Source organism: Accipiter gentilis, chromosome 18 (genome assembly GCF_929443795.1).
Source record: "Accipiter gentilis chromosome 18, bAccGen1.1, whole genome shotgun sequence".
NCBI lineage: Eukaryota > Metazoa > Chordata > Aves > Accipitriformes > Accipitridae > Astur > Astur gentilis.
Window position 1 is genome coordinate 28,691,921 of NC_064897.1, and position 232,682 is coordinate 28,924,602.

General features: G+C 46.6%; 6 protein-coding genes and 1 long non-coding RNA gene across 26 annotated transcripts; 5 read left to right on the forward strand and 2 right to left on the reverse strand.

Moving 5' to 3' along the window:
- Window positions 1–220: 220 nt before the first annotated feature.
- On the forward strand, window positions 221–67,494 carry EP300 (E1A binding protein p300). Its single transcript, XM_049822005.1, has 31 exons — window positions 221–1,744; window positions 16,303–16,961; window positions 27,015–27,191; window positions 29,374–29,635; window positions 30,403–30,516; window positions 31,408–31,644; window positions 34,247–34,340; window positions 34,673–34,807; window positions 35,227–35,344; window positions 35,850–36,024; window positions 38,112–38,189; window positions 39,063–39,172; window positions 40,290–40,445; window positions 41,482–41,922; window positions 42,449–42,637; window positions 43,602–43,758; window positions 44,328–44,446; window positions 45,704–45,943; window positions 46,511–46,599; window positions 49,055–49,135; window positions 51,207–51,263; window positions 52,711–52,788; window positions 53,861–53,928; window positions 55,364–55,514; window positions 55,869–56,015; window positions 56,431–56,544; window positions 58,287–58,452; window positions 59,065–59,229; window positions 61,289–61,450; window positions 61,906–62,187; window positions 64,069–67,494. The coding sequence occupies exons 1-31, from the start codon at window positions 1,651–1,653 to the stop codon at window positions 66,310–66,312; spliced, it is 7,359 nt and encodes a 2,452-aa protein (XP_049677962.1). The 5' UTR covers window positions 221–1,650; the 3' UTR covers window positions 66,313–67,494.
- Window positions 67,495–78,417: 10,923 nt separating this feature from the next.
- LOC126047829 (uncharacterized) lies at window positions 78,418–79,751 on the forward strand. Its single transcript, XR_007508714.1, has 3 exons — window positions 78,418–78,648; window positions 79,110–79,227; window positions 79,733–79,751. It is a non-coding gene; the product is annotated as an uncharacterized LOC126047829 (long non-coding RNA).
- A 75-nt stretch (window positions 79,752–79,826) lies between these two features.
- On the forward strand, window positions 79,827–101,488 carry L3MBTL2 (L3MBTL histone methyl-lysine binding protein 2). Of its 6 annotated transcripts, XM_049822007.1 has the most exons (19): window positions 79,827–79,907; window positions 82,749–83,080; window positions 83,695–83,778; window positions 84,858–85,125; window positions 85,371–85,504; window positions 85,852–85,975; window positions 86,973–87,052; window positions 87,976–88,093; window positions 88,378–88,512; window positions 89,169–89,257; window positions 90,607–90,838; window positions 91,557–91,636; window positions 93,424–93,528; window positions 94,728–94,875; window positions 95,733–95,815; window positions 97,670–97,904; window positions 98,673–98,738; window positions 99,681–99,803; window positions 100,692–101,488. In XM_049822007.1, the coding sequence occupies exons 2-19, from the start codon at window positions 82,793–82,795 to the stop codon at window positions 100,799–100,801; spliced, it is 2,502 nt and encodes an 833-aa protein (XP_049677964.1). In that variant the 5' UTR covers window positions 79,827–79,907; window positions 82,749–82,792; the 3' UTR covers window positions 100,802–101,488. The 6 variants fall into 6 exon arrangements, with proteins under 6 accessions (XP_049677964.1, XP_049677963.1, XP_049677965.1 ...); XM_049822006.1 differs by lacking the exon at window positions 79,827–79,907 and having other exon boundaries at window positions 80,182–83,080; XM_049822008.1 differs by lacking the exons at window positions 79,827–79,907; window positions 98,673–98,738 and having other exon boundaries at window positions 80,182–83,080.
- A 379-nt stretch (window positions 101,489–101,867) lies between these two features.
- Window positions 101,868–107,959, reverse strand: CHADL (chondroadherin like). The gene is made up of 5 exons (XM_049822013.1): window positions 107,913–107,959; window positions 106,538–106,710; window positions 104,791–106,452; window positions 103,938–104,104; window positions 101,868–103,584 (listed from the first exon to the last, which is right to left on the reverse strand). Exons 2-5 carry the CDS (start codon window positions 106,697–106,699, stop codon window positions 103,359–103,361), a joined length of 2,217 nt encoding a protein of 738 aa, XP_049677970.1. The 5' UTR covers window positions 106,700–106,710; window positions 107,913–107,959; the 3' UTR covers window positions 101,868–103,358.
- Window positions 107,960–111,071: 3,112 nt separating this feature from the next.
- RANGAP1 (Ran GTPase activating protein 1) lies at window positions 111,072–133,152 on the reverse strand. 3 transcript variants are annotated; one of them, XM_049822017.1, is made up of 17 exons: window positions 133,043–133,152; window positions 132,317–132,342; window positions 130,576–130,713; window positions 129,019–129,146; window positions 128,040–128,099; window positions 127,188–127,367; window positions 126,859–126,993; window positions 125,491–125,649; window positions 125,188–125,301; window positions 123,551–123,650; window positions 122,725–122,809; window positions 122,165–122,318; window positions 121,559–121,672; window positions 121,088–121,190; window positions 119,182–119,270; window positions 117,079–117,200; window positions 111,072–112,577 (listed from the first exon to the last, which is right to left on the reverse strand). In XM_049822017.1, the coding sequence occupies exons 3-17, from the start codon at window positions 130,685–130,687 to the stop codon at window positions 112,508–112,510; spliced, it is 1,725 nt and encodes a 574-aa protein (XP_049677974.1). In that variant the 5' UTR covers window positions 130,688–130,713; window positions 132,317–132,342; window positions 133,043–133,152; the 3' UTR covers window positions 111,072–112,507. The 3 variants fall into 3 exon arrangements, with proteins under 3 accessions (XP_049677974.1, XP_049677973.1, XP_049677971.1); XM_049822016.1 differs by lacking the exon at window positions 132,317–132,342 and having other exon boundaries at window positions 133,043–133,132; XM_049822014.1 differs by lacking the exons at window positions 132,317–132,342; window positions 133,043–133,152 and adding an exon at window positions 131,701–132,298.
- A 3,524-nt stretch (window positions 133,153–136,676) lies between these two features.
- Window positions 136,677–188,444, forward strand: ZC3H7B (zinc finger CCCH-type containing 7B). Of its 10 annotated transcripts, none has more exons than XM_049821614.1 (23): window positions 136,677–137,200; window positions 143,652–143,712; window positions 146,231–146,264; window positions 146,623–146,820; window positions 147,697–147,855; window positions 151,180–151,260; window positions 152,817–152,876; window positions 154,283–154,325; window positions 158,388–158,653; window positions 159,568–159,916; window positions 160,900–161,012; window positions 161,892–162,054; window positions 162,141–162,302; window positions 163,162–163,367; window positions 167,463–167,563; window positions 168,249–168,430; window positions 172,156–172,241; window positions 177,751–177,884; window positions 179,136–179,241; window positions 180,576–180,684; window positions 182,422–182,555; window positions 183,354–183,517; window positions 184,314–188,444. In XM_049821614.1, exons 2-23 carry the CDS (start codon window positions 143,660–143,662, stop codon window positions 184,504–184,506), a joined length of 3,096 nt encoding a protein of 1,031 aa, XP_049677571.1. In that variant the 5' UTR covers window positions 136,677–137,200; window positions 143,652–143,659; the 3' UTR covers window positions 184,507–188,444. The 10 variants fall into 10 exon arrangements, with proteins under 10 accessions (XP_049677571.1, XP_049677574.1, XP_049677575.1 ...); XM_049821617.1 differs by having other exon boundaries at window positions 160,900–161,009; XM_049821618.1 differs by having other exon boundaries at window positions 160,903–161,012.
- Window positions 188,445–196,367: 7,923 nt separating this feature from the next.
- TEF (TEF transcription factor, PAR bZIP family member) lies at window positions 196,368–218,190 on the forward strand. Of its 4 annotated transcripts, none has more exons than XM_049821644.1 (5): window positions 196,368–196,706; window positions 207,486–207,812; window positions 209,276–209,496; window positions 210,171–210,382; window positions 212,305–218,190. In XM_049821644.1, the coding sequence occupies exons 1-5, from the start codon at window positions 196,604–196,606 to the stop codon at window positions 212,324–212,326; spliced, it is 885 nt and encodes a 294-aa protein (XP_049677601.1). In that variant the 5' UTR covers window positions 196,368–196,603; the 3' UTR covers window positions 212,327–218,190. The 4 variants fall into 4 exon arrangements, with proteins under 4 accessions (XP_049677601.1, XP_049677602.1, XP_049677600.1 ...); XM_049821643.1 differs by lacking the exon at window positions 196,368–196,706 and adding an exon at window positions 201,409–201,724; XM_049821647.1 differs by lacking the exon at window positions 196,368–196,706 and adding an exon at window positions 202,684–203,875.
- The last annotated feature ends 14,492 nt before the right edge of the window (window positions 218,191–232,682 follow it).

A 232,682-nucleotide genomic window follows, 5' to 3' on the forward strand; every position in this document is an offset into this window, starting at 1 on the left:
CTCCCCTCCGCCCCCGCTTCTGCCCGCTCCGCCACACACGCCCCAGCAGCGGCCGCAGCCGGGCCGCCGCCGAAGCGCCAGGCAGGGGCAGTAGGGAGCCTGCGCTCGGCCCCCGCGCTGCCTGCGCCGTCCCACCCCCCCACCCCCCCCGCCGGGGAGCGCCGAGGACCCCCCCTCCCCCTCCCGGCCATTTAACCCACCCCGGGGCGAGTCCCCCGCCCTCCCCCGGCGCAGTCTTCCTTCTGTTTTATTTTAAATTTTAAACACCCCCCCCTCCCCTTCCCTCCCCTCCTCCTCTTCTCGGAGGGGTCGCTGAGCAGCCTCCCCCTCCCCTCCCGACTACCAACCTCTTCGCTTCCTTCCCCACCCTCGCAGAGGCGAAGAGGGAGTCCCCGCCGCGCCCCAGCAGCGGCCGAGGTTTTTTGGGGGGTTGTTTTTTTTTTTTTCCTCCCTCGTTTTCCGCGCCCCGCGTAGCCCGTGGGTCCGCGGGAGCGGAGACGGGCAGCCCCCCCCTCCCTGCCCGGCGCCAGCGCTCGCAACCATCCTCGGCCGCCCGGGAGGGGGGAAGGTAGGCAGAGGGGGGGGAGGGGCCGGCTTCTTCCTCCTCCTCCTCCTCCTCCTGCCGCTGCTGTGGGATCGGCCCCTCTGCCTGCGCCGGAGAGGAGGGGGGAGGCAGCCCGCTACTGCGAGCGAGAGAAAGAGGAAGGGGAAAGAAGAGAAGAAGGCGGGGGGGGGGAGCAGAGAGGGTGTTGAAACCCGCCCCCCCCACCTTCCCATCCCGCGATCGGTGCTGCCTCCATCAGGACAACAACCCCTCCTTCTTCCCTGCACAACAAGATGTGAAGCGGAGACTCCTGGGACTTATCCTCACCCTCCTCATCCTTACAGCTCCCCTTTCTGCAGCCATTAGCGACGGGCGAGGAAGAAGCGAGTGGAGCTGGGGACCCCGTGCACGCCTTGCCTCTCTCCCCGCCGCCTCCCCCCCAGCCCCGTCGCTGGCGGTGGGTATTTTTTTGCAGGGTGGTGTTGGAGGGGGAAGGAGCCGCTGCTAGAGGACGGTGATCTTTTTTTCTTTTTTCCTCCTCCTCTCCCCTCCTTCGCCCGCCTCCTTGTGGCGATGAGGAGGAGGAGGACGGCGCCGAGGAGGAAGAGGCTGATGGCGGCGGTGAGGAGGCAGCAGGAGGAGGAGACCCCCCGAAGGATGAAGATGATGATGGTGGCGGCGGCGAGGAAGCACCAGCAGCACAACAGCCGGGATTAATTTTACTAAAAAAAAAAAAAACCAAACCCCAACCAACCCTACCAGCCTCTTTTTTTTTTCCTTTTTTTTTTTTTTTTTTTTTTTTTTTTTTTGGCGGGGGCTTTACCTGCTCTTCCCATCTTCGCTGAGCCCTTTCGCCTGGGGGAAGAGGCCTCTTCCCCCCCGCCCCAGCTCCCACCTTCTCCCTCCTTCTCCGCTGCCGCCCTCCCGGAGCCCGAGGGGCAGAAAAAGGGGAACTTGGCCCCCCTTCTCCGCCGGATCCTCCTCGCTCCCTCTCGGCGTTATTGTTGTTCTTCAGCTGACTCGGGGCCCGAGAAGAAGGTGAAGGTTTTGGGGTTCATCCGCGACCGTCTCTCTGCTCTGAGTGATTGTCTAAAAAAGAATTAAAAATGGCCGAGAATGTGGTGGAGCCGGGCCCGCCTTCAGCCAAGCGGCCTAAACTCTCCTCACCGGCGCTCTCCGTGTCCGCCAGCGACGGCACAGGTCAGTCCCGGGGGCCCGGGCCCTCCCCACCTCTCGGTGCCGCAATTACTGCCCTTTTCTCCCCTCTTCTGCCTAAATCTCCTCCTCCCTTTTGCTGCTGTTAACTCGTGCCTGCCTTCATCCTTTCTGTTTGCCTGTTTCTCCCATTTGCGCTCCGTTTGAACCTATTGGCGTTAATGGCTTAGGGAGGGTGTTCAGATGTTTCTACCCTCCTATTTTTTTGGAAGTGATGGAAAGCAAAGCTGTTCAGTTTATTGTGCTCTTGATCAGCTGCAGATAAGACTTAACAGTTTGTCATTTTCGTGTCTTTCACAATAGTAGTTATTACTGAGCTCCTTGCTAAACATGTACCTTTAATGCCAGTTGCAGACATACGAAATAGTGCTAAAGATGATGCTTTTGTACACTTTATTGTTGAATTAAGTGTGTGTACGTCCCCACACACAACTGCGTCTTGTTTCTTATTTTATTTTGCATATACAAGGGCTTTTTTACAGCTCGTTTGGAAACGAGATTTATTTCTCTGCTGTTTTTTTTTCTTCTTGTGTGCAGTCTGCTTATTTGGTTTACTTCTTACAATCCTTCTTACTCTTCCTTGCAGAAGGATATCTAAAACCTGCTTTTCTAATTCAAATAGACCATTGACTTTAGGAAAAAGAAACAGCTAAAACCAAACTCCAGATCCCAAGCTTTGGGTGTAAGGTTTATCGAGACTCTTATCTTCTTAAAAATGGAATGTTATTTCACTTTATTTGTGTTAAGAATCAATATGGAGTGTAGCTCATCTTGCATCTCCCATTTCTTTGCTGCGAGAGCAAAATGTCTGAATTTCCCCTGTAGAGTTAAGAGCTGCGAAGATAAAGGGGCTTCTCCGCAGTCCTGCCAAGGGCTTTGGTGATGCTGCGAAGGCAAGCTAGAGGTTGGAAATCTTAGGTGTCCCAATCCCTGGCAAATACGAACTGGTTGTACTGGGAGGGGGAGGGAGTAACAAAGGGCTGTTCAGCTTTTTAGTGCTTCTTGTGAAGCAGATGAGTATTTGGTGTTATTTTGCTATGAAGAGTACTTGGTTACCTGTCCCACAGGAGTTTCTTTGAACTCTCTTCAGATCTTCTTAGCCTATGGGATATTGAGGAAGCTTCCTCCTGCCAGAGTCTGGCGAGTGGTGGCATTTCTGAAGGCACCGGTGGTCTTGTTCAATGCAGTTAACAGCTGGCAAGAAAAAGGAAGAGTTGGTTGTGTTTTTGTTGGGTTTTTGTGGCTTTTTTTTTTTGTTTGAAAACTCCGCGTTTGACAGTAAACAGAAGGTTTTAGTAGCTGGTTTTTGGTCGAGCAGTAGATGTGATTCTACCTGTAATCATCTTCAAAATTTTGATTTTTGCCTTCTCTATTCTTGGTGAATGACGTTCTAGTTTTGAAAAGTTTGTAACTTTCAGAGCATATTAAATACAGGCAGTATTATGTTTTAAGTGGAGGACACGACTGTTCGTTCCTACTATCAACAGGTCTCTAGTAAGAGTAGAAGAGCATTGGAGAAGCTGCTCTTTAGCTAGAGCTAGTTGTTGGGTTTTGTGCTAGACTTGGAAACCAGTACTTAATTCAGTAGTAACCATTTTTTATTTTTCTTGATAGTGGTTATCTTGCTTTGTTTAGAGAGGTGAAATAAAAATGTATTTTGTGAGAGAAGTCCTGATACTTGAAAAATATGAAAGTTAAAGACATGATTCAGATGAATGCGGATATCTAAGTCAAGCCATTTGTGATCAAATAAGGTTTGGATAATTTGTGAATGTATTTCAGTTTAACAGGTGCAGATTTTCACAGAATACTTAGCCTATTTTAATTGTTAGCTTACTGGACAGCTTAATGAACTTTTTTACAGTTCTGGTGAAACACTAGGGTTTGTTGGACAGTTTCAGTGGTGCACGAATGGGATAATTTTTCTCAAAATGATTGAGATTGTCATCACCTGATAGTTATGCAGAGGTTTATAGTGGTGTGAACCATTTATGTATGCTACATGAAAACTACTAAAGGATTCTTACTCTTCTGGATTTTTTTTTTGTTGACAACTTATTAGCTGGATTTGGGACATTTCCACTTCCTGTGGTTTTTAGCATGATATCTGTTTCTCTAATTAAATAAAATCAAACCTCTTAACCAATAAGCGTGTTTGGGGGGTTAAATTTTTTCATTTGCTGCTTGAGAAACTGTGATTTTTTTTTTTTTTTTTTGGTCCCACTTTCGCTGTTGTGGGAAGTTGCTTTGAAGTTTAAATTTTTTAACCTATCTGCTCCTTAAATTTGCTTTGAAATAGTGCAAGCAGCTTTCATTAAGTAACTTCCATGCATAGAATCTGTTGTACTGTCCCCACTCCTTAGTTAATTATAGAAAATAAATAACATGGTGCTTATGTACTTACCCAAGCACTCTTTTTAAAACTGTTAGATTCACAGCGTCATTAGAGAGAGGGAAGGAGAAAGGTGAGAAACTTGCACTGCTGATGAAACTTTCCAGCACATGTGCATAGTGGATCTTTCAGTGTGTTTCTTTTGCTGTTAACTTTTGGGCTTATTTCTTAACTCTGAAATACTGTTTTGGCTTGTTAGGTACCTCAAAACAATGACTCACCCTATTAACTAACTTATTAACTTATTCCCAAACTTACAGATGGTAAGTGTATTTATATTGAAGACTTAAGTTGAGTCTCTAATTCATTCATGTTTCCACTGGATGATACTGATGGAATGTACTAAACTTGAATGTTGGTGGCTTTCTTCTAAGAAGTTGGCAAAGATTGTCCTAAGTATGCTTGCTTTATTGGCAGCAGCCAAATACAGCTGCATTTCCCACTGTTGCTGCAGTGCTGTATCTTCTGTCTTAAACGACTTAAATGGTTTGTGTGTTCCCTGCTCAGAATTTGCTTTGCCATAGAACTTGGTGTATTAGTGGAGTTTTGAGTTGCTCTATTAATGCCAGTTCCTTCTTGAGGAGGTAAAAATAACATAGACTTACAGGGAAGCTGAAATGTTTGTAGCATGTTTTGTAATAGACGTTTTGAAGTAATTTAGAAGGTCTTGGTATTGTCAGTGTTGTGTAGTATATTAGAATTTTTGAATGGTCTCATTTTTTTCTTGAATGTTGTGTCATTCTAGAGTAGTGTCAGGAGCAGGACTGTGTGGATTCCCTTAAACTGCCAGGGGTTTTTCTACAACCTTTCTATTTAAATGTTACATTTGTTGCAAAGAAGAATGCTAGTTATATGCATATCTTGTCCAGACATTAAGTTTTCTGAGGGCCAGTACAACTCTACAGTGGGGTCACCTTTTGTTGGTACAGTATCCTCAGTATGGGATGCGAGTGTGTAACACTGGATGCTAGCGCAGGTCCTCTGTACTAGCATGGTTACATTGACATAAGTACTTTGCCAGTGTAGCTTGTTTTGCTTACCTTTCCTTACTGGTAGAAACACTGTTTTGGTATGTTGCATCTAGTCTGACAAGACTTTCTTAAGCATTGTATTAGTGAACTGGTGCACACTGGTCTATTTCCCCCCCTTCCCCACTATAAAAGAATAATTTGAGTGTATCCTGAAGAATTAGCTCCTTGAGTAAATGAGTGGAAGTCTTTAATTTTTAACTGGATGCCTTAAACCAGTGATTTTCTTGGGGGGGGGGGAGGAGGAGGAGGGGGGCTTTTTAGTTGTGAACTCACTTTTTCCTGCAATAATGCAGGTGCATTGAAATTGCCACGTACAGATTTCTGTGTGGTATATTCAGGAAGGGAGAGTTTAATCATGTTTCACAACCCCTCCTTAGAAATAACCTGTTCTCTGTGAACTAGGAAAGCTTTTTGGACTCTGGGTTCCGAAATGCTGTTTTTCACCAAGAAATAAAAAATGGAGTTTGCTCTCTGCTATAGCGTGGTTGTACGGTATCATGTCTTTGGGTTGCTAGATCCGAAAATAGGATTTTAAGTGCGTAGTGTTTCTGGCTTGCTGTAACATTGGAAGTCAGTTTTCTACAATTAGCTGACACGTGTATTATATCAGAAATCAGTGTACATGTTTGTGGTATGTGCCTTAACATCCTTCAGTTTACTATATCCAAAAGTAGCATTTTTTTCCTGAGTAATAGCACATCTTCAATCTCCCTTTCAGTACCTATCTTTTGTAAAGTTTGTATGTTCCTTTTTTTCAGGAACTGCCTCTGACCTTTAAAACTTTACTCTCCCTTACATCAAAGGTGTAAGACTCGTAACGAAACTTCTTGCCTGGACTACTGCAATTTTGACTGATACTCATCTTTCATTTGTTCAAAATGTATCAGGATGTTTCTTTGCTCGAAATGAATCATATTAATTTTGTCTCACTGCCTTTTCCAGAGGTATATGCAGGGTTTTCAATTCTGGTTTCAGCCAGTGATGGTTTTTTTTTCCTTGTGTTTGTATATACTCCTTTTAAAATTAAACACTTTTCACAAATCTGTTTTCTGGCTAATGTTTAAGACCGAGTTATTACATTTACCTTACATCCATCAGTTAAATATTATCCCTTCTTGTTAGAGCCACATTTTTTTATTGCTGGTTTTTTTCCAAGTATTAGTTATGAGATGAGATGCCTTAAAATATGGTTTGATGGGTGGCATATACTGTAAATCAAGTATTGCAGTGCTGGATGCTTGTGTAGCAAAAATGCGCATCTTTGCCTCGTAGCTAAGTAGGTTCTCGAAGTAACTGCATTAGGAATAAAATTAAATTAAGAGAATTTAAGTCTGCAAGATTTTCTTTAAAAGTAAACAGATCATTCTTATGGTGCTTAGTAACTTTTTAAGGAAAATCTTGTGGACTTTTGAACCTCCTAGATTTCCAAACTGCTATGTCTCTGCTTTTTTTATTTTTTTTTTGCCCCTTTCACCAAGTGGATTGTGTGTGTGTGTCTGATATAGGTATGTACTTTTTCTGAGCAGTGTTAGAAAGGTACCTAATTTTTTAAAAAAAGGAAGTAGCCACTACAACACAAGGACCATACATATCATGATGTAAAACTGAATCTTGAGCACTGACAAAAAAACCTTTGAGACTAGAAAACCAATCTAAAAATACAGATTCAGAAGTTTGATATTGCAGGGAAAACCTTTGTTGCTGAACTTGGGAATTTAAATTCTAGATTTAAAAGAAAGTACTAATTTTTTGCATCTTGTCCCTCATGGTCATAGAACAGGGTTTGGATTTAGTCTAGAGGGTCCCTAGTTCAGGTTATTGGTCAGTTGTATATTTGCAGAAAACCAAAGTTTTTCTGGGAAAGGTCTAGTGGACTCTAGGGTTTAGTGTATGTTTTTAGGGGATGTGGGTTTCATAAGGTATTAGGGATAAATGCTGAACTTCTACTGTAGGAATTGTGGGTTTTTTGTACATTTACAACTTTGAGAAAGTAACTTTATTATTAGATTTTAATTTTGTATGATTTAGTGTGTATTTCTTGCATCTTCTCTCTAGGTTGCTCGATTATCTCCAGTGTGTCACCTCAGTGTCTTGTTTAGCTGCTTTAGCAGGAGCAGCCTTTCAGTGCTTGTTCCAACAGTGTAATGATACGACTTTAACCTTTCTCATCACCCGAACTAGTGCCCCCTCTGAGAGGGCTTGGCCAGAAGTCATTTAGATTTATTGTTTGACAAATGGAGTAATTTTGCTTTTAGATTTCAGTGACAGATAAACAATGCACACCTGTCTCCAAGGATTTGGCTTTTCTGTCTTTACTTAAACTGTAGCAGCAGGCTGAAGTAAAATACATCTGTCTCTGCATATGGTTGTATGCACTGACAAAAAACTTCTGTGGTTGCATTGAGTTTGTAGAACTTTAATTAGAACTTGAACTAGGGCAATTCACAGAAATTCTCTTCCTGAGCAGTCAGTGTCATACCTGACAACACGACTTTGTTCTCTTCCTAAGTAGCAACAAGTTTCCTCAAAAAGGATTGGCATATGAATGTATTTAAAGTTCTCTTAAAAACTTGATGTGCTATATTCTTCTTCAAGCATGCATTTCTTCCAGAACTTTAAGAAAATTGGAAAAAGGAGCATTGAATTCTGATTAACTCAAATCGTAGTAACTTGAGGTTTAGTTGACAGTCAGGTGTGTTTACAGGAACAGCAAGGAGATGAAATCCAAACTAGGATTTTCATTAAAAAGTGCAAGGTAGGTACAGGACCTTCAAAAACAGCGCTGGTTATTTTCTATTATGGGTGGTTGTGAGATTTTTTTTGTGAGAAAGATTTTTGTATTTTTCCATTTGATGGTGCAAAACACCTCTGTACTGCATCTTTTGTTGCATCTCCGTAAGAGATGTAAGTAGTTTTGAACTGTATGTTTGCTTGCAGAATCATGATTTACTATTTCTTGCTCTGTTGAACTTCCTAATACAAGTGAATAGATAATGTATTGTACAACGTACTCTCACTGTATTAATGAACTCAAATAATCTTTCTCAACTTTTTTTTTTAGAATTCTAATAAAAAATAAAACTCTGCCAAAATGCTGCTGTATGGCTTGCTCAGTACAAATTCTGCTGAAACTAAACTGCGTTTTACGTATTCCTGAATATAATTTCAGGAGCTATGGGGAATTAATTACTGGTTCAAGATAAAGAAGTCTGATCTGCTGACTTCTGTTTTTTGTTTACTTGTGTATTTTTTTGTACATAAATTCATCATTGCTTTCTGGTTTTACTAAGGAGGAATGTTGAATGAACTCAAGTCAGTGATACTCAGAAAACTGACTTTTTGGTAATTGTATATGCAGATTGCATCATTTCAAAGTAGTGGTTGACAATGAAGTGAACTTTACTCTTTTCTTGAAACTGATTTGTAATCAATTCTGAACTGATTCAGTTTGCTTGTGCACATACGGGTGTTCCCTTCCTATCTGCATGTACCCATTTTTTGCCCACCGGTATAGCAGACCAGTAAGGCATCTCTAACTTTCTGGACTTGTGTGCACAGTGGTCCGCAATTATCAGACTCGCAGCTGAAATGCTATTCTTACTATTTAATGATGCCACAGACCAACAATAGCTAACTTAAGGTGGTCTTACGGGAATTTCAGTGGCATACACAGGCTAGACTTGGGAATAAGAATACTAATTTAGAGACTTTTCACTGAAGCTAAAGGTAGCCCAGTGAAATTTATGCAAATAGCAACATGTTCACAAGGAAATTATTAATTGTGTGACTTCATTTTGGAATTAAAATGTCAAAATTTCATCTTATTTTGGTCATCAGTGATGGCAAGACTAGTACCTTTGTACTGTGTTAAGTAACAGCATGAATAGGCAGGTACACAAACAACAGTGTGTCTGAAATTCCCCCTTAAGTAATGTTAAAATATTAAACATACCCTATCTTGATTCTTGCACCCAGTCTTTTCCATATTACACTACTTCTGTTTCCCTAGGACAGCTATAGTTCCACATTCCAGAATCATTCCAGAATCATTGAATTTTCACTATGGTTTTCAGTGGTAAACACCTGCTATCATCTGTATATCTAAATACTGTTTTTTGAAGAACTTTGAGTATGATAATGAAAATGAAAACAGTTTGTTATAAATACTATTTTATTCTAAAGTTGCAAAAAACATGCATCAGAGTCTACTAAAATTGGCACTTCTGTTGATACTAGTTTGGGACAAATATGACTTAAACTTGCAGATTATTGAGACTCTTTTCCTTAAGCAAGAGTTGATGTGTTTGATGCCAGTGTTTGAATAGGAATTACTATAGCTTAAAAAGGATAGAGTGAGGTCCTAGTTTTAGGATGCTAGTAGATGTTGAACGGTAAGTTGTTGCTTCTTTAGAATGATTTTTTTGTTTACACTTGTGAAATACTTACATTTATACCCAGTTATTACAACTAATAATGAAATCATGTGCATTCTAGATGGTGAATTGGACTTTGACCAACAAATATTTGTTTTTTTTAAAAAAAAAAGCTGTGCCTGAAGTTGTGTGCTACCATGACATGCTAACATGCTTTGTGCCCTTGTGTTTGTTGTCTTCCAGGGGTTTTGAATATGTCCTTTTTAGATGTTTTCTGCTTGTATTTTTTGCAGTCTCACTTCAAATTATCAAGTTTCTTGATGTAGTGAACAAATTTCGGGTCTTGTCTGGACTAGCAGGGAAGGAAGGAGGCAGAGGTTCCCCAGTTTCTTGCAGGGAACAGAATTAACACAGAAATTAATGCTGAAGACTTTGTTACTCAAATAGTGTAATACAGAATAAGAATTCTTAGTTGCTGTTGCATAAGCAATAGTGAAGACCTCTGCGTCATACTTCTGCATTGGGGCTGAATGACGATGAGATTTATATAGGGATTGATGTTCTAGGATTTTGGAAGCAGTAGTTACTATGATGAATCTAGACGTTGATATTTTAGGCTGATGCTGAATTTTTGCCCCTTCGTTTTGCATCAAATTGGTAGATTAATTTAAATTAACTCTACAGTTTACGTTAGTAAAAAGAATTTGGCAGAGTTTATATTACCATTGGGTAACTGTGGCTTCACAGAGGATCTACATGAAAAGCCTTCTCCTTAGTGGGCTTCAATGGTCAGAATAAATCTGATCTCCAAAATGCTGTATAGCAAAGTTCTCACACCCACCTGGTAGGAATCTTTGAGTTCTTGCCTCTTTCTTAGATGTTGCCGGACACCCCCCCCCCCCCAATAAAGCTGAACATGTGTACCTTAATTTTCTACCATTGCACAGAGGCCTTGGGAATTGATGACTTTCTTTATTAGCACTTTGTTTCAAGTCTGTGCTTCACCTTTGTTTCTGTGTTTTCATGGATACCTGAGAATCATCTTGTGAGAACATGTCTCCTTATCTTGTTCTGCCTTTTTTAATTTTTGTTTTGAGTTCTGGCTTTTTTTTAAGGGCATTTCAGCCAATACATTTTAGGACCTGTAATGCTGGTGCTTGACTGCAAGTTTGAACGGCTGGTTTCTCTGGAATATTGGCTGCATCCTCTGGGCACTTTCCCTGTTACGTCTAGGCCCTGTTCAATTCCTGGATAGCTTTCATGTTGCTGTGCAGGGAAGATACTGACCTCAGCAGCTTATTGTTACTCTTTGTCTGAAAGCGCAGCAAAGGTATCATGTTTTCTGTGTAGTCCAACATCATCTGTGGCTCCTGTCAACCCTGTCACATGCGTGCTTTGTATTCAGTGTCCTGTATTAAGCCTTGTCCACTTGTTTCATTGTGACCCTAATGACTGTGATATAATTTGATCTACTGATAGGTTTCTGGAGCCCAGAAACATTTGTGCAAAAAGGTGACTGTTCAGCAGCTTTCTAATTTGATATGTCTGTGTTCAGAATATAATAAATGGGAGGCAGGGACAGGAACTATAAAGTCTCTTCTGTAAGATCAGCAACGAGGTAAGCATGGACTAAGTTGTTGTCTTACATGTCTGGCATGCAGGGTTCTTCACGTGTCACTGTTGACACGTGATGCAGTTTCTTCAGATGTATCAACTCTTGTTTGAGATGGAATGCTTGAGTGTCTTGAGTCTGAGGGTACAGTACACATGAGAGTAAAGTGGTTTTGCTATTTTGTAGTGTGTGGGCAAGTTCTTGGAAAACTAGTATTACTCATAGCAGCCTATTTGCTAGAACCAGATAATCTCCATATTGATACAAATGCCTGGTTTATTCTGAAAGGTGAATAGAGGTCTGTTGTCTTAATCCAGAAATGAGAAAATGACTGGATTGTGACTGTAGGCTAGAAGGCGGCATGCAAGAGAAGCTAGTATGTACTGCTTGAACCCACGTGTTGATTTTTTTTGCCAAGTAGTTGGATATATTTTCCTTGTATTGTAAACATTGTCAGAAATCTCTACCTTGCCTGGCATGCTTTGAGAGCTGTTACATCACTGGTGCTGCCAGGTGCTCTTGCAGTAAAACTAGCTCAAAATAAATACTTTAACTCATTTGAAAACTGATTACTTGATAAGGCACCCATGTCTTACTGACATAAGGATTTTGGTTGCACACTCTGAATCTGTACTAGTTTACAGTCCATTTTGGTGCCAGGTGGGTTTCTGACCAAGGCTGGCAGTTTCCTTGCATCTTGCAGATCAGACACTGTCAAAGACAGACTTGTTACAAGTAGGGTCCAAAACTAAGAAAATAATCCATAGTATGCAACACAAGTTAGCACACTGATATTTATTTTTTTTTTAAGTTGCTTTCTCACAGTTCAGGGTGCAGTTCATATTAATTAATACAGCCTAACCGGACTGCCATTGAAAGAAATGGACCTGCTCCATCTGTCTTTTCTGACGCACTTTCTCACTACAGATCTAATATAGCCAGGGCAAGTCAGGCCAGTTTCTTGACTCTACAAAAAAAGACATGCTTAAGTGTTTAGTACTGGTACAGTTCCTAAAAAGAATTATTATATGCCTTTGCATGTTGAGACTACCTCAGGTGAAGACTTTCTGATTACCTACTTAGATGTTGTTTTGTGGAGGTACTTTCTTTCTCTTTCCTTTGAATCTTAGGTGGCAGTAGCAATCTATTCTATATCTTCTTGTTACCTGTGGAAAGAAATAAACTAATAATACCATAAATAACATAATGTGGAATCACTCTGTGCCACTCTATTGGGATCAAGATTTAGCCCTACCACTTACTGCCTGCATATTACTGGATGGTTTTGAGCTTTTAGGCCAGATAGTGTCTGTTCTGTTACATCCCAATTTTTTTGTGTCTGATTATACCCTAAGATCTCTAGGGTTTAAAAGTTAGGTAGACAAACTTTGGCAGGACTGATATGCCTCCTTCGCCTTCTCACAAGCTTTATTTTGTTAGTAAGAAATCTTCGTGTGTATCCTTAATGAAACAGATTGCAAGGTGAGCAGTGGACCCAGTGTGCTGGAAAGTCAATCGGTTCTCTGGCTGTTTATCATCATTGTCTTATTATCATTGTCTTAAGCTATGCCTTTGGCTCTTGTGTAAATGCATGTGCCATTATTTTCACATGGTCTATGAGCTGTCTGGCCCAGCCTTGTCAGTTTTTTGATTGGTCATAGGTAGAACTCTCTACAGATGTGTATTATATGTAAAAGACTGTGAAATGGATTGCAACTGTTGAGGTACATGAAGTCTTAATGATCTTTATGGTCTTTTGAGACTGTTTGTGTTTCAGTCCTATATCTGAAAACTTTTGCCTCTTGGCAGTTGACTAAACATGTGATTTTCATAGTTGACCAGACAACTGAAAGTTTTTCTAGTTTTGTTGTTTATCTACAGGCTGAAGAAGAATGAAGTTTTGTTTTTGGAAAAGACTTACAAAAAGAGAAAACTCACACCAGAATATTGCATTGTTGTCATTTACTACTTAGGATTTTGGCTTGTAGCTGATAGTATTCTTTTATGATGAATCTTCTGTTCTGTATTCTCTTGGATTAAAAATCCTAACAAGTTAGTCTTATATGGAAAGAACAGTTTACATTTTTTTGGTGTAAAGAATTAATCTGATTGGGATTATCTCACAAGCATTTAGTGTTGTGGTTTTTGTTTGTTGTTGTTTTTTTTAATGTAGCTGTTGATTTGTTGTGTCTTGAGACATTAATAGAAAGAATTAAAAACACTTTTGAGTTTTTATGACATTTTTTTCTTCCTGTTCATGGGTGGCAGAGGACAACCAGGCCAAGGAGCTCAGGTAGCTTGTTCCTGGATACTCAGTTGGATATAAGCAAATAAGCCTTAAAGCTGGAATTATCTTCTCACCTATGAGGAGGAGGAATTCAAAAAAGAAAGGGGTCTTCAGAGAAGCAGATTAATATATTCTTGTGGAGAAAGATGATCAAATCTTTGTCTCAGAACAAGAATTACACTGCCTCTTTGCAGTGTTATATCTGAAATAATCTAAATGGGTCTTTCTGAGAAAATATTCTGTGGTGGTTTCAAAAATGAATTAGTGCTTCATATTTAGATGCATACTGATCGCTTTCCAGGTGGTTTTGTGAAAGGCTTAACATACAATGGTATGATCTCAAGAAAGGTGAAGAGGGGATTTTTGTTTTGGGACTCACCCTGTCCTGGAAGCTGTGTATGTTCAAGAGCAGTTCTTTCCCCAGCTACAGTTGGTCACAAAACTGGCCTTTGAGCTGTGTGGGCATCTTTGCCTCAACAGCTGTTTCCCAGTTTGCAGATGGGAGGTTCTGTGGGCTGCCGTTATGGTTGTGTTGTAGGTACAGGGTTTGTGCTGTCTCATGTTCTTCCCAGACAGTTAACTTTTGTTTTCGGTTTTGTTTGTTCATCATTAAGGAGAAATTTTTTTCTGGACAGCAGACTACCTTGTGAATTACTGATCGTGGTTTTTTTTACTCCTTCCTCAATCATGGGCTGTTTGTCAGGTTATTAGCCAGAGTGTTTTCTGGATGTAGTGTTTCAATATTTGCCTATTAAAGGCATCCTAACAGGCATCCTAAGATGTCTGTTGAAGCTGTTTTAAACTGTCATGTATTTTTTTGATTGCTTTTTCTATTTCTTTGATCTCCCCTCCAATCTGAGGGTCTTTTCCACTGTAACTCTTCCCATGTTCATCAATATTTAATTTGTAAGCTAACCACTGAGCATTGTAATTTGGTGGGGGTTTTTTTTTGGGGGGGGGGAGTTGTGTTTTGAGAGAAGTCTACTGACACAAAACTCTAAATTCATCATTTTGAATAGAGGAAAACTTGGACAAAGTTTTATTCTTCTGATTCTTCCTTCACTTCGGAATCTTCAAAAATACCAGTCATGGTGAAGAATAGAAGTGATGCAAAGGAAAGATCAGTCCTTAGTATGTGTTGTAAAACGTAACTTTTAGAATGAGATTTACATTAATGAAGAATGGGCTAACTGATTTTAATAGTTTAAAACAGTTCTTCAGTGGAAATTTTCGTTCTGTCTCTGGTGCTTTGCAGTAAGGAAGAATATATAAATGGAGTTACAAAATCTTCTCTGTTGTGGTATACCTGCATTCTTGCCAACCTCATACCGTATTTTTCAGAATTCTTAAGTCATGATCTTATCTGTGATAACAGTTGCAAAGCTGTAGAAACTCTGTTAGTACTGGAGTTTGGCAGTTTGGGTATGGTATTGCATGAAACATTTTGAACAGATTTCTAATGCTGATGAGCTTTTCTAACTTATGTGCTGTTTAACTGTAGTCTTTCTCCATTAATATTTGGACCAAGTCATCTTGCCAGCCCTTCTAGAATTCAGTGTAATTGACACTTCCTTTTAAATGCAGTTGCAGTTGCTGAGATAATGAGTACTATTTTAGGTCATTGTCTAGATCTGAAGTATTTGAAAATGCAGTGCAATACCTCCTACAGAGCATCCATGAAATAACCTTTCTGGCAGAAGGGGTGCTGAAATGTTCCAATAGTTAAATTTTAAGAACCCCTCCTTACTAGGTATCCTCAGATTCCAAATATTAAGCTTTACAGCCTAGCTGTGCATAGCTGCGACACACAGTGGCTCAGCTTTTAGCCATAAACTTTCTAGGTTATTTTTGTTTTAACTACCATAGATTAAATAGACAGATCAAGGTGCATGCTGCTTCTGCAGACTTAAGAACTTGTTGTTTTCTTGAGTGAATTGATTCTGGGTACTGTGTAATGTTCTCGTATCTGTATATCCCAAATAGTAATCTTTCTCCACTTGGTTATCTTGGGTATTGCTTTGCATGGGCTCTTGATGTGAATTTGATTTTTCATCCTAGTGTTTTTTTCACAGCTTTGTGGCCAGGAGGGTTACGTTGATTGTTTTCTGACAGTGCTCATTGTGGGAAGATACCGGCTGTCCAGTGTAGTTCAATGGAATTTTGCAATTCTGTGCTGGGAATCATTGGATGTGGAAGATTTAAAAAAAAAACAAAAAAACCCAAACAAACAAAAAAACCAACCTACCAAAAAATACCCAACAACAATAAAAAAAACCAAAACCAAACCAGACAAAAAAACCCCACCACCAAACCCCACAACCAAATCTATTTATTATTTTATAAATAGTAAACATTTTTTCAGAAATTATATTACTATATTAGTTAGGTCTGTTCCAAAAGTGACAGAGTTCAGTGACAGTTAAAAATTAAAGACAGTGCTTTCCCATCAACCTTTTAATTCTTTGTAATAATTGTTGTCTTAATTCCATTGGCTAACTCTGTGGGATTTTTTTAATACAGGGTTGTTTTTTTTCTCTTGTCAAATTTCTCAAGTTGAGAAGATAGAACCTAGTCTGAGGTACCAAGTGATCCTTCAACACAGACTGTTGTAGGAGAGTGAAGTAGAATGGTCTTCTCCAGTTCAGGCTCTGTAAAGTTTAGAAATTACTTTTATCATGACAAATTGGATAGTTTTCAGTAATGACTGATATGGGAATTTTGCTGGAACATTGAAAGTGAAGTTCTGCTTGTTACTTGAAATACAAAAAGTCAAAACTAATGAACAAGACTTTTCTTCAAGACACTACTGATTGCTCTGACCTCATATAAAATTTGTTTTGTTTTTCAGATTTTGGATCACTTTTTGATCTGGAACATGACTTGCCAGATGAACTGATCAGCTCCACGGAACTGGGACTCAGCAATGGTGGTGACATTAATCAGCTGCAGACCAGCCTTGGCCTGGCACAAGATGCTGCCTCTAAACACAAGCAGCTGTCTGAACTTTTACGGGCTGGTAGCTCCCCAAATCTCAATATGGGGGTTGGTGGCCCTGGCCAGGGCATGGCCAGTCAAACCCAACAAAATAGTCCTGGAATGGGAATGTTAAACAGCATGGTGAAAAGTCCCATGGCACAGGCTGGGTTGACTTCTCCCAATATGGCAATGGGTGCAAGTGGACCAAACCAGGGTCCTTCAGCCCAATCCGCAGCAGGAATGATGCCAACAGTAAACAGTCCAGTTAACCAGCCTGGCATGGGAATGAACACAGGGATGAATGCTGGCATGAATCCTGGGATGTTGGCAGCAGGCAACGGACAGGGGATGATGCAGGGGCAAGTCATGAATGGTTCAATTGGAGCAGGCAGAGGGCGACCTAACATGCCGTACCCAAACCCAGGAATGGGTACTGCTGGTAACTTGTTGGCTGAGACACTGCAACAAGGCTCTCCGCAGATGGGAGGACAGGCTGGACTGAGAGGGCCGCAGCCTGGAGCCATGAACAAGGTAAGACAAGCTAAACTTCACTTTATTACCTTCCTTCTTATCGTTGACTTTGTTTTGTAAGAGTTATTCCTCTGCAGTATGGGTTCTATAGAATGGGATTTTTTTCTTGTAAGAGTCCAGGATCATGTGGTAAATAGTTTATATGTTGCTAAGGTGGAATTTGTGGCAGTCATGGGAGTCAAAAATTGAGTCTTTCACAACAAGCAAGACTATTGCTAGATTAAAAAGCCTATTTTAGAAATCTTGTGGCACTATAGATTATCAACAGCACTAAAAAGGACTTGATTGTGTTTTATTCTGTTTTATGCTTTGTCCTCAAATGTATTTTCCCATCTAATGTGATGCGGGTATTGTGAGTATGATAGGAATTCATCAGGACTTTTTCTATGTTGTGGTGCCTTTTTCTGTGTGACACTTAATCAGAGTATTTGTTGTCTGAGATCAGCTGAGTGTTTATGCTGTAGCAGATGCTAAGAGGCACATACAGGTTTGAATGGACTGATACACTGTATGTGCTAAGACATACATTGGCCTTGTTAAGGAATAGGTGTTTGAGTTAATGGTGGAGAAGGAATGCTTGTGTAAACACCTGAAGACAATTGTTGGTTTCTTAAAGGACTGTTAATCCAACTCAGTTCTAGTTTTAAAATTTACAAAGACTTTGTCTACAGGAGAGTAAGCCAGAAAGCTGAAAAAAAATCTTTTTTTATACCAGAGAAGGAAATAGGTTTGCTTTTGTAATTTAGGAGATTGGAAGAAAGTTGTTGACATGAGTCACTGAAAAGATGAGAGAAGACCTAGTGGTTTAAGTGACAGAGATGTCTACATTTAATTTTTGTCATGCACAATTAGCTTTTTTAGAGTAGGGAGCCACTTGAGTATTTCTTCTCAAGTTTCTAGTGTTTTGATAAAAAGCCTAGAAAATACTTAAATGTTTCTGTTCACTTTAGGTGGGTATTTTGTGTTTCTTGGCTAATGAGGGGAAAGTTTTTCCAAGGTGCTTTGCAATACCTGAGTAGATCTACCTTGGCATGCCTAAAGTCAGTCTGCTTGGAGGGCTTGGAATGATAAGTAACATAGTCTATAAATGTATTTAAAACATAAATGAAAATTATGCTGTATATTAGTGGTTTTGCTATGCTTTAATGTAGTAAGTAAAATAATTTTAGTGTCTCGTGAATGTTATTAATTATGAAGTTCTTTGATCTTAGCTGTTTGCTTAAGCTCAGTGTGCTGCTAACAATGGTTCTGATATATATATCTCTAGTAATGAGTTGATTTTGTGGTCTGGTCATTTCAGATATTTTTTTCTGAGAGGAAAGTTGTTGCAAAGCTTGATTGCTATAGTAGAAAATTTGTATAGAGTTTACAGTGGAAAGAAGTATGTAACTACTTAGAAGTATTCTTGTATTGGTATTATATAATGTCTCATTCCTTGGCTATAAAAAAAAATACTTTGATCTTTAGAAAGCTGTATTCAGAGGTCAAAAATTGATGTATTGGATATTTGGGTGAAATGCAACTTCTTAATTCTTACTTATCAGAGCTAAAGTAGGTTTATGCATGATAATAAACTCATTTATCTAGGAGAAGTAAAAGAAAGGACATGAAAATCAAGCTTTTGGCTGATGTAGTCCAAAACTAAATTGTCTTCCTCGCTTGCTTAAATTCTGAAATGTTCTGTACATCTAAAGTAAGAACATCTTGTGCTTTTGGGAATATTCAGACCAAATACATGATAACTTCTGGTTTTTAGTTCATAGTCCCAGACTAGTTAAAAATACTTAGAGTTTTTTAATTGCTGATAAAAAACCCCTTGAGACTTTTGGTGTAAGTATGGTAGGTATAGCCCTCATAAAGCAGTTGAAACTGCCAGATGAGAAGGAGCAGTCTGAAATGGAGGCTGAAATTCCAGAATGTCTTCAATTGGTTTGGTTGTTGGCAGGGAGCCTGTGTTTCACTTCATGCAGTGGAGTTAGCAAAATCTGACAACAGTAATGTCTGACCGTTTTATCTCTCCACCCATCTGCTTTTGGTTTTTTTTCCCACCTACAAATCTTCAAAAAGTAGATGAAAACAGAGGACCCTAAGCAGTTGTTTTTAAAAAGCTGGTTTTTTTTTTAAACTGGTAAATTCGTACTGTGTTGCTGTTAATGTGGGAGTTTGTGTAATAACTTCTGTAGGTTTCCTTCATTGCTGCAAAAAATGTGCATTATTCAGGAGCTGTCCTTCAGTAGGAGAAAAAAAATAGACTGGACACATGGGTGGTCCAACTTCATCATGTTAGCTTGCCAAAGTCAGGTGCTTTAGGTGATGGGAGGGTTGCCTCCGAGTTCTTCTCAGTAAAACAGAGGTGTGTGGTCTGCAGTGGTTTGTACAGAGGAATAGCTTAGGTTTCCTATGATGATAACTAATTGAAAGGGGAGTATGTTACGCTCTTCTAACAGTAAGATGAGGTCCGAGTGCCTAGTCAATTTGAAAAGCAAAATTGGTTATGTTTCTGCTTTGTTCTGTTGTCCTGTGGAGTTACCAAAGCATTTTCTTCCTCTCCTCCCAAAACATTGGCTAGCAGTAGAGTGGAACACCTGTTTTACACATTAGCCATGTACTTTCCAACTTTTCTAGTTGTGCATGTTACTTTTTAGGACTCAAAATCCCAAATATCAATGTAAGTGATTGATTTGGGGTCACCTGGTATACATAAACTTGTACTGTCATAATCTGCTGCTTACATCCTGTGGTTTAATGCTGTAGTTTTATGTATGATGTAAGCAGTCCCTGACATACAAAGAAGCAATTCTGTCTGCATGCCATCTCTGTGCCAGTTGCATGACAGGCAGTGTTGAGGAGCTAATCCAGACTTGAAACTCACATGGTCATTTAAAAAATGTTTTAATTTGAATTGTTTTTTGGGTCCAATTTATACTCATCAGTTGGAAAGCTATTGCAGCTATTAGGGAGGGGACATATTAAAGGAGTTGGTATTGCCAGTCAGAGGAGGGTGTGGACCCTGCTTTTGTGACAGTACCAGCTTAAAAATGCCTGTGAAAGTCTAGCCTGAAAGAAACTGTTAGAAGTTTGGAGGGGAAAAGAATTGTAACAAGTTTTGCTTTCTTGAATAGCTTTTGTTTTCTATGTGCTTGGTTGTGTGCAAGTTAGAAGGACGACAGACATGACTATTACTCTGTATTGGGTTTGCATGGCAAGGTTTTGGTAGTGGGAGAGCTACAAGGGTGGCTTCTGTGAGAAGCTGCTGGAAGCTTCCCCTGTGTCCGATGGAGCCAATGCCAGCCAGCTCCAAGACGGACCTGCCGCCGGCCAAGGCCGAGCCAGTCAGCGACAGTGGTGGTGCCTCTGGGATAACAGATTTAAGAAGGGGGGAAAAAATGTTGCTGTGGCACAGAAACTGTAGCTGGAGAGAGAAGTGAGAACATGTAACAGAAACAACCCTGCAGATACCAAGGTCATTGAAGAAGGAGGGGAAGGAGGTGCCCCAGCTGCCGAAGCAGAGATTCCCCTCCAGCTCCTGGCGAAGACCATGGTGAGGCAGGCTGTTGCCCTTGCAGCCTGGGGAGGACCCCACGCCAGAGCAGGGGGATTTCCCAAAGGAGGCTGTGACCCTGTGAAAAGCCCATGCTGGAGCAGGTTTGCTGGCAGGACTTGTGACCCCACGGGGGACCCACGCTGGAGCAGTGTGCTCCTGAAGGACTGCGTGCTGTGGACCCATGTTGGAGCAGTGTGCTCCTGTAGGACTGCGTGCTGTGGACCCACGCTGGAGCAGTGTGCTCCTGAAGAACTGCGTGCTGTGGACCCACGCTGGAGCAGTGTGCTCCTGAAGGACTGCGTGCTGTGGACCCACGCTGGAGCAGTTTGTGAAGAACTGCAGCCTGTGGGAAGTACTCACATTGGAGAAGTTTGTGGAGGGCTGTCTCCCACACTGGAGCAGGGGAAGAGCGTGATGAGTCCTGCCCCTGAAGAGGATGAAGTGGCAGAGACAACATGTGATGAAATGACCCCAACCCCCATTCCCTGTCCCCTTACATCACTGGGGGGGGGGCACGTAGGTAGAGAAGTTGGGACTGAAACTGTGCTTGGGAAGAAGGGAGGGATGGGGGGAAGGTGTTTTAAGATTTGATTTTTCTTTCTCATTCCCTGACTCTGGTTTGATTGGCAATAAATTAAGTTAATTTTCCCTAAGTCAAGTCTGTTTTGCCCATGATGGTAATTGATTGAGTGATCTCTCTCTGTCCTTATCTTGACCCACAAGCCCTTTACTATGTTTTCTCTCCCCTGTCTAGCTGAGGAGGGGGAGTGATAGTGCAGCTTTGGTGGGCACCTGGCATCCAGCCAGGGCCAACCCACCACATATTCTTAAAATAGAGTTTTGGAAATTGTCTGTAATGCTTTGATTCTTTCAGTGTTTAAGCATTTTTCAGACTTTTTGTTTCACTAGGTAGTTTTACAGCTTTGATTAATTTAAAAGTAAACAGCAAATTCAAGCTCATAATGTTTAGGACAAATTCACATTTCCTGCTTTGAATGATTCTTCATTTGGAACTTTATCTAGTTAAAACCTTCAGTTTATTGTTCCACTGGGTTCTGTCAAGAGTGCCAGTTACAGTCTTACTGTCCAGCCTCTTATTAGGGGAGGGAGGGTATTTTGTAAGTTGGGTGTCCATTTCTGTGGTAACAGTGCTGGGTCACAAAGTGACTCGGTTCACCTGGCCTTCAGGTGATTCAAGAAATGTTCTGTTACCCAAGTAATGAAATGGATGTGAAGGCAGTTCAGATTAGTAAGGGCATTACTGCCTCTGCTATGTGAGTATTCCACTCACATGTGAAACTACTTGAAAGAGAGAGAACTAGAGTTTCAATAGTAATTCTTTGTCATTTGGCTTACTGTTAGAGTATATAGAGGGTTCTCTCCTATTATAATGGATACACTTGGTTTTATCAGTTTAACCTCTGTTAAGAGGACTCAATGGCAATATTTTACAAAGACAAATGTAATTCTTCAGAATCTCCATTACTTCCTTTAAGCAAAACATAAGACATTTCAGAATAATAAAGTTCTGTTTAGAGTTGCAGGGAGATTGAAGATGGTGTCACCCTCAAATTGTAAAATTAGATAAAGAAAATAAAAGCACCTTATGGACCTTAGTGTTAACATGTTCAGTGTCACATTTTAGGTAGAAGATCAGTGTTCTTGGTTGCCTCATTGTTTTCGTTAGCTGTTTGATGCAATAGGTAAATGTATTCATACTGTTTAGACTCTGTGACCAAGCATACCATGTGATCAAGTACAGCAATCCATTAAAAGTGTAGTTGTCTGTTCTGGTCCTTTGCTTTTTCTTTTTTTGTGAACCAAGGTGAAAAAATGGGTAATCGCTGACTTTGTCCCAGTGCAAGGGAGGAATGTTTGTTTATGAGGGAGAAATGAGCAGTAAAGACTTCTCTTTGAGTCATAAGTTTCTGGGGTGGATAGGGGACTGCCTTGCACAGATGGCAGTGAAATAATGCTGGCATCTTGCAGTAGGTATCTTAATACATTACACAGTCAAGTGCAAAGAAGAACGATCAATAACAGTCCTTGGAAAGAGTGCAGCAGATATCACTGGCAAAATTTTGTTGTTAGGTTATGCCTGGGTCCAGCACTGCTCTACCAGTCAGTAGAATGGCACTAGAAAGTGATATACAATAAATTCTTTTTAAAGAGTCAGCTGGAATTTTCTGAAACTAACTTTCCTGTTTCGGCAAAGTTAATTAACTTCCACTTGTGAACATGTGGATATGGAAAGATGCTAGATACCATCAGTACGGTCTTAAACTAGGACATGCACTGCAGTTACCCAGATAGAGGTACATAGTTGGTACTGCAAATGTTGGCTTATTTGGAAGAATGTTAGTAAAACTTAATTCTATTTCTTTACTTCTTCATGCTTACACTTATATTTGCAAATCTTAACTGGTCATTGTTCAATACTATTGCTGATATCTAGTTGGCTTTCAAATATTAGACTGTCAGTGAAGCGGTTGTTTTTATAGAGGAACAGTAGAATGTCTGTGTGCATATCTGTAACAGGTATTCCTCCTCAATTTGTACTCTGTGGTATCGACAGTAAAAGTGGAAGCAGAGTTAGTTACTTGACCACCTTCTGAACTGAAGATACGTGTGTTTCATGGCATTAGAACAAAATTTTGGTGAATTTCCTCCACTTCTGTAGTTGCTCTTCTCAGATGTGGGAAGTGTCTGAACAGCCCTACCTGATGCTGCTTGTGCTTGTGAACTAGGATGTTTCCTGAACTCCTATCGTCCATACCCTTTACATGGTGAGAGGTGCATATCTTCCACTGTTCTGGTAATGACAGCCCCTGCTTCCACTGGAGGTGGGAAAGTCAAGTTGTTTTTCACTGTGTGTGTAGAAGGTATAACCACTTGAGATTACCTTTGCTGTCTATTAGCCATGCATCATCATCTTTGCTGTTTTCCTTGTTTCCTCCTCCTCTTCTCATTTACTGTGATGCGGATTTCTGTCTGCGGTTCCTTGTGTGCGAGTCCTTGCATATGGGATGAAAGTAAGTTGAGGCGGTGAGGTGAGGAGAGGAAGAAAAACGACAGATGAGATGGATAAGAAGAGAAATGGGAAGAGCAGTGGAAGGAAGTGGTGGCCAGGAAGGAGTGAGTAGAAGTTGTACTTGCTGACTTACAGCTGTGATTCAGCCATGTATGTGTTTGCATGGTATTGCAGATGAAGCCTTGTACTTGTCTCATGCAGTGGTACTAACACCACCTTTCTTTGGCTGGTTCTTCTGCACTCAGTTGTTTATCTACCCCTCACTCCCAATAGATCATTAATATGATGATGAACTATGTCAGTCTTTCTAGTTGTTTCCTACTGATAAAATTATACAGAATTATTTTTATTTTCCTTCTTTGGTCGTGAAGTCATCCATTTCTTCCTGTTTGTTTTGTTTTGTTCACATTTCTCAACATGTCACAGCAAATGGCATGAGCATACTCCTGGTTCTTGTGCCAGGGTCGCAAGGCCACCTTGTGCCAGGTGAAGAATCTCCCAAATGACCCTTGTCTTGACTCAGTGTAGAGTTGATTGCAGGTTGTTGGTGTCAGGTTAGTGGGTCTGTGATGGCAGGACCAGGGGGCATTGCTGTGAGGTTTAGCTGTGGATCTGGCAGGTGTCAGTTTCACCAGGACCAAATGATGGCTACTGATTTGTTCCAGGAGACCTTGAGGCATTTGTTTTTTAGCATCCTTCTTAGGTGTTGCTTGAGTGCGTGTCTTTCAGAGTCAGTTTGGCATGCTTGCCCTCCAGCCTGGCCTGTGCTTCTCTGGTCTTTGTCTCTCCTGTAGGCTGAGATGGGGAACTGAGGATTACCCCGGTTGGGAGCAGCTGGGCAGAGCTGGGCATGTAGTCTTCTGCTGCCAGGTCTCTGTGTACAACTGGGTGGAGGAAGTCCCCTTGGTGGAGTGGATGATGGATCTCGGCCCTAGGGAGAGCGGAGCCCTGTGTTTCTGCCGTGGAGACAGCCTTGTTTGAAGGGGCTGGTTTTGCACCCCGAACAGTGCCAATGGCTCATGCTTGAGAAAACAGAGATCTCTGTGCTGGGCCAGCTTGTTTAGTACATTTGAAAAAGCCAGATGCTTCACATAAAGTTTGTGTCCAGCTGTCTTGCAGATACAAAGGTTGACTGGTGTGGTCAAACCTCAACCCTGAGTTTCATAAGAAAGTTTCTGGTTTTTTAAGTCTAGGTTTGGGTTTCTCCCCCTGTAGTCAACACAGAGCTGGCTCATCAATCCTTTGCTATCAATGTGTGAAGTCCCCAGTTGTCCAAGTTGGGCATCTTGATTTTTCCCTGTGACACCAGGGTGTGAAAATGTGCCTTCAGCCTTCAATTCTGAATTTTTTTTCTTAGGCCTTTTTTAAGGCCAATAGCAGTGTAAGTTGCGGAAGTCATATGGGGGCAGTGTTAGTGATGGCCACCACAGCCTGTGCTTTAGCATACTCTCGGGTGTCAGCTAACTTCGGGAGCTACGATTGATAAACTTGAAAACTTTGCATAGAAATTTCTGGGTTTCGGGAAGTACCTTCTTTCAAAACCCTTTCTGGAGCCAAAGGGATCCGGCTGTCTTACAGGAAGACATACCTTGTTTTCTTAAGGAAGTAATCCCCACTGTCAGTCTTTCACTGTCTTGAATCTCTTGGTCAATTTAAGGCAGCAGTGATCATGGAGAAGAGTCCTGAAAGTGTGTTTGCTGACTCCTTATGTTTTTCTTCTCCTTTTCCGTTCTGCTCAACTTGCACATAAGATCTTACGAGTCTTCTGAGGGAGAGGTAGGAAGAATTTGAGTCTTACCTGTTCTGTTTTGGCAGCAGCTGCCTCATCAGTCACCATATGTGTATTCATTGCAGTTGAGACATGGCAGGGGTGGTGCCAAAGGAGACAGGAAAGGAAGTTTTTTTTAATTCTGCCTGATCATGGCATAGTTTGTTTATCTGCCATGTGTGGAGATTCTTTTCATTGCTCTCTAATGAATTACTGCTGTGTGATTACAGTTATTGCTTGTGTGTGGAGGAGGGGGGCTGTCCTCAAGGGAATTCACTTGTACATATCAGATGTCTAAAGTGGCAGGTTCTTTAGTGAATTTTGTGTTCCTTTTCCTGTAGCTTGGGTTTGAGCCTGCTTTATTTTGTAAATGCAAACTGAAGGCTATTATAATGAAATTGGTAGATATTACAACCTGAAAATTGAAGTGTTTGACTAATCGCAGGTGATCTCTGGGCATATAGGTTACTTCTCCATGCAGGTTGGAGAAGCTTCATAAAGAGCAGAAACAAGGTGTTTCTACTAGGGGAGGAAGCTTTGAGCATAAATGCAGGAGTGATTGGAAACAAACCTACCATAGGGGCCTGCATGCACTTCTTTGTATGCAGGAAGATGCCCTGACTTGAACCAAAAGCATCAGGGAGACTGAACATTGTCTAGTCAAATGCTAATGTGAGTTGAAACAATACAGCTCTTTGAAGTCTTTTTGTGCCTTTATTATTATTAGTTATGGCTGCTCAAGAATTCTGCCTGAGTAATGGTGAGAACTTGGTAATCTTAACGAAGATGTCAAGTTTCCCTGGTCCTCTGTGGCTACTTGTTGTGGTCCTAGAAGGCCAGATTTCCCATGAAAAATAGATGGGAATGCAAGGAATGGAAAAAAAAAGTCAAGAGGCCAAACAACTTTTTTGGCAGGATTGCTCCTAACTGTTCTTTAGGTTCTAGGGCATTCCAAGGCAACAAATGGTATATTCTGGTATACTAAAACTGTTGAATATGTATATAGCTTGTATGAAATACAAATCTACTTCCTCTGCAGATGAATGGTTCAATAGGTTTGTTTTGTTTGCAGAGTTCCTTCCTACTATGTCCTTTGACCTCTAGTACTGCTCACTGCAAATGAGTTACTGTGACTCTGTGTGGTGTTACCTATGCCTATGGTGTTTTCTTAAATGGAAACCAGTTGTGTACTGCAAATGCAGACATGCATTGTTAATGGCTGCCTGGAGAGGAGCTGTGAGAGTGCTGACAGTTGGGTAGGAGGTTTTGGGGATAAACACTGCTGGTATGAATGAAGGTGGTATTTGTCTCTGTTTGGAGTCTGCACAGATGCAGGGAGCAGAATAATTTTTCCAGACTTGTAAGTTACATAGTCCATGGTACAAATTTGTGATTGGGAAGGCTGAAATGAGAAATCTGCTCAACAAAATTTTTTATGAAGAAATAATTAGGCCAATTCTGACCAGACTGACCTCAAAGGTTGGTAAGTTGGCTTTGCTGTGTTTATAGGAACTGTCTGGTTGAGGAGTTAATGTTGTGTGATGGGTAAATACATGTGCACATAAAGGAGCAGGGGAAGCATGTGGATCACTATTGCATTGCAGCTGGTTCATGGCTGTGATCACTCTTGCTTCTCTGAAGTATTCATTTGCCTTTTACATTGTGAACTTAAGCTATCGGACTTGAACATCTTACCGTTTTAATTCCTAGATGGGAATGATGAGCAATCCCAGCCCTTACGGCCAGCCATATAGTCAGAATACCGGGCAGCAAATTGGAGCCAGTGGACTTGGGCCTCAGATGCAGAATAAAGCTGGACTGCAGAATAGCTTACCACAGTTTCCAATGGATAAGAAGCCAGTTCCTGGGGCAGGAATGCCTAACATGGTAAGTAGAATGAAAGTTGTTTCCAGATGTTGTAGTAGGCCAAAGTGGAGCAATGTGCACTGTTGTTGGCATGTTGTAAGTTTTTTGCAGCAGTCACACCCGGTGTGAATGCATGCTCTGAATCCACATGTAATGTGCTTGCTTCAGTTCCTAAAAAGTCTGGTAGGAAGGAGAGGGCTGGGTTATGCTTTCCCTGTTGATAAGCTGCATCTCCACTCTTCACCCTTCAAACCCTGTTAGCAGAAAAAAAGAAATGGAGCTCCTTAACTGAAGTGAGCTTTGCCACCTGTTTGGACACCTCTGCCCTACTCTCCCATCCCTTCTACTGTGACTGGTATATTGGGCCACTTCTCAGTGTAGCTTTGTCTCAAGGATTGTTTTCCTACTTGTACTCACTGATGCTTTTGGGAGAAAGAAGTATCCCTTCTCAAACAAGTATTGCCTGTGATAAGGCTTAGAAGCCCCAGTCATGTGTTTGTTTCTGTTCTGAATTAACATGATGACACACAACAGTCCTGATGCTGCAGCTTCCCTGGCAGTTTTTGCTGTGGTAGCCCTGTTGCGTCCCCCTTTCCCCTCCACACTGTTACTGCCGTAGGACTTAAGGAAAGGGGAAGTAAGAATGGTGGGAAAAGTGGATGGCCAAAAAGTGGACAGCCCAAGCTTATAAATTACAGGCCTTAATGTTAGGCTCCCTAGTATGACCTTAACACTGGTGGCTGAATGTGTTTGCCTTAGTATTTTAGAAGCTTAAATGGGTTGGGGGTATAACATGCAATGTGTCCTGCCTTTTCCCCCCCCCTTACATATATCTTTTCGTTTGGGAAACAAATTCACATTTCTGAATATAGCTTGTGTTTCTCCCGGCTTCAAAGTCCACCCCTCTGCCCGCTGCCTGGGAGGGTCAGTCTCTTGATCTTAGTAACTGTAGCTGAAAAACTGTTTCCAGGTAACATTTGTACCTTTGAATTAAAGAGAGCTCAATCCTGTGAGTTTTATTTAATGTTTTTTAAGTTAAGCATGAAACATTAGAAGTCTAGCAAACCAGTTGGTTGTATGAACCAATACAGAGGCAGCCAAAACTTGCTGCTCAGAACCCCAGCTGTCAAGCTTATATATATATTGAAGTTGAACTTCTACACAGATGAATGAAGGAATGAAAAGTTGCTGCTATCTCAGTTGTCGTTTAGAATGACAGGCTGCAAACAAGGCAGTTATGGTCATGTTAAAACATATACAAACCCTAAGGGGACTAAGTAATTGGTAAAGTCTCCTTGTAAAATGAAAGGTAATACTAGTATTGAAGAGCTATGGGAGAATCGGGGTTTAGAAATGCAGGTAGCTGAGCTCTGAAGATCTGGAGATCTCCGCAAACATCCTCTAAAACCCTCTGTGAAGAGTCTGTTAGAAACTGAAGGCTGTTGCACTGAAGTTATAAAGCAACACAGAGTCCCTGAGCCTCTCTTCTCTGCTGAGTATTCCTCAAATGTCACCTGGAAGAAATACAAAGAAGTCTGAAGAAATAGAGAAGTACAGAAGAAGTACTAGATGTTGCCATACTTGACATTAGTTCTGTGGCATGTATTATCCTGAAGTTGCACTTCATCTCTAGCAGAGAGTGGGAGATGCTTGTTTTGAATGCCTACGTCCAAGTCTCCTGATGAAAAAAGGTTCCCAGAACTTCTACTTCATTCTCCTTTTCTAGGAACAGTCAAAATTGAGGCACCTTATACTGAAATAGAGGGAAAACTCTATTCATTCTAAGAGGTGCTTTCTTCCATTAATGCAAGAATTGTGGATGCAACTTTCTAGCCTCCAAAATGAGGAGGAGTTTTGAGGTCTAAGTGCTATTAATATTTTCTGTTTGGTCTAGCACTGCAGATTAACCTGTGAGCATGTGCAAAGTTCTGATGGTCTTGGATAAAGCAAGAGCTAGGACTAGGAGAGTAATATGGGGAAGAAATTGTGGCTGGCAAGAGAATTATTGCCAGGAGTGTTGCTAAGGGGTATATTTAATGAGAGTCATCCAGAACTACAGGTAGGTGGGCTATTCCCTTAATCACAGAATGTAGTAGTTGTTTCTTTCCTTTGATTTTTTTTTTTGTTGGTGTTGTTTACTTGCTAAATGGATTATTCTCAAAAACAGATTTATTTCTGGGAATTTCCTTTCTACCTTCTCCAGGGCCAGCAGCAGGCTCCCCAAGTTCAGCAAGCTGGGATGGGGCCAGCAGCTTCTCAAGGAATGGGGTCTGGAGCGCCGACAGCAGATCCAGAAAAACGCAAACTCATTCAGCAGCAGCTAGTTCTCCTCTTACACGCTCACAAGTGTCAGCGGCGAGAACAGGCCAACGGGGAGGTCCGACAGTGCAACCTCCCTCATTGCCGAACCATGAAGAATGTCCTGAACCACATGACACATTGTCAGGCTGGCAAATCTTGCCAGGGTAAGTGGAGAAGTGGTTATATAGATGTGGTCAACATTTCCAGGACAAGAAGGGCTCCTAGAAAGAGATGGAGAACTAGTGGTGGGTGGCTTGGGAAGTAGAATTTTTTTTAACCTATCTGTCCCCTTAAGAATGGAAATCATAAACTTTTTCTGAGCCTTTAAAGTTTAGGCAACTTAGAGGGGACAAGGTAGCACAAAGATGCATGAAGATGTTTTGCTTAACTTTGTAACTCGCTGTAAGATCTTTTGGATGCTGCCTTCTGATAAGGGTGGACACAAAGCAGGAATCTGCAAGTAGGAGTCTACCTGTCTCCCTTAAACAGAAGAGACAAATCTCAAGCAATAGCTAGCCAGGAATTAAGCTGCTACTGGCACTAGTGAACTCTTAGTCTGTCCTAGTAGCCAAGGAAAATGTATGTTACCTTTTTGGTAGCCTGGGCTTGTCCAGGTTGTGCCAATAGCTGGCATCTCAATTGCTTGGTACAGTCTGCCTGATGTATATGGTGTTATCCTTCAAGCCAGGGATAGCTGTAGGCTTGGGTGTATAACTTAGAGCTTTCAAGTAAGCTTTAGGTGAGCCAATAGTAGTTGAAGAAATCTGGCTCCATTTTCAGGGCTAGTTAGTGCTGAACTATTTCAAGTAATACTTTACTGACCCATGTTGATATAGATGTGTACCCTGAGAGAAATAGTTGCTCCCTACCTGGTTTGTGTTGACTGTGTGGAGTAGTCTGTAACAGTTTTTCATTTCCCTGCCTTTCTCAGTGGCACATTGTGCATCTTCCCGACAAATCATCTCTCACTGGAAGAATTGTACGAGACATGACTGTCCTGTATGTTTGCCTCTCAAAAATGCTGGGGACAAAAGAAATCAACAATGTAAGTCTACTGAGGAAGTCTGTGTATTGGAAAAAACGTAAAAGGCATGTTGGGAGTTAAACTGTCTTGTACCCAGGTGATAGTGGTGATGCTCTTGAACCTGGGAACATGTAATATGACTTTCCTCTTCTTGCTTTAGAGTTGCAGAGTATTTTTCCGTCTCTGATAACTTGTGTTTATGGAAGCTTTTTAACTTTATTGGATTTTCCTAGTGGGTGAGTGGTAAGGGTGAACAGGCAGGTCATAGCTCTCAACCAAATGATTGGCTTTTCACTGCCACCTCTTCTAGCTGGCCAGGTTCTGGAGACGTGTACACACACAGAGGGTTGTGTCGTTTCAGGCCTGATGATATTCGGTTCTGTCTTCATCCTTTGTTTTGCATCATATGTCTCTTCCCCCTTATCTTTTTGTCCCCTTGGTCTTGTCACTGTGTTACTTTTATGTTGTTTCTTTCTCCTTTCTTGTTACTTTGGGCTCTTCTCATGACTAATGTGAGCTAAGCTATTTCTTATTTTAAGAAAATGATATATATAAAAAAGGCATTACAATGGCTGCTGAAGAGTTTGTATGTACCTTTCTGCCTTCAGCTTCTGTGACATGGTGTGCCTGTTTTCAGTTTGAAGCAAACAGATGTGTCCTAAATACTTAGAATGGGATTTCCTCTCAGCAGCTCAAAGGGAAAACAGCATATTGTTGGAATGGCTGGTTGGGTCAAAACTTGTCTCCCTGTTTCATGACAGGTTTTGCAGACCCAGCCTCTTCTCTGCATGCTCCTAGAAGGAGATGGTTTAGTTCTGAACAGCCAGTGGACTCTTTATATTCTTTCCCTGTTTTCATGGACCTCTTTGGCTACCTGCTGCTGTCCTTATTAACTTGGTATGTCTCTTCCAGCGCTGCTGGGTGGAGCTGCAGTAGGACTTGCAAATACTGGGTCCGTGGGCGTGGGGCAGCAGACAACGCCCAGCATAAACACTACCAGTCAGATAGACCCCAGCTCCATCGAGAGAGCCTACGCAGCCCTTGGACTGACCTATCAAGGGAACCAGATGCAGACACAGCCCCAGGCTCAAGTGAAGAATCAGCAACAAGGACAGTCACCCCAGGGTCTGCGCCCTATGAATCCTATGAGTAAGTTTATGTTAGTGTTAAAATGCAAACTACAGGCAACTTTCCCATGCTATATCTAATGCAAATTTTCTTAATCTACTAGCTTAATACTGCTAGTTAATTTGCAAGAGGTATGGCTTTGCAATATTTTAGACTTGAGATAGCAAACTACTCAGTGGAACAGGAACATTAGAGGGCCCAGATGCACTCTCTTGGTAAACAAGTTCTCTGGGAAAAGTATTTTATTTGGAAAAATGATATTTTTTTTTATTTGAGAACCAATTTTGCAAAGCATTTTATTTAATGTTCTTTTGTAGCTTTATAATTGTACTGTAATGCAAGTTTGGGGCTTTTTAGGAGTTTTTAATTAGAAATGCATGCATTGGAATGCCTGTATTCAAGTGTACTTCCTTGTCACTCAGACTGCAGCATTTTACAGTTGTATCTCAGACATGTTTGTTTTTAAAAATGGGAAATAGTAAATAACAGACTTTCTCTCTGAATCCTGGTGTGTGGACTCAGGTAGCTGTAAATTGTGTGGGTGGCTTATTGCGAAAATCATAAAAGACTACGTAAGACTTTTAATTTGAAGTGCAATTAATGCCAACCTGGCTATCGCTGTGTCAAATGAAGTATTTAACCATCAAATCGTAATTTTGATACTTTGAGATTACATCACAGGAATTTCTCTCACCCCCAGCTCTTTGCTTGAGTTGCTTAAGTAGAGGTGTGTTTTTTTTTTAATGGAAAGGAGGGAAAATCAGCTGGTAGAGATTTATCACAAGCTTGTATGGGATTGTAGTGATCCTATTTATATGCCCCATGTCAAGCTTGCATACGGAATGAGTGCTGTCTATGCACAGGAGTTCCATGGGGAAGGACCTGAGAGATTGCAGAGGAAAGTAGCAGTTGATTGCAGGCTGCAGTTCAGTGTGCTGTTTCTGCACCAAAGAACATGCTACTTCTGAGTTACTCAAGAAAAGGTTGTTGGGTAGAGTAGACTTGTTAATGAGATGACTGGTCCTTATAGGTTGCATGTGACTTGTATACTGCTAAAAATTTGCCTTCTAGTGTGTAAAGCTTTTTTTTTTTTTTAACGAGGGGGGTAGGGTGGTTTTGAGAGCTTAGTCTTAATTAGATTAAAATAATACGGTTTTCTACTATATGTTAGAGTGTTTTACAAATAGGTGAATTTCTAGAAGCTCCAAAATGTTATAGCAAGGGGGTTGAAAGGAGTGTGTCATCCATTTTTCTGAAGCAAAATGGTTCTCTGGGGGTTTCTTTTTGTTTGTTTTTTTGGGGGTTTTTTTAATAGGCACAGAGTTTGGCCTGTGTGTTCTTATTAGGTACTCCTTGTAGCACTGATAAGAAAATCCAATGAGATGGGGTTGAAAAGCTCTTGGAGAGTGAAGAACTGAAGCTTAATGTAGAAAGAAGAAGCATGCAGAGTGTAGACTTTTGGCTCTTGTTTCATTATTAGGAATGGGTGGCTAAGGAGGGAATAACAACAGGTGGGATAGGAATTACCAGGTCATGGCCTAGTTTAGGAGAAACAGCAGGACTTGGTGAGGACTGAGATGTGAAAAGATACAGTCCTAAGTAGATCAAACAAATGGTTGGTTTTGGCAGTTGAAAAGGGAGAGTTAAGGCAAAGGTTGACAGTTGTCTTCTACACCAGCTTGCAAAGTGAATTTGGGAAGGAGAAGAAAGTGACTAAGGGAAGAGAGGTGGGAGGCAGCTTTATGAAAAGACTGTTAAACACTTAGTTGTGATGTTAGCGGTATGTGTTAGGCTTGATATACTTAATATCAGTGGATTTCTCTTGTATACAATGTCTAATTTGGCTCGAAATACAGATTCTGTAGGATTTGGATGTCCTAAATACATATGAGGCTTGGTAATGGCTTTCATGCTACTCTCAACTTCAGAAAGTGTTCTATTCAGAAGTGCCAGACAGAAACGTGCTGCATTTTTCTTCACTATTTGAGTCTTAACTGTAGTCTGTGAGGAAAATAGGCTATTTTTTATGTTGATTGAGGTCTGCTGAGATTCAGAAAAGCAGATTTTGGTATGTAACAAATTACTAGAGGTTTTTCCTGCAAAGGATTGTCAGATTTTCCTTCCTAGTACAAACTTTGGAGTTAGTTGTAGGATCCTTAAGTATGGAGTGGGTGAGAGGGGACCTTGTCAAATGTAGGTGGTAGCTGATGTTTTAAGTTTTTGAAGTCTTTGTGAATATATATCCTAAACCCCTGAATGACAAAAAAAACCCCAACCGCTTCTAAACAAAAAAACAGAAGTGCCTGGTAATGTTGAATCTTTAGTTAGGGAATCACAGAAAGGGACTCTAGTACGTAACGTTTGCAGCAAATTGAAATTGCTTGTTTGAGAAGTTCAGGAAGGTGTGCTGAGGAGTAATGTGGTGTGGTGCTTCACTTGGAGGTCGCCAGTGTTGTGCCTCAGACTTTTTCTAAGTTTGTAAAAGGAAGAGGGTAAAGAGAGTACTCCCTTCACAAAAGTCAAAGTACTTGAAAGCCTAGACCCTTGTTATTGGTGAGCAATTACTGATTTTGCACATTAAATGGCCTGTTCATTTAAGAATACTTATTCTTCTGTTTTCCAGGTGCAAATCCAATGGGAGTGAACGGAGGAGTAGGGGTTCAAACCCCTAATCTGCTGCCTGACTCAATGTTGCATTCAACCATGAATTCTCAAAAGTAAGTTGAATTATTCTTTGCACCCGAGTGATTTTGTTTTGATCTCACGGCACTTCTTACATAAACAGTGGGGTAAATGCCATTGATGGCTATCTCTCCCTTTGGATTTTGTAGCTTTTGTTGCAGTTTTCCAAATCCTTGGGTAGGACAGCATGTACTCTTTCATGGCGTTGTTTTGGTGTCTGTGCAGCTATTTCTGCAGAGTTTGTCCATTGATTAGGGAATGGCTGAACTAGCACTTTGTCCTAACATTATTCTAAAAGAGGCTATGACTGTAAGATGACTAAGCTTGGGCTAGACTTTTGCCCTCAATTCTTGCTCTGTTTTTGAAGCCCCATGATGAGTGAAAGCACCAACGTTGCCAGTTTGGGAGCCATGCCAACAGCACAACCATCCAATACCGGAATTCGAAAGCAGTGGCATGAAGACATTACTCAGGATCTCCGAAACCACCTTGTTCATAAATTGTGAGTAGCTAGTATCAAAACAATCTGCTGTTGGGTGAGCTGCTGCTTCTGAGGTGGGGGGAGCAGGAGGAAGCCTGGCTTCCAAAACCAGGGGGCCAGGGAGTGAGTTTTGTCAGGGCCCGTGAGAAGGGAAAGCAGAAGCCTGAAAGATGGATGGAGCTGCATCTGCTGTTTTGGGGCTGTTGTCGTGGAAGTGTCCCACTCTGTACTCAAGCCATGGACAGCTCTGTACTCAAGCCATGGACATGGAGGCAGCGTCCCCCAGGAGCAGTAGCTGTGCCATAGTCTGTCAGAAGACTTGCTTGCTGCTTTGTGTTCAGATCAGATCACTGGTGTTAGTGCTGATGTCCCCGCCTGGGGACGTCCTAATCACTTGCGTGATTTTCTTTTTTCTTTTTTTTTTTTTTCCCCTCCCCCAGAGTCCAAGCCATATTTCCTACTCCTGACCCTGCAGCACTGAAGGATCGGCGTATGGAGAATCTGGTGGCATATGCTCGGAAAGTGGAAGGGGATATGTATGAATCGGCAAACAGCAGGGTGAGATGTCATCCTCGGTCATCTAGTCGTGTGTCTTTCCCCCAGCTGCGTAGTGACTGGAGAGGAAAGCACAGATGAGAGTCCCAGGCTGAGGAAGCGTGTGTTCAGGGGCTGCTGGATGGGGTCTAGGAACCAGCCAGCTGCAGGCTTCTGCCTGGGTGTGCCGGGAGTCAGGGGGGGTGCCCGTTGGGCTGTGCTGTGCCTGAGACTTCTCGGGGTTCCCTGAAGGCAGCGTGAAGCTCTTCACTGTGATTCTCCCAAAGAAGTGTCGGGCACGAGAAGAGAAACGTCTGGTGTTGGTCTAATGGTTGCCAGCAATGCCCTGAGCAGTGCTCTGGTTTTGCCCTCCTATCTGTCCGGGAGCCCCTGTAAAGGGAGAGCCACCCCCACCCAAGCTGAAACGCGTGTGTGGAAGGCTGTTTTCCGAGCTTGGATCACCATGACCTGTTGCCTTTGCTTAATGTGTGTCCCCCCTCCTTTCCTGACTTGTATTGCTCCCCAACAGGCAGAGTACTATCACTTGCTAGCAGAGAAGATCTATAAGATTCAGAAGGAGCTGGAGGAGAAACGAAGAACCAGGCTGCAGAAGCAAAACATGATCCCAAATGCTCCAGGCATGCCACAGGCTCCCATGAATCAAGGGCCCAATATGGGACAGCCCCAGCCAGGGATGTCTGCAAGTAAGAACAGTTGGGTTACTGAATACCTGGTGCAGGGGAATCCTCTACTGTCATTTTGGTAGGCTGGTGACCATTTTGCCCTTCTTGTTTCACAGGTACCTGGCTTGCTCAAAGTTAAACAGAACTTTCTTCTCTTCAGAAGTACTTGCAAAATCTTTGCTTTGCTTATGTGTTAATTAACGACCATAGATTATCTAAAAGCATTTAGTCTTCTGAACAAATTGAAATATTGTAAACATTTACACTTACTTTCAGGGTGGAGGGAATGGAGACTAAGTTGCATCCTTAACGTAGAACTTCAGTCTTATTAGATTCACCTTTAGAATTAATTGATTTAGAGATAACTTCAGTTACAATAAGAGAAATAGCTTATAATATTTAGTAGTGTGGTGTTTAAAATGATCATTACTACTACTCTTGTTGCTCAGTAGAGAGTATGGTGAAGTGCTTAGGTGTTCATGCCTTTGAAAGTTTAGGTAGTGCTTGTTCTGTGCCATGTATGTTTTTTCAGACAAATGGCCTTTCCAGCATGCAATGAAAACCAGATTTCACTTTTTTCCTTATGCAGCTGTCTTCTATTTCACAGTAGTTCTGGTACTTGAATTGACCTTCCTAATGCTAAACAGGTTATTACTAGATTCCCTGCTAACTATGCATTTGTATATTAGAATAAAATTGACTTTGGAGAGGAGTTCATGATCAAAACTATCATGCTGCTAAAGAGTGTAAAGTCTCTTCGCAAGCATTAGGAAGGGACAAGGTGCTGTAAGCTGTCAGGTATCTAGTATATTTTTATTTGGGTAACAGTTAAGAACAGGTAACAAATTATTGTGGGTGATATTTCTAGTTAGAAAGTGGAGAGAGGCATCTGCTGACATTATAAACTTGGATTTCCAGTTAAGTCCTGTAAATAATCGAAATACAGGATTTTAAACTGTACATTTCTAAACAAAATTGCATTCAGTACTCTGATTTAAATGTAAAAGAACTAATATTTTAACTATTTGAGCCACAGTCTGCTTTAAGATTACTATTTTTTTTTCCCTTCTGTGATTCTGAACTGACAGCTCTGGAGACTGAAGTCGTCTTGCTTAAAACTACATGCAGTGGTTCTGCAAACATACTTTGTAGAGCACTCCCCTCCCCCCCCGGCCCCCTGTCCCAACTTTGTCGCAAGAGCTTTCTTCTCAAAAGAAGAGGATTTTTATCCTCGATCCTTTCAGTCTTGCATGATCTTAGATACTTTACAGTGAAGAATGGAGTTCTTAAGATACTTCATGGAAACAGATACATAGCCATCAGTGACACTGTATTAAGTTGTCTGAGAACATAGGGTCAAAATTTGAGTTAGTCAACTGAGGAGACAAACTTCCTGTTTTTTTCCTAACACTGCATAAAGATCCAGTAGCTCCAGGCACATGCTACAAGAATCTTCATCTGAGTTCTTTTTCTCCTGCTTAAATTTGAATGTATCTTGGTAAATCCAGTTCTGGGTCTTTTTATGCTTGAAGTCGGAACAGGATTTACCAAGATGCATTACCAAGATCCAAGAAAGATCATTAAATGTTGATGCTGTGACTTTGTTTGCTGTAACTTCTGTAGAAAGTTGATCTTCAGCAGTATATGTGACACTTCCGGTTATCTATCATGTACTCCAGTAGTTCTCAAACTTCAGAGCTTCGGTAAATATTCTGTCAAACCATATAGTTTTCATAGTGTTTTAAATATAGAGGTGCAGTAACTGTGTACAGTGGTCTGTAGAAGTTCCTGTGGTTTGGAATGTTTGTGAGCTGCTGAGTTTGTAGTTATACCTTGGTAGCATACTTCAAATTTGTCTTCAGTTTCTGAAAGGTGACTCTTAAGTCGGAGGATATTTCTGTCCATGGGACATGCTTATATTTTCAAGGAAGTTTTTGGTTTTGCTTCACACTTTGAGGACTCTTCAAGAGTGTTTAGAATTACTGAACTGTGTCTGTACTTTTTTAAAATTCTTTTTGCTTTACACACTAAACCCCATGTATAAAATTCTCACTAAAATGTTCGGTCTTCTAAGTGCCATAATCTTATTCCACTATCTTTTTTTCCAGATGGTCCTCTTCCCGACCCAACCCTGATACGTGCCAATGTGCCAAACCAGATGATGAATCGCATGCAGGCACAGCCAGGTAAGTATTTGAAAAAAATTCACTACTGTGATTTTGAAGGAATGTTGGAATTGGGCAGCTCTTGCTGAACTGTCATAGCCCTTTTTCACCTGCAGTTTCCCCATTTGATTAAGAAAATAGCTATCTATATTGTATAATACTTACATAGGTATATATTTATTATATATTTTAAAAACTATATATATCTCTAATAGCATTTCATGATCTTATGAATTTAAGAGCTGCATATTAGCTACTTGCTCTGTGTTAAATAAAGAAACTGATGCTTTTGGAACTTCTGATCTTATGAACATAGGATGGTGGGGTCAGTCAAACATGGTAGGCCTAACCACCTTAGATGAGGACATGGTGACAGAGGGAAAATGGTGAGAATTACTGCTCAGAAGGAAGGGGCCAAACCTTTGTTACATATTCAGGAAGTATTGTAGCCAACATACGAAGTACTTAAGGAAGTGAAGCTAGAGTTTGGCATTAAATAAGTGAATTTCTAATGTATAATTAAAATAATGCAACTTTCTGTAGAAAGTTGATCTTCAGCAATAGAAGCAACGCTTGCTTTTTTATCATGTATTCCAGCAGCTCTCAAACTTCAGAGCTTTGATATCAGTTAGTGGAAACAAGTCTTTCGGGGGGAAAAAACTAGCCTGTATTCTGAAGGAGTATGGTAGCTTGAACGCTTTATATTTAAAATTATTCTGTGTAACTGGTTGATAGAAGGAAATATTTCCTTTATAGTATTGCATGCATGAAAACTGGTTGCTAGAAAACAAAATTAGGAAGAGACTGACAGCATTTCTTCTCCTAATGTTGAATGGTGCCCAAAGGAGAATTCAGGCCTTTGTTTATAAGTGTTTTCTTGGCACAAACTCACAGGAATGAATCAGTTTGGCCAGATGAACATGCAGCTGTCACCGATGGGACCCCGGCAAACCCCTCCTCTTCAGCACCCTGGACAGCTAAGCCAGGCTGGGGCCATGAACCAGGTCAGTGGGTGTTTGGTCCAGGGTGTTGAGCTCACGGGTTTGCTTCTGTTGGCTGTCGTTTCTTTGAAATAAATAAATAAAAGAAATCTTAAAAATCAAGCATTATTTCTTCATTCTCTTGACCCTTTGGTTCCTCTCCTGCATCTCCACTAAAAGATTTGTCTGATCTATGTCCTGGTTTCAGCTGGGCTAGAGTTAATTTTCTTCTTAGTAGCTGGTATGGTGTGTTTTCAATTTAGTGTGAGAATAATGTTGATAACTCACTGACGTTTTAGTTGTTGCTCAGCAGTACTTATCCTAAATAAGGATTTTTCAGTTTCCCGTGCTCTGCCAGCAAGCAGGTGCACAAACAAGAAGCTGGAAAGGGACCGTGGCCAGGACAGCTGACCCAAACTAGCCAAAGGGTTATTCTGTACCATAGAAGGTCACGCTTAGCATATAAACTGGGGGAAGTTGGCTTGGGGGAGGCAAACTGCAGCTGGGGCATTGGTCAGTGGCTGGTGAGCAATTGCATTGTGCATCGCTTGTCTTTTCTTGGGGGTTTTTTGTTTTGGTGGTTTTGGTTTTGTTTTGTTGTGGTTTGGGTTTTTTTAATTTTATTCCTTTTCATTACAATTATTATATTTTATTATTGTTAGTACTGCATTTTATTTTACTTTAATTATTAAATCATTCTTATCTCAACCCATGAGTTTTAATTTTTTTTCCTGTTTCTCCTCCCCATCCCACTGGGAGGGGAGGAGTGAGCGAGCAGCTGCGTGGTGCCTAGTTGCTGGCTGGGCTTAAACCATGACAGTCTATGGTAAGGTTTTAGATCTTGGTGTGAAAAATTGCCTAAAAATTAAGTGGCTTTTTGTGGTGGTGCATCCTTAATACAAGGAACAAAAATAAATCTTAAGTCACAGTCCTAATCTGAAATCAATATCCTTTTCCTTGGCTTACAAGGGAAATCATCATAATTTCTGTCTTTTGAGAGGAGCTATAAGCAGGTTTTCCATATTTTATCATACAGATAACCAGCAAACATCAATTTCTGCAACAAGATAAATGGTTTTTTGTAAAATGTTATGGAGATGTATGCACATTGTGTGAAATGAGTTCCTTTCTCTTCCAACAGATGGGATTTCCTTCACGTCTACAGCAACCAGGTGTTGGCCAGCCTTCTGGTCAGAATCAGTTTCTACAACAGACCCAGTTCCCTGCTTCTTCCCCAGGAATGAACACAGCGAGCATGCCTATGACTCAGCCTGGCAATCAGACACCAGTTTCTCAAGTAAGTTTCTGGTTTCTGTAAGCAGTGTCAGTGGGCTTTGTCACTTACTGGTTTCCTTGTTCAGTTTGTAGTAATGGAGAAAACTTGCTTTCTCAAGATGCTCTTGGAATTATAATAAACTGAATTCATTTATTGCAACCCTGCGTTTTGCTGATGTAGCACTGCGTATGGCTTGTTCTCAGGCTTAAGTTTAAGTGTGACAGAGGAGTTTGTTTTCATGAAGCAAAGAAGAAATTGTTACTCGGCATGCGGTAGTTAAGAATTTCTTGCTGAACAATGAAGTAGCAGAGCCTGAGAAATTAAGAGATGGTGGAATAAGTCATAAAAAGGCATGTCTATACAGGATCAATGTGTGTTGCTGGCTTTGGGGCATAGGAGGGTTATCACTACTAAAGATCTGAACTTAGTCTAGCAGTTTCCTTTCTGTCCTTTCCCTCTCCCTTTTCAGCAAGAACCTTTCAGGCCAGGAAGAAGTAGGGAACGTCAGTTTGCTTCTCGTTGATGCTTCTTCCTAGTTTGCAGGCAAGATTACTGTGGAGTGACAGCTTTTTTCCTTGACAAATACAATTTTTTGTAATCTCATAATGGTACAGTTACAGCTGTACTTATTTCTGATGATAAATTCAGTTTCTAGTTTTGCGGGTGGGGGCATGGGCCCACTAAGTGTATTTGAATGCAATTTTTCACTGTGGTGTGTTGTCCCATATTCAGGATGTACAAATCTGCAGTTTTAGAAAGAAATGTTTTGCAAACTGGGAGCGTAGTTGTGCAGTTCTTTAAATATATTGACAAGTGTAAGTTATTCTATTGAAACTCTCCTTTAGAGCTGAATAAATTATAAAACAGCTTTATGTTCTTGTGGAGCAAAATAAATCAAATACACCATTTCTCCTTTTGAAATAAAAGTTTTAAAAAATAAAACAGACAATTTGTCACATTTTTAAAAGTATGCCAGTAACTGTGGGAAAGCAGCCATTTGACAGTAATTTCTCTTTCTATTTCAAGTCATAGCAATTGTGTACTTGTTTGCCCACAGGCACAAATGACCAGCGCTTCCTGTCCTGTGAATTCTCCTGCGATGGCTCCAGGTTCTCAAGGGAGCCATATTCACTGCCCACCTCTTCCACAGCCTCCCATGCACCGAAATTCTCCTTCTCCAGTACCTAGCCGAACCCCAACACCTCACCATACGCCCCCAGGCTTGGGATCACAGCAACAGCAAGCAGCAGCAGCTGCCACTTCTGCCCCCACACCTACTCCTCAGGCAATGCCACCTGGACCACAATCGCAAACTATGCACCCCCCTCAAAGGCAGACTCCAACACCTCCGCAGGCACAGCTGCCTCCACAAGTCCAGCCTCCGGTTCCAGTTACTCCTTCTGCAGAGCAACAGCAGCAACCCTTGTCACAGCAGAGCACGACTGCATCAGTTCCCACACCAACAGCACCACTGCAGCCTCAGCACCCCACAACACCTGTAAGCAAATACTTAATTGTGCTTTCCATGCAAATGTTTAAGTGTAAGGTTTAATTTTCAATTGGTCTCTTATTTTTGTGTGAGCTTGTGATAATGGAGGTAGCTTCTGGCATGTTTAATATCAAAATAGGTTTTTCTGCATTTGGGAAGTAACCTTTTTTGCATCAAGACAAGTCTACAGACCATCTCATGTTTCTAGAGAGGGACTGCTTTTCAGAATTGTAGTGCATGTTTTGAAATTCACTGTGAAACATGGATGAAGTCTTCAGTTATGTCTACATGTGCATGGCGGTGTACAATAGGGAAACAGTATGTAATTTTCTCTATATTAGGCCTTCTAGTGCATGTTTTTGTTGCATGTTTTTCTATAATTGAAGTTGTACAACAGTGTGTTCTTCAGGTGAAGCAAGTAGAAGGACTAGAGGGCATTTAAACTTGGTGGAAATGCAGTATAGGTAAAGGTAAATTAGAGAAAGAAAAATAAGTACATTAGAAGCCTGTTTGTAATGTGTGTTTTTTCCCTCAGCTTTCACAGCCAGCTGTAAGCATTGATGGGCAGGTATCCAACCCCCCATCCACCAGCAGCACAGAGGTGAACTCTCAGCAGACTGTTCCAGAGCAGCAGCAGCCACCCTTGCAGGAAGTGAAAATGGATATTAAAACAGATGAAGGGGAACCAGAACAAACAGACCTGCAAATGGAGGAGAAATCTGAGGTGAGATTATCGGCCAGTTGTTGGGTAGAGTATCTTTATCTAGTGCTGCTAGATGCTTTCTGTTTCCATGCAAACCGTTCCTTCCAGAGTTCAATAAGAGCTGTAGGTGCTGCCTCCTGCTGCTGTTTTGATTGTTGTCTTCCTCTACTTCTTCCTAAAGAAGCGTCTCTGTTTTCTTGTGAAATGGTGGTAGAAGCCAGTGGCCCCAGAGAGGACTGTGCTAATGTGTGCAGGTGTGAGGTTTTTTGGTAAATGCCAATGTAAGAGGGCACTCAGGTCAGAGTCCTTCAGATGTTATTGGCAGCTGTTAAATCTTAAAACAGCAGATATTGGGATGAGAGAAAATGGTCTCAAGTTGTACCAGGGGAGGTTTAGATTGGATATTAGGAAAAATTTCTTCACCGGAAGGGTTATCAAGCATTGGAACAGGCTGCCCAGGGAAGCAGTGGAGTCACCATCCCTGGAGGTATTTAAAAGTCATGTAGATGTGGTGCTTAGGGATGTGGTTTAGTGGTGGACTTGGCAGTGTTAGGTTTACAGTTGGACTCGATCTTAAAGGTCTTTTCCAACCTAAATGATTTTGTGATTCTATGTACATGATGGGCTGCTTTACTGGGCTCTGACAACTTGTCACTGAGGAAAGCTAAGAGTGTGGCTGCCAGTAGTGTCATCCTAGCAGCCCCAGTATATGAGAGACTGTCAGACCTGCCTGAAGAGCTTGATAAGTACCTGTGTGTCTACTTGCAGCTCAGAATGGTTAGCAGCTCATCACTGCTATTACTGTAGCATTTAAAGATGCATTCTAGCACATCTGCTCAAGTTTTAGGCAACTTTTGACTACAAAGTAGATACCCTTAATCCTAGGAAAGAGTGGTGATCAGGATGGCAGACAGGTTTAAAGGACAGAAACGTGGATGGGTGACTTCACAGGACACTAAGTGACAGGCTCCAAACTACTTTCCAGGTTAAAGTAGAACCAGTTGTGGAGGAATGTAAACCAGACCCAATGGAGCAAGAAGAGAAGAAATCTGAAGTGAAGACTGAAGTACCAGAGGGGGAAGAAAGACCTACTACTCCAGCTACTCAGTCTTCTCCAGCAGCTGGGCAGTCTAAGAAAAAAAGTAAGCAGGAACACTGTTTTGACTGAAATTCACTGAATCTCCCTTTAGAAATCTTTGTGGGGAAAAACCCCAAGCTGTCTTCACTGATACTCTGTGGCTTTATATGGATTCTTCTTTGTGACTTTTGGACAAAAATATCTAGTAATACATGTGCTTGTAACTGGCTCTGGGCAAGTTCTTTAAGACTTTAGTATTAGACATTAAGCCTTAGTAAAATTGTCAATACAGTAGAGATTTGAAATACACTTCAGTTACAGATTTTCTACACAAGTTTTTTTCTTGGGACCTCAGAGAGGGGCTGTATCTGGAATGTAAACTGGCTCTATTAAATTTAGCAGTGTCTTCCTATGATAAAAACAAGATTCTCTTTAATATTTTGGCCATCTCCTTGTGTCCAGGTGATCATTTTAATATTCTCCACAGAATTCAGTGTTGCAGAGGGTAAAGAAGCTATGCCAAGTACCTTAAACCCATTGTCTGTAGTCTTTTCCACAGACCTCACATTTTCCAGCAAGTTTCTTCCTTACAGTTGGTTCTGCTATCTTTCTAATGTTGATTGTTTTTCAAAGTTTTCAAGCCAGAAGAGTTGCGGCAAGCGCTTATGCCAACACTGGAGGCACTTTACCGTCAGGATCCAGAGTCTCTTCCATTTCGACAGCCTGTGGATCCCCAGCTACTAGGAATTCCTGTGAGTGTCTTAGCGATATACTTTCCTGGCTTCAATTTAAAACTACTGTATTATGACACACCTGTTTGAGAACAGCTTAAGTCTATCTTGTTAACATTTTTATATTGATGCATTAGGCAGTGGAACATACAATGTCTGACTTAGGAAAGTTTGGGGTTTTTTCAAAAGTTTGTTCAGTTCTGTGTTCCTTTTGATAAGTAAGCAGGTGTCCCATACACTGAAGTGATTACCAACAGATCCCCAGTGCTGTGTGGGCTTTTTGTGGATGTTGCTTCATGTTGTGATGCTTCTATTGCTGAATTCCATAGGTGTTCCTCATCATATATAAAACTTGGCTGAATATGTGGGAAAATAAGTAGATCAAGGCCACTTTAAAAAAAAAAAAAAAATCCATCAATGATTATTAATCTGTTATAAGCAAGGAAGAGACTATTCAAGTTACAGTTTTTGCTTAGGTCAAATTTTCTGCTTGTTTTAGAATTGTCTTCAGAAGACATTACTATCCTTCAAGGATCTGTGTTCTAAACTCTCTGGACTGACCACACAAGTTTACTATTTATACACAAATACGTAGACATAAAAGTCCTACTTGGGTGCTTTGGGCGACATTTTTTGCCTGAAAGGTTTTTTGTTTGGTTTTGACGTGAGGTTTTTTAGGATAGATACTACAAAAATTGAAGGCCTGCTGTATTGTAAGCAGGCATAAATATTGTTAATATGCTTTAATAAGCTCTCAATTGGCTGTCTCATTCTGAGGACTTTTTTAGGAGAAGTGGTCCCATAACTGGTTGGGGGGGGGGGGTTGGAAAAGGCATTCTTTAGAGGAGACATGGTATCTTTTATCATCTACTAAAGTTATTTCTTCTTGTTTATTAGGTTCTGTGGTCTACTAAAACCAGTTGCTTTCTATTAATGCTCTTGTGTATATCCTCAGATTGCAGTGGCTGCAAAACCATTGCCGTTTCCTACTTTCTGTAGTAATTGCTTTGCTGACTAAAATTAGAGTGGCTTCATTTCATCAGGAGCGGAAGAGCAATAGAGCCTGAGAAATAAAGCAATGATGAAAAGAAAGCACTGGGGAGTGATAGGGTATTACTTGGAGATTTCATTGTATGTGACAAGCGGTTTGACAATGAAGTCAGAGGAACCTGTTTTTCTTGATCTACTGCAGAAGAATTTATATGCTGAGAATGCACATGCTGTCATGTCACAACATAGTTCTGTAGTAGCGTTTTGATACACTGTGTATTCTTGCAGGATTATTTTGACATAGTGAAGAACCCCATGGACCTTTCTACTATCAAGAGGAAGCTAGACACAGGACAGTATCAGGAACCATGGCAATATGTAGATGACATCTGGCTCATGTTCAATAATGCCTGGCTTTATAACCGCAAAACATCTCGGGTATATAAGTACTGTTCCAAACTGGCAGAGGTTTTTGAGCAAGAAATTGACCCAGTTATGCAAAGTCTTGGTTATTGCTGTGGAAGAAAGGTAAGAAAATAAGTATTTCTAGTCCACTGCTTGCTTCCTGGTATTGAAGGGGGAAAACAGTTGCAGTTGTTAGCAGTTACAGTGTGTCAAAAACTTTGAAAGTTTACCAGGATTTAGCAACCCTGAGTAATCTGATTATGAGATTTTTATGGATCTTCTAATTCTATCTAGTGCTTAAATCATCTATTTGTATATAAGCCATTGGGGAGAAAAAGTCAGTAATTGAAGGCTTATTTTGATTAGGGCAAACCCGTTTGCTATTGCAAATTAAGCAGATGTGGTTTTGTTACTGCAGAAGAAGTGCTCACTATTTCACTGTATATTGAGACTGTGTATTTCATTTCCATTGTCTTGTTTTGATATGCTTTCCATCTTTGGAGAAGAGCTAACTTGAGAATAACAGTCCACTGAACATTTTTTTATGACTAACACTTTGCACATTTGCTGTACTGTGTGATCTGTGCACAGAATAAGGTGGAAATGATCATTGTCTGGGTCACGCTTGCTTCCCATGGAGAGCAAGTGAAAACATGTATGAGTACTAAGACAACCCATTCCTCTTTGCAGTTGGAGTTCTCACCACAGACTTTGTGTTGCTATGGCAAACAGCTGTGCACAATCCCTCGAGATGCCACTTACTACAGTTACCAGAACAGGTAAGGAAAACTCACTTGGTGCACTTTTGTGCATGCTGCAATCAATCTGTTAAAGACGTGCATGCATTTACATATACACCCTCTTTATATGTGTACTGCTTTGTGTTTTAAGATAAAAATTTGCTGGAATTGCCCTTGAATAGTTTACCTTGTGTGTTAATGATTTCTTTCTGCAAAAGTTCACTGCAGCCTTTGCTCTTCCTCTCTTGTTTGCAGAAACGTGATGTTTTACTAAATTTTTATCCTGCAGTTAATTAAATCTTCAGTTATCTACAAATCATATATACAAGTCTGTTGTCTTTGCTTCCTACTATACAGCAGTATTTTTCATGCAGAACACTGAGTAAACTATGCAGCAAGTATATTAATGCTCATAATACATATTATACTCATGAACTCTTTGTTTTTCTCATGATGTTAACACTGAAGAGCAAACTTTTGTGATGCAAATCTTCATTGGAAGATCTGTATATTGAGATACTCGGTAGATTGATGCTTGCTTTTTCTCCCAAAGTTTCCTTAAGGGAGTTGTCTTGCAGTAGCTGTCAGCAGCTCTGTAAAGTATTGTCACTTCTACAGTTCTTTTGAATAATATTTTTTTTTTACTTGGGGTTTATTAAAGGATTTAAACGTATTTGACTTCTGAAAGAAGGTTTCTTGCTAGGCATCTCTTTGGAAGCAAGGCAGGAAGAAGCAGGGAAATAGGTGCTTGAACACTCCCATATCCCCTTGCCTGTCACCAGAATGCACCTGTTGGAGCAGAGGGCTGGTTATCTCCAACCTATGTCACCTCCATCAATTTAGTTCCTGAGCTCCATTCTTTCCAATGCCTTAAACAAACAAAATAAAAATGGGAACAACAAAAAGACTAAAGCTTTTACGTGAAAGCCAGGAAGATTTTCTAAGAATTGCATTTTTCTTAAGCACCTGGTCAGGTGAAAACAACCAAAGAGCTACAGGAGTTATATCTTAACCTTATTAGGCTTCATAAGGGTTTATAGCAATGAATAGAGGTTTTCAGGAGTGAAGAAGTAGAAAATAGTATCCCATAACTATTGTAGTTTTAGACTTGTATAGTGTTAGAGCTTTTCATATCATGTCAGTATCTTCTGCTTACGTTTATCTATGTGCAAGTGCTAGATGGACCAAAAGACTACTATTCAAAAATCTGGCATGCTTTACATGTTTGCAAACATTAGAAGGGAATGTTTGCACTATTAACAGGTGCATAGGTGCGACTTGTAAATTATTTAGACATATACGTATATATCTATAGACTGAAATGTACAATTCCAGAAGCACTGTTCTCTGTATTATCTCAGATGAAAACTGGGAAAGAGGGTTAAGAGACCTGTCTTTTTAGTGTAACAACTGCTATAGTGTTGGTTTGTGTGGCTTTATTATAAACTTGTTTGAATTTTCTTTTATTTATTTTTAGATGTCTTGTGCACTCAATTAACATGCCTTAGTAATGGAGAGGCCACAGTTCTAGAACATTTTTGAGGGCTGGGGTAGAATCTTGAATTAATCACTATTTTATTCAAGTATAAATGAAATCTTTCTCTATAATCCTTGCTGTATTTGATGCCTGGACTGTTGTACGCTCAAACTGGGCTACGGCAGAATTATATCAATGTACAGCATTATGTGTGTAGTTAATGTTAGGTATTTAGTTAACATACAGTTTGACAGTTCTATAATTAATGTCTGTAAGATTTTTGAGGACAGATTTTATTGTTCTTGAAGCTTCTGATGTTTAGCTTTCCCTTTCAACTGGGAGAGTGTCCTGTGGCCTTTCAGCATTTATACATTTAAGATGGAAGACTATCCCTCTTCCATTGATCTCCTGCAGATCCTCCTGCCAACAGAACTGCTGTGCTGATGTACGAGTCAGAGTAGCAGTTCTTCCTTCCTGCTGTCTTTCCCCCTTCTCATTTTAATTCTTTGCTGTACGTGGCATGGATTATTAAAATGAAGAGGGTATGGGTATGCTAAAATGGAATACTCTTGTTTAATTTGCTTTAATCATTTGCTGCTTGTGAACCCATTTGAGAGATTTAATGCTAATCTGTGCTTTGCCTTGGCTTTCTGCTTTGTGTTGTCTTGTCCTGCTTCTATGTTTTTGGTTTTGTCCTGCAAACCCCCATTTCTTTGTTTGTTCGTGTGTGTGTTTTTTTTTTATTTCTCCTTTGTGCTTGTCATTGTCTGCACTTGGCTTTGATTGCGCAAAAAAACCAAAAAAAAACAAAACCAAAACCAAACCAAAAAAACAAACCAACCAAACACAATGTGGGGCCCATAAATCTGCATCATTGAATATCCTTGTCGCCGTTGATGACCTGCTCTCTGCTCCTGTCCCTTCCTTGGCCTGCTGTGATTGGTGGCTCCGTTGCTTGACTTGGGCTGTGTTGTGTGGACGGAGCAGTTCACCCAAATATGGCCTTCTTGCTGACAGGTATCATTTCTGTGAGAAGTGCTTCAATGAAATCCAAGGGGAGAGCGTTTCTCTGGGAGATGACCCATCACAACCTCAAACGTGAGTTATTTGTGTTTGCTTGGGCTGTGCATTCATAAGCTGTATTATGGTCTATAGAGTTTTCTCAAAGAGAAGGAGTTTAGTTTTAGGTAACCCTTGCTGTTTGTAGGCCAGTGGAAGGTGGACCAGATACTCTTCAAAAAGCCTGGACTTGTGCTGTAGATTTTTTTTTTTCTTTAAAATCTGCACTGACTGAACTATAGTGTAAAATAAGCACTTAGTGCTTAAAATTGCAACTACACCAATAGAGGGGAAAGAATGTGGAAGTATTCTACTGCAGAAAAATAACGATGCATGCCTGTAGGCAGGTAGGTGACATAATTTGAAATAGTCAAATGTACCATTCTGTTTATAGACTGGCTATGCTATTAAACTTGTATTCAACTTCAGATTGTTTTTCATCCAAATCAGAAGCAGGGAACTTCCTTTTGCCATACACATATTTTGCTGTTGGAGTGCCATCTGCTTATGTCACAATAAAAGGCAGCGCGTGAATTTAGTTGCCTTTTCCATGCTGGTGGCAAACTGTTGGGACAGTCTTTCGTTCTGCTGTACCCTCCTCATGCCTTCCCCCAAAAAATCTTGAAACAGAATTTTGGGAGACTAAGGAAGGCCTTGAGGGACAAATGAGTGCCAAGCAGTTACTTTTTGAGCTGCTGAAGAAAGCTCTTTGGGCGAGGGCATTGCAGGAACACTGCGGATAGAAGCACGTGAGGAACTTGGGAAAGTCTGAAGCCAGGGGGAGAGCTGTCAAAGCTGGTCATGGGACAAACTGAGTTAACTTTCACTGGAAGTAGAAGTTGTCTTTAGTGCATGTTAGCAATTCCTGGTTGCACTGATGGATGTATCTAGAACAGTAGTGAAACAATCCATTGGGGCTTGGGAAGATGTAGGAGTACCTCTGCCTTTCTGGAAGGAAAAGGAAGAAATAATGTTCGTATGTTGGTCAGTACAATGGGCCATGTCCCTGAGGATAGCATGGTTTACTACTCTAGTATAAGCAAAGACCCACAGTTTAATCAATATTGTCCAGTTTTGTTAATAGGAGATGTGACATATGAAGTACTTACGTATGAGAGAAGCAAGTATCTATATACGTGTAAATCTGTGTATAAATAAACATCAAATAAATTCATGTTTATATATAAATTTTTGTTTAGCTGCTACGAGAGTATGATCTTTCTCATACGTGTAAGTTGGAATGGTTTGCTACAAACCTGTGAGTCAGGGTAGAAGGCAGCATAGAGTGCTTTTGATTTTTACACTAGAATTGGAAACACAGATGCTGGGTACAAATTTTTTTTTTCCGATAATGAAAACAATCAAAAGCACTTTGAACACAAGCAATGGTAAGAAGGTACTTTCTCTCCTTCTTAGAGAGGCATGTAGTGATCTTCTCATGTTACACAGCACCCTCTTTGGGGTAAATTCTCAGAGATCTAAGTATTGTATGATTGTTCTGGACTATTTTGAACCAGATTGGTGTAAAAGATACCTGGGACTTCACTGTCAAAAAGATGGAATTTCTAGCCTTGCAAATGCTGTGGAGAAGCTAAAGATCGTGCAGAGTAATGGCTGGGCTGGGGTTGCAGGGTTTGGAAGCTGAAATTTTTCCTTTGACGTTAATCTAGGAGGAGGGCTAGGGGAATCTGATATAAGATAACCTACCTTTCTCAGTAATCAAAGATAATTGGAATTCTCTGCCTTCAGACTATCAGAGAGGCATATCCAGTGGTCCTTTCACTGTGAAATACTGATCAGACTGGCCCAGAACTTGATTGTCAGCAAGTTTTATGATTTATCCTGTAGTAAAACTGAATAAGGGAGCAATGTGGTTCTCTACAAGCTATTGTCCCATAGAAAAGAATGTTTTCCATGGGCAGAGTTAAGGGTGGAATGTACTTTAGTTGTCTGTCACTCTTGTGAAATGCAACTCCTTTCCCTGCAGTGCCAGTGAATGTTTAAAAAAATCTGCTTGCAAGTTTTGTCTTGATGGGTGGATGTGTGTGGTATGGCATGAATGTATGTTGTCCTGTGTTAAAACTGAGTTTTATTGCCTGTTTCTCCATAGCACGATAAACAAAGAACAGTTTTCAAAAAGGAAAAATGATACACTGGACCCTGAACTGTAAGTAATGCTGTCAAACTTTGAATGTTCCTCATTTCATCGTAATTATTTTGTAAAAGACATGTCGTTCATTCACTTATCAGCTTTGTTTTTCAATGTTTCCCGAATTTCGTGTAGCTCTGTTAACTGGCAGGGGCTGCTCAGTAAGCAGTATATGTGGCATTCTGTGCTGAGAACCCAAACCACCACAGCTGTACTTGAGAAATACATAACGTTGAATGTGTGGGCCGAAATTATTGCATTTTGTTGTCTTGAATGTGGATTCAACAGAAAGATGAATGCAGATAACTCTGCTTTGAAACCCTGTTGTGGCAAATGCTCAAGTCTCAGGACTGATTTGAGTCATTTGGCAGTAGCTCTTCTGGTGCTGTTGGCTTTTCTAGTTGTCGTATTTTACAGGCAGCTGTAGTAGAAGGAAAAGTTGTTAAATTTCAACCGGACAGTTCTTCTGCGCTGCTCTGGAAGCAGAATTGTAGACATTCAATAGAGTTATGATGGTGACTCAGCTGCTTTTCTTCGTGTTCCTGAGGGTTTTTTTGAAGCCACTTTACATGGTCCTGCATTCTACACCTATGCTGCTACTCTGCAAACATTATGTTCATTCTCAAATGAATGAGCAAAAAGGATTTGTATTCTTCCCACATCATCCTTCTAAGGGCATAAGGGTCAGCCAGTTGTTCTTTTGTTTTACAAGGGCTGTGGGAAGGAGAGAATAGTAACTTGATTCATAACTTCTCTTTCCCTCTGTTACAGTGAAGATACAGCCTAGTGCTAGAATACAGGCCTAACTTAACAGTATGATACCATATGCTCTACATAAATGACAGCTATTCATTCAAAGTCTCAGACTCTTATGAATAGACATGTTCAAAAGGAGTCAGATTGTCCTGATACATGAAGCAACCTTAGGTATTTTTGAGAATTATATTCACCAATATGTGTGAAGTAGATCACATCACTTAACCTCAGTTGTCCTTAAACCTCTGCTAGTCTTCTGAAAGTGACTTTCATACTGCTTGTATTGTCTTCCTTCTCGCCTTTCTGCAGTATATTTGCAATGTACCCCAGGCTTCAAGCATAGTGGGGCAACTAACAGCCAACTGTTTCTCCTGGTTCTTCACTTCTGACACCTGTGAATCCATTTTCCTCTCTTCATTATAGCAACAAGCTGTTTACAGATTTTACTGTTAGAAGGGCTTCACCTTAAAAAAATGAGTGAAGTGGATGACAGTAAGGCAAGGAAATGGTAACAATAAAGTGTCCCCGACTTGAGCTGACAGATTCTTAATTGATTCCGGATGCCGTTCTCAGCATAGATGTGCCCTCTATGTTAAATAGGCTCGAGAGCCTAAGTGCTAGAACTCCTCTAATAAAATATTACAAAATATACAAGCAAGTAATGATACTACTAACCTTGCTTCCCTTACCCCTTTTTTTTCTTCTACAGATTTGTTGAATGTATAGAGTGTGGAAGAAAAATGCACCAGATTTGTGTTCTTCATAATGAGATAATCTGGCCTTCTGGGTAAGGAATTTCTCCTTCTTAAGTAGAGGGTATATGATAGATTTACTAGAGTTAATGCATAAACTTCCTTATACTGGTTATGTTTAAAAGAGTGTCTAATGGCAGAATTTGCACTCCCACCTGAAAATTTTACAGAATCTATAGGGTGACATTGAATTTAGACATCATATCTTACTGTGTTATGTGTGAAGTTGTTTCTAATCTTAAATGTTTCTAACATTCCTTTCAGCCTTATGTTTCAGCCTTTTATGTTTAAAGATACTAGTCCTTCGTGAGAAGATGTTTTTAGTTCTGGTAAAAATTTCATACTGATCTATTTTCTGTACAAGTCATATTGCTTTGTCATCTTCAAAAAAATTTTGTAACTACAGAATTAAACAGGTGAAGTCAGTTTTTTGACCTCTGTTATCAAATTAAATCTGAAAAACAATCTTAGCTTTCTTTAGATACTCCATAGTTCTTGATCAACATACTGGTTTTCTTCTGATTGCTTTAAAAGGTTTTTCAAGAAGCTGATAAATTATATGCAGATAAAGCTCTGTAAGAGCTTAAGTGTTCCCTTTCTTGACAAGATAGTTATGACTTACCATACTGTTGTCCCATCCACATTGCTGCAGAATAGGGTAGATGTCCTGTAACTGAGGAAGAATCTGCCCATAATTTCATGCTACAGTGTACTTGGGCGTTTAGAAAAAAATCAGCCTTTTGCTTTATGTGTTGCGGTATCTCCATCAGAGACAGCAGTTTGAGACTATTTGTTCCAAGAATACTTTAAGCCAAAATTGTTAGACCGGCAAGTGGAGACCCCGTTTCCTGGGCTTGCAGGTGGTGACATGGGTGACTGACAGGAGGTGCACCCCCTGGAGCTTAGATCCTTCTCTGCAGCTCTGAAACAGTTGGGCCATTTCTGCTGGCACTGTTCTTTGTGCTGTCTTTTATTTCAAATTTCAGCTAAGGTATTTTCCAGACCAGATAAGATCTGGTAAAAGATTTTGCTTCTAATGGTGTGATGCTAAGGAACTTTATGGTCTGACCTGGGGTGGTTTTTCACGTTCTCCTATTTTTGCTTCAGCTTTGTCTGTGATGGCTGCCTAAAGAAAACAGGACGAACCAGGAAAGAGAACAAATTCTCTGCTAAAAGTAAGATTCTGACACTTGCACCAATAAATCTTAAATAATTAAAGAATGGGGAAGTGGTCAGTTTTATGCTTGTTTTGCACTTATTTCAGGTTCTTTGAGTTAAAGGAGGATACTTTTGCTCAGTTCTGCACATCAGTTCTGTGATGTTCAGAATGTTTGCATTCACAGGTTGTTGGTTAATAGTCTGTTGTAGAGGGTTAGTGTACTGTTTTAGAGCACTGCTAATGCAAGACACACATCCTTTTATCTCAATGGCAGTATTAATAGCATTGGGAAATAGTTGCTGTGTGACTGCAGTCTAACTTAAACTTACGATAACATGTTCAAGTCACCGTGACTACTGCTGCTCTTAAAAGCTTTGATGGAGGTAAAGGTTGCATCACCTGGTGACAAAACTCTCTATAGACATTTCCTCTTGATCAAGGCAGTTGATTTGAAGTCATTGTAGGAGGAAATCTGTGTAGTCATTGTCCATCTGTTCTAAAGACAAAGTATGTCCCTCAGAAGCTTCTTAGGTTGGTGTACTTTTTACAGACAGTGAGTATTTACATTTCTGCTAAAAAAACAAAACCAAAAAACCCAGCCAGCCAATAGCATCAAGATTCAGCAAACCATTCAATGACTGGTTTTCAACATTTGAATGTTTTTCCAAAATCAAAACTCCCTAGATTCACCAAGAATGCAGGAAGAACACAAGGGTTCTTTCACAGTTTTTATCACGTTTTGTTTCTAGCAACCTGTATGTATTGCATACTTAATGTAGTATAGTGATGCTTTACTGAAAGGTGTCAAATTGGAAAAATTAAAAGCTGATTGGCAGATATGTAACTCTACCAGAAGTAATGCACAGCAGTGAGACAAGCACTGTTAACACCAGAAGCCTTAAACTCCTTTTCAGCTCTAGGTTTTTGTCAGCTAATGTTACGCTTGTATATCTTTTGTATGAAGATTGTTTGAAAATGAGAAATTTCTAAACTAACTACATTACTTGCAGATACAGTTGTATTTACTTGTTCTTTCCATTATTGAAATACATTCTTCCGGTAAGTGGAGAGACTAACTTGGCTAATGTGGCTATACTTCCAAATGAAACGTCTGCTCTTGAAGCTATGTCTGAGAGCAGTGCTTTGTAATCCAGTTTAAGTAATTAATAGATTCTAGTCAGGAGGAGCCTTAATTGTGATTGACTTTTAAGATAGATAGAAATTGGGCTGAAATACATATTTTCTTCATTTAAATAACGTGTAAATCACAAACGTGTCTGCAGGTGAAAATCAGCTCACCCCATCTAGAAGTGTTAGTGTTTAAAGATAAAGCTTTAATTTATGATAACATCCTGCATGCGTTAAAAGTCACTTTTCATTTAACATGTGAATAATCACATTTGAACAGTTCAGGTTTTTTATGTATTTAGAGCTATATTTTTCTCCTGCAGGGTTACCTGCTACAAGACTTGGTACCTTCTTGGAGAACAGAGTCAATGATTTTCTAAGACGACAGAATCACCCTGAGGCAGGAGAGGTTACAGTTAGGGTGGTACATGCATCTGACAAAACTGTCGAAGTAAAACCAGGAATGAAAGCAAGGTATGTTCTTTCCATTTCTAATTTTTCTTTCTTTTGGGCAAGGTGGAAGCCATTTGAATTTACTTGTATGCTGCTATTTTGAAAAAACAGACTGTTGTATTCAAAACCTCACCACTGGCCATTTCTTGACAAACAGATGTTACAGCAGCATATTAATTAGTTGTGATGAGCATCATCTTTTTCATAGTAAAAAGCGGATGCCTTGTATTTGAGTAGTCTGTAAGCATTTAGCTTTAAAATGGCACTAAAATTACACTTGGAGCAGCCTTCATTATTGTTGCCTTTACCTAGTGACATATATTCTCCAACATGTGAATATATTTGGTATTCCTCTTTACCCTCTGTAATCTGCAGGTTTGTAGACAGTGGAGAGATGGCTGAGTCTTTCCCTTACCGAACAAAAGCGCTTTTTGCCTTTGAGGAGATTGATGGTGTAGACTTGTGCTTCTTTGGGATGCATGTACAGGAGTATGGCTCAGACTGCCCTCCACCCAATCAAAGGTGAGGAGCTGTGTGAAAGTTTATTTTGGTACCGTCTCAGTTGAGTGAACCTTCCAAAGTGCTGTATAGAGCTTCAGTGTTGTACATGTGAAGACTCAGTGCTGTTAGCTTCTAGAAACAAAGTCACTTCTGTAGAGCATATGTCAGGTAGAGTTGCTTCTTACTGGGGATGCTGGCTGGCAGACAGTGTTGCTGCAAGGATCAGTTGTCAGTATTCTCAAGGAAGGGATTGGATAGTTTTAGAGAGATGAGGCTAGGATCAAAAGAAAGCTGAATTTCTAGAGGTAAATTAGCATCAGAGGCTTTGAAAATTGCTGTTGTATTGGATGCTTCAAATGTATAAAACAATGTGAATTAAGTTGTAGAACTACTTTGAAATCTCTGCTTCTCATCATGCCTTTTTTGGTTTTTTTAGGCGAGTGTATATATCTTACCTTGACAGTGTTCATTTCTTCCGGCCTAAATGCTTGAGGACTGCTGTCTATCACGAAATACTAATTGGATATCTAGAATATGTCAAGAAACTGGGGTAAGTCTCTTTTGATATTTTCTTCTGTGCAGCATTTGTGCTAGGTAGTTCTTATTGCAAATGAAATTACTACATCCTGTTGTTGAGAATATCGTGCCTAAATATCAACTGGTGATAGAATAACTTGGCAACAACTGTGCATAGTTTAAGAGGAGAAAAGACAAAAAGGGATTGCAGGCTTTTCAGGAGAGGCTTATGCTTCAGATATTTTTAGATTTCCAAGCTTATGTAAAACTTCCTTAAGTCTAAGTAGAAAAAGTGAGCTGCTTTATCTGGACCATAAAAATTTTGCTGGCCTTGTTGTTAGTGCCATCCTTGTGTAATGCCATTGCTTTAATTGGGTCATTCCTTTAGGCAGGCAAGTAAGTTCTTACCCATGTTTGAAGGAGAAAGGTAAGTGTATTCTGTCTGTACTGATTAACAGCTGTGTAAGGCCATGAAGAATTCTCTTACAGAACAAGTGGTTGAAATTGTGAGAAACTGAAAAGTTAGAGAAAGAGGAGAGTACTTGGGACAGCACAAAAGAGAACATGGAACAACTGAAGAAATGAGAAGGGTGGAAATTAAATGACCATGATTGCTGAAATAGAAAAGGCAGTGAAATAAACATCAAATCTGTTGTCAAAGTACCTGCTGTAGCCTGGCAGAGTTATTCATGAAGAAATTGTTGGGGACTATGGTTAGGGCAGTTGCATGGAGAAAAATTAGGGGAGGTGGGGTGGTACTGTCTTCAGTACCTCAATGAGATGATACATTCCTTAGTACTTCAAAGGCATATGTTACGCTTCTTTCTGCCTTTGTTGTGTATTTTCTAACCTGTGAGTCTGTAAAATTGCTGCATAGCACTCAGGCCTCAGTTTTACTTAATGCTGTTTTCTGTGCTGATGGGTAACATCAGGTTCTCATTTTGGGAAAACAATATTGGTCACGCAGTATCATCTCTCCCTTCTCAGGCAGAAGGAATGACAACTGGCTGCAGTTCCCAGGGTTTGGGTAGGGTTCTGCAAAGCTGTTTCTCAACACAGCAAGGATGGTTATTTTTCTCTAACTTGAGATCTGATTATTCCTCCTACTGGAGTTCTTTTCGAAAACTAATAGAGAAGAACTGAGGATGAAGAAGTGATCTTTGTGGTGTTATATTTTCTGCAGCTGCTACTATTTGGATGTCATCTGTCTTCATAGTACTTGGATTGTACAGCCAATAGCACAGGTTGACAGTGACTGTTTATTCCCAGATAGAATTGTGAAACCTTTTAAAATGGATCCTCAAAGTTAAAAAACAGAGGATTTACAGTAGAAAAGTGAATTGTGTATTTAAGTAAATCTGTTTTTAAAATGTTGTGAGATAAGGAATGACTGCACTGACTCAAGGAGAAAGAATTCTGGCTTTTACTGCTGAAATACCTAGTCTCCATCTTTCTCTTATTAGTTAATTGGGAGGTGGCAATTGTAGGTCTATATCAGGCTTTGATTTTTATCTAGACTGGAAAATGTGCACATTTCATATAAACTACTCCACATATAGCACTGAATTTTTAAAAAAGCATTACCATCTTTTCACTGTTATCACATGAATGAAGCCGGAATGAGCACTAGAATTAAAATCTTGGAGAGCTATAATTATTGTCCATCTGGTAACACCAGCCAACTTTGTGGTGGCTCCATCTCGTGGCAGAGAGGAGGTCAAGCTCTAGTGTTAATTGTCAGAGCCCACATGTACTTTTTTTCTCTAATGATGCTAGGTACACTACTGGGCACATTTGGGCGTGCCCCCCTAGTGAAGGAGATGACTACATCTTCCATTGCCATCCTCCTGACCAGAAGATACCCAAACCCAAACGACTGCAAGAGTGGTACAAAAAGATGCTGGACAAATCTGTGTCAGAGCGCATTGTCCATGATTACAAGGTTTGTTAAGTGTATGTTTGTATGGGGGGGAGGGGGGGTGACGAGTCTTGTCTTGGTTTCTTCCTTGCCTTGTGCATTGTGCCTGATTCTTGGAGTTTACTGTATTAGTTTTAAGTGAATTGAGCACTAAAAATTTAGAGTTAAAATACATCCTCTTCAAAGCCTGTACCTTCTGAAATCGTTCTAGCAAGAGATCTGAAATTATTCCTGAGCTGGTTTTGGCTGGGATAGAGTTAATTTCCTTCACAGTAGCTGGTGTGGGGCTGTGTTTTGGATTTGTGCTGAAGACAGTGTTGATAACACAGGCATGTTTTCCTTATTGCTGAGCAGTGCTTACACAGAGTCAAGGTCTTTTCTGCTTCTACCACCACCCTACCAGCAGGCAGGCTGGGGGTGCACAAGGAGGTGGGAGGGGACACAGCCAGGACTGCTGTCCCAAACTGGCCAAAGGGATAACTGATGCAGTGTTAAATCTGCACTTAGAATGTGCTCTCATAAAATGCATTGAAATATTAAGCTTTCCTTTGATTGGCTGGTGCCTTTTTTTATTGCTTACTGAAAAGGTTGTCTTTACTTATGTGACTTGTAACCAAGTGTTTTGTTCTTTTTCAGGATATATTTAAGCAGGCAACAGAAGATCGTCTAACAAGTGCAAAAGAGCTACCTTACTTTGAAGGGGATTTCTGGCCTAATGTCCTAGAGGAGAGCATTAAGGAACTAGAGCAAGAGGAAGAAGAACGGAAGAGAGAAGAAAACACTAGTAATGAAAGCACAGATGTAAGAATGCTTCTGCTATTTCATAATCTAATGTAAAAGTTGTGATTACGTATGGCTAAAAAAAGAAGGGGAGGCCTAGCCACTTGGGTTAACTGGCTTTTTCACTTTTCTAGATTCACTCTAATACCAATTTCAATTTTACATTTTATAAATTAGAGCTGTTAAAATACCACTAAGCTACATTCATATGAGCAGTGGCTGTTCATACAGCTATAAACCTAACTAATTACTGAAGTCAATTAGATTGAACCAGCTGCTAGTTGAATATTTTGCTGCTGAAGTCCAATTATTATCAATGTTCATGCTGCAATCTCAGCCTGACTTGGAAGCTTTTTCCTTGAGCTTTAGCTTTTGAATAGTGGCTAAGTCTTCTCTTTCTAACTTAGGTGTTACAATACCAATCATGTTCTGAGGAAGTAACAAGAGCACTATGATTTAGTAGTTTAGTCTGTGTAGGGTTTTTCTAGTAGAAAGCTTTAAGGCATTGAGGATCTGAAGTACAAATTACTGCTGAACTGTTGGGCTGCTTAAACTTGCTGGTATCCTCTGCAATTTTTTTGGAGAATGTGCAATAACTGTGCTTTCACGTTCCACAAAGAACAAAAAAAGGTATGCCTCTGAATTAGAAAATAAATTTGAAAATGAACAGATGCAGAAATCATGCATCTGTCTATCCTTGGATCTTCAGAGCTTTTATGGAAGAGGTGGTGAATCTAGGATAAGGTTAGTAGTTTTGCTCACACAGTAGTACTTGTTAGTTAACTTGGTTTAAACACTGCTGCTTCATCACCTTATTAGATACTAGATTTTTGTTGGGGTTTAGGATTAATCTTTCTTCTAGAAGACCTTTGGATCAAAAAAGTTAGGTTTAACATTACAGCTAGAATTTGTGGATCTCCTATGCTGCTCTTTGCAATACCTCTTTTCAAGGACTTCAAATAAACTAAGTGCAAGAGTAACCTGAGAATTAGGCAACTTGATGTCAAATTTGCATTAACTAATGTCTTACTTAGGAAGGTATTATTTAAAGTTTGTTTTCCACTTGGCATGGCTGTTGAGTTCCTATCTCTCTAATGCACCAGAAACTAGTCATGAGGAGTCACCTAGCTCTGTGTGTGAGCTTGGTCAACACTTAGTTGATCCTTCACAGCAGTTTGGCCTCAAAACCTTGCGGTGGGGGAAGCTTGCAGCGTATTGCTATTTAACCTTTATTATTAAAGATAGTCTTAACTCTTCATTGACCCCATGTTTCACTTCTTGAAAATGAGGCAATAATAAACTGTACTCTCAAATGAAGTGATAACCATTCACGTTCACTGGAAATTTCCATCCTGACAAAGTTATTTTAAGCTTAGGAAAAATGCTTATTTGGTTAAGAATTGCTCTGATCCTTGATCATCATATGCTGTAGTGTTTTGAGGGGCCCTCTGAGAAGCACAGAGAGGAATAAACTGTTCTTTGCTAACTGATTGTAATTGAAATTAAGCTGACTCGTTTTGTTCAACTGTTGCAGGATATGACACAGGAGGAAGGTGCATACTAGAAATTACACTGTTAATGCCTTTTGGACTCAGAAGAACAGTTTCATACCAAAATCGGTTTAATGTAGTCTATTTAAAAATAAAAATCAGTCAGAGAGCTGTAACAAACTAAATCTAGGTGGATTAAGTCTTTCTTGCCTCTGGTTAGTACAATATCAGTTGTACTTTTCAGTTATTTTTAGTTTTGAATTGCATTGGGAAGCCACCTGCTGAACCCTTTTGTGATTATCCAAGAGGTTCTTCAGTGTTCAACTATAGCAAACAGGTTTCAGTAAATAACATTTCCCTTGCACCTCCTGAGCATTTATGCTTTTAATATTTTTAGAACTATGTATTGCTGATCTTGATATCTTCTAGAGTGATTCTAATGGAATTAATGTTTCAGGGGACCCTTGTTAAGTGTCTTTGGAGTAAATTATTGTGAAGTGTGTTTTGTCCTGCAGTTACAGAAGATGTGTGAGTAATAAAACGTGTTGTGACTTAGATATCTGACATAAAATGCCTTTAAAAATTAATAGGTGAGCAAGGGAGACAGCAAAAATGCCAAAAAGAAGAACAATAAGAAGACAAGTAAGAACAAGAGCAGCTTGAGCCGTGGCAATAAGAAAAAGCCTGGCATGCCCAATGTGTCCAATGACCTCTCCCAAAAGCTATATGCCACTATGGAGAAGCACAAGGAGGTAAGAGTTCATAGAATGAGAAATATGTATTTTATTCAAGTCGAGAGGTGTACAAAGCTTTGATACTTCAGAGTTGTGCCCTGTAAATTATACAGCTTTGTCTGGAGAATTGAGTGAAACACCAGACAAGTACCGGTAAGTCTGGGCACTCTTTGCTGCGAGGACATCGGGGATAAATACAGCTGTGCTTGTACGGAACTTCCTAACAGTCTAGATGGTCACAACAGTTTTACTGTTACTGTTCAGTGCAGTGCTCCTTACTTAATGCTTCTGAAGAAAGTGAACCTGTGGGGCAGCCAGAGGTTTGAAATTTCCTAGTCCTGTAAAGACTGCACACCACCCTGGCAGCACAGCATTCAAGTGTTTGTTGGTCCTGGAATTGTACGTTCTGTGTAAAGTTTGGCGACCAAAACATCTTGATAAGTGCCGGCATATCAAGTCTTTCTACTTTGCAGGTCTTCTTTGTCATCCGTCTCATTGCTGGTCCTGCAGCCAACTCCCTGCCCCCCATTGTTGAGCCTGACCCACTCATTCCGTGTGACCTGATGGACGGGCGTGATGCTTTCCTAACCCTTGCTAGAGACAAGCACCTGGAGTTCTCCTCACTACGAAGGGCTCAGTGGTCAACCATGTGCATGCTGGTGGAACTGCATACCCAGAGCCAAGACCGCTTTGTTTACACCTGCAATGAGTGCAAGCATCATGTGGAGACCAGATGGCACTGCACTGTTTGTGAGGTATGCTTGGTGAAGTTTTCCCTACTTGTGTCCCTGTATCTTTGTGCCCAGAGTGCTCTTTACCTGAACTAATTTCTCAGCATTAACTGATGGAAAAAGATCTGCACAGCTCATCCTCTGGCAGTTCAGAAAGAAAGGAGAGGACACGTTTTCTGTAACAAGCCATTCTACTAGTCCACTACTTGGTGCGATTTTTGTCTTTGTCCTGGTTTCAGCTGGGATAGAGTTAACTGTCTTCCTAGTAGCCACTACAGTGCTATGTTTTGAGTTCAGTATGTGAAGAATGTTGATAACGCTGATGTTTTCAGTTGTTGCTCAGTAGTGTTTAGACTAAAGTCAAGGATTTTTCAGCTTCTTGTGCCCAGCCAGCGAGAAAGCTGGAGGGGCACAGGAAGTTGGGAGGGGACACAGCCAGGGCACCTGACCCAAACTGGCCAACAGGGTATTCCATACCATGGGACGACACATCTAGTACAGGAACTGGGAAGTGGGGGCGGGGAATCGCCGCTCGGGGACTAGCTGGGTGTTGATCGGCGAGTGGTGAGCAATTGCACTGCGCATCATTTGTACATTCCAATCCTTTTATTACTACTGTTGTCATTTTATTAGTGTTATCGTTATTAGTTTCTCCTTTTCTGTTCTATTAAACCGTTCTTATCTCAACCCATGAGTTTTACTTCTTTTTCCTGATTTTCTCCCCCATCCCACTGGGTGGTGGGGGAGTGAGCGAGCGGCTGCGTGGTGCTTAGTTGCTGGCTGGGGTTAAACCACAACAGTCTTCTACTTTCAAGCTGTGGAGAACAGCAGTAGAAATGTATTTCTTGTAGTTCATTTAAGGTGCTGCTGCTTAAACTATTGGGAACTGTAGCAACTGCTTGAGCTGTAACGACAGGATCAGCTGATTTTTCTGAAGAGCACTGAATGCTGTCTTCCTCCAGAGCCAGAAGTGTTGTGCTGCAGTATTTCTGTAAATAGGGCTCTCCATTGGTTTACTGGCATAGAGGTTTTCCTGTACTTGGGTGATTCTTCCACTACCCTGTTGTCTCTCTGTAGAATGCTGCAAACAGCACTTTTGTCTTCAGAAGTGCTTGCAATACCAGCGTGTTTGAAGATTGAGTCCAGTGGCCTGGGTCAATGCTGTGCCCTCCAGAAGCTGGACTAACCTTGATTCTGGCTTGTAACTTAATTTTTTTAACCTGCTGGAAGTAAATGACTCTCGCATGCAGTTCTGAAAAGCTCTGATTAAAGTTGATGCTCCCATTTCCTTGTATATACCAGAAAATAAATTCTAAATTTCCTATGGATTAGTGAATCCTGATGAGTCAGGTCTTTTTCTTGAAGATCAATTATTGAGCCCAAACTCATGCTGTTGCTTTCACAGAATGTAAATGCTGTTCTGTTCTGTCAGCACACTCTGCTGTTTAATTTGCCTGGAAACTGAAAATGCAGATTTTGTTCTCCTTTCTTCTTTGAAAATTGGTACCTCTCCTGCCACTCTTGCCCTCTTCTTTTGAAGCAGCAGCAGATGGGCAGCTCTTTGTTCCTTGCCTTTTTCTTCTCCTTTCCTATCAGGCAAGAAAGGGATTTTTCTGGCCCAGCTGAATAATGTGCGACTTAGTAGCTCAGAGCAAACTTGTTTTTCAAGCTACATGTATTTGTATAGATTTCAGACACCCTTAACACCCACGTATTTTCCCTGGCTATGATTTGGATTTATTCCTTCTCTAGTACTACAACATGGCATGAAAGATTGACTTTTTCCCTAGAACAACAATTTCCCTGGAACAGACTGGGAGTAATTTGTTGAGGTGGCATGACATCATTTATTTATTGTATGGAGTTTCAGGAACACTGATAACTTTTCCTTTGTTGTCTTTTCAGGATTATGACCTGTGCATCACCTGCTATAACACTAAAAACCACGACCACAAGATGGAAAAATTAGGCCTTGGTCTAGATGATGAGAGCAACAACCAGCAGACTGCAACCACCCAGAGCCCTGGTGATTCCCGCCGCCTGAGCATTCAGCGCTGTATCCAGTCTCTGGTCCATGCCTGCCAGTGTCGTAATGCCAACTGCTCGTTGCCATCCTGTCAGAAGATGAAACGGGTTGTCCAACACACCAAAGGCTGCAAACGCAAGACCAATGGAGGGTGCCCCATCTGCAAGCAACTCATTGCTCTCTGCTGCTACCATGCGAAGCACTGCCAGGAGAACAAGTGCCCAGTGCCCTTCTGCCTCAACATTAAACACAAGCTCCGTCAGCAACAGCTTCAGCACCGCCTGCAACAGGCACAGATGCTCCGAAGGAGGATGGCGAGTATGCAGCGGACCGGTGTGGTGGGCCAGCAGCAAGGATTACCCTCGCCCACGCCAGCCACGCCAACGACTCCAACCGGCCAGCAGCCCCCAACGCCACAAACCCCACAGCCCCAGCCTCCGCCCCAGCCCGCCTCGCAGCCTCAACCAGCACCTCCCAACAGTATGCCGCCCTACACCATGCCAAGAACTCAGCCCCCCAGTGCTGTGTCCCAGGGCAAGGCAGGTGGCCAGGTGACTCCTCCAACTCCACCCCAGCCACCTCAACCACCAGTTCAGGGCCCTCCTCCAGCAGCGGTGGAAATGGCCATGCAGATCCAGCGGGCAGCGGAGACCCAGCGTCAGATGGCACAGGTTCAGATCTTCCAAAGGCCAATTCAGCACCAGATGCCCCAGATGCCACCTATGGCAATGAACCCTCCGCAGATAGGCAGAGGTCCCGGCGGTCACATAGATCAAGGAATGGGGCCGGCGGGAATCCAGCAGCAGCCACCGTGGGTGCAGGGGGGCCTACCCCAAGCTCAGCTGCAGCCAGGAATGCAGAGGCCATCCATGATGTCAGTAGCCCAGCCGGGTCAGCCGATGAATATGGCACCTCAGCCAGGGATGGGTCAGGTACCTGGCGCTGCTCAGCCCAAACAACCCCCTCTGCCCCAGGCGGCCTTACAAAACCTACTGCGGACTCTCAGGTCTCCCAGCTCGCCCATGCAGCAGCAGCAGGTGCTTAACATCCTTCACTCCAATCCTCAGCTGCTGGCTGCGTTCATCAAGCAGCGGGCCGCCAAGTATGCGGGGTCCCAAAACCCCCAGGGGATGACAGGTCAGCCCGGCATCCCTCAGGGTCAGCCGGGCCTCCAGCCGCAGCAGGCCATGCAAGGGCAGCAAGGAGGGGTGCACCCCAACCCAGCCATGCAGAACATGAACCCCATGCAAGCCGGAGTGCAGAGGCCCAGCATGCCCCAGCAGCAGCCGCAGCAGCAGCCGCAGCAGGCCATGGCTGGGATGAATCCTCAGGCGCAGCAGATGAATATGAATCACTCGGGGATGGCTCCCCAGTTCCGAGACCTCCTGATGAGACGGCACCAGATGATCGAGCAGCAGCGCCACCAGCAGCAGCAGCAGCAGCAGGGAGCAGGACCAGCGCTGGGGCCGGGGATGGCCAACCACAACCAGTTTCAGCAGCCCCAGGGCGTCGGGTATCCCCAGCAGCAGCAGCAGCAGCAACAGCAGCAGCGAATGCAGCATCACATGCAGCAGATGCAGCAAGGAAACATGGGACAAATAAGCCAGCTTCCGCAGGCGATGAGTGCGGAGACGGGAGCCAGTTTGCAGCAGGCTTTCCAGCAGAGGCTACTTCAGCAGCAGATGGGCTCCCCAGCTCAGCCCAATCCTATGAGCCCCCAACAGCACATGCTCCCCAATCAGGCCCAGTCCCCGCACCTCCAGGGCCAGCAGCTCCCTTCATCGCTCAGCAATCAAGTGCGTTCTCCGCAGCCTGTACCCTCACCGCGGCCCCAGTCCCAGCCCCCCCATTCCAGCCCGTCCCCTCGGATGCAGCCGCAGCCTTCTCCGCACCACGTCTCCCCGCAGACCAGCTCCCCACATCCAGGACTGGTAGCTGCCCAGGCCAACCCCATGGATCAAGGGCACTTTGCCAGCCCGGACCAGAGTGCAATGCTTTCCCAGCTTGCTAGCAATCCCGGCATGGCAGGCCTCCATGGTACAAGCGCCACGGAACTGGGGCTCAGCTCCGAGAACTCGGACTTGAATTCAAACCTTTCACAGAGTACACTAGACATACACTAGACACATTGTAGCATTTTGGGAGCAAAAAAAAAATTAAAAAAAAAAGAAAAGAAAAAAACTTATTTTCTCAAGACTTTTTGTACTGAAGACAAATTTTTTTGAATCTTTCTTAGCTAAAACAACATTTTTCCCTGGGACACATCTGAACTCTGCAGCAGTAGTTTGTGGTTTTAAAAACAAACCAACAACGAACCTGAGGGACAGTAGAGTACAAAGAATATATTTTTGTTATGGCTGGAATCATAACCAGTCCTTTTTCTTGGGTTTTTTTTTCCTTGTGTGCGTTGGGGAGGTCAGGGGAAGAGGGTGGTCTTTTGGCTGTTCACCAAAGGATGCCCTCCTCATGCCTCCAATAGGTTTTATTTTTTTTTAAATTAATGAAAATATGTAATATTGATAGTTATTATTTACTGAGGCAGATGGTAAACATTTTCCCTATTCTGGTTTTTCTTCATGTCACTGCAAAAAAACACAACAAAAACAGAACAAAAAAAAAAACCACAGGAGAACCTTTTCCTAAAACCGGAGGACAAAAGGGGTTAATGTTGCTTTAAAAATACATTACATATATAAATATATATATATAAAAATAAATACCAATCTTTTCCTCTTTGGTTGGAAATATGTCAATTCTTTGAAAAATGTAAAAATATTAAATAACTCAGTCCCCTCCTGAAGTCTACTTTTGTCCTCCAAGAATTTTCTATACAAGAGTCTGAGCTTAAAAAAACTTCAAGTATTAAAATAATTTGTACATGTAGAGAGAAGACAACATTTTTGCAAATACACAGGGGCAGCTGCCAAATGGATGTAGTATATATATTGTGGTTTCTGTTTTCTTGAAAGAATTTTTTTCGTTATTTTTACATCTAACAAAGGAAAAAAAAATAAAAAAGAGGGTAAGAAACAGTTCCAACGGGATGATTTTAACCTGAGAAAAAGTCCCTGGGGTTTCTTCTGTATGCTTGCTTTCTCTCTCCCATGCCCCTTTCCCACCCTCTTCCACTTTCTGTAAAACTTGAAAATAGAAAGCAAAAAACCCTCAAATGTTGTAAATCATGCAATTAAAGTTGATTACTTATAAATATGAACTTTCGATCACTGTATAGACTGTTAAAAATTGATTTCTTATTACCTATTGTTAAATAAACTGTGTGAGACAGACAGCCTGTTTTTAATGTTTCCCTTCTCTCCCACATGTGTTGCTTGTTCTTAAAATGGTGGGGGTAGCAGAATATATGCTACTTCAAATGTTGGCTATTTAGACGTCGGAGAGCTATTTAATGTATATGACTGTTTTAAAATGCAAATCTCTAATAAGGGACGTGGAGTAATAATTAGTCTTCTAAATGGACACTTTTGGTACAACTCGGCGTTCGCGTTTGTTCCTGGCATGTATCTTACCAAAGAAAAGAGGTCTGACCTCAACAGTTGTGCCAGTCATCTGTACCCCACCCTGCTCACACAGCCTGGGAGCAGCTGATCTTCAAAGGACCTATTTTGCATTTTGAAATGAGAACTATTGTTTGGATATGTGATATTAAAAGATCCTATTTCACTTGGAATATATTGTACACCTTTTGGCACTCACGTGTGAGCATGAGGTAAGCTTGTGTGCCGGTCCCACAGACACTGCACCGAGACGGCGCCTGGGTGCCCATCACCCCGTGTTGAATCTGCTTGATCTGCCAGCCCTAGGGCACGTGGTTGGTTACTGTATATTATATATATCGGGGGGATTTCCTGAACAGAAATGCTTCAGCTGTGGAGCGTGGGTAAGAAAACCCAGTTGCATGCTGCCCATAGCTGTGCGCACGTGGAGTTAAATCCCATCATGCAAGAACATGTTGGGTGCTGTGCGCTGGCTGGGCACCCACCAGGTATGCGCCTGGTCCGTTGAGGGCTTCCCAAAATCTAGCCTTATTCTGTGCATGTATATACAGTGCTGGTGCCTAGGGAATAACTTGTACCAGGTATTACACACCTGGAAGACCCAGATGTGACCAGAGCACACCATCTGCGTAACACAAGCTGCGTTGTGAGCATCGCCGCACCCACAAATCCCAGACAAATAACAACGTGAGCAAGCTGCCCTCAGGAGACTGCTGGTGGAAGATAATGGAGGGGGAACCTGGATGGATTTGGGAGCCCCAGCCCAATGCCAAACAAAAGCAATGGTGTATTGCAATGTGAACAGCTATTAGAGGCTGTTAGAAAATGGGAGTGAAATGCTTGATACTTGGATATAAACACAAGCAGGACCATGAACCTTGTATTATAAAGAGGTTTTTGGTAGCAAGCCATCAGCAAGATGGTGGAAAGTTTTGGGAGGCTTAAGGAAAGCAGCCCTGTGCTTTGGTATTCTCCCTTAGGTAATCCTCATACCGATCACCCCTGTGGGGTGGAGACCAGGTCTGCACCAAGACCACAATTCTCATCTGCTTTGGGTGGGAGTGCTGTTGACCTCCCTAAAGGGGAGCAGAAAACAAAAAAACCACATGCTGAATGCCAGGGCAGCAGCCTAGGATGGTTAGATTTGTTCTCCATGCCAGTCGTGGCAAGGTTTCTTCTTCCTTCCCCCCACTCAAGCAAAGCCTAGTTTTACTTTCAGTCCTGGGGGGCTTCTCAGGATGAAGTATAAATAGAATTTATTCTGACTGCATGCTGGCTAGTGAAGTGTAAAGTGTGCCCAGCTTTCTGACTTGCATGCTTTTCGTGCATCCCAACTCGGCATGTGGCTTTGATTTGTGCCTGTATGTTAGCACACAAAGTGTGTCTTGAATTTGTCCCGGCCTGCAGGGGCGTATCTGACCCGCACTGAAGTGGGGAAGCCTCGAGACCTTGCAGAGCAGCTTGGATTCAGAGAGCTACAGGTCTGACTTTGAATGCCAACCTAGTGACTTGCTTAAAAGATGCCATGAGGCATTTTAGGTCACAGCACAGCTGCTTTGTCCCTCTTTGTAGATGCTGAGCCAAGTTTAAATGTTTTATTGACATGGTGTGGATGATCAATGGTCTTGAATTCACATGGGGTTCCTTTCTCCTGCATACCTCCACCTCTGCTTTCCCTGATTCTACTGAAGAACCAGAACCCACCAGTTGGGGAAATAGTATGGCTGACTGGGGAACTGGTAGGACTTCAGGACAACAACAAAATAAGGATGTTATCTTCATTGCTGCCGTGTGCTCTCGCCAACCAGTTGCGTCCAAGTTAGAGTAGGTTGTTTCACTTCCCACCTATTTGTTAGATTCTTGGACCAGCAAAAAGAACTCGCATCCAAAGTTTTAGCAACCCAATCAAAGATTTATTGTCCAGTTACAATGACACTAATGCTTACAGTCTAATAATGCAGTTCCGTGATGTAAACTTTCTAATGTCTACCCCTTCCAATGCCCCTTCGGGTCCTAGGGTCAATGACTGATGTTGCAGGTGGGGAGGGCTTATAGTGAGTTTGTCAGGGCGAGGAGTATAATATTTATGGTTTCTCCCTCAGTCTTGGGGTCATCTGTTTGTAAATAATACTCTACACCTTCCTGGTTCATTGTTCCACACTATATACAAATTTACTGTTTATGGATTGTTTTCCATATGTTGCATACTTGTTCTTTGTCACCCCTAAAACTGGTTTTACCCAGCTCCTGGTTACTCTGATGACTTGGCCACTGGTGAATTTCTTATAGCTGTGGACCTGCAGTACTGTCCTGTGACTGTATGTGTCTATACTGCCTTTTTTTTTTAATTTAGATACCCTATTTTTTTACCTATTTTAATCATAGATACCCTATTCTACACAGAGCCACTCATTATTACAGAAGCACGGAATGGCTGAGGTGGGCAGGCGCCTCTGGAGATCACCCAGTCCGCCTCCCTGCTCAAAAGCAGGGTCACCTGAAGCAGGTTGCATGGGCCCATGTCCAGGTGAATATCTCCAGGATGGACGTGCCACAGCCTCTCTGCGTAGTCCCCCCACCAGGTATCTATACACACTGATAAGATCCCCCTGGGCCTTTTCCAGGCTGAACAGTTCCACCCTTCTCAGCCTTTGCTCATCTGACAGATGCTCCAGTCCCCTCATCATCTTCCTGGCCCTTTGCTAGACTTACTCCACTGCGTCCATGTCTCTCATACTGGGGAGCCCAGACCTGAACGCAATACTCCAGGTGTGTCTCACCAGTGCTGAGAGGAAGGATCATCTCCCTCCACCTCCTGGCAAGACTCTTCCTAATGCATCCAAGGAGGCCGTTGGCTGCCTTTGGCACACAGGCATGTTGTTCAACTCGCCACCAGGACCCGCAGGCCCTTTTCTTCCAAGCTGCCTTCCAGCATGTGCTGGTGCATGGGGTTGTTCCTCCCAGGGGCAAGACTTTATGTTTCCCTTTATTGAACTTCATGATGTTCCCATCAGCCCATTCCTTTAGCCTGTGGAGGTCCCTCTGGATGGCTGCACAGCTCTGCTGTATCAGCCACTCCTCCCAGTTTTGTACCATCTGTGAACTTCCTGAGGACGTACTCTGCCCCATTATTCAGGTCACTAATGAAGATGATGTGAAACAGTATTGTCCCCAGTACCAACCCCTGGGGTACATCACTAGTGTCTTGCCTCCACTGGATTTTGTGCCAGTGATCCCAACCTTTCAACCCACCTTGCTGTCTATCTCGCCCATACTTCCTCAGTTTGTGAGGCAGTGCTCAGAGACGTTGTCAAAAGCCTTAAGTAAATTCAAGATAAACAATGTTCACTGCTCTCCTCTCATTCTTCAAGCCAGTCATCTCATCACATAAGGCTGTCAGGTTGCTTAAGCATGATTTCCCCTTCATAAATCCATGGTGACTACTACCGTTCACCTTCTTGTCCTTAGTGTGTTTGGAAATGGTTTCCAGGAATATTTGCTCTGTCGCCTTCCCAAGGATTAAGGTGAGGATAACTGGCCTGTAGTTCCCCAGGTTCTTCTCTTTTGAGACAGGAGTCTCATTCTTTCACTCCTCAGGAACTTCCCCCAATCACCATGACCGTTCAAAGATAATAGAGAGTGGCCTTGCAACGACATCAGCCAGCTCCCTCAGCACTTGGGTGTGCAACTGTCAAGTCCCATGGACTTGAGCATGCCTAGTTTGTTTAAATATTCTCTAATCTGATTCTACTGCACTGAGAGTGTCTCCCTTGCTCCAGACTTTCCCACTGGTCTCAGGCAGCTGGGATTGCTGAAAACAGGGAACTTCAGGGAGGCACACAGATGTGCTGACTTCCTAGAAAAGTTACGAGAGCTTTCCCCAGGATGCTGTCCTCCCAGCACATCCTTGTTTTCATACGTACACATGGGCTGGGCCCCCGTCTGCCAGGTTTCAACATCTTTCCTGTCCGCAACACACTGTAACCTTTGCTTGCCAAGCTAGTCCATCACTTCCTCATTTGTCAGTTCTCCTGTCTCTCACCTGTTGTCCCTAGTTTAAAGCTCTTCTCCACAGGTTGGGCAGCCTTTGTCTGCTTAGCAAAGATGGTTTTGCCTCCTTGGTCAAGTGGATCCCATCTCTTCATAGCAGTCCTTGATCCTTGAAGAGAGTCCCATGGTCATAAAAGCTGGATCCCTATTGACACCAGCTGCACAACCAGTTGTTGCCCTGCAGGCTGCATCTGTTCCCCCTCAAGTATTTTCCCCTCACCAGCAGAACACCGCTCAGCCCCCATACTCATGGCCATTGCATCCAGAGCCATGATGCCACACTTGATACGCTCTGGGTCTCCCCTGGCAGTATCGTCGATGCCCACACGGAAGAGCAGCGGGGCGGAGGGAACCGTAAGGACTGGACAAGCCTTGGCAGCCTCTCCATATCATCCCAGATCTGAGAGCCCGACCCGCAGCACATCTCCATAGGCAGGTTGGTCGACGGTGACCTCCGTCCCCTGCAGCAGAGAGTCTTTCACTACCAGCACCCACCACTTCCACGAGGTGCTGCTGCACGGCTCAGGCACTGGACACAGCTCCCAGCCTCACATCTGCTGTGAGGGCACTGAACCGATTCTGTTGTTGTCCCGTACATGTGCAGGTGGAGCAGGAGACATCCTCCTGGTGCCACAAGTCACAAGCTTCCAGCCTTCATCATCATGGGAGTCACCGATTCCCAGCCCGATGAGCACAGACTCTGCCATCAGTACAGATGGGGGGGTCGGGCTTTTGAAACTGCAGTGTCTCCGAGAAGATCCTGTTCTGCCCCAGCCTCAGCCAAAGCGAGAAGCCTCAAACACTCCCTGCACCACAAGACTTGCCAAGCCATATCCTCCCACAGAAGAGCTCAGCCTGGGTGGAGGCTCTGATGTTACAGGGAGAGCTGTTCCAGTGTCTGTGGGAGGACAGGCCACGTGGCACATCAACACCGTTGCTGAGCGCGGGGACCCTGACCCCCTCTGTGCACCCCACTGTGCAAACCCCCACGTCTGTTAGCTGCTCTGTGGGAGCTGCGCCTTAGGCCAAGCAGTTACGTAGGCTTCTCCCTATTACCTGCTATCTATTAGTTACAACGATATATATGCAGTAAGTGTCACACCAGGTAATTGTACGAAAACTGAAATAATGTTGGTAACAGTCAGCTGGTCATTAGACAATTGTAATAGCGAAACAAGCTACAACGCAGCTCCTGGCAGGCCAGAAAAGTCCAGACAAAGCCTGACAGGGCCCAAGTTACTCACCTAACGCAGAGCCTGTGGCCTCTTAGAAGCGGTGGCAGCACCACGACAAGGCTGAGGTACGCGATGTGACAGTGACAGCCATTCCAGCTTCTACTTCCTTTTCCAGTGCTTCTTCCAGTGTTCATTCCTCTGCAAGAAACTCCACCTCCTGTTTCCAAGATGGTCTTTTCATGCACACCATGTCCTTGATTGTGCTGCTGCCAGTTCCAGCCAAACTCAAGGACTCTGGCCCAGCCTCTCTGGAGAGTCTGGAGCGGGTCCTGTATTGAAAGACAGCAGTGGTCAGAAGCATCTGCTCCTAATGACTGGTTCTGCCTAAGTGTGTGAAGAGGCCTCCTACACTTGAAATGAGCTCTTCTTTGAAGAACAGCCATACATTGCCCTGGCTGGGGAATGTTTGGTTTTACAAACCCTCTTAGCAGCTGCCTTCATACAACACAACCCTTGGGTGACTGTCAGTTTGCACAAGGAGCCATTTCCTCCCTTGGCTTGTCAAAACAGATCACGTGCTATAGATCCTGTCCCGAGACAGCCTAGCCCAGCCCTGAAAGTGTGAGAGCACATCGGGCTCCATCTGCAGTGGTTTCAGCAGCATCTGTGCCTGCATTGCAGTCAAAAAGCCACTAAGCTGCTCCGTCAGCCTTGCAGGCACTCTTGTATGCATTGGCATTTGCATGCCCAGCTTCGATCTGGCACTTTGTTTAGAAAAACAGGGGGTTGCTGATTTGCTTGAGTTGCCTTAGTTGCAGTCCCTTAGAACAGGGACTTGGTCGTAACTCCCCAGCAGGGATCCTGCACACGGTGGATCTTTGAAAGGGAAACCTGTTCTGTAACCAGTGCTGTGGGTAGCCGATGGGCAATCAGCCATGGCTCCAGTCCACGCTCCCTATTGTAGGCAGTGTGGTGGATTTAGGGAGGGTGGAGGAATTACTATTGGCACCATCTCCCATAGCCATCTTGGAAGCCCTGCATAACTCCTGGTGAAGTTGGCACGGCTCAGACTGTTGTTTTCCCCAGGTGTGCAGGGTGGCGGCAGGCTCTGGCATATCTTGGGAGCACAGAGCCATGGGGTGCAACCACGAGCTCTGTCAGCGTGTGTTTTGCTTCTCGCCATGCGCCTGCAGTCCCCAGGGCAATAGCAGGAACTGGAAGGCAGTGACATTGGCATTACAAGAAGAAAGATCTTTGCCAGCCCCGCTCCTCTGGCTGAAAGGGCATAGCTTCTGCTGCCCAGAAAAGCGAGGAGTCCTTCACTTAGGTTTGTTTCCCTCTTCACTTCTGCTTTTCATTGTCTTTGTTGCCCCACATCGCTGCCGAGGCCTTTCTAAAATGGGAAAAAAAACCCGCAAGTATGGCTGCATACCTGGTGGAGGAGGGGCCGCAGCAGCATGGGACTCTGGGGCTAGCGAAGCAAGGGCTCAGATGTATGGGCATCCCTGGGCTGATATAGAAAGGATCTGCAAGGGCTGGAAGGCAGGACCTGGGTGTTAAATTTTCGCTGAGAAATAAGGCCTGGTAAGCCAGGGCCCAGCCCTCTGCACTACTGCCAGGGCTACTGGCCACAGGGGTAGGGGCTGACCCCAGGCAGGAGTGGGGTCTGCAAACACAGCCTAAGCTGAAGATCCTTCGGGCATTCCCTTTTCCTATGCTTTCTTGAGATTGCAGTGAGAGCAACAGCAGCGGTCTGGGAATCCCGTGTTCTTCCTGTGCAAAGGTGTTCTGCTGTTCTGGAAGCAGGTCAGTAACTTCAAGTTTCTCTAAAGAAAACCCTTGGGGCAGGTATTTTGGACATATTTTTTTCAGTCCACCTACTGCAACCCATGCTGTTCCTCTCCTGGACTGTGGACTATGTGCTGTGGTCTTGCCTGAAAGGGGCACATGGGGTGTGGGGAGAGACTTGGAAGGAATCAGACAGGACGGCGGGTACTGCTCCGTTGTTAGAAAGGGATGTGCTGGAACTTGTAGGCTATAAACCTTGGGAGGCCTGATAAGGGAAATAGAGAGGCGCCGATGTGGTGGAGAATTACTGACCCATGAATCATGTTCGATAAGGTGCTGGAACTTAGAGTCTTTTGCAAAAATAGCTTAGTTGCTAACAGTCCAATTGTTAAAGTTAAGTAGCTGCCAAGTTATTTGAAGCATAATAACCAATCAGTTCAAAAAGCGCGTCTTCTAATTTTCTATATAAACGAGTGTTATATGCAATAAAACAGACTCCTGTCTCTCAATCGCAGCAGTGGGGGAGGAAGAGGATGCCCTTCCCTACACAACTCATGCACCCTGCTTGGTTCATGGAGCAGCACATTTTCTTTTCTGTTGTAAGAAGATCTAAAAGGTTTCTCTGGGGAAAGGAGAGCCGACAACGGGGCATAGCAGAGGCACTAGCTACTCACTGTGGTGCTAGATTGGTACTGTGCTGAAGCAAAGAATTTCATTTGCTTTGATCATAGCTGGGGCGGAGATTACATCTCTGGCCAGCCAAAGATCGGGACTTGCTTTTTAAGTTGGTATCCCAAACAGCTTCCAGTCTGTGGTCTACGCTGAGTCATGCAAACCTACGGCCAAGACAAGTCTCTGTCCTTGCTTAGCATTGCCACTGAAACCCACAGCACACACTGCCAAGCCCAGCTGATGTTCCGCAACCTGCAAGACAAGTTGAGCTAACTCATTTGTGCCCATCTGGGGTCACTAGGAGCCACCCTGCAGCTTCAACTGCCTGGTACAAGGTGGAAGACAGTGATTAAAGCAGCAGATGAGACTGGTAGGAATGTCCTGCAGGATCAGCAGTGGTCTGCAGATGGTGACGTTGGTGTAGGAGACAGGAGCCCCAAAGTAGCGCACCCAGAGATGCCACTTATCAAAATGACTGGGGTGGGGGTGGAATGGATGCTGGGCGCAGGAAAGGGAAGTGAAGCTGAATATAAATAGCCCACCAGTGACTCAAAGCGGGTACCTACGGCACCCTCGTTCTCTTGTGTCTGTTTTGAAGGGGAATTCAGGAATCTGGTCTCTACATCCATCCTGTGATGATGAGCTGTGCAATAGAACAAGTGCCTTGTTTTAAAGCTGGATTCTTCCTTGGATCATGCATTGCTCTGCCATGATGGAGGCTTCTAGGCTGCTCTCTGGTACTTGTGATGCTTCTTGTCAGGCACCTATATAGCCTTATGGGGGGTTTTAATGTGTTTGTACCGCTGGGACGTGGTGGGTGGGGTGGCAGGAAAGTGAGACTAATGCATTTTCCTTCCCTGTTAGACTCCGCCAGTTTCAGTTACAGAAGCTCATAGCTGTTTCTCCCGCAATTCATCTGGCTCCAAGGAATCAAGGGGAGAACAAGATTTATTTATTATTCCAGAGCAAATCTTTGTCCAGCACTGGGAGAAGGTGGGGAGTTAAAATCAGAAGGCTTATTTTGAAGATGATTTTGTGGGTCTTTCCCTCCTCCTTTTTCCATCAATAAGGTGTGAAGATTGGAGTGTGGCACTGAAATGAGCTCCCAGTACAGTGTCTCCCTGGTGTGCAGAGGTTTGGGAGCCTGTCATGGTTTAACCTCAGCCAGCAACTAGGCACCACGCAGCTGCTCACTCACTTCTCTCCTCCCAGTGGGATGGGGAGGAGAATCAAAAAAAAAAACCAGTAAAACTTGAGATAAGAATGATTTAATAACTAAAGTAAAATAAAATGCAATACTAACAATAATAAAAATAAAATATAATAATAATTGTAATGAAAAGGAATATATGAAATAAAATAAAATTAAAAAAAAAACAAACAAGAAAAAGACAAGTGATGCACAATGTAATTGCTCACCACCCACTGACCAATGCCCAAGCAGCGATTCGCCCCTCCCAGCCAACTCCCCCCAGTTTATATACTGAGCATGACGTTCTATGGTATGGAATATCCCTTTGGCTAGTTTGGGTCAGCTGTCCTGGCCACGCTCCCTCCCAGCTTCTTGAGCACCTGCTTGCTGGCAGAGCACGGGAAACTGAAAAGTCCTTAACTTGGGGTAAGCACGACTGAGCAACAACTAAAACATCAGCGTGCTATCAACATTATTCTCACGCTAAATCCAAAACACACCGTACCAGCTACTAAGAAGAAAACTAACTCTATCCCAGCTGAAACCAGGGCAGAGCCATGCGGCAGATATCTCACCAGGCCTGTCGACTGAAAGCCGGGGCAGCCCAAGGCCTGAGGTGTGACCTGGGTCCAACAGCACCTGTGCTGCCAGGGCTTGTGACCACATTCACTGCCTGGGTTAGAGCTGCCAGAAGTTAGAACCCCAAAAATCATGAGTTTGAAAATAAAGACCTCAGGTGCTCTTCTGTTTGCTTGCCGTTTTCTCAGTCTGAGCTTGTACTGAAGGATTTCAGGTCTTTTTTCTGCCACCTGGACCCAGTTCCCCAGTGTCACCACAAACGGTGAGAGAGGGCCCTTAACAGTGGCTTGGGAAAGCATATGTGAAGGGGTTTCCACCTTGGTGAACTGCATATTATGCGCGAGGCCGTGTGGATGTTGTAACATCTCATCTTCGGCTGTTAGCTGGACTTACTGGTCCTCCAGGCTGCCCCTTCTGCTGGCGAAGGTGACCTGGCAGGACATGGTGGTACCCTGCTTCTTCCCAGGCTGGTGGAGGAATCAAACAGGCAGCACAGCTCAGCACTCAAAAGGCAGATTTCCTGGGGGACTGGGATGGGGCAGGTACTCAAAACTGAGTTTTATCTCCCAGACGGTTAACTCTTCTCTCCCCTTTTCAGGACACCCTTGGAACTGGGCATAGTGTGAAATCTGGACACAATTTTTGTTTTATTTTTTATTAGTATTTGTATGTAAAGCTGCATTGACATGTACTGGCAGACCTAGCGTGGCAGTAAAATGGCAAGGAAGGACAGGCTAACTTAGCGTCTGTGCCCTGAACTGGGATGCCGGTTGGGTCTGGGGTTGGGCAATTTGTTCACCACATGAACTGTTTAGTGGCTACGTCTACTGCACAGCGTGATTTCATGACAAGATGCTGTAAATACCTAAGAACATCAGTGTAACACTAAGGATGGTCTGACAAGGGTTTTCTGGAAGCTGCACGACAGACAACTGGAAAGCACCAACGGCACGCCATTACCGTCCTCACACAGCCCAGGACCTGCCCTTGCCTGAGGAAACACGACCCGCACGCTGGCTGCCTTGCACTTGCGAGGTAAGATGCTGCCCGAGGATCCCGGGGGGAGGATATTTTTAAAAGGAAAAAAAAAAAACAAAACACAAAAACAAAAACAAAAAAACACCCCAAAAAAGAGAAGGCTGGCGTACGCTGAGGACGCTCCCGCCTGAGGCGGCGCCGGCCGTTGGGGGGCCCCGCGCACGCGCCTTGGCCGTTGGCGCCTGAGGGGCGGTGCCTCTTCCGCTCGCGCCACCGCTCGTCCCGCCCTCGCCGCCGCCGCCGCCGCCCCTGCAGCGTCTCGCTCGGTTTTTGTGGGTGAGGGCTGTGGAGCCGGTGCTTCCCTGGGGAGATGCAGCAGCGTTAGGTCGGCCTGAGCCCCGAGGTACTCGGTCTGGGGTCAGGAGGCTCCGTCCTGTCAGGCGGCAGGCAGAAGCAATGGCATGGAGAAGTCATTAGTCAGGATCTCCGAAATCACCTTGTTCACAAATTGTGAGTAGCTATTATCAAAACAATCCGAAACCGCCTTGTTCATAAATTGTGAGTAGCTAGTATCAAAACAATCTGCTGTTGGGTGAGCTGCTGCTTCTGAGGTGGGGGGAGCAGGAGGAAGCCTGGCTTCCAAAACCAGGGGGCCAGGGAGTGAGTTTTGTCAGGGCCCGTGAGAAGGGAAAGCAGAAGCCTGAAAGATGGATGGAGCTGCATCTGCTGTTTTGGGGCTGTTGTCGTGGAAGTGTCCCGCTCTGTACTCAAGCCATGGACAGCTCTGTACTCAAGCCATGGACATGGAGGCAGCGTCCCCCAGGAGCAGTAGCTGTGCCACAGTCTGTCAGAAGACTTGCTTGCTGCTTTGTGTTCAGATCAGATCACTGGTGTTAGTGCTGATGTCCCCGCCTGGGGACGTCCTAATCACTTGCGTGATTTTCTTTTTTTTTTTTTTTCCCCTCCCCCAGAGTCCAAGCCATATTTCCTACTCCTGACCCTGCAGCACTGAAGGATCGGCGTATGGAGAATCTGGTGGCATATGCTCGGAAAGTGGAAGGGGATATGTATGAATCGGCAAACAGCTGGGTGAGATGTCGTCCTCGGTCATCTAGTCGTGTGTCTCTCCCCCAGCTGCGTAGTGACTGGAGAGGAAAGCACAGATGAGAGTCCCAGGCTGAGGAAGCGTGTGTTCAGGGGCTGCTGGATGGGGTCTAGGAACCAGCCAGCTGCAGGCTTCTGCCTGGGTGTGCCGGGAGTCAGGGGGGGTGCCCGTTGGGCTGTGCTGTGCCTGAGACTTCTCGGGGTTCCCTGAAGGCAGCGTGAAGCTCTTCACTGTGATTCTCCCAAAGAAGTGTCGGGCACGAGAAGAGAAACGTCTGGTGTTGGTCTAATGGTTGCCAGCAATGCCCTGAGCAGTGCTCTGGTTTTGCCCTCCTATCTGTCCGGGAGCCCCTGTAAAGGGAGAGCCACCCCCACCCAAGCTGAAACGCGTGTGTGGAAGGCTGTTTTCCGAGCTTGGATCACCATGACCTGTTGCCTTTGCTTAATGTGTGTCCCCCCTCCTTTCCTGACTTGTATTGCTCCCCAACAGGCAGAGTACTATCACTTGCTAGCGGAGAAGATCTATAAGATTCAGAAGGAGCTGGAGGAGAAACGAAGAACCAGGCTGCAGAAGCAAAACATGATCCCAAATGCTCCGGGCATGCCACAGGCTCCCATGAATCAAGGGCCCAATATGGGACAGCCCCAGCCAGGGACGTCTGCAAGTAAGAACAGTTGGGTTACTGAATACCTGGTGCAGGGGAATCCTCTACTGTCATGGTCACCATGGTCAGGCTGGTCACCATTTCCCTCTTTTCATTTCACAGTTACCTTTGTAAAGTGTTTACTAATTTGTAAAATTAGTCTGCTACAATTTAAGCAGAATTCTTCTTTTTTTTATTTATTTCTTCTGTTTGCTTGTTGGTTTTCCAAGCTTTTCTACCTTGCTTTCCTTTTTCAAAGACAGTATTGTGAACATATGACCAAGGGCTACAAGTCATAAGCATTTTTTCTTCAAAATGGCTGCCAGTGCTGATGACAAAAATGAAACCCTTGCAATGTTTTTTGTTTTCTTACGGTGTCGGCATAGGAAGTGAGAGCAAAAGCATTACTAAAGTTCTGTGTGACTTCCCACCATGCTGAAGAATTTGGAAGCTGGCCCTGTAAGGAGAATGGCTGCCACTTGGTGCTGAAGTGAAACTAGGCCCACGGACTGCCAGGATTCTCATGAGCTCTTTGAAATGACAGAGTAGAAGACTAAAAAAGGAGGCTCTGGAGGAGCAGCAGATGAATTTATGAAGCCTGGGGACCTGGAGCATGAGCTCCCCACCCCAGAGCATGGGTGAGGGGACAGTCTCAGTAGATGAGCACAAAGAGCCAGTGTGCCAAGATTCCTAAAGGAAATTGTGGTGATAAGGGATAGAGCTGCTGCTGAAGTACAAAAAGCTTCTCCAGCTGCACAGCTTGGAGCTGAGCACCTGTGTCCAGCTCTGAGAAAGCAGCCTGGCCTCTGTCCTGCAGGAATAATCCCCCCATTGCATCATGGACTCCGGTGCTTTCACCTGACAGCAGCCTTTTTATAAAGATCTTTCTAAAATTTTTACTTCAGATGGCATCAAAACAGAGACCAGTAGGGAAGGAGATAGGAAAAGTGAAATCTAATCTTAGGTTTGGGGTTTTGGTTTCTTGAGATTGTCAGTGCTGTTATATCCCTGAAGAAAGGAGCTGGCTTTACAAAGACATTACGATTAATGTTACATAGCAAAGTTTTTATTATTAAAGAGAATATAAGTGTTCCTTAACCAATCTGAATTTGATTCAAATTAAAATGAAATTATTTAAATACTTTTATTTATTGAAAACGTTTATTTAGAACTGCAATGACAAATGAACAGCCACAGGATAGGGACTGCCTTTAAACCTGTTCTGTGTCAAGGCAGAACTCATTTTTGCTTAAGCTTTCACGAAGCCTTGAGCCAGCCGGTCTGTGACATAAGGAAGCAGTGCTGCTTGTTGCGCTCTGGGAAGGAAGTGGGGGATGTGCACCAGCAATAGCTTATAATGTGTTACAGGAATGATTACTGCAACAGAAAGATTTAATGAACCTTTAATTTTGTATCTGTGTCTTTTCTGCAAACAGCTTTGTTGTCTGTCATGCAGTGCACTGTCTGGCAGGATTTACACAAGGGAGCAACAGCCTTTATAATTTATTATCAACTACATTATTTAAATACTTTAAAAGCAATTTTCTATTTCTTAAGAGCGCTGTGGGATTGTTTTCAGAACCTGAAACTGGAGGACCCCTGACGCTACAGAAATTTGCTGATGGAGTTGAACGCAGCAGGCTTTGCAAGCTCGCTGCCACTGTCCCTCTATAATTAGGCTGTGACCCCAGTCGCTGCCCAGGGTTCTAAGCATGGTTCACACTGACAGTGACGCTCCTTTGCGTTTAGATCGACAGGCTGTAGCCTCATGTTAGTGCCTTTGGATTGTCTGGAAGAGCAATCCATGCATATCTGTAACATAGGTAAGCCTCTGGAGTGAACCTTCTCCATGCTGCCTTACTTTCATCTGCAACTAAGGCCGAACTGTCTGCACATGAGAGGAGCTGTGCATGTGCCTCACACATTACTTGTTTAGCTCCTCGCTACAAGGTCTGTACAGAGTAGGAATATTCAATACAGGTAGGAGTTTTTTTTTCTTTCTTCTTTGTCAACACAATGAAGGTGATAACAAAATAAAAGGGGTAGAATGGGAAATAGAACTAACTGCAGGTGACGTACCTTTTGAGTAAGAGAGAATTTATGCCAGAGACATACAGTGAGACGCTTCTTGGCTGTTCTTGACAGCGAGCTGGGGTGAGGAATGTTGCTACCAGTACCGCTAAGACCACACTACTTTTCCATGTAGGAAAAAAAAGCCAAAAGGGAGAGGAGCATTCGTACTACGACAAAGCTATGCTATAAATGCATAAAAATTTTAAAACCAATTGCATAGCACAGTAAGCACTTTAAGACCTCTTTTGTATAGGTAATACTTTCTTTGCCAAATAAAACATCTATTTTTGCCTGACATCTGAGACTGATGATTTGAGGAGGTAGGGAGCAGCAGCATTAACTCGTGTGGGTTATTTCCTGGATGGTTCTCGGACTCAGCGGGGCAGGGTGGGCGTGAAGGAGTGAGTTCTCCGTCCTCTGCACCCTGCTTGCCTGGCAGCCTTTACCAGCACCCGCTGAGGGTCGCCCGGCCTGGGTGACACGCTGGTTACGTCAGCGGTGCAGGACAGGGACAAAGGCGTTGCTAGTGTGACATTAGGTGCTGCCATGCTGAAGGCATTCCTCCCGTCTCAAATGACATCCTTACCAGGCCTTTGAGGCATCCTCCGTTAACGTTTAGGACGCACAACCCCAGCTGTGCATCTCCGTGGGGCTCACGTTGTTTCAGGGATGCTACGTTTGCACCCGCATGCTGATGGTTACTGGGCGTCAAAGCTGTCCGTGGGGCCGAAGTTTGGGGTTTTCTTGGGTTTGGGGGTTTGGGTTTTTTTTTCGTTTTCTTGTTTACAGAAGCTTCTGGAAGTGAGAGCACTAATCCAGAACTATGAGAACGGATGGGCTGGGCCCGCCGGCACCCCCCCGGCGCCGTGCACGGGGAGCCGGCAGCGGGGCCCGAGCTCTCCTCCGCCCCGGGCCGGGACCGCCGTGAGGCGCCATCGCCCCTCCTCACCGCCATCGCCCCTCCTCACCGCCATCGCCTCTCCTCACCGCCATCGCCTCTCCTCACCGCCGCCGTGGCGGGAAGAGAACTACAGCTCCCGTCGTGTCCCGCGGGGAGAGAGACAGAGGCGAGAACAAGCTCTTCGCTGATTGGTTTTCTCTGCCCGCCTCCCGCCAATCAGGTACGCCGCTGGGGGGACGGGGGACGTGCTCCACGCGGGTGAGGCGGGCTAGCGGCGTCCTGGGAGCCATGGAGCAGGAGGGGGGCGAGGTGAGCGACGACGGGCCGGGCCGGGCCGGGCCGGGGGCTCCTCCGGGGCCGGGGGCGCGGAGCCGTCCGCTCCTACAGCCGCGGAGCTGCCCGCAGGGTGCTGAGGAAAGCCTTGGGGTAGCGGGCTGGGCCGCCCGGTGCCCTGAGGGAGGACGCGAGGCCCCGGCTGGGTTAGCGGGGTAACGGCTGCCAGGAGGGGACGAGGAGCGCCGGGTCGCCTCCTCCTGGCCGTCGTGGTGTTGTGTCCGCCGCGGCCGTTCGCGCTGCCGGGGGCCGGGCTGGTGCCGGAGGGGATGACGGGTCAGACCCGGGCCGGACGGGCCTCTGCGTCCCCCTCGCCCCCCTGAGGGGGTTGCGGGCGGTGCCGTCCTTGCTTGTCAGCCCTGGGAACTTGTAACGTGTCCGCGAGTTTCATTCGCGTTTGGTGGAAGAGGAACGATCCAGAGATCCTCCCTTCCTACGAGCTGAAGGAAGGTGCACCCCCAGACAGGGGCGAGAGAGAGATGAATGTGCTTTTTTTCGGAGGAGTTCAGGCCTTTCAGACGCCAGGAATGCTGTCTGAGGATGTGGATCTGCAGGAGAGCAACTCCGTCCTCAGGGAACCACCGGGTACCTTGGGTCTGTTTTGAGTGAAAGCCAGGGAGGATGTGGGGAGGCGGCATTGAGCAAAGTCTCATCTTCCGTTCCTCTGTATATAATAATACCCAGGAGCCAGGGATCGGAGGGAGTTTAGCACTGACAGGTGACAGGTGATGGACTTGCCACTGATCTTTTGTTGTTGCCCGCTTGGATGAACAACTGTATCCTTATGCCTCGTGTGGCTGTTCCAGTCTACCTTTCTGTTCCATCACTCCCTGTGCTGATGCTGCCTTCTTGCTGCTCTTTCACGAGTTGCTAACACCTTCTCCCAGCTTCTTTTGTGCTTATTTGGAGCCTGGTTCAAGATTCTTCTGGTCTGAGGAACAGTCACTGGATTTCTGTGCTCTTTCTTCAGTCACTGCCTCTCTGCTCTCTTGCTGTTACCTTACAGCAAGTACAAAGAGCTAGTGAAGATGTTTAGTTGTGGAGACATCTGGCTGTAGGCAAAAACATTTAATGAACGTTCCGTCGTCCTGCTGATGCAGCTTCTGAACTGAGGTCAGCTATGGACTATGCAGTTTCCAAAGAACGTGAGCTTTTTCCAGAGTCAAGTTTGTCCTGCTGACGTCTAGGCTGTACTGGTCTTGTGAGCTATGGTGGCCAGAGTGTTCAGCTTTGTGCTCTGCGCTGGAAGTTTGCAGTGACTTTAATGTTGATGGTGTCTGCGCTGCTGTGCTGTGCAACTGTGTTGGGAGAGACAGTGCCTGGAAGGATGCAGTCTCCTGTCTTTGTCAGCATGGCAGTGTAGTTCCCTGTATTCTTTCCATGTTCTTCTAACTTTTTTCTATGTAGCTGCAGCTCTGTGGCTGTTTGTTTCCTTTTGGGAAGCAGAATGCAGCCTGTGAAATAGCTGTAAAGGGACCTGTTGCGGGGGTAGTAGCTTCCCTGCTAGGGATTCAGAATCCTGCCTTTGGGGATGTTACGTGGACTCATTGCTCACCCTGAGGCCTCTCCCCAGTCTTAGATGGCCCCCTCCGGCAATGAAGGCAGATTTATTGTGGGGTGAGGTGTAAAACCTCTATTTTAAAGCAGACTGGCTCTTTTTTCAGTTGGTGCCTACCTTCTGCCACAAAACTTCATCTTTGGAGCGGACGGAGGAGGAAGGCAATGATGACGAGGAGGATGATGAATTGGACATCTTTGGGGGTTATGACAGCTTCCGGGGCTACAACAGCAGCATGGGCAGTGACAGCAGCTCCTGTCTGGATGAATCTAGTGACGATGAGGTGGCAGACTGGGAAGCTGGAGAACTTCCAATCTCTCCTGTGCACCAGCCGTCCATAGGCCGGCTCACAGAGGACAGCGGCTCCGAGCCAGGTACTGCACTGCCTGCCTGTTCTACCTAAAGGAGGTGCGTGATGGAATGAACAAGGGCTGGGGGAGCGGAAGGGTGTATGACTGCACCTTGAATATGCTTTGGGAGCAGCACTGGATTGAGACTGCATTTTCTGGGCTAGGTGGGGGAGCTGCTATGTGCCATGAGGGTTAGCTGGACTCAGCTCTGTCCTTGTAGTGCATTGACCCTGCTAACTGCTCACATTTTTGTGCCTTCCTTCTCTCAGCTGTGTGTGAGATGTGTGGGATTGTGGGCACCAGGGAAGCTTTCTTCTCCAAAACCAAACGTTTCTGCAGCGTCTCCTGCTCCAGAAGCTACTCCTCAAACTCCAAGAAGGCCAGCATCCTGGCCAGACTGCAGGTGAGTCAAACCCCTGTCTTCTTCCCTGGGGATGGAGCAGGACATGCCTGTACACAGGGGTGGGTGGTTTCTCTCTAAAGATCAGACTGCCATTACCATGACTTGTTCTTTCTGCCTGAAGTCCCCACAGAGTACATGCCAGATGAACAGTGATGCTTCCTAGAAGCTGGGGAAGGACACAGTTATATTTTACCTGCTGTTTCTTCTTATTCCTGTGAGCATTAGTGAAAATGCTGAAACCTGAAAATCACCCCAAAGAAGAGATGCATGTCCTGCTGGCCAGTTGCACAGCCTGGCTTCCTCTCCTCTCCTGTGTACTGATGTTCCTAATGTTGCTTCTTTTGTAGGGGAAGCCACCAACGAAGAAAGCTAAAGTTCTGCACAAGGCAGCCTGGTCGGCCAAGATCGGGGCCTTCCTCCATTCACAGGGCACAGGGCAGCTGGCAGATGGGACACTGACAGGCCAGGACGGTGAGTGTAGTTGAGGTGTGAGGTACAGCTGCTGGGGCCACAGAAATGGGGACACCTGGAGGGCTATAAGCTCTGCAGTCCACTTCCTCACCTCTGGTACACTGCCTTGTACTGAAACAATGTGCATGGATCACTCCAACACAAGCTGGCAGGATGCAGGGCATGTCTATCTCCCTCTCCCTGCTGGTGCTAACGGAGCCCTGGTGGGTTCCTGTCCATCCACTATTGCAGCCTCATCCTTGCTCCTGGTGCAACTTGGGCCGAAGCATAAGCTCTTTAGTCACAGTCTTGTGAACTACTGGCAAAGCTGACTTAAAGGTGCCCTGCTGCTCCCAGACATTCGCTGCCCCACTGCCTGTGGGGAGTTATATTTAAGCAGAGTTATTCACTGATCAACTTGAGCAGCCAGTCACTGCAGCTGAAGGAGTAGCAAGCTGCTCTGTTGGGGTAAAACTGAGCCCCAGGGGGTGGCAGTAGGGATTGATTCCTGAGCATGCTGCTGCTGGAGCAGAGCTGTAGCCTTGGATCAGAAGTGACTGGGTTGAATATCCCAGTGCTTCACTCTGATTTTCCCAGCATCCTCTGGGGAAGCAAGCACTGCTGCTATGACCCTGCAGTGTTGCTGAGAGGCAAAGCTGCTAAGTGGTTTAGCGCTGAAAGGATGCAGTCTCTACTCTCCCCTGAGTGCTTGAGCCCTGGGCTGGATTTGACCCCTTTTCTTGCTCCTCCTGTCCCCCCTTTCGCAAAAGCAAGTGACAGCAAGGACTGATTAAAAATATATTGTGCCTTTTGTGGGGGCTGGTCCCGGTGTGCTTGTAGGATCTAGTTCTCCACCAGGGAAGATGCACTGGAATTCAGAGTCCCTATGTGCTGGGGCAGAGGGCTTTGTCCCAGACCAGGCTGCAACGTGGCTGCAAGCTGTAGTCTAGAGGTAACTGAGCGCTCTGTGCCTCTTCTGTAATCTCACCTAATTTTCTGCTCTCATGTCTGCTTATAGCGCTCGTCCTGGGCTTTGACTGGGGAAAGTACTTGCAGGAGCATGGCTTCAAGGCAGCTCCTGTCAGCTGCTTCAAACACGTGAGTTGTTCTTCACTTGTGCCTCACAGTGTGCATGGGGCCTGTCATATGCATGGGGCTCCCCTGTACTCCTGTGACAAGTGGTGGGGAGAGGCCTGAGGAACTGGTTATTGAGCCTCAGCTGATGCCAGGAAAGAAGTTGGGACTTCTCACAGTTAAGAATGGGAGTCCCACAAGGGGACCAGGACTTTAGGGGGGAGGAAGCAGAGGGGGACTTGATAGAAGCACTGCTGGTGGTGATGGCCCAGTGCTGGGTGGGGACAGAATTAGTTCTGACTCAGGGGCACAGCAGAAAGCTCCTGGTTGCCTTTGCGGTTTGCGTGGGTGAGCACAGCACAGGGTGATGTGCTGGGCAGAACTCTGCTTATGGGGGCCTGGCAGTATCTGCCCCTCCAGCAAGTCTGGTTCCTATCATACTGATTTGCAGTCCTTATGGGCCAAGTAGCTGAGACAGGTATGTGGAAGAATGGCAGTTCTTAGGTATTATAGCAGCTCTAGCCTCTCTGTGTATTAAGACTCACTTCTTATGTTTCTTTTGAGTTGTGATCTGTGATAATACTAACAAAATTTCTTTCTTCTTGAGGATAGGTCAGGAAGGCATGGCAGTTTGATTGATGGCTAGAGATTTTGATACCCTAGAGGAATGGCAGCAGCTACTTTGGGATACTAGCACAGCTGGCAGTAGTTAAGTGGTGCTATACAACGTTCTGCCTTTTGGGATCCTCAGTGAACACCCCAGTGTTGGGACAGTTAGGTTGCATTTCTGCCTGTTGGCAGATACAGAAAGGGTAACACATGCAAGCCTATGCCTAAGGTGAAAGTGTAGCTGCCTAAAATATGTCTCTGAAAGCTAGAACAAGGGCCTGAGCCCTGCTCTTAACTGTCAACGTCCCTCTCCTGACGTGGTTGCCTCAATCCTTCAGGTGCCGCTCTTCGATCAGTGGGATGATGTGGTGAAAGGGATGAAAGTGGAAGTGCTGAACAGTGATGCCGTGCTCCCCAGCCGTGTGTACTGGATTGCGTCCGTCATCCAGACTGTAGGTATGTCTCCAATGCAATTTCTGACAGCTGGGGATGGCTAACCTCTGAGAGAAGCTTTAGAGAGCCGAGTGTAGCTGGTCAAGCAAAACATCAGCTCTTTGGAGCTCTGCAACGGCTGAGAGATTTTGGATGGTTCTGCCTTCAGAATGGCTGGAGAAGCTCCGATAACCTATGCAGAGCTCTGAAGGCTGTGCTGTAGGGACTAAGCCTGTGGTGCCCAACAGGGAGAGGAGAAATGCCTGGCCTCTAAAGCCCTTTTCTGGTTGTCTGCTCTGTCCTGGCAGGGTACAGGGCCCTTCTGCGATATGAGGGCTTTGAGAATGATGCCAGCCACGACTTCTGGTGCAATTTGGGCACAGTGGATATTCACCCCATTGGCTGGTGTGCCATCAACAGCAAAATCCTGGTACCACCACAAAGTGAGTTTGGGGCGAGAGGGGTCAGCATGTGCCTGGGTGTGGAGGAGCCTTGGTATATGCCTAGTGCAGTGAGCCAGGTGCTCCCACTGTACGTGGGACCACAGCTCCGTTTGTGCTCTGAGTTACAGGGAACAGTTAGTTCTTTGGGAAGCTGGAGACTGCTTGGATTGCTCCCTCCTCATCTCCCTGTGGTTGACCTGGGGGTGTGGGATGCAAAGCTGGTGTCAGACCTATGGACAGAGGCTTATGCGGGTGGCTGTTCATCCTGACTTTAACCTTTGGGGGAGCTTTTTGGTCCTACAACCTGGACAGTCTCTGGGGAGTGCAGTGGATCGATTCCCTGCTCCACTGGCAGTTAGGAGGCAAGCTGAGGTTTGCTTGGTGTGACTTATGTGTTTTTGCTCTAATACCACTTCCACATCTAGATCAGTGGAGCTGGATGTCTGCTTGGCCCAGTCTGTTCTGTTAATGGTGATCCCTTGCAGCCAGTTGTGAGGGCTAGCTTGCAGAACGGTGTCTGCCTGAGAGCAGGTACAGGATCTGAATGTGAAGAAGGCCTTTTAATGCAAACGGACTCTCAGAGTGGAAGAAAGGTGTAATGTGGTGCTCTAATTCCTTTGGTCATAAAGATGTGCTTTTTCCCTGTTCATATGTAGCTATCCATGCTAAGTACACTGACTGGAGAAGTTACCTCATGAAAAAACTGGTGGGAGCCAGGACCATCCCAGTGGATTTCCACATCAAGGTAAATGTGGGAGGCTGTCATTTTATGTGTGGAAATGAAGCCGAAGCCAAGAGCTGTTGTGCATGTAACATGTCTCGTCTGGTTCTGATCTGTGCAACTCCTATGTGTCCCCTTGAAACCTGGGCAGGACGGGGCAGTGAGACACCTGTCATGATGCTGTTGGTAATGGCACAGTCCCTATGCCCTGTCAAGCACAACTGTTTCTCTTTTGGGTCACAGATGGGCTTTAACAGCTGTTGTCATGTCAACTTGTGCTGGAAAATACTGGGGATGAGTTCACTTTTTTTGCTGAAGGGAGAGGCCAATGCAGCTCCAGCCTGGCCTTTCCCTGCCCTGTTTCAGTGCTGGAGAATGGCTCTGAGTCAAAAACCTTTGCCTTCAATGTTGGTAGCACAGCAGCTTGTGGGGAGTGAGAGGAGTGCGGGCTCCCTCAAAGTGCATGGAAGCATGCGCCGTGGCCTTGCCAGCTTTATGGCGCTTGTGGTTGTTTTGTGTAGCCTGCGCTGAGGTTAGATCTTATGGGAGAGAAGAGACTCTTTTGTCACTGGCAACTTTGTAAACCACAGATAGGGAAGATGGTCCCAGAGACAGCAGGCAGGAAGGCAGGTGATGGGTTTTTCTGTGTGCAAGGTAATTGGTGATACTGAGCTGGAGACCTTGACGTACTTCGTGTTTCCCTTGTTGCTCCTCAGAAGGTTGAGAGGATGTTTGTAAATGCTTGTTCCTGGGCTGCAGCCTGTAGCTCAAAGCTCACGCCATGGAAGGGAAGTGGTAGAGGGAGACAGATGTTGTCAATATCATTTGCAAAGTAACTGGCATTGGAGGTGGAATTGGCAGATAGACCATCATGTTGCTCTACCTCTGATCACAGTAAAAAAGTGAAAATAAGGGCCTGACTACCTTTAAAGTCAACTGAAAATCCTGTTGCCCTTTGGGTAGCTATGCCTCTAACTTCCAGCCTGAAACCTTATGGTCTCATGACTGAAAAAGTCACGCAATTCCTCACTGGGTTCCTGCTGAACAGAAGGGACATCTGTTTCTCATGCTCAGAACATTCACACAAGGTACTGGCTGAGCACAGCTGCTGGGCCAGTGTGGGGGTGGCTGTTATAAGGCTACAGCACAGGGGGCACTTAGGGTGCATGTGCCCAACCATGCTGTCGTGTGTGGGGTTGGCAGCTGCCCAATCCCCCTGATGAACCCACTCCCATGCATCCCTTCCCAGAGGTGTTTCCCAGTCAGCTTTGGGCAGCACAGGAGGTTGGCTAAGATGTCTGTGGGGAAAGGTTTGAAGTGTTTGGGGAAGGAAAACACCAAGTGCGATTAACTCCTCTGTTGGTTGTTGCTAGATGGCGGAGAGCATGAAGTATCCATTCCGGCAGGGCATGCGAGTGGAGGTGGTGGATAAAAGCCATGTGTCCCGGACGCGCATGGCAGTGGTGGACACAGTGATCGGGGGCAGACTGAGACTCCTCTATGAGGATGGCGACAGCGATGATGACTTCTGGTGCCACATGTGGAGTCCCCTCATCCATCCTGTGGGCTGGTCACGGAGAGTGGGCCATAGCATGAAGAAGACAGGTAGGGATCAGGCCACCACAAGCATCTTCTGATTTGCTATGAACTGCCTGGACCCTGCCATTGACACCAGTCTTGACACACTGGCAGCCAGGCAGTTGCCTCAGGACCCGACAGATAAAGTCTATGTATTCATGTGTCTGCTGCTTTTCCCCCTGGATAGATAAAAGCCCAGTGATCTGCTGCCATAGGTCAGGACAGGGGGACTGTAGGGTTTCTTACCTGAAGCAGATAGTCTATGCCTACAGTGTGAGAATGCAGAGTTTGCAACATCAGAGATGTTTATAGTCTTTTTGAGGAAATTCACGCTGGCTTCTGTAAGACTGGATGCCGTCAGGTTGTGTTTTTCTGGACTTTACAGAGAGGAATTGTTGATAAGCTTAGACTGGCAGAAAAGACCAAGACTCAAGCCCTGCTGATCCTTTTGGTTGTGTCTCCCTTCCTTGCTGCCTCTCTCTGGTGATTACAGCTGCATGTATAGGTGTCATCACTAGTGCTCAGGAAGCTCAGCCATCTGCTTTTGAGAAAGCCCTGCATCACAGCCTATGTTACGAGAAGGTGTAGAGGGACTGACCTGTTCTTTTTATTACTCTTCTCATGGTCTCTGATCTAGGTCTTTTATAGCAGCTGAGCTCTCACCAGAGAATTAATAACCAGTGTGTTTTCTTACTGCAGTTCCTGCAGGTTTCTTAGCTCTCTTTGTTTCTTCCATTCCTCACAGAAGAAAAACGCAGTGACATGGCAAACCATCCCACCTTCCGGAAGATTTACTGTGATGCTGTCCCTTATCTGTTTAAGAAGGTAGGACAAGTATGCCTTTCTGTGTTGGCCACAGCAGGGGAAGCCATGATACCACTTCCTTCCTTGGGGGTGTGTGTGTGTATGTATATATATATATATATATGTGTATATATATATATATATTGCTGTGTGGATTGTTGAGGATGGCTCATTTGTCTCTCTTGCAGCTAAAGGGCAGTAAGGTGTTTGGGGTGTAAAGGCTGTGGTTGGGCAAGGGCAGGTTAAAATAGAAAGATGGAAGAACTAAAAGACAACAACAGATTGAGAGACTCGATTGAAAGGCAAGCAGTTGCTTGGAGCTTTGAGTTGGAGAGGGAAGACGATTGCATGGGAGAGACCAGTTCTGACAAGGAGCTGGATCATATTGATAAGGACTGAGGTGAGAAGGAGGCTTGCTTTGCTGTGGAGCAGTAGTTGAGTGCTGGGCCCAGTTCTCTGACTGACCAGAGCCTTGGCAGGAGGTTACTGACACAAACAGAACATTGGTTTGGCTGCCTCTTTGTATTTCTTGTAATACTTCTTCTTTCCCCTCCCAACTTGGGTTGAGCCAAGTAAAGAAGCTCTAATCCTGTTTGCACTTACGCTTGGTGTCAGGATGGAACTTTCCCATACCCCTGTGTATTGGTTTTGTGTGGCAAGGTTTTGGTAGCGGGGGGTGTTACAGGGGTGGCTTCTGTAAAAAGCTGCTGGAAGCTTCCCCTGTGTTCAAGAGAGAGCAAGCCCATACCAGCCGGCTCTAAGACGGACCCGCCACCGGCGAAGGCCAAGCCAATCAGTGATAGTGGTAATGCCTCTGTGATAACACTTTTAAGAAGGAAAAAAAAAAGTTGGGACAGGGAGAAACAGCTGCCGGAGAGAGGAGTGAGAACATGTAAGAGAAACAAGCCTGCGGACACCAAGGTCAGTGAAGAAGGAGGGGGAGGAGATGTTCCAGGCGCCGGAGCGAAGATTCCCCTGCAGCCCGTGGTGAAGACCCTGGTGAGGCAGGCTGTCCCCCTGCAGTCCAGGGAGGTCCACAGTGGAGCAGATATCCACCTGCAACCCGTGGAGGACCCCACGCCGGAGCAGATGGGTTCCCGAAGGAGGCTGTGACCCCGTGGGAACCCGTGCTGGAGCAGGCTCCTGGCAGGACCTGCAGATCTGTGGAGAGAGGAGCCCACGGAGCAGGTTTTCTGGCAGGACTTGTGACCCCGTGGGGGACCCGCGCTGGAGCAGTGTGCTCCTGAAGGACTGCACACCGTGGAAAGGACCCATGCTGGAGCATTTCGTGAAGAACTGCAGCCCGTGGGAATGGCCCACGTTGGAGAAGTTCGTGGAGGACTGTCTCCCGTGGGTGGGACCCCACGCTGGAGCAGGGGAAGAGTGTGATGAGCCCTCACCCTGAGGAGGTGAAGCGGCAGAAAATAATGTGTGATGACCATAAACCCCATCCCTGTCCCTCTGTGCCGCTGGGGGGGCTTGGTGGTGAAATCCAGGAGTGAAGTTGTGCCCGGGAAGAAGGGAGGGGTGGAGGGAAGGTGTTCTGAGATTTCATTTTATTTCTCATTACCTTGCTCTTGTTGATTTTGTAATAAATTGAGTTAATTTCCCAAATTGAGTCTGTTTTGCCCGTGACGGTAATTAGTGAATGATCTCTCCTGTCCTTATCTTGAACCACAAGCTTTTTGTCATATTTTTCTCTCCCCTGTCCAGCTGAGGATGGGGGAGCTATAGAGCAGCTTTGGTGGGCACCTGGCTTCCAGCCAGGGTCAACCCATCACACCCTGACAACGCATGGTCTCCCTTAGGTACGGGCTGTCTATGCTGAAGGTGGATGGTTTGAGGAAGGCATGAAACTGGAGGCCATTGATCCCCTGAATCTGGGCAACATTTGCGTGGCCACTGTTTGCAAGGTAAGCTCAGTGGGTGGAAGGGGGTCTACTGTGTTTACCTGAGATAACCCAGCCTCTCCTCAGGTCTTTGCAAATGAGTGAGACCGGGTAGGATTTTGCATGAGGGAGAAGAGAGGGCTGTCAAGAAAGGTAGGCAGGTGGTGTGTGGAGGGAATTGGGGCGTTACCTCAGAGGTCTGAGAGGCTGATGAGACCAGCAGTTGCCCATGTGTGCCTAAGTGGATAGCATGAAGATGAGCATGCTTGGTCTGCAAGCTAACTGTCCAGTGTGTGTGACTGACAGCCACCCTTCCTTCATCCTTGGGCATGCAGTAGGGAAGATTTGTTTTCCAGTTCTTGGCATGCATAAAGAGAGGCCTCTGTAGTGCTGCCTTGAAGAGAGAAAGGAGAGGGGAAGTGTTGTGGGATGACCTATGTGTAGGGAATGGGATGTATCTGTATGGGCAGCATTCACCGGTGCAGGAAGCTGAGGATGGATGTGTCTCCTGCAGTCTCTCTCCATGAGGTGGTAATGAGCTCTACTCCTGTGCTAGTGTTGAGAAGTAAATTGCTTGGCCAGGTTTCCTCAGTGAGGTGTGTTGCGTGTCCTGAAGTATAGCATCAACTTGGGCTTTTCCTTCTCCCTCAAGAAGCGGTTTGCCATTGTAGAACCCAAGCAGAGGAATTTGACACTTGGGGTTTGGCAGGGGGTTGCTAGGAAAGCTCTTTGTGTCTGTAAAACGTTTCCTTCAGCCATTGCTTGGAAATGTGAAGAGGTTGGGGCAGACATGCCTATCACATTTGGTAGGCACCAGTTACCATTGAGTGACAGGATGGGACAAGTCTTGTTGCTGTAGGAAGTGGCAAGTCTGAAGGTGGTGCTCTTCCCTTCTGCCCAGTAACAAATTCATGACCTGGCTGGTGTAGGTCTCTGGGCTGCCAATAAAGCCCATTTCTGAGGGAGAATGGAGCTCCTGATTTTTTATGGCTGAGTCCTTTTCACAAGGTTATTAGTGTTGGTCCCAGTCCTGCAGAAATTGCTGCTTTGGGGATCAGCTTGTGTTGACTAACATATCAGGAGAAGCTACTGCGTGCCCTGGAACATATAACATTGCATTTTACTCTCTAGTGGCAATTGTGATCCATCTGGGGGGGTCCTTTGAGAGGAGAGGCTTTAGAGCAAGTGAAGCTCTACACTCATGCCCTTCACTCCCATCTCAGGTCCTCTTGGATGGGTATCTCATGATCAGCATTGATGGAGCCACATCTGCTGATGGCTCTGACTGGTTCTGCTATCATGCCTCCTCGCATGCCATCTTCCCTGTCAACTTCTGTCAGAAGAACAGCATCGAACTGACCCCTCCAAAAGGTGAGATTTGGACTCTGCCGTGTGGTACAAACCTGCATGCAGAATCTGCTGGGCTGTGCTTTTCTGAGAGGTGTCAGGTTCAGATGAATCAAAACCACATGGTCCCAGTCTGCCTGTTTTGGGGGGAGATAGGGCTGGTTCAGAGAGCCAGTCCATCTGAGCTCTGCCCATATACCAAGTCTTGGTACTTTATGGAAGGAAGTAACATCTCCAAAGGGCATTAATGGCATGGTGGTTAGCTCCTGGTGGATCAGTGGGAGAGGTGTACGATCACCAAACTGAACAGAATCAAAAGCTTAAAGGACAAGGAGGGTGGGAAGGGATAAGTAAAGCCATTGCCGCTTGACTCAGTACTTAAAAGTGGCAGGAATCACCTCTGTTCCTCTTGTATGAATAAGTCTGAGACCAGTCCTGAGCGGAGTCCCTAGGAGTGTTTTTACTACCTCATCTGGCCATATCCCAAAAAGGCCTGCTCTGAATTTCTGTATTGAAACACTTTTGTGCAGTGCTATGCTATCTTCCTTTGATGTTCCTGCTGGTGGGAGAAAGATTGGTCTTGGTGGTGTGTTCTGAACATACTTCTTCCTGCCTGCTGCTTCTCCTCACCTTTCTCTGTGGCCTAAATACATTCAGAGTTGCGGCTTGCACTTTTCTGTATTTGCCTGCTGGAGGGGGGTGCTGGAATGCCATGGAATCTGTGCACTAGATTTATGTCCAAGATCAGGCTGTACGTGCTGGTTCATGAAACCGCTTTGCAACCAGTTGCTATGCCTCCTTCCTGCCTATTCTGCCTTTTCCCCCAGCTGGTCTACCCAGTGGCTGCCTTCTTCCCCTCTTACCATTTCTTCCTGCTGCAGGGCAAGACGCAAAGACCTTCAACTGGGAGAGTTACCTGGAAAAGACTAAATCAAGACCTGTTCCACCACGGCTCTTCAACACAGTGAGTGCTGCCAGGAAGAAGAGATGTGTAGGGATGCTTGCAGTCAGCAAGAAGGAGCGCAGGAGCTCTGGCTGTCACAGAATGGTTGAGGTGGAAGGGACCTCTGGAGGTCATTTTCTCCAACCCCCTGCTCAGTCAGGGTCACCCATAGCAGGTTGCCCAGGACCATGTCCAGGCAACTTTTGAATATCTCCAAGGATGGAGATTCCGCAACCTCCCTGGGCAACCTGTGCCAGTGCTCAGTCACCCTCACAGTAAACAGTGTTTCCCAATGTTCAGAGGGAACCAACCTCCTGTGTTTCAGCCTGTGCCCGTTGCCTCTGGTCCTGTCCCTGGGCACCACTGAGAAGAGCCTGGCTCCATCTTCTTTGTACCCTCCCTTCAGGCATTTATACACACTGATAAGATTCCCCTGAGCCTTCTCTTCTCCAGGCTGAACAGTCCCAGCTCTCCTAGCCTTTCTTCATAGGAGAGGTGCTCCAGTCCCTTCATCATCTTCATGGCCCTTTGCTGGACTCTCTCCAGTATGTCCATGTCTCTCCTGTACTGGGGAGCCCAGAACTGGACACAGCATACTAGGTGTGGCCTCACCAGTGCTGAGTAGAGGGGAAGGATCACCTCTCTCGATCTGGTGGGAACACTCCTCCTAATGCAGCCCAGGTTACCATTAGCCTGCTTTGTGCCAAGGGCACGTTGCTGGCTCCTGTTCAACTTGGTGTCCACCAGGATCCCCAGGCCCTTTTCTGCCAAGCTGCTTTCCAGCCACTCGGCCCCCAACATGTCCTGGTGCCTGGGGTTGTTCCTCCTCAGGTGCAGGACTTTACATTTCCTTTTGTTGAACTGCGTGAGGTTCCTGTCAGACCATTTCTCAGCTTGTCAAGGTCCCTCTGGATGGCAGCATAATCCTCTAGTGTATCAGTCTCTCCACCCAGTTTTGTATCACCAGTGAACTTGCTGAGTTTGATGTGACACTGTCATGTCATCGAGATAATTAATGAAGATGTTGAACAGGATTGGATCCAGTCTTGACCCCTCGAGTACACTGCTAATTACTGGCCTCAACTAGGCTCCATGCCACTAATTACCATCCTCTGGGCCTAGCCACTCAGCCAGTTTTCAGTCCACCTCACTGTCTCCTCATCCAGCCTATACTTTCATCGTCTTCTCTGCGAGGATCTTATGGGAGACAGTGTCAAAAGCCTTCCTGAAATCAGGATAGACAATATCCAGTGTCTCTACTGGGCTGCTCTTTGCTGCCAGTCAGCACTTCTAAGGAGAGCCCAAGGCACAGGAGTAAGTGCTCTCCAAGTAAAGGCCCTGTTTGGCTGGTCGGGACAAGCAGTGTCATGCCTTTGTGGATGTAATGATATCTTGGTCCCTCTGAGTGTGACCTGTGATTCTCTAGTGTTTCTAGGAGCTGTAGGCTCCTTGTGGGTTCTGCACTGCTTATTGCCTGTGGCCATGTGGCTGGCATGTGGGTGGAGGGGGTCTGCATCAGCAAAACTGCTGCAGCACCTGGGCCTGTGCTGGTCTTTCTGATTTCCCAGGGCTATCTCAGCTTAATGGTTTGATTTGGTGTCCCTTAACTGCTGCCTGCTGCTCCCCCTAGGTCAGGATCTTGTTTCTAAGGGCTGGGCTGAGATTCACTAAGGACACAGCTGGCCTTGGATCTTTCCACGTGTGCCCCCTTCTGTTACGCGACTGATTCATTCTGTTGTGTGACTGTGGGCTTGTTCTCTCTCTGCTGGCTTTAAGCTGGAGGCAAGCCTGTTCTAGGGTGCTGGTGGCCAGAGGTGGGTTTGGACTGGGTGCAATGGCCTTGGGTTTCCTTTTTTTCATTTTTTCTGCACTCAGGACTGCCCAAACCACGGCTTCAAGGCAGGCATGAAGGTGGAAGCAGTGGACCTGATGGAGCCCCGGCTCATCTGCGTGGCCACGGTGAAGCGTGTGGTCCACCGACTCCTTAGCATCCATTTTGATGGCTGGGACAACGAGTATGACCAGTGGGTGGACTGCGAGTCTCCAGACATTTATCCTGTGGGGTGGTGTGAGCTGACAGGCTACCAGCTTCAACCACCTGTTGTTCCAGGTGAGTGAAAATTTTACTGTGGTTTTTAATGCTAGAGGCAGATTTCCTCCCGCTCTGTGAGTGGCTCCTCCTTTTTCTGGGCCTTGTAGGGAGGAGAAAATTGCCTCCTTGATTTGCGCTGGCTACCGTAAATCTTCCTCTGCTGCCAGACATGCTAGCAGCTGGCAGCAGGAGGAGTCTGTGGTGGGGAGAAAACAGGCTGAGATTTGAGGTTGGCTCTGTTTTCCCTCTGTACCCCCACCTGCATACCAACAGAGAATTGCTCCCAATGAAGCTGGGTAGAGTTCTAGGTGGTCCTGTCCCTGTACAGCTCCCTTTTACTAAGAGTACCTACAACCTCAGCCAGGTAGCAGGGGGAGCTTGGCCCCTGCTCCCTTTTCTTATCAATTCTATGACTCTGTCTGTAAAAGGTAAGAGCATCCCTCTCAAGTGTTGATTCCTTCCCTTGTCACAGGGAGGCCACTGCCTCACCGTTGCAGATGTTTTCCTTCTTGTCCCAAGCTACGAATCTTGTTTCTTTACTGCCCCTGCCAAATCTCTACTGGGCCTCTCTCCCCTACGCTGCCCCAGCCTGCCGCCCTGGGCCCTCGCCTGGAAGCACAGACAGCAACTACGCTAGAGCCTTGCTTTCCCCTCAGCTGGTTGTCTTGGGAAGAGGGCATTGGCTCGGGGGGACGGGTATATCTTGTTTCTCGGTTATGTCACTTCATCCCAGTTACCTACTGGTTATGGGACTTGGCTTTCGTTTCCCTCTCATCTCCATGACAGAGCCCACAACTCCAGTGAAGGCCAAGGAGGTGCCCAAGAAGAAGAAGAAACCCTATGGAAAGAAGAGTGAGTGATGTTTGATTAGTGCCCTCCCGCTCGCTCGCAGGCTGGGCCCAGTTAGAGGAACCCTGTCCATGTCCCGTCAGAGCAGGAGAGAGAGGCCTTGTGTTGCTGTGGATGCCCTCAGTCAGCTGTGGGTCTGACAACACAGCTTCATCCTCCATCACTGCCCTATTACCTAAAAGAGCAGAGCTGTGTGTGTGGGAAGGATCTGTTCTGTGGTCTGTTTTCTGTTGGCCGAGGTATAGACGGTGCTTGCTTCCAGGCGTGAGGTTGTGCTGCTTTCCCTACTGTGTCCGTGGTCGGAGGGAGACTGTTTGCTGCAGCTGGAGGGTAGCTGGAGAGCAACCCTGCCTGCTTTGTGCTGAGGGAAAGAAGGCCTTTAAGGTGTGTGAAGAGGCCAGTAGCGGGGCTGGACCATGTTATTGTTTCATCTTGTCGCTGTCGTCATTGTTGCAGTAGCTGTGGCAAATCATGTGTAGACAGGCAAGAAATTCCTTCCTGGGGGGTGGAGAGGAAAGGACATCTAAAGAATATAAAGACGTTCAACTTAAATAAAAACGTCAGCTAAAAATGAAAACATTAATGCTACAGTGTCCATGCCTTGCAGCCAACGTGCCTATTGCCTAGGACTAGACCCAGACAGGTAAGCAAAGCTGACTCCAGACCAATTCCAACAGGACCTGCTCCTTGGAAGTTAAGCACATGCTGAAGTGCCTTGCCTTTAATGAAGGAGAACACGGAGGAGCATATTTTGAGGTGTTGACTATAGAGTTTTTCTCCAGTAGGCCATTTCTGTCGAGTAACCAGTTGGCAGCTAATGACCGTGTAGCTTGCTGGTCAGTTGTGCTGGTGCCTGGCCTGTGGTTTCTCAGTGGAGCAGGATTGCTGATTTTCCAGGGGAGAAGAAACACACTTTTCCCCATGCTCTGTTATCTCTTTGTTAAGGAAAAAAGTTACCTGCCAAAAGCCGCAACATCAAGCAGACTGTCAAGAAGCCTTCCACCCTGAAGATAAAACGAGAAGCAAAAGCTGCCAGCAAGGCTTTGCCAGAGCCAGCACCTGATGAGAGTAAGGGAACGAGTTACGCTACCCAGCAGCCACATGCAACTCTCGCATGCGCCCTGTGTGCCACCGGCCCTCCCGAGGCCTGTGCTGCCTGTTGGCCATTAAATCATGGGTGCCCCCAGGCAGGGAAAGGCCGCACCATGAAAATGTCCTTCCCCACTCCTCCAGAGACAGAGAGAGTAGAAGAAAGCCTTTGCCTGCTTTCCCTGGGAAGGTTTGCCTCCTGAGAAGGTTTGGTGGCACCAGTACAGCTAGATACCATGATACTGGTGATGCCTGCTGAGGGCCTGACTGCCCTACCGAGCAGCCTGGTTGTGTGAGGTCAGTTAGGGAGGAGAGACAAAGTGGACATGTCAAAAGTGTGCTGTCACATCCCAGTCCCCATAAGGGCTGTCACAGCATGTGAACGCACCCCATAATACTGAGCATCAAGAAATGTGACCAGAAGAGCATCTGGCAGCTGGGTCACCTGCCAACCCTAATGGGTGCTGGGGAAGAGGGTGGATGAGGTGCTTTGTGCACATGGGGATGGAGCCTCATGAAGGTCCTGCTGCTCACAGAGGTTTAATTTCCCCTGTGGAGACCCAAGCAGGTAGAGAATGGACCACACTGGCTGTTCCTCCCTCTGCCCTAGGAGAAGTTGTTCTTGGGAGCGGGCAGCTGAATGCTGCCAGGGTTTAGCCCCATCCCGATTGCTGCTGTGACCATGGATAGATCTGTGCTAGCAAGACAGGGCTGCCTGTGGTAGGGGACCCTCAAGAAGTGGGCTGGAAACCTGGGACATGTTCAGTATCTGCGTGAACAGAGCTGGTTCTGGGGTGCTGCAGGTAGAGCAAGGTAGCATGGGTTGATTTTACTTATTTTTCCCTCTCTTTTTCTGTCTCTTGCCAGTCATTGCTGTGCAGGTGAAAGAAGAAACCATCGACCCCTCAATAGCAGAATTTGGAGCCACAGAGCTTCCCATTCCCATCAGCAGCATAAAGCAGGAGGTCACAGACTGATCCTGGAGTATCCCCAGCTGCCCACAGCAGACTGTGCTTCAACTTGTGGCTCTTTGGGGAATGTCCTGGCAAAGGGAAGCGGAAGACTAACAGGGCCTTCCCTTTTTGAAGCAAACCACCCTGTAATATCATAACTCTGCTTTCCTGGTGTGCAAGAAAGTTTCCCCCAGACTTGTAATTTTAAGCCCTGGGAAACACGCTCCAGAAAGGCTGCAGGCACGTTGAGGAGCCTGACCAGGGTGGCTGCTGGGGTTGTGTGTGCCTGGCTTTAAAGGCACCTTTCCTAGCAGGAGCTCCCAACGGGGGAAGAGGCTGCCAGAGCACGAAGGGGCGGTTTGGATTCTCGGCTGTGGCTGGAAGTGGTGAGCTGCAGTCTGAGATGATATGTGCAGGTCACATGTGTCAGGAATTCCGCTGCCCTCGTAGGACATTGGTACTGTGCTCCCTGGTCTAGGCCCTGCAACCCTTGAGAAAGTCAGAAGAGGAAGAGTGGAAAGAAGTGAAGAAAAAAAAAAAAGGGATGGTGATGCTTCTTGAGGGAGCAAGAGACCTTTTTGAGTGTCATCATTTCTTCCTTTTTGAACCCAGAACTGCAGAGGACATGGTGCATTGTTTGAATTTTTAATTTTTTAGCAGTCCTACTGTAAATTTGATCTATGATCTGTACCCTAAAGCCCTGCAAATTAAACTTGAGGAAGAGGCCAAAGGCCTGTGTATTGTTTTACAGGTCACCAAAATACCAGGGTTAGCCAAAGTGGGGCGAAGAGGGCTGTAGGTGGGTTGGTATAAGTAAACAGCGTTTTGGGTCTTTTGGGGGCATGCAGTAGGGTTTTCCTGTCCACTCGCTTCTCTCTACTTGCCAGTTCTGCTTAAGGGCTGAATATCCCAAGAGCACATTAGATAACTTAAGGCAGAGGATGCTGTTTCACATTTTAGAGCAAAGCTGTAGCATTTCTCTCTTTCCCCAGACTGACCGAAGTTCAGGGCAGAAATCAGAAAGGATGAAAAACAGTTTTAAATCTCCTGCAGCAGGCTCCTGTGAACTTTCTGCAGGTGAGGAAGAGCCCGGCCTGTCAGTGCTGCTGCAGGGCCTGGCTGGCTGTAGGGCAAGTGCCTTCTCAAACCCCACAGGGAAATGGTGACTGCCCTGGCCACGGAATGGCTGCCTTGGCCATGTTCCCCCTCAAGCTTCCAGGTGAGAACTTGTGGTGCCAAAATAGTTCCTGCTTTGCACAGTGGTTCATGATGGAAAAAAAAAAAAATGTTGGCAAGCTAAGTGTCTAGAAAACACGGGGTAGAGACTGGGAGTAATTAACGCAGTCTTCCTCTTTTCCTGTCTAAAGAGGCAAACGGAGCCTTTAACTGGAGAGGGAAGAAAGGGCCGGGGGGGGGCAAGGAGACATAAGTGGAAAAAGCACAGAGGGTCTTTGTGTCAAATGGGGTGGGAGAGCTGTGCCGTCTCAGCCCACCCCTAACTGACCCCCCAGCAGGACCCTGGGGAAACCGTGATGGGGTGAACGTGAGGCAGGGGTGGGATTTTTATCGAAGGCACCTAATGAGGCTTCCCTGCCCACCTGCCTGGGGCTGCTTGCCTGTCCTGCAGCTCTGCCTGTCACCAGCATGCAATAGATGTCTTAATGCGGGAGGATCTAATTTCATGGCAAAGCCGTTGCGTTTCTCTCTTCCCCTCCCTCCTGGGCTGCCACCTTTCCCCAGCCTTGTCAAACAGCTGGCCTTGTAGGGCCGCCTGTTTTTATAGGATGGTAATTTCCAAACACCTTTGGCTTTCTTCCTCCTGTTTTTTGCTGTAACAGTTCCATACCCCACACGGTTGTTTAATTCTAGAAGTGTTTATCTTTTAAAGCCACCTCAATTTGAACAAACTTCTGACTTTAAAATGGGGCTGAGCAGGGGGGTCCCCAACCCAGGCTGCTGTGGGGAATAGGTTGAGCGCATCACTTATGATGGGATCACTTATGGGACTGGTGATCCCATTCCACCGATGGGACCACTGATCAAATTTTGCAGGAAATAGAAAGGTTTTGATCTGCTTATGTTTTAATTCTGAGGAGCTGCTGGGAATTCAGGCAATGTTTTCACTGATGATAACTTAAGTTTTCTGCCCTAAGATTTGAGCCAGTGCAGGATCTTGTATTGGTGCTGTTTGCAGTCCCGCTCAGGGCTCTTTAACTGTTTCTGAAGCTGTGAAAGCACAGTGCTCTCAAAACCAGAAACAAACTTGTGGATTCCAACTTTTCCACATGGCTGGAGGGAGCCTTGGGAAGAAAAAGCAAGTATTTGGTTTTGTTGTTCAAGTCATCAAAGCATGCTGCAAACACTACGGAAGCTTTTTGCACCAGTTCTTTTCAGGGTAATGTGCCTCTGTGTCCTGCAAAAACAAATCCCACATCTTTGGCAAATTGGCATCACTCTGATGGCGCCGGGCTCTCTCCTTTGCACCTTGTGCAATATCCATGTCACCGTGGTGGGGACAAGTCCAGAAAAAATGCTCTCGCCAGACTGTACGTACAGCCCTGTTGTGTCCTGCATGCCTTTCCTAAGCTCTGCTCTTCTTGAAGCCCCTGGCTGGTGATTTTCCTGATCTCTTTGTCTTGCTAGGCTTGCTTGCAGCCTTGGTCTTGTCAGGACTGCCTCTCCCAGCCCTGCCTCGGCCCCATCCAGGGCAGGTTTGGAAGGTGGTGGAAAGCTGCACCTTCAGCCCCTGGGCTTCTGCAGGGGACCCACAGGTGGCCCCTACGCGGAGGTTGAGTTTCTCGATCCACCTGGAAATGTGGCAGGAGATCAGGGAAAGGAATGGGAGATGGGGCGAAGGGTGAGGAGAAACTCGGTGCCCGTGAGCAGGTGCGGGTCGCTTCAAAGCCAGGCCAGGTTGCTCAGGCTCTCACCTGCGTGATCCTTGAATATCCCAGTATCTGCCCTTCCCAGCATGTGCCTGCTTTCCCTGCACCAGGAAGACCCAGGCTACTTCCATCCTTGCACGCAAGCATGTGCTCTAGCTCACCACTGTGGGAGAAGACCCAAAACGGGCAGCATGCCTTGAGCTTGTGCCCCTGGTGCAGCAGGGTCCAGCTGTCCCCTGGGTTGTCCTGTTCCCCCCCCACGCCACGGCACTCACCTGCGCAGGGGAAGGAGCTGGCAGTCGCAGTGGAAAGGCACGTCCCGCAGGTTGAGGATCTCCAGTCCGGTGAAGTTGCTCATGTCAGGGATGTTGCTCATTTTGTTGCTCTCCAGGTAGAGGCTTCTGATCTTGGGACCAAGGCCAGCAAAGGCACCAGGGGAAATCTGCAACAAAGCCAGGGTGAGTCAGGGGGGTCTTGATGGAGGCAGGGGAGCAAATCTCTGCCACTGCACTGCTAAGCAGCCTGAGGGGCTGAGAGCGCCTGTCCTGAACCTGGTGGCCCTGTGAAAGAGCTGTTTTAAATAGCTGCACATGTGCTTCAGGGACTGTTAATTAACTCAACCAGTTTTGGTCACAGTTGGGGATTCACTAGACCCTGCTCAGTCTTCCTGGAAAGACAGTGATGTGCAGGAGGTCTTAGAGCGATCCCTGGGCGCTGTGGATGGTGGACGGTCCTTACAAGAGTGCTGCTAACATTGTTTTCTTTAGAGGATGTTGGAATTCAGAGTAATAGCAGTGAAAAGTCCCACAGGAGAGATTGTAGCAAGAGCAGAAGAAATATGGCCAGGGCTGGGGGTGGTTCGGGGAATGGTCTGGAACCTACTGACACTGGGCGTCTCTAAGGAGGAGCAAGCCTGTCCTGGAGGATAGGCTGGAGTGACACAACGCTCCAGCTAAGCCCAAGGAAGCCTCTGCTCCTGGCCAGGCTACGGAGCATCTCATGAAGCCTTGGGAGTTCAGAGACATCTGTTCGGATGTCTCTGTGGGGGCCACCAGCCCTCGGCACTGGAATGAGATGGGACTTATAGCTGTGCCCCTGGGGGGGGGGGGGGTCCCTAGCCATGCGCACCCGCTCCAGGCCCATGTTGTCCAGGTAGAGGTGCTGCAGGCTGGAGGCCACTGGCAGGAAGGCGCCGTCCCCCATGCGCTTGATGGGATTTCGGGACAACTTCAGCTCGCTCAGGGCAGGCAGGCCCCGCAGGGCAGCCGTGGGCACCTCTACCAGGCGGTTTCCCTCCAGGTGCAGCTTCTCCAGCATCTCGGCAGGAGCCAGAGCAGTGGGGGCAACGTGCCCGATGGCGTTCCCGGCGAGGTAGAGCCAGCGCAGCCCCCCGGCCCCGGCCAGGTCACCCTCCAGCAGCTCCCCGATGGCGTTGTGCTGCAGGTGGAGGGAGATGAGGTTGGGCAGGAGCACGAAGGCACCCGCGGGCAGGTGGGTGAAGGCGTTGCGGTCCAGGTCGAGATAAGCCAGCCGTGGGACCCCGTCGAAGGCGGCTGCCGCCAAGGTGGAGAGGAGGTTGTCAGCGAGGTAGAGGTAGACCAGGCTCTCCAGCCCCCGCAGCGCCCCGGGGCGCAGCGCCCTGATGCCGCAGCTCTGCAGGTGGAGCGACTCCAGCTCCTTCAGGCCGGGGAAGGCACCCGGCGGCACCGTCCCGAAGGTGTTTCGGCGCAGGTCAAGGAGACGGGTGTCCCCAGGGAAGCCCCGGGGGATCTCCCGCAGGTCCCTGTTCTCGCAGGACCCGTGACGGAAATCAGGGGAGCAGGCGCAGCCCCGGGGGCAATACCGGCCGCCGGCCATCCTCGGCCGTTCCGATGGCACGGCGGGGCTGGGGGGCAGCTGGGGGTGGCCGCATCTCATCTCGGGGGGCCTCAGGGAGTCCAGGGGCCGGCCGCGGAGGGCGGGGGGTGCGGCGCAGGACCCCTCCACCTGCACCCGCGCCCTCACCAGCCAGTCGCGGAAGGGGCGCAGGAGGCAGGAGCAGAGCAGGGGGTTCCCGGCCAGGCTGACCTTCGCCAGACCCCCGGCCCCGGCCAGGGGCGGCAGCCCCCGCAGCTGGTTTTCGCGGAGGTCCAGCGTGCGCAACTGGGGGCTGTGGGTGAAGGCATCGGGTGCCACATCCTGGAGGGCAGCGTGGTCCAAGAAGAGATGCTTCAGGGAGGTCATGGCCAGGGCTTCCTCAGCCACGTAGGTGATGGGGTTGTGGCCCAGGTCCAGCCGGGTGGCCGCCTCCAGCCTGGCCAGGGCCTCGCCAGGCAGCGCCTGCAGCTCGTTGTGGTCCAGACTCAGCCTGCGCAGGGCGGGCAGGGTGGCAAAGGCCTCGTTGCCCAGCACATGGAGGGTGTTGTGGGACAGCCGGAGCCACCGGAGGGCCTGCAGACCCTGGAAGACCATGTCAGGGAGGTAGACCAAGGCATTCGCCCTCAGGTCGAGGACAGTGAGGGATCCCAGGTGGCCAAAAGCACCCGGCTGGATCTCCTCAATGCGGTTTCCCTGCAGGATGAGCTGCTGGAGGGAGGAGAGCCCATCCAGGGACTCCTGGTAGAGGAGGGCTATGCCATTGGAGGCCAGGTTGAGGTAGACCAGCCTCCCCAGCCCCCGGAACGCCCCTTCTTGCAGCTTCTCCACCTTGCAGCGTTGCAGGTCCAAGTGCGTGAGGTATGGGGTGGCAAGGAAGGTTCCCACCGGAATGACCATGAAGCTGTTGCCCCGAAGGTCCAGTTTTTTGGTGAGCTGTCGGTCACACAAATAAAACGCTGAGTTACCTGAGAGCTGCCATCTCCTCTTCCCCTGGTTCCCTGCCCATCCCTTTGCCCACCTGCGGGATGGTGCCGGGGACAGCCGTCAGGTTCCTGTTGAGGCAGAGGACGTGGGCGCGGAGGTTGTCACAGACGCAGGGTGCGGGGCAGCGGGCAGCAGCCGTCCGGACCCCCAGCGCCAGGGCCACCACGAGCACGAGGAGCCCCCGGGACAGCCACATGGCGGGGGTACCTGCGGCCAGAGAGAGACAGCAGTGAGGCCAGGAGAGGGGCCAGGCTCCTGTGTATCCCCAAACAGCATCGCCTACGGGTACCGGGTGCCATGGGGGCCGTTGCTGTGATCTGGTGGGGCAGATCTCACTGGCTTTTGCTCTCACACTGTGATTTTATAGGTTATAAATGAGGAAGAGAGGGGGAAGAAGGAGAAAAGAAATAGAACGAAAAGCAAAGGTCACAGATAGCAGGTCTTCACTTGGAAACAGCTTTTACCTGGGTTATCTAAACTCCCTGAGCAATAGTTGGGAGCACCTGTGAGGGGCTTGGCAGGAGCATGGTGGTCATTCATGGGGAACTGGCTTGGAGCAGGCACCCCCACACCCTTTTTTGTCGTTTATCACTAGCATAAAATTGTATTCATCAGTACAGGGTATCAATATTCCTCCTACAATCAAGGCTTGGGTTTTTTTTGTAAGGAAGGCAAGCAGGTATAGCCACCCAGGGGCCGTGATCACGCTGGCTTGCTGAGCTGCCACCTTTCTTTTAACTGCAAATGTCCTATCTCCACCACCCCGGCCACCTCCCAGCTCTGCACCTCCCACGCTGCACGCTCCCCACGCCCCCAAGCTATTCATAGCAGTTTTTGGAATAGATCTCCACTGTTTAGCTCCAGGAAGGACGGGTTGGTTTTGGCTAGGCAGCAGCGAGCCCCTGGGGTGGAGGTGCTGGAGAGACGCCAAGGCTGGGGCGAGCACAGGGGGACAGCGGGGCTGCAGAGATGACCAATACACACACACACACACACCCCCAAGCTCTGGGGAGCAGCAGCAGTGGGGTCTGCAAGGCTCAACCCGTGGACCCACCGCAGTGCCCATCTGCTCTCACACTCTGGCTCATCATCCCCCATGGTCCCATGTCCCCACTCTGCCCTCCTGCCGCCACCACAGCCAGCCCTGCCTCAGACCCCCCACACGCACCGGGGTCACCCCCCCCACCCCCGCCATGCATCCACCAGCGAGTGCCACCAACGCAATGGCCCCAGCTCAGCCCCCACCCCATCCTGCGCCTGGGCACTGCCACATGCTGGGCACCATCCTGCCACCCCCTCCCACACACCTGGGGGGGTGTCACTCACCAGGGGCTACCTGTTCCTCAAGAGGTGGCCAAAAAAAAAAAAAAAAAAAAAAAAAAAAAAAAAAGGCAAAAGCGTTCCCCCACCTCGTCCAGCAGCTGCCAAGAAGTTTGCTCTCCTCGCAGAAGTGAGAGTTGAATGGGCCCCGTTGTGCCGTTTTCCCAGCAGCGCTCACCGGACAGAGCCAGCAACGCAGGAGGAGGAGGAGGAGAAGGAGGAGGGGAGGAAAGGTAAAACACCCCTGGAGAGAGGGCAGTGACCCAGACATCGCCTCCCCCTCGCCTCGCAGGGGGCCGGGAGCCAAAGCCTGGCACATCACAGCACCAGCCCGGCCAGAGCCCGTGTGGGATTTGCACTTTCCTTTCCCGGCTGCGTAAGTCACAGGAGTTACAGAGGTGTGGGGCAGAAAGGTGACATCCAGACAAAATTGCAACGGCGGCAGTAAGCATGAGCAAAAGGAAGGAGGCACCTGGCAAGGCAGGCTGCAGGGCCATGCCACATTTACAGCCCTCTGTTCTCCTGATTTTGCTTCACTTGTTTTGAAGAGTCCAGGGGTGGCAGTGCCTGTGTGAAACAGCATTTGCTTGCAGAAGGGCATGGAGGCCTTTGTTTTCCTTCCCAGCTCTGTCATTTCCCTTTTTTGGCTCTGCATTGCGCTCTCCCAGGGAATGTGAGTAGGTCTGCAGCCTGATAAAAATCTGGAAGATTTGATACTAATGTTTTCTCCCCTTCAAGCCCTTCCCCTATTCAGCAATCTCAGTTACCAGAACCAGTATGTCACATCCCAGTGGCACCTGTGGGTGATGGACCCACTGGCCGGGGTCTGCGAGCCTCCCCACTGCCAAACCCTCCCTGGCCGCTGCCTTGGGCCGGCATCTCCTCCATCCCTGCAGGCTCCCGGGATGCTTATTGCTCTCCTGACGGAGGGTGACTGCCCGACCGCACTGATGAGACAAGCGGCTTGGAGGCACCGGCTCTCCTGCTCGTCTCCGCTCTGCTGTGCAGGGAGGACCACTGGGGATGTAGGTCTAGAGGGGATGAACCTGCTCCAGGCTGGCAGGAGCCACCCTGGGGAGCTCGCTGCCTGCACCGAACCACCAAGACCCCTTTTGGGGTCCCTCGGGGAGGGCCAGGTGAATGGAGCAGCGCCTGTTCCGTGTCACAGCCATGCTCTAGCCAGCACTAGTGCCGTGGCTAGTAGTCGTCACCCTGCCCTGCTCCATGCTGCCAGTGCAGCCGGACCCTCGTGCCCCCCCCGAAACTGCTGCTGCTCTGTCTGGCAGTGCTGTGTCCAGTGCCCTGCCAGCCTGTGTCCTCACTGCCATCCCCCTGCCACCACAGAGGTGACCTTGCAGCACCCACTCTTCCCCACGCTGGATGCCGGCTTCTTCCCAGACCTGCCGGACATCGCTGCTCTCCACCTAAGGGGCAACGGGGCAGGTGAGGGGAGCAGCTCTGGCCAGGCACTTCCAGGGGTCTGAGAAACCTTGACCACCTCCAGCCGAACCTCAACCTCCTCTGTCCCGCTGCTGGCCACCCTGCAGCTCAGCAGCAACCCCGTGCACCAGCTGGCATGAAAACACCCACTGCGGCCACCATCACCCCCCCCACAACTCTGGCCACTGCCTGGCCCCCCCCCCCCCCGCCCCCGGCCAGGAGCCCCCAGCCCTACCCAGCCAGCCACCCTCTTGGCAGTGTCCTGGGCTCTGCTGGAGGACTACGAGGAGGTGGAGGTGCGGCACCAAGCACCCAGTGCCATGCCTGCCCTTTCCCCAGGCTTCTGGGTTGTTTGCTTACCCAGCGATGATCTTGACAGCTTTAGCTTCTGCCAAGGCTGCAGGGAGGCAGCCAGTCTTTGCTTTCTCTGATGGGGCATGGGAGATGAAGGCAGCTCACTTGAACTTCCACTTGGTGGGGTTTAACCCACCTCTGCCAGGCCAGGTACTTTTGCTTTCCATTAAAGAAAAAAGTTTCACCTTTGCCTGCAAGGAGCCCGATCCTATGACTACCACTACAGGGTTTCACTGCTCACAGATGTACCCAAAACTGCTCCGTGCAGACAGAGCTCTGCACTGCAGCTGCCTTGCTGGACTAAATAAGTTCAAATTAAAAATACTTCTGACAACAGCAGTGCTTTTGGGGTGAGATGGTTGAACAAGACAGGCTGAAGCAATACTGGAATGAATCCACGTTCCTCCAGGGCACCACTGGGAAACAGTTATCCTCTGGGAGCAACTACTCATGGAAACCAGAGTTAGCAATTCCCACCCTGTTTGGTTTTTTTTCCCCTAATCCTGAGGCATAAGCCAATTTTAAGGGACTTCTGTGTCCGTGTGAATCTGTCTTCTGCAGAGACTGTCACTTCTACCCTCACACCCCCCTTTTTCCTATAGACATCTAATCTTGACCCTGAATCCCAGGACCAGGACAATCCTGTTTCTATATATTGTTTGCTTTAGAAAGAAACTTAGGGATCAACATCTCACACTTGTTCTACTATGGCTTGGCTACTCAAAGCTTCCCGCACAGGTTCTGGCCATGACCTGGCCCACAGACCATCACGCAAGCAGCACCATCCCTCTCACCTTCACAGGCTCTGTCGGACAGCCTTGCACCCAGGACACGCTCCATGGGACCCATTGCAGATGGCCTGCTGTGAAGATTAACCCCTTGGCTTGGTCTCAGCATCATGTTCCTTTTCTCCACAACCCTCCTCCAGGGCAGAGGGACATGAAGAGCAGCAAGAGGCCAAGGAGCTTTAAGGAAAGCTATGCTAGGTTGAAGACTTACAGAAAATACAGGTTCTTTTATGTCTTGGTTTTGCCCTCAAGCTCATGGCAAAACTTAACAGATTTGCTTTTGCAACAGACAGCTGAAGGAAGGGGCTGGGATGAGGTGAAGGAGGCAGGGCTTGGCCTGCAGTGATTGAAGCTCCTGTAGGTGCAGGTACCTTCACTTCAGTTGATTTTTACCAATTTGGACACAGAGGAGTTCCAGTTTCAGTCACAGAAACTGTGACTGAGGCACTTTGCTCTCAGCCTTAAGGCAGCCTTTTTTTAATGAGGAGACACCACTCTTTCACAAAAGCCAGCACCTCCCCTGCCAGAGCAATGAGAGACTGCTTTCCTGAGCCTGCTGGCTCATAGCCCCACAAAACTTCCTACAGCTACTCCAGTTCCACCAGTGGTTGCCTTGAGCAGGCCCACAACCTGAAGAAATTTAAGGAGAGACCACATGCAAGTAGGTCTTGCGCATACGACACACTTTATTTCAATCCAGAGCTCTAAGCCTTTTTTTCTGTCCATGCTGCCTGCACACCCTGCGAGTTAAACACCAGCTTTTCCTGCACTTAGGCCAAGCACATGCACCCTGCCAGCTGTGGTACACATCGCCTCTCACAACAAAGGGACAGCTAACTCCATTTCCTTGACTTCTTCCTGGCTCTGGCTCTATTTATACTGCACATCGACTGCCAGGTTGGGTAAGGGAAGATGAATTGTCTCTTCCAACTGAAAACAGAGATGGAAGGAACAACTCTTTGCTGCCTAAAGAGAAAGAGATGGGTTGATTCTCAGAGACTTGACAGAAGAGCTTGTGAGCTTGCATGCTCAGGACTGGTACAGGTAGGCGCCACAAATGTGTAGGCACATGGACAATCCTCCATACAGAGATTTAGGGGCATCTGCTGCTACTCCTTCAGCACAAGAAAAAAAAAAAAAGCACCCAAGAACAATCAGCACAGCCCTAATTCTTTGTGCTCAGCTTTCAAACATGTGAACAGTGCACACAGTCCCAGTGTTTTGTCAAAGGGAGGAGAAAGGGAATATGTATTCCACAGGGACTTCATGGACTGTATTAATTTCCAAACCAAGCCTATTTAATTAGGAAGAGAAGGGAAAGGGACAGGGAAAAGGCAGGAAGAGGGAACACCACAGGTGATGGCAAAAAAATTTACAATAAAAATACACTTGCTCCCTTCAGCAATGGCCACCAGGGTCAGCCACACTACATGAATCTTCTAAGCCACAGCAGCAAGGGAGTAGTATATTAAAATACAAATCAGCCACACACTGTCTTCGACAAATGGACTTGAAAGAAGAAACAAAGGGGAGCACAGTTTGCCCCTCTGACCCAGCAGCAGCAGAAGGGGGTCAAGCACTCCCCTGGCCTGGAGAAGCAGGGGCAGCAGCTGCCTTCCTCCTACACAGTACTGAATGCCATCAGGGAGGAGCCACAGTCCAATAAAATAAAACAAAATGCACAACTGGGTTGATCCTGATGACAGCTCTTCTGGGCCCCCTGTTAGTCTTGGCACACCCTTGCCAATGCGACCAAAGTGGAGAACTCTTCTTTTCAATTCATGCAGAGCTCAGAGCAGCACTGCGTTATCCTAGCATAAGCACCTGCCCTGCAGACCAGGGAGCCACTTCATGAGGCATAGAAAAAAAAAAATTCAGCAGGATTTGTCCAAATTTATGAAAGCAGAAGGAAGGACAGACCTCCTATGGGGGGGTGGGGGTGAGGAAAAAAAATTAAAAAAAAAAAAAAAAAAAAGAAAAAGAAAAGAGAAAGGACATCATGTCTGTATGGGCTCTGGGATCCTCTCCCACCACGCAGCTCTGAGTTCTCTGCTGACGACAGTCCTATGAGGAGGGAAGGGCACAGCAGCACATCTCATCTCTTACAGCTGGTGGAGCGTTTGTAAGAGCATGTGGCGAGCAAATGAACAGGAGTCAAGAGCACGGTTTGGTCTGTGGAAAGAGGAGAGAGAGAGAGATTTAAAATACTAAATTTAAGAGCTGCTTTGTACCTGACTTTGAATGAGCAAATAAACACTATTTCACATGCACTGGGCTTGCATGCCCAAAAGCCTACATCTTTTCCCCTCAGTTATCTCTTCTGAAACCATTCCCTCATTGCTGCATGGATCACTGCTTCCCATTCAGAGCTTGCTGTGGAAAATTCTCTCTTCTTTGCTGAGTCTGAGTCAGGAAGACAACAACCAGGAATCCAAACATTTATTTCCACGGGTAAAAAAAATCAGCAGCAGATTGTTGATCTCTGCAGCCTGGTGTCTCATTTTGGGTAGAACGAAGTGGGTGGGGGTGGAAGCCCCCTTCCCTCCCTTCTGGCAATGGAATTTTCCATATAGATCCACTGTTTAGAGCCTCAAAACGCAGAAGACAAGCCTGCTCATACTCAAAACTTTTCTTGCCAAGTCATCTTCTATCTATGACCCGATGGTAACTTTGGTCTTGGGGCTTTTTAAGTCTTTAAAAGAGGCAAATGTAACCTCCTGCCCTCCCCACGCCTGAGGTCAAGTTAACACCAGACTGGCTTTGCTGGGCCACCTTTCAGGGTGCCTTACAAATAGCCCACAGAACCTGCAGAGCATCTTCTGAAAGGGCCTGGCACAGAGATGGCAATAGCGAGGTCTACCTCACACAGAATGACCTGCTCCTTGAAACCAGACGATGGTAATATACAGTCACAGCACAGTTAACATGGGGCTAAATTGCCCTAACATTCCCATCACCTCCCAGTAATGTATATTTCTGTTTCCACAGGCTAACTGTTCTCTAAGCACCACTGACACTTCCAACAATCTGTATCCACCTATTAGGGAATGTCCACTAAAGAATTTTAATCCAATGTCTTCTACTGTTCTGAGAATGGAAATAATTAATTTTACCTCTCTCGTACCCCACCACAGCAAAACAACTTCTAATAAGCAGAATTAAGTAATTGAATCAATAAATTAATTAATAGCAATGAGGTCTACACAATTTGGAGAAAAAAGGTGAGCTGAAATAAAGATTGGAGCTGAAATAAAGATCTAGGTAGGAGCAAGAAGTTCGTCTCTGGATTTATAGTACATGGGCAATAGCTGCAGAGGCAGTTTGGTATAGGGCTCCATGTCTGCTGCAGTTTAACAAGGCACAACCTGGAGAAGAGTTAACCCCTTTTGCTCCCCCAAGAGCCATTCAATGCCCCACACTGAACAGACAGGACACAATTACAACTTGCCATTTATCTTCAGAGCAGCTGGGTGAGGTATTTCAGTCATCACCTTTGGAAGACCCAGCCCAGTTGGCAATGAGCAGGCTGATTCTGCCTAGGCAACTCCCCGTTTTTGGAAATAGAGAACCTGAATTGCTGATGTTGATTACAGCCAAGCTCCCTCAGCCTCCACTCCTAACACCAAGCCTCCTCTAACACCAAGAGCCTCCTTACTTGCTGTGGAGTTAAATTACCTGCCACCCTGTGCTACAGATGTTGAAAGAGGCCAGTAATGTGATCCAATACAACAGCAAAGAGCAGCAAACCCCCCCCCCCCAACAACAACAAAAAACACCACCAACTCCAGCAAGTCACAAGTAGGCAGGCAGACAGCTACACACTTTCAGTGTTTCCACCTGAAAAATTACGGAAAAGCACATGTGGATTCACAGCACCCTCTTGTGTCCAAAAAAAGAAAATAAGGACTGACTTCAGCAGACTAAGATGGATGCTGCTTACACAGTCCGTATCCATAATTTTATTATTATTTTTGAATGGAGAACACTACCTACATCACAAATTGTCACAAAAGAAAGGAGGAAAATGACTACTCCAGAAGCGAGCCTCTTGCAGCAAAAGGCAGCAGAGCTCTAGCCTAGGCAGCTACAAGAACTTTACAGCTTTAGAAGTCTGAAGCAGCTAAGTGCAATCCTAAAGGAAAAACCTAGACAATATCACAAAAATGTATACCAGTTTGCTGTAAATGAAGGACTCTGTCAAACCCATGAGTGGAAGTAGATTTGTTGCAGAAACAGAGACCAAATGAGCTCTGCAAATTACTATGTTAACCTGTTAGAGGTTTAATTTAAGGTTAGGATGTGATTTTGTTCTGGCTGAATTCCAAGGAAAGACTAGGAGTGTAGGTAAGCGGTTTTAACTGGACTGTTCTCTCCAGGCAACTGTAAAGGGTTTAACAGCTGCTATCCTTGTTCCCTTAGGGAAAGCATTTTAAGAAATACACATATTTATAAAACACAAAGGTATATTGCTTGTATATAGTGTTGACTTCAGAGGGGTTTGCAAATCAGAGAAAGTTTCAGCTCCAAGAATTCCATAGCACCAGGGACACTGCAGGCTGCAGGCTTGGCATTAGCACCCTTACATACCAAAGGCAGGCAGACAGATCTGCCTTCTACTGTGAGAAGCTCTTGGCTCTCACACAACTTTTACAGAACATTTAAACAAATCTCACTCTTTCAGAGACTTTCCCCTCTTGTACTTGGTAGTGAAATGCTGGCTGTGGATTCAATGGAATTTTTGTTGATGAATTCATTAAGACCAGAATTTTACTCTGATTTTGTTACATACAGCATCATCTACAGATGAAAAACATTTATTGGTATTTTGCAGGCCTAGAGCCTGGGAGAGGCCTACATACACACACACAAGGAGAGGGGGACAAGTGTCTTTTGTGAGCAAATTCGTTTAGGACATGTCAAGTTGAGTTATGGGGCTACTCTAGGCACTGGAATCTGACATAAGCAATTAGAAGGGTCAAATGCACTGAACCAAAGTCCCCTCTTCTGTATTCCCAGCTTTGAGTGATTTAAAAATCCTCTGTTTGGAGGGCTGGGGCTGACACTAACTGGTACTTGTTTTGATCAAGCTGGGTCTCTGCATAATTAGTGCCTGATGAAGTAATCCATTTTCTTCACCCTTTTATTTTAGGACTGGTATTGGATCCTTACACTGTACATATCTATATGATCAACAAGCAAGATCACAGACACAGGCAGCAGTGTAGGAAACAGCAGAAATCCAGTGATATGTCTGGATAACTTCACACAGCAAGTCCTGATACTTCTTACTTAAACCTATCATGATTGAGTTGGAGACGTATTTGTTCATTTGGTAAGGCATATGGTCACAGGCTTCTAACTGCCTAATTCTTAGCCTGATCAAGCCAGAGAGGAGACAGGAGACAAACTGTTCCACCAGAAGGGCCTCTAGGTTAGCATTTGCACATGCATAAACAAGCTAGTTACATAGTTTTGTTTTCCAAAACTGACTTTAGCATGGCTGGTTGCTGGACACATACCACTGCTACACATCAGCTTTGACAGCTTCAGCCACACCAACGCTTGGAAAAAATTCTCCCCTATCACAACTGGCCTGCTTCCAATCCCAGTAGAACTAAGACTGACTGCCAATATTTGACTGAATCTCTATTGCCCATGTTTTGTATTGACCACAAGTATTTGATTCCTCTGCTTTTCACCAGCAGAAGATCCCAAGCTTCAACATATTCCCCACACCAAGAAAATCAGGAAGGCTTAAGTCTTCTTCTGGAACCTGCTAAAAAGCTGCTCTCACCCTATGTGACACATGGTCCATGTTGAGCCAAAGAGCCACTGAGTGCCAAACAGATTTCAGACCTCTGCTGGTTTTGCTTCAAGTGACAATTTTGGACTGTTTCTCCCCTTGACTGCTGAAGTCCTTGCTTTCTTGAGGAAAGGACTATTTGGGGTGTTTTTTCTAAATCACATCAACACTTAAGTTCACACTGATTTAATCCAGAAGAGATACAGATTCCACTGCTATTGCATTATCTACGCTTTAAGACATTAAAGCTGGTGGGGGCAGGAGTTGATTCCATACCTATACCAGAAGTAACAACATTAAATAGAGGCAGGCAGTAAAGCAGCTTCTTCAACACTTATGCTCCCAATTTAGTTCTCAAAAAAATCACTAGCCATGTTGCTGTCACAGTAGCAATAGTTTCATTTAGGAATAAATTCAGTCTTTGTGTTTTGCACTGGTTTGATCTGCTGGTGTTCAGTGTTACACAGCATGACAATTCAGGTAGAGCTCTGCTGACCATCATACTCAGAAGGATGACTTAGAGGGCACAGTTAGATCCAGTGTGCTCATAGTTCACTCAAGCAGTGGCTAGAAACCCAACAGGTTTCCTTAAGCTCAAAACACCTCTTCTGTGACTGGCATCAGTCTCTGCTTCAGAGTCAGTTAGATGCAAAGCCAGCTTTCTGCCATTTCTTCTTTAGGGTCAAGACTTTTTACTCTAAAACTTGCATTCTAGAGTAAGCAAGATAAAAGAGAGGCCCATCAAATGATTAATCCTTAATTTCAGAACGGCTATTTAGTGGGCTTTAACAGAACAGCTTGCAGGTAGCTATTAAGTCTCAGTTTCACTAGCTCCCACAGAGAAGGCTGCATGGCAAGTATAATACTCACTTTGTGACAAAAGCTGAGAGAACTGGGGCCAGGGATTTAGGGAAATAATCCTGCTGGACCATATGGTTCAAGGTCATGAGAATACCATAGAGGCTTGGGACAGCTTTGATCTTCTCTTCACTCTGAGAAAAGGACAAGAAGAAGGAAATCAGACAATCACTATTTTATCTAATACACTCTAGTTCACAGAGGTAATGAATTCTCTGTTGAATGAAGTGCTGCCATACACTGTAGGAGAGAAAGCTGCTCACTAGATTAAGTGCAATGTTCCTCAAGCAAAGGTAGCCAACTCCATAGCTTCCCAGCACCAGCATCTGAAATAAAGCAGCATCAAGAACATTCTAGTACTTCACAATTAGAGCCTAGTCATTGACAGCAGCAGCAATGGGGAAAGGGAAGTAATGACCTTGCAAGTGAAAAAGCCAAATCTTCTCAGAGGCCCCTGTGTCAAAGTGTTCTAAGGAATTTCACCTGACTTTAATTCATAAAAAATTCAGTTGCCTTAATTATACAAATTTTTCATGTATTATTCTGTAGCTCATTTTTGTACCATGTCCAGTTCTTTGGCAGGCTTCCTCCAGAACTTGATGTAGCATTCCCAGAACTGGTCTCTCAATTATGTACAAGATAAAGCTAATAGTCATCCCTATTGCTGTTGCCCTGCTTATACGGTGCATAAGTTATTCTTGCTCTTAATGTGATGCTAACCTACATGTCCCAACTCTTACATTGTTTTCATTTATTTCTCCACTACCATCCCAACTAAAGCCCTTCATTCTGTAGGCAGGATCTGGACCTGTGTTTCTAGGTGTATGACCTTGTATTTCATGGTGCTAGGAATACCTGTTGCTCATGTACTTCCAGCTATGTGGGACAGAAAATGATGGAAGATGCTCCCTTCTCCACATATACCTAATCCATCAACAATGCTCTATCACAGAGGACAAAAAAATCATCTGGCTGATCCTCAAGGGCTTTATTATCAATGCCACTTCCTGGTCTGAAAGAGTTCTTCTAGAACACAAGTCTGTAACTTGTGCCTCATGCATATTTGCTGTTTTCTGTATGGGATAAGAGGTAGGTGGTAGTCCCCAAAACAAGCATTCTGCAGAACAGAAACCATCTCTGGTTCTGTTGAACTGTCCGAGAAGTGGAAAGCCCAGCATTGTTCAATGTACACAATGAAAGGCTAAGCTCAATCTTCGGAAATTAAGATGTATCCAAGCATGTCAGCAGCTGTCTGCACCCCAAGATGGATATTACCAGAAGGAAATCTATAAACATAATTAAGAGCAGGCAGCTACAACACAGATTACAGCTATTCTGTCATTTAGAATTGTCTTGGTGGAAGTTTTGATTCTCAGCTTCTAGGTCTTGAGGCAGCAAGAAGCATTAACCCTTGTAACACAAGTAGGCAAAGGTGCTCCTTAAGTTTGCACACAGAATCTCTCACCAGTCATCTCACTGAAAGTAAAGCTACGGGTATTCTAATGCAATTTCCAGGTTTCCTACTGACCCTCCATCCTTTCTTGTAAGAAAGTTTATTTCCTGTAACTACATACTTGACTCTAGTATTTGGCAAAGATACTCCAAAGCATGATGTTGAATGCTATTGATCATGCTACTATGCTATAGCTTCAGATGCTATTCAACCTTAGTCCTATGCACCACAAAATGCTCTACTCAATGCATTTGAAGATGCATGAGTAGTTGGATATATGTTTTTGAGCCATGCTAAGAGGTTCCCTAAAGGACCACATTAACTAATAATATTGTAGATTAGACTCCTGGACATGGCTTTTTATAGACATCATAGTCCAGCAGCAGCACTATTTCCTTACCTAACCCTCCCTGCCTTTAGGGGATGACTGAGAACACAGAGCACATTAAGCAGAAGAGGTACAAAGAGCTGACACCTCCTTCATCCTAATGCAACCTTGTAATTTACAGTTTCTGCTGGACCTGCAGACTTCCATTGTCCCTGGGCATCAGGCATGCACAGGCACCCAGCTGCTTCCATGGCAACATAATTACCCAAAACCCAGCCAGTCTGGTCTTAAACAGCCAAAACAACCATAACTTAACCCTTTCCTGCTTCCTCACCTTAAGCAGTCCCATATGGATCAAGAGGCTTGTGATAAATGCATCTGAATTAAATGTGGCAGAAGTGAAGGCTTTCCTCATCAAGGCATCTAAAAAGAAATAAATGCATCATATTAAACAGTATAGAAAGGGATGCTGTTACAGATTTTAAGATCAAGATTGATCATACAGAACCTCAGGGAATATCAGCTATTAAAGGAATTTTGGGAGGTAATATCTGTTAAGATTCCAGTTGTCTTTGCGGGTACTAGATATAATCTCTGAAACACTGAGACAGGTAAAACCCAGACCTTAAGTACAAGGCCTGATACAAAGGAAAAAACAAACAAACAAAACACAGAAACACACACACAAACCCCCAACAAAAACAGCAAAAAAACCAAACCAAAATTCTCACACTGCCAAGCTTCAGACGCTATTCAACCTTAGTCCTATGCACCACAAAATGCTCTACTCAATGCATTTGAACATGCATGCTATGTGTGTACATGTGTATAAATATGATCAGATGAAGTAGATCAGCAAGAGTTAGAGCCTTGACCTTGTAAAGGCCAGCAAGAATTCACCTTTCGTTTGAAACCACAAGGAATGAGAACACAAAGAAAACTTGTTTAGCTGTTTTCTGGGCTCCCTCAGGACCAATATTCTCCCACAAGCTATGGGCAAACTAGTGCTTTAGCCTGTCATGTCTACAAGGCAAGGTACCCGTTTTGACCTCTGACCATTCTGGTTTCTTGGAATGAGCAGAACCCACTACAGCTGCTGTAGAACAGTGTCAGACATTAATCAGGGACCTCACTGTGAGCTGATGGTTACTTCTCTGGAAGGAGAGTAATTGCCAGGTTCTACCTTTCCCTTAGGAGCAGGAGTAGTAAGGAACAGCTATCAAGATAAATACATACACAAGCACACTTCAGACAACAAAAATATCCTGTGCTCCATTTTTTGTTGGAGACAACTCATCAACGGGCATGAGCCAAGGCCAGCACTAGCTCAATGAGATGCCAACTATCTTTGGTTGATTGGACCCATAATCAACTGCAGAGAACTCTATTACATTACTGTTTTACAGACAACAGCTAACAGTATTCCAAACTAAGAAATCCAAACTAGGGAAATGCACATTTGTTTGCAGTAAATCACTCTAAGTGGTCTTAAAAATAATTGATCCAGTTCTTTTGCACAATATTGATAGGTAGCTCATGTATGGGAGAACTGTACTGTTGGGGGATTTGAAAAAGATGAAAGTCAGTGGTCAGACGCCTGGGAGCATTTGGAAGTTCTTGTTTCTGAGTAAGAACATGGAGGGATACTATTAGTCTGCGGGAAAAAAAAAAAGAAAATCAGACTTAACCCGAATCACTGCTCCAGAATATACAGTGAGGAACAGTCCCTCGCCTGTACATTAGCTTCTGTGCCTTGTCCCATGTTGCAAATTTTTGCTTCCTGAAGAAATTAAACATTTTTCAGACTTGTAAGAAGAGACACTAAGAGGTCTCTCTTTACACTCTCTTAATACTACACTGGAGAGGCTACTTCCTGCAAAATGCTTTTTAAGTAAACGACCTTGAAAAAGTAACTGACCTTTGAACAGAGGACTACTGGCTATTGACAGCCTAGCATCAAGGAGATGCAATAAGGGCAGCACAGGTCCCCTAAGACAGCAATTACAACTGACAGTCATCATCAAGCTTTGGGAGCACAAGATATGCTAAGTTCAGAATGAATCTCTGCTTTCACTCCACACAACAGCATGGCACAGCTTGGTACTTTGTTATCTGGGGTTTCCTGCTGCCAGGGACAAAACAGTCCAATGGCCTGGCCCACAGGGGCCTTCCTCTGCATCACACTGGTGTCCTTGACAATGAAGCAGGTCACACCGCAAAGTGAAGAAAGGCCCAGTCACCTGTTGTTTCATGCACTGCTGTTTTCACTGGGGCTTCATCTTTGAAGACTGAGGATATCCTTAGGAGAGCTGTAACAACTTTCTCTACATCAGATGTATCCGTCTGAAAGACAAGGGAAGAAAAAAAAAAAAAAAAAAAAAAAAAAAAAATCAGGCGCCATTCAGTTCACTGCTCACCAGCTACAGAAGATGTGTCTCTGCTAGGGCTGTGACAAGAATTACAGCCTTCAGCTGACATCAAGTTTTCCCTTGGCCATATCACAAGTCATAGGCAACACTGTGAAGCAAAGTTATTCTATGTAGAAGCTCTGGGCACCAGTATAGGCATTAACTGCATCATCTGCTTCTATAAGGTTCCTCGGGATCACTGGGGAGAAGATGCAAATGTAGGTCTCGAGAGAAAGTTATCACCCTTGAGGATTAAATGATTCTGAGAGACAATCAAGCACAGAAGACCACTGGCTCACCTACCTGCTGAGCTATCAGCACAGAGCACTTTGGTCCTAGTCGCAGCAGCTTCTCTGGTGATGGGAAAGCAAGGAACGTGGCAACGTCCACAGGAGGAGATGGTACTGGAGTTGAATCCTGAAACAGGCAGAATCCATCTCAAGTTTACTCTTGGAAGTAAGTAAATTGGTTCAGCAGCAAAGGCACATAGGACAGGTCAGGACACAGGTACATCAGGTCAGGATTTATTCTATTTGAAAACTGTTTGAGGCTGGAATGAGCCCAGAGTTGGAATAGCCAGAATACGCTAGCACGACTGCATGGTATTGCATGTACAAGGCTCCCACCATTTTCTGGACATGGGAAGACTTTTTCTACCCATGTTTGTTACAACCGCTACTCAGCCTTTCCCTCCATGCAAGTGTGCATATGCACACTTTAACAAAACATGTTTCCAAGTAATCCATTTTATTTCCTGCATGTTATCTCCCTGACTGTTACTACAGTGCCAGCCCATGCAGGAATGTGAACTCCCGCCAGCACACCAAGTTCAGACTCGCTCCAGATCTCATTTCCTCCTTTACTCTGCTCCAGCTGAGGAAACAAGAACGCATCTGGAAGTAAGCTTACTTGTGAATCAATTATCTTCTTAGGAGTCAGTGACTCCTGTTCTCCGTGTCCTCTTTCCTTCAGCTGTTGCTGTTCTTCCTCCTCCTCTTCCTCCTCCTCTTCATCTTCATCCTCCTCCTCCTCTTCATCATCTTCCTCCTCCCCTTCATCATCACTAAGGTTTGAGAGTTACATGTTACATTAATTACACACTTGTAATTCCTGTACACTGGAACTCAAACATTTTTTCAAGAACAAAAAAGCAGCCTCTCCTCAAGTCTTACTACCACAAGTACATCTCCACCTACAACAGATTAAGGGGACACTCAGGCTTCAGTCACCCTGTTGACAACGACAAGCAAAGAGTGAGGAATACAATCAATAATTAACACTGAGATAAGTCCATCAATGAAAACAAGACACAAGGCTTATCCTGCTTTGGAATCCCTTGACTGTGCTGCACACTCAGACCAACATCCATCTGCAGTGTTACAGTCCTTATTTTAAAACAGATAGGTGAATGAAAGTATTGATGAAAACTGTTGGAAAATTTCTGATTTAAGTTCTGGTACCCTGCCTACCTCAAAGATCCCAGCACAGCTGCCATATTGAAGCCTTCAAGGATCTCCTGGAGCTGCTCACATCCCTCTTCTCCCAGACAGTTACCTAGGTTGACAGAAGAAAGGGAGCAGACCTAACAGATGCATACAAGTTTGTTCTTGAGGATTTAGCTGTATAACCTTGTCTACCTGTTATTTCTGAAATTGAACAGTTATCAGTCATTTCTACACAACACCTTAGAGACAGCAACACAGACTTCAGCTGTCAGAATCAAACACTTGTTAAACCAAATTTCAGGAGCATTACATGATGGTTGGAAACAAACCAATCCCCTAATTTTTCAGAGTGTCTTTGAGAGACCTCCTGCTAGTTCTATAAAGAGCTCTTGTTCTCAGTGATTCTAAAACAAAGACACATGACACAGTACCACCAAAATGCAGTGACCCAAGGTACGAACAGCAAAAGCCAGCACTGGTCAAAGTTCTCCCACTCTTCTGCACAGATGCACACAGAGGGTTTTGTTTGCAAGTATGAAATATCTGATATCACAATGAACAATTAAAAAAGTTTTACTGAAAACAAGTATAGGTATCAGTTTAATCTTTCCACCTTACAAGATGTACCAAAACTGCTTAACTTTAACAATTAACTGAGTTCATGGCTTAAGAAAACTTTCAGGATCTAACTGCTTCCTGTCCCAAGGTCATCCAAGTTCAGCTACTCTGAGTACCATTTTTTAAATGCTGACAGTTGCAAGACTAGAACATGTGATACTGCCAACATTCTTCCTAGTGGTTTCTTGTTGGGATCAGACTAGACATATTTTGACCTAGCAAACTTACATACCATTGAGATCCAACTTCTCCAACTCTGCCTTATCTTCAATAGCTTCAGCAACAGTCAGAGCAGCATCTCGTTTGATCTCACAGAAGGACAAATTCAGTTCCTAAGAAACAGAAGAACATTTCTTTGCAGAATTCCTATTAACATCCATCATCTCCATAAGCTTCACGTGCTCACAAGTGTTCTGGAAAGAATCTCATTGGAAGAGGCTCTTAGCAAAAAAAAAAAAAAAAAATTTTTAATTGGAAATAAATAAAACCTGGCACATACTCCTACTTCATATATCTAAAAGAGGCATTTTGAAACATACTATTGTAAAGAGCAGCACTGCTGAAGGTAACCACTTTACTAGGATAGCCACAGAGACCAGAGCATTTTGACTGCTCACCAAAAAGGCAGCAGACATTTAAGTACTTAGCTAACTGGAGATCCTCACTTATTCAAGGGTCACAAGAACATTCTAGAATTCACACACCAGCAAGTCTTACTGAAGAAGGGTAGCTACTATACTAAATGGACTGCACATTTGCTTTTGAACAATTACATTGCAAATTAAGGCCTTCAAAACACAAACTGTGAGTGGTACTACTTCTGATAAACACAGAGAGCAGAGAAACAGTGTGGACAGACTAGTAAGAGTAAAGTTATTCAACAGCCAGGCACCATCCCCCACCATTCCACACTGTGCTCAATCAATCCTTTCCTGAGAAGAGATTTAATATTAACAGCAAAAGGGAAGCAGTCCTTGAACAAAATGAATCAGCTATGATTGCTTCATGCTACCCCCCCTTAACCACTTCTGCTCTAGAAAAAAAAGGATTTAACCTGTGGCTGTTCATCTCAATACCCCCATCAGAACCCCTACTTAAGTTTTCCTAGGAGATTCAGACATAAGCTCCAGTAGAACCAGCAGAAAGCTGAGCAAGGGACCTCAACACCACAAAGCACCTACTTCTTTCTGTACCAGGTTCATATATGTAAATAAATATCAGCACTTAGCTGAATTTTTGTCTTTGACTGTAAGCTTGCAAGATTAGGAATTATGTGTTCAGCATCTGTCCCAGTGCAGTTGTGACCCATGGCAGGTGTTTCTAGAGATCCTAGTTTACATACATTACTGTCTAGAATGTTGTCAAACACAAGTCCTATGCAAATACTGATGTAGGAGGCTGTGATATTGCCAAAAAGCTAAAAATATTTGGACCTTTGATACATGCACTAACAAATAAAGAGCATTAGTTGTATGAACTCTGAAATGCTGAAAAGACTACAAGCTGTTCATGAAAAGGAACGTATCAGTCCCCACTCATGACCCTCTGAGAGGTTCTAAAGTCAGATACTTCCATTAACAGATTTCTTGAATAGCACTTGCTCTGATGAACCAACAGCTTCAAAAACATCAAGTGGAGTCTAAACAGATCACTGGTACACCTCCATGTAGAACAGTCTCAGCTGGATGTGGCAATGCCACTGATTTACAATACAGCTTATTGATTTTGAGTTGTGAGCACAGAGCCTGCACTGAAATGAATTCCACTTTAAAATAATCAGTAGTGCTAGGAGAATGGACAGAAAACCAGGAAATGGGAAACAAAGCATTTTCAAAAGAGATTCAAAGCTGAACACCAAGACAACAATACCTTTAATTTATGAAGCCCTTCTTTAACAGCATCAGCAATAGCAACAGCACCCTTTGAACGCACCAGGCAGTCTCCAAAGTTGATCACTTCAATCTGCCGAAGCGCCTTCAGAGTCTGCAAGGCAGCACAAATTTCAAAGTACAGACTTGCAAGGAAATGAATCTCCTATCACTCCTGGAAGGTCATCTTTCCCACCGCAGCATGTCATGTGGCTCCACCAACCCAGAGGTGCTAATGCTAACTGTATTTGAGGAGACTGGGAGGCAGAAGACAAACCCAAAGCAACTGCTTAGAACAACTCACCTCTGCCATGGCCACAGCTCCTTTCTCTGTGAAGGTGTTGTCATTCAAGTTTATAACCTTAAGCAGTGGGTTGATAGCAAAGGCCTGGGCCAGTGCCGTGATGCCAGGATGGTTAATTCCATTCTGTGGCATATGGACCTCTTCTAGAGTCCCAATGATCTGGGAAAAGATGCAGATGAAAAAAAAAGCTGTTAGGAGACATAGTTCAACTCCAGATTACAGTGTTCTACTCTAGGATTTGCTTAAAATTGTTTTCCTCCAACTCAAAACTCGACTAGCTCTTCTACATAGAACTATTTACCAGGAATTATGTCACAAATCCAAGTGAAATTGCAGGCTCGTGGCAAGTGTCAGATTAATATAAAGCCCCCGATTCTAAGAGTCCCAAGTAGTATCTTCCCTCTGTGTCTGCTCTAGGATACCTTAAAACATGACTTCTTCACCTGTGGTTCAACAACACTGAAACAGACCAAGCAGCATCACTGGATACAATATTTTTTAAATTAAGATCTACATTTCACCCTGACTGCAGAAGCAAACCCGTAAGAAAATTAGTATGAACACTGTTTATGGACTAAAAAGCATGACACAAAACACAGTAATGAATCCCATTTTGGTAGTGCCATTCAGTCTGAATTCCTCATGAATCACTTTGTTATGTGCCTCTCGAGTATTTAAGAAGTCTTATTTTTGCCACGATTGCTGATTAGTCAAAATCACATCCAGACAGCTCTTTACAAAGAAAGAAAAACCTATAACCTGTGATATCATTGTTAATATACCTGAAAATATGCATTATAATTCAGAAATTGCTTTTAACAGCAGTGGAGGAAGGAAAAGGAAAGTAGATAGCCCCAAACACAGTGAATTCTCTTTATCCAACAAAAGCGCAAGTTGGCCAGTGACAGCTAGAGAAAGCTAGGCACCACTTAGAGACCTCACAGGATGATCCTAGCGAAAACACTAGGTTGCGTTTGCCAGATGATTAAACAACTAGGCAGAGAGGCACTCAAGAGGTCAGCTGGTACACCTACCCCAGTGCCAGATAACCTCCCTTAGCACAGAGGGAGAAAAAGGAATAGGACTACTATTAATCTACTCAGGAGATGCCTATTTCTCCCTCAAGTAACTAATTTACACAGCCACTAGTTATGTGTTTGGAAACTTACACCACAAACATTCAGTCATCAGTTCTAATTGCACTTGTTGAAGACTCCAGTTTCAGCAGCAAACATCACAACTTTAGTAAACCAACAATCAGGCCCTTCCTCCAAGGTGAGCCAAGCTCTGTATGCATTATCTTTAACATTAGCACTTAAGCACACCTTGCTCCAATTTGCTGTCAAGAAGCTCTGGTTTGCTACTTACCCCAAAGGCTTCAGCCAGGGCAGTGGCACCATCATTCTCCAGACGGTTTCTGCCAGCCACAAATATTTTCAAAGCAAGCGGCTTGCCCTGGGCACTTGATTTCCTGTGACACTCTTTCAGAGCGGTTGCCAATATCTAGAGATAAACCAAGCAGTTTATACTACCTCAGAATCTCATTCTGAAGGAATCCAAATGTGTTTTGTATATCCAGCTCTAGAACTGGACAATCACCAACCCTTCCAACCTCAACCATTCTGTGATTCAGTGTAGGGCAGTCTGGAGCCAAGTCCTGGCTCTGACCTCATTCCCAAAAAGGAGACAACCCTTACCTTGCCACCACCAATGCCCATGCCACAGTTATTGAGCTTGAGTTCCTGCAGAGTGTAGCACGCGGGGCTCTTCAGCAGGGCCTCAAAGCCACGCACGCCATCTGGGCCAAAGGCATTGTCACTCAGGTCCAGCTCCACCAGTTGGGCTCCAGCAGCAATGAGTGCATCCCCCAAAGAGATCTGTAAGGAAACAGATGGCAGTGGGTGGGAGGGAGGGAGTAGATTGACTTTTAGTGACAGCATCACTGCAGTGGCTAGGTATGGAGTGATTCTGCAAAAAATTTCCACTTTGAAGACATTCAGCAAAGCTGCATAGGGAAATAAAACTTTAGAGCTAAAGCCAGAGAAGAAGCTGTGCGAATTAAGCCAAAGATAACCATAAGGCAGTTACCAAGAAGTTATCCCATCCCTTTAGGTCAAATGCTCATTTTTCAAAGTGAGTTTCCCACTCTACACTGCTAAAAGAAATATTGTTTTCATTCTGTTGAGTTTATCATGTTCTTGCTTCACAGGACTCAAGGAGGTAGGGAGCTCTGAATGCTCTTGGAAGAGATGGCCATATGCTTTTATTTAGAAAGGTTAGTTCCCATTCTATCCATCAGGTCATGAGGATGTTTTCCCCAGTGACAAGGTTCTTCACTAGCATGGACCTGCATTTGGCCTTTTATCAACTCTTCTCCACCTCATACAGAAGGAGCAAAAAAAAGAATCACTTGCCTATTCTGAGACACTTAGTGTTAACAGTGTAGAGAAAGATCAATTCTGTGCTAAAAAACATACTCCCACAAAAAGAATGACAGGTGAGAAAAGAAGTTATATTTGTCAGAAGTCTCAGATCTAGTTTTTACTTACCAAAGCAGGAGGGATCTCAGACCTTAGTCTCCCTGTGAACATGTCACTCCAGTGACACCTCTAAAATAAGAAACATACAGATAGAAGCCATTAAAATATTTAGGACAACATAGTTGTACAGAGGTTTAAACATACAAGCTACATTACATCATGGGGGACAGCTTAATACTGTCTGCCTTCCCTTGGGCTTGTCATTTGATTGTACTAAAGCGCTACAAGAACTAACTTTACAATTATTTCACTTGCAAGGACATAAAGCCACTGAAGTGCACATTGTAAATAAAACAAGAATTCTTGCTTGCATTCAAGCTGGAATTCTTTTCTGCCAAGAAAATTACCGCAGGAAAAAGAAGCAGGAAATTGAAGGATACATTAGGAATGCATGTTTTACTAAGGTATGGAGCTCAACAATCTGAACTTACTTGAAAAGCCACACACACCTGGGTGATTAACGCGAATCAATGTTTCACACTCCTCTCCTGCAAAGGACAGTGCCTCTAGCAGCACAGCATCCTCCTAACATTAGGCTAGAACAGTAGTAGGGAAGCATAGCTTGGACATGGAAAAACCTCCTGGTGCATTTCCTCCATTATTTCTTCCCTATTCAGGCATTCTCTGAAGACTCATTCTTCAGAAGATCTGATCATTCTCCAGAAGATATGACGCAGCTTTTCCACTAGAACTTAAGTTCTGTTGCCACAGTTCTTTGTTTACAGATTCTGCCTCTGCAGAGAGGCTCTTCCTTGCACAGCTTCCCAGCTTTACAATTGGAAGCCTTCTGAACAGGAACAGTTAGGAATGCAGAAAATGTTGCTATTATCCCAAAGTCCCCATGTTCTGCCATATTTTCATATGGTTGTTCCTCCTACTGGAAGAACCACCAAGCAACCTTTGGAGCTAACTCAAGGCACGCTACTGCAGGAAGAGTATTCTCTACATTACTTCTTCCCTTTCACCACCACCCACTTGAGGATCTCACCTTGAGCTCCGATTTCTTCTCCAAGGCTTTGGCAATGACCTTTGCTGCCTCCACACCCACTGTGTTGCCTTCCAGACGCAGTGCTTCCAGGCCATCAAATTCCTCAATTTGCTTGATCACTTCTTCAGCTGCAAAAAAGCAGATAGTCTAGTTGGCCTTTTAACTGTCATCTTGGGTACCACAGTAACACTCTGATGCAGCAATACTTGCTCAACTCTACCCTTAGTGAAAACAGCTGAGCAATGTTATCTGAAAGAATCCTGAAACAGCAGTGGAGAGCAGAGCTAAAATGTCAGGTCACTAGAGAGAACATTCTCCATTTCCCACCCTGCCTTTTCATAATTTATCTCTAGTTCTATTCTCCGATAGCCATCCTCCTATTTGCAAAAGTAAGTTTCCTTACTTCTAAGTAAGATTCCTCTGCCATTCAGCACATGGTTTAGGAGCAAGAGTGCATGTGCCTACAAAGATGCAAGGACTAAGCTAAAAGTTAATGGGAATTGGTGCCACAGCAACAGGAAGAAGTTCCCACTGACTGACAAAAGTGGATGCCCGTTTAGCAAATATGTCAGGGTGGAACAATTTAACTCGAGGGCAAGACACAGGAGCCGGCTGCAGACTCTCTTCTGTCACTGGGCATTTGCTATCATTCCCAAACTCCAAAGCCTTTCCCCATAGATCAGTGGCTTTGCACTACATTGAAATTTTTTACAATGAGGGTGGTGAAACACTGGAACAGGTCGCCCAGAGAGGTAGTAGATGCCCCATTCCTGGAAACTTTCAAGGTCAGGCTGGACGGGGCTCTGAGCAACCCAATCTAGCTGAAGATGTCCCTGCTTATGGCAGGGGGGTGGGACTAGATGACTTTTAAAGGTCCCTTCCAACCTAAACTATTCTATGATTCAGAGATACTAAAATGGCATATAAAAAGCCATCACCTTTGGAATCAGTAAAAAAGGTATGCACTATAGCAAATAATCTATAGCAAATATATACATATTCTCCAGATATTTACTACATTAGCAGCCACTGCAAGACATTTTTAATTGGGAAACACACATATACCAGCAAGAGGTATTCCAGGGAAAAAAAAACAAACAAACAACCAAACAAGAGTCTAACCAATTGATCAGAATTTGGGAAGAAACTGAACTACTGCAGCGGACTAACGTATCAGCCCATTCCTCTTTGCAAGTCTTTGAAGCATCTACTTGTTCCAAGTGCTGTCATGCACTTGCTTACTCTTTTTAAAAGGAGCACTGACTTCTAACGCACAGTGACTGCCAAAAGGACTTGGAAAGAACAGCAAGAAAACAAGAATCACACACCAGAGTCCCAAATCCCAATTCTGCCAGCTGTAGCACTGCCAGCATAGCAGGTCAAAGCAGGGTACAAGAAGGGAAGGAAGTGTCTCTACCAGAAACAGCTGTAGGTGAAAGACCCTTCCATCGCAGCTAATATTATGACAGCTTGGCCATGCAGGATTAGCAGGAGGTTTACCGCAGGACTTCAGAATTTCAGGGAGACACTTCGAAACACAAGGGTATTTTCTCTTACCATCTTCAGCTGTATTGAGTTTAAGGCTCTGGCCTTTGAAGCTCAATTGTCCACCACCCACTTTGGTTTTGGCAAGTGACTCCGCAAGCTTAGTGATGTCTTCTGATGCCATTTTTCTGCTTTTCCAAATGTTAAGAGCTGTCAATTAAAAGAAACGGTCAACATAAAAAAAAAGCAAACTACAATATATAATCTGTATGAATAATCATATTTATTTGAACACTAATGTGTTTTTTGTTCCTGAGATACTGAGTTTTCAGTGTCATTAGGGTTTTCCCCAGAGCTCACTTATGACAGCTAGGCTAGATTAATATTCCAAAGCCAGCCAGTCAGATGGTGTTGATTCTTCCAATACTGACGAGACTTGGGTTTTGATGGACTTGTTATACTTCATAAATAATCAGTAGCTAAAGCTATGGATTAAGGCCGCATTAAAACATTTTACTCTTTCTGCGATGCTTTTACAATTAAAATGTAACATCCCTCTCTCCCCAAACCCCATCCTTTAATTATACACACTGCACATTTCCCCTGTTCTCCAACGCAAGCTAGAATGAACACAACTGTTTTTTCTTTTCAGTGATATCCCCAGTAGTGCCCTCGTCAGCACAGTTCCAGAACCACCGAGTTGCTGAAAACATCATGTGTGTTGCATACAAAACTCTCTCTCAAGTTTATGGGTTCTCTTTCCTTTCGGATGTTCCACACAGATTTATCACACACATTAAACAGGATGATCTTACACTGATGATGAATTAGCAACCATTTTGCCTTAAGGCACAAGTTTGAAGCTAGCCATGCCTCGTAGCATCTGCGTACCATTATTTAATGAATATCAATCACTGTGTGAAGTAACTGGCCTCCATTGATTCAGCAGGATAAACAGAGCATGTTTCTTATCCCAGCACCTCTGCTGGGATAAAAGACTACACACAACTAGCGCTTAGAAGCAACATACTTAGAAAACAGACTTCTGGTATCAGTGGGGATGAAGGTTCATTCCTACAACAGAAAACTGATTCCCTTCCATTCTTGTCTGACTTAGAAGTGGGCCCACACTCTCATAGCTCTTTGACCTCAACAGCACTGGTTTCAAAACACCTCTTAAGCGAAAGTTGTACATACATCCTTTCCTCCTGATGGTTAGCTGTGAAGTATTTGCCTTCAGCTTCCCCAGGGTACAGCTTCTCTTCAGCTTTCATTAACTGTAGCATTGCTTTTGAACACAGGGGGAATGAAAACATCCCCAAGGTTGATCAACATCACTTCTCTAGGATGACTGTCCTCTCAAGTAGGTGCTACCAGGAGAAAGACGCTCACATAACTTACTCTACCCCTACCAGGCCACACAGATACCAGACTGATGGACATTCCCAACCTCTGCCAATCCAGCACCGAGAAGGGAGAAAGAGAAGACATCCTCCAACCCATGAATGCTTTACCAGACAGGAACAAGTTAGGATCCAAAGAAGTCAGTCAGCTCACCCAGTTCAATTATTAACTTTACTTTTAAATACCTCATCACTCTACTGTTTAAAAACCGAGTTCTGTTCCGCTATGATGCTCTTCTATACTCTACATGTGTACTCGGTCTCTTCGCTTCTCTTTCCCTTAAGTCCCCCCTTTTACTTTCCTCATCTTACACACAGGCTACTTCCTAATTTCAACATACGAATTCATCATCGCATCCTGAAGCATGTTTTCTTGCAAACACGTCAGTCACACCGAACTATGAGCCTACCAGAGGTCTCCTCGCTGCTAGTTCTTCTGCACGGAAAGATTTAAAAAAAAATAAATGAATAAAAATTGAAGAGTTAGTATGCTTGGTGTATAAAACAAGATCTGGAAATGGCTGGAGAGGCTACCTCGTTACTTAAAGACTGTACGAAGCCGAACGCCTCTCGACGGTCAAAAAAGTTGGTTCGGCCGAACGCTTTCTTTACAACAGTTTGCCCACGCCAACAGACAACACGCCGGCTACCTGCTGCGCTCTCCCACGGAGGGCCCTGGCTCTGCTCTGCTCTCCCGGCAGCGCAGGGCCCGGCTCCCGGCTCCGCCGGGTGACAGCCCCCGGCCGGCCCCTGACAGCTCCCTCCCGCCGCCGGCCGAGGGCTCCTCTCTCCCCCCGAGGGAGCCGCTCTCCGCGGCGGCCCCCGTGACACACACATCCCCCCGCCATAACGGGCCCCGTCAGACGGCGGCGATCGCCACCCCCCTTCCCCTTCCCCTCTTCCCGCCGCAGGCGCGGGCGGCCGCCGCCCGTCGTGGAGGGGTCTCCCGTGACCTGCATCCCCGAGGGGGTTACCCTCGCCTCCGCGTGGGAGCGCCGCGCGAGGAGCCGGGCGGGCGGGCGGGCAGCGGCGGCGGCGTGTTAGTCCGCGGGACGGCCTCGCCTCACGCACAGCCGCCTCCCCCGGCCACCGACGGCGGCGGCTGCCGCCTCCCCTCCCGCCCCGCTTCCCCTCACCTCCGCGCCGGGACGGATCCGCCGCTGGTGTGCCGGTGGAGGGGGGTGGGAGGCGATGGAGCGGGGCCGGCCCGAGCCCTCACGCCGCCGCCGGGGACGATGGGGGAGGGGCGGGCGGGGGAGGCGGAGGATTTGAAAGCCGGCAGTTTTGCTCTCCCCTCCGGGATTGGCTGCGCCGCGTGACGTCAGAGGGGACCCGCCCCGCCCCGCCCCGCGGGTGCTGACGGCCGGCGTGCCGCAGCCGGCCGGCCTCCGCCGCGCGTGGGCGGGGCTACGGGGCCGGCAGCCGCGGGGCACGCCGGGACGTGTAGGCCGGTGTGGGGGGGAGTACCCGGCATGCTTCGCGCGGAGCCACCCCCGTGAGGTGGCGGCCGGGGCCGCGGCCTTCGCTCTCTCGCCCTTTCCCTTCACCCTCTCGCCCTCTCCCACCCGTGTCCCGTGGCGCGGGTGAGGCCTTGTGGCGCCGGAACCTTGTCCCTGCCCTCGACCGCCGCCGCTCCCGCCTCTCCGGAGGGGCGGCAGCCGTGCCAGCCGTCGGGGAGGGCTGAGTGGGTCTGCGGCGGGCGCCCGGGCCCCTCTCGCAACAGGCGTTCGGGGAAGGGGTCGCCGGGGGGGGCTCGGGGTTGCTCTTGCAGGCTTCTCAGATAGCCACGGATGAGACATGAGCGCCTTTTTCTGTGAAGCCTCGTTGAGATAATGTCTCTGCGGAGCCCATCTTTGCGCTTAGGTGTTATTGTCGAACCTTTCCGCTAAGGAAAGCTTTTCATCTGGGAGCATGCAGTCATTCCTACTTAAGGATGCAAAAAACGCTGGTTTGCTTGACGGTTTCGTGTGTACATAGTGTGTGAGGTGTTCTTATTGAGCATAGAAATAAAAGTACCTCTGATGGGACAAAGCGAGCTGTGCGTAAACCTGCTTGCTACTGCAGCGTGTTTGCACAGGCCTTCTTGACCCAGTCCCTCCTCTCTGAGTTGCAACCTACAGGCACTGACAGAGGCATCGTTTCAGATGGGGCCGCAGATACCTGGTGAGATCAGCGTCGAGGCAGGTAATAGGCTGGATTTATTTTGCCATCTGGTCCCAAAACATTAGAAGAGGCATTTTTCATTCTCTCACAGTTCTCCCAACTGTGGTTTTAAGAAACAATGTCAAATGCTTATATGGACCCCAAGAAAAGAATGCCAGGGATTGGCAATGCTGGGTGACCTGGGAGACCGCATTGAGGCTGAAGGGCATGGTAGACCACCTTCCTTTTGGGGGAGTACAAAAAGCAATTAAGTTTCTTTATGGAGCATGACAGCTGAAAGAATAAAAGCCATAAACTGGTACAGCAACCAGATGGAAAAGTTGAGCAAAATTTAACTCATAAATAATAAGAGGAGTTTCTCTTGCAACTGAAGAAAATTAAGAAGCTGAGGCACTGACTAGATTATGGTTGTATGTGAGAAGCATAAAGCTGCCAGAAAACGTAGAGCAGATGAGGGAGTAAATCAGCGTGATCTCAAGAAGGAGCTTGAACTTGGAAAATATAAGCAAGGCTTTTGGCACTTGCTGTTAGTTCCTCACAATCTTTAGCAGTGAACTGGATCATATCAAATACATCTGATTCCCTTCTCTGTTGTTCTCCCAAATATTGGCTAGTTAGCTGGAACAGAGGGCCGAGAATAAGGTCTTTAACTGCGGATGCAGCTGTATTGGAATGAAGGTGTATTGTGCCATTAGATCCATAGATTCATTCTCCCTGAAAGAACAGCTTTACAAATCAAAGTAATTTTTACAACAGTGTAACAAGTTTGTAGCGGGGATTGGCGGCATTTTGACTCTGCTGACTACCTGCACACAAGACCTTGATAACCATGCTTGCAAATTGTGAAAATCTTCATGTTAACTACTCAGGAAAGATGTTACTTCATGAGAGGAGCAGTACATGCTGGCTCGTGACTTTGCAGGGCACCTCTCAGTCCTACAGACAAAGGAAATTGGGTTGGAGGGAAGCATAACATGAGATTCAGTTGGGAAAAGCAGTCTTGAAAATGAATGTTCTTGAATTGAAAAATAGTGCTTATTCCAGTACAACTCTTGATTGTGCGTGGATTTGGTTTTGTTCCTCTTCCTCCTCAGGTCCTCCTAAGCCCTTTTCTTCTCATCCAGCTGTGATGTCTTGCCTTTCAGAGGTGCTGCAGGGCTGGAGGCCTCCTGGGCTCTGTGACTCATCTGATGCTTAATGGCTCCATAACGCTGCCCTCCCAACGTGATCTGGCATGTCAGGTATCCCGTGTTTACTTTCCCTCACCAGGCCTGCTCCACCTCTCTTCTGCCCAAAGCCACCCCTCGACAGGGATTGTCATTTAACGTACATTTTGCCCAGTGGCTTCTACAGCAGAGGCCCAGCTTGGTTAGACTCTACTCATTGTCATGGTGTCATTGCCTAAAAATAAGAGGTAACAAATCTGCTGAAGAGATAATAAAAATAAACATTGTCTTACCCATGAATAACAGCTATCTTTGGATCATAATAAATATCTAAAAAAAAGTGCATTGTGATTAAATATTGTGAAGAGCGTAAGACAGTGTTCTCCAGTGTCATATGGTACATTATACAATTCACAGCCTATATTTCATAAATTATCAGTTTATTGTGTTGACAGAGCTGCCAGAAGCCAATCCTACTCAATATAATAAAGTCTTTCCTTTTCTGATCAACATGTTTTAAATATTAAACAAGTTTAGTACACTTCAGATGATACCTTCTACCTGCCTCTGAATCAAGAAGGAGTTGCTTAGCTGCAAAGCACAAAGTGACACTCTTTTTTTGGGTCACTGTAAATAGAGAAGTGAGACACTGAGGAGTAAACATGTCACGGATTACATTGGGAAAGAGGTGATAATTTAAACCAGTGTCAGTCTGGAAATGATGATTTGACGGTAGACAGAATCTTTTAGGGAGAGGAAAACCTATCCTACTGGGGCAGCTGGGTGGGGAGCCGAGCATAAAACTCATTTCAGAGGGTTCTTTGAAGTTAATGGTGGTGCAGCTGGGCAGGGGTGGATGAACCCCTCGTCTAAGGCGGTCTGCATACTGCTGTCTTCACAACCATTTCCCATGATAGAAGAACGTGTGCCGCCAGGCCCCTGCTTCCCACTGGCAGCTCTGTTCCTGGGGCTCTGTCTGCATGGGCTGCTGTGGAGATTCAGTCCACTTTCTGGGAATATTGAGGGATTTGGGGTGAAAACAAGCCAAAAATCTGGTTCCAAAAAAAGTGTCTAAACTCATATGTGTATACATAAATATAAAAACAGATATATATGCATGTACATATGTATGTATATTGTATAATACACAACAGTATATAATATAATACTATTATGTTATATACACACAGACTGCATATTCTTTTCCACCCAAAGATTGATGTTTTCAGAAGATTTTATTTACAGGGAAACCCCTCAGCAGTCCGGGGTGGAGTAAGTAAGGTCTGGCTAGAATAGATAATTGCTCTGCCATAAGCAATGGCTCTGGCCCCCTTCCAGCAAACATACATGGGTGGGCAAAAGGGTCTCTGCTTCACATATACGATAATCCCATGGCGGGGGGGGGGGGGGGGTGTCTCGTAATTCAGTTCATTGCTGCGCTTCGCATGCATGCAATCGCTCTGCAGAGGCAGCTTTCCTTTCTTTTGGGGTATATTTTATATATCGGCGAAGACAACCAGGAAGAAAAATGTTGCATTAAAATAAGAACAGAGTCTCGACTGCTTAAGCGCTTTCATTTATTTTTATTTTTTTTTATTTTTTTTTTAAGCCTAATTCACCTTAAAGAATCTCAAAACCAACCACAAGGGAAAGATCTGTGAATTTTTGTAATGGAAAGCGGTAGCCTCTAGGGCCCAGAGGATATGCAGGGAGGCATTTTCTCTTGCTGGTGCAGCTGAGAGCGAGCGAGCGAGACCTGGAAATGAAAGTAAAGAGATCAGAAGGCACATGGAGGGAGCTGCAGGGGCAGCCGATCCAGAAGCAGAATGCTGCCTTCTATAATTAAATAGCACTTACTATTATTATTACTTCTAGTAATAATACATTAATAATATCTCTAGTAATACAATACCATTTATCAAGGAAAGTTTATACATAGTGTGGGAGGGGAAAACCCAAGGAGAGGTGAGTCCTTTATTATTATTTTGGGGGGATTATTTTTGTCTTAAACCATTTTTGTATGTGTGTGTGTGTTTGTGTATGTAGAAAGGGATGGACTCGAGAAACAAGAAAATCTGGATGTTGCTTCATTAGAAAGTAAAGGTTTCAGATAGTAACTGCATGGATGAAACGTTGTGTAATTGCAAATTAAAAAAAAAAGTGGTGAAAAATAATATGGGCAAGATTTTGAAGCTAACCCCCTCTTCCGCCAAAAATGTGGGGTTTGCAAAAAAATAATTGTCAGAGATCCTAATCCCACCCCCTGGAAAAAATGTGGTAGTAGTCTAGAAGTGGATAGCTAGGGGAAAAGCCCCTGGGTTTGTATGAAAAACTTAGTATTAATTGCGTTTGTGCCTGTTTGTGGTTTGTGGGTTTGAGAGCTGTGTTCAGGTCTGTATTTAGGCTGCAGTTTTCCCCCTCTTGTTTGGTATAAACCCCATGAAGCAGCAGAGAAGCCCTTGTGGAATAGCTTTTCAGATGCACCTTCCGTAGGGGCTTGTAAAGTTTATCAAATAAGAAGGTTGTGGGATTTTTTAAAATTTTCTTTTCCTCCTCCCCCCACCTCCCCCCCCCAAATTCTTTAATGCTTTAGACAGTTTCCGGGTGGCAGGGGAGGTTGTCTTTTTTTTTTTTTTTAAATCTTAAAGCCGCCTCCCAGGCTCCTGGAGATGTGCGATTCTCATTTAAGCGGATGGGGGGTGGGGAAGGAGGAAGAGTATGTTTTGGTTTGTTTTCCTTTCCCCGGGGGAGCCTGGATATCTCCTGCCGCGGGAGACCCCTCCCAGCAGGACCGGGGCGGCGGGCGATGCCGGGGTGCCGGCGCCCGGCCGGGCCGCGGGGGGTGCGGGCGGCCCCTCTCCGTCCCGGCCGGCCGAGGTGGCGCTTTTGTGCGCGGCGGCCGCTAGGCAAGGCCGGGGATCGGCGGCCTAGTGCTGGGGGTGGGGAGGCGGCGAGCGGCGGCTCCCGCTCCACCCGTGTTGGGAAGAAGACCCGGGATTTAATTTTTAAAACGAGGCAGGGGAGGGCGAGCTGGGTGGGCACGAAACCAGGAGCAAGTGGCCGAGGGACGGGCAGCGTCACCCCGCCGCCGCCGCCGCCTCCTCACTCCTCGGCTGCACTGCAGTACCCCGCGGGCTGGGCCCGGTGGGCCAGGGCAGGAGGAAGGGTGGCCTGCAGGGCACGGAGGGGTTACGCGTGGGGTAGCCTGCAGTACAGGGGGTGTTACGTGTGGGGCACACGGCTGGAGGGAGCTGAAAATGGGGTGATGGGGGCCGGGGTGGTCTCTTGAGGCTTTGACCACCACCTCCGTCCCCCTCCCTGGGCAACTTGCGGTCGCTGCTTTTCTTTAAGGCTGGGGGTGAGGGGATTGTCGCCACCTCGCCCTGTATTCACTGGAGGTGTTGCTGGGTGAAGCCGGTGGTGCCCTGATGACGGCCGTCCCGCTGTGGCTGTGGGGCAGGAGTAGGACCGGCGGGGTGCTGGGGTGTGGGAGAGCGGCCATGGACGTACCTTGGGGTGGCGGGTGCATGGAGGGACGGGGTTGTCGGGCCCGGTGGGCCCAGCATGGTGGTGGGGACTCCCAGAGCTGTCGGGTGCGAGAAGCGTTCAAACCCAGGGAATGGGGTCATGGCAGAGGGCAGCCATGGGAACAAGCAGGGGCCCATGTTTGTAGTGGGCTGTGCAGCTCGTCTTCTGCTTGACGTGAGTCCAGTTACCCATCCTGCTGCAGCACTGAGGTGGCCATACTGCGGCCAGTGAAAGACCATCTCACAGACTAGTGCATCCTGGAGCCTTTTGCCTGGAGGAGAGCGCACGCAGCCTGGGGCTGAGCTCCGTTCTCAGCTCTACAACCTGCCACTTGCATCTCGGTGCACTTATTTATGGCTGAAATGTTACAGTCAAAGCCTGGAAGTCAGTCAAGTGTGAACTCATGGCCATCCCAGAAATATAGTATGAAAAACTTTGCCCAAATTCGGCTCTGGCAGGGTTGGGAATAACACCCAGGTCCTTGATAAGGTAAATTCGAGTCTTTCTGTTCATCTCATAGCGTCTCGTAGAGTGTATCTACCCAGTTTGTGATTGAGTCACTCTGTTTACTGGCTCATGCTTCCTTCTGAAGGCAAGAAAACCATTTTGCCTGTCTGCAGCGTTTTATTTCTGTCTGGCAAATAGTTTGTAACTCATTGACAAACTATGAATAAAGTCCTTTCTAGATGTTGGACCAAAGAGGATAAACATCTCTGGACTGGAAGGATAAGAGCTTTGTAATGGAGATATAAATACTCTGGATTCAAATTCTGCTGGTGATTTGAGCAGACAAGTCTGGACAGACAGATGTGGTGGGCGAAAAAAAAGAGGACGCTTAGGCACACTGCTTCATGAAATGTTTTCCACTGCGTTTCTAAAAATATTTGAAAGACTGAGAAAACAAAAGCTAAACAGGCTCTGCGCTTAAAATTAATTATGCATCAGCCATGGTATGGCGTGCAGCAGAACTGAAGTATTGCATGTATGGGTGGCTCACATGTATGTGTGTTGGGTTTGCCAGTGTAACAAGCGTGCGGCTTGGTCCGAGGGTCAAATGAGACACCGTGGAGAGGCTGCAACGACAAGGGGAGACAGAAGTGACCGAGTTTGCCAGGGAGGTGGCAGGGGAGGAGGTGTGAGGAGCAAAAGGAGCCCGAATGGTAGCCTCCAGCAGTGGCGGGGCAGGCAGGACAGGGGAGAGGTCTGCCACACGTAGAGGAGGGTGCTGGTGTGCAGTCTGATGGAAAGGGAAAGGTGGTTATTCCCAAGAGATGTGAAAGAAGTTGTTAGGGCAGCAGCATGTGGTGTGCATTTTGTGGGTGTAGCCATGAGGAGATGAGTCTTACGTGCAGATTTGTGACATAAGCCTGAAGGTGTGTCGGAGCTTAACAGGGGAAGCTGGTCACCCACTTGCAAGGAGAAAGGAATGTGTGGCAGTATCAGGGAGCAACAGTCTGGAGTGGAGATCAGACCTGTGGTTTTTGTCTAAAGAAGGCAATGGAAGGTCTTAGGTTGGAGAACGTTCACTGTGGAAGATGAGGGTAGGATTGCAGAGAGTAAACAGCATGCAGGGCATGGAGGGGTTTTTTTAGGAGGGTTTTGTAGCAAGGATCTGTGGGACTTACAGAGGTGCAGTAGGTTGGTCAGCTATCCACATGGAGCAAGGATGGACATACGTATGTTGGATGCAGTGGCAATGGTGGTGAGGAGAGAAAAAACTGTAGGGGAGCTCTAGGATGCAAGAAGAGTTGGGTAGCTCTAGGAAGGAGACGCTCTGGAGCCTTTCCCTGTAGTTCTTTGGCTCCACTCCAGCTTTTGGTGGTAATGTTTGAATGCCCTTCTCTGTGGGTGAGCAACAGTAACCAGTGCTCCTTGTAACACATGCCCACATCCTGTTGTGTAGGATGTTTTAGCAGTGGGGTCAGGGTAGCCATGAAAGGAGGTACTGATCTCTTCACTCCTTGCAGTAGTGTTTTAAAAGCTGAGCTCAGAAGCAGAGGTTGAAGCTTCTGTGCATATCAGAAGCTTTTCAAGGTGATGATCTGTTTTGTGGATACACATAATTGTGAAAGTGTGCCACAGCATTTTTGGAGTGCAGCCACTGGCTTTGTGATGACCAGCCAGTGTCAACTGCTCTCCCCACAGTTCCCAATAATCTCCCTCTTTATCAGATCTGTGGGCTGCCGCTTCACTTCCCTGACTTTTGTTCTCTCCAGTGTGGCTCGTGTCAGGGAGCAGCAAGAGCAGGGCTGCTCCTCCAGGGAGGACAAGCTAGGATCCGAAGGCGATGATGATGGCCACCAGCAGTGCCCTCGCTAACTAGGGTACAGTCCCACCATATCTGAACAGCGCAGGCAGAACAAGTTGCTGATAGCAGGGGTCCATTGACAGTCCCAAAGAAGATGAGGTGGTGAATCGGGTCTAGGGTTCACCCAAGGAGTCCAGCAGTAGGAGATGGTGCCAGAGACAGGACTGGAGACAAGCTGCCTACAGTGCAGGTCCAAGGTTTGTCCAGGAGAGAGGGCTGAGGACAGGTCTACCTATAGTATAGCTCAGACAAGGCAGTATGCCTGGACTTGAGCTGAAATGGAGCTCCTGGACCATGAATGGGCAGAGGGTGCGTGGGTGAGGGTCCAAGGTGAGGCCCCAAGGTTTGGGGCATTTCAAGCCTGTTAGTGGACTCAGGGACCAGACAGCTAGAAATTCTTCCTCCCTGTGGTTTCCCCCATGAGCCATTGTGAAGGTCCACTTGACTCTTTTGCTCCCCGTCCCCCAGTTTATCTCTTTGTCATTTCCCATGGCGGCTCTTTCCCCACCCTTGTCTCTGATGGCCCTCGCAGTTCTCCTGCAGTGGTCTAGGGTTGCTCTGTCCTCTTTCGTGGCTTTCACTGCTGTCTATGTGGAAGTGGTTCCTACTGCTCCTTTTCACCTTGTCTTCTCTCTCTCTCTTACTTCTTATGTCTTTCCAGAATTTCATACAAGGAGAAATATCAAATGAATTCCCTCTGTCTCTTTTTCTACCCCTCAAGCCTGTCTGCCTGTGGTGTTGGTGATCATATAAACCTTACAATCTCCTTGTTAAATTTCCTTCTTTCTTCCTGATTGCTCATTATCCAGGCTATCTATAAATCATTCCAGGCCTTCTGTTGGTGTTGTGCTGAAGTCTACCTGCTCCATCGCTTCTGTTAAAAGCCTTTGTAGAGATGCTGATCATCACTCACCTTGTCTGTTGGCTTTCCATTTCTTGCTGCACTGCCCATCCCGTTCCAAATGCAGCTGCTTAAAATCTTCTACCTGCTGCTCAGACCAGATTGCTCTCAAATTTAATGTCTGATGACTTACAAACTGCACAGTGTCACTTGCAAGCTCTTGCTTTCTTCTGCTGCCACTTCTTTCTGGTCTTTCTCTTGTTCCTGCTTTTCCCCCTTCCCCCAACTCTCCTTCTTGGTAAAGGGCAGGTATCAATTCTTCTACATTTTGCATGGCACAGAGCACAATCAATAAGGGCTTGCTGAGTTGTCAGGATTGATTTTCACATACCTTAAAGGTCCCTTCACCCTTTTCCAGACTGAACATGCCAGAGATACTGTAAGATACCTTAGGGATGGTCTTAATGTAAAAGGGAGCTGTGAGATAATGCTCTCCAAGCTGTTGTAAGGTAGAGTTAGAGAAATGACTTTTGTTTTTCTTGTGATGTCTTCAGAGGCAATCCCAGGCAGGCTTGGAACGCACAACATCTTCAGCTCCATCTTATCTCAGTATTACTGTGCTTGCTGCCTTTGTCCCCAAGTTACCATTCCTCAAAAGCTGAGCATTGTTTGTGATCACAGCTGGTTGATGGCAAGGCTGGGAAATTCACTTTCCCAGCAACTCTGTTTTGCCACAAAGTGCCATCCCTTCTGCCATTTATTCTTTTCATGTGTGGCAGACCTGTGTACCTTGGGGAAAGATCAGGGAGGAGCCATTCTAAGATTTGCTCCCACACTGCAGGGGATGAAGCTCATGTATCTAATGCTGTGATTCAAGCCCATTTTAGTTGAGAAAAGGGACATTACTCCAAAATGGCTCCATCATACTTATTTGTCTGTGCTCACAGAGACCCAGACTGGATTTGATCAAAGCCAGACAAGTTACTGTGCCCATTTGTATCCCTGGCTAAGTGAGGATAACTCTCTCTTGAGCCTTCCTCAGGCACTGCCCACCCCAATTTAAAACATTGCAGGATGGGGCCCTGTTCCCTCTTCAGAGGAGCATTCCCAAGTCTGTGCTGCTCTTGCCTGCTGATTTTCAGCACAAAATTCCAATTGCATAGATTCATCGCTGTCCTTTTATGTGGACCACGGCAAGCAATTCCATCTCCTTCCTTCATGTCTCTCTGTGATATGCCTCTATTCACCTTACATAGATTACTTGTTTTGTCTGTGCAATAAACCAGTTTAAATCCAGCCCAGATAAATAGTGGTCAGAATTGCTTATCGTGGGAGGGTCTCAGCATAAATTCCTGAAATGACTGCCAGTGTAGGGGAAATGTTGATTTAAAAAAAAATTTTTTTTTTTTTCCTTTCCTAGAAGGCAGTCATGATAACAGTTGGTTCCCATTGCTTTGTTTACTGGCAGCCTCAGTAGAGAGCTCAAAGTGAAGTAATTCCTCTTTGCTCATGTATCCTGGCGGTGGCATGTGAGAAAAAGCAGATACTTGGTAGTGAGCTCCTTGCTGTTCTGTATCTGCAAGTGTGGATAAATCATGGACTTCGGTGTTCAGGGCATCTGGTCTGGAACATTTTGTTAGTAGTAAATTCAGGCACACACAAAATACTGTGCTGCTTAATTGCCAGCAAGACCTAAAATGACTCACAATGTTTTCTTTCTTTTTCTTCTTCCTGTGCAGCAACTATAATGGAGAGACAGAAGAGAAAACAAGAAATAGAGAAAGGACTTCAGTTCATTCAGTAAGTGGACAACCTCATTGTTTCCTGTGGCTTTGGAGGTGGTTGTCTTTGTATCGAGGATTGCAGGAACTGAGTTCTTCCTATTCACTGCTTTGGGTCTGCGGCATGGGAAAGAGATATTGGTACTGACGATTTTCACTGTGATTCTTCAGGGTGCTTCTTGTCCTGCCAGCTCTCTAAACTTGAAATTCTATCATTTTAATTTCCTTGGGTCTTACCCTCTGCTGCAGTTCCAGGATGATCTTTATAGTCAGCGTAATGCTAATAGTACTTGGAACTTCTACTTCATCTTCAGCCTGAAGATCTCAAAGTGCTCTCTCAACAAGGTTGTCCCACCTTTCTTAGGAAGGGAAGTAGTGTTTCTCTCCTGTAGGTGGGGAAAGCAAAGTAAATGACTTGCCAGGTACGCCGTATGGTGCCTATAGGAGAAATAGATGGGCTCTTTTATAGTTGCCAACCTGATAGGTGCCCGAGGTCATTCTTCCTGTGAATATCGTGTGGCCTTCTAGAGCTTGAAGTAGTTGCTTATGTAGTAGTTACAAGTCCAAGTACTTCCTTATAAAGTAAAGTAGTGTTTTTTCCCTCCAATGTTTGAGTTAGCAAAGGCCTCAGACTCAGGTCCAGGTCCCATGGTGAGTAAGGAAGCAGCAAGATTCTAATCAGATTGGTTTGGGTTTTTTTAAGGTCTGCTTTGAGTCCTGCAGTTGTTATGGCTGAAATCTGTGCATCTACAATAGGAAAAAAAGCCAAATCTTCCATGTTACCTATTTATACCCTGTGGCATGGAAATGATATTTTCACCTGTTGTGGTTTAACCCCAGGCGATAACTAAGCACCACGCAGCCGCTCACTCGCTCCCTCCACATCCAGTCAGATGGGGGAGAGAATCGGGGGGAAAAAAAGTAACACTTGTGGGTTGAGATAAGAATGGTTTAATATAACAGAAAGGAAGAAACTAATAGTGATAATAATAACAATAATAAAATGACAATAATAATAAAAGGATTGGAATATACAAAACAAGTGAAGCACAATGTAGTTGCTCACCACTCACCGACCGATGCCCAGTGAGTTCCTGAGCAGCGATCCACCCCCTCACCAATTCCCCCCAGTTTATATACTGGGCATGACGTCACATGGTATGGAATACCCCTTTGGCCAGTTTGGGTCAGCTCTCCTGGCTGTGTCCCCTCCCACCTTCTTGTGCCCCTCCAGCCTTCTGGCTGGCTGGGCGTGAGAAGCTGAAAAATCCTTGACTTAGTATAAGCACTACTGAGCAACAACTGAAAACATCAGTGCGTTATCAACATTCTTCTCATGCTGAATCCAAGATGTAACACTATACCAGCTACTAGAAAGAAAATTAACTCTATCCCACCTGAAACCAGGACATCACCCCAGTCTGAGATTAAATGGGGCTGATAACCCAGTTTCAGAGAGGCAGTTGTGAGGTTTATTTTGGTAACATTTATAAAAACATGCAAGATTCCTGGAAAGAAAATAATGTAGAAATAATGGGGTGTTGTTCATGCTTCTGGAGTGTATCTTGAACTCTGAACCAGGGGCAGTGTCATTTGTTGGCTTGTTTTGATGTGGAAAAGGGGTACTCCAATTTTATAAGCAGAACAAATGTTTCTACATTTCTTGTAGTTAATTTTAAGGAGCAGCTGATGATTACGTTAGATTAGATGAAAACTAAAAAATGTTTATGCTCTGACCAATAAGATCATGTATACAGTGTTATATTTCAAAGCTGGGGAGGGCTAGGAAAGGTGCTAAGGATTTCTCTAGAGCCTAGTGTTTTCTCTTTGAAGAGAAAAAATAAATACACGTGAACCAAGCCTGGATGACTTGGATGGTCTGATTTGAAGAACAGAACCTTTCTCCTAACTCTCAGTGCTGTTGTGGAGTAGGTGTTATCCACACAAGCACTGCCAGTTTTGTGGCACGACTTGGCAGCCAAGACAGCTGAGTTAAATGGCCTCCTGAACCTGCAATGTTTTCTTACTTTTGTGGTGTAGGTGTGGAGGCATGTGGCTAAGTTAATACAGAGGAAAGTGATTGCATTTATCACTCTCTCTTTGGTCTCACAGAGGACTTGAGGATGTCTTGGAGTGCCAGTGTGGTGCCTCTCATTAGAGCTAGGTGCACTTAAAATATGCTTGTATTCTCCATGGCAATCTCTCATGGGACTTTCTTAAAGATGTTGTGTTTTTAGGTGGCTGTCTGAAGGCATGTTACAGAGAATTGCGTATATGCAGAAAATAGCTGAGAATAAGATTCCTCTAGTCTGAGATGCCTTTGGGACCTGACCATCTCTTGACACCACTGTGGCCATCGCTGAGTGTAATGCTCCCTAATTGTGTTCTCTTTGCCCCAGCTGCCTTTGAAGTGATAAAATGTGCAGTAACTCACTGAGATCATCAACACAGGACCAGAAAGATGATTTCTTTATCAGGCAAAAGCCCTTGTTTGCCTGGATGCCTGTTTCATGAGCCTCTTATCTTCTTTTTTTCAGGTCCACTTTACCCCTAAGCCAAGAAGATTATGAGGTAATGAAGAATTTGTTTTCTGAAGTTGGGAACCGTCTGGTTAGCAAGATTTGTCCTGTTGCACAGCCATTAGTTTACATACCAAAAGTGGAGAGCGTGGGATGGTCTGCCACAATTTGTCTGTAACTTAAAGTGTTAAGGTTCTGACAATGGCAACTTTCAGGGAAAGGAGAAGACACTTGAGTGTTCAAGAAGAAAGGAGATTTGACTGGATTATTCTCTTCTACCAAATGATTGATGTTTTATAGGAGAGTGGGGAGGCAGGAAAGTCTTGGTGGGCGGGAAGTTTGCTAAAACATATGGAAGGGAAACCCCTCGTGCCTCTGAATGTCCAGTCTGCTTTCTCCTTGCTACCCAGGCCTTTTTGCAGAAGCTGGTGAGAAACCTGTTTGCAGAAGGCAATGATTTGTTTCGAGAGAAGGATTTCAAGCTTTCACTGGTACAGTATGTAGAAGGGCTGAATGTGGCGGATTACGCAGCCTCCGACGAGGTGACCATCCCAAAGGAACTCCTGTGCAAGCTGCATGTCAACCGCGCTGCCTGCTACTTTGCTATGGTGAGTTCCTTCCCAAGTCATCCCCAGGGGCCAGGGAGGACATCATGGTCACAGCGCCATACAGTTAGAAAAGATGTCAAGAGGGATTTCACTTGGTTTTGTCCACGCCCTGTTCCAACAATGGAGGAGATGATGACACACAGAAAAGTCTGATATCTCCTCATGATCACACTGTTGTCTTGCAAGACCAGAGGAAGGATGTGAAGGAGAGGGGGCCAGGCCTAGGGTACTGACAGTGCAGTTCTGGTCCATGTTGGTGAGGAGTTAGTACAATCCAGTGCCTTCCAGTCCTGACTGAGTATTTCACTGGAATACTGTTTGAGTATTGCTCTGGAGGCTCCTGCCTCCTCAAGTGAGGCACTAGAAGACAGCGAGAAGAGTTTGGGTCTTGACGGAACTTTCAGTACACACATGGAAAATGATTTTGAAATACTCGGGCTCTAAAAGGCTGCATGCTTCCATTTTCCTAAGGAATCCAACAGCTTTACTCTATGGCACAACCTCAGAGCAGGTCCATCCTGTTCATAATGAGGCTGAGTCCCATGAACAAAATTAGCAAGCAGTCACATAATTAAAGACTGTCAAATGTAACATGCCCAAGGTAGAGGGGGAGGCAAGATAAGGTTGCTCAAGCAGCCTTAATTCTGGCATTCACTGATTTTTCAAGTGTTTTGAATTTTGCAAGACTTAAGAAAATGGTCCGTTACTGTAGGCCTTGTGTGTTTGTATGCTGGTCTGTGTATGAGGTAATACATGTATGTTTAACTGCCTTTTATATTCCTGTGTTCTGCTGAGAGATTAAATGTTTGCATTCACACAGAAGGAGAGGTTAGTCTGCTGTGCCTCAGCTGACTCAAGGTGGTCTCTTCCTTGCAGGGCTTGTATGAGAAGGCACTGGAAGACAGCGAGAAGGCTTTAAGTCTTGACAAGGAGAACATCCGAGCACTCTTCCGGAAAGCCCGCTCCTTAAATGAACTTGGAAGACACAAAGAAGCATATGAGTGCAATAGCCGATGCTTGCTGTCCCTCCCACATGTAAGTTTTTGACATACAACTTTTCTTGATTTCTGTGGCTCACCACCTTCCTCCTCCTTAATATGCTTAGTGTGAGGCTAGAGGATAGTGGAAGAGGAAGCTTGGCTGTTGCTGGAAACATGCTTATGCGCAGAAATTCTGTCTCTCTGATTTGAAGAAGATGTTTGACCCCCTGTGTTTCTTCAGTCCAAGTCCCCCTCTACAGATAGTACTAGCCAGAGACACTGCTTAGTGAGGACAGGTGTGGTGGCCTATTTGTGAAGAGCAAAACCCTACCCTAACAGAATATGAACTAAAGCCGTGAGATTGTTTTAATTAGCTGGTTTTATACGTCCAATGGGAGTCACTAGGAGCATGGGACAAATGGGAACTGGAGCACTGGAAGGAAAATATGTATACTCTTCCTGTTTTAGTCAAGCATGTCTCATGTTTTACTTACTGATTGCTAAGGCAGGCTGATAAAGCTTTTTATTTCTTCAGGGACATGCAGAGGTGTCCTTGACATCACATTTCATAGTTATTTTTATGTTCACAGGTGTGTAAATCTTTGCATTCAGAGGGGACTATGCGCATATACTAGGCCCTAGATATTTTTCTGACAGTGCTTTTGTTGAGTGTCCTTTTAGGCCAAATACTGAATAGGAAACAAGACTGTGATTAGATGGATTCTAGCGAGCACTGGTTGTCCTTGCTAAATTTGGTTCTGATCCATCACAGTAATACTAGTACAAGGAAAATGCATCTACATCAGCAGAAGTTAATTTTCCTTTATTATTAGTGTTACAGAAGCAATCTTTGAAAGCCTTGTTAGCGGTTAGTTATTCCTTTTGTATAGCCTGTAAATTATAGTTTCTTTGACTTGGCAGAACAGGGTGACCAAAACGTGAAAGGTATCATGTTAGGGGAGTTCCAAAGAACTGTTTTTTAAACAAACCCTTTTATAAACAAACCCATCTAATATATGCGTTCACATAAAGCCATAATTGGCTATATTTCACATTGCAGTTGAGCCACTTAATTATATGGTTAAAAAATAAATTCAGTTACATTTACATATCTCCCATTATCATCATTACAATCGTCGTGGTCTACAAACACTTTATCAAACTTCTCTGTGGCAGGAAAGTTCAGCCTACAAACTCCATATCGAGTGATCTGCATTTCCTGTTCTAAACAGTTCAGTCTTGTAAATTAACATACCCCATTGCCTTATTACCTTATTAACAGAAATCATAAGCCTTCTCTGCATCAAAGGCAAGTCATGCTATCCATCATCTCACTCTTGTTTCCATTACGCCTCTGGAGCACATGGGTACTTCCAGCTTGCATTGCTGTAACAGCTGAGAACTTTGTTGTGGTCAAAGTGGAGCATGTATTAAAACTTCCGATGATGAAGGATCTGCCCATCAGTTGACTCACTGTCTAGCAGAGTTAACTTGCTTCTGGGGGCAGATACTCAGTGCTGGTAGTTTGCAGAGGTTCCCAGCATGGGGAAGTTGATACCCCTCTGTGGTATGCTTTTTTTGGTATGGCATGGGGTGTTTTTAGGGTGTTGGAGGACATCATGTTGCATGCCCTTGTTGAGCATCCCCTTGTTTAGTTGGGAGGTAGTAAGCACCTGAGGATGGGATTTGGCTGAGGGAAGGGAAAGCTAAAGGAAGAACTTGGGGGTGGCAAAGAGCAAATAACCTCCCCACCCCCACACCTCAGATCTGCTGACAAGAAGGACAGTAATTAACTATGTGTCGTTGGGAAGGGAAGTGGTGGCAGTCTAGAGGGAAATACATTGTTGATCTTGTCCAGGAATCTCAGAAGACATCTCAGAGTTATGTTGGCATGTGGAGTTGGACAGGGTAAATCTGGTCGGTATGGGTATGAGATCAATGAAAAGAAACGATGTCAGAGGTCTTTCTGGTGAGTTTTACCCAAGGAGCAAGCCTTCAGAAGACACCTGAGAGAGTGTTTGGAAAGGCAGAATCTCCAGAGGCAAACAGAGCAATGAAAACATGATTGGTGTTAGAAAGATCTGAGAGGTAGAAGAGAGTGAGGAAGGAGCAGTGACCATGAGATTTGACCAAGAAGAGGTCTCTGGAGGGTGTGGGGGCAGTTTCAGGAGAAGAAGGTACATCCTGAAGGGGTGTCAGATGGGGAGAGAAGAAGAAATGGACAAGATAGAATTTGTCTTCACGTGAGTTCAGAGAAGATGGTGACAAGACCAATGTTGAGGGTGTGGGTGAGCAAGTACAGTCAAAAAGTGACGCTCCAAATTGAAGGGAAAAGTTACTGATGCTGTGGGCAGAAGGAACCAGAGGCTAGTGAGAGGTTGAAAGGGAAGGGATGAACTTGCAGGGAGAAGGAGGTTGGAAAGACCAGCATGGCAAGTAGGGAGAAGAGAGCAAGCTTCAAGGCTGGAGATGAGGGAGGAGATGTTGTGACATTAAGGAGGGATATCACAATAGGTTGGGCAGATATTTTTTTCTTCTTTGAAGAAACTGTTAAAGCACTTCAATATTTTTGCAAACAGGGAGAGAGGAAAGCAGAAGAAAAGAGTTGCTGGTGGTAAGTGAAGAAGGTTGTGGCAGGTTGTTAGTCCAGGCAGAACTGGAGAGGGAGGAGCAGGGGAATGGAGCATGGCCCAGAACTTTGTCTAAAGCCCACAGTGGTGTGTGAGTGGGCACGGGCAGTGAGCAGGGAGGATGGTAAATGGCACGCAGCGGGGAAAGCAGGAGAATCTGCCTGACGAAGCTGAGGCAGTTTAACCAGAGCTGGAGACAGTGAAAATGCCTTGTAGCTAGTAAGTTGGAAACTGAGACTTGGTTTCAGCTTTAAAAACAAGCAGACAAGCAAAACAGGCTAGTGAATACTGTCTGCATATCAAAACTGATTATTAACTCTGCAGCTGACGGAGAGGGAAGGCATGCAGGCTCCTTCCCAGACATGGGGACCTTGTGGAAGCTGTGTCAGCCCACAGCAGCCAGCCTTGGCAGCCTCTCCAGCCATCTTGCCAGCAGGATTCATGAACCCCACTTTCAGAGAGTGGGTGCTTTCTTGGAAGCAGACATTTGATTCTGATTTTCTGCAGCATCGAGGCAGTGTAGGGGAGAGCTCCTGGTGCAACCCCAGTATCTCAGCAGGACTGAATGACAAGAGCCCTCAGGTCTGCCTGGACTCTCCTAGGGCTGCTCTGGCAATTGTCCACTGGCTGCTGTCTACAAGTGAGGCTTCTTGGTTCAGCCCAGTAAGGATAACTGCATCCCTGTTTATTTTGTTGTGTGTGCCACAAAGGCAAAACTGAAAGTGTCCTGCCGATGGTTTTGTCCCCAGGATGAAAGCGTCACGCAACTGGGACAGGAGCTTGCCCAGAAGCTGGGACTGAGGGTTCGAAAAGCATACAAAAGACCTCAGGTATGACTTCTTTTTTCTTAGAGGGTATCCTTTGGCTCTTTCAGATTTATTTTTGCAAAAGTGGTAGGTGCTGCTCTGCAGTTACAGACACACGTACACTCCCCTGCAATCCGTCTAGTGGGTGGCTGGCTACCCTCCTTGTCCTGACCCTCTGACTCGCTTTGCCTAGATCCATTTCTAACCCCGTTGCTGCTGTGTCTACTGCCAGGATGTTTCCTGAGTCCCCAGCTAAGCCAGCCAGAGCCAGGCTGGTGCTGCAGGAGAGGTCTCCAATGCACTGGGAGCCTGCGTGTTTTGGAGGAGAGGGATGTGAGGCCTGATCCCAAAGGTTTTGCATCACGGTCCTTTCCCTGTTATGGGATGAGAAGGGTGGGATCCTCAGCTGCATTGGAGGCATGGCTGGTTTTGTAGTGCGATGGGTCATTAAGGGTTCCTGCCCCATATCTAGGCGTACACCTTCTTTGTGGTGGGGAAAGGTCTGAGCTTTGGGAGAACAACAGGTACACATCTGGTCAGATGGTAGGAAAGAAGGCAGCAGAAAGCGAGTTGTGGGTCCAGTTAATTGACGCCAGTGGCTGGATCCATAACCTGGCTCTAGAGGAAAGTGCTGCTGTAACTGGAGTACGGTTGGTGTTTAAGTGTGCACTCTGGGATGGAGCTAGAGGGCGTTAGGCCACTGCTAGCACTCTTGGATAAAGCTGCCTTGGTCACATAAAATCCCAGGATGTGTTTTCAGGAGTAGGGAACATTAGCTAGTAGTCGAGGCTTAGCTTTGCATTCGCATCCTTGGCCACATGCACAGTGGTGTATTAAACAGCCAGCGTGTTCCATCTCCAGAGGGGCACCTTTGCAGTATGCGGTGAAGTGATTGGTGGGCATCCAGTTTGCAGAAAGCTTTGGAGGTAAATTTGGCCATAGCATCTTATTCCTTTCTATGACCAACCTCACATGTGATTGGCATACCCAAAAAAACTGCTTGACATTGTAGCAGCTCTCAGCACTCCAAAATAATTCTGTCTCAAAGAAAGGGAAGTTTTACGCAGAAATACTTTTTGTAGCTGCTCACTGTGTTGGCCTTGCCACCTTTTTGCTGCTGTCATGTTACTCAGCTCTGATGGGCTTAAACCACCTGTAGGTTAGACAACTAAAAATTAAAAACTGCAAAATGCTTTTTATTATTTGAAATTTAGTGATCAGTGTTTTGATAACACCTTGCTATCTCTTGTGCTGACTTCCAGCTTTCATTCCAGTGCTGTAATGCCTTCCAAAAGTAGTAATTTCTCAATGAAAAGACAAAAACTTCTGTTCCTCGGGGAAGTTTTTTGTTTCCTGATTGTGTGTTGGATGTTGGGTGTTTTGCACCGAGGTGTCCAGAACAAATATATGGCCCTTTCAGTGTTCAGAAATCTGTACCCTTGTGTCACAGTAGTATGCCTTTTGGGGCGGCTTTTATTTATGGGCAGTGCCTGGAAGGAAACTGTATTGTAACCCAGCTTTACCTAGTTTACCAGCATTCATGGGCTGTCTCTGTTCTAAGACCTCTCTCTTCCTTGCAGCAGGAATTGGAAACATTCTCGCTACTCAGTAATGGCACGTCAATCAATTTGTCAAACCAGGTAGAATTTGCATCCTGTGGTTGTTACTGTTAATGGACTGTGCTAGTAGAATGCTTTGCAGTTTTATTTACATGCAAATTTATAACTGTCTTTTAGGACTTAAATGTATTAATTAGTGTTTTCAGCTTTTAAGGAATATTGCCAAGGAAGTTAATTTCTTTGAAAATATTTCTAGTGACAACATTTTTGATGTCAGTAATTGGATCACTGAAGATGGTTATTTTTCTTAGTTATTGTGAATGTTTGTTTTCTCTTGCATTTTAAGTAAGTTTTACTTTTCAAGTTTTTACATAGTTAGGGCAATGCTAAGTAAAAGTCAGAAAGTGCAACTGATGAAGAAACATACAAAATTAAATCATGCAATGTACTGAGCAAGGTACATACACAGCTTATGCATTCTTTGTATTGTCCTGTCACCTGGGGAATCCAGCTTGGGCAGGACGCTGTACAAATACCAGGCTAAATCAGAAGAAATTGCTGATTTCCTTGTTTCACCAGTGGGCAAAAAAAACCCCAAACAGTTGCTGTTTTTACAGGCTATTTGGTACTTCACACTACTCCTTAAAGCAAACAAACTATAAAACGTAAAAATTGTCATTTTGTACGACAAGATGGGATACTAAAGAATTAGTTTACCTCCCACCGTTCAGTGACTTGCCTTCACATCTGTTTAGGAAAGCCAGTCAGCTTTCTTTAATAGTTGTGCCCAATTTTTCATTTGAAGATCTTTCCTTTTGCAAGAAAGGAAAATAGTGCAAAAACTAGAACTTGCAAAAACTATTGCAGTAGATGCAGTATCTCGAGTAATGCTTTGCTTGTGCCTTTTTAAGCTTAAGCTGAAGGCACACATACGTAAGTACGTGTTTATGTTTCTGTAAAATACGGGCTCATTTTATTCCGTGCCTGGAGCTCCAAGTCAGCAGTTGTCTTGGCGGAAACCTTTTCCTGTTTTGAGTTCGCTGTAGAAGTTTGTGGTTGTTAGATTGCAAAACATGTGAAGTAAGAAAAGGAACGTTGTGTAAGATCAGGCTAATCGGATCTCACACTGTATGGGACTGACCGATTGATGTCTTGGGACTTGGGACACAGCGTTCTCATCCACACATGAAAAACCCTATTCTATGTACAGATTTGCTCACATGGTTGGGTATTGTGCAGGGCTGGTACTCCTTCGCAGCAACAGCGTTTGTCCACTGCTGGAGGTAAAAATGAATAGGTTCTTTGAATTAATGGCCTCTTAAAGTTCGTTGGTTTTACTGCTCTTGCACTGAAAGAGGCCATAAAGGAAAAGAAAGGGCCAGATGCATTTAGGAGTAGTAGAGTCTCATCTGTGAAGTGTGAATATCTTTTTAAAGATTAATTTCTGGTGATATTTTTCTCTCCCCTTTTCTACACCCTCTTTGCAGACCACTTCCAATGGATTGGGTTCGATAGATGACATTGAAACAGGTAAAGACATCTCTCTTCTCTGATTTTTGTGGCTTCAGTAAGGTATCTGACCAGGCTGAGAGGTTCACTGTCTTCATTTGTGTCTCTTCTGCACACTCCTGGCTTTGGTAGCTAGGAAGGAGGAAAAGGTGGTGGGAAGCAGGAGTGTTTGTCCTGCAGAAAGGCTTTTTGTCCAGGCCCAGTGAGAGACATCTGGGAATTAAAACGGTCTGCTGAGGTACACAGATCTCTCCAGTTGTGCTTTCTTAAAGCTGAGCTTGGCAAAGCTTCTGAAACTTTGCTCCTAGCCAAAACAGTCCAGATAAAGTGAAGTTAAGGTTGTAGGTGGCTGTTTGTGCTCTAAGCCTGTATAGTCCTCCAAGGCATTGAGGTGGAGGAAATGAAAACAAAGGGAGCTGGGAGGGACCCAGGGAGAGCTGTGTTCAGGGCTAGGCACCCAGGAGGAGCAGAAGGAGGGCTACGGGGTTGCTTTTCTCATGCTGGGAAACAAGTGACCTTAACTCTGCCCCTGTAGAAAGGTTTGCTATGTGCTTTGCCCTTTGCTGTGTGCTGGAGCATTGAACTCATGCCTCTGAGCACATTAGTCTTTGTTCCTTTGAAAGGTAGCTCTGTGTGTGTGTGTGTGCGCGCGCGCGCAAAGGTAAGTGTGAAGACTTACTGCTGCAAGTAGCAATTGCTCTTTTTCTAGAAAGAAACTAATTTCATTATTAGGATGCTTTGGAAAACATGTTAGTTCTCTGTTGAATGCCACTTCAGTAACTGAATGTTATGTGCAATCATAAGACCCAGTTCTGTGAATTAAGGAGAGTTTTTCACATTATCTTGCTGTGCTAAAATGAACTGGACTCCTGCTGCAGAGTAAAGAGCGACTGCATCCAGTAAGCTATTTTATCTAATCAGGATTTGGTGTAAGAGCAGCATGCCACCTTTGCTGCATTTCAGGCAGATAGAACCTTTACTGCTAGGAAATCTTTTCAAAAGCACTGAAATTACATGTTATCCCATTGCCCTGAGAGTGATATGCCACCAGGAGGGCTGTGGGTGCTAGGTAGCTCAAGAGTTTCAGATTCAAAGCATTTTTAGCAAAGGTGTTTTTTAGTTGTTTTGTTTTTAAGATGCAAAATCCTGAAGCCCCTTTCCCCATGATTTGCTTGAAGTCATCTGATTAACTCAGCCCTGCCCTGCACAGATCATGGCTCAGATCTGGCTCAGTATGGCCTTTGGCCAGCTAACGCACTAGGGAACCACTGCTATTTTGGGAAGCAGAGCTAGAAAAAGGGCTTTTAAAAGCACTGTATTCACCCCTCTGGGATGGGCAGGTGTATGGCCAGAGAAGCTACCAGGTAGGGGGCATGGTATGAGAGACTTGGTTCGGGGGAACGGATGGACAAGACCCTCATTGACCTTATAGTAATAATAGGTGGGGCTTAGTGTTGTGGCAGTGGCAGGAATCAGAGGGAGGCGGGTGTGTGCTTGTGATTTGCTCATCAAAGAAGACTTTTACTTTTTTAAAATGGAGCAAACATTAGGTGAATGCAGAAGGTGCATGAGCTTTCTGGAAGGAGAGTACATGAGATATAGGTATGGTGGCTGGTGAGTGAGGTCAGCAGATGGGGTGTCCTGAGGAAAGCAGGAATGGGAAAGGAGGGATAGGGGAAAAGATTGGACAGAGGGGAATGGGAGGAACTGGCTGAAGGAATGACAGGGTTTGGGTGGTCAGGGAGAGGGGAGCAGACATCTCCACTCTGCCCCTTGGAAGTAGTGGAGCCCATTGGTCTCTGCTCTCTTCCTCACCCTTCACATGCACTGAGTTGTGGGGGACCCTGTATTGTTCTCTGCCTTTTGATTGAGCGTTCAGCTTTTCTGGGTTTTGGGCCTCTTAGGGTGTGTGAGGGCCTCTTTCCTCTGCTTCCCCGAGTGGGAACCGGAGGGCCTGGTTCATTCCTCAGAGAAGGTCTGAACTTCTGGATCCTTCGGGGCCCTGCCATTCTGAACCCTTTTGGTGCCCCCCCGCATGTGTTCCTGGCCCTTCCAGTGTGTCCTGAACTTCTTGTTGGCCCCTGGAGGGATCTTGACAGTACTCCAGATTTAAACATCTGAAAAATGGGAAGGCACAAGCCATCCCTTTGTACTGAAGGAAGTCCGGCTGAGCTGCCAGTGATGAGGCCAGCACCGAGGGAAGCTGGATGGCTGGCTCCCGAGTGCGGCTGGGGGGCCCATGCAAAAGGGATGTGAGCTGAGAGAAGTTGTCGCAGAGGGGGTAAGGGGTTGGAGCTGAGCCTGATCTGAGGGACGACTGCAAAACTAAGGACGTTTACAGCCTTCCTTTGAGCCACTGCCTGTGGGGAATGTGTCCAGCTGCAGCATTGAAAACCTGTGTTGGATCCCATAAGGTACTACATGCGCTTTCCTTTGATCGCATGCATGAGGTTGTGGAGAGGGACCTGTGTCTGCCCCTTGCAGCTTCCCCATGCTTTCCTTGCCTTTTGTCACAGCTTGGCCTCCGGTGCCTTGCACAGCAACCTCAGCTGTGGTCCATCCACGTGGACCACTTACAACAAATGCCGGAGGAAAGGTTGCAGGGGGTGGTGGTGTGCTCCTGGTGGGGTTAGAAACAAGGCAGCCTGCATGTGTGTGTCGTCTCTGCTGTTGTTTTGTTCGGGACTCGGGGGTTTGCAGGAATCGCTGAATCGCTGAGTTCTCTAAGGGCACCAACACCGTCCTCGGTCAGTGAACGTGCGGTGTAGAGGATAGCTCACTCGCCCAGTCCCAGTTACAGAGGGATGGCTGAGTTCTTGTGGAAGCCAAGTGAGCAGAGCTTGTACAGGCAGGATGCAGCATTTCTCACTGGATCAAGATTTGTGTCTCGGAAGCTTGTCTGGTTTCTTTCCCATTCTTATCAGTCTTTCTAATAAAAGCTGTTGTCTCTCCTTCCAAATTTTGCCTTGCTTATAGCCTTAGACCATTGTAGCTAGGGTGCAGCCACAGCTATGTGGGTGGAGAAGGTAGCATCTTTGTCTTATTTCTTTTCTTTTATTCTAGGACATCTGCAGAATTAAGGTAGTTTGGGTGCTTGGTTTGAGAACTGCAAATGTAACGCTTCATTTTCCAAATTTCTAACATTTGAATTTCTTTCTTTTCTTTTTTTTTAACCTTTAATTTTTTTGAGAATAAAATGCTCTTCTGTGAAGAATATGTGCTTGTAACCTTAACTTCACTTAACAGAGGTTTATATTGCATGATAGAAACGTCTTACCATTTCAGTAGTGTACTGGAGAGGCAAGGAAGCCTTAGGGAAAATCACTGCCTCTCTCCTGCCCTGACCCTGGCTCACACAATTTCCCAAGGGGATGTTTGCTGCTGAGGTGTTGAGGGGGAGTGTGAGCAGCAATCTCCCACCTGTGGACATCAGGAAGCAGTCAAGAGCAGGGAATTTACTTGGGTAAAGACAGCTGAGTGAGTTTGATGGAGTTTTGGGGGAACACATTGTTAGCACAACCTGGTCTGAGCACCCAGTCTCTGACTCTCTTCTCAGCAGGATATTGTGTGGTTTTGTCTTCTGCCATTTAAGATGCCTGAGGTTTTAGAGAGGGTGTGCAAGTAAGCAGGCTTTCAGCTGGGATATCGAAGCTCCAAGGAGTAGAGAAAACAGTGATCTCTGCAAATGCATTAGTGAGGAACATTAAAGAAAACACCAGGTGGTGGGTTATAGACAAATCAGATTATGTGCCCCTGGCTTTTAGTCCTGGCTGCAGTGAATTCAGTAACTGCTAAGCACAGTTTTTTTGTTTTTCCTGGTTACTGTACGTGCTTCCCAAATCTTGACAGTCTGGGCGCTGGCCCTTAGAGCATATTTCAGCTATTGGTGAGCCATTGGAGACTGGGAACAAAAATGAAAGGGCAAGAACTCTTCAGACCAGAGCCCCTCCTCTCACAAAATTGGCATAGTTGTTTTTTGTGATGTGACGGAGTTGTACAATGTTGTTTTTGCCAGGCTGTGCTCTGCTTGCCCCCTGCAAGAGGCTCTCCTGGGTGACTGGCTCTGTTTCTCCCTCATCACAGACTGCTCTGTGGACCTGCAGTGCCTCCCAGCTCCCGTGGTCACCTCCATCCCTGTGAGCGAGGGGCTGGCCCCTTTGCCCTCTGACTCAGATGCAAAGGGCTTGCCTACCTCGCTCCCTGCTGCCAGCTTGCTCCCGTCTCCAGACTGCGTGTCCCTGCCAGTGCCTGAGAGCGTGGAGGACTTCACAGATGGGGACATCATTGGGGAAGAACTGGACTCCCTCCTGGACTCCCTCGCCGAAGGGTCACCATACCCTCTAGTAAGAGTGGGTGCTGCATGAGTCCCCTGCTTCTTGTTCCAAATAGGTCCTTGCAGCATGTGGTTATGCATGCTGTCTCTCTCTCTCTTTCTGTCACTCTTTCCTCCTAGCTCTTCCTCTGGCAAAACTCATTCATTCCTTACTTTATTTCTGCAACTGGCTTGTGAGTATCTAAAGAGCTTGCCTCCAAGCCTTCTTTGCTGTGTGCAACTTCAGGGAGCTGCCCCTCAAAAGGTACCCAAGATAGTCTTCCCCCAACCACCACCTTCCCCCTGGCCTCTGGTCTCCATGGAGTTGAAGCAGGCCTGAGGGTAGAAATGAGTGTTCTGAAACAGGAATGGTGGATGTATTTTATACAGTGGGCATGCTCTAATCTCCTTGTATTTTGTGCAGGCTGCATTCAGCCTAAGCTCTTTGAACAGGTCTGGGAGCTGTAAGGACAATCTGTATTCATTCTTATGTTGGATATTAGTTGCCAGTGTTGCTGATGTTATGTGAGCCAACCTGGGTCTGGAAGCAATATAATCATATTGATGCAGGACACCTCTCAAGCCAAAAAGCTCTGATGAGAGGTACCACAGTTAATGGTCATTACCCTAACCTCAGCACTATGTGTACTCAGCTGCACTGTTTCTTGACTTGGGCTGGTTTAAGTGCCCAGCGCAGGGCTCTGCCTTGCAGACTGATGAACTTAGGTAGCCCAACACCTCCTCAGGGACCTCGGTCCAGACTGTGTGTGGTTGTAGATAGATTGGAAGGTCTGTGGGAAGTCTGCAGGCAGATTGAGCTGCTAGGTATTCTTTTGCTTCAGATGATACAGCATGCACTTGAGTGGGAGCCTGTTGCCCTCTGTGTTCACTCATTCTCTGCTCCTCATTCCTAATGTGCTGTTTATCCTCCCTCTTCCCAATTCCCCAAAGTCTTTGGTCCAGGGCACCATTCCTACCAACCTGCCAACGGAGATGCCCCAGCTGATCCCTGTGTTTCCGGGGGGAACTCCACTGCTGCCCCCCGTCGTGACAGCCAGCATCCCTGTCTCCACCCCACTGCCACCTGCCTCCTTCGGCCTGGTGATGGATCCCACCAAGCAGCTCTCCTCCTCCTCTGTCCTGGATGCCTTTGAGGCTCCACCAGGAGGAAGTGGCGGCTCCACCTTAGATTCGCTGGATTCCCTGGATCTGCTCCCCTACACAGATTCACGGCTTGATGCCCTGGACTCCTTTGGGACAAGCAGAGGGTCACTGGATGCCTTGGATTCCTTTGCCATTGGTAGGTGTGGGACTGATGGGGTTTTGTGCTGCTTTAGCTGTGAATGCATGCCAAAATGATTTCCTTCAGTGCTGAGGGAGTTTGCCATATAGCTCTGCTGGTGCCGCAGAACAGGAGTATAAATGTAGAAGAGGGCAGGGAGTTGTCTTGGACAGAGCAACTGAATATGTCTAGCTCAGGAGTAGTGAGAAAGGCTATAAGTGTGTAATCCCAGATAACCAGTGTGTGCATGGTGTGAAATCTCAAGAGGAGAAAGGAACGCAAAGGTGTATAATGATAAGTGATGAGATTTAAACCTGGCTTGGTGTCCAGGACACCTCCCTTGGCACAATTGCTAGACTATAACGTGATTCCTCCACCCTCGACGATGACTTTGACATTTTGGACCAAATGAGCAAAATCCTGGTGACTGTTTCAGATCGTACAGGACCTTGCTGTGCTGGGCAGAATGGTAGAGGCCAAGGTGGGTCTCTCCCATCTCTGGATTCCGGTCATCAAGTGTCCTGTTGCATGGGGCACTGCACTCTCACGTCACAAGGAGCAAAGCTGTGGAGGATGGTGGGCAAAGAGTAGGTCCCCTCCTGTCCCAGGAGGAAAGGCAGGCTGCTTCTTGGCTAACTTGTCCCCACTATTGCAGTATGTCGGCAGCAAAAGTATTTTGAGAAGACCAGAGACTGGCCAGTCAGCACTTCAGTACTTGGATTCACCTCAGCATTGGGCTGTCTTGGAGTTGCTGCCTTGGGAATGCCAGTGTTCAGCAGCATAGGGTTGGATTCAGTAGGGTTTGGGGCACAAGAAGGCCTTTCCTGGAGTTTTTCCAAGACTTAGACAGGTGGTTTGGGGAAGAAGTATTAAAATGTTATTAAATAAATAAAGCAAATAGATTTAATAAGCATTTGTTTGTCTTTTTGTGAGCAGAACTACCTCTGAAATGAAATGATTGTTTTTGTTTTGTGGGGCTCTTTTCCCCTTCTTTTGCCCAGAAGAAACTAGCCCTCAGGAACTGCGACACCCACCTGGCAGCCAAAAACCATCCCCTGTGGTGAGTGAGCCGCTCCCCCGTGCTGATGTCCCAAGGTGCTCTGGAGCCAAGGTAGTAGTGACTTGGGTGATGTAGGTAATTTGGGCCCCTCTTCTTAACCTGCCCCAGTGAGTGTTGCCTCCCATGCTGTGGCAAGGCAGGTAAAGATTTCCCCAGAGTCAGCAGGAAGACATTTGTTGCGTGTTCATTTTTATCTGCAACTCTGCATATTGCCAAAGTAAACATGGTGTAACTTAGGTTATAGGGTCAACATGGGATCATGGAGGCCAGTGTGCCACTATATCTGGCAACCACATAACACTGAAGGATGGGGTGGAGGAAGCCAGCTTTGTCTTAAAACTAGGAGGTTCTTTGCTCCTCTCTGCCCCTCTCAGGAGGCTTTTCCAGATACACTGTCCTGCCCCTGTCCCATGTCTCCAGTCTTGGAGGAAAAGGGGAGGATTATCTATGGTTAGCAAGCTTGGAACAAGAATTATTCTTAAGTTTCTGGCATCCTGCTATCCCTGTTACTTCAATGCAGACCCAAGTCTCTGTCCTCAGATTAATCTGCTCCCTGAAGACTCACTGATAAGTGGTTTGGTTTTTTTTCCAGGTTGGGACGGGGTTGATTTGAGAGTCTTCAGATTCAGAGTTGGTCATGATAGAAGGAATGGGAAGGAGCGAGGGGGGCATTTTTTTCTGTGGCTCATGATAGAAAACTGAGGTCCCCTACCAAGAGAGAAAGAGTCTTTGAAGTGAACATACCATGCTCTTTGTTATCTTTCAAAAGGTTGCATGCAGCTCTTTTGGAGGTGTAGTTTCAGATGTGAACATTTTGATGAGAGAGAAAATGAGGAAGGGTTTTGAGAGACTGGAATGGGGCAAGGGATTAGAGAAGTTTCTTACCCATGTGGTTGCAGAGCTGAGAGGAGAGGTACGTGTGTTTTTGCTCAGGTCAGCCTTGGTGGAGTGAGTCACTCAGCTGTGCCCAAGGTCACCGAGCACCTGCTATCCCAGCCGGAACCAGTAATGCCCAACACAGCCCTGCTGGTGAAGAACCCCCTGGCATCTACTCACGTCTTCAAACAAGCCTGTCATATCTGCTACCCCAAAACAGGTGAGGCGTTTGCTCTGCCACCCAGACTGCTGGCCCAGGCGAGGGTTTGCTTTTCCCCAGACTGATGGGGTTATTCTATCCTGCAGGGCCCAAGGCTGGCGATTATACCTATCGGGAAGGCTTGGAGCACAAGTGCAAGCGGGACATCCTGCTGGGCAGGCTGAAGAACTCAGAAGACAAGACCTGGAAGAGGATCCGTCCTCGCCCAACCAAAACCAACTTTGTAGGATCCTATTACCTGTGCAAAGGTGATCTGGAGGGGATAGTGCTGTCGGTGGCTGGGAAGGGGCTGTACAGTGCATGCCAGGGGAGGTTGGGAGGGGACTTCCAGTTGGTATCACCTGCTGTCTTTGGGGTCTTCCTGTCCCATCATCAGCCTATGGACTGGGAGGCTCAGTACAATGAAAGGCAATGAGCTCCCATGCTGTGGAGAGCAGGCAGCTTTTAAAGTGGTGGAGCAGAAGAGTTGCAAAGGCATAGTGAGGTGCTGTGCACAGCCAAGTGCTCAGAGCTGCCCTGTTGATATGGGCTTTGCTGAGAACCTGCCTCTTGTCCGCGTGCCTGCATTAGTCCCACTTCACCCAGCAGCCCCATGGCAGGACTGTGGTTCTGCCTAGGGAGAAGCTCTCTCTGCCTGCTCCTTTGCTCCAGCCCATCCCTCCGCAATGTGACCAGACTGGTCCCTGTGGCAGTGTCATGACAAAGTACCTAGTGGAGTGGGGAGATTGCAAGAGCCAAGATAACAGAGCTCCTTAGTGCTGGGCCACTAAGGGAACTTAATCTGGATTGGCTTCAAACGGGGTTGGTTAAATCGTGGTCTGTCCCTGGCCAGGCACTGAATTAATGCAGGCCTCCATTTTGAGACAGTTTCCACAACAGATAGCATTACTTGAGCTTGTCACCATTCAGTAGTTTGCATTAGCTTTCCTGAATATCTTGGTATAGGCAAACCTGGGGGGAGATGTCTTCTCTTTTTTCTTTAACTCTGTGTTTTCTTGCTTTCAGCTCCTTGTCAGGTGTGGGCAGTGGGAGGAGACGAGAGAGAGTTTAGTTTCTGACTGGGACGCCCTCCCTGTGTGGTGGTGTGTGCTGTTTGTTGCTTTGTAGATATGCTTAACAAGCAGGACTGTAAGTACGGGGATAACTGCACCTTCGCGTACCACCAGGAAGAGATCGACGTGTGGACGGAGGAGAGGAAGGGGACCCTCAACCGTGACCTCCTCTTTGACCCGCTAGGTGGGATCAAGCAGAGTAGTCTCACCATTGCCAAGCTCCTCAAGGAACATCAGGGCATCTTCACCTTCCTCTGTGAGGTACAGAGCTGGTGGGAGGGAGCAGGCACTCTTCATCGTCTCCTCAGTGTGTATCTGGACCATTGATATGTTGATAGTTTCCATCACAGAAACATGGTGGGATGACTCGCACAACTGGAGTGCTGCAATGGATGGCTATAAACTCTTCAGAAGGGATAGGCAAGGAAGGAGAGGTGATGGAGTAGCCCTATATGTTAGGAAGTGTTTTGATTGTCTAGAGCTTAATGATGGTGATGGTAGGGTTGAGTGTTTATGGGTGAGAATCAGAGGGAAAGCCAACAAGGCAGATATCATGGTGAGAGTCTGTTATGGACCACCCAACCAGGATGAAGAGGCAGATGAAATATTCTATAAGCAGCTGGGAGAAGTCTTACAATCGCTAGCCCTTCTTCTTGTGGGGGACTTCAACTTACCACATGTCTGCTGGAAGTACAATACAGTGGAAAGGAAACAGTCTAGAAGGTTCCTGGAGTGTGTGGAAGATAACTTCCTGACACAGCTTGTGAGTGAGCCAGCTAGGGAAGGTCCCCGCTGGTCTTGTTGTCTGTGAACAGAGAAGGACTTGTGGGTGATGTGGTGATTGGAGGCCATCTTGGGCATAGTGATCAGGAAGTGATAGTTTTAGATTCTTGGAGAAGTAAGGACAGGGGTCAGCAGAGCTGCCACCTTGGACTTCAGAGGGCAGACTTTGGCCTGTTCAGGAGCCTGGTTGACAGAGTCCCTTGGGAGGCAGTCCTGAAGGGCAGAGGAGTCCAGGAAGGCTGGATGTTCTTCAAGAAGGAAATCTCAAAGGTGCAGGAGCAGGCTGTCCCCATGTGCTGAAAGATGAGCTGGTGGGGAAGGAGACCAGCCTAGCTGAACAGAGAGCTTTGGCTGGAACTCAGGAAAAAAAGGAGAGTTTATGACCTTTGGAAGAAGGGGCAGGAAACTCAGGAGGACTACAAGGATGTTGTGAAGGTATGCAGGGAGAAAATTAGAAAGGCCAAAGCCCAACTAGAACTTAATCTGGCTACTGCTGTAAAAGACAATAAAAAATGTTCCTATAAAGACATTACCAACAAAAGGAGCTCTAAGAAGAATCTCCATCCTTTAGTGGATGCAGGGGGAAGCATAGTGACAAAGACTGAGGAAGAGGCTGAGGTACTTAATACCTTTTTTGCCTCAGTCTTTAATAGTAAGACCAGTTGTTCTCAGGGTACCCAGCCCCTTGAGCTGGAAGGCAGGGACAGAGAGCAGAATGAAACCCTTTTAATCCAAGGGGAAATGGTTAGTGACCTGCTGCACTGCTTAGACACACGCAAGTCCATGGGGCCATATGGGATCCACCCAAGGGTACTGAGGGAGCTGGTGGAAGTGCTCACCAAGCTACTTTCAATCATTTATCAGCAGTCCTAGCTAGCTGAGGAGGTCCCAGTTGAGTGGAGGTTAGCAAATGTGATGCCTATCTACAGGAAGGGCCAGAAGGAGGATCCAAGGAACTACAGACCTGTCAGTCTGACCTTGGTGCCAGGGAAGGTTAATAGAGCAGATCATCCTGAGTGCCATCATGCAGCATGTACGGGACAACCATGCGATCAGGCCCAGTCAGCATGGGTTTGTGAAAGGCAGGTCCTACTTGACTAACGTGATCTCATTCTATGACAAAGTGACCCACTGTTGTGGTTTAACCTTAGCCAGCAAAGCAGCCACTCAGTCACCTCCCTCACAGTGGGATGGGGTAGAGAATCAGAAAGGTAAAAGTGAGAAAACTCCTGGGTTGAGATAAAGACAGTTTAATAGGTGAAGCGAAAGCTGTGCACGCAAACAAAGCAAACCAAGGAGTTCATTCACCACCTCCCTCTGGCAGGCAGGTGTTCAGCCATCTCCAGGAAAGCAGGGGTCCATCATGCATAACAGCGACTTGGGAAGACAAAACACCATAACTCCAAACATACCCCCTTCCTCCTTCCCTCAGCTTTGTATGCTGAGTATGACATCATATGGTATGGAATATCCCTTTGGCCAGTTTGGGACAGCTGTCCTAGCTGTGTCCCCTCCCAACTCCTTGTGCATCCCCAGCCTACTTGCTGGTGGGGTGGTGTGAGAAGCAGAAAAGGCCTTGAGTCTGTGTAAGCACTGCTCAGCAGTAACTAAAACATCCCTGTGTTATCAACACTGTTTTCAGCACAAATCCAAAATGGAGTCCCATACCAGCTACTATGAAGAAAATTAACTCTATCCCAGCCAAAACTGGCACACCCACTTAGTGGATGAGTGAAAGGCTGTGGATGTTGTCTACCTAGACTTTAGTAAAGCCTTTGACACCATTTCCCCCAGCATTCTCCTGGAGAAACTGGCTGCTCATGGCTTGGACAGGCGTGCTCTTTGCTGGGTAAAAAACTGGCTGGATGGCCGGGCACAAAGAGTGGTGGTGAATGGAGTCAAATCCAGTTGGTGGCCGGTCACAAGTGGTGTTCTGCAGGGCTCAGTATTGGGGCCAGTTCTGTTTAATATCTTTATCAATGATCTGGATAAGGGGATCGAGGGCACCCTCAGTCAGTTTGCAGATGACAGCAAGTTGGGTGGGAGTGTTGATCTGCTGGAGGGTAGGAAGGCTCTGCAGAGGGATCTGGACAGGCTGGATCAATGGGCCAAGGCCAATTGTATGAGGTTCAACAAGGCCAAGTGCCAGGTCCTGCGCTTGGGTCACAATAACCCCATGCAATGCTACAGGCTTGGGGAAGAGCATCTGGAAAGCTGCCCTGTAGAAAAGGACCTGGGGGTGTTGGTTGACAGCTGGCTGAATATGAGCCAGCAGTGTGCCCAGGTGGCCAGGAAGGCCAATAGCATCTTGGCTTGTGTCAGAAGTCGTGTGGCCAGCAGGACTAGGGCAGTGATCATCCTCCTGTACTCGGCACTGGTGAGGCTGCGCCTTGAATACTGTGTTCAGTTTTGGGCTCCTCACTGCAAGAAAGACATTGAGGTGCTGGAGTGTGTCCAAAGAAGGGCAACAAAGCTGTTGAAGGGTCTAGAGCACAAATCTTATGAGGAGCGGCTGAGGGAACTGGGGTTGTGTAGTCTGGAGAAAAGGAGCCTGAGGGGAGACCTTACCGCTCTCTACAACTACCTGAAAGGAGGTTGTAGTGAGGTGGGGTGCAGTCTCTTTTCTCAAGTAACAAGTGATTGAGAGGAAACGGCCTCAAGTTGTGCCAGGGGAGGTTTAGATTGGATATTAGGGAAAATTTCTTCACCGAAAGGGTTATCAAGCATTGGAACAGGCTGCCCAGGGAAGTGGTGGAGTCACCATCCCTGGAGGTATTTAAAAGTCATGTAGATGTGGTGCTTGGAGACATGGTTTAGTGGTGGATTTGGCAGTGTTAGGTTAATGGTTGGACTCAGTGATCTTAAAGGTCTTTTCCAACTTAAACGATTCTGTGATTCTATATGTCCCAGCCAGTGCCCTGCTCCAAGGAGGGCAGTGAGCAGTGGATGCAGCTGTGTAGGAGAAAGGAGAGGTAGTTTTCCTCCTTACCGCTGCAGCTGAACCAGGTGCACACAGCCTCATGGGATCACCTGTCTCCTCCTCTGTCTTGAGATGTTGCTTTGAATTGTAGTTTAGCCCCAGCTACTTAAGAAGTCAGAACCCCGTAATGCAACAAATTCCCACTTGATGTCTGTCCTGAGCCACTGAGTCGGACAGTTAAGGATTGGCTTGTACTGTCTTGATGCTCTGCAGCAGAGAGTTCCCCACGCTGGCAGTGGTACATGTAAAGGGACATGTTCTTTGCTGTGAACTGGCTGTTCTTTTATTTTTCCCCATCATTTCCCCCTTGTTCTTGCTCTGTTGTCTAACAGGAAAAGAATATGTGGCTCTGACCAAAATTTTTCCAACCACAATGGAAAATACTATTGAGAATAATCCAAAAAATGTTGTCCAGAAGCTTTTCCAAAATTGTGCTTGCTTTATTTTAAAGCCCTACCACAAAGTTTTCAGCAGGCTTCTTCCAACTTTGAACATTAGAATAGGCTGGCTCTTGTTCTTCCCCTTCTAAGTGAAGTGGCTCTGGTTCACTGCTCTCTAAGATTTTTCCAGCATGCTAATTCTTCTTTTCTCAGATTTGCTTTGACAGCAAACCCCGGATTATCAGCAAAGGGACCAAGGATACACCATCTGTCTGCTCCAACCTATCTGCCAAACACAGCTTCCATGACAACAAGTGAGTGAACGTTTTTTGTGCTGATGGGAGCAATCTCTCACAAGTCCAGCCAGTTTAGCTCCAGGGCCCTGGTCTCTTTCTTTCCTCCCTGTGGGTTTCAATCATAGGGCAGCTCAAAGCATGATAAATAGCACTATATGTTTCACCCTGTGTGTTTGCTCCTGGTGCTGAGGGATTTCAGGCATCAGCAAAGCCCTTTGGAGTCAGCCTGAGTTTCCTATTGACTTAATTTGCCTTTCAGCTTGGCCTTTACATAAAGGTCAAACCAAAGATCCTCTAACTGAGGATCCTGCCTCTGACTGGCTGGTAATGAATGTTTAAGAAAACAAGCGTAAGAAACATGTCAAGTACACAGTAATACAACCCCTTCTGGTTCCTGGCAACCTGAGACTTAGGGACTTGCTGAGCCAGAGGAGTTGGTATCTTTGTTGCATGTTTTGAAATGTGTCTGATTTCTGGACTTAAGCAGAGCATCAGCCATGGGCTGAGGAGATTGAAAATACCTACCTAGGGCTGATAGGGTGGGAGGGCAGGGGTTTGGTTTTCCCAGGGGGAGTCTGCCTCTCCCAGAGTTGATTTTCTGTCTCCTTTGACTGCCCAGTCAAATGTCTGAAAGTCACATATAAGGAGGAGGGAGTGAAGATTTGATCCTCTGGTGCTTCCTGTTTCTCTGGCCTGGCTGCAGGTGTCTGGTCCACATCGTGCGTTCCACTTCCCTGAAATACTCCAAGATCCGCCAGTTCCAGGAGCACTTCCAGTTTGACGTGTGCCGACATGAAGTGCGTTATGGCTGCCTGCGCGAGGACAGCTGCCACTTCGCTCATAGTTTCATCGAGCTCAAGGTCTGGCTGCTGCAGCAATATTCAGGTGAGTGTGACTTGGTGCAGGGCTGGTGGTGTGTACACCTGAGTTTCTTCCAGTGTGTACCCGGGGCCAGCTGAGAGGGGAAGAGAGTGATTTGGGAGTACTAGAAGTTGTCACTCACTTGTGTATATACTTACTCTGTCTCCTCAGGGACACATAAAAGAGGGCCATCTGTGAGATGATTTGGCCCTTGTTCCTTTACATGCATTACTGTAATTTGCAGACCAGGAAGCCTTTTCCTTGGGACCAGCTGCATAAGTTGAAATGCTTATTAGGTAGGGCTGAATCCCCAGAGGGGTTTTGCACTTAAATCCTGTGCAAGACCCTAATTAGCAATTGGGCCCCTGACTTGAGTGCCTGGTGCAGTGAGAATGGCAGCATGCGCAGGTGACAAAGCAGTTACATAAAGGAAGGCTGTGCGTTTCCAGTTTCTCTAAACAAATTCACCGACTGGGAAATGACAAGATACTTGGTGTTTCCCAAAAAGGCTTTGATGACATGCCTCTGAAGAGGCTATTGCACAAATTATATTCAGGTCACTCATATAATGACACTGCCGCATCTGGCACTTTCAGTCCGCTCTCTCTCTGATATGTTGGAGGGTTTCTCTCGCTGCTCTCCCGTTAACCGAGTAGATGGTGTTCCACCCATGATGCTACCAACATCTTTTTTTCACCACAGGGTCTTGTTTAGTGCCAGACCCAGCCCAGTAATGGGAGTACTTCAAAGAGGAAGCATGTTATGGATGTTTCTTACCATTCTTTGATGTAATTGGGAGCAACCTCTTTAGTTTCTGTAGTTCAGTGCAGTCCTTGGCCTTGGCTTGGCTCATGAGGGACAGTGATGAACAAGTAGCACACTGTGGCGAATGCCATCTTTGATTCTTCCCATTTGGCCTCACTTACTTGTGGCCACAGGAAATTAAAAAATTACACCACCTGAGTTTCTAAGACAGCATGTTGCCTGTGAGCCGTAGGCCGCCATTGCTGCCCTACATGCTTACGGTACTGCCTATAGTACTCTGGGCACTCTAATATTCAAGCACCTTGCTTTTTTTCCACCCCATGGTTGGTTTATTTTTGGTGGTGGGTTTGGTGGTTTTTTTAGAAAAAGTTTCTTTGCTCCCTCCTTCCCTCCCTCCCAATTCCTTCCTCTTCAGCCTGTAGAAGAAATGGTTAGATTGATTTTTTTGCTTCTTGCCTTCTTTACTTGAAGAAGTGATTTCCAAAGGGGAAGCTGAGGAGATGAACCAGCACACAAGCCAAGAGTTTAGCTGCAGAGGTGGTCAGTAAGCCTTTTGCTTATTCCCATCTTTTCCAACAATGGGAGAGCCATCATCTTTTTTTTTTTTCTGCAGGGTGTTATATATGAGCCTGCTTTCCTTGTGAGTGGAGTGGTAGTTTATTACCTCTCTTAAGTGTAGCCCTCATTACTGAAACAGAGATGAAAGGTAGTTGTTGCCATTCTCTGGGAATGCTTTAGCTTTGGAGCAGAGAGTTTGATTTGGGCACCATTTGCTTGGCAAGAATAGGAAGGGGGCATCATTCATAGCAGCTTGCATTTGAAACCAAGGGGCTGTTGCATTTCACAGCCATTTGAGCTTTTACAGAGCTTGTGGCTTTGTTCATGGGGATAAAGGATTGTATTGGTGGAGTAAAGGTGCCCAAGATCTGAAAATGTGGACAGGCAGGACTGCTTTCTTGTTCACTGTGGCTTTTCACAGACAGATCTTCCTATCTTCTTCTGTCAGTGGAAATCACAGTCTTTGTCCTCACTAACAATGTTGCAAAAGGTGCTGAAATGTTTTAAGTAATCAATACATGGGCTGTTTAGTTCCCAGATCATCTCTTTGAGACAGTTCATGCTTTGGAGAGCTGGTGTGTTGGAAAACATCCTTTCATATTTGGGAGGGGTGGGTTTTGCAACCACCACATTTCTAGACCGTGTTGTTGAGTTTGTTGAGATTTCTGGGACTGGAAGAAGGCAGTCACTTGCTAAGAACTTAATTTGAAATTCAGTTTTCTGACAAGAGCTGTATATGCTTCTGCCATTGGTTCCGCACCCCAAGGATCACAGTGCAGGTGTGCAGAATGGAGAAGATGGGAGCTACTTTGGCCCTTTCTCTGATAGGTCCAGTGCAGCACGTTAACTTTTTGCTTTGATTTCCCCAGCTTTATAATTTTTGTCCCCAAAGTGCAGATCAGTGTTGTGTCTAGCCCTGGAATACTTGGACACGGAAGAGGGAGTTGCAGTTTTTCTAACTCTACACAGTTTCTTCTGGGATTAATGGTTAAGAAGGAGAAAATCCACAAACAGCTCTGATCTGGGAGTAGTACCAGCTATGCAGCAGCTGCCATTTTGGAAGCCTGAGCAAATGTTCTTGAAGAATGGTAAATTTCCCTGAATGCTTTTCATCCTGTCCAAGCCCTGTACAAACAGCATTATTGTTGTCTGGCAGGGACCTGGACAGCTGAAATCACAGATGGGGAAACTGAGGTCAGGAATGCTGTGACTTGCCCAAGTTACACACAGCCTAAGCTGAGATGAAAACTTGTGTTTGCTGGCCCTTAAGTTCTGGAACATGCTCGCTCCCAGATCAAAGATCATGTCCATGTGGCATGCCTGGGGAACACCTCACTTCAAGCTATAGGCAAAAGCAAAGCAAGCAATTTTGCAAACTCTGTGCTGGGGGTGCTGCATCAAGGCCATCCTCAGCACCCCACTTGTTACAACAGTCAGCTGACTGCAAGATACTTGCTTCAGTTTGTTTTGGCAGCTATTTTGGGTCTTTACAGCACTTAAATAACATGGCCTTTTTTGTAACAGAGTCCTCACATTGACCAGACAGTTCCTACTCTTAGGTACTTTTCTCTTGCTGTTCAGTGCTCTGAGAATCATAGCACCCATCTAGCTGGTTGGTGCTGGCAGGGGCTGTTCCCTCAGCACTTAAGTTGGTCAGGAGCTAATTCCTTAGATAAGGTCGGACCAACCCTTTTTGTTGTTGTCTGATGTTGCATTTCTGATTCCTGAAACCTTGCAGATCTTTCCTTGCTGGTTACATACTAGCAGCTGTTCCTTTGTTGGTTTTGCGCTGTCAGTCTTTCCTTGCTACCTTGGTTGTACTTGGTGTTTGTGTTGAATTTCAACTTTCCTCTTCACCTATTGATTGATGGGCAGCCCCCTCAACTTGAAGTGTGTAACAGGCTGTTTAATTCCAGCAGAGATTAGGTGAGCTTCTGGGGTCTTGGAGGTGCTAGATGTCTCAGTGGGATATCTGTGATCTTCCAAGCTAGTGGCAAGAACTCCAATATACAGTAGATCAACAGTAACAAAGCATTGTCTTAGGGCCTTGGGTAGGATCTGTTGATGTGGTGTTGGGGGACAGCCTTGGTCAAGGTCTTGACCCCTAGTCAAGAATCATCATCTTGGAGGCAGCATCTGGGTTCTTTGCAGACAGCCTGAGCAGAATGCCAGGTCTGAATGACCCCGGGAGACTGAACTCTTCCCTTTTCATTTGGCTTGTGTGGAGAGAGGAGCTTCCTTAGCCTAACACAATCTGTGGTAGGTCCCCTCACAACCCATGTCCTGACATTACCAGTGGGACTGTTGGGAGCTGTCAGCCACACAGGGGTTCCTAAGCCCCAAAGTGGCAAGTCCTGCAACCACTCCCCCTGTCTCTTCTCTTGGCCAAAGCAGAGTAGCTCAGTCCTGTCTCCTTTTGTTCCCAGGAATGACCCACGAAGATATCGTGCAGGAATCAAAGAAGTACTGGCAGCAGATGGAGGCACATGCCAGCAAACCAGCCAACAGCATGGTAAGGTGCATCTAGCACTTGCAGCCTGTTTTTGATCCCAACTGTTCCAGCACTTTCTCTCTTTTCCTCCCACTGCTGTACCTGACAGATCCCAGGCTAGCCATTGAGGAGGAGGACAGCTGAGAGCTTTCCTGGTTGTAGTGCTAGTGATGAGCTTTGTGCCTTGTTTTGCAGCATTGTTATCTGTTCTGTTCAGTGGTGGAGTGAAGCTTCCAGAGCAGGGAGGGCAATGCACAGAGGATGGTGCTTCCTGTGACACCTTGCTAGTGAAATCGGGAGACTTTGGGGCCCATGGCCACACAGAGTGGGGACCAAAGGTGTCCTGCTGCCCTTCAGTGGCCAAGGGACAATACAGCAGTTTGAAGGACTCTAAGAAATGACTCATGACCCACAGGACTGCTCTAAATGCAGGAGTGGGTGGAACTTGCAGCTCAGGTGCTGTTGAGGCTGGACAGAGATCGTAGTGGTGCTTTGCCAGGAGGAGGCTGTGAGCTTTGCGTCTCTTTGTGCCACCAGTCTCTCAGTGTGGGAGAACGTGCCTCTGGCTGCATGCTCCAGCACTGCCAAGAGCTTTCTCTGGAGAGGTGTGTTATAAGCAAAGGGCACCTCTTTGTTTGCTTTCTTCGAACCTGTTGGCTACAGGTAGTGCTGTCTTTTCCTTTTTTTTCCACCAAGGGGGTGTTCTGTAGTGTAGGAGCAGAGCCCACCCAGTGGATGATTCTCAGCCCAGCCCTGAGGCTGAACTAAAGCAGTTTTGCCATTAGAACAGGGAGGGTTTTATTCTTTAATTACTTTCAGAAGATACGTCTGATGAGATGAGAAACTTCATGCCTCCTAGCAAGCTCTTGGGTGTAGGGGCAATTCCCTCCTCTGCAAAATGGTGGGGAAAGTATTGTGAATCCTTTTTGTTCCCACTTGACAGCTTGCTTTCCCGTTGTGGAGGCCTGAGCTCACCATCCCTTGGCCTGTGCTTTACTGTCAGAGCAAGGGTGCTTCACTTTGGTTTGGGACCTCTCACCTAGGAATCCCTCTGCAGAGACCAGCACTGATTGCAGCCTGGGAGCACCCCGCAGAGGAGGTGTTTTATAGGAAGGGGATCTGAGTCACTCACATGGTGTGTGGCAGCTTCTTTTGGCTAGATTATGGGCCAGCAGAAGTGTTCTGAAGGCTGTAGGGCACAGATGCTGGGGAAAAGCAGGTCTGACTGGCATGGGTTAGCCCAACAGGAAAGATGTGGGTGACTGCATTGATACTTGCAGTGGGCTCTGTGTCCACCTATGTACTGGTTATGCTGCATGAGATGGAGCCATCTTTGAGGAGATGCTTGGCAACATACCTGTCTGGCCTGTTCTGCTGTTGTGGTCTGAAATGGTTGGGGTAGAGGAACGGGAAGCAGCAGTCCAGAGTAACCAAGGTCTCTAGTTCCCAAAGCTGTCTGACTTGCTTAAGGAGTATGTTCCAGCCTCTCAGGAAGCTGAGAGGACGGGTTTCTACAGCCTGTAGTATATGAGAACTGAGCCTGGATGATCTGAACGGTCCCTGCAGACAGAGCTGGCTATGATCTGTTTCTACCGGGTGTGGGGACAGAGGCAGCTGCGTGCATCTCTACAGTGGAGGAAACGAAGTATGAATTTGTCAGTTTGTGACAGTAGTTGGATTTATATCAGCAATCCCTGCCCCAGCGAGAGTGAAGTCTAGTGCCTGGTTCTGTCCTGCCTGCTATGGACCTGCCTGCATTTTCCAGGAAGCTCTGTCTTGCCATTCTCTGTGCATAATCTGGGGATAAAAAAAATACAGATGTTTTCCTGTAAGCCTTGCAGCTTCAAATTCACCTTTGTCTGGAGGTGCTGCTGTTGGAAGGACAAGTTGTTCAGCGGGCATGGTCAGACCATGTCCTCTGAAGCACGTGGGATCTGGATGCTGAGTGAGGGTTTCATTTCTGGCTCTTGTGGCTTGCAGGGGGCAGAGGATCAGGAAGAGAGATGCCGGCACCTGCTACATCAGCTGTCAGGGGATGGTCAGAGAGCTACAGTTTCTGGGCCCTATGGGCAGTGTTATGGCTGATGGCCAATGACAAAGTCTGGTTGTGTCCTACAAATACCTGTCACAGACCTGGACTGCACTCTCCACCCTTCCAGGGCATCAATTTGTGCGGAGGCAAAGCAGCAGCCTTGTTGGTACAGTCAGAAAGTGCCTACCAGCGGCACCATCAGTTGTCTGTAGGGATTGGCAGCCTGGCACTGGCACTGTGCAGGGAGACAAAGGCAGTCAGACGCATGTGTTTGCAATAGCAAACCGTGGCTTTGGCATCAGCACGTACTCAGCCAGAGGGCTGTGCTCCGGGATGAGACACTGGCTTGCTGCCAAAGACCCCGGGGGCAGGACTAACATAGCAGTTGAGAGATGTTTACTTTTGCCATTATTTTCTCCCATCCAAGCAGGCTAACGTGACTCAGAGTTTTCTCAGCATCCTTCCAGCTTTCGAAGTTGGCTGCCTGGCAAAGACAACTTCTCAGGAGTGCTGTAAAAGCAGACCCCTCCTTCCCCCCATTCCGTGTGATCCACGCTCAGCCCGGTGCCCTCTGGTCAGCGGAAGCAAAGTCGCTCCCAGGGATTTTGCTGCAGTTTTGTCACAGCTGCCAGTTGGACTCAGTTAGCACCTGGGGCCATCCAGTTGTGCAAAAAAGAGGCAGGCAGCATACAGGGACCCAGCAGCTGTGACAGTGCAGGTCAGGAGACTTAGCAAGAGGTGGAAGGTGAAGATACACTACTTGCTGAACACCTGCCAGGGATCTCACACTTGGCCCCACAAGTTTGGCCCCGTAGAGGCTGCTGTAGGAGTAAACCCAGTGGCTGCAGATTGAAGATGCAGTCAGCAGGAGAGACTGTTGTAGGTAGCTGGGTGTCCTCCCATCACATCCCTAGGAATTAAGGGGGTTTAGCCTTCATTTTTTCTGGTTTTTGAGAGCAATTCTGTTTTTACTCCACTAGCCAGCTGCAGAACCCCCATAAAAACTGGCTGCAGAATTAGCAATTTAAGTATGGAGAGGGAAGCGTCTAATAAGGGCTACTGGCACCTAAGTACAGCTCACTCGGTTGGGTGGCTGAGTAACCTGGGCTCCTCATACAGTCCCCCAAGGCACATGGCTCCTCCAGAGAGCATTTCAGTATCGCTGAGAGGGGTTCCTGAAGTTGGGAGACAGGAGTGGCCGTGCTGAGGCTGTTGCTTTCTGCAAAGCCTGAAGTGGAGAGCTGTCATGCCAAAGATTTTTATTTATTTGGTTGCCATGGTGCATAGCTAACACTATATTGTCTGGCTTCATAGCAAGGGGTGGTGCCACAGCTCGAGGCAATTTCGCCTGGCTTCATCTGCTAGAGCCTCATGTGATACTAATTTCCACACTGTTGGTTATCAGCAGCCTGCCAGGTATGTGTCTTGCCTTTACAAATACAGTCATGTAGCAGCAACAGCAGCAGCTTTGATTTTTTGCTTGGCTCCCAATCCCCTGGGAGCATACATGCCCACTGGATTGACTGGCGGTTTGCATGACTGATGAAGAAATGCACAGGGCTTCTTTTAGTTAAGAATTTGTGGAAAAAGCAGCCCAGATCACCCAAATTACCTGAGAAATATTTTCTTTCTTTATCTCTGATCTATTGTGCCTTCTGGAGCCACTCAATTTTTATTTTTGCTGGGTCAGTAGATTTGAGCCAAGCTTCCTGGCTGTGCTGAGAGATCTGTCGCCTGGAGGATTGTATGGCAGATAGCATGGGGCTGATAAAGGAGAACATGCCGGCAGAGCCCTTGTGTTACCTTAGGCCTGTAGGTTTGGTAGGTCAGTGGAGAGCTCTAGCATAATTTCTTTTGGAGACCAAGTGGAGATTAAAACTACTGTTCAAAGGCCACACATCTGAGAGGGAGGCACCTTACTGCCTGCTGTGATATGTCAGGTCTCAACCCTGCTCATCCCGCAGCCAGCTGCTTTGATGTGTTCCTGGTGGTCACCAGCACTGGTGAAAGCTGACAGATGAACAAGTCATGAGCTGGATGCCACCAGAAAGGCTGTCCTGCAGGCGAGTAGGCCAGAATCGCTGCTGCTTTTCAAGAGAGGTGATGGCTCTCTGGAAGGGTCTTTTTCTGGGACATCCAGAGCAGTGATGGCCTCTTGTAGTCAGCACAAAGGTCAGCTCTCTGGTCAGCTTTTCACAGAGATGGAGGACCCTTTGTATGTCAACTCTGCTTCTCCAAAAGACTGGGTCTGGAGGATGCAGAGTGGTAGTCGATAGCTTATGTTTCCTGGGAGATGCTTTGAATCTGCACCACCTGTGCTTGCTGTTTTCCCTTTGCCAAGGGATGCGCATAGGGTCCACGCTACTGCTAATCAATTGCCGGGAGAAGCCTGCTCCTTGGGGACGTGGTTTGCCTGTCTGCTCCTTACTAGATGCTCAGGGTTAGAAGTCAAAGCACAGCAGCTGGGAAGGTTAGCAGTCAGAGAACAGTTCTACTGGTATGTGACCTTTGTGCTTCATGGTTGGCTCGATGACCAGGGTGTTCTTTTAGGTTCTTGCTTTGTGCCCTCACATACTCCTTGGCCCCAAGGCCACTAGTGTCCAGTCAGGTTTGCTCTTTGGTTCGGAAATGAATGGAGACACCAGCCTCATGTCTTCCAGTGGTGATACAAAATGTAAACACCTTTCCAGATATTTGCCCAGAAAACACAAGGCAGCAGTGATATGGGACTGGCTCCATTTTTTTTTTCTCCCTCCACAATATGTTAGTCATAATCCCAAAACAGCCTTCTCAAGGAGACAGGTAGAAGGCCAATGAAGTTAAGCAGCTGAGAGGATATGAAATATGTGCCTTGGCAGTTGTACCTCTGTCCAGAGATGATGATTAACTGCCTGTGAGGCTTAGTGCAAAGGAACTGTGAGGGGTGGAAACCTGCCCAGAAATGGCTTTGAAGGGTATTAACAAGAGCACCCAGCTCAGACTTCAGTGCGTCAAATGCTAGACATGACATGAGCCTCTTGGTCCAAAAGCTGGAGTGGTGGGTCCTGTGCTGTGGCACAGCCTGGACCCTCCCAAGGGGGCTCTCTCAGCTGCGCGACTGAGCTCCCCGCCATGGGTAGCAAGGGGGATGTGGATTGCCCTCCCTGTGGGGAAGCAGGGATTAAGCGCTGGGGCAGGTCTTGCAGAGCTTGCCTGTACATGGAGATATGCTGCAGGGGTTTTGCAGCCAGGCCTGGTCAGTGCTTGAAGCTGCCAGGCTGGCTGTGCTTTTGGCCAGACGTCAAAGCCCAGGAAATCATGCTGAAGCAAGTGGTGGTTTTGCTTGTCTGGTATCTCGACGGGCCACCAGCTAATGCTGGCAAAGAAGAGCTGGACCGTCTCTGATTTATTCTGGCTTGTCGCTGGCACGCAGCTGTGCGGGGAGTCACCAGCATCTCTGTGGCAGTTTGGGGGTGCATTTTGGCTCTGTTTGCCTGAGGTTGTGGTTCTCTTCTCCAGGCTTCTCCCCGGGCTCCCACGTCAAGCACCTTTGACCTCCAGATGAAATTTGTGTGTGGCCAGTGCTGGAGGAACGGGCAGCTGGTGGAGCCAGATAAAGACCTCAAGTACTGTAGTGCCAAAGCCCGCCACTGGTGAGCAATGCAACCTTCTCTCTCCCCCACCCCTCCTCAAGGGCAGGAATTTCTCCTCTTACCTCCTCCAGGGCTTCTTTGGAAGAAGCTGTAAGGTTTCCTAGCAGCCTCTCACTGCTTGGGGTGTTTGTCACTATAGGAAGCATTGCAGATAGCTGTTTTCCAGTTTCCAGCTCTCTTCTTTACTGTTTGTATTTGCTGCCAGCATTGTGCAGACTGTTACTCCTGGTGCATGCAGTCCAGCTCCCACAATTCCCTTTTTTCCCAGTTGCTATCATTTCTTCTTAGCAAGATCACTAAAATAGTTCTCCTCTGCACTTCTTTATACTCCTAGCTCTTTGCAGATGTCTGTCAGGTCACTATTAGCAGTGATTCAAGGTATTCTGCTTCCTTTTAAATCAGTTTCCTTGGCTTTTTTATTGCTTTGGTTGCTCTTCTCTGACGCACGTCTTGTCCATTTTCACCTCCTGGCTCCTTGGGGCCTGTAAGGATGTTCAGTGTGATAGAAGAGGAATATCAACTGGGAAGTCACGGGAACTGTGGCACCTCTCACCCAGGCAGCCTGGCAGGATAGGATGGAAGGGTTTATAGGATTTCACTGCCTTTTTGGCTTGTGTTATGGGAACAGTCCAGCATCCTACTGCAAATGTAAGACCTTTGATGAAAAAGAGACAGAAGCAGCAGTTGCTGGAGGAAGTGAGCAGGTGAGGATCACTTCCTGGAAGGGGAAGGATAACACCTCTTTGTGCAGCTGCTGAACAGAGCTGGGGGTTTTGCCCAGGGTATCTCCTGGTGATCACTTGCTGGAGCTGCAGGATTAATCATTCCTGGCACCTGTGCATAAGACAGTGCTTGTAATGACTTGCATTTCTACTGCACCTTTCAAGCAGAAAATATTCCCAGACATTTTTCATGGATCTGATTGCACAAGCATTGGCTGTGTCGAAGGGTGGAATGTAGCTGTTTAGTAATCCATGGTGATGCCATATGAGACTTGGGGGAGACTTTTGTGGCTTTATGAGAAGAGATACCCCAGGAAATATGTGATAAGTACAGGGAGAAATCCTCCTAAAACACCCTTCTTGTGGCTTTTCTTTCACAGTTGTAATGTGTCTAAGAGCAGCTGGATAGTGCAGGGGCAAGCTGGACTGGAGAATCTGATCATCTCTCAATATTTAGGGGTCTATGAGGAAAACAAAACCTTGTTCTGCTCTTCCTTTTGCCTCTCTTGATTTATTCTCTCTTCTTTAGTTGGACGAAGGAACGTCGCGTCCTGCTGGTGATGTCCAAAGCAAAGAAGAAATGGGTGTCTGTCCGACCACTGCCTTCCATCCGCAACTTCCCACAGCAATATGATGTAAGCCCTATGCCTGGCACGGCCAGGTGCCCATTCCCCTTCCCTCCCACCGTGGTGCAGTGTTTTGAGGGCTGGTCCCTTGTAGACCTGGCAGGGAGGCAGGCACGTGTTGGCTGATGTGGGAGGCAAGGACAGACTGATGGCAGCAAGATCCGAAACACATCCAGCAAAAGAGTGGAGCAGGAAAAGGAGCAGCACCCCTTTAAACCACTCTACACATGTATGAGAGTTTCTGATGTTGCTGTTAATGCAGTCATCCTCTCAAGAAGGGGCTGGCACAGGGTTTGGGAATGAGATTTAAGTCTCCCCTTAGGTCAGGGTTTCTCAATGTGGGTGAGAGGTGAGATGGAGCGCTTGGGAGAAGCCCGTCTCTGCCTTTGCTGTGGCTGTGCTGCTGTAGATTGTGAAATGTGCTCACGATGTGTTTTGAAAGCAAAACTAAGAATTCAGCTAAAAAGCCACGTGCTGTGAGGAAAACTGCAGCTATCCAACCTCCAACCCCAGCCTTGAATATGGCGACTGATAGTTTCTCTCTCTCTCTCCTTTCCTTTCTCCCTGAAAGGAGGAAGCTCCTCTCCCCCTGCCCTATGGGATCTGCTGCCCTTTACTCCATGGGCAAGCGCAAGGCCACGTGTGAGGCCTTGAGTGCTCTCCAGTTGCAGGCCAGTTGCTAGAAGCTGGGGAGGGGAGCAAGAGTTATTTACAGCTGCTGCAGTAGGAGACGAGGCCAGCAGGTGAGTCGCAGATTGTGCAGCAAAGCAGGTTGCCATACGAGCGTGTGCGTTCCTGAGCTCCCACCCAACCCCAGCCAGAGAGGAACAGCGTCATCTCTTCTCCCCAGTTTGTGTGGGCCAGCTGGTCTCCACACTGCTGTCCTCCTCTGCTGGCAGGACTTGGTAGCTGGGACGTCAAGTTGTGCGCGCGCGAGTGTGGTGGTCTAAGCAACCGGTAAGGCCACTCTTCACCTGCTTGGAGATGGCTGGAGAATGAGTCACCTTTGGGGACCAGCAATGTGACCAGCAGGAGACACTGTTGGGTCGATCCAGGTTGCTCTTCCCCAGGGCCAGTGCTAAGCAAAGCTGCACCCAGTTGCCTATGGAAATGTCAACGAGAGAGAGGCCAGGTGCTGAATGGAGCTGCCTGCATGTTTATAGGCAAAACATACCCTTTGTGTCATCAGGAGCTTGAGGAAAAGAAGCATGAGTTAATGACATGTGAAGTGCCCTGTTTGCGACCTCTCCTGTGTGCAATATAATGTCCCAGCTGAAAATCCACTTTGTGGTCTAGCAAAGAGTGTTTGTGCAGATACTAAATTTTGCTCTGTCTTTTAACAGTTGTGTATCCATGCACAAAATGGCAGGAAATGCCAGTATGTGGGCAACTGCTCCTTCGCCCACAGTCCTGAGGAGAGAGACATGTGGACCTTCATGAAGGAAAATAAAAGTGAGTGGGGGAAGCATGGGCCAGAGAGGTTGGGAGGAGGGAAGAGGACATTTGGGCAGTGGATGCAGGTTCTCTTAAGACATACTCTTGACAACAGAGATGGAGCTGTGCGGAGCTGGTACCATGAGCTTAGATTGGATTATGGGGCAGGTCTGTCTACAGTAATTTAGAGCTGCTATTTTGTTAAACATGCACATATATCTTGAGTCCCTCGCTCTGGGACTAGTGCACATTGGTCCTGTGTCTTGCACTGCTCCATTGCTGCCCTCCATTTCTGCAGCTCTTTGAGTCCACCCTGTGCTGTCCGTCCAGTTGCCGTACTGTCCCAGGCCTGGCTCCGTATGGAGCTCTGCCCAAGAACCAGTCCTGACCTGTAGCTGCTCCTGTATCTTTCTTGTCTGTCTTTTATCTGCCTTGGCTTTCTTGCCCATTTCTGCTCATATCCCTTGCTCCTGGGCTGTGGCACTCCCTGCTCATGGCATTGTATTCAAAGGGGTGAATTTGAGATCCTGAATGAGAATATTGTTGGGTGGTACTCGTGTGGAGGAGCTTATCTGGAATTAATTATGCAGGCTCCCAGCTTACCTTTTGAGGGAAAGCTGGGTGGTTGCCCATGACTTGGACTGCCAGCTCTCTGGCAGCAATCCTTGTTTTTTCAGGCCAACAGCAAGCTCTTTGCAAGGCCCAGTTGTCCAGGTGCTCCGCTAGTTCTGTTGGGAGATGCTGGAAAGCCTGAAGGGTTTCAGGCCTGCCCTGAATTTGTTCAGTCTTTGTGTTTGGATGGAGGATCTTTCTCTCTGCTGGGCCGAACGCTGTTAGTTGTTACAGTTCAACTCATTTTGTTGCTGAGGCGTTTAAAGCACATCAGACCAGTCTGGGTGTGTTTGCTCAAACACGAAGGTGAATCTTCAAATGACAGTGTTGTTTCAGTTTGGGGGAATTTGCATTCATTATCCCCAACTGCCTTGAGTTCCTCAATTACCCATTTAGTGAGGAGTAAATCACTAACGCATCGCACTTACAGCATCACATCAGTGTCTGCAAACACTTATGTTTCCATTGCTGCTCTCAGGAGCTGATCTTGGAAAAGACAGATGTGCAGTCAAAGCTTCTACCCAAAATTTCCCTTCCCACTAGTATGCTGAGTTGGTTTTAAACCACAAGCACCAAGAGACATCGACTGCACTCCTCCGGACAGGTTTTGAACTTGGAGCAGGCTATTATTAGGTCTTCCTCCCCTCCCCAGTGCTTCCTGTGGCCAGCTTGCTTAAGGGCTCTCCTACCTCTCGAGTGCTGAGGATGAAGCTTAGGCTTAGAGGGAGGGGACAGATCTGAATCCAGCCCCTGCCTTAGCTCCCTGGCTGGAGTGAGATATCTGCTGAGGTCAAGCAGAATGAGGCCTGATGGAGAATCACCTTGTGGGGTGAAGTCCACGGAGATCTTGGGGCACTTTCCCTTCTTCCTGAATACTTGGTGTAGCTGCTGTCGCAGTTGCCCCTTGACTCATAGAAGAGACCCCCCATGCCAGGCGGTGTGGTGTGTATTTGGTTTCTCTCCCCGGGGCTCTCATCTGGGCAAGTGACATTGGGCCTCCCGAGCACAGGTCTTCACTCTGACGGCAGCTGCTGCTGCACTGGAGAGGGGAGGGAAGGGCTGCCCCAGTGTTCGTCCTTTTCTCGTAGTTAGCGCACAGTGCGGGAGGTTGTCTGAGTGACTTCACGGGTCACCTTTGTGCAGTACTAGATATGCAGCAGACCTATGACATGTGGCTAAAGAAACACAATCCTGGGAAGCCTGGAGAGGGGACGCCGCTCACCTCGCGAGAAGGGGAGAAACAGATCCAGATGCCCACCGACTATGCTGACATCATGGTAATCAGCTGCTCTCTTGTCCTTTATCCCTCCTCCTCGGTGCTGACAGCCCGCCCCTCTCCCGTGCTCCAGGTGTGAGCTAGCAGGGACTGCCTGCTCTTGTGGGAAAGAGCCTGTGCTAATGTAGGTTAGATGGACAGCTTGGAGCAGCACAACAAGGGCAGCAGAGATGAGGCGGGAAGGGATTGACCCGGGGTCAGCAAGGCTCTGCAATGGCTTTTCTGTTAATCCTCGAGTCAGTAGGAGTCTACCTTAGGTTCCCTTTTGCGTGGGCTCAGCTTCTCCCCTGCTTCCTGCCTGCTCCTGGGAAAGCTGGCAAAGCCATTGCTGGCCTGTCAGAACAGAGGGAGAAGGTTGGAGAAGAGCTGGGTCTGGAGCACAGAGGCCTGGGAAGACTAGAGGCAGATGTGTTCCCTTAGCCCAGGGGTGGTGGCTGGTCTAAGAGTTTCTTCTCCTGCAGAGTCCTGCCTCGCCGGTGCACCTGGGGGCCTTGCAGTCAGACCCCACCTGGGCCGTCAGCAGGGGCAGGGGGACCACGTCAGTGAACTGAGCTGTCCTGTTCTCTGAACCCGTTTGAGTTGTAGGTAAACCTCAACAGAGCATCTCCTCTGCTCCCCCTTAGTGGCGGCACAATGCCCTGAAGATGACGTGGCAGGGAAGTGCAGGAGGTCGTAGACCGAGTGGAGCTTCCAGGATGCTCTGGAAAGAGAGGGGGAGAGGCAGTGTCAGCACAGGGAAGGCTGATGGGGGTGACTGTTAATGCACTGACTGGCCCTTTGCCCTGTCTGCACCGGTTAGATGGGCTACCACTGCTGGCTCTGCGGGAAGAACAGCAACAGCAAGAAGCAATGGCAGCAGCACATCCAGTCGGAGAAGCACAAAGAGAAGGTCTTCACCTCGGACAGTGACTCCAGCTGCTGGAGTTACCGCTTCCCCATGGGCGAATTCCGGCTCTGCGAAAGGTACCGTTGCCTTGTCTCCCTCCTGTGCTGCTGCTGCAGGGACAGGGCAGCAGGCCCAGGGCCTCCATCATCCCTCCTCCTCCTCCTCCTCCTCCTTCACCATGTCCTCCTCCTCTCAGAGAGTCCCCAGGGACTTCTGGTTGCAGGAGTGGGACAAGGTGACAGGTTTGGGTAACGGTGAGGCTGCTGTTGGATCCCAGAGGTGCTCAGCCACACTACTGAGTGATAAAAATACATTCCCAAGCACATATCTTTAGAAAAGGAGAGTGAGCTTCATGTCTGCACCTGTGCTCTCCATGGCCAGGATGCTCTCAGCTCTCAGGATGCTGAACACTCTGCTTGTCCTGATGCTTGGGGGAATCCCACGTGCTTTATTAAATGGTTTGAATGTCTCACACCCTCTGAATCAGCACCTTGAGGTGTCTTCAGGAGGCTTGTGATGGTTAGAAATGCCATTTTGGTTAGAGAGAAGGGTCTGTCTCTAGTGGCTGTTACCTGGCATTTCCTCTCTTGTGTGGTGGTTTCTCCTCATCCCTGCTGGTCCCGTTCCAGTTTGCGTTGTTTTGTTCTGTTCACTAAATCCCCTCATAGACATCGCTCTGTCCGCGGCTTTGTTTCTGCGCCCAGCCTCCGTGTTGCCTTCCCTGGCTGCACATGGGTTTGTAGGAGAATCACTTCACCCTTAGAAAGGAGAGTTCGCAGCATGTGTCGGTGGGCCCCAACCAAGTATCCCAGACAGGGAGCTCGAAACTCTGTCCTGGGGGTGCCTTCCTGATCGTGCTCCTTGTGCTGGCAGGTTCCAGAAGAGCAAGGCCTGCCCCGAAGGAGAGGAGTGTCGCTACGCCCACGGCCAGGACGAGCTGACGGAGTGGCTAGACCGGAGGGAGGTGCTGAAACAGAAACTGGCCAAAGCCCGCAAGGACATGCTGCTCTGCCCCAGGGATGACGACTTTGGGAAATACAACTTCCTATTGCGCGATGACGTATAGTAAGGGGTGGGCGGGAGCCTGTCGGTTGGAGAAACGTGGGGTGGGTTTTCCGAGAGTGGCAGTAGCAGGGAGAGCGAGATCTGTGTCTCGCAAAGAGAACTTTTTCTTTTCTTTCATTTTAAGATTATGAGACAATGATTTATTAGTGGTGAATGAAATAGTGAATTTGATTCTTGGCCAGCGAACACCATGCTCACTGAGTTTGTGATCCATCTTCTCACTCTTCTTTCCCCCAAATTCTCCTTCCTCTCAATCTTTTTGTTTTCGCTGTCCTTCATTCAGAGGAATGAATCCAATCTGTACTGGGCTGCGAATTGGAGAATTCCTCCTTGTGTCATTCTCCAGCCCTTCAGTTCGGAGTGTGGCTGCAGAGGTCCAGAGGACAAAGCTGAGAGAAAGGGCCAGACATCTGGTGAAAAGGTGACCGTGAAGTTCACGTGCTCCTTTTCTTAGTGCTGCAGAGCAAGCCCCACTTACGCTGCTGCAGCCGGCCTGCTCTCCTGGGAGTTCAGTACCAGAAGAATTAGGGATTGAGGTGCAAAAGAAGGAAAACCACTAGATCTGGCTTAAAACATCTAGGCTTAAGCTCCTGCTGTATATATTGCCCTGAGGCATCAACTGGTGCTGAGGAGGGTAACAGCCATCTGGTATAAAGAGCATAGCTAAAAGCAGCAAAGTAATAAAACTGCTTGCAGCAGCAGGAACTGGATTGTAGGTGACTTCAGACTGTTTCAGCTGACTGTACCCAGAAAGCAAACTGGTGACTCCTCATTAGATGCCTTTCCCGGTGTGCGACAGGTATTCAGGGTGGGTAGCTTTGGTTTGGTTTTTTGGCTGGTGTGAACGGTGCAAGTAAGACTGAAGCCATCTAGAAGGTGTAGTGGAGACTGTGACACACCCTGCATCACTGTAGTCCATGCAGCTCTATCAGTCAGGAGGAAGGCTGTAACCAAAAGGAGCCTGTGTTTCTGTGTTGCCTTGTGTCCTGAAGAGAAGGAGGGAGGTATTGGGGTTCCCTTCTTGCTCTTTAAATGGCCTGTGTTACTGATTATTTACAGTATATTTTTCCCTGCATTTTTCCCTGTACTGCCAGAACTGGGTGGGGACCCATTTAAAAGGACACCATGGAGCAGCACAGACAATGCTTTGCTGGTGGGAATCCAGCTGTAAGAGTATTTACCATCACCAGAGGTCCAGCCCCCTCCTCCTTGGAGCCGGGGCAGGGAGCTTGCGGACACGCAGTGCAGCCAGGATGCGACCCAGGGCAGGGACCACGGTGGAGGGTGAGCAGTACAGTGGGACCCAGCCATGCGCCTGCTCCTGTCCCACCTGATGGGCACCACGATCGGGGAACCAGTGATGCTGAGCTCTGGGCCAGGAGTTTTGGCTTTTGTAGTGGCATCAGTGAGAGGCAGTACTGCTCTGTATGCCAGCCTTGTCCTTTCTGGCGGTCTCATCCTGTAAGCAGTAAACGTGTGTCATGTCCTGAGCTTCCCTCTCTTTCTCTCTTCTGCAGTCCAGGTGCGCTCTGCAGTTTTACATGCATGGATGGCACCATCCACTCCAACAGAAATACATCTCCCTCCCAGCCTTCGTAGGGGATGTCTTTTTCATACAGAGTCTCCCAGGACAGCAAGCTCAGAGCCCTTGGGGCTGACAGGGCTGTATCCTTGGTAAATATGATCTGGCTGCGAAATGCTTGGTGCTTTGGCATTGCTGGGTCCCCCTTTTCCCTCCCTGCTCCCATATCCTTGGGGTTCCCAGCTTCAAGAGAGATGGGATGCGGAAGCACAAGAGATGTGGAAATGCAGGAGATGCTGGGGGGGCAACTGGCACCTTTGTAAACCAGCCTCCAGGGAGGTGCATCAGCTCCACTGGGGTAGTTACGGCCCAGGAGCTGCATGCGCTGCATGCTGGTCTTGGGTCTTTCCAGAGATACTATGTGCTCTAAGTAAGCTGGACGTGCCTCTGAACTTGTTTGCTCTCCTTTAAAATGTGGGTGGCCATCACTGGTTTGGTATGAGCTTCCCTTCCTAGCTGTACAGCACCTTGAGATCTGGCCTGGAAGGGGCCAGGACCCTGACATCCGATGATACACAGGTGGCTTATTGGGAGAAGGTGGCAGTGGTTATTTCTATCTCTGCCCACATGAGGGGAGAAAGACAAGATGGGGAAGGATCCATAGTGCTATGGGGAAAGAGAGTGACCAATGCAATATCAGACATGGCAGTTTTTGAGTGGTCAGGTGCTGTATTTTCTCCTCTGCCCTTTGCTGTAGCTGTCCAGATTGTACCTTCTCCTGGTGCTCCTTGTGCTCAACTGGTCAACTTTATAAACAGAGAGGCAGGAGAGGAAGTAGGCTTCAGCTCCTGGGTTATCTTGTTCTGCTCTTCTTGGGCAGTCACCAGGGAAGCAACTCTGGATCGGGGAATGTTGGAATGTGTTTTTTCTGTTTAAAACAAACCTGCATCTCTCGTGTGACTCTAGCGTTCGCTGCGCCGTGATTTCTCATACGATAACTTGTTTAGGTTACAGAGTGGGTCGCTGTCCCCTCTCTCCATCTCTGCGATAAGAGCCGAGCTGCTCAGCAGGGCTTCAGAGGTTCAGACTGGGGCCGAGGCGGGGAGAGGGCGAGCGTGCGTGAGGTGAGGGAGGCCCACGGTCACGGGGTTTGCGTCAAGTATCTCTTTTTGTTTTCCCTGATATGATAACCTGGTCTGTGGTGTTGCAGTACTTTGTCACCAGACTTGTTTTAGTGTGTATATATGTGACCCCTCCCATGAAGCATATATACACAGGTATTAAATATATCGCTCTATATAATATTATATGTGTGTGGTATCGAAGGAATCTTTTCAATGAGGGTAAAGGAAAAGGACTCGGGCCAGGAAACGCAGCATCTCCAGTTTAAATATGAAGACTTTATTTGGGTTAGGGAAAGGGCAATAGCAAAGAGGGGAGGGTTTTATATAGGTAGGTATATATTTTGAGATGGGACAGGTTTCCCTGTTCACACTTTTGAAACCCCCTAGGATGCCCTCGCAGTCCCATCTCAATGAAAGAGTATTATACTGCTAACTAGCGAGTAAAGTTTTAATGATAAGGCTTTGCTTATATTATTTAAAGGGATATTGTGAAAGGCGGGAAGCTTCACACTTGACTTCCCAGGCTCGCTTTATCAAGCCAAAGATGGTTTTCTTCGGCAAGTTATGTACTCTCAGCAGAACTGCTCAGTGCTCAAGGCTCTACAACAGATAAACCACAAGTTGTAGGGCTGCTTTAGTGGTGCGTTCACAAGACCCTGTGATAACTCTCTCTTTTCTTCATTCATGAGGGAAAAGAAAATTTTGCAGCACAGAACCAAATCCGAGGGTTATTAACAACAGAAGTGATATTTTAATTTTATAACATTAGAAGAAAATCTCATATCCTGTAAAATAACCACAGACACACACTCACACAGAGTCAAGACTTTGATTTAGATCAGCTTGTTAAATGCTGAAGGACTTAGTGGAAATCTTTTCCCAAATCCTTTGGTAGGGGCAGGGATTTAAGTGATGCTGGTGTTGGAGTTAACCTGACCTTTACAGGGGGAAGTAAAAAAAACAAACAAAAAACACCCTACTTAGCTTGTATGAAACTGTATGTCAAAAATGGATGGGTTTTAGCAAGTGAAAGGAAAAGATAGCAAGGGGATGCTGCAGTTCTGAGCTGGGTAGTAATGATTTCGAGTCCTTTAATATGTCTTTGTATTAATATAATTTAAGAATACCACGCTTTACTATTAAAAAAGAACTTAGTATCTTTCATAAGGTCTAGTATCAGGATAATAATGTAGATGTTTTAACAACATTTTTGTTTCTGTTCTTAAATAAAAAAAAAAAAACAAACTTGCTTCTTTTAGCCTTTGTAATAGAAAATAAAAGTGTGCACTTTAAACCCTCTCCTGATCCAGTGTGTGTTTGCATTTTTCAAAGAGCCCGCAAAGGCTTTTTATCTTGGTTTCAGGTTTCTCTGCTGTAAGGAGGCGAGCAAAGGGAGGACTTCAAGCATTGGATTGCTTTTGCTTTCTCCCATTTTTAAGTACAATCTATTGCTCTTCTTGCTGAGTGGAAAATTGCCTATGTGCGTATTAACAGATTCTGCAGTTCTTCATCAGATGCACGGCTCTGATGAACTTCCTGTGTGTTTAAGATTTATTTTTTTTTCCCCAAGCACCAAGACTCTACGCGCTCTGCATTAACATGTTTTTTCAGGTGTTATGGTAACCTGTGTTTTGAAACCTCCAGTAATCAGGTCTCGTAATCACCTTCATCTAGAGGTTGTTCTGCTGTGTAGGCTGCTCTGTTCAACTGGGTCAGCCAGTTCTTTTTCCTGCCAGCATGCACCCTGCCCGGGAAAATGCCCTTAGCCCTACTCACCAAGTCGCATGCAGCTTGGGCCATGAGAAGCGTCTGTGCAGATTTGCCCTGGAGAAGATGCTGTGTAGTGAAGATTACATCTGGAGGAAGAGGTCAGTGTGACAACATTTATTAGTAAAACTGTTTTCTTTATTTTTCTAAATCCATCATGGTGCAGATTAGTCTGGGATTCTTGATGACACCAAAGCTGGAGATGTGGCAAAGACAAGGGAGTCCTGTGGAGACACCCTGCCACTGCTGTTTAAACTGCTAGAGTGACCAGGTCGTCATTCCCAGTGAGACCTGAGGAGAGGAGACTTGTTACGCATCTCCCCAGTGTGCCTGGATACAAACATGACAACTCATACAGGCCTGAAGACAAGCTTGTAGTGCAGAGGGAATGAGGAGACCAGCCCTCTTTTAAGGTGCATCTATTGAGTACGTACAACGTGAGAGAGGCATTAGTTTTACCCTCCACAGATTATTGAGGCCATGCTGACAAGAGTGATGGTAGCTTCTCCAGTACAATGGGGACCAAAACTGGCAAATTGCGAGGCAGACAAAGCATGAGGAGAAAAACAACAGCGTTTGCTTGCAGGTTTGAGCCTCCAGCTGTAAACCCCTCTCCACTGGTGTTTCTTCATTGAAGAAAATAAACTTGTGTGTTGGAGAGGCAGGGAAAGGAGTGGTGACTTCAGTATTCACATCCTCCAAGGAACTTCAGCAGACATTGAGGCAAGAGGGAGAGCCCCAGGTCAGCCAGGAGGGATCCAGGATTGAGAGGAGCAGGGGTAGAGACCCCCGAGCAGCGGGAGGAAGGCTTCCTACCAAAGACCTTTAATGCCATCCCACAGCAGCCTGGCAGAGGGAGTTTGCCTTGCAAAGCATGCACGCTGTGGATGGGATGCCTAAGTAATGCTGTGACTGAGTCGGTCTGTCCACACTATGGGGAAACATTTCTGGGCAGTGACAGCAGGTGATGCAAATGCTGTCATCGCTCTTCATTGTTTTTGCTGCAGCCGTTGCAACCAAGAACAGAGCCGTGTTGTGTCCTGTGCAAGGAGAGCAGCAGACAGGAGGTCTGGGGTGGAGGGCGCGGAGGAGTTAACGCTGTAGGGCACTGGGGGGGGGAACATTGGGCAGAAAGCTGCGTGCTAAATAGTGAAAGAGCCCCAGGCAGGAGTGACTGGTGGGAGGGAGGTGCAGGGGGAAAGGCTGTAGGAGCACCAGCTGGAGCAGATAGCCATTTGGTGTGGGGTGGAGGAAGGTGCTGAACAGACTTTGTTGGGTGCCTGTGGGGTGGCTCTGGACAGAGGTCCTGAGGACAGTTAGTTCCTGGGGCTCCCCAGAAAGCCACAGGCACTGCTCAGGAGCTCTGTGCCGTGTCTCATACAGCCTCACCCCTTTCTCCCCAGGATGGGAGGGGACACGATGGTGCCCATCCATTCCCAATAACCTCTCTCCCTTCCCAGCTGGATTGTCACCTCCCCTCCCTGCTTCTCTGCAGTTCCCCTCCAGGTAAGAGCAGCGTGTCCTGGTGCCCCCAGGGCAGGGCTGGTGGTTTCTGAAAGCAGATCCAGGTGCAGCAAGGATGAGAGCAGGGGTCCGACCAGAGGACAGCTCCAGCTGGCTCCTTCCCCACGGTGCAACAGTCCTGGCCCTGGCTGCTCCCGAGACTGCCCCTTTCAGGGGTGCTCCTCTCTGCAGTTTAGCTTATAGATGGCAGTGCCCCAGAAAACTCCTACTTTTTCCTGGGAGCCTCGGGAGGCACAGACCTAGCAGAGAGTTCCAGGAAATAGGGTTATTTGTTACCGTCTGGATTAATCCTCCCAAAAATGACATTTACCCAGGGCTGGGATAGAACTCTCTAAACCCAGATGCCAGAGTAGATTTGGCTTGCTTGGAATCAGAAAAATACTCAGCGCTGGAGGTGCTCTTTGTTGTATTTCCCTTGTTCTCTGTGGATTTCCTCTTTCTGCCTTAGCTGTGGGCTTTCGGTAGTGCTGGGGCCCTCCAGGCAGACAGTTGGGAAGGATGAAGAGCTGCATAGTTTCTCTAATTGAAAACCAAGGCACGCTCCCCTGTCTGTACCCCAGCAAAGCTCAGAGGCAGAGAGGGAAAGTCCTGCTTCCGCTGGAGCGAGATGGCGTCAGTTTTCCTTAGCCAAATGGCTTGAGGATAACTGCAACACGGCTGGACATTGCCCCTGGGAGCTGTGGTGGGGATTCAATACAGAAGCAGTGTTTCAAAAGAAGCTCTCGGCAGGCTGGATCTTGTCCTGATCAAGACCTTTCGTATCTTGGCTTTTGGGGATCAGCGGCAGCCAGAGTGCCCAGCCTTCTCATGGGATCTGTTGTTATCTTTCAACCCGCGTGCCTTCCCCAGGCTCAGCTGACTCCCATATCCATCCGTTGGGCTCTGAACTCTTGGGCCATGGTGCTGCAGGATCCCTGCTCCTGGCGGGGGCCACGTCGTTCCCAGGAGAGGCGAGTGAGCCTGGGAAGGGAAGGGATGGCCAAGGGACAGCCGAGGTCCTTACAGCCAGCCTCTCCGTTTTGAGAAGGAAGCAGCCGGAGGAGCGTGTATCTTCCTTGCTGTCCCACCCAACAGTCTCCCACAGACCCTGGCAGAGGCCCAGCAATTGCTGTCCTTGGATTTCCCCATCCTGCTTTAAATGCCTTGGTTTATTGCTGCTCTTGGCACCTCCTGGGCTCTGCCTCCTGCCAAGGCTTGTTCAGAGAGCTCCCAAAGCCAGCTCTGCCCAGGCTCCCAGAGTGTTTCTGGAGCAGGGAAATGCAGAAAGGCAGCTCTAGGTGTCATTCCTGCCCAGGGCAGCACAACTTCTGGTGATCCCAAGAGCCTTTCTTGCATTTTCTCCCTGCCTAGCACCTAGTTTTCTGGCAAATGGCACCTCACAAGGGAAGGCCACGTGCAGAGGAGCAGGGCTGCGGTGAGCCCGGCTGCCACGTGAGCACCCCGAGAAGGGGGAGATGTCTTGGCAGGGGGGTGGGGAAGCAAAGCTCATTAGCTTTTTGGCACTCATTTTGGGGAATTAATTTTTAGAAATCCTTTCGCCTCAGGCGGAAGGTGCAGGCGGTTCCTTCCACTGAACTGTACCGCTTGCTTGGGGGATCCCAGCACTGCTCCTCCACCGAGGGAAACAGGCACGCATCTACACATACATGGGCACGTGTATGCCTGCAATACTCTGCCTCATACTAGGAGCTAGTACAAGAAAAAAAAAATTACAGACATCTGCAAAGAGGCAGTGACTGACCTGGCAAAGGGTTTGCTTGGATAAAAGAAGAAAGAGGAAACCATTTACCAAGCTGGGTTTGGTGCAAGAACCAAACTCCGTGGGTGGGCCTGGAGCCTCCATGCAGACCATGAGGAGTAGGCTTGATGTGTGGGACCTGCAGCAGAAGACATCTTGCATGAGGAGATACAGAAATTTCCAAATTATGGCTGTGCTGCCAAGGTGAATGGTCTTGGGTGACAAAAAAAGCTGCTTTGAGAGCAGCAGGATTTGTATAGCTTCTAGAGATTTTTACAGATTTTTGTCCTTATTTCCAGATACACTTCAGGGGAGTAAGCTACCTTGTCTGTCACCACAAAGTCCCCTCAGTACTGCTGGCTTCTGCCTGTCCCCTCACTATTGCCTGCCAGGGGCAGCACATGCTTTGGGGTGTTGGCTGCCAGTGTGTGTGCCCCAGATCAAAGAGAACAAATAACAGCAGGTTTTCTCTCTGAGGAGGCATTAATTTGACTCTTCTTCCTAGCTTATCTTTCAAATAGAAAAAAGATATTTAAATATATTTATCCCTTTGGCAACCTGAGTAGCGTGTTCTCGGGAGGGAGGGTTAGATGGATGGATGGATAGATAATACTGTTGTGTAAGCTTTGTGTCCTCAGAAATTCAGAAAAAAATGGGTTTCATTTTCTAAGAGGACAGATTTCATTAGATTTTCAAGCCAAGACTTCATCTCATTGGAGGAAGCTGAGATTACAGCAATTAGTAATTATAACCAATAATGCCTTTCTTTGGTCAAATGTCACTGCTGCTGGTGGGTTCTTCATGAGCTGTGCTTTCAGATACCTGTAAGAAAAAAAACAAGTTCCATTCTGTAATGGTGGCCTCAGAAATCGATGTGCAGCCAGGTGCCACCACCAACTACAAGACCCACAACAGCAATCCAGGAGTTTCTGACCGAGAAGGCCCCCAGGTGTGCTGCCATCTCTTGTTCTGGGGCCAAGGGTGGCTGCAAGACACTGGCAGGAGGGGAAGCAGTGGAAAGGCAGCTCCGGAAGCACCGTGGATGTGGCCCTGTGAAGGAGTTGAGGGAGCACTTCTGGGACTGAGGGAAACAACTTGGAGAAATGCACAGAGAGCGCCCTCGCCCAGCTCCTTGTAATGAACAGGGTTGTATCAGAGGTCTGAGTGTCTGAAACGATTCTTCGGGGTCTCAAACTGCCAGGAAGGCTGTACCTACCAATAACTCCTGAACAGCGGTGCTCTGTGGTTCCTGGTGTGCTTTTGGCCTGATGACAGACCTCTGTAGAGAGATCTCTCTAAAGACAGGAGTAGAATTAGGGGTTTTAAGAGCAACATTTCATGCTCTGGTACCAACAGAAGTACCTGAGCACTGCAGAGAGGCAGAGGGGTCGGGGTGGGGAGGCAAAGCAAAAGACAAGAATGTGGTTGTGCTTAAAAAAAACAACAACTCTTTGAAATGAAAAATCTAAAAGGAGGGAGAGCATGGACCAAGGCAAACATTGAAAGACCCCCACTCCTGCCCTTGGGACTGCGTGCAACCATGACACTGCTGAACACGCTCCTCAGGCAAATGTGCCGAGGGGCCCGGCCAGCACGGCTGGGCAGTGTGGGTAGCTGCACCGGGAGACCTACAGAAAAGACACTGAAGGTAGTCCTGGCCTCTGCCATTTCAGCTGATGTTTCTGGAGTTTGGCTCTCTCCGCCACATTAGGTGCCACCTTCTGCGTGCCACCCACTTACGGCCAGCGTAAGTTGACTGTAGCTGGTTGAGCCTGTGAGAAAGTGTGCTGTTAAGGGCTGGCTGGGCTTCTGAGTGATGGAGTAGAGCTGCTGAGACCTCCACTAACATGAGATTACAATAATAATAAATAATGATCTGATCCGATAACAGTGCAGCCAGCACAAATGATGCAATCTGCGGTCCTGCCTGCAGCTTTCCAGAGCCAACATTTCAACTCCATTCACTAAAGCAGCTCAAGCACTCTCCGTGGGGGGGGGGGGGGGGGGCGGGTGCAAGGGCAGACAGACACTCCCCACTGCTATGGCTCTACTCCATTGTACGGTTTCTGCTTCCCTGGAGCTCAAAGTCAGGGCAATGTGGATGCATCCTGCTAGTGATGTTACCCAAGCTCCTCTCCTGGGTGGGAGCTCATTTTTCAGGGATTATGAATCAAGAAGGACACACAGTGTTGGCAGGAGACTTTGTGAACATGGCAAACACAAGATGAGGTAGGCACTCTCAGATCTCTAGACAAGAACTTACAGATGTCCATTGTAAGCTAATAATTTAAAATGCTAAGTGACAATTTAGATGATCTTTATGGTTCCTTCCAACCCAAACCATTCTGTGATTCTGTGAATTTCCTCTCAATTAACTTCTTCATTTTCTGAAGCCATAAATGTCAGTCAATTGCTGCAGCAGCTGCTGTGAAGTCCTTGGGTTCCTCCAGGCAGGTGGTCAGATGTTTGTTCAGCTTTCAGGGCAAGTTTGAGCCTGGGGCAAAACCAGGAGGTCCAGCTGCACCTGGCATTGGGCAGCTACTACATTCCCAGCCACTTTACCTTGCCATCATTTGATGAGAAGCAGACCTAGGCATATATGATGGTAGCTCTCCCAAATGTTAATGATGCCTGGTGGGATTGAGTGACCCTACTCTGCTTGCTTTGCCCAGACAGAATGGACCAGAAGATTTCAGAAAAGGCCATGGACCTCCTGGCCTGCAGGCTGTGCTTCATGAGGGAGAGATGCAATCGTTTCTTTGCTCCCAGCAGCCAGAATGCACTGACCATCTGTAGGGTCTGTCTGCTGCCTCCAGCTTGGTGGGTGGAGGACACTGTTAGTGTCCTGGCGTTAGTAGGGGACTATTCTCCCTGAATGGCTTCACCACAATGGTTATCACTGGCTGTTTTCTTACATTCTCTCTGGGGAACTGGGGGGATAAAACCACAAGGAAAATCCCAAGAGGTGGTAATGAAGTTGTATCATACTTAAGAATTCTAGCAAAGCATCTGCTGTGTGACTTCTGAGCCTGATTAGATTGGGATCTAGATCATGAAACTTCCCCAGCTAATCTGAAATTCCCAACCACTCAACCTGGCTAGGTAATTCTTTCTTTTTGGTTTCTGTTGGGTTAAATCAATGCATTTCCTTATGGGACCAAACACCATGCTATTGGGAGTGAGCAAAACCCTATCACTTTTTAAGACTCTGAATGCTGGGCCAGTGAAATGCTTCACTTCAGGCACAAGAAGAGTACTAATGACTTCGCTCAGGCTACTTTCATGCATAGAGCCATGGACAGTTTTGCTGGGCTGTCCCTGATAGCTGGGGCTCACAGCCCAGTATAGGAATACCAGGTTCCCATCAACTCACACTGGCGTTGTAAGGCTGAGCCTGGCAAAACAGACAGGAGCAAACTGAGAAATAAGGGCACTTCTGTTCTAATTATCACGCCCAGCAAAAGAGAAGACCCTGGCTCATGTAAGATGCTCCTTCCCATGCCAGATCCCGATAAAGAAGATCAGAACCTTTATCCTCCTGTCTCCAATCCATCCCTTCATGCTAAAAACTTCACTAACAGGAAAGGAGGGGCTTTGCATGCTCAAGATCTTACTTAACCAGCTGTTATCAGAGTATTTGCAGGGTGCATGAACTCTCTTGCCTTACATCACTGCTCCCAGAGGAGTCAGTTGGCTTTCTGATAAAACTCTGTGCCACTTCGGAAGAGAAATTCTGCATTTTGGGGATGATGCACACCTGATAAGAAAGATGCCTTACGCCATTATCTATATCACCTTAGGAGGGACACGCAGTAAGCGTTGCATCATATACAAATACTGTCTCTGTCTGCATCTCAGAGAGCTGGAAAGTTAGCAGGCAGATGCAGACAGCGTGTGTGTCTCCACGGGGCAGCCTGCGCAGCTCAGAGCTCCTCAGAGCCTCCCAAGAGCCCTTCAGAGGATCCCTTTTCTGTGGCATTTGCAGCCAAGGTGTACCCCTGACAGCCTGTGCGCTTCCCCCCCGACCCCAGTGTGTGTATTTGTTATAACACCTTGGGAAGGAAAAGGGTGCTGCCTTTGCAAAGTTAGATAACTGGCCCAGTTCTTTGCTGCCGGATTGGCTGGGAAAGGCCCTGTAAAACCACGCTGGCCAGCCGCCCGGCCCAGCCCTGCGAGGCTGCAAGCTATTTCCACAATTGGCCACTTCAGAGTGGGAGAGGGGGAGGTGAAGACAGCCGGGCAAACTGCATCCCTGCCAGGCTGCTTCCCTTCCTCCTCGTTTTTTCTCAGCCGGAGTAGTTTGGCAAGCCCGCTCCGGGTGCCTCCGAGCCCTTCTCGCAACGCCCAGGCGAGTGGGGTGTAGCGTTGGCGGCCAGGCACCTGGCCCTCCCTTAGCCGCGCTAGCGCAGTCCCAGGACAGGACATGTCAAGCTGCAACAGTCCCGGGGGCCCCGCTGCCCTGGACTTTCCAGAAGTCCTGAAGTCCCTGCTGGAGTACTCCTTACCCTGGACCAACAAGATGACAGGTAGGATTGAGGGGATGCATGCTGGGCGTTCTGTTTTGATTTCTCCTTCCCCTCCTTAAGTTGCAAGGCGAGAGGGGGGCAGAAGATCTTGTTTGCTGCAAGCCCTTCAAGGGTGCGTTTCGCCCAAGTGTCCAGGTCGGACGGGGGGTTCTGGCACCGAGCGTGTTGTGCAGCTAGAAGGAAAAACGGCAGCAATGGATTGATTACAAAATCAGTCAAGAGTGCTGAGCCCCTGATCCTTTTAATCTCTGTGCTCAGCTACTTCTTGGAAACCCGCAAAGCTTTGCACAGAGGAGGCTTGGGCACAAATCTCTGTGTTCACACAGGAGCAACTTCCAGGATTGCCATCCAGGTTGTCCCACGGTTAGTAACTGCTGAGCCTCCAGACATTGCCTCTTCCCAGATGCAGACTGTTCAGGGAGCCCGGCCTGTGTGGAGCAGGCTGACTCTGTGCAAACTTTATGTTAGATGCTGCAGTTGTTTATCAGTGGAAAGCTGGGGTAGGGAATACAGAAAATGTTGTGTTTTCTTTACAAGAGCACTTCTCTACTCCTAGGCTTTCCCACTCTCTGTGCAGCATCCTAGAAAACAAACTGAAAGGACCCAGGAGGTTATTTACCCTGGGCTTCTGCTGTGCTGAACACTTTGCTCTTGCTGGACTGATCACTTTTCTGTTGCTGGGCGTGATCCAAGTGCCCATCACACAACTTGGGGACTCTGGTTTTGGATAGGATGCCACATGCCCTTGGCAAGCTGCTTTTTGGTTGTTGTCTTTTAACTTTTGCTACCGAGTGCTGGGGAGGTTTGTGGAAACACCTCAGCTCAACAAGCTCATGTCTAGGCACGAGTGAGCTGAACTCACAAAAACAAACGTGCACAGAGCTCGCTGTTCTGCAGGGAGTTGCTACCAGGACACTCAGATGGTTCTGCAGTCTTGAGGGGCAGCGTGATCCAGGAGGTGGGAGCAGAAAAGCCAGATGCACATTGTGGCATGGGATCCTGCTCTCGCTCCAGCGTCAACCGGAGAAAAGGCTGCTGCTCCAGCAGTAAGGCAGGAAAGGCAGCTGCCTACACCTGCTGGGATACAGGGAGCCCTGTGGCACCTGCACGGCTCCCTCTGGGAAAGGGGTTAATAGGGCAAGGGGAGCTGCCTTACCCCCCAAGGCACTCATTTTGTCATATTGTTCCTGCTGGTGCCACCTGTGAGCTGGCTCTCTTCTTTGCTGAGACTTTGCCTGCTAACTGGTGTGTTTACATATCGTACAGTATGAAGCTGCGTGTGGAGACCAGGGCATGTTTTCCAAGCTGACTGATACCCAGGTAGAAAGCGGACCTAGCTGGGAGGAGGCAGTAACGGCCAAGAGAGGCTCACGTGGTGCTGAACCTTGCTGTGGCTAAGCTGAAGTCTGGCTGCCTCTCTGGGATCTCTGATCTCCACAGCCAAGTGGATTGAATTAATCCAATGGAGGAGTGCTGGCAAGATTTATCTGTTTGGCAAGAGTTGGAGTGGGAGGTAGAGGGGAGATCAATGATTTGTAGAGGGAATAATTTAGTCTTAACTCAGTGTGGCTTATTTGGCAGCTGAGGGTGCTGTTTTGTGGCAGCTTTCTTCCTCAGCCCCAGGACCACCCTGCCTCTCAGCAGCACCTCCTGAAACTCTTAGAATTGTCCTTATTATGTCGCCTCCCTCCCCAGGCCAGTGTTCCCATCATGGCCCTCTTCCCACAGAGCTCAGTTCTCTCCTTCTGGGTCTCCATACCCACACACCACTTGTCTGGATTTGCTGGGTCTCAGGCCTCTGCCTGAAATGTGTTCTGCTATTCAAACCTCCCAGCGGGGCTTGCTGTACGTGTCCCCCCCACTCTGTGCCTAGCGCTGGGCTGCTTCTCGCTTGTCTCCCTGCTGCATCAGAGCTGGACTGTTCTGCATCATCTGGCCCTGACAAGACTCCCAGCAGTAACAGCCAAGGCTGCTGCATTCCTCTCCTCACATCTCATTGTCCTCCTCTCTTCCTTCTCGGCTGCAGAGCAGAAGAGAAATTGTAAAAATCCAGGCAGGTCCCAGCTTAACCAAGAAGGTACAGCTGATGGTGCAGTGCCTACTTTCTGCTGGCAGTGGCTTGAGCCCCTAATCCCCAGAGGTGGTGAGGAAAAGCTCTCTCGGAGCAGCCTTCCTCCTAGCTGGCAGGGCAGAGCTGATGCCCGAGCAGGGAGATGTGAGAGGGAACCCACAGGAATGCTCCCCAGGAACTCCCTCCCTCCCTCTTGCCTGTGGGCTGGGCAGCTAACTGTATACAGGCTAAACCCTCTCCAAGCAAAGTCACAACCCAGTGGTGGTGCAGAACAAACCCTAACCCAGTGGAGTGTGGGTGGAAATGTGCTGGAGGAAGAACATGGTCCATCTAAAGGGAAAAGCCCTGGAGTAAAGGCTGGTGAGTGGTTTTAATTACCTCCATTCATATGGATGTTACCCAGCAAAGCGGTTGCCATTGAGATCTGCAGGGGGCATGCATGCAGAGCAGAGCCTGTTCCTTGAAGGAGCGCTGTACAGTACTGAGACACAGCATCATCCCCTGGGGCCTCCAGCATCAACAACAATGGAACAAAGCGATCATAAGAGCTGTAGCTGAATGGGAAGCCTGCAGCCTGCCCGCTTTGGCTACATCCCCTCACCCCTTTCCTAGAAGCTGCTCCTTCCCGGCCTCACTCGGTTGTGTTCTCTGTCTACCACCAGCTCTTTCCCAGGCAAAAGCATTGCTGCGAGCCCGCTGCCCCTTGCCGAGCTGTGTGTGCCGCCTCTCTCATGTGTGGTCCGACATCTGTTTCATTGCCCCGTGTGAAGTGGCATCTCCCTTTCACGCATGTGCTTTTTCCTTCTGCCAGCTGAGCTTGGCAAGGCAGAGGGAGTCCGTGGAGGGCAACCAGCAGCCCTGGAGCGCGCTGGGCAGCGGAGCATGACCTGTTCTGCCTGCTTCTTGCAGCTGGATTTATCAGCCTTGATAAATGATGCATTAACCCGCACTGTTCCAGCCTGTATTAACAAGGTGGCCCTTGCAAGCTCCCCATCAGGCAGCATGTGTGCAGGAGTTGCGTCAGGAGTCCCACACCTGTCCCCTGTGAAGGAGGGAGCAGTTTCTGCCTCCCAGCCTACACAAAAGAAATAGCCGGCAGGTAGGGCAGCTAGCTGCCTGTCTGCCCAGGTTGGATGGAGACATCCCCGGGTCCTCGTCACAGTAGGCATCTACCCCATGCGACTTCCAGTCCGTTCCTTTTCCTGGGGCGCATGGAGAGGAACTTGGAACTGATTTTGCGTCACAAAGACCATCAGGGTTTATTAGCCAGGGTCAGGTCAAATTGTGCCTTGCCACTGAAATGAAATGTCTGAGGTTTGTGGAAGGGCAGCTGAACGAAGCGGGTGCCCGAGTGTCTAGCTGGGAAGAAGATGTCCCTTTTCTGCTGGCACTGAGGGGGAACATCTCTGTCCTGGCACCTGTGGCTCTGTTGGGTGCGGATGGGGCCATCGCAGGGAGGTTGTGCACCCTTTGCTTTTCCCCACTCGCGGTGCTATGCGGTAGCGGCCGGCCCTTCTGCGGCAAGAGGCAGCAACTGCTGACAGGAGAAGCCCGTGGCTGTAGCGTCTGTCACTTCTGCGAGCTTATTCATTCTGCAGGAGAAGCTCCTCAGTATCTGCCTCTGCTCTCGGGAATGAACTTGGCAACATTTGCTCCCTTTGTGTGTTCAGAAGCTTAAATCCCAGCACGGCATCCCTGTTGCTGGACGGGGGGGGGGGGGGGGGCTGGCTGGGGAATCACAAGGATTGCTTGTGGTCATGAAAACTTGGAAAGACCCCCCCCCCTCCCTTCGCCAGCAGCCGCAGTGAAGTCCTTCTCCCTGCTCGCGTTATATAGGGCACGCCGCTGCGGCTGCCGCCGGCGTGATGTAGGACAGAGCGGGATTAAATCCAGGTCATGTGGGAAAGGTGATCTCGGGATCCTAAACGAGGATATTTAAGGAGCGGCTGGAGCGCAGGCACCGGCGGCGGGTCCTTCCTGCCTTCCCACCCCCCCCCCCCCACGGCCACCACGGTTACGCGACCTCCGAGCCCGGGCCCACCTCCCTGCTGGTCGAGCCCGGCCGGTGCCCGGGGCAGCAAGGGAGCAGGGGCTCGTTAATCGCCGGTCGGCCCGAGCCGCCCACACGGCCCCCTCAGCCGGTAACGGCCGCCTGAGGGAGAGGCGGCGGGGGAGAGCCTGCCGCGCAGGCGCAGAGGCGGCACCGCCCGCCCCCGCCCGCCCAGGAGGCGAGTGGCGGGCGCGCGCCCCGCGGCAGGCGTTGCTGCTGCTGCTGCTGCTGCTGCTGCTGCTCCGCCCCCGCGCGCGCGCCTTCAGGAGCAGCTGGCGGTGACGCAGCGCCCGGAGGAGGGGGGGTGGTGGTGGGTGGGGAGGGGCGGGGCAAGGCATGCTAATGAGCCGCTGGAGCCTTGCCCCTGCACGTGCCCCGGCGGGCGGGGGGCGCGTGCCCGCGCCGGCCACGGAGGGGCGGGGCCTGCCGGCGCGGCACCGCCCCCCCTCCCCCGAGCGGCGCGGACCAATCCGCGAGGCGGAGAAGACGGGGCGGGTCTCGACGGCTTGGGTGGGCGAGGCCCCGGCGCTCATGAATACTGAAACACGCGTGAGGTGTCAGGCGGCTGCGCATGCGCCCTCGGTCTCTCGCGCTCTGCCGTGCTCCGCGCTCGTCGGTCGCCGACGGGTCCCCGGGAGCTGTCGCAGCCTCGCCCCGGGCGCTGCGGCCGCTGGCGACCGTTGACAGCCCGCTCGCCCGCCCGCCAGCCCGCGGGGAGTATGCCCGGCCGCGCCGCGCACCAGGAGGCGGCGGCGGCGGCGGCGGGAGGACCGGAGCCCACTGCAGCCGGGGGGAGCGCGGGGGCCGCCGCGCAGCAGGAGCAGCGGGGCCTGGCGGGCGCCTTCCCGCTGGTGCTGAAGAAGCTGATGGAGAACCCGCCGCGGGAGGCGCGCCTGGGTGAGCGCGGGGGGGCGGCGGGAGCGCGCGGCTCCCTTCAGCTCTCCCCCCCCCCCCTCTCTTTCCTCCCCCCCCCGTCGTCTTCCCTCCCCGTCCCTCGGAGGGCGGGACCCGCCGGGTCACGGTGGGACTGGCTGCGGGAGGGGGGGCACCCGTGGGAGAGGCCGGCCCGGCGCCCTCGTCCTTCCCCCCCCCCCCCTCACCCCCGGTACGCCCCTCGCCGCCCCCGGCACGGGCGGGATCCCGGGGCCTCACGGGGCGGCCTGGAGGCGGGCCGGCTCCCCGGCGCAGGGAGCGGAGCCCTCGTCTGCTGCCGTCCGTCGGGGCGTGCTGAGGTGGGCAGAGGAGAACGGCCGAGGGGCAGGCAGGAGTCGGGGCGTGAGGCGGCGGGCTCACGGCCTGGGGCCGTCTGAGGCCTCCCCGAGCTTGAGGCACGTAGTTAGGACGGCGGCGGAAAGGTTTGGAGTCTTCCTTGACCCGAATTTGCTGAAAAGTTGTGCGATGGCACGCATAAACAGCAAAGCGCTTCAAGATTAGGCTTGGTGATAATCCGTGAGGGTATGTATGACTGACTGCCCGCCCGTGCAATCCTGTACGGGCTGGAGCTGGCGCTCTCCCACTGATTATGCAGATAGCAGCTGTGTAAATAACAGTGCTGGTGCTTATAGTCTTCGTTCCTGATGGCACACTTTTTTTTTTTTTTTTTTCCCCTCCACCTGGCAGTATTTTTGCCTTTCTGAGTATCAGTTTGATTCTGAGGAAGGCTCAGGTTTATCTGCACTGCTGCAATGCCCAGTGTACTGGCATGTAATAAAATAAGTCCTTGCATTTAGGAATTTTGAGGTTCAGAATAATTTTTGGAACATCGGACAATATCCAGGGTAGACCACAGTGCAAGCAAGGTTGGCAAGATCATTCCCACTGAGGAATGATCTTGCCAACCTTGCTTGCACTGTGGTACTGAGGTTCCCTGTTAAGACCCATTTACTTTGTATGTCTAACATTGCACAATACTGTGTAAATGTATCCATCTTGTGATTCTGGCAAATATTTTTTTTCTCTTTTCTGTAAAAAAAAAAAAAAAAAAACACCAAAAAACGTCAGCCCCTGATAAAGGTTTTAGTTATGTTGCCATGGTGCAGGATGCTGCAGTACATAGAATCTTGAATCTACAACGTTATGGGATTTCTCAAGATATTTCTTCTCTCGATCCTTTCTAAAGGTGATAGTGCCAGCAGGAGCAATTTAAGTTCATGTATGGAAACTATGATGGTAGCTGACTGGGATATGGCGACTTTGTCTTAAGGGTGGTTTTCTTGTGCAGAATCATGTGATCTGGCCTATGGATATGTAAAATTTTAAAATTAATACAATTTTGAGGTAGTGCATTTTTCTAAAATTAGAAACATTTTATACTTTTACTAGATGACCCCATTCCAGCTTGGGAGGGTGTTCAGCTTGACTCTAAAGCTTGCTAGTGAGTCCATTGCATCTTGATTACTGCTCTCCATTCATGCTGCGATGAAGTTCAGGTTGTTCTCAAAATTTCTCCATAGATTTCCTTAGTGCACCTTGTGTACTGTTCCACTTCACACTTTGTGGAACTTGTTGCTTTCTGTTTATTTTGATCTCTGACGCTTTCCTTGTTTGCATATTTGCAAGACAAAAGAAAGAATGCCTTATGTGTTAGCAGGTAGTTACTCCTAATTTTACAAAAGACTTGTCAGTAGCATTGTGACTCAGCTGACTTCAGAGGATCCTTGTTTATTTTCTGTTCCTTTACAGTATAGTGGTACAGCCAAAATGTTAAATAATTACTAATTTACTTAATACAGTGGGGTGTTTTCAGCAAGCTTTTTGAGAAAAGACCCTATGCCTTTTGTCTGGAATACCTGTTGACAAAAATATAATTTTCTGTCTTACTCTGCGAGAAATGATATCAACTAGCTGCAGTGTCCATTTATAGTCTCCACAAGCTACCTGTGGGTTCTCCAACTGCTGTAGGTAATTTGACTACCCAGTACGCAAGCAGGCTTTCTAATCCTTCTGAGCAACAGAGGAGGACATCCAGTTCCAACTGAATGCCATCATCTTGAATGCCCTGCCATAGACCAAGTATATCTGACTGGCCTTGCTGCAAGTTGTTGTCAGGTACATTGTAGGGATTAAATAAATAACAATAATAATCTTTTTGTAAAAAAAGTCCATGGGGTAAGGGAAGAGCATTAATATTCTGGAGCAGGAGTGTAGGTCTCTCCTATTAATAACGAGCTGCTGCATGCTTTCCAAAGGATGCCTTAATCACCAGTTGTGTGCTGCTGTGGCAAGAGGAACACCTCAACAAACACCACGGTAATGGGCGTTGGGGATACAGAACCCCATAACCTGTCTTGTTCCATTGTCACAAGTGGGACTAAAGAATTATGGAGCAATCAGCCTTGGTCTATATAGTGTTTTCAGTATAGTTTGACAATTTTTTTTGATGAACGAGGAGAACTTTGTCAAATAAGTGTTTGTTGTGTTTGTGGCTGGGATTGCACTTGACAATTGTGGCTAAAATGTCTTTTGGTCTGAGTTTGGTTAGTTTGTTGGGCGTTTTTTTGAGGAAAAACCAGGATGTGGAATAAAGCTCTTCCCAGGCTGCTGCTTTTGGCTAAAACAGCAGTATTTCTAACAGTTCAAGAACTGGAATGCTCTGCCTGAATTACTTAGCATAAACTAGTGACCCCTCTGTTAACAGCAGATGTACAGCCTAGTTAATAGGTCACAGTAGCAGAATGAGGGGGCTAAATCGGACATGAGCTATCAGCTGCAGAAGTACAGTCCAGATTTATCAGGGTGACCTTGAATCACTGCAAATGGAGCCTCTTAGGATACTGCAGCTCTGCTGTCAGGTAATACCTGTTTACATGATAAATATCTTCAGAGATTTAATGTTTCAGGTCCCTGTGCTGGGGTGGGCAGAAACTTCCCCCTCAAGATGCAAGAAGTTAATTAGTGTTTCATTAGGTATTGTGAACCCCAGCAGGATGTTGTGCAGCTGAAATAAAGGTTAAATGAATTGAAAGAAAGCCAGTGGGAAAACATCAATGCAAAAATTATCATACAACAGTTTTACCTCTTTACGTATCATGTTTGAAATACATGGGCACCCAATATGTGTGTTAACTTCTGCTATTTTAATATGTTTCAGGTATGTTAGAAGTGAGGGGAGAGAGAGAGACAGACAGACAGCATAGCTAAACAAAGACAGCACTGGGGGCGCAGTGCTTGCCAGTTGTCAGCTTGTAGTAGAAGGGCAAAAAATTTCAGATGGTCTTCTCGCATGAAGTAAGGATCTAATCTGGTGTGAGCCAGGGACAACGGCGAGAGGAAGTTGGAGGGACCACAGTTTTTTTCAGGTTACTGAAGTACAGCAGGATCTAAAAGTACAGCATACCTAAAAGGCATTAAAAGATCTGAGAAGAGCCACATACGCCAGTAATATAGTCTTTTTGGCATCTACCTTCTGAGAAGTATTTTTAAGCCTTATGTTTAGTCTACTGATCGCTTAAGGTTTCTTTTCTCCTCTGTTGGAGGTGTTGTATTAGATGTTGCAAAACAAAAGCACTGCTGGCTTGCATTAAAACTGGCATAACTTATAATGGAATACTATTGTTTTCAAGAGTAAAGAATGATTTTTTTCTTTTTGTTGACATTTTGACTCAACATTCACAAGTTTTTTATCATGTTGATTAAAAAATAAAGTGATTTGCAAAGATTTAATTATTGTCATTTGCATTTGTTTTGGTGATGTCTTTACTAGGATATCATCCAAAACCCCCAATGCAAATCAGGGTTTGATTGTGCTGGGCACTGTGCAAACCTTGGGGAAACACCCAATCCCTGATTCACAAGTTGGATGTAAAATGGTGGTTCCAATTTGGTGGGGTGTGCTTCAGTAATAAGTGAAATCATCCTTATACGTGAAGTAGAGTACATGGTGTTTCTTTACTAGGTTCAAGGAGCAGCTGTTAGAAACATTCAGGTTATTTGCATCATGACTGCTAACCTGCACATTGGCTTTGCCCAAGCAAAGGGTAGGAAAGTTGCAAAACTCACTCCAAAAAGGAGTTTTAAAAGCAGAGATAGGAGTTGGAAGATGGCAATTCAGAGGTGGCAGTGTGAAGTGGCAAGGGGGAAAGCCAAAAGCTGCAAAAGGATGTTAAGAAAGCTCGGGTCCAGGAGCCACTGGTCTGAAGTTAAAATGTTCTTTAGGTACTTGCTCTTAGTCCCAAGTCAGTGGCTGGTGTATATTTTCTCAGCTGTTTAGTTTAAAATTGGTATCTTCTTTTGTATAAAATGTTCAGAGTATGGTAGATTAAAATGGTAATTTACTTTGTATGGCAGCACTGTTCCTTAAGCCATAAAAAGCTCTTTCAATCTCAATTCCACACCAGCTAAGGCAACAGCGGAAGGAATGCCAGTTCTATCAGAATAGGTTTTATATAAATAGGCTTTTCTGATTTAGAGCAGAATTTCACCCCCACTCCCACCCCCGATAAAGAAAAATACTCCTTTAGCATATTGTAGGCAGTCTAGAAAACCCTAATGCCAAAGACCTGTGCATTTTATTGAGCTCAGGCTGGTCCAGTGTATACCCCTGGAGTCCTTGTTCCATTGAACTGAACATTTGTCAGCTTCCATGGTAAGACCCAATTTACAGTTGGTTAGGGGATGACTGATGACCATTCCTTTTGACGGCAGTGCTGCCTCAGTGTTGGCAGTGGTAGCACTGCTTCTGCAATGCCTCCTTCAGTGCTGGTACAACTGCATGGCTACATGGAGAACTGGATCAGGAAGACGACTTGGATTTTCTTTTTTTTTTCTTTTTCTGCCAGCTTATTTTTATCTCTTAAATTATGTAATTATTCCATAACTTGAGTTTTCTGCTTGGATTCTGTCCCAGACAATTGTTAAGATTCAGCAGCTATGGGGAACATGGAAACAGCCATTTTTCTGTAATAGGTGCACTGTAGCACAGTAAATGGAGAAAAATTCATCAGTCTTTTGTGGCTTGGGGGTGGGGTGTGGGAGTATGCCTTATTAGACATCTCCCCAAAGAGTGAAAATTGTATGTAGGTATTCTGAGCTATCTATAGTGAGCAGCATTTGGAGCTATTGCTTTGTGTGTACATGCTGAGTCATTTCAGAAATAAATGCTTCTAAAACACCGAACAACAGACACCCAGGTCTCTGGTGTCCTGTGGACCTTTTGACTAATTTTCAAGCGTAATCTGAAAACCCATATCCCTTTCTTGTCCATATCTAGATTATTCTTCTGCACCTTCTTTCTTTTTGCATAGAACAAACTACTTCCTTGGAGTTTTCTTAATGGCTTCCCATGTAATCCTACATAAGGACGCTCACTTTTGCTGTCTTCCAAGATGAGGCTGTGAAACCCAGGCTATTTTGTAGTGACTAGTTAACAATAAGCTAGATGCTGTATTATATCACGTTTGGTAAGTTATCACAGCAAAGATGTTGGTCTTCAAGGCTACTCAGATGTCTGTGATCCAGCCATCACAGGGAGTCAGAGCATTCCATGCTGATTTACGTATGAATGTATGAATGTTGCCTTTCAACATCTGATTTTTCAGATCATGTAATGAGGCAGAACTATAGCTTACTGAATTTCCTTTCATGGGGATTTTGTTAGACTCTTAAACCTTGAGTCTCTCCTGTGTTGCAGCTTGTACAGTGACCTACTTGTATCTTTCAGATAAAGAGAAGGAGAAGATAAAGCTTGAGGAAGATGAGGCAGCAGCTGCCAGCACTATGGCAGTCTCGGCTTCCCTTATGCCACCCATTTGGGACAAAACTATTCCTTACGATGGCGAGTCTTTCCACCTGGAGTACATGGATCTGGATGAGTTCCTGCTGGAGAATGGAATTCCTTCCAGCCCTACTCACCTGGATTTGAACCAAAATCCACTCTTGCCTGTGGCTGAGCTGGAAGGAAAGGAGTCTGCCAGTGCTTCCACTGGTTCTCCTGCATCATCCTCTTCCACTGCAGTTTACCAGCAATCTGAAGCAGCCTCCAGCACAGGTAGATGGAATAATGCGGGGCTCTGAGGGACTTTTGTTGTTCTCATATTAAAAGGTGCCTCTTTTAATCAAAGAGGAGACATGCTAACCTGTCAGTGTTAGCTGTGGCAGGTTAAGTAGCACAAACACGCTCAATGTAGAGCTTTATTCCATGTGTCAATTCATGAAGATGCTGCCACTCCTTTTCTTCCTCTCTCCCCATTCCTGGAAAAAAAAATGAGTGTTTCTCAGTGTGGAGTCTGTTTCTCTTTTGAAATTAGAAGAGCTGAAAAAACAACAGAAAGTATTTGCTTTCTTGGTATTGCTAATCTAGTGAGAAGCTAGACATGTTGAGAAAATAGTTTCTCAGGTTATTTTACAACAGATTTGATAGTTTATGACAAGTCATTTGTGCTACCTTGGTGGCTTGGTCTGCTTGGGTGAACTTATGCTAACTTAATGCACTTCAAATGACAATGCTTAATAGCAAAACAATGAAGCAATCTCTTCGTGCTAGCCTGTGAAATGTGAGAACAGACACTTGGAAAAGGTGTGTTAATGATGCAGTTTGATGTTCTGTGGTGCTTTGAAGTGGGAATGGAGGAACAACAAAACAGAACTGTACTTAAATGGTACTAGGAAACTTCTACTCTTCATTTGTAGTATGGAGATATTCTCTATGAAAGAATTTAGCAGCTTGGTTTGCCCTAGATTTGGAGTTTAAACATGATAGCCATTAAACTTTCACTGTACTATTTTATGAGCAGACTTTACAGACAGTGTTTTGCTCAAGGCCCCTTCTGTGAATCTGTGAGAGAAAGGCAAAATGTAGAACACCTTCAATAAGACATAGGGTGTGGCTTTTTTCTAGGTGTTGTATTGAAAAATTTACTGATTTGCAATTCATGTGTATGAAGTTTGTAAACAATAGATAAATATGTCAAAGTTTATATGAACACTGTCAGTGTCAGACAGTCTGTTGGCACATTTGTTACCATGTGGCAAAGAAGTAGAATACTGTTGCATTTGTAACAAACCCACCTTTATTTAGTCCTTTGTTTGGAAATACAATTGTCTGATCTTTGAAGGTCCCAGGGACTGCGGTCTTTGAGCAGGCTCATTTCTGTAAGGTTTTCTATGGTACAAAACTCAGGCTGATACAAGTGTCTCACTTCTTACTGCTGTGGAAGGCGCTTCTTGTGTGTGCAAAGCGTGTATTTTTTGCCAAGGAAGTATTAACTCTTGTCCTGCATCTATCTACTCTTGTCTGTTAGTTTGGCATATGTTCCTAGAGTTTGTATTACAGACTGGACTGTGTGGCTTCTCTCTGTACCAGCAGCTGTACAGCACCAAGCACACCCTAGGGAAATACCAAATACTATTATTAAATACTGCCCACAGTAGGGTAATAAACAGAGATACCCAGGTTGGCTTAGTTAATTTTCTTCATCCTGCTGAATGTATTGTAACTTCTGTTGTTGCCAGAGTCCCCACCACAAAATGAGAGAAATACTCCCAGCCCCATTGATCCTGACTGCGTAGAAGTTGAGGTGAATTTTAACCCTGATCCTGCTGATTTAGTGCTGTCCAGTGTGCCTGGTGGTGAGCTCTTCAATCCTCGCAAGCACAAGTTTACTGAAGAGGACCTGAAACCACAACCAATGATTAAAAAAGCCAAGAAGGTTTTTGTCCCAGATGAGCAAAAGGTAACAGATTTATTGCTGCAAACTTCTCTAGGCCTTGATCGAAGTTTGTGACTCTGTCCAAACATTTTGACATACAAAGCTAAGGTGCCATACCTACATGATTGGGCAGAAGCACTGCCAAGAACAGAATTGGCAAGTCACCTGCTGCTCTTGCTGTTTTGCTGGTTTGGTATCATGAGATAATTACTGGGCAGGGGCAGCTTATGCTATACACAGAAATTGGAAGTAGAAGAATTATCAAGTCACGTCCTCATCAACTGCACTTTTGAAGGCCATTGTGTATATTTGCCCAGCATTATGTCTGATGTGGCTTTAAGCAGCTCTGACAACAGAACAGGTTGTTTTCTGTGGAAGTTCATTCCCAAATTGAAACTAAGTAAAGGGAGCATTTCAGTTAGACAACTTCTTAGTAGCCAAGTCTCTTACTCTCTCTAGTTCTAGCAGTGCACTTGGTTTATCCTAAAACAAGACTCGTGTGAGGATGAAATCTTACAGTACTGTGTTGCATGCATTTTGATGTCGGAGCCCTGCAAACCAAAGAAGGACATTCTTCAACATAGCAGTCAGTGTGAATGTCATTATACACTAAGGAGGTGTCTATTTGATACAGTTGTCAGGTTGCCATCTTTCTCCCCCCCCCCCCCCCCCCCCCCCCCCCTCCTTTTTTGCTACAGGATGAGAAATATTGGACAAGGCGAAAGAAGAATAATGTGGCAGCAAAGCGTTCCCGTGATGCTCGGCGATTAAAGGAGAATCAGATCACAATTCGGGCAGCCTTTCTTGAGAAAGAGAATACAGCCCTGAGGACGGAGGTTGCAGAGCTGCGCAAGGAAGTGGGACGATGCAAGAACATTGTTTCTAAATACGAGACCAGATACGGACCCTTGTAAGCACACCCCTTTTCCTTGTTAGGGCTCCTTGTTTTAGCCTCTTAGACTTCTCTGCCTTCTGTAGAGACTCCCAGAAATAAAGTTTGTGGAGGCTTTGCCATTCTGCATCTACACAGAACCCCAAACCCTGTTTCTGTTGGCACAACTTGTTCAGGCCCTTTCCTGATCATTGTGTTGCCCAAAATCGTAGTGTCCTTATTTACAACTTTGTTTTTAACACTGATAGAGCATTTTCTGATGTCATACAATAGAACAGATTCACCTGTCTGGAGGAATAGATATGGATCCCTCCTGACTGGACAGGGCTTTTGCTGTCTGTTTGAATCTCCCATTTTAAGTGGAGAAAGAGCCTAGGAAGCTCTCCTTGCTTTTTTTTTTTCTTTTTAAACTCCTGTTCTTTTCTCTCCCTCCACCCTGCCCACCCATCCCAGTCAAATTGTAAAACATAATTTTAAGATATAAGTAGATGTTGCTGGGCAGCATCATAAAATTATTTCCTTTCCCATTCAGAGGCACTAGAAAGTACCTGTTGTATAGAACTCTGTTTCTGTTAAAGAGGAACAGGGGAACCTTTAGGAGAGGAAGATGGGAAAATATTCAATCTCTTGTAAAAACTGAAGTATCTCGAGGTTAATGCACGAGTGTTATGTAGACCAGAGTCAGTGCAGTGTTGATTAAAATACTGCTCAAACATCTTGGTAGGTTTTAATCCTGGATAACTTCCAGAAAGGAAGGAGAGAGAACACTAGGGGATCTCTCGCTTTACAGATATGGACAAAATAATGTGCTGTGTGTTTTAGGCTGTATTTCTACCACCACCCCTCTTTTTTTTCCTTAGAGGGACTTCCCTCTTGAACTGCTGATAAAGCAGCATGTTACACCTAAAGGAGAAGTAAGGGAGATTTTGAAAATGGTCTGGCTCATTGGGCTGAACCTTGAGTCCTATCTGTTAAGGAATTGCCAGTACCTTGTGCTTTGGAAGAAGGGTTGTTCTTTTTTTTTTTTTTTTTTTTTTTTTTTAAGAAGCAAACAAGCCACTGTTACTTTACTGCACCTTACCTGTTGTACAAGAGCTTGAGAAAGAATTTTGGTCCTTTGCCTCATGAACACTCTATGGAACAAGCTACGCCCACTCTAAACACGAACAGTTTACCTCACTGTCTCCTGTGTAGCAGCATATCGGGTCTCTCCATGCCTGCTGGTTCTCTCTCCAGCATGTTTCCTGTTACAAAATTAGCACACAAGACTTGCCCTCTTGGAAGTAATCCATTCTCAGCACCAAGCGCTGCTTCAACAGTATGTGGTGTTAAAAGAAAAAATATGTTGTGTGTGATGTTGGGACCTTCTACATGACCTACAACTGCAAGAACCAGAAGCTTTAACAGAAGTGTATGTCTAGAAGTCCTCTTAACAAGAGAAGCTATCTTGAGATAGTGGCTGTGTCAGAACTCTTAGGCTACACTTCCTGGGCTAGTATTTGCATCAGGGAGTAAATGTGGGATAGAAGATGTTTAGGCTGATTTCCAGTTCCCCTATTGAAATCTGAAAAGTATATTAAAAAACCATTGGGGTTTCTTTTCTATGCTAAAGACTTTTTGCCTAGCTTGTCTTTTAAAAATAATGTGGAAATTGGTGTGAGTTTAGACCAATTGTATGTTGACTTCTTAAGGAAGTGGAGAAGCAGGCTAATCGAGGATGCTTAAATTAAATGTATGCTTTGAACTATTTCCCCCTCTGTTCAGCTCTTAATTTGACTAGAGTGGCTCTTGATGCAGCGTTGGTCTAATTTCTTTCAAACATATTAAAAATTGTCACCCTTTCAGCAGGGGTTTTTCTTTCACAGGGTGGTGTGTGGTGGTGATGGTGGGAAGTATGTTATAAATAAATTGTCACACTTAATACTTTGCTTTGTTTAAAGTGACTTATCTGATTCCGAGTGATGCAACTTTAAAGACTTTTAAAAACAAAGAAACTAAAAAGCACACATGAATCGCCAGTCTTCAGAGTGAGCAGTGAAATCTGAGGTGTCCCAACACAAACAACTGACGATGACCCTGCCTGCCTGCTTGCCTGCAAGTACCCCATCTGAACTACCCAGGGCTGGGCATGATGAAAAGTGCAAAGTCTCCTTAATTCTGTATATGGCTTTCTTATCTGTCTTTCTCACTGTAACTATGGACTACGATAAGCTTACTTATTGGGGTTTTGTCAAGACACTCAAAGTTCATGTCTCAAAGTCTGTTGACAGCCTGTGTGAATAGTGACTCTTTTGTTTTGGCACTTGAGTGGAAGAAAATAGGGAGTTCAAAATGGACGTGTCTGTATATATTAAGAACTGCTATATTTTAAGACTCTTTTCTCTGCAGTAGAATGAATTTTATTTAATACTGCAGCTTACTTCTGGTAGCATCTTCTGAAGTACCATGAGTGCAGAATTAAAGACACCAGGACAACAGCTGTCTGTGGTGTGTGAGACTTCCAGTGCATAAAAGTACAGCAGTTGTATTGAAACAATCCAGAAAGCACCACAGTGTGCCATACAAAGAGTTGTACTAAAACTCTATCAAATGACCCATGTAATAGTAAAACACTTTGGTTGCTTTCCTGTTCCACATCTACGCTGCTGTAACCTGCCTTTTCCTTTGTTTCTTTCATGAGGCTCACTTTCTTTGTATCTTGCTGAAACAAGATCTATTCTTCTGTTAATGATTTAGCAATCGTGGAAAAGGTGCTAGTCTGAGCTGCTGATCCCCATGTCTTTTGGCAGTCTGAAACTACCAAATGAGTATTAGCTCCAGTAAAACAATGGCTATTAGCTGCTGTATTACAATTTTCTGTCTCTTGACTACATGAGAACTGTGGTGGTGAAAGAGTACTTCGTTCATCTGTTTTATAAAACAAACAATTGCCAATGATTTCCCACAGTTAGAAGAGCCAGCTTAAGTATCAAGACCCTTGTGCTGGTATGGGAGAGTAGATGAAAGCTTGGACAGATTGCGGGGATGTTTATTGTGTGTAGAAGATGGAGGAAGTAGGTGGAAGTTGCTTTGTAAGAGTTTCATCAGCATAACAAGAATCTACTCTTATATTAAGGAAGGTTAAGAGCTAAATTTATGTAGGAAGAAAGAGTACTTAATTTCTGGGAAAGTAGTACAGGGCAATGCTTGTAGCCAAAATGGCGATTTTAAGACAGGAGAGTATTCGTGCCTGGAGTTCGATAAACAGCATACACCTCAAGAAAAATAATCTCAAAAGCTTTCAGAAGCACAATTGCCAAAATTGAGGCATGACTAATTACCAGCAAAGCTCAACACTACCATGTTGAACAAGTATTTTGACTTTGCATTTACCCAAGAGATTCCACCCCTAATTTCAGAGCAGAAAGGCAAAGAGAAAAAGGTGCAAAGCAGTAGCTAGTGTTGTAAACTTCATTTAAAAAAATCTCAAACCTCAAAACTCGTAACTAGTTTTTTGAAGGCATAACCTTTGTAAGGAGCACATATGTTAAATGTAGTTATTGACCTATTATTTTTAATGGACCACGAAGTCAAGAAAGTGCTTTTAACTTTTTTTGCTGGTTAAAAAAGTATACTTATGAGTGTATTACTGTAATTTGGGATTCTAAAGCTCTGAGATAATCTTGGGGTATTCTCTTCAAATAGATGAATAGTTTAGCTCCATGTTGCTGAAATGTCAGCATATATCTCTATCTGCGTCAAGTATTGCTGATTTGGACCGATATTTTTGGTATGTGCTGGGTTTTGTTGTTGTTTCATTTTGGTGATAAAGGCCAAACCATGGATTTAAAAAACAAAACAAACAAGCCTGACAGCATGTAAGTGTAGCAACTATTTTTGCATTTATTGTTTCTAAATTTTCAGTTAGCTTTGAAGGGCTGTTCTTGAAAGTCGTGCTTCCTGTTTAAATCACAAAGCTAAAGGGTATTGTAACTGGGCAAGGAGTTGCTAGTCCTTCATTTGGGTCTTGCTGTCTTACTGCTTTAGGAGTATCTTTTTAAGACGTACATATTGTATACAGGATTTGATTTTGCAGCTATTTTAAGAGCAAAATATTCAGTCAGTGAGATTAGTATGTGCAATTCTATTAGCTTTTTCTGTTGTATTAAAATCTTACACAGTGAAAACTAACAGTGAATGTTCATTAGATCTTTCTGTCAGAGAAGACTGTTAGCCAACTCCTGTGCTCCCCTGTAGGACAGTGCATATTGCACACTGTGATTCATGTGTCTATGGGTTGCAAAACTGGAAAATAGCACTTTAGGGTGAGTGTGGCTTAACTTTTGTAGTTGGAGAAATTTTTTTGTTAGGAAGCAAGATCTTTAAAGATAGATGAGAAGGTGGTAACTATCTAAAGGAGTGTAGGTATTGCCAGACAAAAAATGATGTGCAATGCTGAAATTCCTTTCTCGGTTTTTGCAGTCTCAGGAAGTTAATCTTACTGCTTCAGAGCCCTCTGCTCCTCTCGGAACGGTTAACTATATAATCTTGTTACTTTGACTAGGATGACAATCCTATCCATAAGTGATAACTTGGGTATGTTTTCCTAGTGGTCTTAAGACGACCAATATTCTTTTAGCTCAATTTGGACATTAAAAGATGCTGAATTGACACTGTTGAGAGTCTGGAACATGCTCTATAGAGGCCATAAGCGTGCCTGATGCCAATGTACCCCATTCCAGCCATAAAGGGACCATCTCCAAGGAGAGAGAATAAAGGGAGTACACCTTTCATCATCACTGCAGGGATTGCCAGTAAAGGGAGCAGTTTTTGACACAGCTGTACATTCATTAGGAAGTGGTTTGACACCAAATGGCCATTTCACAGTACTAACTTTGAAAATATATAAACTATTGATGAGATTTGTGGGCAATGAGTGTTGTCTTACTCTACAGAAGGAAGACTGAATAAATGATGCGCAACTTTTAATACAGTATTGCTTTCATACGTGGCTGTCTAATCAACACATAGTTATATCTCCTTATAATAATACAGTTTTGTATTTAAAAATTTCCTAGAAGCTTAATCTTTCACCTGTTGCCAAGATCCGCTCCCACTGAAGCCAGTAACAAAGGTCTCGTTAACTCCCACAGGAAAAAGTCTTTGCTCTCACCTGGTTATCGTAAAGTTTTAGCAAGTACTGGAGTCATGGGTGTCTGCTTTACTCTGGAGCATTCTGTGCTGGGATCAGGTGGATATATCTCAGAATGCAGGTGTAATGTTGGTAAAGTGGTCCTATCACTTGTTCATTTACACAGTTAGTGATAGTTTTGATATTTGGATAATCTGAATTCTGCTTTATTTTGTTGTAGTTGTAGTTGCCCTGCATGGACAGGGTAAAAAAGTAGTGTACTATAAACTTGTGCAGGGAGTTAAATGTGGCTTTTTGCAGTTCTTCTAGTAACATTTTATGTCTTTTCTGACAATTCTCCATTTCCCTGCTGTGCTATTTGAAAGCCCAAGGTGTTCTAGCTGTAGAAATACCTTTCAGCATTATCTGCAGGACTGCTACTAATTGTACCAAATTCATTTAAAGTTGGGAGGTGCAGTGGAAGTCCAGCAGCCTTGGGAATACTGTAATAAAACCACTTGTGTGGAAAAATATTTTTATGTAGATAGCAGAAATAATGGACTTCCACAGAAAAGAATATTGATGCTTTAGCCTGTGAGCCATCTCAGCATGACAGGGCTTTGTTCCTTGTGATCAGATGCCTGCCTTTTTAGTGAGAGTGGAGGTATCTCAGACCTCTGTAAAATCCAGATAGGCTTTTGTTCACCGTTATGGTTTTAGCCACTAAGCACAAGATGAGAGATGCAAACTTGTCTTCATGCATAAATCTCTTATTTTTGGCAACCTACATCTAAATCCATAAAGAGCAAAGTCATTTGTCAATGCTAGTGTTTTGTCTTTGCAGCACTCCAAGACACTGGCTGGCTTTCTAGATGTTCAGATAATTACTCTGATCTGTATATCTGCCACTGTAACATGGTGAAGATAGACAAACTCACAATGAAAGACTGGGAAAAAGGTAGAAAGAATAGGCTTAACTAAAGTTCTGTGGAGATGCTAACATAACACTAATAGAGCAATTACAATGATTTAATTAATGATAATGCAGATTTGTCATGTAGAATGTAATTTATTAGTTTGATAGTGTGCTATCCCCCTAGTGAGTCACTTTTGGAATGCAAACTCCTTAAATTTCAAGCAGCTACAGGAGAAAGGGAATCCTTTGAGGAAGATATATGTATAGATAAACATACAGATACTTGGCAAGGAGAGTAAAGAATGAAAGCAGGAAGAGAAGAGTAATGCAAGAGTATGACCTGAGCCAGACTGCTAAAACTGAAGCCTCACTCTTTACAATTTTAGGACAATTTGGATCCCTTCAGTTTAGCATCATATAGAAAATATGTACTTGTTTAGGTTTTGGTAATCTCCTTTTCTTGATCTTATTTCCACAGTCCAGAAGAAAGTGAAAGGAATATACAGAGAGGGAGGAGAGTTACTGCAGAAAGGCATGAAAAAATAGCTGTCGCTTTAACTAAGTGTGCTGTTGCACTGGGACTTGACCTGCTGATGTGAACTGATAGTGCTGTGTCGTTAGGAAATCACTATCTAAGGCCCCGATATTTTAAGGCCTCAATTCTGCTGTCATTTCCGCATGGGATGAGCCCTGTATCTATAGAGAACCATGTGGACTTCACAGGATCTGTTCTTGAATGTGAAGCTCTGCCCAGGCAGTCAGCTGCAGAATTGTGTCCTTAACACACAATCAGTTGTAGTTACAAGGCTGTTGATATTAAGTGTAATTTGGGTGCCTGTTACATAGCCAAAACCCTTGATACTTCATTTTCCCAACTAAGGCATGAGCAGAAGCCTTTTGCTGTACAACATCTGTTTAAAAAAAAAAAAAAAAAAAAAGTACTTCGCATACATCTAGTAAATTAAGGCATGTGATTTTGGTCTGTGGGTCTCAACAAACTTTGCTCGTGTACCTGCCTGAATGTTTTCTTAGATCTGCAGCTATGTCTCAGTGAGAAGGTATGGTGGGATTTGTTTTCCCGAGGGGGCACAGTAGCAGCTCTCATCTGTCACGCTGCAGGTGACCACTTGCTACTGGCCAGGATCATGGATGGATGCATCCTCTGCACTTTTATGTGAAGTTGTCTGAAATATGGTGATTAACATGATTATTGGAATACTGTATTTTGTATAACTTAGAACATGTAAATACACTTTTAAAACTAATCTGTTCTATGAAGTAATAAATAAGTGCTTCCATTGTAATATCTGAATATTGTTAATGCTTCATGTAGCTTGATTTGAGATTATTTTTTTCCTAGAGAACTACGGAAATCAAAACAAAGATTGATGTTGTGGAATTCTAGTCTAGTTGTGATGCTTTCTATCAACAAAAAAAGTTTTACAAATAATAATGAGCTACGTAAGCAGAGAAACTGAGAATTTGAGGGAATTGATTCTCTTCCAGTCTTTCTTTAACAGTAGTCACTGATCACATTCATAATTGTACACTTCCCATCCCATTAGCTGGACAGTTGATTTGTTGTTTGTGACTAGCATTTGGAAAGTGGCAATATTAAATTATTTGTAAAGCTTAGTGATTGAGGAAAACTAAAGTTTGTTGGGTTTGGTTTTTTGTTTGTATGCCTTTTTTTTTTTTTTTTTTTTAACTGTTCTCTCTTTTGGCTCAAACAGATCTGTCTCCACCCTTCAGCCAGACTGCAGCAAGTTGCAATGAAACAGTGAGTGACTGTTACTGAAGCTCATTTGTAACCTAGATAGTCTACATCTTTATTAGTTCTGTTATGTACATAGATGACACAGGTATCCTGTTGTGTGGAGAGAGAAAGTGATTAATGACTTGAGGTTTTGCTGAGTATGTGTTCACTGGATGCTGCTTAGCTGGAAATTTCATCAGCTTTCATGATCTTTTCTATCTTGTGTTAGAAGAAAAAAACCCAAAACAGTGGAGTGAGAATCATGAGCAGTCTGCTAGGAAATATGAACGCTTGGGTTTTGAAGGAGGAGGAGAGATTGATCCATCAGCCTTCATCTAAAGAGATTAGCCTGTGATGACACCTTCTCCAGCCATAACATAACTTCTTTGTCTTTAATGCTGTGCTGGAGCAGTCTCCTCTCTGGTAAGGGCTGCATTTGCAGTGTTCCATAAATTACAAAGCCACAACATCTTTTGTAGTGGGCAGAGATGGTGGCATCTCTTCCGCCCTCCCCCTTCTTTTTTTTCCTTCCCCTCTCAGTGTCTCTAGGCTGTAAAATAGCTATGAAAGCTAAGCATATGTGCAAGTTATTCAGAGAACTCTGTTCCTGCAAAGCTTTTTCAGAGATATGCAATTTTTAACTAAATAGTTTGAGGGGACTCCTATCTGCTATATTTGGCCTGAAATTCTGTTGCCTCCTGGATAAAAGTATTTTTTTGGCTTCAGATGTGACGCTGATCTGTCCCATTCATTCTGTGGGATGGATGATAAATCTGCGCAGTATTTATAGAAGATATAAATCTGATCTTGGTTTTACTGTGTATTAAGTTGTTTAATCTCTTGGGTGTCTGCTCCTTGAGGTTGTCTATATAATTCTTGTACATGTAGCTGCTTTTTGAAGCAGTCCATCAAGTGCATTTGAGATCATCCTGACTGAAAGATTCTGTAGAAATGAAAGAGATAATAAAGTTTGTAAAGCGGCTGGGTAAAACTGTATTGCCATAAATGGTTTTAATTTATATATGAATCTTTTGTCCCAAACTGCTTATTTTGTACATAAACCTACACACTCCTGGCAGCTGATGGGTGAAAATAAAGGTGCTTAAACAGCAATCTAATGAGGAAAGGGCATTTCACTGTTGCAGAGTTGGTATTATTTTATATTTCCATTTATTACACTTTTTTAAATGTATAAACCACAGATTTGAATTCTCAAAGTCTTCAGCTTGGATTTTGTGAGTAGTTTAAATCCTCTCACCTCTCTGCTCGTAACTGGTTTTTAAGAAAAAGAAAAGCTTTTGTTTAAAATGTAAAATTTTGACTGTATTAAATTCTGTTAGTACCCTTCCTTTTTAAGAAATAAAATGTATATTCCACTATGTTGAGATCCAGTAATTTTGTTCTCTAGAGAGCATACTGTGTGCTGTACACCTCAACTGCCAGCATTACACCTGCAATTTGCGCTGAAGTTGGTAGACACTAAAGCAGCTGATCACCTTTTAGAGTTAGGTTCTTGATGTGCATTTCCCTCATGTTAACTGTTAGATGTCCTGGTAACAGATATACAATTCCCCACTTTTATTTTCTGGATTAACTGATTTCAAAAACTTTGCAAGGTTTTGCATTTGTCCTGTAGTGACTCTAGGTTGAGCCCTTTCAGGTAGGGGGATAAATCCTGAGAACTACTAACTAGTCAGCCACAGACACTCGGACCTTGCTTCGTCTGTTACTTTGGGGCTGACAACAACCACAAAATAATCAGAATTTAGTTTTCTTTCTTTCACAGGAAGATGCAGAGTCTAGAGTAAATAAGTTTTGACCAGGAGGACAGCTTTCTCAGTTCCTTTCCTTTTTTTTTTTTTTTTTTGACCTAAACCTTAATTGTTTGATTTGGTTGGGTTTTTTGGGGTTGGGTTTTTTTTGTTGTTGTGGTTGGTTGGTTGGGGTTTTTCCCCCGCCAAGGGCTGGTAGGTGAAGATCAACCTGGTAAGAAATGCATGTCTTCTATACATTCTCTGCTTCTGACCAGAAAGGACAGCTTCCAGAAATGGATGTGTTCACTTTCCTTGGCCTCTTACAGTCCATGATATTTCTAACTGAGATGCATGCTCTCAAGGAAGATGAGATTGCTGGTATTTTAGTTTATCTGGAATATTTTAGAATATCTGGAAACTGCAGTAAGGTGGAGTCTGCTGGTTCTTTGCTTTTGTAAAAGGTATCTTGTATAATTAGTAATGGGGGGGGTGGTAGGAAGGAAGTCAAATTCTAAACAGGAGGAAGGGGGGAAGATAGGATTTCTGATCCAACTCTGCAGGTAGGGCTTTCTTCTACACGGACACTTGATGACCATTTCCTGACATTTGAGGAAGAGGTATCTAGTCCAGGCATTAGAAGGTCTATGAAGACTGGATTGGTATCTCATGTGGGTGTTCAGCAGTATAATTTTGAAATGTATGTATGAAAATGACTACCTGCAACCTACCATAGCAGTTGATGAAATATTCATATGGTTTTGTGGAAGGAAGAAATTGTGTCAATTAGTTGTTTTTCTCTGGCTGTCTTCCAGAGCCATGGCATGATGAGTGACCCAGGCAATTTGTGTATAAAAGCTAAAACCTGACCTGTTTAGAGGGAGGGGCCTGACCTGTACCATGTACTGATGGTCAAGGATTTGATGTGGCCAAAACAAGGAATTGCAGTAGAAACTGAGTGGATACAAGGATGTCTTGGATGTATCATTCCGGTGTTATATGGCCTTAAGGTAGAATCAGTGGAGGATATTTGGTATCTTTTCCTTGTGATGGCAGCTGGCAGCAGCACTGATGTTTATTATACAGTGTCTTCTTTTCAGGGAGATTGTGTGTTCTCTTGGGTGGGTGGGAAGCAAGTTTATGAATGCGCCAGCTCTGCACGTTATATTGCTAGTTCCCTTCAGGAAATTCTCCTATTTGCAGCCATTAGTGATCTGAAAGATGGCAATGGAAAAAATGGCAACCTCTTACTCGACCTCCTTCCTGTTGTGTGTTGGGGGGATCTGCTGACCTCAGGACTTCAAATGCATTTGTACTTGTTTTTTCTCCTCCTGGCTGCACCAGATCTGCAAAGGAGTCGGGAAAGGATCTGGCTCCTGTTCTGTTTGTAGTGTTCTTTAGTGGCAACTGGAATGCCTTGGTTGAGAAATGTGCAAGAGCTGCATCCACCAAGCTCTTCTGGGTTTTTGCTTGATGTTGGTTGTGGTTGTTGGCTAGACATGGCCATTGAGAAAATATTTTAAGTGTCTTATGTGGCTTTCAAATGATACAATTCTGTTAGAGCTGGGGAGACTGTTGGGCTTGGAGCGGCTAAATCTGTGGGGTGACCAGGCTGCAAAAGTGGTTTAAACTTCCACTTGCCCATGAATTCCCCTTTAGGCATGCCATGGCATTGCAGGCCTATGTGATTCTTCAAGCGAGAAGGAATGGAGATGACTGAAGAGCAGGCTAACACCTTATCTGCTGACGTGCAAAGCTGAGATGCAGCCTGCTGTGTGCCTGGGGAAGTAAGTAGCAAGACCTGCAACAGGATGGGAGTCCCAGCTCATGAATGTGGGTGAAACGTTGCTGGAGACCCTGTGCATATACCAGACCCACCAGCCAGCACAGCCTCTGCCTGCGGTATGACACTGGAGCCCATCTCTTGCCCTGGAAGGGGAGGGGGAGACACAGAGGGACTAGAGATGCAGTTGTGTAGAGGCCTTAGAGTAAGGGGCTGTCTTCTGACCTGCCCCAGATGTCTAGCCTGTGATGCTGGGAGGGGAGGTGGGAAGGAAGATCAGTGCTCATACATGAGATCTGAACAGGCTTTTGAGGAGTGAGAGGGCAGTGGAAGGAAACAAGGGGCAAACTGATTGTGAGGGAGTCAAGCCAGAAGCTGGTGGTTTAGGTAATTGCAAAAGGGCAACATAGGACCAGCCTTCCTCCCCTCTGGAAAGTGGAGGAGGCAGAAGAGGCTGGGCTGGGAGGTGGTTAGGCAGAACAGAGAGCAAAGGTGCTGGTAGTATTCCAGATGTGGCAAGAGGTGAGTCCAAGTACCTTTTCCCTCCTGTGCTTGATCGCAAATTTATGGTCAAAACTGGCTCTTGAATGCTTTAAGCCTGAAATTTGCTTTCAGCGTGTGAGAGCAGGCTCGCCACCCTGGCCCTGGTTGGGCCCCGAAGCAACAAGCCTGTGAGCCAGATCCATGTGTGCGTTCCATCGTGGCAGTGTGGTGGCAATAGACCACACACCTGCACTGCCCTGCCCCAGACTTTGTGCTGTGGGTGCACCCCATGCCGCAGTGCTTCTCAACCCACTTGTGCGTGAGAAGGTTGCCTGTGGTTCCCAAACAGCAGCTGCTTCATCTAGCTTCAGTCTTCGTTGTCAGTCAGCCACTGCATTCATTTTATCCTGCTGGCTGCTTTGTTTGCTCCTAAGGCTCTGTATGCTATCTCTAAACGTAAAACACGTAACTTGAGGAGAAGAAGCCTCCTCCCATTCTCCTAGATTCATGTACTTCCCCGATCTATCAAGCAAAGGGTGCTTGGGACACTGCTGCAGCCCTGGAAGAGGTGCCATTTCCAAATCCTTCCCATCCTGAAGGTCAAGCTGCCTTCACCAGGCTACAAGACTGCAGGCCTGTGGCAGGACACGAGGTTTGGGGACTTGCTGCAGGTGCCTTCTTGGCAACTAGGAGCTGTCACGGACGCTCACTGCCTCGTGCAGCACAAGTCCCATCAGAATCGGTGAATCTGGGACTTTCATAGAGCTGAGGACACAGGACCTACAAGTAGCTTCACCCCAAGGAGATCTCACTATTTGTATTGCTGAGGCCTGCTGACCTCAAATGGCTCCTGGGAAGGGATGAGTGTCGTGTTGTTGCGGTGTGGCACCGCTGGGAGTGGAGGCGGCCTCACACTTGGGCAGAAAGCCGCTCTCCATCAGAGCCTGGGCCTTGAGAGAGCCCCTGGGTGCTGCTGCCCGGGCGAGGAGGGATCTGTACGGTGCCCAACAGCGTGGCTGAGGCACTGGCCCGTGCCCTCAGGCTGGACCTCCCCGGTGGCTGGGGAGCAGGTGGCTGGCTGGGACGGTCGTTTGAGCGGCACTGCTGGAGGGTTCGGCTGTTTGCAGTCCCTGCGTTTTTGAGGGGAGAAATTGCTCTGTGTTTATGATGCCTTCGAGTCCCGGTGGGATCAAACCAACACCAGCCCGTGGCTGTGGGCACTGGGAACTGGCTCTCCTGTCCACGCAGGCATGGCGTGGCTGCGTGTTTGCTTGCCGCAGCTCACGGAGGGGTGCATCGCTGCCCCTTGCCCAGCGTCGCTGGCCTCCTGAGCCTTCAGGAGACGCGTGTGCTACGGACAGGGCTGCTCGTGGGGAAAGGGAGGCCTTTCAAGCCCTTTGTATTCCGCCCCCCCCCCGCAGTTAATCCCAGCCCCAGTGCCTACGCCCGGTTATGAAGAAACCGGGGTGCTGCCGGTGCCCGCTCGGCGCAGCCCAACCTGCCTCCGGCGGAAGGCAGCAGGAAGGCCGGCACAGGCGAGCTCGCCCGCCCGCCCGCCGTCCGAGCAGCTCCCGCAGGGCTTTCGCCAGCCCGGCCGGCGGCCACCCAGCGAACCCCGCTTCCCCGCCGCGACGCCCCAAATGGCGGCGGGGGCCTCCCGCCGTTCCGAGAGCCGCCGCCAGGAGGCGCTGCGGCAGCGCGCACCGCGCCGGGCAGCGCCCGCCGCCTCGGCGGGCCGGCCGGCTGCTCCTCGTCCCGCCGCCGCCGCGGCAAGCGGCCGGCTGCCTCCCTCCTCCGGCCCGGCGCCAGGCCACGGCTCCTTCCCGGTCCCTGCAGCCCGACGGCGAACCGGGAGAAGCTCTGCGGTGGGGAGGGAGAACAGCGAGGATTCGCTGGGGGGAGCCAGAAGCGGGGCAGGGATCGGGACGCGCCGAGGGGTTTGGGCGGGACGGCTGGGAGCGACCTCCGCGAAGGTCTGGGGTCTGGAGGCGGCAGCCTTCACCCTCCCGCCTGAGGGACCTGCTGTCCGCGGACAGCTCTCCGCAGCCTCCCGAAGTGAGCCCGCCGCAGCCCCAACGAAGGCTCCCGCTTCGGGACGGCTCTGCCCAGCCGCCTCTGGCGCTGAGGAGGGCTTGGAGGGGGCAAAAATAGCCGAGGCGGCTGGTCGCAAGGCTGAGGAGCCTGTCGCGGTAACGTGGGCTCCTACGCCGCGCAGAAACGAAGGCCCGGGACTTTTGACTCCTGTCCTTCCGACCTGCACGCACCGTAGCGTGGTGCCTGAGTCGGGACACGTAGGGACCACCCAGGGAATGTCCTGAACACCTCAGCCTGAAGGCACCCTCTCAGTTCCCGTGGTGAGGCTCCATGGAAAGCCTAAAGATACGAACAGAGCGGAGGGAGAAAGTGGGAGAGAGCAAAGGTGTCTCTAGCGTCCCCGAGGTCCTGCAACAGGGAAAAACGCAGCCAAGGACGCCCAGAAGGGCACTGCTTCCCACAGTGAACTCCAGCTCCAGCTCCCCCGGTTGCCCCAGCACACCCAGCCGGAGGGAAATGCCTTCCTGGCCCTAGAGCGGGCTTTGTCTTGAGTCTGTGAGGAAGGCAAACCAACACGCCCAAAGCATGACTAAGAGCAGCAGGAGCGGCCCCGTCCCTCCTCCCTGCCTCACCCCAACCCTGTGGCTAGCCCTGGCCAGAGAGGTTACAAAGATGAAGGAAATGAAAGCATTTCCTAAAATCCCAGCTGAAAAGAGGCGACCTCCTCCTTGCCTCTTCAAAGAGCTGGGGGGGACCCTGAAGCAGAAGATTAGTAACGTGTAACCTAAAGAAGAGGCAATGCACTGAGGTTTCAGCTCTGTACCAATCCCTCTGGGGACCAGCCTGGGGACCTGATTGCAAGCTTTATTTCAGACGTGTGTATGGCTCATTCTGGGCTCCCTCCTCTCCTGCCATGCAGTGACTACCAGCCGGCTGGATCTCTTACCAAATTAGGCTGCTTCTGCCCACCTTCCAGCCTGACAGGCTGTCGCAGAAGTTTATACCATGGCTGGCTAGAAACTTCTTTCTAATTTTAAGTCTAAATATATTTGTGTTCCAGATGAGCTTCTAGGAGAACAAATTAGACTTTTGCCCTAGCATGTATTTATGATGCATGGACCCTGTCTCCCCTCAGCCTCTCCTGTTTTAGATTAAATAAGCTGCACACTCGCAATGGGCACTCACAAGCCTGCTCTGTACCTGCTGCAGGTCAGCTCCATCCTTCCTGAGGAGGGATGTCTAGAGCAGCATCTACAATGCCAGGTGAAGGGGTACATCATACTTGTTGGTTTCTCCAGACAATTCTTTGATGGGCATATCCTTGAACTGAGTGTCTTTATTGAGAGCCAAACTGGCAGCACATGGGCAGCATCGACCCACTGCCTGTCTTCTTCCATCGCTCCGGCTTGAGGGCACACATGTCTTACAGCACTCTGGGGCAAAACAGTGCCGTTTTTGACAACTATCCTTTCCCTGTGATCAACACCACCTCTCTCTTAGCCAGCTCCTCACCCGCCTTGTCTCTCCCCTGCCGGGCCCTGTGCTGGCAGCGTTCAGTGGGAGACAAGATGTTACGGAGTCCCCCTGCTCCAGACCATCTGTCTCTTGCCCTCGCTCTGAGGGACAGAGTGGTTCTGGGGTATCACGTTTCCGCAGGAGAAGGTAGTTTTTTCCCCCCCTCGAGATCCCTTCCGCTCTGCTCTGAGGAATTGCAATAACCCCGCGGCTCAAGGAGGAGAGAATGACATTTCTAAAGTTACAGGGAGAGGCTGGGGGGAGGAAAGGGCACTGCGGGTCCTGCCGGCAAGCAGGGCCATGAGAGGTGAAGGAGAGGACGTCAGGGGACTGTTGATGGGCAAGGAGGGCTGGAAGAGGACGTGTCCTCCGGGTACCACCAGCCCCGTCCTGAGGCGCTGCGTGTCCCTCTGCGGCAGTGCAAAGCATTGCTCAGGACCAGTTCGGCAGAGCCCAGCAGTACCAGTTGCCCCCACGGACTGGACATCCACGCAGCCTGGCTGGGGCTGCGGGGAAGAGCTGGCAAAGGAGGGAGGAGGGGGAGAGATTTAAAAATAGTTCCCGTCTCATTTTTGCAGCTGTCATTCACAGCGCGTAAGCGAGCCCGAGGCCTCCCAGCTCCCGTACACACTGCGCCTTACATAATGGGAGACACGCGGGCATCGCTTCGGGCCGGGAGCAGGCAGGGACGTGACGTTCACGCTGCCCTGCCAAAGCCGATGAGCAGCTCCCGGGAGCCTGGGCCCTGGAAACAGCCTGCGGGCCAGGGAAAGCAGCTCGCGTGGCTGGCAGGGGCAGCCCAGCCACAGCCATGGGCTGGGGAGGAGGCGAGGGAGAGCGCGGTGCAGCCCAAAGGCGAAGGCTGGCCTCTCGGAATGGGCTGCTGGCAGAAAGCAGGCAGGAGCTGCCGAGCCGCTACGGTGCTTCTGGGGCAAACGGCTGCGGGAAGGGGTCGGAGGCTCTGGGGAGGGCCGGGGGAAAGGCCACGCCAGGTCCCGAGGGGTGACTGTTTGCCAGAGGGGAAGATGCGGCCGGAGGCGGTGGAGAAGGAGGAGGGGTGCAGAGACGACACGGGGACGTGGAGGAGGACAGGAGTCGGGGAGCAGCATCCCAGGAGGATTAGGAACTGGGAGGGGGAGAGCAGGAGGCGTGGGAGGAGTGGTCTGGGGGAGGAGGAGAGGGACAGATGGTGCAGGGAGGGACAGTGCTGAGGGGACCTGGTGTGAGAAGGGGGCTCAGTGGTTGGGAGGACTTTTGAGAGAGAGGCAGGGTGAGAAGGGCAGTGCTGGGACCAGTGGAGGCTGGGGAAATGGAGGGTGATTAAAAAGCCTGAGGGCAAGGTGAAGGTCCATCAGAGCCATCAGGACTGCCTGTTCTTGTCTGCTTTCTTGATGCTGCAGGTCAAACGCTGCAAAGGGCAAAAGAGCACTCCACGTGTCCCGTCCCCCCCCGTGTCAGCTACACGGGGCTTGGGCACCGTTCCCACATGCCTTTTCCCTACCTCTCTGAGACACCCCGAGCTCCAAAAACTGCTAACTCGGGGAAATTCCAGAGACAAGGGGCTGCGCATGTGGCAGCAGGTCAGGAGGCCAGAGCTGGGCAGCGGTGGGGAGGTCACGGCTCTGCGCCTGCGAGCTTCAGCCTCCCAGCCTATCTCATCTAGAAACACCTCCACCCCTCCCACCTTCTGGCCAGGAACTGAGCCATATGTCTGCTCGCTGTGGGAGCCTCTCTTCTTCCAAAGATCACCGGCTTTCATGCTTTATACGCCAGCAGCCAGACTGCCTTGGGTAAGGCATGAGTCACTGTGGTGCGGTTATTTAAAGTGTGTCTTCTGAGCGCGAGCCACGTGCCTGTGTTGCGCAGGCTGGGAAGGAAAGCGCAGTCGGAGCCCCGGGTTTACACGCAGAGGGCCGGCTGCCGAAAGAAAAGCTGAGACCTTGGCATTTCTCAGCAGCCCTGCCGTGGTGGGGAGAACAATGCAGCTCATCCCCGTCTCAAGCAATGCCAAGCTATTTCCATAACCACAAACCAACCGTGTTGCACAGGAGGTGACTGTGTTGTCGCCTGGGGGCTCGGCAGGCCTGGGGCTGGTTTGGCAGCCATGCACCCACCTCCTCCACAGGAGGCATCACCTGGAGCCGCCGGGATGGTGCTTGGGTTCTCCCAGTGCTGGAGCAAGAGCCGGAGTCCAAGTCCGAAACTTCAGGCAGCTATGGACTTCTAACAACTGTTAGGGAAATGGATGTCTTAGCTAGTAAATATTTATGGCATATTCTAACTACTCCCTGCTGTTTTCCATTAGGACTGACATCCCAGAGCAATGAGTAAGTCCCAGTGTATGTCCTTCCTGGCTCCGCATCACTCAGCCGGACCTGCTGTGCGGCTGCTGGCCTATGAATGAGTCCAGGCTTGGGGAAGATCATTCTCCCTCTGCGTCCCGCTGGCACCGACTGAGGTCCTGGGCACACACCGTACTTAGGCTGAGCCTCAGCACCCACCCACCCCATCCTGCCCCACTGAGGAGAGGCAGTAGCGACCGCCAGCCCTTCACCTCCTGCCCTGGCAGGAGGTTTGAGGGGTTGCTGCTGGCCAGGCTGAGGTGAGACCGGGCATTTCTAGCATACGGAAAAGGTGGCATCACTGGTGAGTATGACATCTGCATTGGCAGTCAGCGTGAGGAGCTGAAAGAGCAGAGCAGAGTTTTGCGGGGTGACCACATACAGGCCAGCTAGACGGAAGATCTCAGCTGTGTTTCCTCGCAAAAGTAATTTTCTCTGGCCCAGAGCAGGGGGAGAGCCTGCGGTCTCCCGATCTGGGGCAGCAAAAGCGCTGGGCTGCTCTCCCTGGTTGCAGGGCACTGAGCTTCCAGGATGCATCCACAACTTTCCCTTCCTTTGGACTGGGCCCCCGGCACCGAAACAGCCCTTCCCTACGTCCTGGCTGCTTCTGCTGCCTCTTGCGTTGGCCTGGCCCCGCATTAACGTCTCAGGGAGGGTCTTTTCACAGGGGTGCGATGCCTCCTCCAGACCCAAGATCCCTTTTCTCTCCTGTAACATACGTCATTTAGCTTCAAAGCGTCACAAAAGGTATTTGTGCTAAGTGCTCCTTAAGCATTTCCAGACAAAGCCAGGCTCATCTTTTCCAAGACAGCAACAGCAGGAGAGAAATGTGCCAGGTACAGGAGCTGTTGCCCTCTCCACACCCAGCTCCTTCCTGCCTCCCTTTCCTGGCCTGTTGGAAGGCTGCTGTCTCTCTTCCAACCCTCCCTCTGTGTTACTCCTTGATTTTCCCTCCTTCCATCTCCTTTGCTTTCTACACTTAATTTTTCTCTTGGCTAGACTTTGATCTTCGCATTTCTTTTGCTCTATCCTCTTCCTCATCCTTTTCCCTCTCCCCCCCGGGGCCTCATCTCTCTCCCCCTTCATTCACCAGTCAGTGGTGGCCACTAGCCAAAGCAGCGCAGGAGCTGTCAGTAAAAGAGCCCTCCAACTCCTACAAACCGTATTACAGCCCCAAACACCATTTCTACCCGAGACTGCGGGCTCCAAGCCCATCTGCAGCTCGAACCTCTCTCAGCTAAGCCCTCCTCCTACGCATCTCCACCGCACTAGACCTCCGCTACTTGTTGCTCCAGCTGTAAAAGCAGGGACTGACACAGCAAGGGAGGGACCGTAACTGCTAAAACACATGCTTCATGCACCAGCTCTCCCGTTAATCCACGTCGGGCCTGTAGAGGCTGGTATTTATTGCCTCTCTTCTCTATGCTGCCTGAAGTCCATGTGCCACACGCCCCTGCACACCTTGGGACCTTCACCGCAGTGATGGGACACACTCAGGGGCTATGGAGAGTCCACTCTGAGCCTGGCATGACCCCCAGCTAACAAGCACCAAGATGTTCTCTTGAGTGTCTCCCTTCACTGTGAAGTAGTGTCTTCATCATCTTCTTCATCAGAGGATCTGGAGAGGGCTCAGGGCAGAGAGCAACAGTTGCAAAATGATAGAGGGCATGAAGAAGTATTTACGTGAGGAACGGTGGGGCTTCAGGATTTTGCTTCCCGTTGATGATAGTGTTACCCTGATCTCGAGCAAAGCCACACTAAGCTACGAGCCTGTTTGCAAGTTGAGACATCTTGGGCCTGCCTGGTATCAGGCCAGAAAAAATTACGGTTGCTGGAAGTGGCACCGACCACGCGGGAGCCAGGGCCGTGCTCTGTGGATGGCTCTGAACCGGTGCCCAGGTTGGGTGGTGGGTAGCCTGGAGCTGCTTTTGGGTGGGATGATAACGTGATACCTTGACGACAATATCTGGTGAATTAAGTCCTGTGGTATTTTTTGTAATAGCAGAGCTGTGAATTGCAGCTTCCCAGCTAAATTGCACTTGAGTAATGCTCTCATGACTTGACTATCTCCCCAACATTTTAATTAGTCATTTCTGTCTTCCCTACTGCGACATGGTATTAGTACAAAATTATTGTTATTCATACAAAATGGCTGCCCTGACACGCACTGTCAGACAGCTCTTTTCAAGACGGGGCTGTATTTCAGCAGCAATGGGTGGTCTTGAAGGTGGATTTGGAGCCATTGGGGGGAAAAAGCATCAACAGAGTGGACACAGACCCCAGAGCAGACCTTTTAAACCCTTTTCTTTGCAGCCTACTTGGGGGCTGACACGCAGGGGCTGTAATGCTCCCACTGAAGTCAATTCTGATAGTGAGTGCAACAGAAGCAGAAGCTGGCCCTGGGGAAGGATGGCAATGACAAGAGCTTGGGATGGAAAAGATTCGGAAGGTTCATGTATCCTGACTCCTCTGTGTGCGTAAGCAAGCAGTATTGCATCTATACTCCTGCTTTGTATAGAGCACCGCAGGAGTGGTTTGTACTTGTAGATAACACAGCGTGGTGATCACAAAAACCTGCCTCCCTTTTGGCTTGAGCAATTAGCCCATACTCAATGTTTCCATTAGTAAGCGAACTGAATGATGGCATTAGGTAGTTTGACATAATCCTGTTTGCCTACAAAGAATATACAAAGTCCTGCTTCTGTAAGCACAGCAGGAGTCAAACTGCATCAACAGCTTCTTTGGTCATAGCTCTAAGCCTCTTTTTAACCAGTTCTTCAACCTGCTTGAGAAAAAAATCTCCTCAAGCTCTTGCTGTGTGTCACGTTGCACGTTCTTTGCTGCGCTGCCCATACACTTCTAGTTTCCACTGCTACTCTTCAGCCTTTCCTCTCCTCCCTCCCAGCTTCCCTCCATAGCTTTGCTTTGGGGTCAGTAGTTCCCAAGTGCCTCAGGCCATTTGTGGTCGAGATGCAGCGCAGGAATTGGTGTGACAAACCCATCTTTCATCAGATAATGACATTTATGCCCCTCTATCATCATATTGCATCAACACACACGGTGTGTCAATGCCCCATTGCAACTTTGCTTCTGATTAAACACCTCTGGGGTTTAATGAGTTTTCCTCCTGCTGTAAACCAGTGGTCATGTGTATGGTCACTCCAGTAATCCCAAGATAATTTTGGACATCCTGGGAGGAGCAGCAGTGCCAAATGCAGCTGCAGCATCCTTCAAAGGCTGAAGGGTGTCTTGGAGACTTCCACAAAGCAAGAATCCACCTTGCAAAACCCATCGTCCCAGCTGGTCAGCAGAGACTGGTCTCAACAAGCTGTTCGGCATGAGCTCCCCTCATCTCCAACCACGCTTCTGCAATCCTCGCATCTGCCACCTGCTCTGTCATTAGCTCTTGGACTGTTGCCAAAGACTGTGGCAACACCTGAACTACTAATTGGGCTATTGCAGCAGCGCTAACAGAGCTGGGACGCCTCTGCCAGCCAAGCCAACTGCTCCAAGACGCGCCTGTGTGCAGCCAGCACTCTCGCTGTGCTCGAAGACCCCTGGGCTACAATGCAGTGACGAGCTCCCGCAGCTACGTGCCATGACGATATTTTTGCAAATGCTGTTTTGCTGCACGGAGGGCAGCCGTTGCCAGCCAGGCAGGGCGTGTGTGGGAAGTGGGGGTGACCAGGAGGAGCTGTGGAGGGGGAAAAAAGGGAATCAGCCGATCACAGGTGAATGGCATGGGGGGATGGGTCCACCAGGAGGCAAAGGTGTTACGGGGAGAGAGAAGGCTGTTCACTGGTGGCAGAACTCTCCCCTGCACCCTGCTGCTGGCTGCTGTTTGCTCCCGGGATCAGACCACAGCATTTAGGGAAAATAATCCATTGGAGCAAGGAAGACAGAGAGGCAAGAGAGAGGAGAAGGCTGGGGCTCTAGAGAAGGATGCTTCCCAAGTTCCCGAGGCAGACAAGTTCCCACCTGGGGAATACCAGCACCCATGGTGGCATTAGCTGGTCTCACAGCCAGAGACCTGGGAAACCCTTCCTCACTCTTGGGGTCTTCCCATAGCCTCTAGCAGCAGGTGCAGGTAACAGCAAACATAGAGATGCCGTTGCATCCATTCACCTTCCTGTCTGGGCTGCTTGGTGAAGAGCATCCGCAAGGGAGAGCAGGCAGACTCAGCTGTGGGCCAACATGAGCGTTTAACTCCCTGAGATCCAACCTGCTTTGCTTGGCAAGGCGCGAAGAGGTCAGCATTCACCCAGCACAAGCAAATACTTTGGCAGGGCAGGCTCCAGGCAGGAGTGAAGCTGGCTGTGCCTCTGGGTAGGAGGCTTTTGAGTGGCTGCAGGTGGAGAGCCATGGCCCTGCAGCCTGCGGCAGAGCCTGGAAAGCCAGCCACTGCCACCTGAAGATGAGTAAGATCCTGCCAGGTGACAATTACCTCCAGGAGGAACCATGGCTCCCTCCAGGAGCAGCGGTTACTAATTCCCCCACCGATACCTTCAGGTGAAGAAGAGGGTGGCCAACAGCCTCGCCAGGCACAGGAGGAGAGGAAAAGCTCTCTGTGCATTTGGCTGGCACAGCCAGCGATGGAGACCCTTTACTGTCTGCAGACCTTGCAGGGA

Bases quoted from the DNA above. Each gene is read 5' to 3' on its own strand.
- CHADL (XM_049822013.1), bottom strand. From the start codon at position 106,699: ATGTGGCTGTCCCGGGGGCTCCTCGTGCTCGTGGTGGCCCTGGCGCTG. The intron at 106,453-106,537 runs GTGGGCAAAGGG...TGTGACCGACAG, and splicing joins TCCCCGGCACCATCCCGCAG to CTCACCAAAAAACTGGACCT. The intron at 104,105-104,790 runs GTGCGCATGGCT...GCTTTGTTGCAG, and splicing joins ACAACATGGGCCTGGAGCGG to ATTTCCCCTGGTGCCTTTGC.
- RANGAP1 (XM_049822017.1), bottom strand. From the start codon at position 130,687: ATGGCATCAGAAGACATCACTAAGCTTGCGGAGTCACTTGCCAAAACC. The intron at 129,147-130,575 runs GTAAGAGAAAAT...GCTTTTTTGCAG, and splicing joins ACTCAATACAGCTGAAGATG to CTGAAGAAGTGATCAAGCAA. The intron at 127,368-128,039 runs GTAAGTAAAAAC...GTTTCCTTACAG, and splicing joins CTGAGATCCCTCCTGCTTTG to ATCTCTTTGGGGGATGCACT.
- EP300 (XM_049822005.1), top strand. From the start codon at position 1,651: ATGGCCGAGAATGTGGTGGAGCCGGGCCCGCCTTCAGCCAAGCGGCCT. The intron at 61,451-61,905 runs GTAAGAGTTCAT...TCTACTTTGCAG, and splicing joins CTATGGAGAAGCACAAGGAG to GTCTTCTTTGTCATCCGTCT. The intron at 62,188-64,068 runs GTATGCTTGGTG...TTGTCTTTTCAG, and splicing joins GGCACTGCACTGTTTGTGAG to GATTATGACCTGTGCATCAC.
- TEF (XM_049821643.1), top strand. From the start codon at position 201,547: ATGCCCGGCCGCGCCGCGCACCAGGAGGCGGCGGCGGCGGCGGCGGGA. The intron at 209,497-210,170 runs GTAACAGATTTA...TTTTTGCTACAG, and splicing joins TTGTCCCAGATGAGCAAAAG to GATGAGAAATATTGGACAAG. The intron at 210,383-212,304 runs GTAAGCACACCC...CTTTGTTTAAAG, and splicing joins GAGACCAGATACGGACCCTT to TGACTTATCTGATTCCGAGT.
- ZC3H7B (XM_049821614.1), top strand. From the start codon at position 143,660: ATGGAGAGACAGAAGAGAAAACAAGAAATAGAGAAAGGACTTCAGTTC. The intron at 163,368-167,462 runs GTACAGAGCTGG...TTCTTTTCTCAG, and splicing joins TCTTCACCTTCCTCTGTGAG to ATTTGCTTTGACAGCAAACC. The intron at 167,564-168,248 runs GTGAGTGAACGT...GCCTGGCTGCAG, and splicing joins CACAGCTTCCATGACAACAA to GTGTCTGGTCCACATCGTGC.
- L3MBTL2 (XM_049822007.1), top strand. From the start codon at position 82,793: ATGGGCTGGGCCCGCCGGCACCCCCCCGGCGCCGTGCACGGGGAGCCG. The intron at 88,513-89,168 runs GTGAGTTTGGGG...GTTCATATGTAG, and splicing joins AATCCTGGTACCACCACAAA to CTATCCATGCTAAGTACACT. The intron at 91,637-93,423 runs GTAGGACAAGTA...GGTCTCCCTTAG, and splicing joins TCCCTTATCTGTTTAAGAAG to GTACGGGCTGTCTATGCTGA.